Raw genomic sequence first — 288,358 nt, 5'->3', positions numbered from 1 at the left:
ACACCTGTTACCCCGGACTTCTCAAATCCACCTATCCCTTTGGTGATGCCAAGCGTAGCACCAAGTCCGGAAGTCCTAAACTCAGCTCTAGATTCTGCTGGAACAGAACTGAAATGGGAAAAACCATTTAAATCCTCTGAGCTGCTGTTTCCTCATCTTTGAAACAAAGAGAAGATCCTGCTTCTGGGGGTTGCTGTGAAGATGAAGAGAAGTGAAAACCAGGCACCAGCCTTGGAAACTCTGAGCAGTGGACGCAGGTGACCTGCAAGAACTCTACCCACAGTTCCAAGAGTTTATTTAGAACAGGCTTTGAGGACGCTCCCCAGCCCAGCCTCGTAAATGCCTTTGGCTCTCAGAGAACTGCAAGGAGCCCTGCTATGCCCACTTCCTGAGTCTCCCTCCCACGCTTTGTGTCCTGCACACACATACCCCCACCCCAGGGCAGAGCCTGCAGAACCCGCCCGGCTCCAGTTGCAGGGGGTATTGGTTGCTGCTGGGAAACCCAGAGGAGGCAGTGAAGAAGAAAGGGCAGCGGGCCAGGAAAACTAGGAAGTGGGTGCAATCGGACAAGGCTGGGGACTTTTTCTCTTTTGACTGGGAGATAAGGGTGTTTTTGTTAGCTTAAGGGGGGCAGGGGCTCATGGCAGTGATCTGGCCAGGCCTTGTTTGCAGATGGCTCCAGACTGAGATCTGGCAAACGCTGGCACTAAGCTAAACTGGAGTTTTTTTTAACATGGGAAACTCCTGGAAGTATCTGGTGAGTTCTCTCAGAGGGAACACTCAGATCATCCCCGCCTGCAGGGACACTGCTGCTTCCGTTGATTTCTGCTAAGAAAAATACAGCAGGAGGGAGTCCTGATGGTGTGAGGAGAGGTGGGGTAGGGAAGGTCAGACCCTCTCTGGTCTGCAATCAACGAGCTGCTTTAGGCTACGCATGGGGAGGAGCAAAGCTTTCCCATGGCCCCAAGGCCCAGAGGGTGAACTCGTGGACACAGGCTCTGCCTCTGGCTAGCTGTCTGGCTCAGCCAGCCCCGGGGAAGCCACCTGCCCCACATCCGCCCCTGTCTGCCACAGGCCCTTCTCCATGCCATTCGCTAACCTTGCAGTGCCTTTTGATGGCTCCATATCTGCTTCTACTTCACCTTCCTTCCCCGCTCCCTCTCCTAGCCTGCTGCATTTCTCATCTGTCACCCAGAGGCCCTGTGCAGCCTTCTCCCCACTGTCAGGTGGAGCTGACACTCCCTCCGGGGTTCGCACAAGGCTTGGTACAAACCCGCACTGTGTGTCTGCCCCACTAGGATGGAAGGCAGGGCCTGTGTCCCTCGTTCATCTTTCTAACTCAGGGCCTGGCCTGCAGCAGAGGTGTTCTCTGAATGCATGAATACATAGTGAGCGAATCAGCTCGGACTCAGGGCTACAAAATCCTCCTGTAGGTCTGCCTTCTTTAGGACCTCTTTCATGTTCAAGAAAGTAATGTAGAGAAGCAAGACTTCTGGGCCCAGGAAACCTTGGTTCTAATGCTTGCGCTGATACCTGCTACCTTCTTCTCTTCTGCTTCCTCCAAAGTGCCCTACTGCTGAAGAACAGCATTGGCCACTGCACAGGGCCTGCCAGGAGGAACTCTTCTAGGGGACGAGTGAGGAACTGTGGGGTTTCCCTGGGGCATACACTGTAGAGATGGAGGCAGAAAGGACACTTCTCCATGGACTTGGCATACAATTGGCAACCTGAACCATGTCTGGGGCTCTGTTGTGTAGGAGCCCTCCTCGTGTCTCCTCTCTTCTTCCATCAGGGCACTGCTTTGCCATCTATGACTCAAGTAAACAAGCCCCTTTCCCAAGCACCACCCATGTCTTATTTTTTCATTTGTGATGCCTCATATTTGGGCACATGTAAACCCACGTGTGCTGGCAGACGGACTGGGTGCAAATGAGATGGCTAACCGAAATGACCTTCTGTGGTCAGGGACTTCCTACCTATCCACTAACCCCAACTGCAGAGCTCATGGGAAGGACCATGCACTTGGTCTTGGTATGCCTCATGTGTGGTATAAGACTTACTCCTTCATATGGTGAATGAGAAACCACACTGCATTCCCAAGAGAATGCATAATTCCCCAAGAGAGTTGAGAAATTCCCAGAGTTCCACATCATAAAGCTGAATGTGCTCACGGAACCAGCAACTGCAGCACAACTCAGAGAAAGGGGCAAATCAGGCCTTTCCATGGGAATGGTGCTTTAGAAAATATTGTGATGTGAGGTGTCTCTCGTGATTCTCACTATAATCCAATGAGATGGACATCCAGGATCATCCCATTTCCCAGCTGAATAAACTGAGTTTCAGAGAGGGGCATGATTTGCAAAGAACTCCATAGATCTTTTCACTATTTTTTTTTTGACAGGCAGAGTTAGACAGTGAGAGAGAGAGAGAGACAGAGAGAAAGGTTTCCTTCCATTGGTTCACCTCCCAACGGCTGCTACGGCTGGCATGCTGTGCCAATCCGAAGCCAAGAGCCAGGTGCTTCCTCCTGATCTCCCACATGGGTGCAGGGCCCAAGGACTTGGGCCATCCTCCACTGCACTCCCGGGCCATAGCAGAGAGCTGGACTGGAAGGGAGCAACCGGGACAGAACCCGGTGCCCCAACCAGGATTAGAACCCAGGGTGCCGGCGCCACAGGCAGAGGATTAGCCTAGTGAGCTGCGGTGCTGGTCCATCTTTTCACTCTTAATCAGTGCTCTTCCCATCATGTACACCACAGTGTGCAGGAGAGTGGAGAAGCGAAATCAAGGTGATGTCCCAAGAAATGGAAAAAAAAACAAAAACATATTCAAGAAACTTGGAAGACTAAAGGACCAGAGCTGTAGCAGCCTGGAAGATGCTGTTTTTGCATTATGTAAGTAAAACAAACTAAAAAAGTGGACTGAAGAAGATTCTGCTGAGGCCTGAGGGTCACAACTATGGAAGCCCAACTGATACAGCCCATCAGATGGCTAATGCTCCTCTATGTCTTACATTGGGCAGTGGGCACACGGAAATACTGATAATGCAACTAAGCTGCAAATACCAGTGGAGTGTATCAGACAGGTAATCGTTGAGAACCAAGCCCAGTTCTTCTGAGGTTGCATCATTGTACAGGAAGGCCAATCAGTGAAGAGCAGAGGGGCACCCGCAGCAAAGCCACAGGCATGACATTTGTTACGTCCTGTGATCGTTTTCACCACTCTGCAGAACGGCTCCCCCTGCTTCTGTGTTTGGTGCTGCCTGGAGGCCAAGGAGAAGTTACTGTGACAGGCAGGGAAGAACACAGGAGGAGCTGAGGCCTGTACCATCCAAACCTCAGCCCCTTCTATGCCCATCCAACATGGCTGCAGGCTGGGCACACTCGCTCCCCATCCTACACCAGACGCCATGGTGCTTCCTAGACTCCAGCAGGTGCTCTGCATCCGCACATACACCAGATGCCAGGAAACTCCCAGCCCCGCCCCAAACTGCGTCTCCTTTAAATACTCCATAGGCCCTACCTCGGACACCACCCCATCTGCAAAACTCATTTTGTCCTGAGGTTGCCTATTCTCCTGTCTGAATGCATATTTTTCCTTCGTCTTTAAATAAAGCTACATCCCTGCTCCTTTTATCTATATCTCCTCCTTGAATTCTTTCAAACATGGAGACAAGAGCCTGAAACAAGTCTGGAAGAGGCGAGGCAGGGGTGGAGGGAGGTATTTCTCTCCTCTCTCTCTCTCTCTCTACCTGGTGACAATGAGCCTGCAAGTTTTTAGGGCAAATCATTCATTGCAACTGAAATACCCTCCCCTCTGCAAGACCCTGTCTCTTAACTCCCATTTAAGCCTGAAGGGAGTACAGGTATGGCCTCACTGTTGGGCAGGAAGAGAGAAGATGGTTGTCCGGACAAGAAAAGAATGAGGAAGAAAACTGCAAGAGGTGAAGAATGGGGAGGTTGGACTGAAAGAGACCCTGTCACTCCAAGCCCAGCCACGAGTCTTGTGACCACTTGGTGTGTCCATGGGAGAGAGGAAGAGGCTACCAAAGTGGAGCCAGCTGAACACGGCTAGCATTTGAGGCTACTGCACCTGGAAGGCCTTGGCCTACTTGGGATTGATTCCAGCTATGACTTGAATCCAAGAGGCTTCAGGTTTGTGGACGGCACACACAGGGTTTGCAAACTACAGCTCACAGGCCATGTTAGACCTGCTTTCCGTTTCTACATGGCCTGCAAGGTAACCATGGTTTTTATATTTTTAAGTGGCTGAAAAAAATAAGAAGTCAGTTCATGATGTGTGAAAACTACATGAAACCCAAATGTCAGTGACCATAAAGTTTCATAAAAATACAACCACACTCATTCTTTTATGTGCAGGCTATAGCACAGAGAGGTTGTGACAGAGACTGTGGGAACTTGAAGTCTAAAGTCTCCACTCTCTGGCCGTTTGCAGAAAAGGCTTGTCAACAGTGGCATAGGTCTGGGCCCAGACCATGATGTTTTACAGTAGTTTTCAAGTCATACGACTGATTCGTCTGATCACAGTATCTAGGTTATTATTATCATTATACAGGTCAAGAGCAGCTTTTGTAGGTGTTAGATCTTTGTCATCCTTAGAAGAACATGGTCGGGGATGACGCTGCGGTGTAGCTGGTTAATGCCCTGGCCTGAAGTGCCAGCATATGGGTATAGGCGCCGGTTCAAGACCCGGCTGCTCCTCTTCCAATCCAGCTCTCTATTGTGGCCTGGGAAAGCAGTAGAAGATGGCCCAAGTCCTTAGGCCCCTGCACCCATGTGAGAGACCCAGAAGAAGCTGCTGGCTCCTGGCTTCAGAACGACACAACTCTGGCCATTGTGGCCAATTGGGGAGTGAACCAATGGATGGAAGAACCAACGGATGGAAGACCTCTCTCTCTACCTCTCCTTCTTTTTCTTTCTTTGTGTAATTCTGACATTAAAATAAATAAGTCTTAAAAAAAAGAAAACATGGTCAGCTAACCACCACCAAAGATTCTGCAGGCCAGGCCACGCAGGCTCTGCTGCCCATTTTGGTGGCCGTATGTATCTTGTCTCTGGTGGCTAACTTCTGGGATTGCACTATCCTGTCTGGAATCAGAACACTCATGTCAACAGAGAAGCTTCTACTTCACCCCACAGTCACCACAGAACTTTGGTTTTCAGTTATTTTCTTGAGAGACAGAGGTAGCGCTTGCATGCACTGGTTCACTCCTCAGTGTGCATGGTGGTGAGGGCTGGGCCAGGGCCGAAGCCAGGAGCTGGGAACTCAATCCAGGTCTCACAGGAGTGGCAGGAACCCAGCTCCTCAGTCCTCACTGCTACCTCCCAGAGTCTGCATTAGCGGGAAGCTGAAGTCAGAAGCCAGAGCCAGGAACTGAACCCAGGTACTCTGACGTGGGGCGTGAGCATCTTGACCTGGATCTGGACTCTCCTTACCAACTTGGGGCTTTGTTAAGGGGAGTGTCCCAGGGAGAATTAATGAAGAGGTAGTTAAGAGGATTCTGCGTTAAAAACTCAGTTACTTTCTCCCAGAATTTTTGAGTCCTTTTTTTTTTTAAAAAAAAAAAATTATTTATTTGAAAGGCAGAGTTACAGAGAGAGAGAGAGAAGTCTTCCATCCACTGGATGGAAATGCTTCTCCAAATGTTGAAAATGGCCAGGGTTGGGCCAGTATGACCAGGAAGTGCTGGCAACTCCACTGCATTTAATGGAGGCTGTGATTGAATTGAGTCCGGATTTTAGTCAACCAACAGAGAAAACTGTTGGAGCCGCTCTGTTCAAATGAACATTTGAAATCTAGAGTCTCTTGGGACCAGCATTGTGGCTCAGAGGGTTAAGCAACTGCCTAGGATACCAGCGTCCTGTAAGGGCGTTGGTTCGAGTCTGGGCTGCTCTGCTTCTGATCCAGCTCCCTGCTAATGTCCCTGGGAAAGCAACGGAAGATGGCCCAGGTGCTTGGGCCCCTGCCACCCATGTAGGAAATCTGGATGGAGCTCTAGGCTCCTGGCTTTGGCTTGGCCAAGCCCTGGCCCAGTAAATGAAGTTCTCTCCTCTCTCTCTTGCTCTCTCTCCCTCCTTCTGTTTGTACTATGCTTTTAAAATATTTTTTTTTAATCTAGAGTCTCTGGTAAGTGCACCTGTATGAGTGCTACATCAATGTCAGATTGAGTTGCCAGGCGCAACCCTGTTGCTGTCGTAGGGGGAGTGACCCAGCAGCTGGAAGATCTCTATCTCTCCCTCTCTCTCTGCAACTCTGCCTTTCAAATAAATCTTTAAAAAAGTTTGGAAGAAAGATAATGTTTACTAAGTTGTATCAAGTTAACTATCTTTTCATAAAGAGAATTTACGATGGTACTTCCAGTCTGTTGTTTGCGCGTGTACTGATACAGTTAGAGGAAATTTGGGAGCTTCCCTCTTAAGCTATGGAGTTACTGGGTCAAAACTCTGCACATTGGCCGGCGCCGCGGCTCACTAGGCTAATCCTCCGCCTTGCAGCACCGGCACACCAGGTTCTAGTCCCAGTCGGGGCACCGATCCTGTCCCGGTTGCCCCTCTTCCAGGCCAGCTCTCTGCTGTGGCCAGGGAAAGCAGTGGAGGATGGCCCAAGTGCTTGGGCCCTGCACCCCATGGGAGACCAGGAGAGGCACCTGTCTCCTGCCATCGGATCAGCGCGGTGCGCCGGCTGCAGCACGCTGGCGGTGGCCATTGGAGGGTGAACCAACGGCAAAGGAAGACCTTTTTCTCTGTCTCTCTCTCTCACTATCCACTCTGCCTGTCAAAAAATTAAAAAAAAAATTAAAAAACAAAAAACAAAAAACCTCTGCACGTTGAGACTCCTTTTGAGGCTCACCAGAGTAAATTAGAAGGATTTTAGGTGGAAAACTAAGCAATCTGATTACAACGATGCACGCTGACGTCAGAGTAACCGCCTAAGAATGATTGATTGTCTGGGATGCCGCAGACAAGTGAGCTTGTCAGGCACTTCCGGCAATAATCACAGTTACACCCAGATAAGACCCGGCCAGAGGAAGTGCTTAACTCAGCAATGGGCCGCTCTGCAGCTGTGCCCAGTGTTCTGTGAAGTGCTGCCAGTGCTGGGAAATTCACGTGCAAGTGCTCTGTGTCCTCTCTCTGTACCTTAGAGGCACTCAGCTGAGAATACAGCTGATGGGCGACGGTGTGATCCCTCTCCCAGCCCTCGGGGACAAGGGCTATGGGAAAGTGGTAATGCATTCAGCCTTAGTTTTTCTTTTCTTTTTTTTTTTTATTGGTGTGAGTGTGTACTCTTTTGTCATTAGGTCTAACCCAGCACCAACCAAAATGAAATACATTGTGTGAAGCCACAGGAGTGGGAAGACATGGAGAAAACCATCAGAGCAGTGAGCCAGTGAGGAGGGGAAGAGCAGGGACACCCGAGAGGAGGACTGGGGGAAAGGGAGGTCGGAAGTCTTTGTTGGTTTCTGAAGATGAGAGTGGTTTGTGGTAATTTATGCTGAGTGGGAGGAAACTCTTGGTAGAAGTGGTTAAATAGTGAAGTATTGAGGCAGCAGACTTTGGTCTAATGGTTAAAACACAGATTAAGGGGCCACTATTGTGGTGTGACATGTTAAACCGCAGCCTGCAACCCTGGCATCCCATACAGATGCTCATTTGAGTCCTGACTGCTCCACTTCCCATTCAGCTCCCTGCTAATGCGCTGGGACAGCAGCGGAAGATGGTCCAGGAGCTTGGGTCCCTGAACCCATGTGGGAGACTCAGATGAAGCTTCTGGCTCCTGGCTTCTGCCTGGCCTAGCCCCAGCTATTGCAGCCATTTGGGGAGTACACCAGCGGGTGGAAGATCTCTCTATGTCTCCTCTCTCTGTTATTCTGCCTTTCAAATAAATAAATCTTAAAACACATGCACACATACGCATACACATACACAGGTTAAAACATCAGTGTCCCACACTGAAATATCAGGATTTGACTCCCAGTGGCTCCTGACTGGCTTCCTGCTAATGCCGATCCTGGTGTTGGCTCAAGTGATTGTGTTCCTGCCATGCGGATGGGAGACCTGGGTTGAGTTCCCTCCTGGTTGGGTGCTGCTGTAAATAAAATAAAGAGGAGAACATTCTCTCCGTAATCTCATCACTGACCATAACTTCAGTCCCCATTTAAGCTTCTATTCCCAGACCCCTCCTTTAAGGTCCATGCTTTGAACTACCTACAGGGCTCCAGCTTATCTGGAATATCTTCATTTCTCACAAGGAAAACCCATGAGTGTATTTAATGAGTAATTGGAAGTTAAGGTTAACCCACACTCCCTAATACAGGAGGGAAGTAAGTTATAAATGATGCAGTCCAGAGCCTGATGATGTGAGTGTTGGTGTCAGACAGAGAGGAGTGAGTGGTGTAATGATGAGTAAAGACTCAAGAGACTCAACGTATACCGCACACAAATGAAGCAGAACGCATGCCCCACCCTCTCCCCTTTTCTTACATGAACACAGGAGGTGCTTCTTGGGTTTCGTGAAAAGAAGTGTGGTCAATTCTCATGCCCTATTGGTCAATTGAATTTGGGAAACTGCTTGAAAGTAGCTGTTTCTGATCACTCAACCTGCTGGATTCTTCGAATCACAGTGTGTGTTCCAATCCAAGCCTAGAAAATGTGTTCAAAGCAAGGACCAGGAGAATGTGATGCAACGGTGAGTTTACTTGGCCCAGGGAACTAGGAAGAGTGGACAAATTAGAGGGAAGGTTGTCTGCTGAGTGACAGGGAGTGTGGAACAGAAGGGGGCTGAGGACGGTATGGAATGAGAGAAGCTGCTACCCAACTCTCTAAAGGACTGAAGTGGGGGTAGGCATTCGGTCCAGTGGTTAAGATGCCAGTTAGAACCCCTGATCCCACGTCGGAGTGCATGAGTTTCATTCTCAACTCTGACTTCTGATTCCAGCTTCCTGCTAACACAGAGTCTGGGAGGCAGCCATGATGGCTCAAGTGATTGGGTTTCTGCCACCCAAATTGAGTTCCCTGCTACTGGCTTTTGCTACCCCCTAGCTCTGGCCGTTGTCAACATTTGTGGAGTAAACCAATGGATTGGAAATTTCTTTCTCTCTCTTTCTCTGCCTCTTAATCCTTAATAAAGTATGTATACATATATGTGTGTATATATATGTATATATATATATATATACACACACACACACACATATATATGATGTGTTTCATTCTCACAACAGTGCCATGGGCCCATGTTACTAATATTCTAATTATAGAGGAAACAGAGACCCAGCGAGGTTAAGTGGCTTGCAAGGTCTTGTGGCTGTAACAGTGAAATCGAAATTCATACTCTGGGATTCTTTCTCCAGAAACTGTGTTCTTAACCACTATGTTGGGGTAGCCAGTCTACTATGGCTCCTTTCTCAACCAAGATGATATCTACCATAGAAAAAACATAAGCATATTCAGGCCATAGGAAATGGCTTATATTTTACTCTGGTAGACAATGATTTACAACTGTAAGTAACAAATGACAGTACAAATATTGACTGTTCCAGAATCACTGGCATTACAAGGGAGCTGTTTGAAATACATGTCCCTGAGAAAATTCAGACACACAACAATTTTTCAGTGATACTAACAACTAAATGAAATTGAGAATTTCTAGGTAAAATTAAACAGAAAATCAAGAAGTTGAAAACTTCAGCTGGGCCTCCATGCTACTGGTCCTTGTTTTATTTACTTTTCCAGTCACTTATTCAACAAAAATATATCAGGTCCCAGCTTTGTACCAAGTGCCATAGTAAGCACTGAGAAAGTACAGGTGTTCAAAAAGTAACCTTGACCTTCAATACGCTTAAGCAATTGGGGTCAAAAATGTATGCATCAGCAATTTGCACTTCAGTAAAGCCGTGCATGGGCAGGAAAAGGAGTCAGTGAAATCTTCCTCACCTGAAGTTTGAAGGAAAAATTAACTTCATAATGAAAAATGTTAGTAGCCATGACTAGCGAGCCCGACAGTGCATTTTGGAGTGATAAAATATTTGTGGACTTGAGTTTGCTTCATTAAAAATTGGTCTTAATAGGCCATATGGCATTATGAATGTTGTTGGTGAATGTTGTTGCTGGCTTATGTAATTAATGGCACAAAGCAATGTTTGCCACAGTCACGTTTTCAGGAACAGATTAATTACCCCTCAGGCAAACAGACTTCCTGGTCCCAGAGACTCCAACGTGTCTGTAGAGAGGGTGTCAGGAAGGGCTAGGTCTGACACTGTGTGGACCACAGATGACCCAATTCTGGCTGGAAACACCTGCTATACCAGTACTTTACCATGTCTGACGTCATAGGCTGAAAGTCAAGTTTGCTTACCCTCATTCTTCTGTTGTTAAACACACTCTGGTTATTGTTCTCTTAGGTAAGGCATGAAGATAAAGAGCCTCTATCCTGAGAACTTCGGGCTACAAATGGGTGGTTGCACACCAACTACCCAAAGGCCCTCAGGCAACAGGGGGTGGCTGATGAAGCCCAGGGCCAAGTAGGTCACCTCACCTGTTAAGACTGAAGTTGGTAGACTGACCTTTACGTGCTTTTCCACTGCCTTTGGCAAGAATAAGGAGAAATGAGTTCATTTACAGGCCAAGAAAGTCAACCTTGCCCCAAGCTCCATGTCTAATGAAAGCTTCCGCCCCAATGTGGGCCATGACAAAATGTCATTGACCTAGATTCTCCGCTGAATCAACACCATTAAGAGAAACTGACCCAGTTTCCACAGGCCTTCACTTTCTCTTTGTGAATTCAGATTGCCTGGGTTACTGCAGATGCTGAGATTAAGGTTCTGTTGAGTCAAAGACTTGGTGGGAAATGCCCTAATGCTCCATCAGGAACCACTGAATGAAATGTAGGGTTGAGCGTGGGCTATTTTTGGAGAGCATTGAATGTAGATTGGACTCTTTATTTCGAGGAAATTTGGCTAAACCTTGTGTCCTGGGGTGGGTGTTGTGATACAGCAGGTTAAGCTGCTGCATAGGACACTCATACCCCATATGAGAGTGCAGATCTGAGCCCCAGGTGCTCTGCTTCCAAGCCAACATCCTCCTAATGCATCCTGGGAAGCAGCAAGTGATGATTCAAGTGCTTGGGCCTCTGCTAGCCATGTGTGAGGCCCAGAGAGAGGTCTGGGCTCCTGGCTTTGGCCTGGCCCAGTCCCTGTCTATTACAGGCATTGGAGAGTGAGACAGAGGATGGGACATCTCTCTCTCTCTCTCTCTCTCTCTCTCTCTCTCACACACACACACACACACACACATTTACTTTCAAGTAAATGAAATTAAATTTAAAAATGTCATTTTTTATCTGCTAATAGATCTTAGTACATGGTGGTGAGCTTGTGAGACTACCATAGGGGTTAAGACAGATCAGTAGGAATTGGCCATCATAAGGTACAGTGGGTGGTTGGCAGGGAGTGGACTGAGGTACATGGGCATCCTGGGTAGAATAACAGTTTGGAACCCATCAAAGAGTTGTTGAATTTTCACTTCAGGAACAGCCGGTTGTTCACAGCAGTGAGGCAGGTGCACCACCACCCAGAGCCTCTCCTCTTTTGGCAATTCAGCTCTAAGTCCAAATGTGTCCATTCCATTCAGTAGAGCAAAACTCAAAGGCAGCCAAAATATTTGCCTGTTGTTACCAGAATGCTCTCATTGGGCTATTGCTGAGCATGGCTGAGTAAGGTTGAAAGCTGAGTCCTAGGAACAGTGGAGAGGGGCAGGAGGTTGTCACAGGTAACTCTGGCTGTGGATCTAAGCCAGCAAAACAGTGGTCCTGCTGTGCCAAGTGCTCATGAAATACCAAATTTTCACATGTGACAAAAATATAATTGTGAAACAGCCTCCATAGTTAGATCTTCTCATGTTAGTGACACTGATTTGACATCACTTTTCTGTTTTCCTGACCCTCTAATCTTCACTTGACCCCACACATGTTCACAGAGCACCTGCTGTGCTTCAGGTACAATTGTACCTGAAGAGGATCAACCAACTCTGCCTACTGGGACGTGATGTTCTGGTGGAGACACAAACAACCACAAATAAAGACACATACATGCTATGTGAGGTTACTGCAAGAAGTCTGTGGAAAATGCATACAATGAAAAGCTGTGCATGGCTTCAGAAGTTTTTTTGCCCCTAAAGCAACCTGTCTTTAAATTCCATTCTGCCATGAACATGTTGAAGTACCTTCATGTAGGGTGGTGCTAAGCCTACCTCCCCTGGGAAATAGAAAACAAGGGGCCAAAGAGAGAGGCATCTCAGGAACACTGGACCTCTTAAAGCTCAACACATAAAGTCCTTCCTTTCCTTGAAAATCCAGAATTGGGGAGATGAGATCCCTTCAACAGCAATAACCCAAGAGACAGGAAGCACAGACCAAAGCCCAGAGTGGGGTTCTGTAGTGTTCCTAGTCGCTTCATCCAACCTTCTGTATCCTGGTGAGCGTGGCTGGGCCCCAGAGATCATGCACATGGCGAGGGCAGCTCACACTCCGGACTTCCCATCTGTCTCTCAGCTTACACACCTGTTCTAAGCTGGGGCTTGGCCACTGTCACAGCCAAACTTGTGTTCCTTGAAAGGACGATGAGCTCTGTGTGCAGCCAGAGGGATTTCTGCTCTGCTGACCTGGCTGGTGACAGCAGGAGGATGCAGGGGAGGGAGACAGGAGGGGTGAGGAGGAACAAACAGGTCTAGATGACACATGGAAGGGACTGCTAATGGGATAGCATTATCTTTTGAGGACGATTAAAATATCCTGGAATTGGAGGTAAAAGTTGCACAACTTAGCCAATTTACTAAAATCCATTGAAAAGTGGCCAATCTCTCTTTTTAAGATTTATTTATTTATTTTTCCTTTGAAAGAGTAACAAAGATAGAGGGAGACACTCCCCCCACCCCAACACACACACACAGAGAAAGACAGAGAGACAGAGAGAAATCTTCCATCCACTGGTTCACCCCATAGTGGCTGCAACAGACAGAACCAGGCCAGGCTGGAGCCAGGAGCCTGGAACTTCATCCCGGTCTCCCACATGGGTGCAGGGTTCCAAGCACTTGGGCTTGGCTTCCCAGGCACATTAGCAGGGATCTGGACTGGAAAGTTGAGCAGCCAGGATGCCAATCAGCACTATTTGAGAATGCCATTGTTGCAAGCGGCTGCTTAACCTGCTTTACCACAACACCAGAATTGTCGCTTTATCAAGGGGGAATTTGATAGTGGGTAAATTTTGTCTCCATCAACAAAACACTCAAAATTCATCCTAGAGGGGTGGGGTGGAGTAGGGAAGTTGAACAACTGACTTGAGCTCTTACATTCTTCCTATCACACTGCAGCCACCTTCATATTATCATGTTCCTAATCTCTCATCAAAGGAAAACACCATAAAATCAAAACCACTTGACCAGTTCTGCCCCCAGGGTTTTTGTGGACTTCTGGCTCCACTTTTGCTTCAGGTTAGGTCATTTCATCCCAACGTAAGTAAACTTGAGAGCCGACAGGAAGTCAGGGGCAACAGCCTGTGCATGAGCAAGGATTATCCTAAGGACAGCACGCTTCTGAGTCATTGCAGTGTTGGGTAAGCAGGAGGAAGTCCAGTGCACTACAGGATTGCTGAGGGGCAGAGCTGAGCCATGTTCCCCTCACTGCTGTATTCTGGAGAGAGCTGAGAGTAACTGTTGTTAAAACCAGATACCCTTACGAAAGATCTCTGTGAGTGAGACCCCAGTGGAAAGAACAGGCCATCAAAGAAGGAGATACCTTTCTCTGAAGGGAGGAGAGAACTTCCACTTTGATTATGGCCCTGTTTAAATAAGGTCGGAGTTTGTGGACACAAACGGCTTCCACAGCCTTGGCAGCTCGTGACAAGAGCCTTGGGTGATCACCGATGTCATAAATAAGAGTGTCAATTGTTAAATCAACAATAGGAGTCACTGTGCACTTGCTCCCCATGTAGGACCTCTGTCCTTAGTGAGGTGTACTATGAGAATTAATGGTAAAACTAGTCTTCAAACAGTACTTTATACTTGGTGTGTCTGTGTGGGTGCAAACTGTTGACATCTTTACTTAGTATAGAGTTGATCTTCTGTCTATAAAGATAATTAAAAATGAATCTTAACGAAGAATGGGATGGCAGAGGGAGAAGGAGGTGGGACAGGAATGGAGGTGGGAGGGCGGGTATAGGGAGAAGAACCACTATAATCCAAAAGCTGTACCTATGAAATTTATATTTATTAAATAAAAACTTTCTTAAAAAGAAAAAAAATACCATGTGCTAAAGGGGACACGGCAGCATCAGTCTCCTAGGAGAGGGAAGACAAAGCCTGTGCTGGGCAGGATGAAAAGTTTTTCCTGCTGTTCCCCATAACCACAGGGACAGCTGGAATCCAAAGGGGGTATGGCACCTTGCAAAGACCACCTCTGGAATAACTGGGAAATGCAGCAAGGGCATCTCCAGATCACGGCACTTAGACCTGTGAATCCTAAGGGGTGTCCCATCCCACCTTGGAACCTCAATCTCTTTCTCTCTCTCTTTTTTTTTAAAGATTTTTATTTATTTATCTGAGAGGTACAGTTACAGACAGAGAGAGGCAGACACAGAGAGATATCTTCCATCCGCTGGTTCACTCCCCAAATGGCCACAAAGGCTGGAGCTAAGATGGTCTGAAACCAGGAGCAAGGGGCTGCTTCTGGGTCTCCCACATGGGTGCAGAGGCCCAAGCACTTGGGTCATCTTCCACGGCTTTCCCAGGCCATTAGCAGGGAGCTGAATTGGAAGAGGAGCAGCCAAGACTCGAACCAGCGCCAAAGGCAGAGGCTTCACCTACTATGCCACAGCACCGGCCCTGAACCTCAGTCTCTTTAAGGTGGGGGTGATAATAGCTCCCTCCTGGTTTGAGGATTAAGTGAGATGCTACATATGCACAAAGCTCAGATGTCAAAATCACAGCTAAAGAGATGGTGATGAGGAGGAATTATGACCTGACAAGAGAGGAACTGCAGCCAGAAAGAATGTCCCCATTAGGGTGGGGTGGAGCTGACACCTGTGGTTGGGCTGTCTGGTCACCTGGCTTCCAGCAGTGGTGGGACAGGAGTGGCTAGAGCCTAGGATGGTGTCCAGGGTATAAATCGCACCACAGATAAGACCGTGCCATTTCACTAACAGCTTCTTTGGAGCAGAGTAAATGCCTGCTTTTTTTGAGCTGGCTAACAGACAGCCAAAGCATCCTTAGATAAAATACAAAAGAGGGCCACACAGCAAAGTAGATGTGGAAGCTCCCAGAGCTGCTCTCCGGGGATCCTGCCTTCTCTATGGTGATTTGAAATTACAAGGCCTGTGGCTCACCACCCTGCTCACAAAGTGTCCTGGTTTCCCTTTCCTCTCAGGAGAACCCCAGGTTTCCTGCTGTGACGAATGGGACCCTGGAGAGGCAGGGCCAGGTCCACTGTAGCCGCCCTCCCACCGCTCCTTCCCTCCAGGGATCAGCCCTTGGCTTTCCCCTTATGTGTCACCTGTGCCACCCTACATGTCTGTGTGCAGTCCAGCCTCTGCCCAGCTTGTTCTATGTGTCCCCAACCCTTCACTCCCATTTGTCCTCCAAGGTCCATACCAACTGCTATTGCCGATGAGAAACTTGTCACTCTCCCAGCCCTGTTTAGCTCCTCGGCCTCTGCCGCCACGTGGCTCCTGTGCTGACTCCTTAGACCCAAGGACGAGGCTCCTGAACCCTCTGGGAGGGGAGAATTTTGCACTGCAACGACTGAAAGTCTTGCAGGAAATACAGCATTGAAGTCTTTGAGGTCACAGATCTAGAACACACCCTTATTTGATATTGAAGTAATAGGTATTGTTTCTAACCCACCAATTTTTTTTTTTTAGAGATTTATTTATTTATTTGAAAGTCAGAGTTACACAGAGAGAGGAGAGGCAGAGAGAGAGAGAGAGAGAGAGGTCTTCCCATCCGCTGGTTCACCCCCCAATTGGCCACAATGGCCAGAGCTGCGCTGATCTGAAGCCAGGAGCCAGGAGCCTCCTCCGGGTCTCCCATGCAGGTGCAGGGGCCCAAGGACTTGAGCCATCTTCTACTGCTTTCCCAGGCCATAGCAGAGAGCTGGATCAGAAGTGGAGCAGCCAGGTTTCGAACTGGCGCCCATATGGGAAGCTGGCGCTCCAGGCCAGGGCATTAACCCACTGTGCCACAGCACCGCCCCCCTCCCAATATTTTTGTACTTAGTAAATATATAATCATTCCCTAGCAATGTCGCTGAATCTGCCTCCACAGCAGTTTCCTTTCCTGCTCACTACAGGGGTGCCAGGAAGTATTTTGTCTTCCTCGCTTGATTTTATGGCTTGAACCTAGGGCCTTACGTCTGCTGCCCCTGCCTGGCTCCAGAAAGTCACCTGGACACTCTCTTCCTTCTCGAATGGGAAATTGCAGCCACAGTGTCAGCCTTCACCATATCCGGTTTCTTTCTCCTGGAGTTGTGAAGTCCTTTCCTCCTGCCCTGACACATGGCTACCACCCTTCTCCCAGCAACTCTGTTTCTCATTACACCCAAGGAAGTAACAGGTGATTCTCTGATGGCTGAGAAGGAGCAGGGAAACTAAACAATGTAATTTGGCCGAAGGAGGGGCAGGCGTTTGGCTTAGTGGTTAAGATGCTGCTTGAGAAGCCCTCATCCCACATGGGAGTGCCTGGGTTCAAGTGCCAGCTCTGTTTCCAATTCCAGCTTCCTATTCATGCACACTGTGGGAGACAGCAGGTGGTGATGAAAGTACTTGGGTCCCTGCCACCCACTTGGGAGACCTGGATTGAGTCTGGGGCTTCTGGCTTGAGCCTGGTCCAGCCTTGACTCTTGGAGACATTTGGAGAATGAACTAACAAACAGGAGATCTCTTTCTGTCTCTTTTTTCCCTCCTCTTTCTCTCTCAAATAAAACAAATAAGCAATTAAAAAAAACTTGGCAAAATGTATGAGTTAGATGCAATTACCTAAATTATCTCAACAGGGGACAAGATGAAAAATGCTGATTGGATAATGAGAGCACAAATATCTGTCTCCCCACCCATCACAGGTGTGTTCTTTGAAAACAGGGCTGTCATTTATCCAGCTCTGGATCTCCAGCGCACTGTCATTACCAATTCCCCAGTAGTTCAGGAGGTGAATGAAGTAATCACTTTGGCTGAAGTGGGTTGATCTCAGGCTTGAAGACAATAGCAGCAACCACGCCAGGGCAGTTTGAATTTAGTGGAGAGCCTGCTGTTTGGGGAGATAATGCAAGGGTGCAGGTGGCAAAGAGAAAGCACAGCTGCTTTTCAGCTTCCCCCTTCTATCAAGGTTAATGATCTGTAGAATGGAAAACAGGGAGGCCAGGAAATGGAAAGCCATGATAGGGGAAAGGAATGGGAGAAAAGCACCTGTTTGGAGCAGGCTCCTATCTGCTTCAGGCAAACTGCATGCAAATAAGACCCGAGGGCCTCTCAGTCATTTCTGAGGAATTATGGAAAACAGGGAAGTCCCACAAGATTGGAAAAACACCTCGCTCCTGGTCAAGAAAAGGAAAGAAGCTGGAGTCGAGAATTTCTACACAATTGTTCTATACATGTGTAGGGAAGTCAGAGTTGTGAGTGGAACTTCAGCAAGAGCAGGAGTTCGCGCTAAGTCATCCCGGGTGGGTTTCCTGTTATCCAGGGCAGGTGAGGTCAAGAGCGTGTGTGTAACAGACACAGGGTATCTGCTTTGTAAGAAGGCAGCCAACAGACCCTCATGATCATTTAGGGACAAAAAGGAGAAATATTAGCGGAATTACTTGAGAGAGTTGATTGGCAACCTTCTCAAAGATGGAGCCTAAAATAGTATTGATGGATGAACGGGTGGTGGACTGGAGGATTCCCAGAGGCACCCTTGAGTGATCAGGTTCAATGTCTATCTCAATGACTTGGGTGCGGACCATGGATCTAAGTGGACCTGAGGTGTATATAAGATGTGTGATGCTGACTTTGACGGCAGAATTAGGACACAGAATAATTCCAGCAGGGTGGTGTTGCGGGATACTTGGACAGAGGTACGTGACAGGGAAGGTTTAGCAGGGAGCGGGATTTGTTTATTGATGCTGGCACAAGGCCCAATGGATTCATATCCAAAAATTTGGGCCCTGAACAAAGCAGGAATTGCCTTATCTACAATCATGGCTCCTTTGCCTCCCTTCGATGCTAACATACATTCCAGTTGGGTACTTGAAGGCTATAGGGTTGCTATAAGGTATTTGTAAGACTGCACATGTGTACAGTTGTTGGTTAGGCCACTTTGCCCTCTCTTTGTTCTGGGAGGGCCCTTCACTTTGCCTTTCGAAAGTTCCTATCTCAATGGGACACCCTGATTTACAAGGTCAGGACTGAGGATCTAAATATAAAGTCTTGCATGTAGGCTTTAAGCATGAACTGTCCCAGGAAACAGGGGGAGACAAGAGGCACAAGGGCAGTTCACTTAGCAGTGATCTCGGGTTTCCATTGACAAGTACAAAGGGACTTCAAACAGTTTATGAAACATGCAATTGGGGTTGACGTTGTAGCGTAGTGGGTAAAGCCGCCGCCTGCAATGCTGGCATCCCATATGGGTGCCAATTTGAGTCCCAATAGCTCCACATTTGATCCAGCTCCCTGTTAATGTGCCTGGGAAAGCAACAAGAGATAGCCCTGGGCCCCTGTACTCAGGTGAGAGACCTGGTTAATGCTCCTGGCTCCTAGCATCAGCCTGGCTCTTTCTGTAACTCTTTCAAATAAATAAAATTAATTTTTAAAAAGAAAATGTAATTAAAGAATACATTTATTGGGCTACCATTGTGGTGCAGTGGATTAGAGCCACCACCACTTGTGCTGGCAGCATCCCATAGCAGCACTGGTTCAAGTCCTGGCTGCTCTTTGAATCCAGGTCCTTAGCTAAAGCAATTGGGAAATCAGCGAAGGATGGTCCAAGTGCTTGCACCTCCACCACCCATTTGGGAGACAGAGATGAAATTCCAGGCTCCTGGCTTCCACCTGGCTCAGCCCTGGCTGTGGTGACTATTTTGTGAGTGAACCAGTGAAAGGAAGATCTCTGTCTCTTTTTTTCTCCTTCTCTCTCTTCCTTTCAAATAAGCAATCTTTTTTTTTTTTAAAAAAAAGATAAATTTATTATGGTGTACAGTTTTGAAATACATGCATAGTTTTTTTCATAAGCATTTGATCAATTTTTAAATTTTTAAAAATATATTTATTTATTTGAGAGGTAGAGTTGCAGAAAGAGAGGAAAGACAGAAAGAAAAATCTTCCATCTGCTGGTTCAGTCCCCAAATGGCCACAATGGCCAGGGCTGGACCAATCCAAAGGCAGGAGCCAGGAGCTTCTTCCAGGTCTCTCATGGGTGCCTGGACCCAAGCACTTGGTGTAAGGCTGCCACAAAACACACCAAACACTGGAGAAAGGGAAAGGGTTTACTGGGGGAAATCCGACAGACCAGAGGGAAGGGGCAAAGAATGAGAAAGAGGGAGAAGGAGAGTGTAACAGAGAGATCAAGAGACAGAGAGAGACCAGAGACTGAGACAGAGAGATCAGGAGCTGGAGAGAAAGAGAGACACGTGTTCAGGAACAGATCCTTTTAAAACTTTGTTGGGGGGAGCATGCAAGGAATTAGGAGGAGTGAATCCCATTAGGATGGGGGTGGGGCTGACACTGATGGTTAGTCCATGTGGCTACCTGGCTTCCAGCGATGGTGGTGGGCCGCGGGGGGGCTAGAGCCTAGGATGGTGTCAGGATGTAGATCACGCCATAGATAAGACTGCGCCATTTTACTAACACTTGGGCCATCTTCTACTGCTTTCCTAGGCCATAGCAGAGAGCTGGATTGAAAGTAGAGCAGCCAGGAGTAGAATCCATGCCCACATGGGATGCCGGGTGCTGCAGACGTAGGCTTAGCCCACTAGGCCACAGCCCTGGCCCCGGCCCCAGTATTTTATCAACTTTTAAGATTATTCATATGCATTTATTTCTGAACCCAAAAACTAGCTTTTAATTCCATTTTCAAGTGCATTTTGTAGCACCTGTGTATGCCCCACCTCATCTGAGCTCAGACCCTCTTCCGGCTCAAGCCTCCACTGAGATACCCCCACTTTCCTCCAACATAGCCCTCAACATTTGTTGAGCTGGTTTGTAAGGATTGTGTCCTTAACTCCCTGGCAAAGGTCCTCCCAGGACGCAGGGATAGAATGACAGCGTTTGCCGGGAGGGAGGAGGGAGCCCCAGTAAACTGGCAGTGCCCAGTGGCTTCCTGAGGAGGTAGGGCCTGCAGGTGGGAAGGGAAATTGGCTCCCCCCAGGCAGCTCTACAAAGACATTTTCCTCAGTTGGAGTGGAGGTGGAATTTATTTGCTAATACGCAACTTGATCTTCTTTCTTTTGTTCCCTGATTAGGAAACCAGGGTTTCTTTGTTAAAAGCAGGGCCTCCCCAGCCTTTTACTTTATTCTCTTGTTTACATCCACGGAGAGAAAACACAGCCCATAGCTGACACTAATATTAACCTGTCCAAGGGCAAACAGGAAGGTTTTGCTCCAGAAGCGAACACACAAGGAGAGAAATGTGAGTAAATTATGCTGCCAGTGACTCAGAAATCCTGCCATCCGAAATGAATTATCCGTGCAGGCCAGACAACTGTTCCTGCAGGGGACATCATCCCAAACAGAGGGACGAAGCTGACATCCCGTGACAGCTCCCGTTGTCATTTATGGTCCAAAACAGACGTGCTTTGGAACATGTAATTTTATCTCTGAAATCAGTACAGGCTGGCCTGGGGCCAGAGCTTGGAGTAGCTGTTGCAGGTGGAGAGCTGGCTGCTGCAGCCTTCCCCACCCCCCACCCCCGCTGGCCTCCAAGCCACTGCCTTCTTCCCCAGTGCAGAGGGAGCCCCCTCCCTCTGGTTTAGTGAGGAGCTTTGCTAGTGAGATCCAGCCCTCCACACCTTCCTGCGATGTAGCTTGCTCTTTCTCAAAAAACAACCCAAACCTTATTTTTCCATTCTCTCTTACTCAGGCTGAGTCATAAAGGTCACTGGTCATGTTGAGCCTTTTCTCTCCCACGTGGGAAGAGGTTTTCACGCCTGGCTATGTGCTGATCCCTGCCACTGCCCTTCCTGCAGGCCCAGGAGTCTCCTGACAGTGTAGGGTAGTGGTTAGAGCCTTGGTCTGGGAGGCTGAGCTTTGAGGTTCTGCCGCTCCCCAGCTGTGTGAGCAGAGGAGTGGCCTGTACTTCTCCATCAACACTGGGCAAAGATTGGCTGGGGATCTTGGGTTTTCAATCATTCTGCAGAAGTGCTCTAGGGGATCTGCAAACTTTTTCTTTTTAAACTTGACATATCATGCTAAACTTTTGTGACTTTAATTATTTATTCTAAATATTTATTTTGAAAGGTAGAATTGCAGAGAGAAGGATAGAGAGAGAGAGAGAGTGAGAGGTCTTCTATCTGCTGGTTCACCCCCCACATGGCCTCAATGACTAGAGCTGGGCCAATCCAAAGCCAGGAGCCAGGAACTTCTTCCAGGTCTCCCATGTGGGTGCAGGGGCCCAAGGACTTGGGCCATCTTCTACTGCTTTCCCAGGCCATAGCAGAGAGCTGGATCAGAAGTGGAGCAGCCACATGGGATGGCAGCACCTTAGGCAGAGGCTTTAGCCCACTATGCCACAGCGTTGGCCCCTGCAAGCTCTTGCATCAAGTTTCATTTAAAAAACTGAAGTACCTATAGACTGCAATGACAAGTTATATTTAAATAGTTTTAAATTTTTGTGTTTTTTATTTTGTTTGAGAGAGGGAGGGAGAGAGAGATCTTCCACCCACTAGCTCAATGCCTGCAACAGCCAGGTCTGGGTCAGGATGAAGCCAGGACCCTGGAACTCTATCCAGGTCTCCCCTGTGGTCAGCAGGGAGCCAAATACTTGAGCCATTATCTGTCACCTCCTAGTATGTACATTAGCAGGAGGTTGGATTGGAAGTGGAGGAACTGGGACTGAATAGGCACTCTGATGTGCGATGTAGGTGTCCCAAGTGGTGTCTTAACTGCTGTGCCAACCAATCACCTCTAGACTATCATTTTGCTGTTAGGATGTATGAGCACATTCACTTGTGCTTGCACGTGTAATTGCTCGTAACCTTGGAATTCTTTTTTACATCTCTCTCTTGCACATATATTTATATATTTTGCATGTGTGTATTGATCTGGAAACCTGCTTGTCTGCACTGGTCTTGTCTTAAAGTCAGGGCCATTCATATGCATTAGCATAGCCACACTGGTTTGAAAACCATGCTAAACTCCGATTCACCTACCTGGCACACACTCTAACTGCAGACCAAGTCTCACTTGTGTAATAACTAGAAAATGCCAACCAAACATGTTGCAATTTGAAAACATCATGTTATAGATAATTTAAACAATCACTGAGCTTATTGGATGGTTTATTGCCAGGTTTTCTTTTCTTTTTTTTTTTTTTTTTAAGATGTGTTTTATTTATTTAAAAGGCAGAGTTAGAGAGGGAGGGAGGGAAGGAGGGATACTGGTTCACTCTCTAAATGGCCACAATGGCCCAGAGCTGGGCCAGGCCAAAGCCAGGAGCCTAGAACTCCTTCCAGATCTCACGTGGTGGCAGGAAACCTAGCACTCAGGCCATCTTCTGCTGCTTTCCCAAGTGCATTATCAGGGGCTGGGTCGGAAGTGGAGAAGCCAGGATTCGAACCAGCACCCATATGGGATGCTGGCATTGCAGATGGTGGCTTACTCCTCTGAGTCATGACATCACCCCTATAGCCAGGATCTCTCTCTCAAAAACATAATGTGTTATATATAAAACCTCTCAAGCGTTACTGACAGTTTTAGCATAGTATCTCTGAGGTTGACAGAACAGATAATAAAACCCTGGAACTATGAAGAGCTGCTTCTCTGTGGAACAAGGCTTTCTTGGTGCTCATCAACCAAATCACAAGCAGTGACGAAACAACAAGTTACTAAAGTTGAGAGACAGTCATCCAGTGTCGCAATTCCAGAGCAGCCTCTTGTTCATACTTTGTCAAGTTTTCATGAACCACGGTTATAAACTTACACTAAAATAAACTTACATTAGCAAACTGTGATATGTATCTGTTTTGGACATATCAAGACACAGGACAGCTGGCGCCGTGGCTCAATAGGCTAATCCTCCGCCTTGCGGCGCCGGCACACCGGGTTCTAGTCCCGGTCGGGGCGCCGGATTCTCTCCCGGTTGCCCCTCTTCCAGGCCAGCTCTCTGCTGTGGCCAGGGAATGCAGAGGAGGATGGCCCAAGTGCTTGGGCCCTGCACCCCATGGGAGACCAGGAGAAGCACCTGGCTCCTGCCATCAGATCAGCGCATTGCGCTGGCCGCAGCGCACTGGTGGCAGCCATTGGAGGGTGAACCAACGGCAAAGGAAGACCTTTCTCTCTGTCTCTCTCTCTCTCTCACTGTCCACTCTGCCTGTCAAAAAAAAAAAAAAAAAGACACAGGACAAATCTAACGTGAAGGAAGAGAGGAGTTTCCTGCTGAAAACACTTGCATCCTCCGACTTTTGTTGCTATTCCAGCCGAGGCCACCCTTGCACGAGAGGACACTATGTGATGTGACTCTGGGCCACCAGAGAACTCCTCGCTACCATTATGATTTACTTTAGCATGGGGCAAAGCCTGTCCATTCCGCAGTGAGGCTGCCTAGCTCTCACGCCTGTCCACAGGAGGAGGTGTCCAGAGAGCCCTAGGAAGATTGGCATTAGAACCTTCCCAGAGGGTAGCTTTTGGCCACTGTAGAAGGCTCTGGATTTGTAGATGGAGTAGAAATGGGAGACTTCAAGGAAATAGCCACTGGAGCTTTTTGATTTCGTAAGTGGTTTTGACAACAGAAATTTTTTTAAAGATTTATTTTATTCATTTGAAATACAGAGTTACAGAGAGAGGTAGAGACAGAGAGAGAGGTCTTCCATCTGCCGGTTCACTCCTCAAATGGCCACAATGGCCAGAGCTGCGCCAATCTGAAGCCAGGAGCCAGGAGCTTCTTCCATGCGGGTGCAGGGGCCCAAGGACTTGAGCCATCTTCTACTGCTATCCCAGGCCATAGCAGAGAACTGGATTGGAAGAGGAGCAGCTGGGACTAGAACGGATGCCGGCTCTTCAGGCCAGGGCTTTAACCCGCTGCACCACAGCACCAGCCCCAACAGATTTTTTTTTTTAAGATTTTACTTATTTACTTGAGAGGTAGAGTTACAGACAGAGATGGAGAGACAGAGAGAGAGGTCTTCCATCCGCTGGTTCACTCCCCAGATGACTGCAACAGCTGGAGCTGCACCAATTTGAAGCCAGGAACCAGGAGTTTCTTCCGGATCTCCCACGTGGGTGCAGGGACCCAAGCACTTGGGCCATCTTCTATTGCTTTTCCAGGCCATAGCAGAGAGCTGGATCGGAAGAGGAGCAGCCAGGACTAGAACCGGCTACCATATGGGATGCTGGCGCTGCAGGTGAAGGATTAACCTACTGAGTCACAGCACAGGCCCTCTTGGCAACAGAATTTTTAAAAAATGTTCTCTGGTGACTGGGACTGGGATGGGGGTTCTGTGTCCATTGGTTACTAATTATGAACTCAGGGTGCTGGGTGACATTCTCACAAGTGCAATGTTTTCAAAGTGCACAAAACCACTGCTGAGCCCTCCTATTTCCAAATTCAGAATGATGAAATTGAGAGATTGATATGCTGTGAGAGACCAGCCTGATAAAAGGCAAACTGAGATTGAAAGCCTCTGTGGTCCCCATTTGCCGTGGGGATAGAGCCTGCAGCCTCTTCTCCTTTTGCTACAAATGGAAGGGTGTTGTGCACACCTTGGTGCCTGAAGGCTGTGTGCACAGCCAAGTGGAAAATTACCCAGTGAAAGTGGTATGGTGTAAGTAGGCAGCTACTTAGGTTTAGGCCAGCTGGAACTCTTGGAACTCTGCAATGTAACCTTATCTCTTTAACTGTAGGTTTGATAATGTCCACCTTCCTGGGATGCACCTGTTTCTCATCCCAGTCTGGGACGTGGACTAGGACCTCACCCTATTTGTTTATCTGATTAAGGCACCACCCCCTATCTCATTAAAGGGCTGAGAATAGGGCTGGGGTGGGGGAGGAGCCACTCTTTTCATAATGGACCACACTTGTAGGTGTCGCTCTATTTTCCTCTCTTTCATGGGCAACCCTCTGGCCCACTCATCATGGGTATTCCTCTGTGTGTGGGGCTGCCCACACTCACATGTGACTATATGTTTCTGCTCTCATCATTAAATAAACGCTGTTCTCACTTGTGCAATATCTATAGGGCTGCCCCCACTCTGTGAATTCTTATCTCTGGAGGGACAAGGTCCTGGAATAAAAATTAAGACACACAGGCCCGTATCAAAACCGGAGGTGAACAGGGTATAAATGACAGGAGTGGACACTTGGGTCTTGACCTTGGGCCTTTGCAGTCATCCACTGCAATCTGAGCTGAGGACTGTTTGGTTTGAGCCGGAAGAAGTGTAGATTCCCGGCAAGCAGGAGCTGAGCGGGAAACAGAAGGGTTCTACATCTCTGAGCTTATCTGAGTGGATCTTTGTGTTTGATACTGATCGATAAATAGCCACAGCACTTCCTTGCACCCAGCTGATCCTAGTTAATGATTTAGCCAGGATGTGCTAATGTCTTGTGGTTGTGAAGACAGCACTTCTATTCCCCAGCCTAGAGTTCCTGGTGGACAGAGACTGTCCAGGTGGGTGCCCTACCTGCTGGCCCCGGCACAGCCGTCCTCTGCCACAGCGGCTTCCTGCAGAGATGGGCCCCAGAAAAATACACGAAAAGCCAAAACCTCCACCTGCAACGTGATTGTAATATAATCAGGACTCAGAGTCACCTGTGCCTAGGAGGGCAGTTTATTTTTTGATCAGCGTAGTAAATGGAAGTTTGAATGTTGTTTTGATTGTGGAATTGTGTCGCTCAGGAGCGCCTCCTGCTGGCAGAAGGAGAATTAGCCACCATCCCAACTGCGGCCCCTTTGGAAGCAAGCAGGCTGATTCTAGCAATGCCTGTGCAGGTGGCAGGGCCCCTCTGACACATGGCTTTGGCTTTGAGGACACTCTGCTTGGCTGTTTGGGGTTGAGTTCTATCTCTCAAAACTCATATGTTGAAGTCTTTATCCTCATTGCCTTACAGTGGGATTACATTCAGAGACAGGGTTTTTGCTTTTTTTTTTTTTTTTTTTTAATGTATTTATTTGAAAGGCAGAGTTACAGAGAGGAAGAGGGAGAAGCAGAGGCAGAGAGAAAAAGAAGTCTCCCATCCTCTGGTTCACTCCCAATATGGCTGCGACAGTTGGAGCTGGAGCAGTCGGAAGCCAGGAGCTTCTTCCGGGTCTCCCACATGGGTTCAGGGGCCCAATGACGGGTCATCTTCCACTGCCTTCCCAGGCCATTATCAAGGAGCTGGATTGGAAGTGGAGCAGCAGGGATTTGAACTGGTACCCATATAGGATGCCGGCGCTGTAGGTGGAAGCTTAGCCTACTACACCACAGCGTCTGCCCGGAGCCAGGGTCTTTAAAGAGGCGGTTATGTTAAGATGAGGTCATATGGGTGCGCTCTAACCCCATATGACTCATGTCCTCATCCGACTGGGACAGGACATGCACAGGAGAAAGACGTGTGCAGACACAGGGAGAAGAGGGTCAGCAAACAAGCCAAGGAGAGAGACTCTCGGACGGAACCAACCGTGCCAGCCCCTAAGCCTGGGCCTTCCAGCCTACAGACTGTGAGAAAACATGGGTGTGTGGTTGCGGTTGCCCACTCTGGTCTGTGCCCCAGCAGCCTGGATCACGGCCTGGGTGAAATGCAGCCCAGCCTCCAGTCCCTCTCCCTTTACACCTGAGCAACCTGAGTTGCAGCCTAAGGCCCTCCCCCCCCCCCCCCCCCACCGCCTCCTTCTCCCTCACAGCTGTTCCCCCCTCCCCTGCCAAAATCTCTGGCCAGATTAATCCTGCCTTGGCATCTGCTTCTCTCGCAGGACCCAAATATCACAAATACAAGGGGAAAAGCAATTTTATTTAGAGATACAATAATACAGTCCTGCAATTATTCAAAAAAGAAACTCTAATACTGACATATTTCTTGCAAAATAAGACCAAATGTATTTTAGGCTTAGGTCCCACTTGCTGAACTTCACCTTGTAGACAGGTGAAGCTGTGTTTTCTTCTCTGACCCTGAGGACCCCCCAGCTCTCTGGGGGCTGCCTATCCCTGCTTGGGGCAGGGAGATGACACCCCAGCAGGTAGAATGCCAGCATGGCAGAGCAGGACAGGACCTGAGAGGTGGTCCCTCCACTCCAGCTCTTTGCCTCATACTCACAGGGACTCAGCACCCAAATAATTCAGCATTTAAGTGAGTCCCCAGGCACCCCAGAACCCAGATACAGCTTAGTGGAATCCAGGGCTGAATTTCTTAGAAGTAGAAACTGTTATCCGGAATGATTGTGTTTGGCTAACCTGTGAGTTTCCAGTCACTTCTTCTGGTTATCTCTGCCTCCTACCAATGACTTACTGGCGTTCTGATCCCATGCACACAGGCATTGGAGAGATGCCTCTCTCCCCCACCAACGCCTGGGGCGGCTGCTGGGACACAAAGCTCCTGACAGCATGAGCTTGGGCATGCTGCTTGGGAGGTGTCACAGAGAATGATGCCTGAGCGCACCCACACGGCACAGCAAGGCCTGCTCGGGCTGGCGGCACCCAGGCAGGAGCGGCCTTCACCACCTGTCTCAGGTTCCCGCATGAGCTGGGCTGGAGCAGCATCCGTGTGGGGCTGGAACGGTTGGGCCGAGCTTAGCCTGAGTGCAAGCACACGCATATTCCTGTTTCTCTTGCTTCGTTTGGTGGGCGGTAGCTTGTGCTGCTACTGTGGTGGGAGAGCCTCACCTCGGGAGGCCTGCTGCCAGCGGTTTAGAGCAGAATCAATGGCTAGGAAAATGCCACAAATGCCCGGCTTCAAAGAAGCCTCAGGGCCCAGTATCCTATGAAACACTAGCAATTTTGTTGGGAGGTGAAGAGGCAGGGTGTATCTCCCACAGGAAGCTATAAAAATGTATAAGGGGCCGGTGCTGTGGCACAGCAGGTTAACGCCCTGGCCTGAAGTGCTGGCATCCCATATGGGCGCCGGTTCCAAGTGGCTGCTCCACTTCCAATCCAGCTCTCTACTATGGCCTGGGAAAGCAGTGGAGGATAGCCCAAGTATTTGGGCCCCTGCACCCACCTAGGAGACCCGGGGAAAGCTCCTGGCTCCTGGCTTTGGATCGGCACAGGTCTGGCCATTGCGGTCATCTTGGGGAGTGAACCATTGGATGGAAGACCTCTCTCTCTCTCTCTCTCTCTCTCTCTGCCTCTCCTCTCTCTGTGTAACTTTGACTTTCAAATAAATAAATCTTTTTTTAAAAAGTATGAGTTATGACATAGAACTTATAAATGCAGGCAGTTACACTTTGCTCACGCAATTTTTAAAAAAATTACATTAAAATATTATTAATCTTCACGTGGAGTTTTTGGTGCCCCCTTAAATCTCCCTCCTGAGCCAAGTGCCCCTCCTGACCCTTTGTGGTTCCAGCTGTGGGACATCTTGTGCTTTGTGCCCGGCATTTCATCCCCTCCCAGGTGGCAGGATGGGTTTGCCTTGAAAATGAGCCCTCCATCTTCACTCCATGGAGGATCCTCCCCGGCCCCAGCTCCAGGAGCAAACCCTGGTGGGCTGAACTGGTCGGTAGATGCCTTCCCAACAGGATGGTCAGCTCAAGGGTTGTTCGGTTAAGCTTATCCAAGAAGAGTGACCCAAGAAGATCTGGGGGTGCACGGCCAGGACGTGTGCGCCTCTCTCTGTTTGTGGTGGGAGGATCTATGGCCAAGCAATGCTGAGCCCTCGGGAAACGGACTGCAGACTAAAAGCTCCTGGGCATCTCTGCTGGTTGCCAGACAGGCAGCGTCCAGGGTTGAATGCAGGTTTCTGCAAGGCCTGGAGTTTACACAGCTTTGTTGTCTGTGAAAGTGAACACATAATTACAAATGTAGAATTAAGTACAAACATGAAATATTCAGTTAGAACAAGAAAAGAAATCATAAATTACAAATTGGAAAGAGCTGACCAATACCACAAAATATCACAAGATCTAGGAAAACAGCTCAATATTTTTATTAATTAGTTGATACGTGGCACACGCCTACAGTCTTTTCCCATGTTTTTGGCTCTATATTTTTGGGTCACCTCTTTATATGATGGCAGTTCAGCAGTATTTTCATAGAGAGGGTAAAAAAGGCAGTCTTTGCTTTAGTATAGATGACTGAAAAAAATTTTATGACTGAGAGTTTAGAAAATTAGCAGTGTCGTAACTCATTGTTGGTGATGCATGTAGCATGTTTAGGATTGCTGTTGAAAAGGCAAACTTAAGCTTCATTACCTTCATAAGAAATTTACCTCTAATCTCATTCCTTTCTTCTATGTAAAGTATGTGTTAGTTTATTCTTCGCCAACTCTCAAGATCTGTATAAGATTTTGACTATTCTGGCCCGGTTGCCCCTCTTCCAGGCCAGCTCTCTGCTATGGCCTGGGAGGGCAGTGGAGGATGGCCCAAGTCCTTGGGCCCTGCACCCGCATGGGAGACCAGGAGAAGCACCTGGCTCCTGGCTTCGGATCAGCATGATGCACCAGCCGCGATGGCCATTGGAGGGTGAACCAACGGCAAAGGAAGACCTTTCTCTCTGTCTCTCTCTCTCACTGTCCACTCTGCCTGTCAAAAAAAAAAAAAAAAAAAGATTGTGACTGAAATCCACCTTCTGGCCATTGTTAGAAGTGAGACACCCTCTCCATGATGTCAGCAATTCCTGGGGAGGGTCTTACATGCTTGTGATAGTGATTTCTGGGCAGCCAGCAGCTCTTCATCCTATTCTAGTGACAGAATGTTCAATATTTCCTCCTGTCTCTCATTGTTAACTCATACAGCAGAATGAGCCTCACATCACAATTGAGGGTTGGACCACAGTCTTGTACCCAACAATTCCTGGTGATGCATTGTGTTCCTCCTGGACATCACGGTTGGCTCTGGGATGGCCGCAAGTCTCAGCCTGTCCGAGATACTCAATTAGTCTTTTGTTGAAACTTTGGGGAAGAGATGTTTGCTCTCTCCTGAGCAGGTGTGACGTCTGATAAACTAATGAAAAGAGTCCAAGGGATTGCTGGACTGTGCGAGCTGGTTTGGAGAGAGGGAGAAAATTGGCTCTTTCCTACCTTTATAACCTTCGAGGGAATTCTCATCTTATCGTTAGATTGACAGATGTCAAGGTCAGCACCAAAGGGAAGAAGTGAAGAAATCAGGAGGATGCATAAAAAATAGAACTTTATTCTCGTAGAAAGGGAACGCATGCAGCTTCTTGACCTTTCAGAGATGATGGGCACAGCTGAGAGCAAGACAACCCTGTCTCTCTACAGACGAAAAGGTTTATAAAAATAGACAGCCCATTCAATTTCTTTTTTTTTTTTTTAATCTTTTGCCAGGCAGAGTTAGACAGTGAGAGAGAGACAAAGAGAGAGTTATAGACAGTGAGAGAGACAGAAAGAAAGGTCTTCCTTCCATTGGTTCACCCCCTAATGGCCACCACAGCCAGCACTGTGCCAATCCGAAGCCAGGAGCCAGGTGCTTCTCCTGGTCTCCCATGCGGGTGCAGGGCCCAAGGACTTGGGCCATCCTCCACTGCCCTCCCAGGCCACAGCAGAGAGCTGGACTGGAAGAGGAGCAACCAGGACTAGTACCTGGTGCCCCAACTGGGACTAGAACCCGGGGTGCCGGTGCCGCAGGTGGAGGATTAGCCAAATGAGCCATGGCGCCGGCCAGCCCATTCAATTTCAAGTCACATTTAATGCACAGAATATTTTAGTTCAGAGGATAATTCTCCAAAAGTCGAGTTTTGGAATACTAGGATTTCATTAGCATTAAGTAAGTTTATGCATTCAATGGAAGTCTGACTGGCAGCTCTTATTGATCCTGCTTCTCAAATCACTGTGACACTGGGAACCTCCCATCTATAGGTGGATACCCTGTAAGTTCAAGTCAGGGTTAACCACTCAGCCTATGAGCTCCCATGGTGCTGTGCGCCTTCACATCATGATGATGCTCTTCCATGTGAGTGTATGTTAACGTGAGTGTATGTCTCCCCCGCTAGATCCCAAACTACTTCAAAAGGTCCTTCTTCCCTGCCATTTCCCCAACAATTCCTGGCACATAATGAGCACTCAGCGTAAGCCACACCAGCGTAGCTTTGGCGTCTCGGTCCCTTCACTGGCTGAGTGGATGTCCTTGGAGAAGCTGTTTTATCTGTCTGAGTCCTGTTGGCACATGGTACAGAACATGTGCCCTGCCCCCTGAATGAGTGCAGCTAAGGAAAAGACTGATGATTTCCCAGCAAACTGCAAAGGACATACACCTGGCAACAGAATGTGACTTTTGGATTCTCGGCTCAAGAGTTTTAGGTGCCAAGATTTCTTCTGTCAACAGGAAGCCATTTCTGCTACCCATGCCCCACTCCAGCTTTGCATGTTTGACCGGAGAGCTGTAGCCCCTAGCAACTCCCAGCCATGGTAGAGAGCACGCTACACAGAGGAACCACACAGCTGGGCTCTATGCACAGCTGATTAAATATTTGAGCAACTCATTTTGTAATGTGACTTCACTAAGTGCCTACCTACTGCGCCAAAGTCGGTGGCAATTAGATGGCTCAGAAATAGCCTCAGAATGTAAAGGCACATCCTTCATGGCTTAAAATAGAAAAATCACTAGCGTTGTCCTGAGGGCTGGGGATGTTGGGTCATACTGCATGTATGATGACTCAGCCAGAGACATGTCCGTATCACCGGGACTCCTCGGAGCTTGCTCAAACGTTATCACGTGATGAGCACCTGTAAAGCGTGATTTAGGCTGTGTGTCAGGTGGTAAAAACCTAATGAGTGCAGCTTCAGTGGGGATTTACATTCATGGTAAGCTCCTGGAGAGCAATCGCTTCCTTTAGAGTTGTTCATGGCTGCCTGGCTTCCTCTGACGTCAATGAATTAGGCAGACTTCCTTTTAAACACACTTTAAAAAAATATCTAATAAGTTGGAATTTTCCATTCATGTAGGGCATTGGGCCCTGAATAGATTTTTTTTTTTTTGAGTGAAATGGAATGGAGTGGCATAGATTAGAATATATCAGTCTCCATCATTTGTAGTAAGGGTAAGGAATATCCTTAGCAACTTTTGTTTTAGTTTCGTACATAAACTGCATCGTGGTGTGAATGCATTACTTACTGTGGGTCATGGTAAGAAAAAAATAGAAAGTCACTGGGTTGAAGACACTCTGGATTTTTATATGTGATTGTTTTATTCATTAAAGAGAGACAGAGCGATTCCTTCTGCTGCTTTACCACAATGGCTGGAGTGTGGCTGGGCTGAAGCGGGTAACTCAGTCCAGGTCTCTCACGTGGATAGCAGGCAGTCAGTCTCCTGAAATGTTATCTGCTGCTTTATGGGGCCTGCCTGGTGGGAAACTTGAGTCAGGAACCCCCACTGGCATTTGAACCCAGGCACTCCAAGAAGGGATGCAGGTGTCCACACCAAATGCCTGCCTCAGATCTTCCGTCTCCAAGGTGGTTTGTCCCATGCTTTTCTTCCTCTATTGCCACAAATCTTTCAGAGGAAATAAAATACCTTCATGGCCTCTTTAGGGAATAGTACCATACCTACCATTTTTTTTCGGAAACTTGCTTCATCTCTGACAGTGTGGAAGATGCTTCATGTAACTTGTTTTCAAGGTAAGTATTAATACTTTTATTTTAGCATTGAGGAACTTGAGGAATCTAAAATTTAAAACTGTTAATTGGCTTGTCCACTGTCACACCAACCCACCAGCAAGTATCTCACTGTAGGCCCCGCCACTTTTCCCTTATGCATAGTATTTTATTGAAAAGTAATTAAGCATAGCATTTTAATGAATGACTAACTAAGGCCTTTTGATTTGGGTTTGGATGCCTTTGGGTTTGGTTGTTTGGGAATTTGTCCAGCACACACAAAGATCTGGATTTTTTGGGAGAATGCTGTGAAAGACAGAAGTGAAAGAATAGATGTGCAACTGCCCACACTTCCTAGAAACTGACTCAAAAAAAGGAAGCTAAAAAATAGGATGTGACCTGCACTAACTCTGCAACCAGGGAAAGGCATGCTTTAGGCTGCAGGTTTGGAGGAGTTTCTGTACGATACGAGCACTAAGGGCCAACTCACAGCTCTCTTTGCCGGGTAAATAGAGCTGTGTCATGGAAAAGCCTAGCAGGAGCCCCTTCCCTGGCCCTTACATCTCTTGCTGGTGGGGTTGATAGAGCCATCTCTAGCTCTAGTCTCCCCCCCAAACTCCCCCCAGGATGCCTTCCCCAGTGCTTATCAACACATGCAGGGTAGTTTGCCTCTCCTAGGCTTGCCCCTGTTACAACGCTGCCTTATCTTCTTCCCCTTCTCAGCTCTGTTCCAGAGAGATGGGAGCAGAAGGGGCAAGGTAGGGGCAGGAAAGGGAAGCTGACCCCTGCAGGTGGTGTTCCCCAAGCTTCCATGTCAGCTGGCAGCCCCCAGAAGATTGGTGGGTGGAAGGGAGAAGCCAGGGTATGGGCATCACTCAGTGTCCACGGCGAATTTGATACCAAACTCCATGACTCTCAAGTTGTTCATTTAAAAATGGTGTAGTGGGGGCTGGCACTGTGGCATAGTGGGTAAAGCTGCTGCCTGTGGTGCTCAGATATTATATGGGCCCTGGTTCGAGTCTCACCTGCTCCATTTCTGATCTAGCTCTCTGCTATGGCCTTGGAAGGCAATAGAAGTGCTTGGGCCACTGCACCCATGTAGGAGACCCAAAAGAAGCTCCTGGCTCCTGGCTTTGGATTAGCACTGCTGTAGCCATTGTAGCCATTTGGGGAGTGAACCAGCAGATGGAAGACCTCTCTCTCTCCTCTCTCTCTCTCTCTCTGCCTCTGCCTCTTTGTAACTCTGCCTTTCAAATAAGTAAATAAATCTTTAAAAAAAAGATGTAGTGTTTGCACAAATTTATATACCTCCTCTTTCATACTTTGTCATTTCCACATCATTTATAATCCCCAATTATGCAATGTAAACAGTTACACTGTACTGCTTAGGAAACAAGTTTATATATGTTCAGTACAGGTACTTTTTTTCTCTTAATGGTTTTGATTCATGGTTGTTTGAATGCTGGGACATAAAGCCCATGGACATTGAGGGCAGTGTGTATCTTTTCCCTCCCTCTGCCTCAGGGGGCATCTCCAGCGGTAGCTGGAATTCTCTGCCACTCCAGTTCCCATAGGACAGCCCAGCATGGCTCCAGCTTCCTGATGTTCCCTGGTCTAGAAGACTTGGTGATTGTCTGCTCTTGCTAATCTCCGGTTGCCTCATCACACCCTGTTGGCTTCTTGCTTTTCCAACACCTATGTAATTTGTACCCTGCGTCAAAATCCCTTGATTTGCCTACAACGCTGGCATCCCATATGGGTGCTGGTTCAAGATCCAGCTGTTCTACTTCTGATCCTGTTAGTGTACCTGGGAAGGCAGCAAAGGATGGCCTAAATGCTAGGGCCTCCGCATTCATGTGGAAGATCCAGAGGAAGCTTCTGACCCCTGGCTTCAGCCTGGCACAGCCCTGGCTGTTCTGGCCATTTGGGGAGTGAACTGGTCAATGAAAGATCTCTCTCTCTCTTTCTCTCTCTCTCTCTCTCTGTCTCTCTCTCTCTTTCTCTTCCTGTGTAAGTTTGACTTTCAAATAAATAAAAAAACTTTAAAGAAAAAACACTTGGGGGTCACGTGCATACTTCAGTTGGTGATGGAGAATTAATGATGGCCTGGAAAAGAGCAAGCACTGAGGAGGCCATGGAGTAGACACTGAGTGTCATCAGTGGAGTAAGCTGGAAAAACAACAGGCAACCCCGCCCTAAGATAAATGTACGATTTCAATACTAGATTTTAAAATCATTGTTCTGAAACGTTAGAAATAAATAATGGCAAGTTTTAAATTTTTTAAAGATTTATTTATTTATTTGAAAGGTGGAGTTACAGAGAGGAAGAGGCAGAGAGAGAGCGAAAAGCCTTCATCTGCTGGTTCACTGCTGTGTCACAGCGCTGGCATGGTAAGTTTTAAATATTAAAAGAACATTTGTCTATGAAATACAGTGAGATTCTTGAATTTAATATGTATCTATAATAAATAAAAAAAAACAACAAAAAATATACACCTATAGTTGAGGAGTAACTGGACCTAATACTGTTAAACAACCTGCAGAATCTGCTAAGAGGAGTCCCAAATATTTGTTCCATTTTCCAATGGGACGTCTACAAATGCAGCGTAGCACAGGTGTGTGCAGCCCAAAGCATGGGACATGACTCTCCACCATGGTGAACAGCCGAAAAAACCCACAAACTCCTCCTGATTTGCATAATAATTGTATTCTCTGAAAAATCAATGCGTGTGTCAAAAAAATGCAAAAACTATTTCAAGTTATATGTGAAACAGTTGGGTTCTTGGCTCTAATAATTATACAAAGTTTTTGTCAGTGTGTGAATGCCTGCTGGAACATTCAAAAGTTATGCCAGACTTGAGAAAATTCTTCGTTGTATAAAACTATTCTGCTCATTACAGGTTGTTTAGATCTCCTGGCTACCTACAAAATGCGCAGCGTCCCTACAATCATTGTGCTGACCAAAAATTCCCCCTCAAATTACCACTGTTCCCCCTGAGATATGACATCAGCCCATTGAGAACCACAGCTTCAAGCCACGAGATGATCTAATCTGCCTGTCGCCCAGCTGTTCCACCCCGAGCCCCTCTCCTTTCCACCCTAGGGACCGAGCTGCTGCCTGTTGCCCCGCGCTCTGCTGATGTAGCCTTCCTGGGACGTGACCCAGCTGCTGTGGTTTTGCACGTCATCAACAGTCCGCTCTCGAACCTCCCCCACCCCTTCCCTAGAAAAATAAGTGGCCTGGAGTCCACTGAGGATGTGAGCTAGGGGGAGTGCGGAGCAGAGACCTTCATTATGTACATCACCAAGGTGACGCAGCATCCTGACTGCTAACCCTTTTACTGCAACGAGTATAGCAACTGCTTAAGCAGCAAGATTTCTCGTGCCGTTCTGTCCCCTCCTAATAAAGCAGGGGCTGCTGCAGATCTCTTTAAGGTCAAGTTCTTGCCCATCAATTCCTCTCTTCAGGCCTTACCCAGGCTTCTCCTAGCCCATGTGGTCAGTGGTGGTGACAGTACCATTCTCTGGATTATGAAATGGTACCCCATGCTAGACATCTTTGTAGGAAAATGCTGCAGTACACTGATTGTATCATAATAAATCCATTTATCCAAATTGCTTACACTAGTAATATTCCTGGTGCCATTTCTCCTCCCACCAACCACACAGGTGACCCTGACCTTGTCCGTCTGTATGATGTTATTCAGCCCATTGCTCTCTCCTGGTCATTGCTGACTCCGGTCATTTTCACTGAGTTAAATTAACAATCATCCATTGCTCACCTACTACATGCAAGGCTCTGTGCTCAGCATGGAGAAGGAAATAGAAAAGGGATCAAGAGAAACATCATTTAAGTTTGAGAAAGGAAAGTGTTATCTATTGCCCTGGCTGCTGCTTTTGGATCACCAACTTGAGGTTAGATAATTTGCCCAACTTCGTTGTAGATGATTTTTTAAAAAAGATTTATTTATTCATTTGAAAGTCAGAATTACAGAGAGGCAGAGGCAGAGAGAGAGAGAGGTCTTCCATCCACTGGTTCACTCCCTAAATGGCCCCAATGGCCAGAGCTGGGCTGATCTGAAGCTAGGAGCCAGGAGCTCCTTCCAGGTCTCTCAAGCAAGTGCAGGGGCCCAAGTGCTTGGGCCATCTTCCACTGCTTTCCTAGGTCATAGCAGAGAGATGGATTGGAAGTGGAGCAGCTGAGACTCAACCAGTGCCCATATGGGATGCCGGGACTAAAGGAGGCGGCTTCACCTGCTATGCCACAGTGCCAGCCCGTACAGATGATTTTATAACAAGGATTCAATTGGTGTTCCACCAGTGTCAGAGTAGTGGTTTGAGACGAGACTAGAAAGAAAGATACAGACCGGCGCCGCGGCTCAATAGGCTAATCCTCCACCTTGCGGCGCCGGCACACCTGGTTCTAGTCCTGGTCGGGGCGCCGGATTCTGTCCCAGTTGCCCCTCTTTCGGGCCAGCTCTCTACTATGGCCCAGGAGTGCAGTGGAGGATGGCCCAAGTGCTTGGGCCCTGCACCCGCATGGGAGACCAGGAGAAGCACCTGGCTCCTGCCTTCGGATCAGCGCGGTGCGCAGGCCGCAGCAGCTGCAGCGGCCTTTGGAGGGAGAACCAGTGGCAAAAGGAAGACCTTTCTCTCTGTCTGTCTCTCTCTCACTGTCCACTCTGCCTGTAAAAAAAAAAAAAAAGATACAGACAACTTAGACATTTTAAAAATATGAACTTTTATTGCCTCCTTCTACATAACATAATAGCGTTGGAATCTCAGTCTTGCTGGGGTATTATAACCTCTGGCCCTTAAGAGACTCAGTTTCATCTTGAGACCTGTCGAAGGATGATGTATCGCTTCCCAGGGCATCTCCTGAGCATTTTCTTCAAGCGATTTCCCAGTAAGCTCCTTTTGTTTTTCAGCTAATAATGCACAGAGCATGTACCCTCTCAGGGAAAGACTACGGGCTCGTAATAAGAAAAAATTAATGACTTTAATTAGTTCTTTGGCATAAATGCAGTAATTGTATTTTCCTCTAGGAGCTCCTCAACACAGCTCTCATGATTAAAGCCTGCTAATAAAGTTGTTCCTGTCTTAGAAAGATTATTGCGAAGTATGCAAAAATCGTTAGGAAGATTGGTATGGGATCCTTCTAGTCAAGGTTCTTGGTTGAAAGCAATTAAAACAGATTCTAGTCATTTAAGCAGAACAGGAATTTTTTTAAAGATTTATTTATTTATTTGAAAGTCAGAGTTACACAGAAAGAGAAGGAGGAGAGGCAGAGAGAGAGAGGTCTTCCATTTGCTGGTTTACTCCCTAAATGGCTGCAACAGTTGGAGCTGCACCAATCCAAAGCCAGGAGCCAGGAGCCAGGAGCTTATTCCGGGTCTCCCATGCGGGTGCAGGGGCCCAAGGTCTTGGGCTATCTTCTAGTGTTTTCTCAGGCCATAGCAGAGAGCTGGATTGGAAGTGGAGCAGCCGGGACTCGAACAAGGGCCCATATGGGATACCAGCACTGCAGGTGATGGCTTTACCTGCTACGCCACAGCACTGGCCCCAGGAATTTATTTAAGATACTGGTTTCTCATAACTCTCTAGGAAGGCTGGAGGATCAGGCTTGAAAAATGGGGACATGAAGTCTGTTCATGTTGTCAGAACAAGAGCCAAGGGCACCACTCAACCAGCCCCACAAAGTGGCTGATGCAGCCACCGTCGGCATGAACTCTGCTGTTGCTACCACCACCCCTTGCTGCAGGGAGAGCCAGTGCTGCTGTCACGTGGCATCTGCTTCTTTGAGTCTTTATCTGAGAGCAGCTGATTGTCCAGCCAGACCATGGGCTCCTGTCCTAGTAATAAAGTGAGCCTGGCTTTTTCAGCCTCTGTGTTGAGAGCTAGGCTTTGAGTCCTACCCAACCCCGGACCTGAGGGAATTCTGAAACTTAGGAAGATAGTATAGATGGAGGTGGCTGAGGACAGACAAATATTCATGTATTTTATAAAATGACTAAGGGGAACAATTGGAATGTAAATATGTTTTATCTTAATTGATAGTTCATTTAAAAAAATCTTCATTTCCTCTCTCCCATACATCCCCCCAAAATAAAATAATAATAATGATAATAATTAAAAAACAGGACAAGGGTTTGGCTAAGAGGTTAAGATGCCAAATCCCACAGCAGGCTATCAGAGTTTGATACCCAGCTCTGCTCCTGCCTCCAGGTTCCTGCTAATTCAGACCCTGGGAGGCAGCAGTGATGGCTCTAGTAGTTAGGTTCCTTCCACCCATGAGGGAGACTGGATTGAGTTCCTGGAACCCATCCATCTTTCTCTCTCTGTTTCCCTGCCTCTAAAATAAATAAATCTATTTTTTTTTTTTGACAGGCAGAGTGGACAGTGAGAGAGAGAGGCAGAGAGAGAAAGGTCTTCCTTTTTTTCCATTGGTTCACCCCACAATGGCTGCCACGGCCTGCGCGCTGCGCTGATCCGGAGGCAGGAGCCAGGTGCTTCTCCTGGTCTCCCATGCAGGTGCAGGGCCCAAGGACCTGGGCCATCCTCCACTGCACTCCCGGGCCATAGTAGAGAGCTGGCCTGGAAGAGGGGCAACCAGGACAGAATCCGGTGCCCTGACCGGGACTAGAACCCAGTGTGCCGGCGCTGCAGGTGGAGGATTAGCCTATTGAGCCGCGGCGCCGGCCATAAATAAATATTTTTTAGAGAAAAAATTAAACTAGCATTATAGGTGTTTCCCCAAGGGTTTGTGTTTGGAAAGAAGTATCTTTTTCCTTTGCTTAAGAATCCAAGGCACTCGTGAGACACAGGGTTTCTTACTGACATTCTATTGCTATCAAACCTGATACTGTCACAACAGAGTCCAGTAACTCAGAGCACAAGGCTTTGGGGGAAAGAAAGGGAGAAAAGTTGGTTCAGGCTGCTAGCAGTTGGGGAGGTGGCACGTTAATGCCTTGACATTCGGCCTCCCCAGTAAAGGAAAGAACAGAACTTACACAGGGAAATGTAGATTTAGCCACATGACCGCCATCATGTTAAGGGTGTGCAGGGGCAAAACGTCTTTCCACCATCCCGGGGTCACTCAGTGGATGGACACTTTTTTTTTAAATCTAAAGCTTGGCTGTTTTGGCTAGTGGTTATGAATTTCTTCCTTATCTCATCAGGTTGCTCTGGTTCTTATAACCATCAGACCTTCAACAGATTCAGAAAGAAACAAAATTATCAGTCAAGGAGTGGGCAGGCTTAGCCCTCTGTTACACTCTGTCTTGCACCACTTTGGTCCCCTGGTTATGAATTTACAGCGACTCCCTATTGCCCACCAACAGTGAGTCCCAGCTCCTTCCATCTCGTTGTCATGAGCACCCAGGCCTAACAGCCCACCCTGCTTCCAGACAACTGGAAACCTATCAGTGTACCGGATTCTTGCCCATTAAATTGGTCTTCAGATGCTGCAGACCTGATTCCTTCGTGGAATATTCCATGTAACTCTCCTCTGCATAGCCCTAAGGGAAGACCAGCCACAAAAGTGACCCTAAACAAGTGTGGCCAACATGTGTGCCAGCCACTGGGCCCAGGAAAGTAGATGACATCTGTGTGTTTCAACTGAATAGATGATGGTATTTGGAAATCAGTAGTATCTGTGACCTTAGTCCTGAAACAGAATTGTACTTGAATAAATACCAATGTTAACTGATGTTCCTGCACTTTTGGCCATAGCATTATGGCCTTGTTGCACACTTTTTGATTTGGTTTTGTTCTTTCATGACAATGAAGGGAAAAAATACCATTAGTGTCAAAGCACGTTGGCTTACAGGCAATAAATCACCCAGTCACTTGCAGAATCGTCCAAGTCCTCCCTTCCTAAAGCTAAATGGCTGAGCAGTTGTAAGGTCAAGTTTTATAGCACTCATGAAAAAATTCATGTGGCCACAGAGCACTGCATCTCTCTGTGGAATTCAGATTTCCTACTTCTGCCAAAGGCTGTCCTTCCATTAGCTGCTCCTCAGGTTATTGGACTAGACAATGGGCCACCTGGGTTATCTGCGTGCTCAGGGAGATCGTATGTGTTTTACCAGTAAGTCCGGAGCTTCTGTGAAAGATCTTTGTTTTGTTTTGTTTTGTTTTTTTGACAGGCAGAGTAGACAGTGAGAGAGAGAGACAGAGAGAAAGGTCTTCCTTTTTTTCCGTTGGTTCACCCCACAATGGCCGATGAGGCCGGCGTGCTGTAGCCGGCGCATCTCGCTGATCCGAAGCCAGGAGCCAGGTGCTTCTCTTGGTCTCCCATGCGGGTGCAGGGCACAAGGACTTGGGCCATCCTCCACTGCCTTCCCGGGCCACAGCAGAGAGCTGGACTGGAAGAGGGGCAACCAGGACAGAATCCAGCACCCCATCCAGGACTAGAACCTGGTGTGCCGGTGCCACAGGTGGAGGATTAGCCTATTGAGCCACAGCGCTGGCCTGTGAAAGATCTTTCTTTTAAAGATTTACTTTATTTATTTGAAAGGCAGAGTTACAGAGAGAAAGAGAGAGATATCTTCCATCCACTGGTTCACTCCCCAAATGGCCGAAATGGCCAGAGCTGGGCTAATCTGAAGCCAGAAGCCAGGAGCTTCTTCCAGGTCTCCCGTGTGGATGCAGTGGCCTAAATACTTAGGGTATCCTCTGCTGCTTTCCCAGGTGCATTCACAGGGAACTGGATTGAAAGTGGAGCAGCCAGGACTCGAACCGGCACTCATGTGGGATGCTGGCACGGCAGGCAAAAGCTTAAACTCCTGTGCCACAACAATGGACCCTCTTTGTCAGTCTTTTAGGTAGTGGCTCGGAAGCTTTTGTCCCAATCAGCAAAGGTAAAGACCCATCACAGGGATGCAGTCTGATATCACGAAGATATGGAGATCTCCATTAAAATCACATCATCTGAGTCTATAGAACTTTTCTAAGGCTAAATGGAAATTTTTCTCCAACAGAAAATTCCTCTTACCTGTTACGTACCAGATATTTTCAGGCCCCTTTTATTATCAAATATGCCATGCTCAGAGAAACAAGAGCAAGAGCACAAAAAGGCACAGCTCAATGATTAATCACAAGACAAACTGACCTGTGTACCCACCACCCAGGTCAAAAAACAGAACATGTTTACACAAAAATCTATACGGGAACATTGACACCAGCTCTGTTCACAAGCACCCCCAAACTAGAAACACAAGTGTCTTTCCATGAACGACCGAAGAAGCCAGCTGGGGCATGTTTGTACTGCGGACTAGCATTTCACAATTCAACAAAACTATCCACACGCTGAACAATTTGGATAAATCTCAACAGCATCATGGGAAGCGAAAGACTCCTTAAATGTTTACATCCTGCATGATTCCATTTCTGTGATGTTCTTGAACAGACAAAACTACGGTGGTAGAGGACAGACCAGTGATGGCCAGGGTTTGAGGTGTGGGAGAGAGTATGGTTATAAAGGCAAGCGCGAGGGATTGGGAGGGAGGGTGATAGGGCCCTCAAATCCTGGTTGTGATGGTTAGAATTCACGGAACTGGGGCCAGTGTTGTGGCACAGCAGCTTAAGCTGCTGACACCGGCATCCCACAGGAACACAAGTTAAAGTCCCTCCTGCTCTGCCTCCCATCCAGCTCCCTGCTAATGTGCCTGGGAAAGCAGGAGAAGCTGACCCAAGTGCTTGGGTCCCTGCCACCCACAAAAGAGACCCAGATGGAGCTCCAGGCTTCTGACTTTGACCTGGCCCAACTTTGGCCATTGCAGCCGTTTAGGGAGTAAACCTGCAGATGGAACATCTCATCTCTCTCTGTCTCTCCCTCTCTCTCTCTGTCACCATGCCTTTCAAATAAATAAATTTCTAAAAATAATAAATGAAATTCATGGAACTACACAGTAAAAGGTGTAAAAAAGAATCACTGTTACCCTAAGTTTTGTTTTGTTTTTTTTTTTTTTTTAATAAAATCAAATGAAAAGAAACTAGATATGGCCAGCTTCCCAGAAGCCCTTCTGGTTTCTTGTCCCACTGGCTACTCCTGAAGAAGTTATTATTTAAAGATGGACATTTTAGGGGTCGGCACTGTGGTGTAAGTGGGCTAAGCCTCTGCCTGTGGTGCCAGAATTCCAAGTGGACGCCGGTTCAAGTCCTGGCTGCTCCTCTTCCAATTCAACTCTCGGCTATGGCTTGGGAAAGCAGTGGAGGATGGCCCAAGTGCTTGGACTCCTGCACCCACGTGGGAGACCCGGAAGAAGCTCCTGACTCCTGGCTTCGGATTGGCTCAGCTCCAGTCTTTGCCACCATTTCGGGAGTGAACCAGGGATGGAAGACCTCTCTCTCTGTAATGCTACCTCTCAAATAAATAAATAAAATCTTTTTTTTTTTAAAAAAAAGATGGACATTTTAAATAATTCATATCACCTGTTTTGGCTCATACATGTGCTTCAGTCTGATCTGATTACTGTTGGATGCCTGGCAATGTTTCAAGTCAAGGATCTACCTAGAAAGTTATACAAGTTCAAGATGTTGACACTTTGGGGCCATCGTGTGGTGCAGCAGGCAAAGCCACCATCTGACAGGCCAGCATTACTTATCAGAGTGCCAGCTGGAGTCCAGCTGCTCCACTTCCAATCCAGCTCCCTGCTAATGCACCCAGGAAAGCAGCAGAGATGGCCCAAGTACTTGAGCCCCTGCCACTTATATGAGACAGCCTAGAAATCCTGGCTCCTGGCTTTGGTTTGGCCCAGCCCTGGCCATTTAGGCTATTGGGTAATGAACCAGTGGGTGGAAGAGCTCTCTCCCTCTCTCCTTGTCTTTCTGTCTTTCAAATAAATACATAAATGTCCTTTTTTAAAAAGATTGATTTATTTATTTGAAAGTCAGAGTTACACAGAGAGAGGAAGAGGCAGAGAGAGAGAGTGAGAGAGACTCTTCCATCCTCTGGTTCACTCCCCAAATGGCTGTAACTGCTGTGGCTGGGCCAGGCTGAAGCCTGGAGCTTCTTCCAGACCTTCCACATGGTTGCAGGGGCCCAAGCACCTGGGCCATCTTTCGTTGCTTTCCCAGGCGCATTAGCAGGGAGCTGGATCGGAAGTGGAGGAGCCGGGACTCTAACTGGCATCACAAGCAGCGGCTTTACCACAATACTGGCCCCATAAATGAATCTTTAAAAGAAAAAGATGTTGGCACTTTGACACAGTGCTGAGTTGTGCACTACCTACTCTACTCCTGTTTGAGTTCTCAGCTCCCAATTTGGGCCCTGCCCATTGGGCACGTACAGGTGTTTGAGGAGTGCACAAGTAGATAGAAACCCTCTCTCTCTCTCTCTCTCTCTCTCTCTTTTTTTTTTTTTGCCTTTCACATAAAATAAAAAAAAATTTTTTTTAAGATTTTATTTATTTATTTGAAAGGTAGAGTTACAGACAGTGAGAGGGAGAGACAGAAAGAGAGGTCTTCCGTCTGTTGGTTCACTCCCCAAATGGCTGCAACAGCCGGCGCTGGGCTTATCTGAAGTCAGGAGCTTCTTCCAGATCTCCCATGCTGGTGCAGGGGCCCAAGCACTTGGACCATCTCTGCTGCTTTCCCGGGCCATAGCAGAGAGGTGGGTCAGAAGTATAGCAGCCAGGACTAGAACCGGCACCCATATGGGATGCCGGTGCCACAGGTGGAGGATTAACCTACTGAGCCACGGAGTTAGCCCCAAAATAAAAATTTTTTAAAAATTGTTTCATAATGGTGGAATTTTGTTTTCTTTTTTGTTGTTTTTCCCTTTAAGCTTCCAAGTTGGTTTACATAGTAATTTTTTTTATCACAAAGCATGTTGTTTGGTTATTAATAAAGCTATGTACCCATGTGTGGCAAAGTAAGCTTATTTCTATGTATGAAGAGTGAGTGTTGGAGGACCAACATCTGTTGTTTTTGTCTTACCAGCGTCCCTGCCCTCTCTCTTCTGGGACAGCATCCCCTCCAGTTAGGTGGCCTCCACCCCCACTGTTCTGTGAGGTTTTGTTGCACTGCCCACAGAAGTACTCCCATTCCCTTGGCACTGTGACTGAGCCCAGGAGGATCACGTGCCAAGCCAGGCCAATCAGAGGCTTCCATAGGGATTGAGCTGCTCTTCCTTCCTTTAAAACAAGCTAGAAATGTCATCAGCCACAGCTGCTGCCCGCTACTCCCTCCACTCCACGCAAGAAGCCCTGTGACGATGGGAGAGAGGGAGAGCGACAGGACTGCTGACTGCTGAAGCTAAGCATGTTTAACAATGCAAGTACCCAGCACAGGTGTTTAGTCTGCAGTTAAGATGCCATTGAAGACACCCACATCCGGCGGCCAGTGTTGTTATACAGTGGGTTAAGCTCCCACACAGCACCAGCATCCTGTATCATTATGCCAGTTCTAGTCCCATCTACTCTGCTTCTGATCAAGCTTCCTGCCAATGCTCCTAGGGAGACTGTGGAAGATGGGCCAAGTCTCGGGCCCCTGCTACCCTTGTGGGAGATACAGTTAGAGTTCCAGGTTCCTGATTTTGGTCTGGCCCAGCCCCAAGTGCTGCAGCTATTTGGGGAACAAACCAGTGCATGGAAGATTTCTCTGTCTTTCCTCTTCTCTGTGTAACACTGCCTTTCAAATGAATAAAGCATAAAAAAAAAAAAAAAGTGCCTGGATCCTAGCTTCAGCTTCTCGTTTTGGATTTCTGCAGGGTTAACCCCAAGAAGAAGGAGTGCTGGCTCAAGTAATTGGGTTCCTCCCACCTATGTGGGAACCCTGGGCTGAATTCCCCGCAACAGCTGTTGCAGGAATTTAAGGAATGAGTTAGCAGATAAGATCTCTTTCTCTCTCTCTCTCTCTCTCTCTCTCTGCTTCTCAGCCTGCCCTGCTTTACAATACCCTTACCCACTCCTGTGCTGGCGTGCAGGTGACAGTTAACCGTACTCCATACCCAACTGTAAACAGTAAAGGTGATGAGACTAAGAATGAATGCTCATTGAGCTTCTATGTTGTAGGAAGCTATCTCCAGTGTCATTTTGTTCTCACCCCAGAATGCTTAAAGACTCAACCACAAGGTTTACAGTTAAGGAAACTGAGACACAGAGAAATCAAGCAATGCATCCACAGTCTCAGGTAGCAAGCAGCACTGCTGTGTTTCAAGCTGAGGAAGTCTGGCACCAGAGTTTCAGCCAGGTGCTAAGCTTCCACTGAGAGAGATACAGATTCAGGAATCCATACCACCTCCGTGAAGCCCTCTTTGATTACACAGGCCATACAGACCTCCTTGTGTCTCAGCCTTATTTGTCCACACGGTCACTTCACCAAGCAGCCAACACAAGAAGCGGGACGCTCATTTGTAATACAGGGATAAAAAAGTGCACCTAACTTCCCATACTGTTGCTAGTATGCCACATAGTAACATACAACACATACACAGCAGGACCTTTCACGTCAGAAATTGCTTTGTGTTAGCTGTCATTATCCTGCTGCTCTCCAGCTGTTTCTGGTACCCACACTGCCTCGCCAGGTGAAGTTCAAGCTCTGTGAACCTGAGTCTCTGCTTCTCTTGCATCCTCTACAGAGGCTGCTGTAGTAGAAAGTACGCAACAGGTGCTCATGGGTTAAATGCTTGTGGGCGAAGCCTGCCGGGTGTCCCCTCTCATAGCCTTTACTGGAGATGAAGGGGCAGGTGTTTGGCCTAGTGGTTACCATGCCACTTGAGATGCCCGGGTGCCACATCAGAGCACCTGGGCTCGAGACCCAGCTCTGATACTGATTCCAGCTTCCTGCTAATGCACACCCTGGGAGGCAGCAGGTGTACTTGGGTCCCTGCCAACCATGTGGGAGATCTGGGTTGATTTCTTGTCTCCTAGCTTTGACTTGGACCAGTTCTGGCAATTGTGGGCACCTGGGGCGTGAACCAATGGATCTAACTCACATACTCCCTCTCTTTCTCTGTCTTGCTTTTCATGATTTTTATTTAATCAGGGATACATTAGGCAAAAATGTTCATCTGAAAATGCATTGTTCACACCTTAAGTTCATAGTATCAGTGTCAGTGGAAACCTACAATTAAACATTTATGAGCCATAAAGATCAGAAACGCAGACCTGAAAATTAGGCACCACGTCTGGGGAATTCCCCTCTCCTGGCTCAGCATTTGAAATCTTACACCTGGTGTTCTTCCTGGCAACCACTTGGACAGGAGGTGGCATGGGGAGGAGTGGCAAGGGAGGACCAGAGAGGAAATGGGCACTCTGAGAACACAGTCATCTCTTTGAAAATATCAGCAGCAGAATGGGGCGCGTCATGTCCAGCTGACATTTCCATTTTATGGACGAGATGCAAACAAGCGATTGGGTGAGGTCTTTGGCCTTTATTGAATCAGTGTTAATTGCCCCCAGGGCTTTACGTAGTGAAATCACAAAGATCACCAGGCTTAACCTGCTAGAGCCTTCTTCCACATGAACAGCTTGTCACGTGTGGGTCAGCTGTCCCTGCCAGAGGCTGTGCCGGAGCGCCTAGGGCCGATTCTAGATGTTTTAAAACAGGAAAGAGCAAAGCTCTGGAGGTGGACAGAACTGGATCCAGAACCTTTATCAGTGAGACATTCCAGATACTTCTCTGGAAAATGCACATAAATCATGCCTACTTTGCTGGATTCTGGTGAGACTCTGAGATCATGTAAGGAAAGCACCGAACTGTGCCTTGCAAATAGTGCTTTAAAGTAGCTTTCATGAAGGCTATGATGCCAAAGGGTGGTGGAAACAACAACGGGCCCGAATGATACCAGATTTTCATTCAACACTTGTCTCCTAACCAGGCAGCTAGGCTACTTGCAATTACAGATTTAGAGACCAACTTTTTTTTGTAAAAATATTTATTTGTTGAATAGATAGAGAGATAGGCCTTCCATCTGTTGATTCATTCCCCAAAAAGGTTGCAACACCCAAGGTTTGGCCAGGCCAAAGCCAAGAGCCTGGAACTCCACCCGGGTCTCCCACAAGGGTGGGTGGTGGGGGCCCAAACACACAGGCCATTTTCTGTTTATCTCCCAGGCCATTAGCAGGGAGCTGGATTGGAAATGGAGTAGCTGGGACTCGAAGCAGCACCAGTAGGAGATACTGGTGTTGCAGGTGGCAGCTGAACCTGCTACACCACAATGATGACGCCTCCTAGATACAAACTGAAGAAATGGAGTTTACCCCTCAAAACATACCTAACATTTGAATGAAGAGACCAGTGAGGAGGCCGGGGCTGACTCAGGCCTGAAGTGAGGACAGTAGCTGTGGAGGTGATGGAGCTGTGTCAAGATCCGGACATAGTTTCAAGGCTCCCCCACCTCCGCCAGCCTCCTTCTCACTCCCACAGCAGCTTCTGGGACCTGCTGGTCTCCCTTGGGCTTCCAGCTGCACTGTTGGCTAGTCCACGGGCCTGGGGGCCTGCCTGTCTCGCTGCTGCCGAGGACTTTAGTTTTGTGGGAGTCAGAGCGATGATAGTGTTCAGGGAGCTGGCACGGTGCGGGTGGGGATGGGATCTGCTGGACCCATTTTTTTTTCTCCCAGGCCAAACACTGGTTTCTGCCCTTCCACCCTTAGCATCTATGGTCAATGCAGGTGCAAGCGGGAGCCAGATTCACAAAGTCACATGAAGTCTGTCCCGAGCTCAAAATCCCGCGTGCCTCCTGCTTTTGCTCGGCGCATGCGCAGGCGTCGACTTCCTGACAAACCTCTGCGGGGTTCCTGCAATCTGGCCCCCAGGACCCCTGCTGCTGCACCTGGCTTCCTCCTCCATCCTGGCCTCCGTGCTGTTCCTCTGCCGCCCAGAGCCGTGTCCACACGCAGGGCCTTTGCTCTAGCTGCTCGCTCTGCCTGGCGTCTAGCAGGTGGTTCTCCCCCCACTCCCCTCCCCAGGTTTTTCGGAATATTTTTAAATTTATGTTTTGGAGAGACAGAGAGCTCCCAGTTACTGGTTCACTCCCTGAATGATCACAACAGCTGGGATTGAGCCAGGAGCTCGGTGCAGGTCTCCTGTGTAGGGGGTTGGAGCCGTCACTGCTGCCTCGCAAGGTCTGCATTAGCAGGACGCTGGAAACCGGAGCCAGACTCAGCGTGGCTTCAGGGAGAAACAGGCCTGAGGCAAGACTTCAAAAGGGGGTCGGGGTGGGTATTCAGCCTGGCAGTGAAGACAGTAGTTAGGAGGCCTGCACCCCGTGGCAGAGCACCTGGGTTTGATTTGCAGCTCTGGCTCCCGTCTCCAGCTTCCCTGCTGTTTCCTCCACATCCCATGGCCACTCTGGGTTCTTCTTGACTTTTCACTTTTCTGTTGTCACCTGCTAATGTGCTGTGTAATGTTGACTTAGTATGTTTATTATTTAGCATCTCGCCTTTCCTTTTTTAATATCAGGTCTGTAAGAGCTGTGATACTCATCTTGTTGTTCTTGTTCACTGACCTTTCCCAGGCAGAAAGAACATTACCTGGCACCCGAAAAAATTTCAGCGAGTGTTTGAATTGGTGAATGAATGAATGAAAGAGAGCACAGGTCCCTGAGTCTATCACTTTTTCATTAACTAGAACAGTTAGTTAATCTTTAAAATGAGCTGTAATGCTGGGTGTTGTATAAGATGGCACTTACAGCAAGAATTCAGCCAGTGTAAAAGCACATTCAGGGCCGGCGCCGCGGCTCACTAGGCTAATCCTCCGCCTGTGGCGCCGGCACACTGGGTTCTAGTCCCGGTCGGGGCGCTGGATTCTGTCCCGGTTGCCCCTCTTCCAGCCCAGCTCTCTGCTATGGCCCGGGAAGGCAGTGGAGGATGGCCCAAGTGCTTGGGCCCTGCGCCTGCATGGGAGACCAGAGGAAGCACCTGGCTCTTGGCTTCGGATCGGCGCAGCAGCGATCGTTGGCCATTTAGGGGCTGAACCAACGGAAAAACGAAGACCTTTCTCTCTCTCACTAACTCTACCTGTCAAAAAAAAAAAAAAAAAAAGCATATTCAGGAATCACAGCTGTGGTCTCAGCCTCCCTTTCCAGAGACACAGGAGCTGAGGCTTGGAGGAGTGAGGGCAGTCCAGGCGGGGAGATACCAGTCTCTCTCGATTCACTGTTAGCCTCGGTCAGTCTGTTTCTCACACATCATTCCTCCTACACACCTCCCACTAGTCCTGCCTCAAATCTTCACACCTGCTTTTAAAGAAGCAGAGTTGCACCATGGACCAAACCAAAGAGTTCCACTGCTGGGAAACAATAGCAGGAGCGGCACCCTGGAAGCTCCCCTCCCTATTTCAAGGTCTGATGAGCACGGTGACAAGCTTGTAAGGATGTGATAAGCTGAGTTTCCAGTTTCCAGCCCAAGCACCTCAGCTGTGACAAGGCTTGATGGTGCTGTGATTACTAGTGATTAGCTTTTACATATTTTTTCTTCTGGCAACTCCCCGTCCCTAGAAATTTCGCAAGCCTTTCTCACATAGGCAAAGGTGAGTGGGGCAGTAAACACCGCCATCTGGTATGTATTATTCTCTCCAGCAGGTGCTTTGTTTTTCGCCTCTTTGTGGTATCCTAATGGGGAACAGAGTTGAGCAATCATCGGGCCAGAGACCTGGAGACGTTTTATGGGCTTATTCCTACTTCCAGCCCTATGGGTGGGGTGGGGAACAAAGCAAGTAAACTTGCACAAAAATGCAGCTCTCTGAGTGAGGTGCTGATGTTTAGGAATGAATGGTTTGACACTGAGGGACTGCTAACAGGGAGGAGCACACGCCCTCCCTCCAGGAGCAGTGGGCAGGGCGCGCTCTGGTGCTGGGGCCTGGGCAGGTTGGCCCAAGCTGCCTCCGCATTATCTCCATCCCCCACAGGCTTTCCTGACCCAACCCCCGTCCCTCCATCTCCTGGCTCTGATGCTTTCTCTTCGTGTTGCTTACTCTAACTGAATTTGCCTTGACTATCTTTACCACTCACGTACCATCCGCCTCCAACACCCCCAGAATTGAGACCCCCTAACGAAACCAACCCCTTGCAGCGCCTTTCATGCAGATGCTACGTGCACTCAGGCCCTCGTCTTCCGTGGGTTCCGTCTCCCCCCCTTAGCTTCATGTTTCCTCGCCTTGCTTCTGTGATTGCAAATCAACCTCTTACTAAAACCAACTCCTCAAGTTGAGGGAATGGTGCATGCAGCAGGCCCGGTGGAGTCCCAGATCATAGGACGCATGACGTCATATCTCCTCTGTAGACAGAACCTTGATGCCCAGTCTTGCCTTGAGGGTGTTTCCAGAGTAAGCCCATCTTGCCCCCTTGCCATCAAAATCCCGGAAAGAACATGGCATTGGTGGCCAATCAAAGGACGGCCAGGAGCACAAAGGACCAACTGCAGACCTTGCACAGGTCCTGAAGCACAAAAAGAAACTTTACCCCTAACCCTGTAGGGAGACTTGAAATTAAATCACAGCTGCCTGGCCTCCTTGTTTTGCACTTTGCAAATAAATGCCTACTTTCTTTCACCACCCCAACGTCAGTGATTGGCTGCTGCGGTTCAGGTGAGTGAACGCAGGTTTTGGGGCTCTGTGATGATGAGAGCTGGGGTCTCATCTGTCTTCTTTCTTCCAATCTACTCCTGCCTGGAAGCAGGTGTATTGTGAGTTCAGTTCCCACTTTGATTTCACCAATAGTTTGCAAGCTTGTAGCTCACGTAGAGTTACTGATTTCTGGCTTACCTCTCCATCCTTCTTTTGCTGTCCAAGTCTTCGTATCCTGGGCGAGCAATGTACTTGTTAAGTCATCTTTGTTTGAGATACACAGAGTGGTTTCTGTTTAATGACGGGACCTTGTTAAAGGGGGTGACACCACCTCTCAATATCTGGAAACAAAACTGAACGAAACCAAAGCTGACTTGGTGCTTACTGTGGTAGAGCAGGCTGGTCAGTTGCGTCTTTTCTGAGAGGCATCTGCTGAAACTGTCTTAAGGCTTTTGAGAAGCATGGAGTTCAGGAAGTGGAGGTCCTTTTGTGGCACTAGTGTGCTGACACAACCTGCAGAAGCGAGGTTACACTCTGTGGCTGCTGTTGATTTGTTGACACTCATTGTTAGTAAAATGGCGCAGTCGCGCCATCATCCTATCTAGCCCCCGCTGCCATTGCTGGAAGCCAGGTGGCCACATGGCCCAACTGCCTGTGTCAAGCTCCACCCCCATCCTAATGGGATTCGCTGCTCCAACTTCCCTGCCCCCGGCAAAGTTTTAACAGGACTACAAATGCTTATTTGTTGGCATATTTATTGAGTTGAATCCGTCCTTGACTGGCTGGCTTTTGGCCAACTGTGGTATTGTTGACACTGATTGGCTGGCTTGCAAAAACAGAATTACTGGAGCAACTTGTTGATTAGTGGAACAGGTTTAAGACCAATTGTGGTACTTTTGTGTCATCATGGCTACAGAAGTCAGTCTTAAGTTTATAGGACTCTTTTGTGAACCCCAGGAAAAGTAGAACCTTCCAGATGAACCCTGAGTGGCTAGTTGGGTCTAAAATTCAAACTGGAGCCAAGCAGCTATTTGCTGACTAGAGACTACACACGGACTCGTTATGCTCTGAGTTGACACCAAAAGTGGCATCTTTCTGGTTTGCAGTCTGCATCCTGAAATAAAGTCTCCCTTTTCTCCTGAACTCTGTTCCAGCGGATTTTTGTTGATGATATGTATATTCCATTCCCTCTATTTTGGCCCTCATTTAGCCAAGGCTACGGGGAGACCATCAAGGGTCATACAGCTCTTTACTGCTGTTACTGATTTTCCTTAAAGATGAAGTTTTGTTTGTGGACACCTGTCTTCAGGTTGCACATTGACCGGTGTGATTTCATTCTATTTTCACCAGATAATGATTTGTTTCCTAATGTGTTTCATTAATGGCTGCTCAGAAACATTCAAGAATCTGGAAAACGAACATTGTACAATCATGAGACAAATAAGTGTAGTTAGTGGTATGTTATAAAAAGGAATTTTTAGCTACTTCAAAATGATGACTCAGGATTTTCTAGGCTTGCATCAGAAAGCAAGTCCCAAATGACTCCCTGAATCTGTCTCCGATAGTTTTGTGTGGATCCTTCTATCTTGGATACAGGTTGTTTTATCTCACCCACAGAGTTGACTGAAGTATCACTTGAAATGCTTGCAGTAGGCTATTACCCAGTTTAAGAAAAATTTTAAAAATGCTTTTACACAAATGTTTGTTTCCTGGTCACAAACACTTCTGGAGTTACAGAAACATAATCATGGGAACCTTTTCCATTGAATATAGAATTGCTGGATTAAGAATGTTACTACCAATGGGTGGTAATATAAGAAGTTGACAATAATACTTAGTAGGAAAATGTTGGGTGCTTTCTGTTAGTGATGGGGATTTACTGTATATGCTAACATAGATTTAAAGGCTTTTATACCTAGTTTTAATTAGTTTACTTGAGGCCTCTTACTGCTCTGAGGCAAAGAGGCTAAGCAGTGGTTACTGAATGAAAAAGTAGGCTTTCCCAGGTCTTTGTTGTGAGCCCTGTTTGGAGTTTTTATCAACAGCATGGCCTAACTTTTTCATGTTTGTATAAAAATGGTCAATGTAATTTGGAATTTCATGGTTCATTATTCTGATAAGTCTTTCTTATCTGTGGAGTCTTATGCCCCTAGGGATTCTGGGAAAATATTTTTTGTAACTATTTGTATAGTGTCAGGATTCTTATATCTGGATCAACTATAATTTGATTATGTATAGGAACTGTAGCATATTTTATCTGGAATTTCACTCTGTCAACTGTGCAGGTGTTATATCACAGAGGATAATGGTGGATTCTTCTGATAATGATTGCAAAAATATCAGTTGCAGTTGTGTCTTCAAATTTGTCTTTTATAATTTTTGTTATTTTTTACAATACATCACAACCAATCATTTCTAAGTTAAACTTTCTTTTTTTCGATGTTAATGTTGTCTCTGTTTTCAAACAATTTAATAATGTTTCTTTGAACATCTGATGTTCTATAGTAGTGAGATTGCAGCAGTAGTTGGAGTATATGAAGTAGTTGGAGATAATAGTAGCATCCACATGGTTGGCAGGAACTGAAATACTTGGATCATCATTTGCTGCCTCCCAGGCATATTAGCAGGTAGCTGGATTGGAAGTGGAGGTGGAACTTGATCCCAGGCACTCCCACATGGAATGCAGGCATCCAGAGTGGCAAGTTAACCTGCTGTGCCACAATGTCTGTTTTGCATTTTCTAGTTTTAAAATATTTCTATTCCTGAATAATTTCTATGTTTTCTTTCTAACCTTGATGATTTAAATGTTTTCCCACCTAATGGGCAAAAAAATTGAATTACTTGGTAGATATCTATAGTCTAGAACAATAAGCAGCTTACAAAATCTGAATTCTGTAGTAATATTTTATACATCTTCTGAAACTTAGTAAACTCCTTGATTATAGTCATTTATTTGATTCTGGAGAAGTAGTTTTCATTTAACCTTATAAATGTTTCTTTCTCAGCCTACAGATTTTACAATTTGATTGTTCTTTCCCTGAGAAAACCCTGAAGAGAATATAGCTCATAGAGGAGGTTAGGTAGAGAGAGGTATGCAAGGTTTGGTGTCAGAGGTTGCACAGTTGTTGAGACAGCCTGTCTTGTCGTTAGGTTTTTGTCTGAGGCTTGGGCACATCAAGAAGTAAATAATAGGGGTGGAATTTGTTTCAGCATTAAGACCCCACTTGGGATGACTACCACTCATGTCTGAGTGCCACAGTTTGCATCCTGGCTCCACTCCTGATTCCAGCTTCCTGCTAATGAGCACCCTGGAGGCAGCAGGTGATGGCTTAAATAATTGGGTTTCTGGCCCCATGTGGGTGATCCAGATTGACTTAGCAGCTTCAGGCTTCAGCCTGGCCCTGCCTTGGCTGTTCTGGACATTTGAGGAGTGAATCAGCAGATGGGAGCCTTCTCTTTGTCAGTTTGTCTATCTGCATATGTTATAAATTAAATAAATATCTTTTAAAAATAAATAGTGATTATTTGGTTTTTTGTTTTGTTTTGTTTTTTGGTCAAAAGTCCTTCTTAATGGCTGTTATTATTCTACATCAAAATGTTTTGCCTTTGCCTTTATATGGGAAGCAAATTTCTTTCAAGAAGAAGCTGAGACTTTGACACAGACAAACTCATCACAAGAAATGAGAGACCTCTGGTCAGTCAACAATGTGTTTGTCAGCATTGTGTGGTGTTCCCCAACTGAGTAGAGGCAAGGAGGGGCTGGGCGATCAACAACTCAGCCAATGACCTCAAAGAAGGACCAAAGGGATCTTTCAGAAACTGACAAGACAGGAAACAGCCCCTCAAGCTTCTAAAGTTGATCGGAGGCCAAGTTTGACCAGTCACTTTTTCACACATTGCTCCCTGGTGTGGAGGACTTCCACCCATTAGTTCTCAGGGGTCTATGCCTCCATCTGTTCTCCACGGACCACTTCTGTGTACATTCAACAGAAAAAGACAATATAGAACAAAACAAAACACATGACACAAGCTGTCTACATGTTGACAAACAGTAACAAAAGCAAAGTAAACAGAACAACAATAAAGATCATGATAAAAATGTTTATCCAATGGTATACCTTCAAAACAAAAAAATCTAATGACGTTATTCTGGGTCTAATTGTTTACCAACTGGTGCAGTTCTGAACTAAGAGGATTAATGAACACAAAGCTCTAAGCTTTGTGATCTTACATGAAGACCGTCTTGCCTACGGTTAGCAATGAGCACTCAATGAAACTAGTCAATAACTCAGATAGTGATTGGGTTACTGAGTTGCCTAGCAATGGGTTTGAAGGATAAATGGAGTTTGGGCACCCACAACAGTGAGGTGCTCTGACAGATTGGAACACTACCAAGCTAGTCTTCAAAATCATCTTGGCAGAAACTCTAGAAGTATTAGAGGATGAAGAGGTCCACTCAGTACCTGAATTTCACAACAAAATACAAGTCTGAGTTTATTGCCTACTCTGACATGGGCGGTGAGGCAGATTACTGTCCGTTGATAGCAAACAAAGCTCTGGAGGAGCTGGAGTTCAGGAACCAAAGGTGTTTGGAGACTTACATGTGTTGGCATTGTCTGTAGAAGCGTGGTGATTCTCTGCGGCTGTTGATTGGTTGGCTCTCAGAGGACTGTGTATTGAAGTGAACCCACTCTTGACTGGCTGACTTTTAGAACAGTATTTTTTTTTTTTTTTGACAGGCAGAGTAGATAGAGAGAGACAGAGAGAAAGGTCTTCCTTTTTGCCGTTGGTTCACCCTCCAATGGCTGCTGCAGCCGGCGCATCTCGCTGATCCGAAGCCAGGAGCCAGGTGCTTCTCCTGGTCTCCCATGGAGTGCAGGGCCCAAGCACTTGGGCCATCCTCCACTGCCTTCCCGGGCCATAGCAGAGAGCTGGGCTGGAAGAGGGGCAACTGGGACAGAATCCGGCGCCCCAACCGGGACTAGAACCCGGTGTGCCAGCGCCGCAAGGCGGAGGATTAGCCTGTTAAGCCATGGCGCCGGCAAGAACAGTATTGACATGGATTAGTTGGCTTGCAAAAGCAGGGACACTGAAGGGAGTTAAGAATAAAATCAGTTCTGATACCTTGTTACCATGGTTATATAACAATGAGTCTTTTTCTAAATTAGTGGGAACTTACTGGTATGTCTTAGTCAGGACTCCAGATCTTTTTAGAACTATTTATTAACTTTGTGACATTTCTTAAGTCACTTAACTTTAATAATCTTTACATACATCATTTGTAAGAGAGGACTAGTGGTGCCTAACCCTAGGATTATTCTAAAGATTGAATGTTATTATCATTGTGAAAACTCTGTAAATTATAAAACATCCTGAAACTACAATACACATTTGGAATCCTCTCAAGATCTGATAATATACTATAATGGTGTGTAAACTCTAAATTTCTATAAAACTATAAACTATAATAATATATAAAAATTACATTGTCTTATTTAGTACTTTTAAGTATTTATATTACAGTTATTTCTTGGTATCTGTGGAAGATTTGTTCCAGGTCCTTGCATGAATACCAAAGTCTGAGGATGATCACATCCCTTGTATAACACCACATAGTGTTTGTAGTTAACCTATGCAGACCCTTCCATAAACTTTAAATCATCTCTAGAGTACTTAAAATACCCTAAGACAATATAAATGCTTATAAACACATGTCACTGTTATACTGTATTGTTTAGAAAACAGTCTGTCCGGTGCAGACACAATTTTGGGGAATATTTTTGATCTGAGGTTGGTTGAATCAATGAAACCTATGGGTAGGAGAGCCAACTGTATTTCTTTTCTTTCTTTAAAATATTTATTTATTTAATAAAAAGTCATAGTTACACAGAGGAGAGGCAGAGAAAGAGAGAGAGAAAGGTCTTCCATCTGATGGTTCACTCCTTAATTGGCCGCAATGGCCAGAGCTGTGCAGATCCGAAACCAGGAGCTTCTTCTGGGTCTCCCACATGGGTGCAGGGGGCCCAAGGACTTGGGCTATCTTCTAGTGCTTTCCCAGGCCATAGCAGAGAGCTGGATTGGAAGAGGAGCAGCTGGGACTAGAACCGACGCCCATATGGTATGCCAGTGCTTCAGGCCAGGGCATTAACCTGCTGCACCACAGCGTTGGCCCCAAACCAACTGTATTTCTCATGTTCCCTGGTCCTTGAGCCCAGTCCTAATATTCTTTCCTCTAAGAAAATATCTTTGACTACTCAAGTCCTTACAGATCTTTTTCTAGATTTTTTTATATTTATCATCTTTATGCAAAAATTAGCTCTTATAATTACTCCATCATGATTTATTCACTCGTTTTCTTAAAGATTTATTTATTTGAGAGAGTTACAGAGAGAGGTAGAGATAGTGAGAGAGAGAGAGAGAGAGAGAACAGAGCCGATCTGAAGCCAGCAGCTTCTTCTGGGTCTCCGTATGGGTTAAGGGGCCCATGCACTTGCGCCATCTTCCACTGCATTCCCAGGCCATTATCAGGGAGCTGGATTGGAAGAGGAGCAGCCAGGACACGAACCAGCACCTGTGTGGGAGGCTGGTGAGGCTTAACCTACTATACCACAGCACCGATCCCTGTTTGTGAGTCACTTGGCAATCGAAAGTAAGGAATCTGGTATTCATGACACCAACAAACAGCAGGGCTGGAGAGCTCTGGAGCCCAGGAGAATCAGTAGTAGCACACCTATAGAGCCACCAGGAGCTCTGTCCTCCTATGCCCGGGTGTTATGTTGGAATTGTTTTCAGCATGGTACTGCAGCCAGCAGCTGTAAGGTCAGCAGTATTTCACCTGAGATAAACCGACTTGCTATGCTGCGTCTACTCTAACCTTCTCACTTTCCAGAAGGAGACATTGAAGTCCCATACAGAGTGCAAAGCCAAAATCAAGCTTCCTTCTCCAATACCTTCTCATTGGTTGTCCTCCAGTGCCACTGAGTGTACTGCATTGCTAACACATGCAAGCTGCCCGGGGCAGTTGCTGAGGTCATAGCTGGTGCTCATCAAATACCTGTAACCGTCTTTCTCAGAGCTGGGTTTACTCAGGTGTTTGGAAAGCAGAGCACTTGCTCTACGCTATTGACATTGTCATTTGATACTGTTGGCTCTTCCTGGGTGGCAGCTCAATTCATGACTGTGTATTACTTGGGATTTAGTTTCTTTTTCTTCTACAATGAGGTTCCACCAAGTATATCCCACCTCTTCTGTGTATGTACCACCATTCCATTTCAAATCTTGCCAAAGTCCACACATGGAATTGTAGTTGCACAAAACCAGCCTTGTTAAACACGGTATTGGAGAGGCCGATGTTGTGGTGCAGGGAGTTAAGCTGCTGCTTGCCACAGCAGCATGTCATATCAGAGTGCCGGTTCCAGTCTCAGCTGCTTCACTCCGAATCCAGCTCCTTGCTGATGCGTCTGGTGATTGGGTCCCTGCCTCGCATGTAGGAGACCAGGATGTGGTCTAGGCTTCTAGCTTCGACTTGGCTATTGTGACCATTTGGAGAGTGAACCCGTGGATAGGTGATCTTTTTCTTTTTTTTTTTTAATTAAACTTTTATTTAATGAATATAAATTTCCAAAGTACAGCTTATGGGTTACAATGGCTTCCCCCTCCCAAAACTTTCCTCCCACCCACAACCCTCCCCTTTCCCGCTCCCTCTCCCCTTCCAATCACATCAAGATTCATTTTCAATTCTCTTTATATACAGAAAATCAGTTTAGTATATATTAGGTAACGATTTCAACAGTTTGCCCCCATATAGCAACACAAAGTGAAAAAAAAATACTGTTGGAGTACTAGTTGTAGCATTAAATAAGAGTGTACAGCACATTAAAGACAGAGATCCTACATAATATTTTTTTAAAAAATTAATTAATTTTCTATGCCATTTCCAATTTAACACCAGGTTTTTTTTTTCATTTCCAATTATCTTTATATACAGAAGATCGATTCAGTATATAATTAGTAAAGATCTCATCAGTTTGTACCCACACAGAAACACAAAGTGTAAAAATACTGTTTCAGTACTAGTTATAGCATCACTGCACATTAGACAACACATTAAGGACAGTTCCCACATGGGATGTAAGTACACAGTGACTTCTGTTGCTGACTTAACAATTTGACACTCCTGTTCATGGCGTCAGTAATCTCCCTAGGCTCTAGTCATGAGTTGCCAGGGCTATGGAAGCCTTTAGAGTTCGCTGACTTTGATCTTATTCCGATAGGGTCACAGTCAAAGTGGAAGTTCTCTCCTCCCTTCAGAGAAAGGTACCTCCTTCTTTGATGGCCCCGTTCTTTCCACTGGGATCTCACTAACAGAGATCTTTCATTTAGGTCTTCTTCTTTTTTTCTTTTCCATGGTATCTTGGCTTTCCATGCCTACAATACTCTCATGGGCTCTTCAGCTAGATCCGAATGCCTTAAGGGCTGATTCTGAGGCCAGAGTGTTGTTTAGGACATCTGCCATTCTATGAGTCTGCTGTGTATCCCACTTCCCATGTTGGATCTTTCTCTCCCTTTTTTATTCTATCAGTTAGTATTAGCAGACACTTGTCTTGTTTGTGTGATCCCTTTGATTCATAGACCTATCCAAGCCATCGAATGTGAACTGAAATTGATCACTTGGACTAGTGAGATGGCATTGGTACATGCCACCTTGATGGGATTGTATTGGAATCCCCTGGCACATTTCTAACTCCATCATTTGGGGCAAGACTGATTGTGCATGTCCCAAATTGTGCATCTCCTCCCTCTCTTTTTCCACTCTGAAATTTAACAGGGATCACTTTTCAGTTAAAATTTAAACACCTAAGAATAATTGTGTGTTATTTACAGAGTTCAACCACTAGTACTAGAACAACAACAACAACAACAACAAATACTAAAAAGGATAAAGTATTACATTGTACATCTAGAGTCAGGACAAAAGCTGATCAGGTCATTGTTTCTTATAGTGTCCATTTCATTTCAACAGGTTTCCCCTTTGGTGCTCAGTTGTCGCCGATCAGGGAAAACAAATGATATTTGTCTCTTTGGGACTGGCTTAATTCACTCAGCATGATGTTTTCCAGATCCCTCCATCTTGTTGCAAATGACTGGGTTTCATTGTTCCTTACTGCTGTATAGTATTCTATGGAGTACATGTTCCATAATTTCTTTATCCAGTCTACTGTTGATGGGCATTTGGGTTGGTTCCAGGTCTTAGCTATTGTGAATTGAGCTGCAATAAACATTAATGTGCAGATGGCTTTTTTATTAGCCAAATTAATTTCCTTTGGGTAAATTCCAAGGAGTGGGATGGCTGGGTTGTATGGTAGGGTTATGTTCAGGTTTCTGAGGAATCTCCAGACTGACTTCCATAGTGGCTTAACCAGTTTGCATTCCCACCAACAGTGGGTTAGTGTCCCTTTTTCCCCACATCCTCTCCAGCATCTATTGTTGGTAGATTTCTGGATGTGAGCCATTCTCACCGGGGTGAGGTGAAACCTTATTGTGGTTTTGATTTGCATTTCTCCGATTGCTAGTGATCTTGAACATTTTTTCATGTGTCTGTTGGCCATTTGGATTTCCTCTTTCGAAAAATGTCTATTGAGGTCCTTGGCCCATCTCTTCAGTGGGTTGTTTGTTCTGTTGTTGTGGATTTTCTTGATTTCTTTGTAGATTCTGGTTATCAACCCTTTATCTGTAGTATAGTTTGCAAATATTTTTTCCCATTCTGTCGGTTGCCTCTTCACTTTGCTGACTGTTTCTTTTGAAGTACAGAAACTTCTCAATTTGATGCAATCCCAAATGTTAATTTTGTTTTTGACTGCCTGTGCTCCTGGGGTCTTTTCCAAGAAGTCTTTGCCTGTACCTATATCTTGCAGGGTTTCTCCAATGCTCTCTAATAATTTGATGGTTTCGGGTCGTAGATTTAAGTCTTTAATCCACGTTGAGTGAATTTTTGTGTAAGGTGAAAGGTATGGGTCTTGCTTCAAGCTTCTGCACATGGAAATCCAGTTTTCCCAGCACCATTTATTGAATAGACTGTCCTTATTCCAGGGATTAGTTTTGGATCTTTGATCAAATATAAGTTGGCTGTAGATGTTTGGATTGATTTCTGGTGTTTCTATTCTGTTCCATTGGTCTATCCATCTGTTTCTGTACCAGTACCATGCTGTTTTGATAACAACTGCCCTGTAGTCTGCCCTGAAATCTGGTATTGTGATGCCTCTGGCTTTGTTTTTGTTGTACAAGATTGCTTTGGCTATTCGAGGTCTTCTGTGTCTCCATATGAATTTCAGCATCATTTTTTTCCAGATCTGAGAAGAATGTCTTCGGTATCTTGATTGGTATTGCATTGAATGTATAAATTGCTTTTGGGAGAATAGACATTTTGATGATATTGATTCTTCCAGTCCATGAGCATGGAAGATTTCTCCATTTTTTGGTATCCTCTTCTATTTCTTTCTTTAAGGTTTTGTAGTTTTCATCGTAGAGATCTTTAACGTCCTTGGTTAAGTTTATTCCAAGGTATTTGATTGTTTTTGTAGCTATTGTGAATGGGATTGATCTTAGAAGTTCTTCCTCAGCCGTGGCATTGCTTGTGTATACAAAGGCTGTTGATTTTTGTGGATTGATTTTATATCCTGCTACTTTGCCAAACTCTTTGATGAGTTCCAGTAGTCTCTTAGTAGAGTTCTTTGGGTCCCCCTCCTCCGTTGGTTCCTGCGCTGGCGAGATTCTGTGGCTCGTCTCCCGCCACTCGGCTTGTCTCCCGCAGTTGGTTTTCCACGCGGTGGGCTCCCTGTAGGTCCTCTGTGTCACATCCACTGGATCCGGAAGCGTTTCCTCTGCAGTTTTTTTCTTGAGTCTTTTCCTGAGGCTACAGTAATTCCACTTTTATGAAACTTTATTTTCCCAAACTACGGTGCACGTCCTCACTATCCGCCATCTTGGCTCCGCCCCCCGATGATCTTTTTCTCTTGATCGATTCCTTCCTTCCTTGCTTCCTTCCTTCCTTCCTTCTCTCCTTCCTTTCTTTCTTTCTCTTTCACAGGTAGAGTTATAGACAGTGAGAGAGAGAGAGAGAGAGAGAGAGAGAGAGAGAGAGAAAGAGAGATCTTCCTTCCGTTGGTTCACTCCCCAAATGGCCACCACGGCCAGCACTGTGCTGATCCGAAGCCAAGAGCCAGGTGCTTCTTCCTGGTCTCCCATGTGGGTGCAGGGGCCCAAGCACTTGGGCCATCCTCCACTGCCTTTCCGGGCCACAGCAGAGAGCTGGACTGGAAGAGAAGCAACCGGGACTAGAACCTGGTGCCCAAATGGGATGCTGGTGCCACAGGCAGAGGATTAACCAAGTGAGCCACAGCGCCAGCCCTCTTTCTTTCTTTCAATCACTCTGCCTTTCAAATAAAGAAATGGATTACATTTTTTAAAGATTTATTGATTTATTTGAAAGACACAGTTAGATTGAGATTTTCTATCTGCTTGTTCAGTCCCCAAAAGAACCAGGAGCCAGGAGCTTCATTTGAGTCTCCCATGTGATTGGCAGGGGCCCTGGCACTTGGGCCTGTTTCCACTGATTTCTCAAGTGCATTAGCAGGGAGCTACATTGGAAGTGGAGCAGCCAGGAATCGAACAGGTGTCCATGTGGGATGCTGGCACTACAGGCAGTGGCTTAACTTGTACACCACCACGCCAGCCACCATAACAACTTTCTTTACTTACTGATTTGTTAAGTGCCTGGTTAAGTGCCTAGAGAGGAACAATTAGTTTGGTTTGAGTCCTTATGCACTTCTGATTGTGATGTCTTGCTAATGCACACTCTGGGATGCAGCACGTTTTGCCTCAACCACTTGGGTTTTATTCCTTTGCGGGAGACCTGGATTGAGTTCCTGGCTCCCTGCTTCAGCTTGGTCCAGTCTTGGCTATTGTGGATATTTGAGGAGTGAACCATCAGGTATGAGTTTCTCATTCTTTCTCTCTGAAATAAAATGGAAAGAAAGAAAGGGAGGGAGGGGGGGCCGGTGCTGTGGCGTAGCAGGTAAAGCCGTCGCCTGCAATGCCAACATCCCATATGGGTGGTGGTTCAAGTACCAGCTACTCCACTTCCAGTCCAGCTCTCTGCTGTGGCCTGGAAAAGCAGTAGAAGATGGTTCAAGTCCTTGGGCCTGTGCACCCACGTGGGAAGACCCAGAGGAAGCTCCTGGCTCCTGGCTTCGGATCAGCTCAGCTCTGGCTGTTGTGGCCAATCAATTGGGGAGTGAACCAGTGGATGGAAGACCTCTCTCTCTCTCTCTCCCCCCCCCTCCCTCCTTCTCTCTCTCTCTGCCTCTGCTTCTCTGTGTAACTCTGACTTTTAAATAAATAAATAAATCTTTAAAAAAAGAAAAAAGGGGAGGGAGGAGGGAAGGAAGGAAAGAGTAAAGAAGTGGATGTAAAATCCCTGACATGGTTCTTCTGGAAAACAAAACAAAATGATATGTACTGGATATAATTTGGGGGAGCATATAAACAGAGGTGTATTTGTGAGTCGAGTGGCAGCTAGTAGACAAAGAAAAAACTATAGATCAAAGTGGCAGGAGAACGGTTTTGTTTTGGCCATGCTGATTTTTCTTTCTTTTTTTTTTAACTTTTATTTAATGAATATAAATTTCCAGTGTACAGCTCATGGATTACAATGGCTTCTCCCTCCCATAACTTCCCTCCCACCCGCAACCCTCCCCTCTCCCGCTCCCTCTCCCCTTCCATTTCATGCTGATTTTTCAAGTGTTCTTTAATAATGGAATAACTTGTTAGTTCACTGGAGTGATTTCTATCATGCATATCGAAGCATAAAGGGTGCCAGTCTGGGAGTCAGGAAGTGCCACTCGCCAACAGCATACATCTGGAAAATCCTTTCACTCCGATCTGATCATTTCCTCTGTGAAATGAGGACTCTGAGCAAGTTTTCTCATTTGACTCGTAGTTTTAAATTCTGTCATCTTTTACGGACTTCTTTCTTGTTTATTTAAATAGAGTAAGAAAGTGTTTTATGGACTAGTGCTGTGGCGTAGTGGGTAAAGCCGCTGCCTGCAGCGCTGGCATCCCGTATGGGCGCTGGTTAGAGTCTGGGCTGTTCCACTTCCAATCCAGCTCCTTCTAATGGTCTGGGAAAGCAGCAGAGGATGGCCCAAGTGCTTGGGCCCCTGCACCTATGTGGGAGACCCAGAGGAAGCTCCTGGCTTCAGGTTGGCCCAGCTCTGTCATTGTGGCTATCTGGGGAGTGAGCCAGTGCATGGAAAATTCTCTGTCTCTTTCTGTGTGTGTGTCTCTCTAATCCTGCCTTTCAAATAAATAAATAAATCTTAAAAAAAAAAAAAGGTCAGCAAGGCTAGTCCTCAGTAGAAAGCAGCATGAACACCCAGAGGACCTCCCCTGAAGATTTCTCCCAGGGATACTGGGACCCAAGAAGCAATGGTTCTCGAAACCATTTTACTTAGCTCCAAAATCAAGTTCCATTTCCAAGGCTGCCCTTATGCCTGTTCTCCGCACCCCTCTATGCACCCCACGCTTTGGGTACCTAAGGCCTAGCAGGAGCTCTGGGATCACATAACCTGGTCTGAGTCAGTGCCTTCCCTTCCCCAGCGGCACCATCAAGCTCTTCTCTGAGCAGCAGGATCTACTCAACAAGCACTTCTTCCCATGACTGGCACAAAGGGAGCTAGTGTGTCATGTGCCTACTACGGTGCCTGGAACACAGTGAGTATTAAACAAATGTCAGAACTTTTCTCAATTCCTGATTCCTTCTTTTAAAGATCCCTGTCCAGGGGCTGGTCTGCAGTCACTGCTTGGGCCGACCACATTCCATACTGAAAATCCTGGTTCACGTCCTGGCTAGTCTGCTTTCCATCTAGCTTCCTGCTAGTGCACAGAGGTGCAGATAATAACTCAAGTAATTGGTTCCCTGCCACCCACATGTGAGACCTGGATTGAGTTCTGAGCTCCCAGCTCAGCAGGTATTAGGGGAGTAAACCTGTGCACAAAAGCTCTGTCTGTCTCTTTGCCTTCAGAATCCTTGTCTATAGTACAATTGTGTTATGATTTTGGCAACTTTTTATTGAATGTAGCTTGTGTAACTCTAATATGTAGGGTCACAGCTATAAGTTAAGCGACTACTGCCTGCGAGTCACTGGCTCTGCAGCAGAGGGCTGGCTCTGAGGTCAGCAGTTAGCTCAGATTTCTGCCCCACCAGCTGCAGGGGAATCAGAAAGGAAGGGAGCGGATTGTCGCCTGCTTGCCAACAGTGCTCTGTTAACCCATCTGGAAACAGAGCAAGAGGAGGCTCCAGGCCCCGTCTCTAGTCAGACTTTTCCCTAGGGATGCAATTATTATCTCCTTGACTTGACTTTCACATAATTTGGTCCGGCCGTGTGGAAGAACTCTTTTATTTGCATTGGTTTTTACCAACTAAATTAGTGGCCTTTTAGAAGGAATGGCAACCATTACTGAGCTCTAATGCTATTGAATCAGCACTGAGTATTTAAAAATGCAGAAGTTCCAGGACTTTTAATGAACCCAGGTATTACGTATAGCTCATATCCAGATAATGCTTGCATTTATTTGAAATTCTGTCCCAAATGTGGCCTTTGCCTAATTGCTGTTGCTGCTTTTTTAATTATTAAAGTAAAACTGTGGTCAAAATTCTTTTCTAAAAAGTCTTTCGTCCTTAATTTTAATGAATATGCCACCAAGACGCATGCTTGTTTCATTTAGGAGCCTTTGGACACGTGCACGCAGTGTGTAAATTACAGCCCAGACTCCCTTCCGAGTACAGACTTGTCAGAGTACACTCCTATAATCCTCATAGCATTCCTGTGCAGTGGGTTCCATCGGTAGCTGTGCTGGACAGATTTCTCTAATGTACAGAAGTGACGATAGCATGCTGGGGACGAAGCGTGACCCCTGAGCCTCATGCTCTTCTACTCTGGCCTTAGCAATGGCCAAGAACTTTCCAACCCACGCTGTGCTCACAGTTCTGAAGGGAACTGAAATACATGGTTGTCAGGACGCATAGGCAACAAAAACTGGAACCTTTAAATGAAGTTTTCTTCAAAAAGGAAGTGCAACTAGTGAGTAGGTAGAGAAACTCTCATATGTTGTTGGTGGGAAAGTAAAATGAAACACACACTTTAGTTAAAAGTTTGTCAGGTCTGGCACTGTGGCACAGTGGGTTAACGCCCTGGCCTGAAGCACCAGCATCCCATATGGGCGCCAGTTCGAGCTGCTCTACTTCCAATCCAGCTCTGTGCTATGGCCTGGGAAAGCAGTAGAAGATGGCCCAAGTTCTTGGGCCCCTGCACCCATGTGGGAGACCTGGAAGAAGCTCCTGGCTCCTGGCTTCAGATCGGCACAGCTCCGGCCATCGTGGCCAGTTGGGGAGTGAATGAGCGGATGCAAGATCTCTCTCTCTCTCTCTCTCTGCCTTTCCTCTCTCTGTGTAACTTTGACTTTCAAATAAATAAATAAATCTTTTTTTTTTTTAAAGAGTTTGTCAGGAGGCTGGCGCCATGGCACAGCAGGTTAAAACCCTGGCCTGAAGCACCAGCATCCCATATGGATGCCAGTTCAAGTCCTGGCTGCTCCTCTTCCAATCCAGCTCTCTGCTATGGCCTGGGAAAGCAGTAGAAGATGGCCGAAGTGCTTGGGCCCCTGCACCCGTGTGGGAGACCCAGAAGAGGCACCTGGCTCCTGGCTTTGGATCAGCACAGCTCCGGCTGTTGCAGCCAACTGGGGAGTGAACCAGTGGAAGGAAAACCTTTCTCTCTGTCTCTCCCTCTCACTGTCTGTAACTCCACTTCTCAAATACACAAATAAAAAAAAAAAATCAAAAAAAAAAAAAAAAGAAAAAGAAAAAAAAAACCTGACAGAGCAGTGATTTTTTTTTTTTACTGAATTAATGCCATTTAAACTCTCATATTCCCTATTACATAGATTTTTTTTTCAATGAGTATGTTCAGATATTTAAGCCACCAAGAAGGAGTGGCACTGTGGCATAGTAAGTTAAGTGTCTGTCTGTGATGCTGGCATTCCATGTGGGTGCCGGTTCAAGTCCTGGCTTCTCCATTTCTGATCCAAATCCCCGCTAATGGACCAGAAAAGCAGTGGAAGATGTCCCACGTGTTTGGGCCCCTGTACCCATGTAAAAGACCTGGAGGAAGCTCCTGACTTCGGATCAGCCCAGCTCTGGCCATTGTGCCATTTGTCTCTCCTTCTTTCTGTCTGTAACTCTGCCTCTCAAATAAATAAATAAATAAATAAACCTTAAACACACACACACACACACAAATAGGCAAGATGGTGTAATATAATTTGTGGAGAAGTGGGCATTGCCCATTGAGAAACTAATTCAAAGGAGTTGAAAACATTTTCTCTTCTTATAATCTAAAATATTTTTGGCACCTTCTGCTCTCCTTATCCAATTATTTTTCTGTGTGAATCTTCACTATAAGGTAACATTAGCAACTGTCTTTAAGAACACTGAATTCGGGGCTGGTGTTGCGGCACAGTAGGTTGAACACACTACCTGTAACACTGGCATCCCATGTTAGTGCTGGTTCCTCCAGGCTGCTCCCTTTCTGATCCAGCTCCCTGAAAGTGCACCTGGGAAAGCAGTGGAGGGTGGCCCCAGTGTTAGGGCCCCTGCCACCCATGTGGGAGATCCAGATGAAGTTTCTGGCACCTGGCTTTGAGCTGGTCCAACTCTGACTATTGTGGTCATTTGGAGCTTGAACCAGCAGATGATTCTCTCTCTCTCTCTCTCTCTCTCTCTCTCTCTCTCTCTCTCTCTCTCTCCCTCCCTCCCCTTCCCTCTCTCCCTTCTTCTCTCTCTGTAACTCTGCCTTTCAAATAAATAAAAGTAAGTCTACACAAACCAAAAAGAGAATGCTGAGTTCTAATATAGATTGGTTTTTAGTTGCAAAGGTCTAATACTACATAGTGCTACTGACATGCACATGAGGGCCACCAGGGGGCAGCAAGTATAAGCCACATTTAAATTTACCTCCATAAAGGTTGATGTCATCACATTCCTATTGCAAACAAGATTTCTCAAACGTAAACAATTTAAATAGCTCAGGGATGTAAAATGATTTATGCACAGATCTTTCTCTTTTAATGTAAGTAATGATGAAAAGGCTCATCAGGCTGAAGAGCAAAATAGACTTGGTTCTAGCTCTAGCTCTTTTACTAACATGTAATTTGGAGCAATCTAAAACTTGCCTCTGGTCCACTCTATGATGTATAGATTTAGATAAAATTATTCTTAATGTTCTTTTCAATTCTGAAATTCTATGTTTTGTTTTTAAATATTTATTTATTTGAAGGCAGAATTATAGAGAGGCAGAGAAAGAAAGAGAGAAGACTTCCATCTGCTGATTCACTCCCAGATGGCCTTAACGGCCGGAGCTGGGAGGATCCAAAGCCAGGAGACTAGATCTTCTTCCAGGTCTCCCATGTGGGTGCAGGGGCCCAAGGACTTGGGCCATCTTCTACTGCTTTCCCAGGCCATAGCAGAGAGCTGGATTGGAAGTGGAGCAGCCAGGACTCAAATGGGTACCCATGTAGGATGCCAGCATTGCAGGTGATGTCTTTACCTGCTACACCACAGTACTGGCCCCTATTTAACTTCTTAAAAAAAAAAAAAAACTGGGATGGGCATTGTTATGACAGCATCCCATAACAGAATGCTGTTTTGAGCCATAGCTGCTCTACTGTTGGTCCAGTTTCCTGGTAATATACCTGAGAATGCATGGAAGATGGCCCAGGTATCTAGGCCTCTGCCAACCACATGGGAGACCCAGATGGGGATCCAATCTCCTGCCTTTTGTCTGGTTGCCATTTGGAGAGTGAACCAGTGGATGGAAGATCTCTCTGTCTCCTTTTCTCTGTTGCTCTCTCTTTCAAATTAATTAATTAATAATTATTTTTTAAAAGTCTCATTAATAAAATAACATTCATATAACCTTGTGATAATAGTGGTGGCAACATTTTCTGGAATAACATCTTGCACTTTAAGCCATTAATGCAAATTGTTTTTATTTTTTTAAAAAAAACAGAAAAACTCAACAATATCAGACAGTCAAGTTGTTTTCACAGTTTTCCTTTTAAACCACTACATATGTGAACTCAATAGCAGTTACTCCATCAACATTCTAAAATCATGAAGGTTATACAATTTTTAAAAAATGGTTGGTTTGAAGGCCCAGGGAAATAGTGGGTTTGATTAGATGAAAGGACACATTAGACCAAACTACCACCGTGACTCCATTGTGCAAGTGCTGCCAGCTTCTGAATATGGTTGATTTTGATAGGCTCATTGAGTTTAGAATTATTCTTTGAGATCATTCAAGGGTCTTCCTTAGGAATACCCATCACAATAACCCAGATTCCATCCACGCCTTTGTTGCAAAACTCTCTTCTGGATAGAATTTTTCACAAGCACCCATGATAACACTGTCCACACCTAAAGGGAAAACAGAAACTGTTTCTGAGCCCAGACAGGCCATGGGATCACATTTATACCACCACCCACGCAGTGTACCGTCTTGTACTCCCTCAACCCTCATTTAGGACATGTGCCTTCCAGCATGCCTAAGGAAGGAACCCCTGGCCGTGGGTGCGAGGGCTGAAGGCAAGTCCTTCTCTGGCACAGCACACCAGGACGGCCGCGAGCCAGGGGTGGAAGGATGCTGTAGGCGAGCTCCAGACTGCTGGCCCTGACAGATGAGCTGCCTCCCAGCCCGAAGGCCCGCACCCCCGGGGCCACTCAGCTTCCTCCCCAGACAGTCCTAGACCCACAAGCTGAAGTCAGTGCCCAAGTTACGAGCAGGAGGTGATACCATCTTCATTCCAACCAGTTTGCTAGAGTAAGAGCAATGTGATGTCTCAGAGCAACAACTTCAGAAACTGCCCAGTCTGTTTTAATGAGATGAGCCCTTTGACATGAGTAAAAGATTGCCTAGATTCAGATCATGACTACTCGGGAGTCTATGCCTCAGTAGCCTCATCTGTAAAGTGGGCATAGCATAGCCTACATTTGCTGGCTGTTTGAAGAAGTAATACTTGGAAAGCTATTATGACTATTACTGAAACTTAGAACACTAGTTTAATTTCTCATGTTTCGTTTTCTCTAGTGGTTTTCCAGTGAGGTGTACCTAAGATTTCCACACCGAGATGTTTACTGATAACTCGAAGTGCTTACTGATAACTCGCTGTGCACACTGACAGATCATTTGCTCCTTTTCTTATCTGAGGTCTTCATGCTTCAGATAGGATAAACGCCCTCAGAGGGTCTCGATGGATATTGGGAAATGAACAAACCGAGGACATCAGCAAGTCGATCGCCCAGACACCCTCGGTCCTCACATCTCCTGGGGCTCATGACTTCTCAGCAGCGGCGTGTGGTGCACGTGAAACGCAACTGGCCCCGCACCCAGGGCTACACTGCAGAGCCCCATTCCATTGGCTGCAAATAGTTTTGAAGGTATCTGCGCACAGCACATCCTTTCCTGTGATGGTTACTCCAGGACGACCTCTGTAAGCACTCGACCTAAACAAAGGCCCGATTAGAAAAATCGCGCGTTTCTTTTGTACACTGTGGCTGTCAGCGTCCGCGTGTCCGCCAGTCCTCCGGCGGGCAGACAGCGTCCTCAGAGGAGCAGCAGCGAGCCCAGCGGCAGCTCGCCCTGGCCCAGCCGGCGGCCCCGCTCCAGGCCGCGGCCCTTGTTCTCGGCCTTGACGCGCACGGCCAGGCGGCGCACCTGCTCCTCCGTGAGGCCGTCGAAGCAGAAGTCCTGGTCCAGGGCGCCCTTGCGGCTGCGGCCCAGCACGGCGCGGCGCGCCTTGCGCGCGGAGCCCGGCGCCTGCAGGACCAGGCTGACGCGGCAGCAGACGGCGCGGGGCTCGGGGCCGCCCCCGGCCGGGCCCTCGGCGCGGAGCAACCGGACGCGGAGGCGCCCGCTGCCCGGACAGTACTCGGCGGCCAGGCGCAGCGCGCAGCCGGCGCGCCCCAGAGCCACGGTGCCCTCGGCCTCCAGGCGCTCGGGTCGCGGGCCCGGGGGCGGCGACGGGGACACGGGGGCCGGGGCCGGGGCCCCGGGGTGGGCGCCGCGCTCCTCGTCTTCGTCCCCGCTGGAAACGGAGCGGGCGCGGTCCAGGCCGGGGCTGCCCCGGGCCCGCAGCGCGCGGCTCAGCAGCCCGTGGGGGGCGCGCAGGAGGCAGCGGCCGCGGAGCCGCGGGGCGAGCGCTTCCTGGGGCGGCCGGTGGCCGCCGGGGGCTGCGGGGCTGGTGGCGAGCGCCGCGCTCAGCGCTCGCGGGCAGCGCGGGGCCACGAGCGCGCCGTCTCCTCCTCCCCCTCCTCGACCGCCGCCGCCGTAGGTGTGAGCCCGGGGGCGGAGCGCCGCGGCACCACGGCTGCCGAGGAAGAGCGACTCCTTGCGGCGGGTGTGCGGGCTCTCGAGCAGCGCGCAGAAGCCGTAGGCGGTGCGGGCGCGGGGCAGGTGCGGCAGCGAGAGCGCGGCCTGCGAGCGCGGGTCCCAGTCGGTGCGGCCGGCGCTCTCATCGGTCCCTGCCTCCTCGCTCCAAGAATTCCGGAGCGCGGCCAAGGCCAGGCTGGGTTCGAGTCTTGGCGGGATGCAGAACTCAGGGATGCGATCAGGGGTGAGCACGTTCATGCATGCGATGGGCGTGCGGGGCCTGGCCAGGCGAGCCCGGCCGGGGAAAAATCCATCTCCGCTCCTCAGGAGACGCTCGGGACTCCAGCGGAGTCGCTCCAGGCACCACATTGGGCGTCAGGTGCAGGATCGGGGTGGGGGAGTGGGGGCGGCCCTCCGCTGCAGCTGGTTAGCCTGCAAACCACAAGCGCACAGCTGCTGTCAGAGCTAGTCCCACCGGGCGCAGTCGTTTCTGTTCCCCCTCTTACTCCTCGGGGTGTTTCCCCCTGCCTCCCGGGTAAGTGGCAAACTGCACCTCACTTCCCTAGTTTCTCGGTGATTAAAAACCAACCGTCTTCCCCCCCTATGCAGTCTCGGCTGCATGTGCACTTTGGGGCTGCTTGTTTTAAATGTTCATTCGCCCCGCTGGCCCCGAAGTGCTGGCTTCTTTGATCGCTGTGTCCTCGGTGCGGAGAGGCGCTTTGCTTTGTGCGACCGTTTTCTCAGTTCTTAAGGGAGTTTTGTACTCGAGTCCACAGCGAAAATTAAAATAAGGATCATCCCTTGCAGGAAACTGAGGCTTATTCTCTCCTTTAAGACGTAAAGAGCCCCTTCCTCCCAGCTCCCGCCCCTGGGAGGATTAAGCAAACGGATGGGTCCCTGGTAAGGTACCTGGGGTTTGGAGCCAGGCGGGTGTCCACAGCGTTCTGCCCGGGGCACCGAGTGGGCGAGACGCGCAGTCTCTGAAATTCAAAGCGCGCGCGGCGGGGTTCAGCACCCGGACCCAAGGACAGCGGGTCCGAGCTTTTATATCCGCTGCGGGCAGCGCGGGCCAATGGGCCAGCCTCGGAGCGCTGCCGCCTGGTAACCTGACTCCAGGCCCGCCTCTTTCCCGCTGCCACGTGGCTGGATCAGCGGCGCGGGTCTGGAGCCCTGGTTCTTTATCTTGCAACAGGTGGAGGTGTGGGAAGCTCCGATCAGGTTTCTCTTTCCTTACGGGCAAAAGCGGGTTAAGTTTCGATGGTATCGCGGCATCACTGTGGAGACCACCGCACACAGTGATTGTGAACGCGTGGAAGCATTCTACTTCCTCCAAGAAAATGAAGACGGAAGTTGGGTTTGTTTCTTAGCCAATACCCTTCCTCAAATCCAGCAGTCCCCGTGGCGCGTCTCGGGAAGTTCTTGGTTTTGTGCCTTGCAGTCCTGGTGTTAAATGCCTTTTTTTTTTTTTTTTTTTTTGACAGGCAGAGTGGACAGTGAGAGAGAGAGAGAGAGAGAGAGAGAGAGAAAGGTCTTCCTTTTGCCGTTGGTTCACCCTCCAATGGCCGCCGCGGTTGGCGCATCGCGCTGATCCGAAGCCAGGAGCCAGGTGCTTCTCCTGGTCTCCCATGCGGGTGCAGGGCCCAAGCACTTGGGCCATCCTCCACTGCCTTCCCGGGCCACAGCAGAGAGCTGGCCTGGAAGAGGGGCAACCAGGATAGAATCCGGCGCCCCAACCGGGAATAGAACCCGGTGTGCCGGTGCCGCAAGGTGGAGGATTAGCCTGTTAAGCCACGGTGCTGGCCATTAAATGCTTTTTGTTGGTCACTGGCCACTATGGGTTTGGGCAGACCTTAAGGGGTGCTGGAAACTTTGTATCTTGCACTGGGTGGGGTTACAGTGGTGTGATGTATGGTATTTAAAAAAAAAGTCATCTAGTGTACACTTAAGATAGGGCACTTTATTGTAGGTGTGTTGTGCCTCCGATTAGAAAAATCTCAACCGCCGGCGCCGTGGCTTAACAGGCTAATCCTCCGCCTTGCGGCGCCGGCACACCGGGTTCTAGTCCCGGTCGGGGCACCGATCCTGTCCCGGTTGCCCCTCTTCCAGGCCAGCTCTCTGCTGTGGCCAGGGAGTGCAGTGGAGGATGGCCCAAGTGCTTGGGCCCTGCACCCCATGGGAGACCAGGAGAAGCACCTGGCTCCTGCCATCGGAACAGCGCGGTGCGCCGGCCGCAGCGCGCCTACCGCGGCAGCCATTGGAGGGTGAACCAACGGCAAAAAGGAAGACCTTTCTCTCTGTCTCTCTCTCTCACTGTCCACTCTGCCTGTCAAAAAATAAAAAAAAATAAAAAAAAAAAAAAAGAAAAAATCTCAACCTGCTTCTGAAACCAAGTGTGCTGATTTTTTGACTGGATGAATGTAGTTTCAATGACATCTGTGCTGTTCGACTCATCCTTGGGAGGCCCCCTGACCACATGTGGCCTTTCTAGGCTGTGTCCACGCAACAGATCCTTTTTCTTCCTTTCCAGAACTAACCTGTGTTCATTCTGTAAGAGTTGCTTCCCATTAGTTCAGGCTGAAGGAGATCTGTGGCATTTTGAGCGGAGTTTGGCAGTGTGTTATTTCCACTTTGGAGACTATCTTGCAAATTAATTACTTTTCCAAGTAATATTCAATGAATTCAGCTGCATTCATGCAAATACGTGTTCAGGATACACACACACACACACACACACTCATTTTTATCTAGTTTCCAGGACATAAAGGCACTGAGACAGTTGGTTTAGTGATGGTCTATAGAACTGTCACAAAACCCTGTACATTTTGATCATCCTTGTTTTATAAATGAGAGACACTTTGAGAGGTTCATTAACTTGTCCAGAATCACAAAATGATGGGAAATAATACCTACTAATGGGTATAAATTGGCATAGGGAGTAAATAAACTATTTTTTTGCTGTGTCTAGAGCGTGATAAGTGCTAAATACACAGAAGCAGTATTAATAATAAAGTGGAAGGGGCATTGTAGAATATAGTGGTTAAGGAAAAATAGATCTTAAATTGTATCTCATTTTGATTCCACAATGGTGGCCACTCTGACCTTGAGCAAGTTACTTAATCTTTCTATAAACCTCAATATCAAATGTAAAAATGATAATAGTATCCACCTGCAGGTACCATAGAGTTGTCAAGAGTATTATGCACATCAGAGTTTAGCTTAGAGACTGATAAGCACAATGTCAGATATGAAACTTATTTTTTATTACAGAAGAGAGCAAATGCTCATTAATTCATTTGAGCCAGTATTTTATGAATGCTTCTTGGGTTCCTGCCATCACGCTGGGCAAGTGAATCCAGGATGTACAAGACTGGATCAGCTATGTACATCCATCAGAAAAGGGAAGAAATGGTGAGATGAGATAGCAAAGACGCTATTGAATGTTATTTATATATATTCTCTGGGGGAAGTATTAGTGGGTCCCTGGGTTTTACTTGCCCTGTAGTAGCTACTTCTATCTCTTGGTATCTCTAGCCAGGGCTAAATCTGTGGGGGCATGATTACCTAATTATATATTCAAGGGTCATATGCCTGTGCTCTCAGTTTTTCTCAGGAGACAAGCTGCTGTTGGCTTTACAAGTGACATCTCAGAGACCCTGTAGTTCAAAAGAGGACAGATCAGAGCTCACAATCAGAAAATTTGGGTAAGAAGTTAAGCAAATTTATTTAACATGTTTGAGTCCAAGGTGTAAAGTGGGGTTAATAATACCTACCACGTAAAATTGTTCTAAGAGTCAAAAAGATATGTGTGAAAATGATTGTCAAAGTGTAAGTGCCAGTTAACAGCTGTTATTATTGTTATGTATGTTTGCTTGGTCAAAGATTAGCTGATGCACACACAGATTCATTCAACAACATTTCTCTGTCCAGCCAACCAAAGCAAATTTGTTTTGTTTTGCCAACAGTTCATCTTCAGTAACACCTTGGAAGCATTTCCTGTGGAAGACTTCTTGCAAACAGGAGAGATGTGTCCTTACGTGACTGGTTCCCTGTGACCACGTTAAGCCTTATGTTTTACTTAACACGGAAGTGTGAGCTGTCCAGTACTTGGGAGGATAGTTCAACAGGGTTAGGCCAAATACCTGGACATGCAAAAATCCTCAGAGGAAGACTGTGGCCATTTGAGCTCACAGTGTGAGCCACAGAACATCCGGTCATGGAGCTGGAAAACAATTCAGTGAAGTAGACATAAACAAGGGCCCATTTGGGAGAGACCAGAGGTATGCACAGAGTGAAAAGAAATGAAGCAGACTCACACACCTGTGTATAGAAGGCTGCATTTCAAGGAAAGGAAGAAGAGGTTATGACCAATAAAAGGCAAGTGTTCGGGCTTATACAGAGATTTCAACACCTCAAGTATGTTGTAAAGAATACAAATCTGGGAGTCCAGGCAGGGCTTTTAACTCAGACCAGTCAGTAACTGATGGGGCTTTATTCTCTCTGGCACCCAGTTCTGTCTGTCAAGTGAGGTTTGGGTTACCCAGATGATCTAAAGCGGCCTTCTGGCTCTGAATTGTGCAGTCTATTCCTGTGCTTGCTCCAGGTTGACCTGGCTCCATTTTTACACAGGCCATCGTGCTGTGGCTTATATTAGCTTCCCCCTACATTTCCTGCTATCTTTTTCTGCCCAAATCCTTTTTGTTTTTCTTCAGAAACTCCAGGGGTTGAGAAATGGAGTGCAAGGTAGTTTGAAGTTAGAATTTTCTTACTTTTAAAGAGTTGTTCATTAGTAAAAAAAGTCCTCTAATTTTGACTTTTGTTGTAGCTGTGTTTATTACTCAGTCCCTCATTGTAGTTTAATTTTTAACTGCCTTTGTTAGCCTTCTTGTTCTTAAGCTGGAATGTGGGGAAGAACTTTAAGAATGAGAATATTCATATTTTCTTCAGATAACCTGTGCATGCAAATTGTTTCTGGCATAGTACCAGAAAGTGTACCAGGGTGCTACTGGTGTTTCCTGACATTATAGCTTGTTTCAAATTGGGATTGGGAATTTCTGACTTCTTAATGAAATAAGAGTTGAGGCATTATTGTATACATCTAATACCAATCTCTCAATACATGCTAATAGTGGAAAATACTGAAATTCAAAAACTATATTATAGTAACAGCATTGTACTTTTTTTTCTTTAAAGATTTCTGTATTTATTTGAAAGGCAGAGTGACAGAGGGAGAAGCAGACATCTGCCATCTGCTGGATCACTCCCCAAATGGCTGCAAACAGTCAAGTCTGGACTAGACGGAAGCCAAGAACTCCGTCCTGGTCGGCTATGTGGGTGGAAGAGACCCCAGCACTGGGGCCATCATCTTCTGCCTCCTAAACTCATTAGCAGGGAGCTGGATTGGAAGTGGGGCAGTCAGGACTGGAAGCAGCACTGATACAGGATGCCAGCCAGCATCCTAAGCTGACTCCACTGCACCACAATGCTGTCCCCTGTACTAAAAATTTTTAGCTTACTTTTCTGAGGGATGTTTTATTCTGCCATTATTCAGAGTGATATTTCTGAGAAATAGTAGCTTAGCTGTGATTAAATGTACTTACTGAAAGAGAAAATATGACACTGCTCAGGGAAGCAATGAACAGCTGCTGTGTGCTTTAGGGTAAGTCATTTAGCATTCCCGAGCTTAAGTTTTCTATAGAGTGTGGACAATACTACCTGCATTACTTACCCCACAGGTCTTTTTGTGATCTATGTAATATGCCTGCGTTGGCATACTGGTAAGATTATAGCTCATGAGGTGGAACTGAAAGATAAAATTCAGGTTAAGTATTCCTAATACAAAATGCTCAGAAATCTGAAACCTTATGAGCGCCAACATGACAGTCAAAAGAACTTTAGATTAGGTTTTGCAACATTTCAGTTTTTTGTTAGAGAACTTTGGTGAAGTCTATGTAATTATTTCACTACCCCCCAAATGCCAAAATCTGAAACATTTCTGGTCCCAACCAATAAAGGATACTCAGCCTGTAAAATGAAATGAGGCATATAAAAAGCCCAGTTTGCTGCAATGGCCAGAGCTGTGCCGATCAGAAGCCAGGAGCCAGGAGCTTCTTCCGGGTCTCCCACGCAGGTGTAGGGGCCCAAGGACTTGGACCATCTTCTATTACTTTCCCAGGCCACAGCAGAGAGCTGGACTGGAAGAGGAGCAGCTGGGACCCAGTATGTTCTTGAGCAGGTGACTAAGTTGAGGTCAGGTGTGCTTTGGGAAACTAATTCTGATGTCAGCGTGAACAAGAGATTGGAGCAAGGCAAATCTGGAGACTGGGAGAACCATCAGGGTGACTGCATGGTATAGGGAAGATATGAGAATTTAGGAGCTAAGGGAAAAACAGAATAGATAGGTATGGCAGTCATTGCGTTGTGCGTCAAAGTGTCCCCTAACTGGGCGGTGCTGTGGTGTAGTGGTGGAGCCACTGCCTGCAGTGCTGGCATCCCATATGGGTAACGGTTGCAGACCCAGCTGCTCCACTTACAATCTGCTGTGGCCTGGGAAAGCAGTAGAAGATGGCCCTAGTGCTCGGGCCCCTGCATCCATATGGGAGACCCAGAATAAGCTCCTGGATCCTGATCAGTGCAGCTCTCGTTGCTGCCAAGTGGGGAGTAAACCAGCAGATGGAAGACATCTCTCTCTCTCTCTCTGGCTCTCTTTCTGTGCAACTCTTTCGGATAAATCAATCTTAAAAAAAAGTGCCTCCTAGGTATTTGGGTTAGTGGAAAAACAAACAGTTAAGGATCCCCCCCCCCCCCCCCCCCCCCCGCAGGAGTGAAAGAGGAGGTGGATATTTATAAACCTGTTAATACTCTGGTTCCTTCTTTTAGTTATTTTGTTTTTCCATCTCCAGCACTTTCAGGAAATGTTCTATTTGATCCTGTAGAAGCCGATTTAAACAACAATACAGCCTTTCTCTTTCAGACCTATCCTAGCAAAGCACTTAATAAATCCTGTGTCTATGCTCAGCATTTCTTAGTTTCTGTTTACTGTTGCTCCACAGTTTTTTTTTTTTGAAACAAATTTTAGAAAAAAAAAAAATTTCCATTTCTCTCACGAGATCTGGTTTGTCAGGGGGTGGTTGCATTTCACCAGGACCTTGCGGTACACGAGCCGCGCTCTGAATGGCTGGTCGGCCCAGGGACAGTTCCACGCCAGCATAGAAGAAAGTGACCTAAATAACGGCTAACCCGCATTCACAGGGGAGAAGGGGAAGAAAAAAAAAAAAAAAGGGAAGTGCTCCGGTCTGGAAAGGGCTGACTCTGCAGCCACCCCGAGCAGTGCCCACACGGTCTTCCGTCCAGAGGCGGCTCCGCTCCGCCTCCTCACCCCGTAGTCAGGGGTGCTTTCCAGACCCACAGGCAGCCGAGACCTCGCCCCAGGCGCCGGACAGGAAGCCGGGGTCTCCTTTCCTTTGCTTAGGAGACTCCCAGCGTGGGCAGCCGCGCACGCCGGCTCCGGGCCAAGCTCCCGGGGTCGCCCTCGCTCGGGCAGTGATCTCCTCCGGCCCTAGGTCAGCAGTAGGCGACGGAGGGCTCGCAGAGCGGCCCCGTAGATGTCCAGGCGCCTAGGGACGCCTGCGCGCCCTTTTCCTTCTCGAATGTTCTCTGTGTCGTATAGGCCGCCCGGGCACAGGTGCTACAGCGGGCGCTGAAACCAACTTCCTGGGGGCTCCAGCCGGAGGGGTCTGCTGCACCTCGGAGGCCGCGGCGTCCTGCCGGGGCCCACGCACTTCTGGCGCGCCGGCGGCGGCGACGGCGACGGCGGCGGCGGCGGCGGCGGCAACGCGCCTGCGCACACGCGGGGTCACGCGCGCGGCGCGGGGGCGGGCTGGCGCCGGAGGGGCTGTCATTCGCGGTCCGGGTCGCCGCCCTCCGCTGCGCCCAGTGGGTTCCGGCTCCTCCTCCTCCTCCCTCCGCCTCAGCCCCACCATGGTGCTGGAGTCGGTGGTCGCGGACCTGCTGAACCGCTTCCTGGGGGACTACGTGGAGAACCTGAACAAGTCGCAGCTGAAGCTGGGGATCTGGGGCGGTGAGTGGAGCGGGGCGCGGCCGGCGGCCGCTGAGGGGCCCCGGTGCCCCCCACCCGCCGGGGACGCCACCTCCGGAGCGTGTCAGGTGCGGGGCGCGGGGAGCCTCTGTCCGTTCCTGCCTCCCGCGGCTTCCCGGGATTCGCAGGTCGCGGGGAGATGCTGCGGGGTCACGCCCGCGCTGTCCAGATTCCCACCTCCCCTGTCCCCCCACGGCCGGGGTCTGCCTTGCTCTGCGCTGCCCACCTCGGGGGTCCTCCCGTTGCGTCCTTCCCGGCCCCTTTAGCGCCGCAGCCTTACCCAAAAAAACCCCAAAAACCATTTCTGCGTGCGTCTCGGTGGAGTGACCACAGCTTCGTGACCATGGCCCAGTAAAGTGGCACCCAGGAACAAGAAGAGGAAGGTTGCCCCTCGCTGTTGTCTTCTTGGTACCAGGCACTGCAGGGTTGGAGAGGGGAGAGACGGGAAGCGCCTTCAGAAAGGCGTGCCCCTAGGGATTCCTACTGTCAATGCTTTTAGCTTTTGAAGAAGTCATTTCTTAATACTTTTCTCTTAACGTGAAGAGGGCTTTCAGTTTTGTTTTGGAAGGATAGAGAGAAATTCAAGCCGTGACCAGCATCATCGTTAATTAGATGCCTGCTTGGTTGCATGCCCAGGAATTCGTGCCAACGTTTTTTATGCTGGAGATTAAGTGGGGGAAAGCTAGACAATCAGTAGTATGTTTGCTTATCCTGCAAAGAGCTAAATTAGTTGCTTGAATTAACGTGTTAAGGTTTGAGGATATTGGATACTTTCTCACTCTAAAAAAGTTTGGCGGATTTTGTCACCTTTGGAGAGAAACCAAAACAACTGTTTAAATGAATGAAACTGCCTTTAATTCGGTCAGCTAGTCGTTACATACCTGTGCTGTTCATTAGGGCAGCCACTAACCACTGTAGCTAGTGAGCACTTGCAGTGTGTGGATCCTTTGAATTGCGATATTCTACAAGCATAAAAAGCACAGCGCTTTTGAATATGTTTATTTCTTTTAATGAAATGAAGGAAGTGTAATATTAATAACTTTCGTTGCGATGAGAATATTTGTATTGGGTTAAGTTAAATGTATTATTAAAACCCATTTGCCCTCTTCCTACTGTTCTTTTGGCGTGGCTCTTAAACTTTGTAATTATAAAATTTGTAATTATATGCGTGGAGCATATGTTTATGTTGAGCCGTGCTGTTACAGAACCGTGAATGCTGCCAGGAACTGTGGAGAGGACCCAGGTCCTTGATCATATGATTGGTTCACGGTGGTTTGTCCAACAATGCGTAATTTTGTTTACTCTTTCCTCCCACCACTAAATACAATGCGGAAGGGAAGTGAAGACAGACCTTTCAGAATTAAGTATCCAGTGCCTTCTGGGGAGATCAAGGGTTTCTTTGGAATATTGGCAATGTCGCCATATATTCCTTGTGATTAGTAAACATTATTTGAAATATGTGAAAGCTGAGGGTTGGCAAATCTGCAATCTGAGAAATCGTTGGGTTTTGGACCTGGTAGGTTGCTGTGTTGGCAAATCATTTACCTTACTGCACCTTAGTTTCTTCATCTTAGTTTACACTTGGTTAGTTTATTTCCCAGGAGATACTTGGCAAAGTCAGAGATATTTTTTGCTTGTCACAGTGAGAGATGTGTGCTACTGGTACGTACTGGGTAGAGCTAGCGACACCACACTGTAAAGATCCTCGTATGCAGACAACAGCTCTTTGCAACAAAGAATTATTCAGCCTTAAATGTTAGTTGAGAAACCCTGCCCTAAGGAGAATACCAAGTTTTTCTTCTGCTTTAAGAGGAGGCCTTCTGAGTGTTGAACCAACTATCATAAGGAGTAAATAAAGGACTTAGGGTGTGTGTTGCTCTTATGAAATGTATAACTTGAGAGAGAGAAGTCTTAGGAAGTGACTGAAAGTTATCAAGTTGGTAAGAATGCATGATCTTTGGGTGATCTCAGGAAGTTGCTTACCATTCAGAATACTGTAACATGATTTGAAAAATGCACACATTCATACATGTATAGGCACTGGCAATGAAATCTACAATAGGCAAAAATTATTCAAATGTCAAGAATTAGAAATGTTGCCTTTATTTAATTGTATTTTTTAAATGTTTTATTTAGAGGTTGGGATTATGGCATAGAGGGTAAAGCTGCTGCCTGCAGTGCCAGCATCCCATATGGGTGCCGGTTTGAGTCCTGACTGCTCCACTTCTGATCTGGCTCTCTGCTGTGGCCTGGGAAAGCAGTAGAAGGTGGCACAAGTCCTTGGGCCCCTGCACCCACGTGGAAGAAGCTCCTGGCTCCTGGCTTCAGGTCAGCCCAACTCTGGCCATTGCAGCCATCTGGAGAGTGAACCAGTGGATGGAAGACCTCCCTCTCTCTTTCTGCCTCTGCCTGTTTGTAACTCTGTCTTTCAAATAAATAAATAAATCTAAAAAAATTAAACATTTTATTTATTTATTTGAAAGGCAGAGTGATGACTGTGTGGAGGGAGGGAGAAGGAGAAAGGAAGGAAGAGAGAGCAACAGAGAGAGAGAGATCTTCCCAATTGCTGGTTTGCTCCCCAAATCTCCGTAATGGCTTGGGCTGGGCCAGGCTGAAGCCACGAACCCTGAACTCCATCCTGGTCTCCTGTCTGGGTGGCAGGGATCTGAGTGCTTGGACATCACCTGCTGCCTCTCGGGGCATGCATTTGAAGGAAGCAGGATCAGAAGCAGAGCAGGGACTCCACCCTAGGCACTCTGATATGGGACATTTGCCTTCCAAGCAGGGTCTTAACTGCTGTTCCCAACACCCACCTCCCTGGATAGTGCCTTTAAGTTGGAGCTGAGAAAAACAAAACAGCTGCCATCTTTTTTCCTGTTTCTACCTTTTTTTCTTAAAGATTTATTTATTTATTTGAAAGGCAGAGTTACAGAGAGGCAGAGGCGGAGAGAGAGATCTTCCATCCGCAGGTTTACTCTCCAAATGGCTGCAATGGCCGGAGCTGCACTTATCTGAAGCCAGGAGCCAGGAGCTTCTTCTGGGTCTCCCAAGGACTTGGGCCATCTTCTGCTTCTTTCTCAGCCTGTAGCAGAGAGTGGGATTGGAAGTGGAGCAGCTGGCACTTGAACCGGTGCCCATATGGGATGCTGGCGTTGCAGGTGGCGGCTTTACTTGCTACACCACAGCGCCAGCCCCAAAATATTTTAATTCTTCAAGCCTCCATTTCCTAATATGCAGAAAGGGTGTGTAACATGGTATTTATGAGACAAATGATGTGAAAATTCTTTGTATTTGTTAATAATGCAGTAGTGATGACAAACAAACCTTGCAGAATGATGGAAAAAAGCCTATTTTGTTTTATTTTGTTTTCATAAGTATGCTTCTTCTACCTTCAGCCTTTGGGAGTTTTATATTATATATAGAGTGATAAATTTTTTTTTTTTTAATTTTTGACAGGCAGAGTGGACAGTGAGAGAGAGACAGAGAGAAAGGTCTTCCTTTTGCCGTTGGTTCTCCCTCCAATGGCCGCTGTGGTAGGCGCGCTATGGCCAGCGCACTGCGCTGATCCGATGGCAGGAGTCAGGTGCTTCTCCTGGTCTCCCATGGGGTGCAGGACCCAAGGACTTGGGCCATCCTCCACTGCACTCCCTGGCCACAGCAGAGAGCTGGCCTGGAAGAGGGGCAACCGGGACAGGATCGGTGCCCCGACCGGGACTAGAACCCGGTGTGCCAGTGCCGCAAGGCGGAGGATTAGCTTAGTGAGCCGCGGCGCCGGCTTATAGAGTGATAATTTTGTGTAGAGTTAACATTAAGTAGCTAAACATTTCTTATTTTACAAACAGATTTCTTAAAGGAAAAAAAAAAGCTTTTTGAATTTGAGTTTATGCTGAGACTACTTCTGTTACCTGCCAGCCAGTTTGTACATCAGGTTTTGAAAGGCTCAAAGTGCTTGGTACACATGTGCTGCCTACACAGGCATGCAGGATTATCTGGGTTTTTGTCTCCCACAGACTGGTAGCAGGAGATGAATTACATAGCCCTCAGCTATTTGCAGTGTGTCCAAGATGTAATTGTTTTTGAGAGTAACATATTTGAAGAAGGTATGTTGAAATGCTGCATCTTTTGTAATTTGGTTTAAGTAGTGTTGGAAGGTAGACCTTTGTCACTTTGATTTTTCAAAGTGATTTGCTGTGGAAGGGCAGGAAAAGCCTCCACTCAGAACTCTGTTGCTCTCACTTGGATTGGACAGGTGGAATAAACACAGAGGCCATGATGTGCTGGGGGCAGTGGTTGGCTGTGGAGACCAGGAATCGGAACCTCAGAGTGTGTAGCTCTGAACCAGACTGAGCCTGTGCTGTTTCCTGTATTGCTCTTCCTCTTCCTGACACTTCTCCATCAGCTGCCAGATGCAGACTGAATTTCCCTTTTTCAAAATGCCTGGGGCCAGTAATATTTTGGGTTTCAGATTTTTAAAAATTTTAGAATATTTGCATATATATAATGAAATGTTTTTGGGAATGAGACCTAAGTTTTAACACAGAATTCATTTATGTTTTTTAAAAACCTCATATACAAATGCTGAAGGTAATTTAATGCAGTACTTTTAATATGTCCATTTTTTAAAAAAATGTATTTATTCATTTATTTGAAAGGCAGAATATGAGAGAGGGAGGAAGAGACAGAGAACAAGATATTCTATCCACTGGTTCCCTCCCTAAATGCCTGCAACAGATGGTGCTGGGCCAGGCTGAAGCCAAGAGCCTGTAATTCCATCCCTGTGTCCTACGTGGGTGGCTGGGCCATAAGCTGCTGTTTCCAGGATGCGTTATGAGGAGCCTTCAATGCAAGCAGAGGAGCTGGGACTCAAACCAGGCACTGTAATATGGAGTGGGGGCATTGCAAGTGATTGAATCACTTCCTGTACCACTGTGCCCACCCAAGTATGCCTGTTGACCGTGACTCATGTGAGGTCGAGGGATTTGTTGTTTATGGCAACATGTTGGTGCTCAAAAGGTTTTGGGTTTTGGAGCATATCAGAATTTTGATTTTTATATTAGGGATATTCAGCCTATACTGTGGAGTAGGGCCTCCTAAGGAAGGGAAGGAGTGAGGATCTGATTCTCTGATAATGCTTAGTTATATGGCTTTGGTCAAGCCACAGACCCGTGACCATTAATTCCTTATCAGTAAGTTAAAAGATTAGACAAGGTCATCTCTTGTGGTTTTCAAGTTCTCTGGCTTGCACAAGGCCAATGCAGCTGAGCTCCTTTGTTAGGTAGATGTTGCTGCTTCATCTGCATTCTCATTGACACATAATAGCAAAGTTATACATACATATATATATATTTTAAAGATTTATTTATTTGAAAGTTGGAGTTGTATACAAAGAAGGAGAGGTAGAGAAGGAGAGAGAGGTCTTCCATTTGCTGATTCATTCCCCACTTGGCCACAGTGGCCGGAAGCTGCGCCGATCCAAAGCAAGGAACCAGGAGCTTCTTCCGGGTCTCCCACGTGGGTGCAGGGGCCCAAGGTCTTGGGCCATCTTCTACTGCTTTCCCAGGCCACAGCAGAGAGCTGGATCCGAAGTGGAGCAGTGGGACTCAAATTGGCACCCATATGTGACGCCAGTACTGCAGGTGGCGGCTTTCCTCGCTATGCCACAGCACCGGCCCAGCAAAGTAATATATTTTTTATCTTTCTTTTTTGTTCTTTGCTTAATATTGGTGAGTAAAGAGGCACAGTCATGAAATACAAGATAGTTGAAATTCCAGGCTCAAGCTGATAGATTGGGAATCCAGATCTTGTATGTTACATCGTCTTAATAGGAAACTGTACAGCAGCTTGGAATGCAGAAAAGAACAAGACTCTTTATCCTTTTTTTTTCTTTTTATTTATTTATTTATTTTATTATTTTTTTTACAGGCAGAGTGGACAGTGAGAGAGAGAGACAGAGAGAAAGATCTTCCTTTTGCCGTTGGTTCACCTTCCAATGGCTGCCGCGGCCGGCGCGCTGCGGCTGGTGCACCGCGCTGATCCGAAGCCAGGAGCCAGGAGAAAGGTCGTCATTTTCCATTGGTTCACCCCCCAAATGGCTGCTACGGCTGGCGCGCTGTGCCAATCCGAAGCCAGGAGCCAGGTGCTTCTCCTGGTCTCCCATGTGGGTGCAGGGCCCAAGCACTTGGGCCATCCTCCACTGCCTTCCCGGGCCACAGCAGAGAGCTGGCCTGGAAGAGGAGCAACCAGGACAGAATCTGGCGCCCCGACCGCGACTAGAGCCCAGTGTGCCGGCCCCGCTAGGAGGAGGATTAGCCTATTGAGCCGCGGCACCAGCAAAGACTCTTTATCCTTTTTTAAAAAAATATTTATTCGAGAGGTAGAGTTACAGAGAGAGAGAGGGTGAGACAGAGAAAGAGGTCTTACATCTGCTGGTTCACTCCCCAAATGGCTGCAACTGCCGGAGCTGAGCTGATATGAAGCCAGGAGCTAGGAGCTTGTTCCGGGTCTCCCACATGGGTGCAGAGGCCCAAGGGTTTGGGCCATCTTCTGCTGCTTTCCTAGGCCACAGCAGAGAGCTGGATTGGAAGAACAGCCAGGACACAAACCAGCACCTAGATGGGATGCTGGTGCGGTAAGTGGAGGTTTAGCGTATTGTGCCACAATGCCAGCCCCTTGGTTCTCTTTTTGCCTTTATATATAAAATAAGCCAGTGCCCAGGTATTTCTAAACGTAGAGGAAGCTGTTTTTCAGTCCTTTCCTCTCAGCCAATACTTGATATAGTGAAGGTCTGTTTTCATACTAGCTTGTTCTGTCACATACAAAATAACAAGCAGTTCTTTAGGCATCACTGTTATATAATAGATTAAGAATAAATTACTATTAATTAAAGCAGTGCTTAACTTAAGTTGAAAATAGCTTTCTACAGATTTAAATAGCATCATTAGTTTAAAATGCACTCCTTTTCTAGAGATTGAACTGGGAGTAGTTTCTTTGGTCACCGTTCTGCTGGGAAGCTGTGCCACATTGCTCACTGTTACGAGAGCCCTGAAGTGTATTGACAGGGTGAAAGTGTGATGGAGACACTGGGGCTTTCCTCCTTTGTCTGCTAAGACTTCCTCTTTCCTTTGGGAAATGGAAAGTTTGCTGGTGCCTTTCTCTCTCTCATCTTCTCTCCCAAGGCAAAATCACTATGAACTCCTATTAAGAGAAGACGAGATAGGTTACTTTGAGATGCTTAGATTTATCTGAAATGCATTGCTCCAATATTTTCTTCAGTGTTTACAAAAAATTATATCATTAAAATAAGCTGACTCATTTGCTTTAGCTTCTTAATTCTTTAGGAAATAAATGAATGTATCTGCACATTTTGATTTACTTTCAAATAAATGAGTGTTCATTTTATAGATAAGTGAAATCTTGAAAACTGAGTACATGGACTGTACTTTTTGGTTATTTTACAATATGCAAATGCAGCTTCAGGGATTAGAGATGGCATTTTTGCATGTGGATTGATTTTGTCTTGAATCATTAATCTCCATGTTTTATATTAAGAACACTGACCAAGGAGTCAGGAGACAAATTCTATTCTTAGTACTGCCAGGGAGTAATTGTATAACTTAGACTTCAGTTTCTTTATGTATAAAATGAGAAGGGATTGGTCTTAAAATATTTCTATGGTCTGACTATTTCAGAAACATAACTTACGAATTTCTGTCTTTTGTGTTGAGAGAAAAGATTTTTACAAAGTATAAAAATGACCATTTTGCGACTCTCTTACGTCAGTGTTTTCCCTTGTGGCACTATCCTTCCTTCTGGTGATGCTCTGGTATAACTCCTTGACTCTACTGTAACTTTCTACTTATGCCCTTGTGCTCATTTTAGTTGCCCTTTTTGTTTCTGGATTTTTCCTTACTTATTTTAAGATGCAAAGACCAAAAGCCTCTCAATGCTGACATCCCCCCTCCACCTCCGGGGAAGTAGATTTACCTTCTGAATTAAAATCCGATACCATTTTTGCTTTGCTGTTTGGGAGGGTGTGAATTTCTACACTCAGCACTGAACCTCAGAAGATTTGAGTCTTGGCTCTGCCACTCACTGGGGTGCCATAGGATTCCAGGCCTCAGGTTTTCTTGCTTAATATGTACATTCTGCTCTCTGCTCAGGAAGCTGTGAGGACTGAATAATGTAGATCTGTCAGTGTTTTATAAAACACAAAAGTTTATGTTCTTGTATTTTCCACCCCAGTACAATCAATTAAGTCAGTATTTGTTGAGTACCTAATATGAGCACAGTTGGTGAGTTGCTTATAATAATGTTAGGGATTTATGTAAAGTTAAAAGTGGTAAGTATAGTAAGGAAATATAGCCTAAACTTCTTGGAAAGTTCAGAGATTATTTCTGGTTAGAGGTATTTAACATCAGCACTTTATTTTTTACATTTACTTAGTAGACCTTTATGAGTGCGTGTTTTAGAAACCTTTCTTAGGCTCATTTCATATTATGATAGTATCATTTGATGTTTTTAAAAATTGTTTTTATTTATTTGCAAGGCAGTGAGAGAGAGTGACAGTGAGAGGGAGAGGGTGACTAATCATTCCTCTGCTGGTTCACTCCAAATGGGTGCAGCATCCAGGGCAGGCCTAAGCTGAAGCCAGGAGCCTGGAGTTCAGTCTAGGTCTTCTGTGTGGGCGGTAAGGACCCAAGTACTCAAACCATTACTACTGCCTCCCAGTGTGTGCATTAGTACGAAGCTGGAGTCAGGAGCCAGAGCTGGGACTTGAACCCAGGTACTCTGCTATTGGATGTGTACCTCCCAAATTGTGTCTTAACTGTTACACCAAACGCTCATCCCTCGTTTGATTTATTTTCATAAACAAGCTAAATTGGTTGTGTTTTTTTTTTTTTAATAGTTTGGCAGTGATTTTTTTTCCCTGTTTATTGTTTATGTAACTTCTGTGCTTGGTGGCATTTGCTAATTTAGTGAATTTGCTTTCATTTCCAGCTTCTAGTTCATTTATGAAGATTATTTAAAGTTTGGTTCAACATTTAACCTTTTAGGGTGTTTCTTAAAATACCCTTCAGTATTGACTTTGAAGCTAGATTTGTAGCTTCCTAGTGGTGTATACTCATCCAAAATATTGGTATTTTATTACTCAGAATCATATTGGGTCTTTTGTGATGCACAGACCATACCTTTTGCTACACTTGATCTTAGCTAAAAGGTGGATTATTACTTACTATGCTTGTCCAGCATAGAGTGTGATCCCCACACTGAAGTTCTTTACTTGTTTTTCACTTGGGTCTTTTTGACTTGGATCTTGTGATTGTGGAACTGACTTTATACCTGCCTTGCTGAAAGAGTTTCATCTGTATGCAATTGGTCTTCTTTCTCCTTCCCCCTAATTTTTTCAAAGATTCAACAGAAATATTTACCCTTTCTTCACTTTTCCAAAAACTCGTATGCCTTTTTTATGTTAGCTCTGGTGGTCTTGCTACTGTGGTCAAGTTACTTGTTCATATGTCGACTTACTGTGTTACCTTGATGCAGAAAGGGAAATCTGAATTTTTTCTTCATTATATCAATATAAAATGATTGATTTTTAGAGGGAGATCTACTTTTTTTTTTAAAAGATTTATTTATTTGAAAGAGTTAGAGCGAGAGAGATCTTCCATCTGCTTTTTCACTCCCTGAATGGCCACCACAGCCAAGGCTGGGTCAGACTGAAGCCAGGAGCTAGGAGTTTCATCCAGGTCTCCCACATGGGTGCAGGAGCCCAAGCACTTGGGCCATGTTCTACTGCTTTCCCAGGTGCATTATCAGGGAGCTGGATAGGAAGTGCCCTTATGGGATGCTGGTGCTGCTGATGGTGGCTTAACCTGTTGCACCACAGCACTGGCCCTGAAGGAGATCTACTTGAATTTAGTTTACAAAATTTTTTTTATTTATATGAAATTTCTGGCATCATAGCAAATACGATGAAACTGCTACATGCAGATCTGTCAGAATAGTGTGCAGTTCAGTGGAGAGCCTGATGCCGTACCTAGATGAGGCGTTCATCTGCTGGTTCAGAGAACGAATGCACTTTGCTGCCAGTGTTAATCTGGAATTTGCTGCTATTCCTCCCTGTGTGTGTGTGTGTGTGTGTGTGTTAGGACCAGTGACTCCTCCTTCAGTGCAAATAATTTATGGAGTTACAGTGTTACTGTTTGTTAGATAACATTCATGTTTTTCAGAGAGGAAATACGCATTTGTTTGTTAGACTCTGAGTAGTGGAAGTAGATTGTTTTGTTTGTTTCATGTGTCTGTGGGTAAAGTAGATATTAGCGGAAAACTATCTATCTATATATAAAAATATTGAGGTCATATTGACATTAAGATTTACCTTTGTTTTATTTTCTCCATTTCCTTTATTGTAATTTGTATAATAATTTTACATAGTGATGATTATTATAAAATCTAGGAAATACTATAAAACATTAATAAATCAGTAATCCTTAGTACTACCACCCTGTGCTAATTCCTGTAATTTCTTTGCTAGTCTTTCTGAAAATACTTTTCTTTTAAAAAATTGATTAATTAATTAATTATTTGTTTATTTGAAAGGCAGAGTTACAGAGAAGCAGAGGCAGAGAGAGAAAGAGAGAGAGAGAGGTCTTCCATCCATTGGTTCACTCCCTAAATGGCTACAACGGGCTGGAGCTGGGCTGATCCAAAGCCAGGGGCCCAGAGCCTCTTCTGGGTCTGCTATGTGGGTGTAGGGGCCCAAGCACTTGGGCCATCTTCCATTGCTGTCCCAGGCCAAGCAGACAGCTGGATTGGAAGGGGAGCAGCCAGGACTCAAATTGGCACCCATATGGGATGCCAGCACTACAGGTGGTGCCTTTTACCTGTTATGCCACAGCGCCAGCCGCTGAAAATACTTTTTAAAAAACATGCTACTCATAATGGTAGTTTTCAGTGTTTCCTATCTTAAATATCACCTGTTACTTCATCAAAGAACCACAGTGGGACTTCAGTAGAATCAGCCCATTTTTATAAGGATGTTTATATTGTTGCACATGTTTTATTAGTACCTTAGCAGAAGTTAGAACTTCATTTCTAATGCAGATGCCTTCTGAGTGTTGCTGAGTGGAACAGTCAGAACTCCTGAGCAGGTTTGGACGTTTCCACGTGGGTCTTGGAGCTTGTTCAGCTTGTTTGACTGGCTGCAGGTATGCCCTGGGACCTGTGCACATCGCTTCCATTGGCTCAACTTGAGTTCCCAGTTGCAACCACATAATTCCCTATGTGACAGAATTAAACTCAGCAGTATTTTTCTACTTATGCTTAAGGATTTTTTTCTCCCCAACTTGCCAAACCTGTCAGCCTTCCCTGACTATTCTGTTACCCCTGCGTCTGGGCAGTGATGGCATCTGGTCACTAACGCTTCCAAAATAACTCTTTCTTGTGATCTCCCCCTTTCACCCTGAAGTTACTGCCTCATTTTAGGTTTCAATTTCTGTTCAGGATTTTGTAGAAGTTATCTGACTGCCTAATATAATTTCTACCTAATATAATTCTGTAGTATTTTCTTTTCATTTGTGAGGTTTCTTACCTCCTTTCTCCTTTAAATGCAGTTTTCAAGAGTTTCAAATTTGAACAGTTTAGAAAGTATGAAAATTACCTATTCAAAGAAAATGAACTTTATTATGTAAAAATTAGCATTAGGGTTTCTTGTCTTAATTTGTTTCCTCTGTGTGTGTGTGTATATATATATGTGTGTGTGTGCACATATATATGTATTTTAAAGATTCATTTTACTTATTTGAGAGACAGAGTTACAGGGAGAAGTAGAAACAGAGAGAGAGAGAGGCCTTCCATCTGCTGGTTCACTCCCCGGATGGCCACAGTGGCCAGAGCTGAGCTGATCTGAAGTCAGGATCCAGGAGCTTCTTCCAGGTCTCCCATGTGGGTGTAGGGGCCCAAGGACTTGGGCCATCTTCTACTGCTTTCCCAGGCCACGGCAGAGAGCTGGATCGAAAGTGGAGCAGCCAGGGCTCGAACCAGCACCCTTATGGAATGCTGGCACTGCAGGCAGTGGCCTTACCCGCTACGCCACAGCACCAGCCCCTGCACATATATTTTTAACATTATCTCAATCTGGGCATTCTTTCACCTTTTTGGAAAACAACATTCTGTAAATGTTTTCCCAAGCCCTTCTACATTTTTTACAGCATTCATCTACAGTGTACATATATTATGACTCATTTAGATCTTTAGGTCCCTACTTCCCTCTCCTTTGTCCTCACCCTTCCTTACAACCCATATTGCAGTATCCTCACAGCTGTATGGCTATTTCCGGAATGTTGTCCTTTCTCCTGTACATGTTTCATCTTTCAGTTGTGCCCGGCTTGCACTTTCTAAATCTGGCTCTGCCTACCTTTCTGACCTTATCGCCCATTCTTTGCTCACACCCTGCAGATACAGCAGCCCTCATCTGTTTTCTAAAATGTGTCTTACTCATGTGTTTGCTCTGTTCTTACCCACCCAGTAAATATGTCTCCAGCCTTCCAGCCTAGCCCTTGACAGAATTAGGTGGTCCCTCCATGCATTTTGTGCACTCTTCTGATGGAATGCCAAAACAATGTTTCTGAAATTTTTGGAGCGGAGTCTGTTGGTAGGCTGTGAGCGCCTCAGTAGTAGGGATATTGTTCTGGTCATCATTTTCTTTACAGCACCCTACACATAGTAGTACTTTTTTAAAAATCATCTGATATTTTATTTTTTTCATGTTAATGTTTATTACTACAAAGAGGACCAATTCAATGTAGTTCAGAGATACAGTTCTTCCCCTTTTTTTCTGTTTTTGAGATTACGTGTTTTATTTACATTACAGTCAAGGGCTTAAAGCTCCACCACATGAAGAATACAAGTAAAAAGTAAAAAGACCCTAGTTCAGTGGGATTATAAGCAAGGGCTGTTAATAATCAAATAGATGCCCATTTCACTCATATGCAGTAAATGTTAAAGAAATCACAAACCATTAAAACTACAGTAGGATAACACTGTTAATCATTGGTTGGACAAAGTATATTTGCAACATTACTGATACACACAGGCATTTCTTCCTTTTTTTGTTTTGGTGTTTTTTTGTTTGTTTGTTTTTTAATTTTAGCTCCCAGGTATAATGGAAAACATGTGGTATTTGTCTTTCTGTGTCTGGCTTATTTCACTCATGGTGATGTCCTTCAGTTGTATCCATTTTATTGCAAATACTAAAGTTTTTTTTTTAATAGCTGAATAATATGCATACACACACCACATTTTCTTTATTCATTCATCTGATTATGGACACTTTGGTTGATTCTGTATTCTGCCTATTGAAAACAGTGCTGCTATAAACATGTTGGTGCAGGTATTTTTTTGATAACAGCATATTTGTGTCTTTTGAGTATATACTCAGTAGTGGAATTGCTGGATTATATGGCAAGTCCATTTCTAGGTTTTGAAGAAATCTCAGTGCTATTTTCCTCAGTGGCTGGACTAAATTACATTCCTCCCAAAAGTGTATAAATGATTCCCTTTCTTTTTTTATTTTTAATTTTTAAATTATTTTTTGACAGGCAGAGTTAGACAGTGAGAGAGACTTCCTTCCATTGGTTCACCCCCCAAAAGGCTGCTATGGCCAGCTCCTGGTCTCCCATGCGGGTTCAGGGCCCAACCACTTGGGTCACCCTCCACTGCCTTCCTGGGCCACAGCAGAGAGCTGGAGTGGAAGAGGAGCAATTGGGACAGAATCAGCGCCCCAACCAGGACTAGAACCTGGAGTACTGGCACCGAAGGCAGAGGATTAGCCTAGTGAGCCGTGGCGCCGGCCAATTCACTTTCTCACATCCTTGCCAGCATACGTTACTCTCTGTCTTTTGGCTATTAGCTGTTCTGGCAGGGATGAGGTGTTATCTCGTTGTGGTTTTGATATGCATTTCCCTGATGTGTAGAGATGTTGAGCATTTTTAATAGATGTTTGTTTGAATAAATTTGAGGTCTAGGGAAATGCAGATCTCTTAAAAAGGCAGAATAAAATTAAATACACTTTAAATTTACTGTTAAATACCATGAAGACAAAGTAACTTGATTGAAAAATGTTAATAGAGACTATAGGTACTATAGTATTAAAAAGAAAAAGTCACAAGTAATTATAGCCCATGTATGCCTGTGTTTAATTTGAAACTGTTTTTATTAACCTTTAGAAAATTCAAGTGAAATGAAAGCATGTTGCTTACGTTAATGTATTAGTACGGGTGTCAAAGTAGCATGTCACCAAATATAGGTATAGTGTTTTAATTTGTGGTATGTAATAGCTATGCCATGACTTTAGTTTGTACATCATCTGACTAGGTTTAAGGAAAGCTGTACTAATTAAAGACTTTAAAACCATAAGCAGTAATCATGGGGAAGGTGGGATGTTTGGAGCCATAAAAGACTAACCCCGTGTTCCTAAAGAAAATGTTCATTGATGCCATAATTAAGGGAGGAGTCTTGAGTTAGTCGTGATTGCTCTGTCTGTCCTCATGTTTGTCTGTGTCCTTCTGCTGAGATTTTGCCTTAATTGTTAAAAATTTGGGGTTTGTTGGTGTTAAAGTTCTTCAGTAAAAGGCTCCCAATTCTTCCTCGTTGTGTATCTAAATGTTAGCCAGTTTAAGTATGTGGAAATTTCTTTCACATCGGACTAACCTGAGTATACTATAAGTAATAGTTGCTGCCCAGGTACTTCAGCTGTCTTGGCCAGTAGCCTCCAAAGTTTCACGAGTGCTTGTTCCGCGTTGTATTTTTAGAATTAGCACAATATGTTTGTGTTTGGTTTCTACTTGTGACAAGCGATGCTAATAACTGGTGTATTGATGTTATATTTCCCCCTTTTTCTTTTGTAAAGGAAATGTGGCTTTAGATAACCTGCAGATAAAAGAAAATGCTCTGGTAAGTTAACTATGCTAATAACTCAGTTAATTTGGTCAGCTCCTAGAAACGCTTGGTTACTCAGCATCTGGTACCAGGTACCAGATAAAGAAATTGAGTCACTCCAAAATGGATTGCTTTTTTAACGACTTGTCCTTGAAAACTCTGAGATTAAAGATGTAGATTTTTGTTTTGCCTGTAATCATAAAAATAGTATACTTTGGGAAACGGTGGTAGTTTTTCTTGACCTAATTTGTCCAGCTTTGTAGCTGATGTTTTTCTCACAGAAATGCTTTTTTTTTTTTTTTTTGAGTAATCTTCACATCTTTTTCAAGTAAATAAGGGATTGATGTTTAACAGTTTACCTAAAGAATAACTATATTTTTAGGAAATGATATATTAGCAGTCTAACTTTATAATACTATGGTAATATCAAGAGCTAAAGTAGAATGTTGTCAACTCTCATTCCAGAAAGTGATTTGTGTCATTTATTCTTGAACTAAAAACAAAACAATACAATCCCTCCACCTCCCTGTTAGGTTTATATTTAGTGTGTTGGGCTAAGTTTGAGTTACGAAATCACTCAAGAGTGTTCATTCTTTAATATTTCATGTTTCTAATTTCTAGTTTGGTTATTTCTTTGAGCATTAGTTTAACCATTTTTGAAGTAAAGTTAATTATGAAACAATATGATATCTGTGTCTGTTGTTTGAATAGGATGAGAAGCAGAGCCTGTCATATAGTATGTGCTCAAAATATTTAAATTTTCTTTTCCTTTCTTTATATAGGTTGCTCCAACTTTTAAAGTTTTATCCACATATTTATTTTATTTTTTTTGACAGGCAGAGTGGACAGTGAGAGAGAGAGACAGAGAGAAAGGTCTTCCTTTTTGCCGTTGGTTCACCCTCCAATGGCCGCCGCGGTTGGTGCGCTGCGGCCGGCGCACTGCGCTGTTCCGATGGCAGGAGCCAGGTGCTTCTCCTGGTCTCCCATGGGGTGCAGGGCCCAAGCACTTGGGCCATCCTCCACTGCACTCCCTGGCCACAGCAGAGAGCTGGCCTGGAAGAGGGGCAACCGGGACAGGATCGATGCCCCGACCGGGACCAGAACCCGGTGTGCCGGCGCTGCAGGGCGGAGGATTAGCCTAGTGAGCTGCGGCGCCGGCCTCCACATATTTATTTTAAAAAAAAGGTTTATTTGTTTCATGAAGGGCAGAGTTAGAGGGAGAGACAGAGAGAGAGAGCATACATCTGCTGGTTCACTCCCCAAATGTCCACAATGGCTACGTTTGGTCTAGACAGAAGCCAGGAACCTGGAACTCCTTCCAGGTCTCCAAGTGCCATCATCTTCTTCTTATTTTTTTTTTTTAAAAGATTTATTTATTTATTTGAAAGAGTTACACACAGAGAGAAGGAGAGGCAGAGAGAGAGAGGGAGAGAGAAGTCTTCCATCCGATGGTTTACTCCCCAGTTGCCACAATGGCTGGAGCTGTGCTGATCCAAACCCAGGAGCCAGGAGCTTCTTCTGGGTCTCCCACATGGGTGCAGGAGCCCAAGGACTTGGGCCATCTTCTACTGCTTTCCCAGGCCATAGCAGAGAGCTGGATCAGAAGTGGAGCAGCTGGGTCTTGGACTGGCGCCCATTGGGATGCCGGTACTTCAGGACAGGGCTTTAACCTGCTGTGCAACAGCAGCAGCCCCTAAGTGCCATCTTCTGCTGCCTTCCCAGGTGCAGTAGCAGGGAGCTGAATTGGAAATAGAGCAGCTGGGACGCAAATGCACTCACATGGGATGTTGGCATTGCAGTCAGAGGCTTAACTTGCTGTGCCATGGCCAGCCCCATCCACGTATTTAGAAATGGTGATTTTATTGGTGGAGATTGGAATAAAGCCCAATTTTTCTTTATGTATGAAAATGTAAGAAGAAAAGTATATGGGCCAGCATGGTGGCGCAGTGGGTTAAAGCCCTGGCCTGAAGTGCCAGCATCCATATGGGCGCCAGTTCTAGTCCTGGCTGTTCCACTTCTGATCCAGCTCTCTGCTATAGCCTGGGAAAGCAGTAGAAGATGGACCAAGTCCTTGGGCCCCTGCACCCACGTGGGAGACCCGGAAGACGCTCCTGGCTTCAGATTGGTGCAGCTCTGGCCTTTGAGGCCATCTGGGGAGTGAACAGCAGATGGAAGACCACTCTCTCTGTCACTCTGTCTTTCAAATAAATCTTTAAAAAAAATAAAGAAGAAAAGTATAAATAGAAGCCGGCGCCGTGGCTTAACAGGCTAATCCTCCACCTTGCGGCACCGGCACACCGGGTTCTAGTCCCGGTCGGGGCACCGATCCTGTCCCGGTTGCCCCCCTTCCAGGCCAGCTCTCTGCTGTGGCCAGGGAGTGCAGTGGAGGATGGCCCAAGTGCTTGGGCCCTGCACCCCATGGGAGACCAGGAGAAGCCCCTGGCTCCTGCCATCGGAACAGCGCAGTGCGCCGGCTGCAGCCCGCCTACCGCGGCAGCCATTGGAGGGTGAACCAACGGCAAAAAGGAAGACCTTTCTCTCTGTCTCCCTCTACTGTCCACTCTGCCTGTCCAAAAAAAAAAAAAAAGTATAAATAGAATGTGGTGACAGGATATATAGCTAACATGCTTAGAACATATTTGAATTTATGATAGCCTTATATGAATTTTGGTTGTAATTAAATATCATGAAATATTTTATAATTTATATTCTCTACTATTTTATTTCTTTTAGTATTTTTGTTGTTGTTGTTGTTGTTGCTAAGTGAAATGGACACTATGAGAGACAATGACAGGATCAGCCCTTGTCTAGACTGTTGAGGAACAACTTACTATTTTATTCTTTTTAGTATTTTTGTTGTGGTGGTGGTTGTTGTTGTTGCTCTGTTTGTTCTACATAAGACCACTGGTTGAACTCTAAAAATAAAAAAAAAAAAAGTATATTCTCCATTAATTCAAACTGGCCTCCTTTCCCCACTTTAACTAAGATGGTGAGGTTTTACTTTTGATGTGGATTCTTCATACTTATTTGGTGTGAAAATCATTTTAGGAGGATTGAAATGCTGTGTGAGAATTGTGTAGTTTACAGTTTATATCCTGTACAATGTGAATTTCCTTGAATTTATCTTTCCCAGGAAAGGAGAGCTGTTTTCTTACTGCCAGTGTAGATTTTATTTTTTAGTCTAAAAAGACTCTTTACGTGTTTATTTTATTTGTTTGAAAGGGTAGTGGGAGAAGACACACACATACACATACACACAGAGACAGACACACACACAAGCAGGAAGATATAGTGTGTCTGTGGGCTCACTTTCCAGATACCTGCCCAGCTGTGGCAGACTGAAGCCTGTAATTCAGACCGGATCTCCCCCATGGGTGACAGGGACCTATGTATTTGGGCCATCATCTGCTGCCTCCCAGCTTCATCAGCTGGGAATCAGAAGCAGAAGCTGGAATCAGAAGCAGAGCTGGTGGTACTTGAACCGCGGCCCTTCAATATGGGGTGCAGGCTTCCCAAGTGGTGCCTTAAAAAGACTTTTTTTGGTCAAAAACTGTTAGTATTTTGTTCAATTCTGCTTCAGCTACAGTGCCCAAGTAATGAGATAATCTGACAAATTGATTCTTATACTAGCTACTTGAAGCACTGTGTTGCAGTAGCCAAGTTTCCATGGAATTCATATATGTTAAGGTATACTCAGCAGAAAGTCTGTACCTTCTGATTTAATTTTCAGTATTCTAAAGACTTACATGATCATTATGAATTTTGCTTGTTTAGTACTCTATGAATAAAAAGTTACCTGAACTTTTAGTGGTTTAGGATCTAGATAAGTGAACATTTATCATTTATTAATACTTACCTATAATGCATTTAAAGGAAGTGCTAATTTGATAAATAATATATATTGGGAATACCTTTTCTTATAAATTATTCATTTAGAAAATATTTGAGAGAAAATTATCAGTTTTCAACTAATTTGTGTGAAATTATTATTAGTTTTCAACTAATTTGTGTGAAAATATTCCTTTTCCTATTTTAGTATTTTAGATAAACAGTATACATCTGTTTAACTTAACTGAGTTTCCATTTTACTTGGCTTATTAAATAGCTTCTTTGTATGTACTTTTTATTTTTTCCTATTAATTTTCTTTTTTTGTGACTTTCTGCAATGTCAAAGTTTAAGTTAATAAAAGCTGTTTTATTTGCCAAAAGACATCATTAGTGAGTTAGTCCAACGTAGAAAATTTATTTTTTGTTTTTCATTAGAGATGAGTGTATTTGAATGATTATACAAAAGTGATCTTTTGGAGAGTTTAATCATTTAGTGTTCTTTTAAATTTTTTTTTCCTTCTGAAGAGTGAATTGGATGTTCCTTTTAAAGTCAAGGCTGGCCAGATTGGTGAGTATTGCACGCTTCATTTGAATTGTTCTTGGTCCTTTGAGCTTTTTGTTTTGCCTGTGCAGTTTAAGCTAAAGAAAGCTTTTTTAGGTTGGTGAAAAGTATGAAAGATTTTTGGCTTTTACATTGATTAGCTCTTGTGGACTTTTAAGTTTAATGTATATTATATGATACGTACATACTTCGGTTTTTTGACAGGAAAGTAGAAAATCTCCCTCTAAAATTGAATGACATTTAACCGCAGTTAGGTACTTGAAGCTTTGGTTCTATAAAATATATCTTTATTTTCAGAACTGATATGCAAATGTGGTATTTCTTTAATATGTGAAACTGTGTAATTTGCAAGCTCTAATAAATAAAGTTTAAAATGTAGCTTATTCCCCTCATGCTTTGTTTAACCATTTTTACTTGCCAAACTATGCAGCAGTATGCTAATGGAGGATATGTCTGGGTAAGTATGAAGTCCTTTTGTTCTTGCAGCCAAACTCTTGTACTAAAACCATGCACAACCAAGCATATGTGTTTGTTAAAGAAATTGTTTTATGGCAGATTTAATCCACAGAGTCCTTACAACTAGTCCATGCTAACTTTTACTTTTTTGTTGTTGCTTAAGTATAAATTATACCCCAGATAGCTTGTACTTCCTTTAAGAGTTTACACTTGTGTGACAGCTTTCCTCTCACCCCGTCACCCTGCTATCTCACCATGTCACTTGCCTTCTTCATCTACTGTTCTGTGTTTCACCACAGTTACATCTGCTGGGGTCCATGTAACATCACATACTCATCTACATGTCCTTTTAATGTAAAGAAACATTTTCATGTCTCTGTCCCTTGAAACAGGAGACATTCCCTCAGACTGAAAGCAGCTCTGGGGAGTGCGCTCTCTCTTGTTTGCTGAGTAGTTCTGAGTGTGTTGATGATGTTTAACACTGTTCTGGACGTGCTGTTTTGGCTTTACAGGGTTAATTGAAATCCTAGAGTGCAGAAGTTGCAGCCATTATTTCATTCTTTTGTCTTTGAAGTATTTACGTGCACATGCTATATGTGAGACTGTGTTGGTAGCCATGGGAGTGGCAGGGGTGAATATTTTATCTTTGTCTTTAGGGAAGTTATAGAGATCTACAATTAGGACATAAATTGACATTGTATTTCCAGGATATCGGATGAGTTGTAGTTAATTAAAGGAAATTTGCATTATTTGTTATATTCTTGCACCTAGGTTTATATTTGGAAGGAAGTTTTCTTATGGTTCAGAATTTATTCTTTTGATTTTTAAAGTATCATAGGAGTTTAAAGCTTCTAGGATTACTCATTGAGTTATGAGAGGCTCATTACGTATAAGGATGCAAAGTGTATTTTCTTTATGTTTATCCTTTTCCTGGTTTATGGAGGATTTATATTAGTTATTAGATTTCTGCTTACCTTAAAATACCATACCTACCTGTAGAGTCAGTGGATCTAAGTAAGTACAAGCATGATTTGATTTTCTAAAGAGCTGGACATCTTTGTAGATGTACATGGGTTATCCTTTATTTAAAATTTTAAACATTTTATGATCTACAAAAGGAGATAATAATATAATCACTAAATTCTAGGATGCTTTGATGGAGGAGGAGGGATGGAGCAGGGGATCATGAAATAGGATAGACGGAGACAAGAAAAGGTTTAGGAAACAGAATCCTTTTTTCTGTGTGCTTAAACAGACATTTCTTTTTCTTTTTTTTTTAAAGATTATTTATTTGAAAGAGTTACACAGAGAGAGGAGATGCAGGGAGAGAGAGAGAGAGAGAGAGAGAGAGAGAGAGAGGTCTTCCATCCGATGGTTCACTCCCCATTTGGCCGCAACAGCTGGAGCTTCGCCAATCCGAAGCCAGGAGCCAAGAGTTTCTTCTGGGTCTCCCACATGGGTGCAGGGTCCCAAGGACTTGGGCCATCCTCTACTGCTTTCCCAGGCCATAGCAGAGAGCTGGATTGGAAGTGGGGCAGCTGGGACTCGAACCGGTGTTAAAAGGACATTTCTCATTTTTTCCCTGTATTATACTCATCATGAAAGACATCAAATAAATTTTGTTAGCTGATACTGAGAAAATTATGAATAGCACTCATTATAAATATAGATGGTACGCCCTGTAAAATTTTCATTTATGGAAGTTGACCAAGAAGTATACCGATTTTACCTCTAGACCTCTAGATTCCCCTGAACTGGGAGCCATTTAAGAAACTCAGCATGTTTACAAGCCAATGAGAAATGAAATTTTTAGTGGTGAAATAATTTGATATTTTAACCTGGGGACTAGACTCTTAAGACCTGCTTACATGGCTATCAGGTGACCCAGAATATCCTTCTTTACATTGCATTGTCCTATTTCCTCTTCAGCTTGTTGTATTGTTTATCAGTTCTTTGGACTCTGTCTTTTCATTTAAAAATACCATTGTATTTGGGAGTTGTCAGATTTATTTGTGTATTAGCATGACTTAGTTGAATCACTTTTTTCTTTTAATAGTTTTGATTAACAGTACTGAGGGGAACTAAAGTTTTTGTAGCGTTACTATTTTAAATTATGATGAAGGTGATTTTATTTTGGAACGTGGGAAACTCCAGGGCTAGGAAAGTCTGGACAGAATGATTGTAAAACTCTTGAGGGCAACTGGGGCATTTGCTCCTTGGCAATTTAGAAATAGGGAATACCTGAGATTAGGAAAAAGATAAAGAAAGAAATATGGGAAGATATTAAAGCTGATTTTGTCCATTTCAAAATATAGCTGTCGTCTCTCTTCTGCCTGACAACCTTTTCCTTAGAAAGCCCCAGACAGCTTGGTAATATTAGTGCCATAGTTCATCTACATTATGAGTGAAAGTGTAAGTTTTCATTTCTGAATGAACTGACATTAATACATTGTTTCTAAGCAAATGTGTTCTGCTTTCCAAGTGGTTTACAAGCAGATATTTGGACTGTAACTGGTCTGAGTTGCGTGCAACTTGTAACACTGTTCATAAAACTTCATACATGTTGCCTTAGAGCTGTCCTGGTGTGGCTGGGCCAATTTGACATACTGTGGAAGTTGTTCCTTTGGGATCCCCCTCGGTGTCGCTGCTTCAGTTCCAGGAGTTGTGTACAGGCATTGTTTCACAGTTCATCACTGGAGATTTAGTTGTTGGTGTGGGCAGAAGAGCAAGTGCAACATTCAGATGTCATGCACTGAGTTCTGGTTCCAGCAGCCACACCGATGACTGGGTAGATAAGCAGTTAGTTTAACCTCACTGGGACTGAGTGTCCTTTTTATCAAAGTTGATACCTACCTCATTCATCATATAGTTTTGAAATATTAAATGAGATTATAGTTATCAAAAAGTTTGAAAACTATAAAGCACAATCTGAATACTTACAGTAATATTATGTGCAAAGTATTTTTATGAGCTTTAGTGATGGTATTTTTTTTTTTAAGTTTTATCTGACTGATGTATATACTATGTCCAGAAAGAGTTTTGTTATACTTTTTCTCTTAATGGGGAGCAAGAAATTTATGTCTTCTTGAGAAATCAAATAAAGGTTGAAATTATGTTTCTTTAGATAAATTAACTTTGAAGATTCCCTGGAAAAACCTTTACGGAGAAGCAGTTGTTGCAACCCTAGAAGGATTATACCTGCTTGTTGTCCCTGGAGCAAGTATGTAACCATTCAGTGACACCACAGTGAAATTAAAATGTTACTGGGTTAATTATTTTAACATATTTAAGAAGATTGAAGGTAATTTCAGTAAGCAAAATTATAACATGTAGGCTTCTTACCTACATTTGCAGATGTATGCACATATATATTGCCACATTGTTATAGAAAATATTTTTACATTGTTGGAACAAATACGTTCAATCTGTTTAAAATTTATTCTGTTTTCTAGGAGTAATTATTTTGCATCTAAGGCTTCCCGTTTAATTGAAAGGCAGATTTATTGTTGGAGAATTACATGAAATTTTTAAATATGTTAATATATAGATTTCAAGATTGGATTTTTCTTTTCTTTTCTTTTTTTTTTTTAAGCTTTACTTATTTATTTGAAACGCACAGTGATAGAAAGAAATGGATAGATAGAGTTCTCTCATATGTCAGTTCACTTCCCAAATGCCCACAACAGCGTGGGCTGGGCCAAGATGAAGCTAGGAACCTGAAACTCTGGTTGGGTCTCCCATGTGGATGCAGGGGCCCCAGCACGTGAGCCATCTTCATTGCTTTCTCAGGCACATTAGCCGGAAGCTGGATTGGAAGCCAGAAATTAAACTGGTGCTTCAGTATGGGATGCAAGTGGTTACTTAGCCCTGTGTGTTACAATGCTATTGCTGGCCCCAAGATTGGATTGTGTTGCTTCTGATTTGGGACAATGTTTTCTCAACAATGTGTGTAAACTACTTAATTTTTTGACTTAGAAATTATAGTATTTTGATTTTTAATGGATGTCTTAAACTAGTGGTTTAATATCTTTAGATTTTTTTTCATTATAAAGAAAATATAATGCTAAGAAAAGTATAGATGTTTAAGGGAATATTACTTACAATTTCTCAATCATAATACAAATGCAACTTTTTATGTTTTGCCTACCAAGTCTTTCCATGTACATACTTGATTTTAAGTAGTAGGTATCACATTAAATATACAACATTGACTTTGCTTTTTCACTTAATACATGTATTTTGGGTACGTTTCACAATTCTTATGGTAATTGTGGCAATTTTGAAAAGCTGTGTGACAGTCCATGGTGGCCTGCCTACAGTGTTTTGCTATTATAGTGAATATTACAACCTCCCCTGTTATAAATTGTTTTTATTCTTTTGCATTATTTCTGCAGAAGTGAGATTACTGTGAAGTGACATGTATATATATGTACACACATATACATGTACATATATATATACACACATACGCACATCTGTGTTTTATGATTGTTGATACATATTCCTGAGTTACTTTCTGAAAGTCTTCTTATCAGTCTACATTGATGCCAGATGTTATTGGATGTTAATTTTTTTGAAGTTACAATTTACCACTTAGAGATAATAGCAGGCAATACTCTGATTTTTCCTCTACCTTTCTTCAATTTCTTCCCTTACCTGTCTATGCTCTTCCCTCCCCTTTCCCTAGCCTTCTTTCCCTCCTTCCTTCCTTTATGATCTAAGTTTTATAAATCCATAGGAATCATTTGACTAAATTTTTTAAAAATTAATAATATAAAGAATCTAAAAATATTTTTAAGCTCATACAAACTTACCTATATTAAATGCATCTGCATCCAGTCATAATGAAGCTTAACTTTGCCTGTGCCTTTATTTACTAATTCTGAGTGCTTTTTTTTTTTTTGTGGGTTAACACTTTTCAGGTATTAAATATGATGCTGAAAAGGAGGAAAAATCCTTGCAGGATATTAAACAGAAAGAACTTTCCCGAATTGAAGAGGCCCTTCAGAAAGCAGCAGAGAAAGGTACAGTGTTTGTATTTTATAGAAATTTAGATAGACCTATATTGCAGATACACTTAATGTCTTTTATAGTATGTTTTCATAGGCCTCCATAAATTGTACTTCCAAGGAAAGAATCTTCTGTAAAAATGATATCTCAGAATACTGTTTGTAAATATTCTGGTAACTCCTATTTAGGAATAATTGCTTTTTTCTGATGTTTTATCTTACTGTCAGTAAGGTACTTCACATTCTTCTTAACCAGCCATTTTTACTATGTTACTTCCAGAGACTTTCCGGATTTTATGAGTTACTACAGACATGTGTGTTTTTGCCACAGTTTTACAGTCTCTGTGTGTGTGCATCTCTGAAGTTAAGCATGTGACTGTTGTGAGCTGATGTCTAGAAGAAGTACTACTGTACTCCTAGTCCTAGGTCTCTCTCCTTTTATTGTATAGAATTTTTTAAAAAGACTTGATTCTGCACATTTCAGTGGTTTAGCATTTTGATTTAATTTTTGTTTCTATATGAAAATAAATATGATTTAATTATCTTGAATTTTGATTTATGGAGCAAGCACAAGGATAAGATGAAAAAGAATAGCCTGTGCAGTGTTGAGTTGAAGAACATTTCTAAGCATTCTGTTTATTTCTCTTTTTAAATGTCAAATTGTACTCCAGTTGCTGATTGGGATGTAAGAGTTGTTAGCATTTTATATCTTTTTTGGTCTTTTATTGGCAGGTGTACATATTTCTATGATGAAGGAAGGTGACCTTTCTTACAGGATAAGGTGACTGTTGAGTTAGAAATGACATAAATTATGTTTAGACATAACAAGATTTCTTTTTTTAAACATAGGCTGCTGACATTTAATTAAATTAGTAGGAAATCTGTCATCTATCTTAAGAATTGTTTACTTGTTAAAGTACTTTACCACTGATTCTGATTCTTTTTGTCTCAAGTATTTTTCTTATGCAGAAGTATTGTTTCACATAAAGTTACCAAACTACTCCTGAACTAATGAAAATTAGAGGGTGCCATAAAGGGAGACATTTTTTAAAAACTTAAACTTTTTTTCCCTTTCTCTGCACACTTGAGCATATTTTTTCTTCCTGCTCAGGTTGATTATCTGTATTTGTAGGAAAATAATGTATTGCTTTTTTTCTGTCAAAGCAAGCTGAGAATGGTTTTGAGACAATTTTTATCTCTTGGTAGATGTCAGTTTGATAAATTGATAATCTTCCATATGCTTTTTTTTTAAAGAATTATTTATTTATTTGAGTTACACAGAGAAGGAGAGGCAGAGAGAGAGAGAGAGAGAGAGAGAGAGAGAGAGAGAGAGAATCGGTCTTCCATTTGCTGGTTTACTCTCCAATTGGCTGCAGTTGCAGTTGCCAGAGCTGTTCGAAGCCAGGAGCTTCTTCTGGGTCTCCCACATGGGTGCAGGAGCCCAAGGACCAGACCCCCAGCAATTTTTTCTTAACTATTTAAAAATACGTTTGATAGTCTTGAGTATATGTAAATATTCCTTTAGTCTCTGTGGATATTAGTCCTATCTTCATATAATGTTCATGTGAATGATAAAAAAGAACCCTGGCTTTTAGATGCTTCACATTCTATGATTATTAAGTTAGTTATTACTTTATAGTCATTTTATTATCAGACTTACTAATTTTCTCTTATTTCTTGATTTTAAAAGCACAGAAGCACCATTGTACATGTATAGAGACTTAAGTAAGGGTAAGAGGTAATTCAGCTAAAGCAGTTGGTAATAAAAATGAAAGAAAAATTCTTTTTTTAAAGGCTATACATCTTTAATTTTTAAATGAATTGCTTATTCTAATTCTGTTTCTTTTCACCCTAAATTCACCCCTCCTCATTTTGTTATGCGTATATAATTTTTGGCCGAGTATTGTACAACATTTATGTTATTGTGACAGTGTAATTATTGTTCCTTGCATAGGCAAAGGATTTACTAAGGTTGTGTTTCCTTTTTTATACAATTTTTTGCTTTTCTTGAGTTTGTAAGTGCTTCTTTTTATATTTCTTTAGTCTTCTGGGTAAGCTGCATGAAGTGTATTAAATGAGTGTGAATATTATTTTCTAGTTGTTCACATCTGTTGGTGCTCTCCCTGTCCCCTTTTTCTTGGAGCTCTACCTTTGAACAGATAGCTTTTGTGCCTGCTACACACATGTCGTCCTGAGGCTGGTCTTTGTAGCTTTTCTGTGTTTAATTCTTTTTTTCTTAGTTCCCTCCTTTGTTTCACTGAAGCACATGTAGCAGCTTTTAAGAAAAGAAGGACTGTATATAATTACGAAAATTCTCTCATGTATGAATATCTTTGTATTTTACTTCTACACTTGTTTGATTTGTGTGGAGACAGAGTGCTAGGTTAATAATTAGAGTTTTGAAGGCAATGTCTGTAGCTTCCAGGTGCATTTCAGAAGTTTGTTGCCAGTCTTAACATTGTTGGAAACACAAAGATTAGAAAATCTCTGGACCCTACTGTTCAAGACCTCATATTTTAATAGGCACAATAAAATATTTGCATAATAGTAAGCAGAGAAAGTGTTGCTTCCCATTGAGGAGGTATAGGTGGAGTATTACAGAAGTGCAGAATGAACACAAGTTCAACCAAAGAGATGGAGGCAGACACTGAAGGTGTATGTTTCAGGGAGGTCTCAGAGATGGGTATACAGGAAGAAAAGAGTGCATTCCAGGCACGGGGGACAGTGACCCTGTAAAACAGACAGTCTTTGGGAAACAGTTAACAACTAGGGAATTTGATAGAGAGTAGTTGGATATAAGGCTGGAAAGCTAAGTACAGGCCAATTTTAAGAGATTTGGATGCTCTAATGATGGTAATGATAATGGCAGTGATAGCAATTGACATCTTTTGAACTTTTACTGTTTGCCAGTCATTCCTCAAAGTGCTTTATGTGAGTTAACTCCTTTAATAGTCCCACTCCTATGATACTGTCACTGTTCCCATTTTACAATTGAGAACAGTGAGAGTTAAATAACTTGTTCTAGTTCACACAAGTAGAAAATACTGTAGCTGGAATTTGAATCCAGTCTGGCTTTGGATCCACACTCTGAACCCTATGCAATAGTGAGGAATCACCAAGTTTTCTTGTCTTGTCTTTGAAAATCTGGGAAGTAACATGATCCAAGCTGTGAATTTGGGTAAACTTGCATTGGTGTCTGTGCTAAGAGGGAAACAGAAGATGGTGCTATCTAACCTTCGTTAACAAGAATGGGTATAGAAGATTCAAACACTGTGTCTAAAAGGAACAGATTGCACTCAAGATGAGATCATTTTAACTGACTCTAAAATTAGTGTAAAATATCACAGTAATATTTTTAGTCTTAAAGTGGGCAAAATAGGCAAAAAGAAAACCAAACTGGAAAATTTTTACTGTGTTTAACAGTTAATCAAAGGTTTCATTGAAATGTTAGCCCACATTGATTTTGCCTTCCTTCTTAATTTGAAATTTTTGTTAATTATTAAAAATTTTTAATATTCTAAAAATGAAATTTTATTTGTTGAAAGAGAGAAAATGATGTCACTGTGAATATTTCCTTAGATATAAATAGTTTTGGTGTTGCTAAATTGTAGTTGTCCAGTTACTTGAGTTCTAATTCTTTGAATTAAGTTTAGGCATGTTTTACATGTGAAATTAAAGGTGTCTTTTAAATGCTTTGCGTTTTGGTTATTGCTGCCATGCGGATGCAGGCGCACATTCAGGGGAGTTCATATATGGCTTGGAAAACTTTGTTTACAAGGACATCAAGCCTGGTGGGTATGCATGGTTAATTCTGTTCACCTACAGAAAATTGTGTTCTTTTCCATGTTATGTTTTCAGTCTGGTCTGTTTGATGATGTGCCATCCTTGTAGAAAATATGGAAATGTAATTCACATTTCCCTCCTGACCATCATTTCCTTTGCCCTGCCTCTGCAGTCATTCATTCATTCGCTGATATTTGTGTGTCTTGCAGCAAGCACGGTGCTGGATGGTGGGTGTCTGTGGAGTAAACAAACATGATTCACTACCTTTGTGAAACCCAGCTTGATCCCTAGCTAACTTTCAGACTGCCTTTTTGATTTTAGCTCCATACTACAGTAAGAGTTTCTCAATTAAGCAATTCCTCTCTCGTAGCAGGGTTTTTTTTTTTTTTTTGTTTTGTTTTTTTGTTTTTTAAGATTTATTTATTTATTTGAAAGAAAGAGTTACACAGAGAGAGAGACCTTGACTGACCAAGAGATCTTCCATCTGCTGGTTCACTCCCCAGATGGCTGCAACAGCCAGGGCTGGGCCATGCCAAAGCCAGGAGCTTCATGTGAGTGGTAGGGCCACATATACTTGGGCCACCCCCTGCTGCTTTCCCAAGCCACTAGCAGGGAGCTGGATCGGAAATGGAGCAATCAGGACACGACTGGTGCCCATATGGGATGCCGGCATCTGGCGGTGGCTTTACCTGCCGCTCACAGCAGTGTGTTTCACCTGGCCTCTGCCGTGGTTTTTGAAAACTCAGAAAAACCAAGCGTTTTCTTGGAGACTTTCTTTAGAACTTCGATGGGAGGTGCTCTTCTGAGCTTCTTCTCATATCTTGCCTGATTTGTTTTCTCTGTGAAGTTGCTTTGGGGGCACCCCTGGTCTACTGTCCTGTACATTGCATTTTTTCAGCTTCATAGAACGCTAATTGTTTTCGGATTCTTCCTAGTAAGAAAATTCTTTCCTAGTGAAGAAATCTGCCAAATACATTAAAATAATTTAAAATATTTTCAGTAGTGATTTGATCTATTAAATTTCATGTTCTGTTTAACAGTTCAGTAACTTAATCACACAATTTATTTTGATAAAATGGCAAATGAGATTTTTATCTGGAAATTTAAACCATAGACATCATACTAGAATTCTGTAGTTAGAAACTTCTTTAGATGCAGGTTCATTATGACAAGCGGGACTAGAATTTGCATGGCTTTTTCACAGCATTAGGTGAAATTACCCTGAAAGCAGTTTCTCTTCTGACAGATCTGCTCATGTAGTAAATGTGTCTCACTTCCTTCATTTAATATGAAAGCATGGAGATGCTCATGGCTCATTATCCAATTTTGTAGGTTATAATTGAACAAGCTTTCTGAGGTCTACTAGTACACAGTATTCTGTGTACCAAGAGTTAGTAAGCATCAGTCATTGCTGTGTGCTGATGTTGGTGCCTCTGATCCTACTGTGAGTAACCTTCCTCTAAGGTACACATGAATTCTGGTGGCCCATTCAGGTATCTTAACAAACTCATTGAGTGGCAGCAGTCAGAGATAAATATATAGGAAAACCAAATTCATTCAATTCCCTCACCCCCACCTTTTTTAGGGTATCCTGTCCTGGGTAAATGTTGGTGGTTTTGAGATGACAAGAGTTAATTTTGTTGATGGTGTCTTCATGCCATTGTCTGTAGGACTCAATGTATGTTTCTTGATCATTTCCCCTTTGCAGTTTCTAGGTGTCTGTTGCCTAATTTGGTGTCAGTTTTTTTTTTTTTTTTAATACATTCTCGAATAGGAGTTCTCAAAGTTGAAGCTTACAGTAATAAGATAGTTTGTTTTTTCACTTTTCTCTCATTTGTACTGCTGGTGTAAACATCGGTGTGTAAAATTGCTGGCTGTCTTAGCATGCCTGATTCAAGGTAGCAGAGTCTAACTGCGGTAGTAGTCTGTATTTTCACTGCCATGTACTCACAGGAAAAACAAAATGCCACCAGCCGAGTACTGGTTTTACTGAAAGGTTTTCTTGATGAAGTAGGGAATTTTTAATTTTAGTTAACTTCAACTCTTGAACACTTAGCTCTTTAATATTCTGTGCAGCAGCAGAGGAATTATGCATAAAGCATTTCTGTATATTGAAGTGGAATGATTGTCTCAAGGAAAGGTGTTTGTGCGGTTTGAATTTTGAGCTAGTTGTTTTTCTAGATGGAAAACAATTTCTGCTTGAAAGAATGACAGACTGTCATTATTCTGATTTGGGCATGTGGAAGACACTTCAGAGAAGCAACCTCAAGCAACAGCAACTAGCAATATTTGTTGCCAATTATAGAATTTGAACTTATTAGGAAAAATTAGAATTTCAGAAAACTGTTGTCTGTCACCTTGAGCCTGACAGCTTGTCAATACTTAAAGACTTTCCTGTTGAGATTGATGGTGATAGTAACAAGTACAACTTTTAATACTAAAGAATGAAGTGACAACATTTGGAAGATTTGTGTAATTCAGTTGATCAGTATTTCTGTATTACCAGTGAATAACAAAAATTCATGCATGTATAAAAGTCCTATTTAAAAGATAGTGTAGGGCAATTTTAATTCGGCGTTGAAGATTCATCGGTAGGGTGTCATATTTCATATTGTAACTAATTTTAAAAAACTACCACTTGTTGAGTTTGAATGTAATATCCATGATTACATGAAAAGGCTGTGAAAATGATTCTCCCTTTTCTTATTACATATGTGTAGGGAGACAAGATTTCCATCCAACCTATCTTAATAGGTGAATCCCTGGATTGCAAATCCATGCCACTTTTCTCACGACAACTTTGTGTTAAGAAAATATACTTTTTTTTTAAAGATTTATTTATTTACTTGAAAGTCAGATTTACACAGAGAGAAGAGAGGCAGAGAGAGAGAGGTCTTCCATCCACTGATTCACTCCCCAGATGACCACAATGGCTGGAGCTGTGCCGATCCAAAGCCAGGAGCCAAGAGCTTCTTCAGGGTCTCCCACACGGGTGCAGGGGCCCAAGGACTTGGGCCATCTGCTGCTGCTTTCCCAGGTCATAGCAAAGAGCTGGATTGGAAGTAGAGCAGCTAGGACTTGAACCGGCATCCATATGGGATGCTGGCACTGCAGGCAACGGCTCTACCCATTATGCCACAGAGCCAGCCCCAAGAAAATATGCTTTTAATAACTACATGTAATACATATTTTTTACTTTTAAATGATTGAGTAAACATTTAAAACACTTCTTAGTTTTGATTTCCAATATAGTAAAGTATTAGTAGTTCTAATTCACATAAACGAAAAGCTCATGGAGCTCTTCTGGTTTTAAGTGTGTTGAAGGATTCTGAGGACAAAGTATTTGGAAACTGCTTTAGAGTGTGATTGAGCATCATACATTTATTATTCATCTACTTAAAGAGAAATTTTCTCAAAGAAAGAATTATGTAGTGCTCAGGTTGTATTGGAGATAGAAGAGTTTTAAACCTGCCTGGTGCATCTAGCATTGAGATTAAAGGCTGAAGAGGGGCTAGAACAGACGTGAAACCAGAAAGTCAGGATGTCAGCCATGAAGATTATACCCAGGCAGCAGAACCTGTCTCTGAAAGATGTTCTGGTGCAGTGGAGTAGTTTCCAGGGCTAGTCTGACTTTTTAACGTGGTTCTTTTCAAATGGTATTTCTTTTGGAACATTTTCTATGTATTAATTTATGCCTGAAACAGAGTTAGAGACTATCAGTGTGGTAAGAAATACTTAATATCAGCATTGTCCAGATTCTGTTATATATCTAGTAAACATTTTGTTCTTGAAACTTAAGGTTTTATTCTTGCAATCCAGGATTTGTTTCTCAATTTTTGTAGCAGACAATTCGCCTAAATATATCAAGGAAAAAGAAATTAAAATGTTCAAGCTAAATGTCACATATGTTCTCTTAAATATGTATAATATAAATTGTGTATATATTTTGTTACAGTGTTCATTATGTGGATTTTTTTGGATTCCTTTAAACTGATAAGTCTCTTATAAGGTCTCCTGGGTGATGGCAAGAGGATTTCTCAGATACTTCCAATACAGTGTAGTCATTGTTCTCTGGAATTCTGTGTGAGGTACTGGCCCTGGAGCTGCAGAGAGGCATTAAAGAAAGCCTCATAGTGAGTAGTGCTAAGTCTGAGATTTGGGTGCTGCTTTGGAGTTTGCCTGGTGGACAGCTTCAGGAAGGGCATTCCAAGTTTATGGAATGAAATGTGTTGAGAGGCATTAGGCAGTAGAAAGTATGGCTTGTTTTGGAAAGTACAAACCCTGTTTCTCTGGTTTCCAGTGCGGGAAGAGTGGCAGGAGATAGGACAGGGAGATAGGGGTCATATAAAAAGACTGTCTTTGTCATGCAAACATGTTGTGATCTTATCTGGGAGGCTGCAGAGAGCATTTTATTTAGTTATTATTTTTTTGGACAGGCAGAGTGAATAGTGAAAGAGAGAGACAGAGAGAGAGAGAGAGAGAAAAGTCTTCCTTTTTGCCATTGGTTCACCCTCCAGTGGCTGCTGCGGCCAGCTCATCGCGCTGATCCGAAGCCAGGAACCAGGTGCTTCTCCTGGTCTCCCATGCGGGTACAGGGTCCAAGCACTTGGGCCATCCTCCACTGCCTTCCCGGGCCACAGCAGAGAGCTGGCCTGGGAGAGGGGCAACCAGGATAGAATCCGGCGCCCCAACCGGGACTAGAACCCTGTGTGCCAGCGCCGCAAGGCGGAAGATTAGCCTGTTAAGCCACAGCGCCGGCCTAGTTATTTATTTTTTAAGGTTTTTTTGTTTGTTTATTTGAAAGGCAGAGCAATAGAGGGAAAGAGAGAATGCTCCACTCACTGGTTAACTCCCCAAATGGCCACCATGGCTGGCTAGACTGATCCAGAGCCAGGAGCCAGGAGCTTCTTCCAGGTCTCCCATGTGGATGCAGGGGTTCAAGGATTTGGGCCGTCTTCCACTGCTTTCCCAGGCCATTAGCAATGAACTGGATCAGAAGTGGAGCAGCAGAGCTTGAATGCGCATGCATATGGGATGCCAGTGTTGCTGGGTGTGGCTTAACCTGCTGTGCCACAATGCCAGCCTCTGAAGGGAGAGCCTTTTAATAATTTTGAACAAGAGATTGAGTTGATGACTAGCATTTTAGAAGATCTGTCTGGTAGTAGTACAGAGGGTGGAGGTGAGGCTGGAGTCCAGAGGCCAACAAATGAAACAGACTGCTCCAGAAGTTCAGACTGGATGTGATGCCTAGTAAGTAGTTCAGTGTGAAGAAAGTTGGGTTATACCAAAACGTAGTGAAGAAATACCAAATGAAAAAGGATGAAGTTTTAACGAGAGTGCTCAGCTAATTCAGTGTTTTTTGTTTTTTTTTTTTGCCATTTTTATATACTTCATATCCTTAAGTTAATATTTTTGGTTGTGAGGTGAGTCATCAAGAATTCATTTGTCCACAACCTGCCCATTCATTTCATTTGTGTTCTATGTCCCTCCCTCACATTTATGAAAACTTTCCTCTGAAAGTTTTATATTCTCTCATTATTACATTTCCCATATTTTGGCTCCATATTGAAATTAAAATGAAATTTTGTATTGTGAAGTCATTAATAATCTAAAGGGCGTTGCAAGTAGACATTTTACCCAATTTTTGTATAATTGCAACTGCCAAGCTATTTTCTAGATTAAAGAAGGTTCATTTTTACTGAAGAAGGTTATTCTAGACAGATGCAAGCTTGTGAGTTTGTGTTTGTATTGAAGTAACAGGTCAGTTTAGAATAAGATAAGGTTACTTGTATCAGAATTTGCTGTCAGGAAGAATTCTCTTGTTTTCTGTCCTCTAGTCTGCTAACTTGAATTTTATCCTTTTCTCACTAAAATGCTTCCACTGAGAAGGACGTAAACGTAAAAAGCACAAAAAACATTTTAAGAAACGTTTTAAAGGTCTTGATCGCTCAAAAGGTAGGTAAAGTAGTTTTTATGCCACGTGTTGTTTATACACATTGCCACTTGCTTTCTGTCTTGGAAGGTGAAAATGAATGTTAGATTACAATGTAACTCAAAAATAAGTTTAAAGTTGCAAATGTATACAAAATCTGAAGTAAATCTAAAATAAAGACCCTAAAATAGGTGGTCCTTTTCATCAAGTATGCCTTAGCTCTCCTTTGATCATTGATGGTAAGGTATGTGAGAATTTCAACTCCTGAAGTTGGTTTTTTTGTTTTTTATAGATAAGCCAAAAGAAGCAAAAAAAGATACATTTTTTGAAAAATTGGCAACTCAAATAATAAAAAATGTACAAGTAAAAATCACAGACATTCACATTAAATATGAAGATGATGTAAGTAACCTCGATTTATTTGGTTTACATTAACCCACTGCGTCACAGAGCCCCCTCATGACCATACCATTTTTTATGATTTTTGAACATCTTTAAAAATGTCTAAAAGAATAATAGTGTACATTGTGGTATAGTTTTAATCACTGTGAAGATCATAAGTTATATACCATTTAGAAACTGAGTAGAAGCATAATATTGGAAGATTTTGGATAAAGGAATTGAATAAATTAAATATTAAGAATCTTGGGGCTGGAGTGACGCAGAAGAGTAAGCCACCACCTGTGATGCTGCCATCCCATGAGTGCAGGTTGCAGTCCTGGCTGCTCCACTTCCCATCCAGCTCCCTGCTAATGTGCTTGGAAAGCAGTGGAGGATGGACCAAGTGCTTGGACCGCTTCACTCATGTGGGAGACCCGGATGGTGTTACAGGCTCATAGCTTCAGCCTAGCCCAGCCCCTACCATTGCAGCTATCTGGGGAGTGAACCAGCAGATGGAAGAGCTCTCTCTCTGTTACGTTCTCTGTTTAACACTTCCTTTCAAGTAAATAAAAAATCCTTAAAAAAGAATCCAGAGTTTTTCCTAATATTGTGTAAATTTTCTTTCCCCATTTTGTTTGAAAGACAGGGAGACGGAGATTTTCCATTCAGTGGTTCACTCACTGGGTTTCTGAAACATCCAGGCCTGGGCCAGGCTGAGGCCAGGAGCCTGGAATTTAATGCTGGTCTTCCATTTGGGTGGCAGCAGCTTAAGTACTTGAGCCATCATTGGCTGCCTCCCAAAGTGTGCACCAGCAAGAAGCTGGATTGGAAGCCAAGTAGCTGAGCCTCAAAACCAGGCACTGCATTATGGGTTATTGGCATCTCAGGTGGTAACTTACACTACTGTGCCAAATACCTACCACAGTAATTCTGAAGTAACAAGAAAATTGAAGACTTAAAGAGACAATTAACTTTTCTCTTTTTTTGTTTTAAAAGATTTTTAAAATTTATTTGAAAGTCAGTGTTAGAGAGGGAGAGACAGACAGATCTTTGATCTGCTGGTTCACTCCTTACAAGGCTGTAATGGCCTGGACTGGGCCGGGCCGAAGCCAGGAGCCAGGAGCTTCTTCCAAGTCTCCCACATGGGTTGCAGGAACTCAAGCACTTGGGCCATCTTCCGATGCTTTTCCCAGGCCATTAGCAGAGAGCTGAATCAAAAGTGGAGCAGCCGCAACATGAACTGGTGTCCATGTGGGAAAGTGGCAGCCGACGCCGTGGCTCACTAGGCTAATCCTCCGCTTGCGGTGCCGGCACCCTGGGTTCTAGTCCCGGTTGGGGTGCCGGATTCTGTCCCAGTTGCTCCTCTTCCAGTCCAGCTCTCTGCTGTGGCCCGGGAGTGCAGTGGAGGATGGCCCAAGTGCTTGGGTCCTACACCTGCATGGGAGACCAGGGGAAGCACCTGGCTCCTGACTTTGGATCGGCGCAGCATGCCGGCTGTAGCGGCGTTTGGAGGGTGAACCAACGGAAGGAAGACCTTCCTCTCTGTTGCTCGCTCTCTCACTGCCTAATTTTGCCTGTCAATAAATAAATAAATAAATAAATAAATAAATAAAAATATGGGATACTGGCGTTGCAGTTGGTGGCTTACCTACTATGTTGCAACGCTGGTCCAATGGTTCACGTTTCTAATCATGAAATCCTTAAATGTTTTAAAATGATTTATTGGCAGTACTGTTGTCTGTAACACCTGTTTTATTTATCTTGGAGAACATCTTTCATGATACACATAAGGAGACTATCTCATTTTAACTTTGTCTAGAGGAGTCTTTTTAATCCTAGTCGTGAGTCTGCTTTCTAGTAAGAAGAGTTTCCCAGGGAAAGTATGACATTAATGTTGTAGAAGTGTAAGATGTATACCAGATGTGAGCCCTCGTGGTTGCATTATTGCCTTCCTCCCCTTTCTTTTCCACACACTGAGCTGGGTTGTGTGACTGACTTGTGTATTCTGCTGCATGTTGTACAGGGTTGGGTGTGGGTGGATTCACTCCCACCGTCAATTTAATATAATGTCACCTTTTCTTTGGTAGGTTACTGATCCAAAGCGACCTCTTTCGTTTGGTGTCACACTTGGAGAACTTAGTCTATTGGTAATGTTGGCCTTGTTTAAATTCTCTATGGATCTTGTATTATTTTGAAGTCACAGGCTGAACTGCTTAAAATCAATAATGCTACAAATAGCTGTTATATTTTTAATGCATTATCTGGGTACAGCTTTTCTAGAAGTTCACTATTCATAATGATGCTATTAACATTTTCTAATAATTTTTGTCTTTCCATGTAACAAATATGAATGTGAAACAATGTGATAGAAATTAAAAGCTTTATCTAAAACATTTGGGAAAAGAAGGTAAATTTTTGTAGTTATGTACTCTTACCTGGTATAGGTAGATACACATAGCTACATGTCTGTGTGTCATGGGGGGTGTATGCCAATTCATTTTGATTAAGTGTTTTATAATTTGGTTTGTTTTCTTAAGTATCATTTTTTTTAAAAAAGGCTTTATTTATTTATTTGAGAGGTAGAGTTACTGACAGTGAGAGGGAGAGACAGAGAGAAAGGTCCTCTATCTGCTTGGTCTACTCCCCAAATGGTCACAATAGCTGGAGCTGAGCTGATCCTAAGCTGAGCTGATCCTAGCCAGGATCTCCCTCTGGGTCTCCCAAGTAAGTGCAGGAGCCCAAGCGCTCAGGCCACCCTCTATTCCCTTCCCAGGTCATAGCAGAGAGCCAGATCATAGGTCTTGAACCGGCGCCCATATGGGATGCTGGTGCCTCAGGTGGAGGATTAACCCACTGTGCCACAGTGCCGACCCCCTTAAATATCTTTTAAAGATAGGGAGTTGTATATATACAGGCAGGGAATTTTTTTTTCCTATGATGGGCAAATAAATTGTAGGTAACATGTTGTAGTGAAGAAAAAGAAAGAAATTGGGTTTTTCTGTAGCACAAAATATGTGATTCACTTATATACATTTAAAGTTAAGGGCAGTGAACAATAAATCATACCTGTTATGGGTTTGCCTTTATGAATAGTTGTGTGGGAAAGAAACTACATTCAGTGATACAATAGCACCTATCTTTTAGTATTGATTAAATGCCATAGTTTGTGTAAAGCACTTGGCACATTGTCTGGCTCATTTATTTTCTGCTTCAGCTACTATAGTGGCTAGAAGAGTAACAGAAACAGCTAACCTACTTGTTTTCTTCTTCGAATTATAATTGTACTAGATCTAAGGTAATCTTACTTCTGCTCTGGATCTCAACTATTCCTTTCCAGCCGCTAGCCTCCCAGCCTCCCCTCCTCTCTCTGTTCCTTCTTTCATAATTTCTCTCTCCTAAATCTCTCTCTACTCTGTGTAAGCATTTAAATACCTTGAGGTCTTGTTCTTTACAACAAAATAAAAAAGTCTCTTTTAACCACCCCTTCCCCCACCCTATCCCCCAGGTTCCATCTGACTGCTGCCTCCTCTTTGTCTTCTCTGTCCAGCTAGACCTTTGGAGAGAATGTTCTGCTTTTGTCCTTTCTTTACCGTCTGCCGACTCCTTACCCTCTGTACTTTGACTGTAATGCTCCTCTGGAACTCTGTCCACCCGTTCATCAGTCATGCCCTTGTTTAAGTGAGGTACTTTGGCACTGCTGTCTGCTCTTTCTGGAAACATGGTCGTGCTGTGCTTTCTGTCCTAGCCAGCTTCCTTCCTCCCTCACAGTTCATCAGTTTCTTTTTAAGAGGATGTGTGGCTTCTTCAGTAGTGTGTGGGCCAGCACTGTTTTTATTCATACTTATTCTTTCCACAGTCGAGACACATAGTAGCCTTGTTAGTTATTTTCTGAATGAATTCGGTCCTCTTGTTCTCTTATTTTTAATTTTTTCTTAGATTTTTGCCATTTACTTGGAAATATATAAAGAAACATACAGCTAACAGCTAGATGTCTTTTCTTACTAAGCTTTTGCTATAGTTTACAAATATTAGAGCACTATTTTGTGGCATATAGACCACATTTCACAATTACTGTCTTTTTTCTTCAGACTACAAATGAACATTGGACACCATGCATATTAAATGAAGAAGAAAAAATTATATACAAGGTATTATATTATTGTTAAAATATAAATTTCTTGTTAGCTTCCCAAGTACGAATACTTACTGTGTTTTCTGGAAGAAACTGTGATGCAGCAGAGCATGCCATTGTACTGAGTTGAAAGTCTGGGGTCTGGCTTAGACTCTGTGTCTTACTAACCAGGCAACCTTCTATAATTCCCTACTTTGAGGCTTAGATTTTTCACTGTAAAATGAAGACACTGGACAAGATTTGTATATGTTAAATGGTGTTATTGAGGTCTTGTTAGATGTTGCAGAAAAAGCTTCTCCAGTCGCATAAGATTAATAAGTAAAGTACTCAGTGTTATACATGATTAAACAGTGTGCTTCATTTTTTTTGAAGATTTATTTTATTTATTTGAAAGGCAGAGGCAGAGAGAGAGAGAGAGAGGTCTTCCATCTACTGGTTCACTCCTCAGATGGCTACAATGGCTGGAAATGAGCCAATCCAAAGCTAGGAGCAGGAGCTTCTTCCGGGTCTCCAGTGTGGGTGTAGGGGCCCAAGGAGTTGGGCCATCTTCCACTGCTTTCCCAGATACCCTAGCAGGGAGCTGGATTGGAAGTGGAGCACCCGGGACTTGAACCGGTGCCTATATGAGATGCTGGTGCTACAGGCTGGGGCTTTAACCCACTGCACCACAGTCCCGCCCCTCATATTGTTTTAAACTACAGGACTTCACAGTGCATTAAATATGCTAATAGATACTGTGACTCTGTAAAAGCTGTGTTATTTAGTATGTAGCTTTCCTGCCTTGTTAATTATAGAATCCTTTCCCGCTGTCCCTCCTCTTGTGACTGTCATTCACATCTGCTGGAGGGATCATGTCTTTCTTATTCAGCAAAGCATTTACAAGTTCTGTTAAATGCTGAATTCTCAATAAATATTTGATAATTGAATGACTAGACCTATTGGAAATTGTGTCCCTAGAATCAGCTTAGCAATTGTTAATTATAAAGTCTATGAATAACATGAATATTCCCCTCCCCCTCTTATGTGTATTATATTTTTCCTTTGAGAGTTCAAAATGGCAGTTTAGTGAACATAAGAGTACTTTTTAATGTTGATTCATAACATTTTCAGTGTGTTGCTTGATGGCCTTCACTTCTCTTTTTTAGCTTATAAAACTTGATAGCCTCAGTGCTTACTGGAACGTGAACTGCAGCATGTCCTACCGGGGATCAAGGGAGCGGATCTTGGTAATTCCCACTTAGACCTGGAAGAGCTAAACAGACTCCTGGGTTTGCTGAACAAAAGAGGTCCTGAGTGAGGACAAGATGCCAGTCATTTGTTTAACCTGAGTGTCACTAAATGATAATGTGCATTAGGAACATTTTTTGGAATCTAATCTGTATCTTCAAAAAACAGTTTTGTTTTTGAAGATCTTTGAGAAATTAATCACTAGACATTGATTTGAGAATCTATACTATTGAATTAAAATTGCATTTAGTTTGTTTACATTTGTTTTGATGGCATTCTAGTTACATTATGGTATTTGGTATGAGAATGATTAAGAGTATTGTTAATGATGATAGTTTATCAGATAAAGCATATATGTTGGCAGTTGTTTTAAGCATTCTGATGATTCCCTGAGTAGTTGAAGATTACAATCTGAATATGCTAAGCCAGTCTTAGTCATCTTTATTTACTTATAGGTAAAAGGAAGAATGGTTGAATTCTCTAAACTGGATTAATTTCAAGATTCTGTCTTGTATTTTTCAGAAAGATACTGTAACTGATCTTTTTCTTGAGATTCAATGATTTAATAGTCCTTGTCTCTGCTCTTGAGGAACAGTGTTTTTTTTCTTCACTTATTATTTGTTGAACTCTTTACTTATTGTAGAGTTAATTTATGAATATAAAGTAAACTGAAAATAGATCTTTGTAAAAATTAAAGTGGGAATAGGAGAGGGAGGAGGAAAAAGAATGCATGGGCAGGAGGGAAGTTAGAGTGGGAAGTATCACTATACTCCTAAATCTGTTTCTATGAAATTTGTATACCTTAAATAAAATTAAAGAGCCCAAAAAACAAAACAAGTCTTTTTAAGAATCAGAGGAATACAGTATTTATAATATTGTTTCTAGGTATTTTGAGTCTATATATTAATAAAATTTATCTGTATTGTATAGTGTATTCTTTATATAGGCTACTAGTAAAAAAGACAAAGATACTGACATAAGAACCAGTTTTTGTGTGTGTGTGTGGTGAATATGTGTGCATTTTCATTTTCCTTCTCATAAAATTTTAATTGTTCATATAGGATCAGCTGAAAAGTGAAATTCTTACAAGTAGAAATATACCCCCAAACCATCAGTATGGTAAGTAATTTTTGATCAACGTTTATTTCATGTTATAGGAAGAAACATGGAATGTAATACTTGCTTGTAGTGTACTTTTTATGATAAATTTGCTTTCACAAACAGAACATATTAATTTTATACCTTAGTTTTGTGATACAACATAACTCACCATTTAGGAGAGTAAGAGAAAAAAGGTTAGTGTAGCTGTAGCTCACTCCTTGCATTCTGCTTTGACCTCCACGTTTTCTTCATACGTGTTAGCCATTTTCTTTGATATAGGATTTAGGTTTTTGTTCTTTGATTTTTTAGATAACTGGGAAAATTATGGTGTCTAGATTACTCTTAGTGAGGTCACTGTTGTGGTGTTAAGACAAACCAGCAACTCTAGACGTTTTTATAGTGAGCCTTTCTGTTTCTTTTCGGCCTCACCTTTATTTTAAAAGTAGATCTCTGACAAAGCTGCCTGCTTATTTATTCATTAATCCCATTTGCTTTCTCCATTTCAGTTTTAGTCTAAAGAAGCTTTTTGTTTTTGTTTTATTTTGTGTACCCCATTGTTATTCTCAGCCCTGACTCCTGTGTTCTCCCATATTCCATATTAACTCTGATTCACTGTTCTTTTCCTCTTCTACAGCCATTGGATGACAGTTGCTTCTTTCTCTTATGTTCATAGAGCCTGTGTTTAATGTTGGCAGTGTTTCTTTTTTTTTTTTTCCAAAATTTATTTATTTACTTGAAAGGCAGAGATACAGAGAGACTGAGGCAGAGAGACAGAAAAGTCTTCCATCCACTGGTTCACTCCCCATTGACCAGAGCTGCACTGATCTGAAGCCAGGAGCCGGGAGCCAGGAGCCAGGAGCCAGGAACCAGGAACTTCTTCCGGGTCTCCCACATGGGTTCAGGGGCCCAAGGACTTGGGCCATCTGCTGCTGCTTTCCCAGGCCATAGCAGAGAGCTAGATTGCAAGTAGAGCAGCCAAGACTTAAACTGGTAGACATATGGGATGCCAGCATTGCAGGTGGCAGCTTTACTTACTACTACACAATGGGCAGTGTTTTCAAATGCTGCTAGTTTTGTTACAGCATTGATCTCATTGGTGAGAAAATTAGTTCAGAAAAACCTACAAGATCATTCTTAGGCATTTTTCTATTTATAAATACAGTTGAAATTTTTGTACAATCTTACACAAATTGTATTTACCATAAGGTTCCACAATTTCTATAATACTAATACTATTCAAATTAAACTTTATCACCTTGAGGCCGATGCTGTAGTGTGGTGGGCTAAGCCTTTGCCTGTGGTGCTGGCATCCTATTTAGGCACCAGTTCATGTCCTGGCTGCTCCTCTTCCCATCCAGCTCTCTGCTTATGGCCTGGGAAAGCAATGGAGGATGGCTCAGTTGCTTGGGCCCCTGCAACCAAGTAGGAGACCCAGAAGAGGCTCCTGGCTTCAGATTGGCCCTGCTCTGGCCATTGTGGCCATTTGTGGAGTGAACCAGCAGATGGAAGACTTTTGTTTCTGTCTCTGTCTCTTTCTCTCTGTATTTCTGCCTTTCAAATAAATAAAATAAATCTTAAAAAAAATAAATAAGTTGTTTGAAAGTCCAAGAAAGAGGGAGAAAGAAATCTCCCATCTGTTGATTTGTTCCCCAAATGCCTGTAATAGCCATGGCTGGGCCAGGCTGAAGCCAGGAGCCTGGAACCCTTTCTGGGTCTCTTGCATAGGTGACAGGAACCCATGTACTGGAGCCATCATCTGCTGCCTCACAGGGTGCACATTAGCAGGAAGCTGGATATGAAATAGAGTCAGGAGTTGCACCCAAGGACTCTGATACGGCATGTGAGCATCCCAAGTGGCTCCTGAATCTGTTAAACACCTGTGCCTGTAGTAGTATTTTTTTATTTAATATTTATTTATTTACTTCAAAGGCAGACAGAGAAAGAGAGAGATTGATCGATTGATTGATCTTCTATCTGCTAGTTCACTCCCCAGATGGCTACAGTGGCTTTCTGGGGCTAGACCAAGCCAAAGCCAGGAGCCAGTATTTTTAATGAGTAATAAAATGGCGAGGAAGGCAAGCCTAATTTTACACATTCTGTGAATAACCAGGAGTAGATTGTGTTTTGTACATTTGTTACCTAGAATAAGCTCTAGTTTCTTCTTCACTTTATTGAAGTTAACAGTTGGTATTATGTAGATAAATAGATGCTTAAATACTTTCCTTGTAGAGCTATTGTTAGACACAGTTTGATCATTTCTTTTTAGTTTTGGAGTAGCAGTGTTCTCATAATTGTTTACAGCAGTTTGTGTGAAAGAACATGTAAATGTCTTACGTCTTCCCATGTGATGTCAGTTTTCCAGCCATTATCAGCCTCTGCAAAACTCTACATGAATCCTTATGCAGAAAATGAACTCAAAACACCCAAACTGGATGGGAACATAGAAGTGCAAAATATTGCCATTGAGCTGACCAAGCCTCAGGTGAGATTCAGGTGGACATTTTAACCTGGAGTAACTTTGGGTGTTGACTTTCTCTTTTTTTTTTTTTTTTTTTTTAAGATTTATTTATTTATTTGAAAGAGTTACACAGGGAGAGAAGGAGAGGCAGAGAGAGAGAGAGAGAGAGAGAGAGAGAGATCTTCCATCTGATGGTTCACTTCCCAGTTGGCCGCAATGGCCGGAGCTGCGCTGAACCGAAGCTAGAAGCCAGGAGCTTCTTCCAGGTCTCCCACGTGGGTGCAGGTGCCCAAGGACTTGGGCCATCTTCTACTGCTTTCCCAGGCCATAGAAGAGAGCTGGATCTGAAGAGGAGCAGCTGGGACTAGAACCTGCGCCCTGTGGGATGCTGGCGCTTCAGGCTAGGGCATTAACCCGCTGAGACACAGCAATGGCCCCGGCTTTCTCTGTTCTTAATAATTATTCCTTCTGTAATGGTCTGGTGGTTCATTCACTTCATTATGTTGAGATTTTATTGGAAAAAAAAAAAACTTTGTTTATTTTTGCAAGAAAATAAACTTTAAGTTTCAGAAATAACTTATTTTTATCTGATTTTTTCCCCAAATGGTGGGAACATCTTATCAAACTGTAGTGAATGACATTATTTCTATTGAAATATGAATACTTCTATATGAAGTATGTTAAATGTTACAGAGAGGCAGAGGTAGAAAAAGATGTCTTCCATCTGCTGGTTCACTCCTCAGTTGGCCGCGAGGGCCGGAGTTGGTTGATCTGAAGCTAGGAGCCAGGAGCTTCCTCTAGGGCTCCCGTGTGGGTGCAGGGGTCCAAGGATTTGGGCCATCTTCTATGGCTATCCCAGGCCATAGCGGAGAGCTGGATCAGAAGTGGAGCAGCCTGGGGAATTTGAGAAGGAGAGTTCGAAGATTATAGGTGAAACAAAGGCAAGAAATTTAGATAATTGAGCTTTTGGCACACTGATGTACATTAAAAATAAAATACAAGTTGTTTTTGTAATTACAGATTTTCTAGAAGATACAGTAGCAAAGTCAAAAACAGGTGACATTAACTTTAATAACATTTTATTTAAGATAACATTCCTGCAGTAGTATCATTTTGACATGTAATCGTTATAAAAATTATGAACCATTTTGTATCCTTTTTCTTCCATTAAGTCTTTAATCTGGAGTATGTTGTATGTTCACAAAGCAGTTAAGTCCCGTCTAGAATGTTTCAGGTGCTGAATTGCTCACACGGTAAGTAGCACTTAGCTAAAATTGCGTTGAGAGAGGTTGTGGGAGGAAGCTAGGCTTCCTCCAGCTCCCTGCGGTCTCATGATCTCTCTCTGGATGTTTTTCCTTCCATTTTGAGCTGCTTATCAGATCCACACAGAGTTTCTGTGTTGGTGGTGAGATGGGTGCTTAAATGTCATTTCCTTGGTTTTGTTAGGGAGTAATTTTTGGAAATAATTGGAAAATCAGTTCATTGTTAGCAACGGCTAAAGTAGTGGTCTAGAGGAAAAATACTTTTAGAAACGGACTATTACCAGATACTGTGTCTCATTGTTTCTAAGATGTACATTTATATCACATTTTAACATACCTGAAAATAGGCTGTATAATATCGATGACATAACAATTTAATTGATGTCACTGGTTTCTTTTGTAGTGGAACCAAAAAATTATGATACAACTTATAATTGATAGTGTATTAAACTTGATCAATTATATAATTGAGAGTGTATTAAACTTGATCGATTACAGCATATTACAGAGTTTGCAGTCAACATTGTTCAGGGTATTTGGCATCTCAATAGTTGGAAAATGGAGTAAAATTTGACCTTTCTTCCTGTGTGTGATGTAAAGAACATAATTTTGTTTTTGTTTTTACAGTACTTAAGTATGATTGACCTTTTGGAGTCAGTGGATTATATGGTTAGAAATGCCCCTTACAGGAAATATAAACCTTATGTGCCACTTCATACCAATAGCCGACAATGGTGAGTTAGAATTTGTTTTTAATTTTGTGAGAAATGTGTAAATGTATACTTCAGGACACTCAGAGTCAAGAAACCTTTGAAGTTGTGTAGTCTGGCCCCTTCTTTCTTTAATAGACAAGAAGGGAATATCTTTTATTCATGGGAGATTAAAACAGTTCATGTAAAGTTAAGAAGCAGCTCTTCATAGATTTGCACAAAAACTTTTAATTCTGTTTTTTCATAGTCTTTTTGAAATATCCTTATAGGTTCATGTTACTTGATAAACACTCTTGTACTCTCCTTCCTGGATTCCCAAATTCTTAGAATTCAAGACTTTTAACATTTTAAAAGAAGTCTTATCAGTCAGCCTCCTACATGGACTCAGTAGTGAATCGCTTCATGCTGGAAGCATGTTCTGAGAAATGCATCCTTTGGGGATGGTGGATACTGCACTCACCCAGCGAGATGACGAGCTTATCATTAGATTACAGTCTTGTGAGAGCACTGTCATATGCAGTCCATCTTGTGTGGAAGTGCGTTATGCAGGACATGACTATTGTTTGTGTTGTGTCTTCCCTTGTGATTCTGCTTTGGCATTCTCTATTCTTGGAAGTTACTCCTTTTTTTTTTTTTTTTAAAGATTTTATTTATTTATTCGAAAGGTAGAGTTACAGACAGTGAGAGGGAGAGGAGAGAGAGAGGTCTTCCATCTGCTGGTTCACTCCCCAAATGGCTGCAATGGCTGGAGCCGTGACGATCTAAAGCCAGGAGCCAGGAGCTTCTTCCCGGTCTCCCACATGAGTGAAGGGGCCTGAGGACTTGGGTCATCTTCTACTGCTTTCCCAGGCCATAGCAGGGAGCTCGATTGGAAGAGGAGCAGCCAGGACTAGAACCGTTGCTCATATGGGATGCTGGCACCGCAGGTGGAGGATTAACCCACTGTGCCACAGTGCCGGCCCCAGAAGTTACTCCTTAAGCCGTAGAATTATACTGGAGAATTGAAATGTTATTATTGAGTTCTTAAGAATGAACGTTAAGAACAAAAAACTTGACAATGTGAGATCTTAAAAGTCAAAACTTGTTTATTATTTATAATCCTTGTCTCTATTCCTGTGGAACAGTGGTCTTTCTATTTTTTACTTGTTGGACATTATGGTTAGTGGTGCATTAAGCCTGTGACTATTAAGTAAATTGGAAGTATGTTATTACAGAAATTTAAAAAAGGAGGGAGATTCAGGAAGGTAGAACGGCAGGAAAGTATGGTTACAGAATTGTGTCTATGAAATATGTCAGATCTATTCTCTGTATATTAATGAAAATTTTAAAAATTAGCAAGAAGCTCTTTTCTTGCTGTTTCTTAAACTTCTGTATTCAAATAGGCGTTAATTTGGTTTTCAGGTGGAAGTATGCGATTGATTGTGTCCTTGAAGTTCACATAAGAAGGTACACACAGATGTGGTCATGGAGTAACATAAAGAAGCACAGGCAGCTGCTCAGGAGTTACAGAAGTGCCTACAAAGCCAAGCTGACCCAGACAAAAGTCTCAGAGGAAATGCAGAAGCAAATTCAGGTACATCTTGCATTTATTAACAACAGCCACTGTTTGTCTAATCATCTTTTCTAATTAATTGTTTTACACTTAATTTGAAAAAAATTTAATTCTAGAAAGAACAGAGCTCAGTTCTTTTTCAGAGCAAGTTTCCCAGGAAAATACGGAGTATGTTTTTTTTAGTTTAGTTTTTTTTTCTTTTACAAAACCATTTTCCTAATCAGATATCATAAGGTTCCAATGAAGTATTTGGGGAAATACGCCCATTTTTTATAGTAGTGTTTAGAAAATCAGTATTGGAGTTGTTTAAATATGTTTTTATTAGATCTACCTGATTTTGCTAGTGAAAATTCGTGGATTTTTAAAAAATTCAAAATAATATTTATAAAGAATTTTTGCATAGGAGTCTCAGTTACCCTTTTTAAATGGAGAAGGCATACACTGGATACATAATTTGCTGTTATCTAATCTAGGTTGTAGAACTATTTCTGCTACTCATTCAAAATGTCAATAATGAATTTCTGTTATTCCGAAATTATTCTGATATGTTGTCTTAGAAAAAAGCATAGTAGTTGGAATCAGATAGATATGGGTTCAGATGGATTCAGGTACTCTGTTCTGATCATGGACACAAGTTCTCAGCCTCTCATTTCTTCTGTTCTGTTGTATAAAATGAATACAATATTTGTCTTACAGAGTTATGAGGATTGCAGGAAATAATATATAAAGCATCTAGAAGACAAATCACTTTCCTAAATATTCTTATTGGCATGTACATATATGCTCTCTGTGCATTATAATAACTTCACAGAAAAATTCTTATACTGTATTTAATGGAGAATTTCTTGGAAAACTTATTTTCTCTTATAAAAATTTTAAAAACCTAGTGTATGTTCAAATTTATACTTGAGTTTTCATTAGATAATGTACTGGTGATGGACTGGACGAGCCTAGAAAACTTAAAAGAAATGCTTTTTTTGTCTATTGATCATTTTCCTGTTTATAAATGTGTCTTTGTTTTGTAGGACTTGGAGAAGTCCCTGGATGTTTTTAACATAATTTTAGCAAGACAACAAGCACAAGTTGAGGTAAGCATTGTTGTTAATTGTTTTTATGTTTTAAATATTTATTTTTTATTTATTTGATAGGCAGAGTTACAGAGAGAGGAGGAAAGACAGAGATCTTCCTTTTGTGGGTTCACTGTCCAAATGGCTGCAATAGCCAGGGCTGAGCCAGGCTGAAGCCAGGAGCCTGGAGTTTTGTCTGGGTCTCCCATGTGGTTCTAGGGGCCCCAAACACTTGGGCCATCCTCCACTACTTTCCCAGGCCATTACCAGAGAGTTGGATTGGAAGTGGAACAGCTGGGTCTCCAAAACGGCTGTCACAGGAGGAGGCTTAACTTCTTAAGTCACAGCACCAGCCCCAGTTTATGTTTTAAACATGTTAATATTGAAACGTATGATTGGGAAAGTTTCATGACAAGTTGTTGAAATTTACCCAAGTGATAATAAAAGTTGAGTTTTTAATCGCTTATTTTATCTCAGGAGAAAAAAGACTGCAATACTAGAAAAAACCACTAACATGCAAGGGAAAATTTTTTTTTTTAAGATTTTATTATTTATTTGAGAGACAGAGTTACTGACAGAGAGGGAGAGACAGAGAGAAAGGTCCTCCATCAGCTGGTTCAACTCCCCAAATGGCCGTAATGGCCAGAGCTGGGCCCATCTGAAGCCAGGAGTCAGGAACTTCCCCTGGGTCTCTCATGTGGGCGCAGGGGCCCAAACACTCGGGCCATCCTTCACTGCCTTCCAGGCCATAAGCAGAGAGCTAGATAGGAAGAGGAGCAGCTGGGGCCCGAACCAGCACTCATATGGGATGCCGGCGCGACAGGCAGAGGCTTATCCTGCTGCACCACAATGTTGGCCCTAGGAAAAATTTGAAAAAATTTGCAACCCAGAATTTGAAAACCACCAAAAAGAAAATAAACAAAAGTTCATCCATAATCCTAGTAATTTAGAAAGCTACTGTTAATGATTTGGAATATAGATTTCCAATTTTTGCTCCATGTTTATATACCTTCTTCTTTATGTTTTTTCTCTCCTATTTCTTTTACTTTTTTTCTTTCTTTCCTCTTCCTTCCCTTTGAGCTTCTTTCCCCCTTCCTCTCTTCCTTTTTCTTCTTCCCTCCATTCTTCTCACCTTCCTTTCTTCTTTCTTATTTTCTTTCTTTGCAGAGTTGGAATCAGCCTGTTCATAATAGTTGATAACTGCTTATATGTTGGTACCCTGTGTGCATTGCTCCATGATGTGATTATAAATTATAAGCTGTGTTTCTATGACATGGATTTTTTTGGTAATTAAAAGAAGAATGATGAATACAGTACAATTAAATATAGAAAAATTTAGAATGTTATAGAGCAACAAAAGAAGAAGACAGAAACACGCATACCTCACAGACTCCTTGGCTCATGTGCTGAAGGGAACTGCTGTGACTGCCTTTGAGTATAGTTAGGTTCATGCACGAAATGACGAGATGCACTTTTCTGTGGCTCTTTCCCCTCTGGCATCTTCTCCTATATTCTGTGGTGTTCTTGGACTCTGTTTTCTGGTTTGCTGGCTGGAAATAAAGAGTTTCTCTCAGGGTTTTAGCTACCTGCCCAATTGTACACAGTAATTACTTCAGAGTTTCTGTGGGTCAGGAGTCTAAGCTTGCTTTGGCTGATCAGATCGCAAGATGTTGCAAGATACTAACAGAGACTGTATCCTCTGAAGGGTGACAGGTGGAGGATCTGCTTTCGTTGGTAGAATTTAATTTCTTGTGGTTTTAGTAGAGAAGACGTTAGTTTTGTTGGCTGCTAGCTAGATACTGCTGCCATCTCACACGTTTTATGTTCAGTTCTTGGTCCAGTGGACTCCCCAGCATAGACCGTGCTTTCTTCTTCATTGGGAGAGACAGACTACCAGGATGGCGGCTGTGGTCTTACATAGTAACAAAGCCCTTGTACACAGAATCACGGAAATCTCCTCACCAGTTATAGGCCAGGCCTGTGTTCAAGACAAGGGTCTGCCAAGGTGCAGGGACCTAAGGGGCAGCGTCACGGTGGGATGACACTGAGAAAACAAAAGGCAAGGGACACTCACTCTTGCAGGTCCCTTCTCCAAGCTGGACTTCCCTCCCAAATCTGCCTGCTTTCCTTACTTTGCAGTCTGTGATGAAAGTTTTTATATAGTCTAGGATTTTGTGTTGTATTCAGTAGGAAGGTTGGGCTAGGAGGACTTATGCTGTTATGGAACTGAAACTTTTCCATGGGATTTAGTAATAAAGAAGTCAAAGAGCAATTATTGTTGAAGCATGTGGACAGAGGAAACTTGATGGGAATAAGCAAGAAGGAAACATTAGGAGTTGGAGAAATTATAAACAGAATGATTGCTGTATGTGGAGCTGGTAACTAGAGTGGTAGATGGTGGGGAATGTGGAGCCAAGAGAAAGTTTTAAAACTTGCTTTTCTTTCTTTAAAAAATTAGGTTATTGTAGTATTTCATTTTCAATGGCAGTAGAATAATTTATTTGACATCATTATAAATAAATAGCTGGAGCTGGCGCTGTGGCATAGTGGGTAAAGCTGCCACTTGCAGTGCCGGCATCCCCTATGAGCGCTGGTTAGAGACCCGGCTGCTTTACTTCTGAGCCAGCTCTCTGCTATGGCCTGCGAAAGCAGTAGAAGATGGTCCCAGTTCTTGGGTGCCTGTACCCTTGTGGAAGACCTGGAAGAAGCTCCTGGCTCCTGGCTTCGGATCAGCGCAGCTCCAGCCATTGCAGCCATCTAGGGAGTGTACCAGCAGATGGAAGACCCACCCCTCTCTCTCTGCCTCTCCTTCTCTCTATATATAACTCTAACTTTCAAATAAATAATAAAAATAAATCTTAAAAAATTAAATAACTAACTAACTAGATATTATTTGTTCTGTGCATGTGCCAAAATTTGCCTATTTTCCCCTGGTTACTGTATTTAATCATAAGTGATACTACAATAAATAGTCTTGTCCCTATATTTTTTTCTCTTCTTTTCTTTTCTTTTTTTTTAATTTATTTATTTGACAGAGTTAGAGAGAGAGACAGAGAGAAAGGTCTTCCTTTCATTGGTTCACCCCCCAAATGGCCACTACTGCCGGTGCACTATGCCAATCTGAAGCCAGGAGCCAGGTGCTTCCTCCTGGTCTCCCATGCGGGTGCAGGGGCCCAAGCACTTGGGCCATCCTCCACTGCCTTCCCAGGCCACAGCAGAGAGCTGGACTGGAAGAGAAGCAACCAGGACTAGAACCCGGCATGGATGCCAGTGCCACAGGCAGAGGATTAACCAAGTGAGCCATGGCGCTGGCCCCTCTCTTATTTTCTTAAGGACAGTTTCTTCAAGGTTGTTGGATCAGAGAGTATGAATATTTTAAAAAGTATTTGCTACTGCCGTGCATTGTTCTTATCAAATAGTCACTGGAATGAGTCATTGGAGGAAACAGATTGTTTTACTCCTCCCTAATTTTTGTCACTTCAGATTAGTTATGTATTCTTAGTACCAGTTACAGTAGTTTAAAAATTGAAGAAAGATTAATTATTAGATACAGTAGACAAAGAAGGAAGGATTAAAGAAAAAGCAATTAGATTCATCCAAGATGGATGTTTTTTCCTTGTAATGAAAAGTGCATAGCACCAGAGTTTTAAATACAGGCAAAGGATAGTCTTCAGTTAGTTTTGGGCTTTTAGCTGGACAGGGAAGTAAGTGCAGGCAACAGCAGGGTATTTGGGAAGAAGTGGAAGGGTTTTGCCTCTGTTTGATAGGAGATTTCGTACTGACCAAGGGCTCCTTTTCTGATGCTCGCAGAAAAGAAATGCTTTATTGTTGTGAAGTCACCAAGCAAGGAGAGAAGAGGCAGGCTTATTCTGTCTTCCAGTTCTGTCATCTAGGGCAGACCTCCTGGGCGGGGGCGGACAAGCTGGTATGTGGGAGAACTAGCAAGGCAAGTTCTGATCGGAGGGCTTTAGCAGCAGATATTCCCATCATATCTGAAGGGGTTCAGTGAGGCTTCCTCTTCAAGTGCATGCCCAGGTTCTATGACTTGCATTTTTTGGCTTTGTTGTTTTTATTGGCAAGAGCTAGTCACCTGTGTTAGGATCTTTGTCAACAATTAAACGTGCCTCAAGTACTTGGTCCCCTGGGTGTTTCCAGCTCATGTGATTGAGACTTAATCTGTAGAGCTCTCTAGATCTATTTAGAACCAGGCTAGGGGTTTGCCCTGAAATGTGTAACTTCCAGGATCTTAGGTCAAATTTCGATCTGGCAGCTTCTGTCCACCCTGAGTACCCTTCCTTCAGTTCTGTCCAAGTAGCCTAGTGCCATCTTACTCAGTGCACACTCACTTAAATCCAGAGCACACTGAGCTCAATCCAAGCTGTCTTCATTGGCTAAGAAAGCCTCACTCCATCTGTGAGCTGACAAGCAAGATCAGTTTGAGTTTACAAGATAATATGTATATTTTCATTTATTTGTGGTCTCATATGTAGTACTTTGAGATAATTATAAGTTCACAGGAAGCTGCAAAGATAGTTTATAGAGGTTCTGGGTACCCTTCACCCAGTTTCCCCCAGTGATTACATCTTATATAATTATAGTCTAATATCAAAACCAATAATTTGACATCGGTACTATGTATGTATGGTTCTATGATTGCTCTCATGTTTTAATTTTTTTTTTAAGTATTTGAGAGTTAGATTTGCTACCCAAATGCCTTCAGTAGCTAGGGATGAACAAGAATGAAGCAGGAACTAGATACTCAATCCAGGTCTCCTACATTGTGGCAGAAACTCAACCACTCGGACTATCGACTGCTGCCTCCCAGTGTGTGTATTAGCAGGGAGCTGGAATCAGTAGACAAATCTGTTTATGTTGAAACAGGACTCAGGTGTCCCAGTCAGTGTCTTAAGTGGTGGGCCAAACAGCTGCTCCTGCTGCCATTTATATATTTGTTTATATTTTGCTTGAAAGGCAGAAGGGGAGAGGTGTTCCCACTACTGGTTCACTCCTCCAGTGCCTGCAGGATCCAGGGCTGGGCCATTCCAAAATGCAGAAGCCTGGAATTCAATCTCCTTTCCTTCTGGGGTGGCAGGGACACAAGTACATAAGCTGTCATCTGCTGCTTTCTGCAGTATACATTATCAGGAAGCTGGACTTGGAAGGAGAGCTGGGATTCAAACCCAGGCACCCCAGTATGGGATGTAGATATCCCAAATGGTCTCTTAATTGCTTTGCCAGATGCCTGCCTCTCATATTTTTAAATAACAATTTGCATTTTTTAAAATGGTAAATTGTCAGTTTATAGGGAAGCTTTAAAAAAAATACTGTCTTCTATTTATTTTCTTCATAGCCTTTGTCATTGTTTTTACTTGTGTTTGTTAATTCATTTCTGCTTTTCTCTGTTAATTTTTTTTACGTTTTGAGTTACTTTGAAGTTCCTTGAAATTTATAGCATGGTGATCTACTTTTATCCAAGATTTCAATACTAATAGTATCTTTATCTTTTTTCCCTTACTTTTTTTTTTTTTTTTTTTACTTTTATTTAATGAATATAAATTTCCAGTGTACAGCTTATGGATTACAATGGCTTCCCCCCCCCCAATAACTTCCCTCCCACCCGCAACCCTCCCCCCTCCCGCTCCCTCTCCCCTTCCATTTGCATCAAGATTCATTTTCAATTCTCTTTATATACAGAAGATCAATTTAGTATAAAGATTTCAACAGTTTGCACCCACATAGAAACACAAAGTGAAACATACTGTTTGAGTACTAGTTATAGCATTAAATCACAATGTACAGCACATTAAGGACAGAGATCCCACATGAGGAGCAAGTGCACAGTGGCTCCTGTTGTTGACCCAACAAATTGACACTCTAGTTTATGGCGCCAGTAACCATCCTAGGCTGTCGTCATGAGTTGCCAAGGCTATGGAAGCCTTCCAAGTTCACCGACTCTGATCATATTTAGACAAGGTCATAAAAGACAGAGTGAGGATAGTAACCAATGATCCTAAGAGTGGCATTTACCAGGTTTGAACAATTCTACAGCATTAAGTGGGGAAGAGGACCATCAGTACACACATGTTGGGAGTAGAGCCATTGGTGGTAGAGTAGAGGTTATGATTACAAAGGAATGAGGCCCAAGTGCACTAGACAGGGCCTAGAACAAAGGACAGAGTCATTATTAGAGGAGCTAAGAAAGGTGCTGTCTAAGCTACAATTAAGTTTTCTGATTGAGAGGCAAATAGAACCTGATAGAAGGGGCTTGATAATAATCTGGTGGGCTTTAGGCCTTGTAAATTCAGAGGCCCAGACCTATCTATCTCTTCACATGGGGTATATCCTAAGGGAGGTGTGAACCTCCTAGGGGAAGGCACTCTGTTGACTTTCATTACTTGGCTGGCCTGGGAGGAGAGCTGGCCAGGTAAAGGCAGGTGGCATCTCTAACAAGAAATTTACAGTTCTGCCTGCAATGTTGCTGACCCTACTTGACCATCCCCTCAGTTGCAGTGGTCACTTTGGAAGTTGGGCTGAGTGAAGGGCTTTTCAGCTTAGAGCCAATAAGATCTGTGGCTCTGACCTGGGCATCCTTCGACTCCAGGGCAGGTCCATTTCCAGTGATCCAACTCTTGGCAGAGCTGCCAGGGCTCTTCACAAGCTGACTTCTGCTGAAGCCCAGGCTTACCACATTGAAAGCCACTGCAGTGGACTGGCCTGTTGGGTCTCCTTGAGGGCAGATCACTGTACAGATCAGCCATTAATAGGCCTGCCACCCATTGCTTCTGATGCCGAGCTTTCTTTTCCTCCTGGTTTGTGTTAAAGCAGACCAGAGGATGCAAGTCAAGGGAGTGCCCGTGTCCCATCTCTCATCTTCGGTGGCCTGAACTACAAGTCTATAGTCACAGGCATGTTCTGTAGTAGTTTTTCTAAGGTAGACAATGCCCATGAGGACAATTATATTCTCACTTTAAAACTTTCTTTCCCTTTGGTCTGAAAGGGAGGTTTTTTCTACTTACTGTATACTTGGCTGATGGTGAAGTGAATCAAGCTATGAGATTTTTATTTGAGTTCTTATTTTGGCTATGCTATTGCAGAAAAATGTTAGCCATCTCTTTTATAAGTTCTAAAGATTAAATTGTGCATCCTACAGATTCCTTCATAATAGAATTAGTTTCCTACCTTGAAGAGAATAGAGAAATGAAAGAACAAGTTGGGCTTAGAATAGAGAAATGAGGGAGCAAGTCCTAGATCGCTTGCTGACAATAGCAATATCACATGAATACTTAGCAAACCGTTTCAACCATTAGATAACAACTTAAGAAAACATTTACCAGAAGGTCCAATGCCTTCTATAAATTTTAAGAATCATGTATTTGAAAACACCTCTTAAATATCTAACATGGTGTAGTTTGTTTAGCCAGTAAACTTAAGCACAACCATCTAAAATGTTTTTAGTTTCTTTCTACCAACAAGTCTAAAACATATGATACACAGATTCAGGTCCCACAAATTAAAATGTATCTTTGATTGATTTTAGCAGCTTAAATTTATGGACAATCTTATCTATAAGCCATTTAAAATAAAACTCTTAATAAAATTTCCCCATGTGGACATACAATATGTACACACATATAATATAGCATAATAAGACCAATACATCAATTTTAATAATAGCTTTTAAAATCTTTAACTCTTTTTGTAGATTGCCAATTGATTTGAATTGCTTTTTCTTTTTAGTAACCTCAGTTAACCATACTTTCTCTCAGTTGGTACTGTTAATACATTATTGGCTTCATCTGTTTACAGAGCCATCCCAAAGTACTGAATACAATAAAAGTGGCTGGAAAAAGTCCATAGGAACCTATAGGAGGACAGCTAAACACAGAACCAACAACGCTTTAGTTTTATGAGCAGCAGATATTCAAATTTTTGAAAAAAGCAATATTTAAATAACCCATAGCTCTTAATAAAAATTCAGCTGTTTTTGAACAATTAGAATTTAACAGACATCAAGAGAACATAATAGATTACTTTAACACATTGCTTTAACAGAGCATCAGAGTTTAATTCTATGTCAAAGAGAAATTGAGCTTCCTGTGATCTTTTGCTGTGAGGTTTCCTTCCTTTACCTTCTTTCATATTGGTGACCATGTTTCTGTGTTTCTGTGTGTAACACATCTTTAAGCATCTTTTGCAGGGCAGGATGAGTGGCAACAAATTCTTTCAGTTTCTGTTTGCTGTGAAAAGTCTTAATTTCACCTTCATTCACAAATGAGAGCTTTGCAGGATATAGTATTCTGGGCTGGCAGTTTTTCTCTCTTAGTACCTGGGCTATGTCTCGCCATTCCCTTCTAGCTTGTAGGGTTTCTGATGAGAAGTCTGCTGTGAGTCTAATTGGAGATCCTCTAAGAGTGATCCGACGTTTCTCTCTTGCACCTTTTAGGATCTTTTCTTTATGTTTCACTGTGGTGAGTTTGATTACAACATGTCGTGGTGAGGATCTCTTTTGGTCATGTTTATTAGGGGTTCTATAAGCTCCCTGTACTAAGATGCCTCTGTCCTTCTCCAAACCTGGGAAATTTTCTGCTAGTATCTCACTGAAAATGCCTTCTAATCCTTTCTCCCTCTCCATGCCTTCAGGAACTCCTAGAACCCGAATGTTGGGTTTTTTAATAGTATCCTGTAAATTCCTGACAATATTTTTTAGATTTCTAATTTCTTCTTCTTTTCTTTGGTTTGCCTGTTTCCTTTCCTGTTCTCTGTCTTCTAAGTCTGATATTCTCTCTTCTGCTTCGCCCATTCTGTTTTTAAGGCTCTCTAATGTGTTTGTCATTTGATCTATTGAACTCTTCATTTCATTATGATTTCTAGTCACTATCAGAGTTTCTTGTTCCACTAGTTGTTTCATTTCATTTTGATTCCTCCTTAATATTTCACTTTCACGAGAGAGATTTTCTATCTTGTCCATGAAGGATTTCTGTAGTTCAAGAATTTGTTTTTGAGAACTTCTTAATGTTCTTATCAATTTTTTGAGATCCGCTTCTTGCATTTCTTTGATCTCATCATCTTCATAATCTTGAATTGGGGTGTCTTTTTCATTTGGGGGCGTCATAGTTTCTTCCTTGTTTTTGTTAGCTTGGTTTTTGCGTTTGTTGTTTGGCATGTTGGAGATATCTGGTTTCTTCACTGTGGTGTTTTTTCTTGTTACACTATGGCTCTATATTAAGTGGACTGTCTGCTTTCAGTGGAGCCTTAGAGGCTTGAGATGAGTGTGGACTGAGAGCTGTGTTTGGTTCCTCAGGGTTGAGGGTGTGTCAAGGATGACACTCCCAGGTTAGGTGTGGTAAATCTCTCTTTTTTTGATTCAAAAGGGAAGTAATTCCGCACAGCTGAACGTAATTGGAGGTAGTTAGCAGGCAAATGATATACCCACAGGAGCCAGAGATCGGAAGCTCTTTCCCAAGGACCACACAGGGAATCTCTGCTGCCCTCAGTGTGGGCTCCAATTCTCCTGCAGTCTCCCACTGGGTTGCCAAGTTAGATGCTAATCTCCTGTTATTTCACCCCTCCCCACAGAGTCAGGTTTTTCTGCTAGGCTCAGGGCTGGTGCAGACCTGAGGTCGCCCTGCTTATGACGTATGTCCAAAATGGTGCCTGCTCTGTCTTGCTCGCCTGTGAGAGGTGAGCGGAGAGAGAGAAACTTGTGTCTGTATCAGTCACTTTTTTTATTTTTTTTCTCTCTCTTCTAGTTAGCCTGGTGAACTTTTCCCCACGGAGTTTCAAGCCTCGTTCCCTCTAGCCTCCTCTTTCCGCTTGCCTGCTGGTATCTCGGGCTATGGAGGTTCGGCTCACCTCGCGTTCCAGCGCTGGTGCGTTGAGTCTGCCGCTGGTGTCCCGAACTTGGGCTCCCACGCTCTCCACGCAGGTCCACTGTGAATCACTAGTTCCGGAAGAGTTTCCTCTGCTGTTTCATCCCCTACTCTTCCTTGACACTGCAGTATCTCCACTTATATTAAACTTTCTCTCCCCCCGGACTAAGTGTGCTTCCTGCTTATTCCGCCATCTTGCCCTGTTTCCACTTTTTTTTTTTTTTTTTAAGTAGAGATTTGGGAGGGGGAAGGTTGAGTGTGGGGAGTTTGTGAACATGTTATCTTTGTACAAAATACTGTTTTCAGTACTTGGTAATTAATTTTTCCAAAATAAAAATGCTCTTCGTTAAAGTTTCAAAATACATCTTGTGTGTTGTTGTAGAGTAAAATCTTTGTGGAGAATAAAAGGATGGTAATTCAGTTTACTTAAAAAGATGTTTATAAAATATTCAAATACTTTATAGTTATTTTTGTGTTTAGATTTATAAAGAACTCTTCAAATATCCATCTGTTTAAGACAGAATATGTAAGAGTGCTTTAAGCTTGCAGTCTCTGCTTGCATTTTCCTTAAAAGAATTGGTTATAGATTCTTGGCCACTTAAAAAACTGAGATGACAGACATTTAATTGGGTGTCTTTTCCAGAACAACTCACTTTCATCTACTTGTGATCCTATTGAGTAGTTAAACTTCCTGCTTGAAAATGTGTGCAGCTGTTGAAGGAAACCTTCCTTGTCATCTCAGTGGTTCTGGAGAACACTTGCGAGTTTTTAAAAAATACTGATTCCTGAAACCCAGTCCCTCAGAATTTGATTTAATTGGAGTGTGGTGGGCTTTTGGCATCTGCATTTTTCAAAAAGCTTCTTGATGATTTTTTTGTGCAGCAACGATTGAATGCCGCGGAGCTTGGGTGTCCATGGTAGCTCATGTGTGAGGTTCGCTTTGTAAAGTTGAACAGGGCTTGAATGGGTGCACTCAAGCCTGGTTTGTGACAGAGGTTTAACATTTTCCACATGCTTTGCCTTTACATTCATGAATCAGTCTTTGGTATAGGATTCAACTCTTTTAACTTCTCCTTTAGATTATTTTAGTTTTTATTACACACAGTGGCTTATATTTGTATTCAGTTTACCATTGACTTAAAATGTTTTAAATTCTGAGTGGGAAAAGTATTAAGATTTACTTGATTGAGTGACTGAGGACATAGAATCTTATTTCTTTTTTTCTCTTTCTCTGTTTTCTGCTTTTTTGGTTATCCACCCATATTTTACTGAAAGTGGGCAAAGATAAGGAACAATTGAACATCAAGTCAGGATTTGTTGAGAAAAGAGAACAAAATGAAATTCAATGAGCTTTTTTACTGTATGTTTCCTTCCCTCACTATGCCCGTAGTTAAGCAAAAAAGAAATATGTTTGAATTCTGATGTCTAGTTGTTTTGAACTAGTACTTTTTGGGTGTGGAAGCATCTTCCTTTCAGGGGACTTTTCATGTTATAAACTTCTTGGTGTTCTGATGGCGGCTTTACTTAAAATTTTGAAAAATCCATTCCTTGGGAAAAAATTGAAACCTTAATGATATTGCTGGTAAAATGCAGCCTCATCAAAATGTTTTCAGTTAGTGTGGAAAGTAAATTATCACAGAAACATGTTGTGAGCCTGATTTCAGGAGGAACCCATTTCATGACTGTTTTGAAAAAAATAACCATTGTTTTCACTGGCTGCACCTGAAAATGAAGAGGCTATTGTTTCTCAAATTTTTCATTTTTTCAGGTGATTCGGTCGGGGCAGAAATTAAGGAAAAAGTCTGCTGACACAGGGGAGAAACGTGGAGGCTGGTTTAGTGGGTTTTGGGGTAAGAAGGAGTCTAAGCAAAAAGATGAAGAGTCATTGATTCCTGAAAGTAAGTTCCAAGTCAGATCATTTATTGTACAGTGTTAAAAAAACAGTGTAAATTATGCCACAGCCTGTCAGTTGAATGTTTTAAATAATACTTTTGAAATAAAGTTAGTTCAGTGTAGTGAATATGTAGACTGGAACGTTTCTGTATTTAACTAAAATAAAACAGATTTTCTTGAAAAGTTATATAAAATTTAAAATGTTTACATTTTTGATGTAAATGTTTAGACATCTCAACATTTAAGCATTCCTTATTGTTAGCTTTTACATGAATTTATTTACAAGTTTCATTTAAATTTTAAAATGTTTAGCAAATGGGACCAGTGTTGTGGCACAGTGGTTAAGCTGCTTCCTGCAATGCTGGCATCCCATATGAGAGTTGGTTTGAATCCCAGCTGCTCCATTTCCAATCCAGTTCCTTGCTAATGCTCTTGGGAAGGCAGTGATGAATGGCCCAAGTCCTTGGGCCGTGCTACCCAAGTGAGAGACCTAGATGAAGTGCCTGGCTTCTGGCTCCTGGCTTTGGTTTTTATTTTTTTATTTTTATTTTTTTTATTTTTGACAGGCAGAGTGGACAGTGAGAGAGAGAGAGAGACAGAGAGAAAGGTCTCCCTTTGCCGTTGGTTCACCCTTCAATGGCCGCTGCGGACAGCGCGCTGTGGCCGGCGCACCGCGCTGATCCGATGGCAGGAGCCAGGCGCTTATCCTGGCTCCTGGCTTTGAACTGGTCCAGCCCACTGTGTTTTAGCCATATGGGGAGTGAGTCAGCAGATAGATCTCTCTGTTTCCATCTCTTGCTGTTTGTAACTGTCATGCAAAATAAATAAATCAACCTTAAAAAATAGGGAGTTATGAAATCCTTATGAGAGAACTGAATTTGCTTAATAGTATCTGCATTTTATCGACAAGTAAGCAAAGATGCGATGCTTGTTTCAACAAGTCAAAGCAGTGTGTTAGAGGAAACTACTGGGCTGCGTTGGCTTAGGCATTTATGACTTGATTTTAAAATGCTTGTTTAGTTTGTTTTTTCCATTGTGATGTAAGAAATTAAGAAACTCATTTCTTGAAATATTGTCTATTCTCTGTAGCTATTGATGACCTAATGACTCAAGAGGAAAAAGATAAACTCTTCACTGCTATTGGATATAGTGAGAGCACCCACAACTTAACTTTACCCAAGCAGGTAATGATTGAGGTAGCTTTTATAGGTATTTTGTCTCAGTTTACTGTATTATCTTGAATATAGTTAAATAAGTTACTCTTTTTTTTTTTTTTTGAGCAGTTAACATAACTGAATTATCATTAGTTTCTGTTTCACTTTTTAATTGTTAAATGCTTCCAGGTAGGCTCTCCTGTTTAGAATACTGTCTTCAGTTTTAGATTTGGTTGCTTTAGTTAATATAAGATTAATTTTATGAAAAGTACTTCTTATAATGGTAAATTGAATCTTAAAAATATTTGTCATAAATTTTTCCTGACTTTGAAATATAACTTGAGTAGAACAAAAATGTACTGCTCATTTGATTGATCAAAAAGAAAAAAAATTATACAGTTACTATCAAGGTTAAAATTTAGAATGTTGCTATCACAGTAGAAGTCCCTGTGCTTCCCTGTTATTGCTTCTGGAAAGGTAAGTGTTCAAATGATCTTTCTAGTACTTCTTTCTTTGGTTTCCTTCTGTTTTTTTTTTTTTTTCCAGCATAATTATTTTGTTTTGTATTTTTGTAATCTTTGTATAAGTAGACTCCTAGGATCTGTGTTCTTTCGTGTCTGTCTGTGTTGATGTGAGACCTGTACGCTGGCTGTGTTTGCCTGATTTTCATGGCCGTATAGGATTCTGTCATCTGAAAGCTACCACAGCTTATTCCTACTTTGGTTGCTGAGCATTTGGGTTGTTTCTAGTTTGTGGTTATTGTGGATATGCTGCATTGAATTTCTTGTGTCTTTTTGTGTGCATATGTAAGATTTTTCTGTTCAGTGTGTACTTAAGAATAGGCTTGATGGATCAGAGTATATATTTAGTATCATATTCTATTGAAGAGTTTCCCAGTGTGGAAAAATTTCTATGAGTGGTATGTGGAGATTCTTGTTGCTATACTTACTCACTAACACTTGACATAATCAGTCTTTAAATTTCAGCCATCCTAAATGGTGGTATATAGTACAGTAGTTCGTTATGATTTTAATTTACATTTTCTGGATGACTAAAGGTGTTTTGTACTTTTAATGTATTTTTGGCTGTTAGGTGTCCTCTTTTGTGAAGTGGCCTTTGAGTTTCTTCTTCATTATTAGATTCTTTCTTGTTGTTCTTGGATCATAAGAACTCTTTTTATATTCTAGACATGAAATCTTACTTGTTAGACATGCTGCTGGAACCTTCCCCCATGATTTCTTTTCCACAGATAGAGAATTGGTCTGAAGTACTTCGTTTGCTTAAATGAAAGCTACCATCATGAATTTTTATGCCACCAATGATTTGTGATTGTTTCATTGTTATTACCTTTAAGAGAAATGGATTTTTAGAACATTTATAAGCGGCCTATTTTGGTAGGCTATTTCATATTGTATGTTCTGGTGTTCTTCACTTCAAGTTAGCATATGGATGCCAGAATCTGCCATGTTCTAGTTGCTCATTCATTTTGAAGTTCAACAGATTTCAATAAGGAGATTTTTTATAATTGTTTCAATGAATAACAGTTTTCATTCATTCTTTATGTTTAGTATGTTGCTCATATAATGACCCTCAAGTTGGTAAGCACCTCTGTTACAATCAGAGAAAACAGAAATGTTCCAGAAATACTAAAAATTCAGATAATTGGTTTGGGTACCCAAGTATCTCAGCGACCAGGAGCACAAGCCCTTAGGTAAGTTTTGAAAAACTGATTTCAGTTTTTATTTCTAGTTATGATTTCAAGTCAGAAAATCTGAAATGTTATTTGGCATGAAAAAACTGATTATTAAATTATCTTTTTTGATTTCTTTGTGTATGGGAAGGTAATCTCTTTATATTTTCTTGTATTTCGTTTTGGAGCTATATGGGAAGCTCATCATTTGTTCTACCCTCTCACCTTCCCTTTACAAATATTTAATGGCTACTACTTCATTTATAGGCTTAATATTTTAAGAAGCCATGCATAGGTATAGTAAGGTTTTATTTTCAAGTTTTTGTTATGGCTGATGAAAGAAGGTATATAAAAAGGTAATAATTCAATAGCAGTATAGTACATTAGTTGCAAATTAAAAGCCTCATGGTTGATTCTATGTAGGCTCAGTTGTGGAATAGAAATGTGAGCTAGGAGAAAGCTTAGGCTAGCTGAATGGAGAAGAGTAAGTAAGGTAGGGATGAAGCGGGAGGGTGTGGAGGGGCCTTGGAATTATGGAGGGAGACGAGTTTATCCATGTTATAGACAGTGGTGATCAGAACTTCTCTAGTGTTCTAGAGTTGGCTGCATTGGGTTTTTGATGTGGATGATGATAACTTAATAACAATAAACAGAAACAGCTTGTGTGGGTAATTGAATGCCAAGCTAAGGAGATTAAATTTCATCTCTGGGTAATGGGCATAGTCATTGCTCTCAATGAGTTTTTTACAGAGAATTGCTGTTTTGACCTAAGAATTGCAAAAGATCTTATTTATATGACTTATTTTTTCATTATTGGACTATAGGATGGAAGCAAAATTAGAACACTGGTATATAACAGGTCTGAGACAGCAAAACATTGTACCATCACTTGTGGCTTCTATTGGTGATACTTCATCATCCTTGCTTAAAATTGAATTTGAAACCAATCCGGAGAATAGTCCTGCTGACCAGATGCTCATTGTTCAGTCTCAGCCTGTGGAAGTCATCTATGACGCTGTAAGTGCCAAGAAAAAGTGACTCTTTATTAAAACCATCTTATACTTCTTACGTGGGGCTTTATTATCTCTTCTCTTTCATATTTCACATTGATTTACTTTTCAGGTGAGTTTTCTTGCAGGGGCTGATACTGTGGCTTAATGGGTAAAGCAAGTCCAGTAAGCTTGCTTGGGCTATTTTTTCTCTAAGTCCTCTTTGATTGTAGAGGGAGATGCAATGGGACAGAGAATCTTTGGAGTCCCTTAGTTAAAATCCACAGCTCTTTTGACACCTTAAAATTTGTGATATTGAAATGCTATCTGTAGCATGATTGTGTTTTAAAATTATATTACAGAAAACCATCAATGCAGTGGTTGAATTCTTTCAGTCAAATAAAGGGTTAGATCTTGAGCAAATAACATCAGCTACATTGATGAAGTTAGAAGAAATTAAAGAGAGAACAGCTACAGGTAAAGAATTTGTGTGTCTACATAAGCAAACATTTTGTATGTTCTAATGTAAAGATTTTGTATGTTCTAATGTAAACATTGCATTTTAAATAGTATAGATTGCAGTTTTTCTTTGTCTTAAACTCAGGCTTTACTAAACAGTGGGCATGGCTTTCTTAAAGACAAACATACTTGTTAGGCTGTGTGAGACAAGAATACTGTGAGGCTCAGATGGTTCTGCATGAAATTATATTCAAAAGCCTATGTCTCTGAATGGGCTTGAGGCAGAAAACATCCTTTCATTTCAGTTCTTAAAAAAATTGTTCACTGAACTGTGTGTGAATCTGGTTTTAAAGATACTTTTTTTTATAACATGGCTTGTAAACTCAAACTACTCGTTATGTTGTTTTGTTGTTTAATCAAGACATCTATAAACTGTTCTTGTATAAAATACTAGCTCTGTTGGATTTACTGTACTGTGCTATGATGTGATTGTTGAGCATTAACTGAAGTTTTCATCTTACACATTGAATTGAGAATCGGAAATGACATTTCTCTATGATGTTTTCTAAGTAAAGCTCTTTTCCTACTCTAATTACCTGATTATGTATTCAAATTGACCGTCTAATTTTTTATTATTTCTTTGCCTTTAGGACTTACACATATTATTGAAACTCGAAAAGTTCTTGATTTAAGAATAAATCTGAAGCCTTCTTATCTAATAGTTCCACAGACTGGTTTCCATCACGAAAAGTCAGATCTTCTCATTTTAGATTTTGGTACATTTCGGGTAGGCATATGCACATTTTTCTCTGCCCATCTTTGATCAGCTTGGTAGCTAGTTATGTGTTAGCGTTCTGTTTTGTTCTCAGAATTCAATTAAATCAAACCTACACTAATTTTTCTTACTTTTTTGTCAACCCTACCTTAGAGTGTTTTTTTTTTTATATATGTCATGGTTATTAAAACAAAGAAAAACTAGAATTTTTCTGCTAGAAGGTGATTTGATTTCGAAGTTTGGATTCCATCTGTCTTTTCCTAATTGGAGAGGAGCATTCCTAGTTTTCATGATTTAGTTATGCAGTGTTATTTGTTACATGTATATTTTGACAATAAGAAATTATACACATTTGAATGAATATTTGTTCAACTATTGTTGGTATCTAAGTGGAATAAAAAAAAACTCCTAAATTTAGGAGTTTTAGAATCTCAAGGAATGCAGACTTCCATGAAAAGGTAAAGATCTGGAAAAAAAAAAAAAAAAAAAAAAAAAAAGAGTTGTCCTGAATTAATTTTTGTTTCTGTGGGGAATGGACAAATGGAAGAGTTTGGAGCTAAATTCTAAGTGGCCTGACTATTCTTGTGATATAGTGGGAAGAAGGTGCCAACCCTGCTATTCCTTGTTGATGGATATAGGGTGGCTGCTAGGTAGCTGAGCTCTTAGTGGCAGTAACTGCTGAGATCCAGGAGGAAGAGTTGCTTTTTGAGATGTATAGCTGTTTAACTGGTCTCTTAGTTAACGAAAATGTGTTGAACATTTAGTACTCCATAGAGATATATACTGAAATACTGTATTACTCATGAAGTATTTGCAGATAAGTATCAATAAATTATGCAGGGGGCTGGCATTGTGGCACAGTGGGTTAAGCTATCCTCTGTGATGCCGGCATCCCATATAGGTGCTGGTTTGAGTCCCGGTGCTCCACTTACAATTAAAATCCCTAGTAATGTGCCTAGGAGAGCAGCCGAAGATGGCTCAAGTCACTTGAGAGACGCAGATGACGCTCTTGACTCCTGGCTTTGGCCTGGCCCTGCCCTGGCTGTTGTGACCATTTGGAGAGTGAACCAGTGGGTGGATGAGCTCTCTCTCTACTCTGTCTTTGTAACTCTGCCTTTCAAATAAATAAATCTTAAAAAGAAATAAATTAAGCAGAATACAGATTCATTAAGGGAAATATTCTCATTTTAGTTGGATTTTTAGAAAATATAACTAAAGGTTAATGTATGAATTTTATTTTTTTAAAAGATTTATTTATCTATTTGAAGAGTTACACAGAGAGAGGAAACACACACACACACACACACAGAGAGAGAGAGAGAGAGAGAGAGAGAGAGAGGTCTTCCATCCAATGGTTCACTCCCCAATTGGCTGCAACGGCTGGAGCTGCACCAATTCAAAGCCAGGAGCCAGGAGCTTCCTCCAGGTCTCCCACGCAGGTGCAGGGGCCCAAGGACTTGGGCCATCTTCTAATGCTTTCCCAGGCCACAGCAGAGAGCTGGATTGCAAGTGGAGCATCCAGGTCTTGAACCGGCGCCCATATGGGATGCCAGCACTTCAGGCCAGGGTGTTAACCCACTGTGCCAAAGTGCCAACCCTGATGTATGAATTTTATACTGTGAAAGAAATTAAAATTTTTTTCTTCACTTTAGCTCAACAGCAAAGATCAAGGTTTACAGAAGACTACTAATTCATCTCTGGAAGAAATAATGGATAAAGCATATGACAAATTTGATGTTGAAATAAAGAGTGTGCAACTACTCTTTGCACGAGCAGGTAAACCACGTCTCAACTTTTAGCATCTTGGAATTGCGTTGAATATCTTTGGTGATGGATGTGTTTGTGTGTATATGCAACCATTTCGCACACATATTCTATTGTTTACTTAAGAGTACCAAAGAAGAACCTATTAGTGCAAAATCACTGTCACAATTTCAAATAGAAATAAAAATTTGGATATTCGTTTTAACAGTACATAGCACCATTTAGATTAAGTCTAAAAAACTAAAAGTTTTTGAGGCCTGATAAGATGCTACAACATAGAAAATTCCACAAATTTTAGTTAAAATTCTTAGTTAAAATGCAAGTGCCCTGAAATTATTATGTAGAATAGCCTTCAGGCTATGTGTATAAAGTGTATTTAAAACATAATTAAATTTCATCTTGATATATGTCCCATTGCAAATATATCATTATGTTTATGGAAATATTCCAAATTTCAAGAGAATATGAAAATTGATAATAACTCTGGTCCTAAGTATTTAGGGTATGGAATACCCAACCAGTAGATACAGCCTTCAAACCTTGAAGGCAATTGATTTAGTTACCTTCTCAAAGCTTTGGTGTTTTTATTGCTTAAGTAAAGATTTTTAGTTCTTTATACTTCTTTAGGTTTTTGAAGCAGTAAGTATTAATTAAATGTTCTTGAGTTTATAACTTTGTGATAGGTTTCTGGTGGAAAGTGTAAAATTTATAGTCTAGTAGAAGTGATGAGATGTATTAAAATGTAATGTCATTGAACTAGAATTATTTGCTTTTGTCCTGAGTAGAAATCAAAACGTCAGTCAGAAGCATTTGTCACACCAAATACTTTATTTGCAGTGATAAGGAGACCATCAGGAATCCTTTCTAAAGCTATGACTCTCCAGTGTAGAGAAACTGGATGTGCAACGGGAAAATGGATGTGCAACAGAAGTGTTTGCCATCACGTGTAGGGGTGGACACACACCCAGGCGAAGTTTGGAAACATGCCTTTACGTAAATCACATGGTAGAAAGGTGTAAGCTCCCCCTGGGGTGGAGATCTTAGCGAAGGGGTGACCCTTGCACACTTTGAGACCCATCTGCACAGCTCTTGCCCTTCTGCTAGGATCTGGACCAGTTCAGGATACTTGGTGGCTGTATTTCTTTTTTGGCTCATAACTGAAAAACCTAAAAGATAGCTTTGAAAAGCAGTAGGTGCTTTGGAAGCTTTAGGGTTTTTAAGTACATGCAAATCATAATAAAGAATTTTGAGCTGCTCAGAGCATTACCAGTAACATTAAGAGTCTGTTAATTCCTGGAAGGGAAGTACCTACACAGACCACTAAAGCTACCTTTTTCTTTTGTATGTACTTAAGAATAATTTTTTGAATTATAAATGATTGAAGATTTTCATTTATTATCATCATTATTGATGATTATCTTTATAGATCTGTTAGCCATTGGAAAATTCTGTCTTTGGGACCTTTTTCTTTTTTTAGAGGAAAGTGATTGTCACACATTTTTAACACAAAATATTGCTTGTTGCAAGTCATTTTTAGTTTTTTAGTTTGGAATTGTGTGCTAAGCTTTTCTAATTATTTCAGTTAGGAATCTCTTAAATGCCCTTTATTCCTTCTATTTTTTTCCCCTTCTTCTCATTGTCACCACCCACTTTGATCACTTTTTCTGGAATCCAAACATTAACTTGTTGGGCTTTTCCTCCTGTTTGTTTTGAAATGCAAGATGATAGCGTATGAACATTCTTCACATATTCAGAATTTTTCTATCTCCTGTAAATCTGTATTTAAAAATATAGATTATTTAACTTGTAAAAATTGGTGTTCATTGAATGATTGTTTTCTAGTAACATAGTTTTTCCACAAAATATCTGATAATTTAAAAAGTTATTTAATATTAAAATTTTTTTTAAAGAGGAAAACTGGAAAAAATGTCGATTTCAACATCCATCATCTATGCATATATTGCAGCCCATGGATATTCACGTTGAGTTGGCAAAAGCAATGGTAGAAAAAGACATTAGAATGGCCAGGTAATGTATGAGTTATTTTTATTACTAGAAAATCAACACAGTGAAATGTATGTGCATCTGTTACTGGCTTTTAAGGAAGCAAAAATTTATGAAGGAGACAGAAAAAAGATAATGATTACTCTATCTTGCAGTAGAAATACATTTTCAGTAAAATGTGTATTTAAATTATATATCCCCTCTCTTCTATCACAAGTCCTGTTTGAAGTTTTTTTTTTTTTTAAAGATTTATTTGTTTGAAAGGTGGAGTTATAGTGCGAGAGGTCTTCCATCTGCTGGTTCACTCCCCAAATGGCCACGCAGTTGGGGCTGGGCCAAAGCCAGGAGCCAGGAGCTTCTTCCGGGTCTTTCGGATGGGTGCAGGGGCCCAAGTACTTGGGCTCACCTCTGCTACTTTCCCTGGTACATTAACAGGGAGCTGATTGGAAGCAGAGCAGCCAGACTTGGACCAGTAGTCATATGGGATGCTGGCATCACAGATGGTGACTTAACCTGTTGAACTGTACTGCTGGCTCCTGTTCAGCTTTCTGACACTGTATATTTGTTAGAATTTTATAGAGTTTTACATGAATGGCATCATAAGAATTTTAATTTTTGTTTAATTTCTTTCATAATTAATTTGAGATCATTGTACATAATTAATTTGAAATTCATTTATGTTGCATGTTTCAATAGTTCACTTATACCCTTTACCTGGTGGATGTTAAACCAATCGTATATTACCAGATGATGGCAATGATGTATTATTCTTTTAAAATATCTTTGCTTTATAAAAGTTTTTGTTAAAAAATTTTGTATATATAGTTGTAAGGGATATTGATCTGTGTTATGTTTTCTTTTTTTGTTGTTGCATAATGGAATTTATTGAATGAATGATTTCCCATTTGAGTTATTCCACCAACTTTTCTTTCTTAAAGCCATTTTTAAGTATGCCATTTGGAAGCATTACATCTTCCCAGTGACTTTTATTTAGAAATTGGAAATGTGACCCTTTGAGTTCATCCACTTTTCCCTTAGGAAAGGAACTAATACGTATTCATTTCATGTGTGTGTGCCAGGCACTCATGTTGATTAACACTGGAGGGTAGGAGTCTCTATGCAGATGAAGCTGAGGCTGTGCGAGTAATTTTCCTGAGTCCCCAACACAAACTCTGCCAATGCGTGGGCTTTTAATTTCATTGTCATGCTTCCTAGGCAGATGATTAACATGGTAGCAATCACATGGCATTCTAGTCCCCTTTGGGTATTAACAAATACTCAGAGTTACAGTTCTGTTAAGTAGTTCACTTTTCCAGTTTGGATGTTGTCAGTTTCAGAGCGCTTCCTTGGCCACATGTCGTTCCTCCAGGCCACACTGGTTGGCTGAGGGCCTGGGAAGGCCTGACTCCTTTAGTAATAAAGCCTGTGCTTCCATTTCTTCCCTGGGGCCACCATTAACCAGAAGTGTTGCCTGGCTAATTCTCTGCTTTTGAGAGATTAGAAAAGAATTTTCCCCTTCAAAGGCCAAACCTCTCAGGATTCCCACCCCTTTTCCTGCCTCCTTGGGGCTCCATACTGTCCTGTATGGGCAATATGTTGAGCCCTGTGATTTTTTCTTTTTCTTCTTAAATGTTTTATTAATCAAAAGAGAAATTTCATGTATTTCATAGCTACAATTCTAAGATGATATCCATACTCCCCCCCCCCATTTTCCTCATCCTTCTTCCTTCCTTCCTCCCTCCCTTCCTTCCTCCCTCCCTTCCTTCCTCTTCTCCTTCCTTCCTTCCTCTTTTCCTTCCTTCCTTTCTCATGCTTTCAGTCTACTCTATAATCACAGGTTAATTCACCACTAACCATAATATTCAATGAGTAAAAAGTAGAGTAACCACAGTTCCATAGGAGTATAAACAAGGGCTAAAAACAACAGACATATCATAAAATGTCTGTTTCACTCCTACACATTTTTTTTGTATTCTATATTAACTGTCACATAGCAGAGAAAATACATGAATTTATCTTTTTGGGGTTGGCTTATTTTACTAAGCATAATGATTTCCATTTGCATCCATTTTGTTGTAAAAGACAGGATTTTGTTCTGAATGTTCTGTGGATATCAATTAGGTCCATTTGGTCTGTACTGTAGGTTAGCTGTGTTGTTTCTTTGTTGATTTTTTTTTAAAGGGAGGTTAGAATTATATTATTTATTTTATTTCATTTTAATTTATTTATTTTAAGATTTATTTTATTCATTTGAAAGAGTTATAGAGAGAGGTAGAGACAGAGAGAGAGGTTTTCCATCCACTGGTTCACTCCCCAGATGGCCTCAATGGCCAGAGCTGCACTGATCTGAAGCCAGGAGCCAGGAGCTTCCTCCAGGTCTCCTACGTGGGTGCAGGGGCCCAGGGACTTGGGCCATCTTCTGCTGCTATCCCAGGCCATAGCAGAGAGCTGGATCAGAAGAGGAGCAGCCAGGACTCGAACTGCCGCCCATATGGGATGCCAATGCTTCAGGCCAGGGTGTTAACCCGCTGTGCCACAGTGCCCCTCTTTATGGATTTTTTTGTCTAATCGATCTGTCCATTGATGACAATAGGGTATTAAAGTCCCTAATTATGACTGTATTGGATGATATGTCTTTCTTTTAATCCATTAACACTTGTTTTGAATAGCCAGTCACTCTGACATTGGGTGCTTATATATTTACTATAGTCACATCTTCCTGTTGAATTGATCCCTTAATCATTACATAATGCCCTTTTTTGTCTCTTTTAACCACTTTTGTAAAGTCTGTTTTGTTTGATATGCTTTCTGTTTATGCTTTCTGTTAACATGGAATTTCTTTTCCCATCCTTTAACTTTAACTCTGTGTGTATCTTTGTTGGTGAGGTGTGTTTCTTGTAGGGAGCAAATAAATGGGTTTTGTTTTTTAATACATTCAGCCAGTCTGTATTTTTTAATTGTAGAGTTTAGTTCTTTTTCATTCTGGGTTATTATTGGTAAGTAATGACTTGATCCTGACATTTTTTTCATGAGTATTCCTATTGTTTTTCTTTGGATTTTCTTGGTACTTTTACTAGATTTTTCTGTTTTCACATTCTTTCCTAATGATGACTATTGTTCTGTGTTTCTGTGTATAGCATATTCTTAAGTATCATTTGTAAGGATGGACGAATGGTGAAAATAATTTCAGTTTCTGTTTGTTTTGGAAGGTCTTTGCTTCACCTACATTCATAACTGAGATCTTTGTTTGGTATAGTATTATGGGTTGACAGTATTTTTCTTTTAGGACTTGGACTGTGTCTCTTCATTCTCCTAGCCTGTAGGGTTTCTGATGAGAAATTGGCTATCACTCTACTTTGAGATCCTCTGAAGATCATCTGGTGTTTCTCTGGTATACATTGGAGAATCTTTTCTTTATGTTTTACTGTTGAAAGTTTGACTATAGTGTGTTGTGGTGAGGATCTTTCCTGGTCATGTCCATTAGGAATTCTGTGTGATTCCTGTAGTTGGATATCCCTGTCTTTCTCCGAATTAGGGATGTTTTCTATTGTTATTTCATTTAATAGACCCTTTAATCCATTCTCTCTCCACACCTTCAGGAACTCCCAAGACACATATGTTAGGATTGTTTAGTAGTATCCCATAAATCTTGAATGCTATTTTTAGTTTAAAATTTTTTTTTCTTTTTGTCTGAATGAGATATTTCCAAAGATATGTCTTTTAGCTCAGATATTCTTTCTTCTGCTTCACTGTGTCTGTTGTTAATTCTTTCCACTGTATTTTTTATTTGGCCTATTGAATTCTTCATTTCTTTCAGTTTGATTTCTCTTCAATACCTCTATCTCCCAACAATATTTTTCATCCATTTCGTGTATGGATTTCTTTATCGCATGTGTTTGCTTCTCTGTGTTTTTTAGTAAACTTTTATTTGTTTATTTTTTATTTTTATCTTTTTAAAGATTTGTTAATTTATTTGAAAGAGGATGAGAGTTAGAAAAAGAGAGGATCTCTATCTATTGGTTCACTCCTCAAGTGGCTCCTGCAGCCGGGGTTGGGCCAGGCCTAAGCCAGGAGTCAGGAACTTCTTCTGGATCTCCCACGTGGGTGCAGGGGCCCAACCTCTTGGGCCATCGTCTGCTGCTTTCCCAGGCACATTAGCAGGGAGCTGGATTGGAAGTAGATCAGCCAGGTCTTGAACTGGCGCCTATTTGTGATGCTGGTGTTGCAGGAGGTGGCTTAATCTGCTATGCTGCAATGCTGGCCCCTTGAGTAATCTTATGATCATTCTTTTGAATTCCTTTTCAGACATTTCATCAATGTCTTGTCTTTCCATTCTAACATTGAGGTGGTGTTGTGTTCCTTTTGGGGAGTCATATTGTCTTCCTTGTTTGTGTTCCTTACATTTCTATGTTTATTTCTAGGCATTTGTTTCTCCTCTGATGACTTTTTTCTTTGAAATCCGCCTCTGTGGCTTAGTGTGGTGTCTGCTCCTTCAGTGACTATTGAGAGATGTGTGCTTGCTGCAAGAAGATGGCATGTTCTCTAGCTCCCTGCTGCTGGAGTCGCTGGGGGTGCCCCGGCTCCCTGCTGTGTTCGTACTGTCCATGCTTCTGCATGGTTTCTCTCTTCTTTCCATAGAATTTCCTCTACAAATTTCTCTCCACATCTCCCCTGGTAATTCAGTCACTCCACTTCTCTTCTGTTATTTTCCCTTGGTCGAAATCAGCATGTCTTTTTCCTATTTAGGCATCTTGGATCTGGCCCTTATTTTTTCTTATTTTGGTATCGGAGTAATGTTGGCAACTTGGAAGATGTTATGTAGAATTGGTATTATTTTTTTCCATAAATGTGCATAGAATTCACTAGTAAAGAAGCCATCTGGGCCTGGAGTTACTCATTAGCTTATTAATTTATTCTTGAAAGCGTTATTAACCACAAATTCAGTTTCTGTAATTGATGGAGAGCTGTTCGGATGGTTTCTTCTTTTGAGTGGCGGTTTTCATGTTTCAAATGCTTTGAATATATTTATTTTGAATGGTTGTTTATTTCAGGAAATGTGTCCATCTTAGTTGTTGAGTATAGTGGCATAAAGTTGTTCATAGTGTTTCGTGACTACCTGTCTGAGACCTGAAAAACCTGTAACAAAGTTCTCTTACTCCTGATGCTTGTTTTTTGTGCTGTTTTTCTTTTTTACTTGAATTAGGCTGATAAGCAGTTTATTGATTTTGTTGACCTTCTAAAAGAGAACCAGCTTTTGGTTTCAGTTATTTTCTGTTTCTGGTTTTTATTTTTTATTTTGTGGTTTCCAGTCTCATTCATTCTTTTTCTTTACTTTGGATTTCATTTACTTTCCATTCCTAGTTTAAGGTGCTAGCTGAGGTCATTGATTTGAGACCTTTCTCTGTTTCTGATACAGGCACTTAGTGCTTTTAATTTCCCCAGATACTGTTTAACCGTGTCCTAGAGCCTGGTAGGCGTCTGTCAGCTTGAGCTGTTGATACCCGTTTGAAAGAGCTTTTTGAGCAGTAAATGGCTACCAACAAACCTGGGGCAGTTACCTTGGGTGGGGAAGCAGAATAAAGCAGCGTCTAAAAAGTAAATGACTGCTGAAAGTAGATTGGTGATTCAGCAGAAAATCAGATTTCACGGAGCTTGTGTTTTCTTTTTCTTTTTTTCTTTTCTTTCTTTCTTTTTTTTAAGACATTTATTTGAAAGACAGATTTATAGGGAGAGGTAGAAACAGAAAGAGAGAGGTCTTTCATCCACTAGTTCACTCCTCGAAAGGCTGCAATGGCTGGAGCTGAGCCAATTTGAAGCCAAGAGCCAGGAACTTCTTCTGGGTCTTCACATGTGTGCAGGGGCCCAGCATTTGGGCCATCCTCTGCTGCTTTCCCAGGCACATTAGCAGGGGGCTGTATGGGAAGTAGAGCAGCTGGGACACAAACTGATGCCCATAAGGGATGCAGGCACTGCAGGCCAGGGTTTTAACCTGCTGCGCCACAGTGCTGGCTCCAGAGCTTGTATTTTCATCAGAAGAAAATAAAATAAATAGATTTGTGTCAGGTTGCTGTTCAAGGCTTTATACACAGAAAAAGCATGGATAGAGAATGCTGAGGTGGATATGCTGATGTTTATAATGTAAATCTTTGATAACAGGAAATAGAGTATATATAGTATTTTTGGTTTTAAAATGTAGAGACTTGTGTTTGGAGTGTTTTAAAATAAAACATAGTTAACTTAAAAAGATTTGAGGGGCGGGCATTGTGGTCAAGTAGGTTAAGCCACCTAGATCTCATTTCAGAATATCTGGGATCCATTCCTACCTCCAATCCAACTTCCTGCTGATGCACACCCTGGGAAGCCGCAGATGATGGCTGTAGTGCTTGGGTTTCTGCCACCCAGGTAGAAGACCCAGATGGAGTTCCTGGTTCCTGGCTTTGGCCTTGTCAAGTCCTGGATTTCAGGCATTTGGGGAATGAAGAATGGATGGAAGCTCTCTCTCTCTCTCTTTTTAATATTTATTTATTTATTTGAAAGAGTTACAGAGAGAAGGAGAGGCAGAGAGAGAGAGAGAGAGGTCTTCCATCCGATGGTTCACTCCCCAGTTGGCTGCAGTGGGCAGAGCTGCGCCTATCTGAAGCCAGGAGCTTCCTACAGATCTTCCCACGTGGGTGCAGTGGCCGTCCTCTACTGCTTTCCCAGGCCATAGTAGAGAGCTGGATTGGAAGTGGAGCAGCTGAGACTTGAACTGGCACCCATTTGGCCTTATCCGCTATGCCACAGCGCTGGGGCCTCTCTCTATCTTTCTGTTGCTCTGCCTTTAGAATAAATAAGAATAAACTTTAAAGAAAAAGTAAAAAAAAAAAAAAAAAAAAGAAAATGAAAAAAAAATCTGGCTGATTGAGAATACATTTAAATTACCTTGACACTCTTGCAGTTCCTTGAGCATGGTTTAGGAATGAAGCATTATTTTGATTAAATTTAAACATGTCCAAAGTACTTCCCCTATACAGTGTCATTTTTTCCTCCAGTCCCTTACCCCTCTATAACAAGAGTATGGAGAAGCTGACCTTATTAAACACTTATCCAGTTGATTTTTTTTTTTTTTTTAGGTTTAAAGTATCAGGGGGACTTCCTTTGATGCACGTGAGAATTTCTGACCAGAAGATGAAAGATATGCTATGTTTGGTTAACAGTATACCTTTGCCACAGAAATCATCTGTCCAGCCTTCAGAGAGACAGGTAAATGGATACAGTGAAAATGCCTAATCTTTTCTTTTCACTACTGTTTTAGACTGGTGGTAAAAAGTCAGTTTTAAGGCAAGCTTAATGAACCAAAAATAGAGAAATGAAAGGAAAATGTCTTTCAGATTCATATAAAGTTTCTTTTAAATAAAACTAGAAATGAATTCTTTTTAAAAAGTAAGTAAAAGTTGTTATACAATTTTTTATATGTTAGACTTAAATGTTCTAGTTCACATTAATTGGAATGATGTTTATAGCATAAAAGAAATGTTGGATTTCCACTTACTTTGAAGTGAAATTTGAGAGAGCCAACTGGTGACATCATTTGACATCATTTCCTGGGACCCTATAATAAATGTGTACTTTAACATTGTAATAGACAACAACTAAATGACATGCAGTGATAAATAGACTTCCCTACTAGAGTTGTACATAGTTTTGTCCTTGAAAGAATAATAATCTTAATAATTTTGAAATCTCATCCACCTGTTAGTGGCTGAGTTAGTGAATTCCATAATGTGTTTTATTGTATTCTTTGTGTATGTGGCTTTCCATATCTCTGTGCTCTGTTACTTTTTGATTTTTCTTTCCTTGATGTGTACTGAATCCTGCTAAGTCAGTGTTTTGAAGAAGTATTTTTGTGTTCTTTGCTAGGTATCATCAATTCCTGTTATTTCAGGTGGGACCAAAAGCTTACTTGGTGCTTCACTGTTACTGGAGGGAGTGGAATCAGGTAAGGGGTATAAAATACTGTGACACCAAGCCTGTGTATTATCATGTGCAAGAAAGATGTAAAAAAATAAAGAATTTCTGAAAATGTAATAGTGATTTACTGGTTCTAGTTCTTGTTGTACTACCCAAGCAGCAGTGTGCCTTCAGTCACTTACCTTTCTTAACTCCGTTTCTTTACTGGATAAATGAGGGATTTTTGTTGTTGGCAGTGCTTACTTGAGATTTTGAATAAGCTACTCTTGTGCCTCAGCCTGCCGGTCTGCATGTGATCCTTTTCTGTAGCTCTGGCCTAACAGATCTCTTGATTTTGAGCTACTGTATAAACTCCCCGAGGACAAGACCATGCCATTTCTGGCACTTCTGGTGTCCTTAGTGGCTGACACAGCCTGAGGTATGGTAGCTGATGCTCAGAATAATCTTTTATTGAATACTGAATGGATGAAGGAAAGTGAAAAAGTCAGAATCATCAAAAAAAAAAAAAAAGAATAGTACAGTTTGATTTTTTAAAAAGATTTATTTATTTATTTGAAAGGCAGAGTTACAGAGAAGGAGAGGCAGAGAGAGAGAGAGAGAGATAGAGATTGAGATTGAGATTCTTCCATCCACTGGTTCACTCCCCAAATGGCCATAATGACCAGCGCTGTGCTGATCCAAAGCCAGGAGCCATGAGCCTCCTCTGGGTTTCTCACGTGGGCTTAGGGGCCCAAGCACTTGGGCCATTTCCACTGCCCTCCCAGACCACAGCAGAGAGCTGGATTGGAAGTAGAGCAGCTGGGTCTTGAACCGGCACCCATATGGGATGCTGGCACCACAGGTGACTGCTTTTACCAGGTACGCCACAGGGCTGATCCGAAGCCAGGAGCCAGGAGCTTCCTCTGGGTCTCCCATATAGGTGCAGAGGCCCAAGCACTTGGGCCATATTCCACTGCTTTCCCAGGCCATAGCAGAGAGCTGGATTGGAAGTGGAGCAGCTGGAACTTGAACTGGCGCCCATATGAGATGCTGGCACTGCAGTTGGCAGCTTTATCCACTACGCCGCAGCACCAGCCCTTGCAGTTTGATTTTAAATTTGATTATTACGTGCCATCTTGCATCACTTTATGGGATTTTATAAAGAAAACATTGAAACTGTCCTGATTTTCAATATGAGAATTATATATATTATAAGTGCATTTAGTCTTGGGAGATTTAGTTTTGAGTGCCTTATGTAGTTTTCCTTGGACATTGTCTGAGGTGGAATGAATATCTTTTTCCTTTAGATTCTGAGGATGAATATTTTGATGCTGAAGATGGAGAATTACAGACTGGTAAAAGTATGAAGGTAACAGAACTGAAAAAAGCTACAGAGGTCCCAAATGAAGAGCTCATTAATCTTCTACTCAAGTTTGAAATTAGAGAAGTATGTACTTTTTTGCTCATAAATACATTCTGTTGCTGTTGTCTTATAAACTAAGGCCGGCTAGACTCAAATGTTAAGTATATTGAAACTGTGGAATGGTGTCTTCTCTGCTCCCCAGAACATACAAACATGCATGCACATGTATACACACAGCATTTTTTAAATATTGAATGTTATTTCTTAAAAAACTCACACAAGAATGATCTGTGGTATATCTAATATATTTTAGAAGAGCTCAAGACTCTTAATTAGGATTTGATTTTCTACAGAATATTTCTATGATGTAATTACTTAAATTTTTAAATAACTTCTATTTCTAAGCTAAATAATATTGCTGATTGTCAGGTTTTAAGATTGGAAAAATGTGAATAACTTAAATTTCCAACACGCTCCCTATAGGTTTTGAAAGTCACAGGTATATAAGTGAAGTTGACATCTTGAGATTTGATTGTTAATAGGTCCTGGCTATACTCCTGCAGAATAATGGTCTTTCTACCTTATACTGTTGAATACTTTATTTAATTTAGGATTAAGCCTTTGATTACAGTAAATTGAAAATATATTATCAAAATATTTAAAAGGAAAAAAAGAGGAACGAGGAGGATGGGAGAGTGGGAATTATCATTATGTGCTTAATGTTGTATATGTAAAAGATATGAAATCTGTTGTCTATATAAATACAAAAGCCACATAAAAATAAACATGGAGAGACATTTATGATATATCATTATTTGGGAAAAAATAATACTAAGGACATTATAATTCCATTGAAAAGTATATGATTCTTTGGTAGATGGCAGTGTTTAGGTGATGTCATTACAGGTTTTTATTTTTATCTGTTAGTTTTTCCATGTATTCTGAAATTTCTATAATAAATATGTATTGCCTTGATAATAAAATGGAAAAGATAAAAAGTAGAGATGTCCTTTATTGATTGTTTAATATCCTAAAGTGAGAGCTTATCCTATAAATACAAAGCCAGAAGTTCCATATTTGAATTGTATGTAGAAATCTAAGTATTACTGTTTTTTTTTTTTAAAGAAAAGTATGTTTTCTACCTTAGCTGTCTTTGATTTCTCTCTCTCTTTCCTACTTCCATACAAAATACTGATAACTTGACTCTTAACTTCAGAATACATTCAGATGATTGTTTTTCTCCTCACTGCAGCCGTACTGCCCAAGTCATCATCATCTCTTGTCTCAACTCCTGTCTGCTTTCCTCTGGTGCTCAGTTCTTCATATAGTGGCTGAAGTGATCTTTTTAAAGTAAAAGTCAGATCATGTCACTCTTCTGTTCAGAACCTTCCACTGGCTTGATAGCTTGCTCAGACTGAATCGTCTCATGTACTACGAGGCTTTACAGGGGTCACCCCATGTGGCTGGATTCATCTTCAGTTCTCCCCTGCCTTGCTCACTGTATTCTAACCTTACTTCATTTATTTCTTAAGTATAACCAACGTTATTTTTGTTGCTGGAAAATATCAAATGAGCAAAGTTCTTGCCTCACAGAGATCATACGTTTGTTCTTTCTTACACAGACTGAAGCGTATTCTTTTTTTTTTTTTTTCTTTAATTTGCCTATTTGAGAGACACAGAGACAGAGACTCATATCTGCTGATTCACTCCTCAGATACTGGAGCATCTTTTTTTTTTTGGTGCTGGGGTTGGCTGAAGCCAGGAGTGCTATCCAGGTTCTCCATGTGAGTGGAAGAAACTCAGTTGCTTGAGCTGTTACTGCTGCCTCCCAGAGTCCACATTAATAGGAAGCTGGAATCAGGAGTCAGTGTAGGGTACTGAACCCAGGTACTCCAGTGTGGGATGCAGCAGTCTTAACCAGTAGGCTAAATGCCCACCTCGCAGAAGAGCACATTCTTTGTGCTCCCTTTTCCTTTGCCTGGAACATTCTTGTCCTACATAGCTTGATTTTCTTTTATTTTTTTACCTCCTTCAATATTTGCTCACATACTGTCTTGGAAGGTCCTGACCACCCAACGTAAGATAGCAACATTCACTTTTCCCAACTCTCCTTCTAACATAAAGTTCATGAGGACAAGGACCCTCTCTGCACTGGTCACTTTAGGATCCTAAGTTTCTGGCATAGCCTGGTTCATGGTAGATAATGCCCAGTAAATATTTTATTGAGTATTGAATGAATGAAGTGAAGTAGAAAACAATCAAAACCATTGAAGGAAAAAATAGAGCTTTGGAAGTATTTTTCCCAGATGATGTTATTTTTTGCCATTCTATGTTTTAAACATTTCTGCAGTGCAGTTTGTCAGTTTTTTCTTTATGTCCTAGTTACAGTATGTGTTGGAGATAAACCGACTTGAGACTACCTACCCACCAATGGTTGGACTCAGAAACGTGAGGGATGCAGAAAGTGAGGCATTTATTGTTACCCGGACTTGAGAGCAGTGACCAGCTCCTTTTATCCCTGGCATGCAGGGGTCCCTTCCCCAAGTTTCTCATTGGTTGGGAAACTTGAGAAGTATGATCTAAACCCAGCATGGTGCCTAAGGCTGGTGCTGGAGAAATAACAGTAGTGGGTGTTGCTGGGCAGGGCTAGGACAGAAGGGGAGTTACATCATGGTATCTTCAGGACTCCCGGGACTTAGACAGGAGAGCACTGTGTAACAGGCATGCAGTGGTTACAGATTACAGAATTGCTGAAGGTTACAAAGATAACAAATGGTGAGGGTTTGCAAAGCAAACTGGGCAGTTGACCTCCTTTGGGTTTATTTTTTTTTAATTTTTATTTATTTATTTATTTATTTTTGACAGGCAGAGTGGACAGTGAGAGAGACAGAGAGAGAGAGAAAGGTCTTCCTTTGCCGTTGGTTCACCCTCCAATGGCCGCCGCTGCTGGCACGCTGCAGCCGGTGCATCGCGCTGATCCGAAGGCAGGAGCCAGGTGCTTCTCCTGGTCTCCCATGCGGGTGCAGTGTCCAAGCACTTGGGCCACCCTCCACTGCACTCCCGGACCATAGCAGAGAGCTGGCCTGGAAGAGGGGCAACTGGGACAGAATCTGGCGTCCTGACCGGGACTAGAACCCAGTGTGCCGGTGCCACAGGCAGAGGATTAGCCTATTGAGCAGTGGCGCCGGTCCCTTTGGGTTTTTTGCAACCCTCTATTGTACATGCTACTGAGGCCTAGTATCCTTGCTATGCTAAGGTTAAGGTGTCTCTTATAAAATACACTATGGGGTCAGTATGTGTTTAGAAAATTCTCTGTCAGAAAAGACATCTACCCATGGTTTTTATGTATTACTATATGGTTTCATTACTTTCATCTTAAACATTATATTTTTGCAAAACTTTTTGTGTATGTCAGTTTTGTGCTTAATACCTTATTTTTCAGTTGATACCATTGGTTTATAGCATCTGTTAATAATACTAATTTTTTTTCAGTATTTGTGTTGTTCTGGCTACTGTTGCTCCTTATCAAGTTACCTAAAACTTAGTAGCTTAAAATGACTTCTGTTTTGCTCCCAATTTGTGGGTTATGAATTCTGGAAGGGCCAAGCTGGATAATTTTGTGTGAAGTCTTCCATTTGATTGTAGTGCTTTGTTGACTGGGACTGCAGTCATCTGACGTCTGACAGCGCCTGATAGTAGTGGTGGTGTACTCTTGAAGCTGGTATTTGATGCTGATAGTTGACTAGGAGCTGAGCTCGGACCCTTGTCTTAGACACCCACCTTCCCAGGAGGATAGTCTTAGCATAGTTGAGCTTTTTGCATGGCAGTTAACATTCTCTGAACATTGCCAGTAAGAGTTTCATGGTTGTGTCTGCGATCAGAATTCATTTTGTATCACTTCCTCTGTACTCTTCTTTTTTTTCCAACTTAATATTTTATTTTTTGAGATATTTTAAAATTTATACTCAAAGGTTTAATGCTCTACTACCAGGCAAGGCAGTGGAGGATGGCCCAGGTCCTTGGGTCCTGCATCCGCATGGGAGACCAGGAGGAAGCACCTGGCTCCTGGCTTTGCATTGGCGCAGCGCGCTGGCCCTGGCGGCCATTTTGGGGGTGAACCAACAGAAGGAAGACCTTTCTCTCTGTCTCTCTCTCTCTAACTCCACCTGTCCAAAAAAAAAAAAAAAAAAAATTAAAATGACTGTGTAGTTCAGCACAAAAATAAGCAAGGGCTATAAACAATAATCAAATGAAAAGATGTTCAACTTTATAGAAAATAACTTTTAAGATAGTCACAAAACCATTACAACTAGTGCTGTGTAATTCCTATTAATTTGTTTGACAGAGGTTTAAAACAGAGTTTGACAAACACTGTTTGCAGCAAAACTAACACGTAGGCATTTCTTTCTTTTTTTGATTTTTTAAAAAAATTTAAATTACATGTAAGGGGAAATATGGCAGTAATTGCCTATGTCTGGCTTGTTCAACTTGATATCTAACAATTCAACCATTTTGCCACAAATGATAGAATTACAATTTTTTAAATAACCAAGTAATATTCCAGGGTGTGTGTGTGAAACTGCCACATTTTCATCATCCGTGACTTCATTTGATGATGGACATTGGGGTTGATTATTGATTAAAGCATTCACAAGGCTGCCCAGACTCAAAGGGTTGGGATAAAGCCTCTTTCTCTTTTTAAAAATTGTTATTTATTTATCTAGTTACTTACTTGAAAGGCAGAGAAAGAGAGGGCAAGACAGAGAAATATTCCATCCCCTGGCTTTTTTCCCAGAGGTCTGCAACAGTCAGGCTCAAGCCAGGAGCTGGGACCTCCTGTTGGGTCTTCTATATGGGTGGCAGGGATGAAAATACTTTAGCCATCATCTGCTACTTTCCAGGAACATTGGCAGGAAGTTGCAGGCACTCTGACAAGAGGTGACTTCACCTGCTGCACCACGCCATCCACCCTAAGCCTTCATCTTTTAATAGGAATATTGAAGAATTTACCTCTTCTAAACATTGCTACATATGTGTTTTATTTTTTATTGGCTAAATATATTGGCCATCATTTCTAGAGTTAATGTAAATGGTGGTATGACAGTAAATATTCTTGTCTTTTTACTTTGATGGGAATGATTCTATCATTACAGGTCAGGATTTTTGTTTTGGATATAGGTTTAAGAAAATCATATTAAGAAAGAACTCATACATTTCTTTTTAGTAAATTAAAGAATTTACTTTAGTAAATTAAAGAATTTAGTAAATTAAAGAATTTAGAAAATTAAAGTAAATCAATAATGGATGATAAATTTCAACTGTCTTATCAATGTATTATATTCTCAATAACAGAATTTGAGGTGATAATTTCTAATCAGATTTGCCTGGTGATGTGTATGGACAAAGATTCTGTTTCTGTCAATTTCATTGTGATGCAGACTTCCTACCAACTTTTCATTGGCTGTGCTTATTTTTTTAGGTCATTTTGGAATTTACTAAACAACAGAAAGAAGAAGATACCATTCTAGTATTTAGTGTTACTCAGTTAGGAACAGAGGCTACAGTGAGAACCTTCGACTTAACTGCAGTATCTTATTTAAAGAAAATTAGCTTGGATTACCATGAAATTCAAGGTAATTGCTGTGAAAAATACAAAAGTAACTAATAGTTAAAGTGGCACTTCGGAGTATGTGAATCACTCTCATAGTCATGTTTGTAATAAGTGATAGCTGACACTGTTGAAGCACTTTTCAGATAACTTGCTTAATTTTTATTTTGTTAATTTTTAAATGGTTTTGCTTGATTCATGAAGCAGGGTTGATGTCTTATTTTTTGTCTTGTGGATGAAGCTTTTTTTTTTTTTTTTTTTTTTTTTTTGCCAGGCAGAGTTAGACAGTGAGAGAGTGAGAGAGGGAGACAGAGAGAGAGTTACAGACAGTGAGAGAAAGACAGAGCGAAAGGTCTTCCTTCCGTTCGTTCACTCCCCTAATGGCCGCTACGGCCTATGGCTGGTGCTACGCTGATCCGCAGCCAGGAGCCAGGTACTTCCTCCCGGTCTTCCTGCAGGTGCAGGACCCAAGCACTTGGGCCATCCTCCACTGCCCTCCGGGGCCACAGCAGAGAGCTGGACTGGAAGAGGAGCAACTGGGACTAGAACCTGGGGTGCTGGCGCCGCAGGCGGAGGATTAGCCAAGTGAGCCAGCCTGAAGCATTTTTTTTTTAAGGATTCACGCATTTATATGAATGGCAGAGTTAGAGAGAGTGACACAAATAGTCCATCTTCTGGTTCACTCTCTAAATGACTTGAGTCAGGCTGAAACCAGGAACTGGAAACTCCATCCAGGTCTCTCTTACCTGACAACAGGTGCCTAAACACTTGGACCATCTTTCTCTGCTATTCCCAGGCCATTGACAGGGAGCTGGATCAGAAGTGGAACAGCTGGGGCATGAAATGGGGCCCATATGAGATGCCAGTATTACACCCAGCAGCTTAATCCACTGCCATAATGCCAGCCCCTTATTTACTCTTTACAACAATACTGTGAAGTAGGCAGTGTTATTGTCTCCAGTTTACATATACATAAACAAAGACATGGATTTTTATGATGTACCCATGGTTGCACAACTAGTAAGCTATTTGAAAACCCTTGAAGTATAACCCTAGGTTTCTTTACACTCAACTAGTATGCTCTGTTGCTTCATGCATTCCGTATAAATTGCTTTGATGTAGGTAGTGCTATTTCTAGCCTATAAAAGAACAATGAAATGAAGACATTAAGTGGCTTACTCAGTATTGTGAATCTTGTGAATGGCCAAACCGAGATTCTCTCTCTGGACTTCTGACGTTAAAGGCCTTGTTCTTTCTATTAAATAGTGTTTGTATATAACAAGAAGCACCAGGTTATAAAAATAAAAATGGAAAATGGAAAATTAACTCTTAAAAGTTTTTGTAGTTTATTCGTATCAGTGTCTATCTTGTGTGCCTCAGATACTTGAGACTTGAAGAGATTGATGAATCTATACTGATTAAAATTCCTAATATTTTTAGTGCTTTTAGTCAAATATGAAAACCTATGTTTTGTAATTTTTCATAATTGAAATTAAAAATACCTTAGTTTAGAAGAAAAACAATATTTTATATGTTAGTAATTTTCTGTAGGTATGGTGTTAAAGTAGAGTTTATGTTTCTGTATTGAGGGAAAATATAAATAATAAACTTTCTAGACTATTTTTTCATTTAGGGAAGGTTATGCCCTTGCAGGTCAAGGGAAAATTTTGAGGTATTTCAGATGCCAGAGGTACAGACTTGCAAATGATAAGGATGAAATGATGAAGAAATCACTTCTTCCTCCTCGGCTCTTAGAGATTTCTTGGTACATCCACAAACCTTTATGGAGGGCATTTGGTGGTATCTGCTGTTTTTCAATTAAAAAGAAGCTTAACAGTTTTTCTCCCTTAAAAATGAACTTTTGTTTTTGTGTAAGATGCCACTCTGTCAATAAAGGAAATTTATGTAAATTCTTTAATGTAAATAAAATAAACTGTGGAATTTTGGAGCTCAACAGGATATTAGATATTTTCCTAATCTCGCTTCCTTGTTAAAAATTTAAGTTAATTAGCTTTTGGTAAGGGTGTAGATTAATTAGAATTCATACTTCCTGCGCCAGCCGCAGCGCGCCAGCCGCGGCGGCCATTGGAGGGTGAACCAATGGCAAAAGGAAGACCTTTCTCTCTGTCTCTCTCTCTCACTGTCCACTCCGCCTGTCAAAAAAAAAAAAAAAATTCATACTTCCTGATTGTTAGACCTTTAGTCTTTCAAAATCTCCTACAAATGCACAGATGGCTTTAAAAGTACTTATAAAAGTTTTGATTATTTTTGAATATAGATATGAAATCAAATGAATACAAATATGCACATTTTTAAAAGTTGGATGCTTTGGGCAGAGGTTTAGAATGGTTTATGCCTTCAGCAATGTTGGCCATAGTATTTAATAGCCATGAAAATATGTACAGATATTCTATCAGAGCTTAATTAGTAATTATTTAAAAATATAAAAGTACCTTGAAAGTTCCAAAAGTTTAAGAATAATTTATTTGAAATACACTTTTTTCCTGTTTTTCTTTAATCTAGGATCCAAAAAGAAGCCTCTTCACTTGATAAGCTCTTCTGATAAGCCTGGACTAGATCTTTTAAAAGTAGAATATATTAAGGTAAGGACGATAGTTATATTTATTATAATCTTTGAACTATACTCCTGGAAAATAGAAGATAGCAGTATATTACTACAGTTTCTAGATCTGTGGCATGGTTTTTAACTGTCAGGATATCTAGTATTTCTTTGTCCATTTGTACACCTTCTTTCTTTTTCACCTGAGTACAGTTCTGTTAAAAAGCCACTAAGCTCTTGTCCCCAGAAATTGAAACCTGGAATGAAGTAGGAGCTGCTTCTATCTTCTTAGGCATATTCACATGTCTGTCTGTCTGTCTGTCTCTCTCTGTCTATATGTTTATATATATACACACTTACATATATAGGTGATGTGTTTTGAATATCCTGCATCAAACTGGAAAGGCCAGATTGGATCAGATTCATAAGAGAACTGTTGGGAATGAGAATTGACTCAAAAATACATGAGAAATGCTGAGGGAGCTGATACTGTTTAGCTTCATTCAAGATCAGTTGTTTAATCATTGACCAAACATGCTTGTAGTGGTAGGTACTTGGGATACAGAGATGAAAAAATATTCCTTGTTCTCAAGGAAATTCAGTAGGGAGATAGACAAGAGAACAGAAATTCAATATAATGTGAGGGGCTGGCATTGTGGTGCAGTGGTGAAGCTGCAGCCAGCAGTGGTGGCATCTCATATGAGTGCCAGTTCCTGTCTCAGCTGCTCCACTTCTAGTCTGTCTCCCTGTTAATGCTTCTGGGAAAGCAGCCAAAGATGGCTCACGTATTTGGGCCTCTGCCATCGATGTGGAGAACTGGATAGAGTTCCTAGATCCTGGCTTCAGTGTGGCCTAGCCCCAACCATTGTGGCCATTTGGGGAGTGAACCAATAGGCAGAAAATCTCTCTCTGTTTGTGTCTGTCTAGCTCTCTCTCCACTCTGCCTTTCAAATAAATAAATTAATTAAAAAAAAAAGAGATGTGATTGATTTTTTTAAAATTTATTTTTATTTTTTATTTTTTGACAGAGTGGACAGTGAGAGAGAGAGAGACAGAGAGAAAGGTCTTCCTTTGCCGTTGGTTCACCCTCCAATGGCCGCCGCGGCCAGCGTGCTGTGGCTAGCACACCACGCTGATCCGAAGCCAGGAGCCAGGTGCTTCTCCTGGTCTCCCATGGAGTGCAGGGCCCAAGCACTTGGGCCATCCTCCACTGCACTCCCGGGCCACAGCAGAGAGCTGGCCTGGAAGAGGGGCAACCGGGACAGGATCGGTGCCCCGACCGGGACTAGAACCCGGTGTGCCGGCGCCGCAAGGCGGAGGATTAGCCTGTTGAGCCGCGGCGCCGGCCATGATTGATTTTTGACTGCAGAAAGGCACAAAACCATATGGGGTCAGAGTGGCATGGGAATTATTCAGGTCAGAGATTTCTCACAGAGGTGCATCTTTGTAGTTAGAATTTACTGTGTTCCCGAAGTGCAGAACTAGAACTATGTGTAGTTGAGAGAGAGAGTTTTTAAAATGTTGATTATCATTTTTTCGAAAAGCAGAGAGAGAGAGAGAGAGGTTTTTAAAATCCATTGTTTCACTCCCCAAATGGCCAGAGAGCCAGGGCTGGGGAAGGCCAAAGGCAGGACCCTAGAATTCCATCTGTGTCTCCCAGTTGGGTGGCAGGGGCCCAAGCACTTGAGCCAGCTGCTGTGTCCTGGGATGCATTAGCAGGAAGTGGGGTTAGAGGTGGAGTCACACTCTAACTAGAGATGGGCACATCCCAGACTTCGACTTAAGCTGCTGCATCACAGCGCCTGCCCCATGGGAAGTCAATTTTTGATCTCTTTAAAGAGATCTCTTTAGATCCAGATTCTCAAAAGATTGAGTTTATAAGAAAATGAGGTTTTTTTCACTGAAGATGGCAAAAAATAGATGTGCCAGACTACATAGACAACATTGCAGTGTTGGGTGATGGATTAACTGGATTATAGCTCCCAAGCTTCTGAGTTTACCCTTCTGATGCCTAAGTTCGTTTTTCATAAGTGAATATTCTCTCATATTTGAAGAGAATGCCTTGGGACTCTTGTAATAAGTAAGTTATTTAAATGTGACATTAAACCAGCGAACATAATTTAAATATGGGATGTATATAAAAATACATTATAATCAAATATAAATAAATTAAGCAGAGATCACAAATACATGATTGACATGATTCCGTCTTTAGAACTTTTGTTTCTTTTTCAGGCTGATAAGAATGGACCTAGTTTTCAAACTACTTTTGAAAAAACAGAACAAACATTTAAGGTAAGAAATTATATTAAATAAGGGAATGCTATAGGCAAAGGAACGTTGATTTACAAAGATCTAACAGAGTTCTAAATAAAGCAGATATCATCATTTAATGCAGGAGTTAAAAAAATTATGTAAAATAACCAGGAGCAATGCTGAGTACTTTGAGGCCATGCTGCTTTGGTAGTAGCACAGAGCAAGAAGAGTCAAAGGGTACTTGTGGGTTGCATTAAAAATAGAATGGGAGAGATGCGCTTTAGATGACACTTTTGAGGGGTGGGAGAATATTGTACTATTGTGAAGTTTCCTTGTTACAGATTTTTATGTACATTTAGTATTTTGAGAGAAATGAAAAAATTATTTTCTATAACAGATATTTTTTCTTTTAATTTTCTATTAGCAGCCCATTTTAAAGATTTTTAATTGTCACATAGTAACAGCACAGATTTATGGGGCACAGTGTAACATTTCAGTGTCTGCATGTGTTATGTAATGGCTGCATCAGACTGTCATATCCATTACCTCAGATGTTATCATTTCTTTGTGGTGGGAGCATTAAAATTTTTCTCTACTAGATATTGTGAAGTCATCAATTGTTTTTGAGCATAGTTACCTGCTTTGTTCTAAGACTGTTCTGGTCCAGCCACACTCCCATACCTGTTAGTCATCCTCCCTCCTACCCCTTCTCCCTGACACCCTTCTCAGGTTCTAGTAACTACTACTCAGTTCTTCTGTTGGTTGACTTTTTGCTTCCATATATAAGTGAGAACATGCAGTATTTTTCTTTCTAGACCCAACTTATGTAATTTAACATAATGTTTTCCAGTTCCATCCATATTTTCCAGTTCCAGTTCCATATTGCTGCAAATGATAGAATTGCATTCTTTCTTATGGCTGATTAGTATCCCATTGTGTATATATGCCATATTTTCTTTATCCATCTGTTCTGCTGTTGATGGATACCTAGGTTTTTTGCTTATCCTGACTACTGTGAATAGTACTGTGATAAACATTGGTATGCAGGTATGTCTTCAGTGTACCGATTTCCTTTCCTTTCCTTTGAATCCATACCCAGTAGTGAGATTTCTGGGTCATATGGCAGTTCTATTTCTAATTTTTTGAGGAACTTCCATAGTTCTTCCCAAAATGGCTGTACTGCTTTGCATTCCTACCAACAATGTATGAAAGTTTCGGTTTTTTCCCAAATTCTTGGCAGTATTTGTTTTTTGTTCTTTTTTTTTTTTTTTAAAGATTTATTTATTTATTTGAAAGGCAGAGTTAGAGAGAAACAGAGGCAGAGAGAGAGAGCGAGAGAAGTCTTCCATCCACTGGTTCACTCCCTAAATGGTTGCAATGGCCAGAGCTGGGTTGGTCCGAAACCAGGAGCGAGGAGCTTCTTTGGGGTCATGTGGATACAGGGGCCCAAGCACTTGAGCCATCTTCTACTGCTTTCCCAAGAGGGTTGGATTGAAAGTGGAGCAGCTGGGTCTCGAACTGGAGCCCATATGGGATGCCAGCACTGCAGGCAATGTGGCTTCACCTGCTATGCCGCAGCGCTGACCCCTTTGATTTTCTTTTGATAATAGTCATTCTTACTGGGGTCAGATGATACCTTGTTGGGTTTTGATTTGTGTTTCCCTGATGATTAGTGATGTTGAGTGTTTAGAAAAAACACATTCTTGAAAGCAATTTGTGTTGCTATCAGCTTTTTAGTCTTTTTTTTTTTTTTTTTTTTGTAAAAGAGTTAGTACTTTCTTCTTCTAAGTTTTACTGGCACATTTGTTTTTAGAAGATCATTTTGTAAATGATAACTCTCTCATAATTGTGCTTTTTATATTTTAAATTCATGAATACCAAATCATTTCTAGACATCATGGCTCTGGAACTTCATTTTTTTTTTTTAAAGATTTATTTTATTTATTTGAAAGGCAGAGCTACAGAGAGAGAGAGATCTTCTATCATTGATTCACTCCCCGTGTGTCCTCAGCAGCCAGGGCTGGGCCAGACTGAAGCCAGGACCCAGGAGCTTCTTCCAGGTCTCCCACGAGGGTGCAGGGGCCCAAGTACTTGAGTCATCCTCTGCTGCTTTGCCGCCTATAGCAGGAAGCTGTATTGGAAGTGGAGTAGCCAGGACTTGAATCGTTGCCCATATGGGATGCTGGCATTTCAGTTGGCAGATTTACCCACTATACCACAGTGCTGGCCCCTGGAACTTCGGTTCTGACTTATATGTTTTAGATAGTCATAGTAAACAGTTTATTAAAGATCAAGGAAGCCATATGTATGTAAAATAATGAAATGACTGAGAAGCAGAGTATACAAGAGAACCTAAAAAAGGTCTTGGAAAATGAAATTGGAAGAGAAGTTTATTCTGGTGCAGAAAATTTTTGAGGTCTTGTTGTATGATAGGTGTTCAAAGAGTTTGTGGAAGATGCATGTCATGAAAAAACTATGCAAAGACTTCAAACTTTGCACTGAAGGAAATTTATATTTTAATTCATTTTGCAAGAACTTTTGAAGTATGTTCATGTGCTCCGTAATCATTATGCTTGTAAATGGAGTAATCAGGGTCCTGTGATACTCTGCCGTGTTGCTGAAGTGTGTCTGTGTGATTCACTCTCTGCATATTCCCTATTGAAGGGTTGTGAAACTTTCTTCCTCCTCTTCCTTCCAAGTGGTGGAAAGCGGTGATGCCAACCAAACTGGGAACCTTTTGAGTTTATCATAAAGATTACAGGTTCTGATTCACCAAAGACTAATTTTCTTTCTAAAACATGCTTAGGTGACCTTTTCATCTTTAAATTTGCTGCTGCAAACACAAGCTCTTCTCTCTTCAATTAATTACCTGACAGCCATTATTCCGTCAGATGATCAAAACACAGATGTTGCCAAGGAGGTACAGATTCCGACTGGGAAACAAACAAGTTCAACTCTGCAGAAAGGTGTGAAAAGTGCTTTGATGTTGGTTTCCAAGGGTTTCAGCATTTTAGATCTTAGATTGTAAGATTCAGTCACTTAAATGGTACCCTCTCCCTTCCTCCCTTTTCTTCAAATTAAATTGCTTAAGGAAGCCTGATATGTAAGGCAGATTTGTAATTGATGCTGTTGTTTTTAAAAATGTTTATTTTTCTTTTTGTTTTGTTGGTGGTGGGGGATGATAGGTAAGTGACAGGGGAAGAAGACCTCTCATCTCAGTGGCTCCTGAAGGGTTCCACAGAGAGCTTGATCCTCCCTCTTACCTACTTACTTACTTATTTTTTAAGATTATTTATTTATTTGAAAGTCAGAGTTATACAGAGAGTGTAGGAGAGGCAGAGAGAGAGAGATCTTCCATCCACTGGTTCACTTCCCAGTTGGCCAGAGCTGTGCCAATCTGAAGCCAGGAGCCAGGAGCCTCCTCTGGGTCTCCTGTGCGGGTTCAGAGGCCCAAGAATTTGGGCCATCTTCCACTGTTTTCCCAGGCCGTAGCAGAGAGCTGGATTGGAAGTGGAACAGCCAAGACTTGAACTGGTGCCCGTATGGGATGCTGGCACTGCAGGCGGTGGCTTTACTGGCTATGCCACCATGCCAGCCCCTCTTCTTACTTTATACAACAAATCAAGACCCAGGGCATGAAGGTAGAGGCTTGGTATAGCACCTCTTTGGCCAAGAACCTAGATTTTGGGTCAGAAAGAAGTCATTTTAGATCCTGACCTTGCTCCTTAAGCTGTGTGACCTTGGGCTCTTTATTCACTTACCTAAGCTTCAGTGTCCTTATCTTACCTTCTTTATTTATAGTGTTTTTTTCTTGCTTTCAAGTTAGAACCTCACTATTAAAAATGTGAAAATGTATAGAGAGGAAAAAGTATTTGGTATCTTTCAGAGTTTGAGAATTTTATGATGATTTAATAGAATTAGGATTCACTTAATATAGGGAAGAAACCTTTAGTAGTGGAGTTTAGATTTTCTAGATTTCTCTGTGATAGAATACTTTGTTTTATTTTTAGTGATTGTACCCTCTAAAGACACTGACTTGATTGGCTTCAGGCTGTTTGCCAAGCTGAACGCTTTCTGTGTCATTGTTTGTGATGAAAAGAATAGCATTGCTGAAATCAAGATTCAAGGTAAAAAGTTCTGACACTACTAAAAATTGGTCAAAAGACAGGCTTTGCTTTTCTGCAGGGCTAAGGAATATATAAGCAGAGGGCTCTTGGCTCTGAAAGCTAGAAGGACGCCCTGGGACTGCATGCGCTCTTCTCTGAGATGCGGATGTAGGTGATAGTTTGATCATGCAGTTGAACCCACACAGACACTGCTATTGCGAGAATTGTCTGAGGGAGCAGGGTCCTCACGTCGGTGTAGGATGCTGCTGATGGGCTGGGATAAGTGGCAATCCAGAATGCGTGTGAAACTCTGTGAATACGCATTTATTCACCCATTTTTTCTATTTATTTTTTACCTTTACGTATTTATGCATAATTGTACATGTATGTATACACTATAGTTTTATCTTTCTTTACTTATACTTTATGAAAAGCAGCCTTGTAATAAAGAACAAAACCATTGAACGCAGTATATTCTTTTAGGCAAAAGCTACTAATAGTAAGAGGAAATTTACCTCTGTTTCCTCAGACCTGTCTTTGCCAGCTTACTGTGATCAGGTGGATAGATATATATAAGTTTTGAAATAATACCATTTTTTTCCCCAGGCCTCGATTCCTCCCTTTCTCTTCAGTCAAGGAAACAGTCACTGTTTGCCAGACTGGAAAATATTATTGTCACAGATGTTGATCCTAAGACAGTTCATAAAAAAGTAAGTGATGTGAACACTTCATAGTTTTTGATGAGTGAATATGAAATTCTGCTTTAAAATATATTTTATTAAAAATAAAAAATATATTTTAGTAGAAAAATATTTCTTTTAAGGTTATAAATATAAACTCTTTTCTAAGAAAATTGTGTTTTATCTTTAGCTTCTTGGATAAGATACATTCAGAGCTCTCTTTTTCAGGCTGTGTCCATAATGGGGAATGAAGTTTTTCGTTTTAACTTGGATTTGTATCCAGATGCTACTGAGGGAGAGTCCTATAGTGACATGTCCAAAGTGGATGGTGTGGTGTCCCTGAATGTTGGCTGTATTCAGATCGTCTATCTGCATAAATTTCTTATGTCACTCCTGGTAAAATCACTATTTGTGTATTGATTTTTGAACTTAGAAATATTTAAGTCTGATAATTATGACTGTAAATGTAAAAATGTTGAGAAGTTAGTGTGGGCATGGTTTTGATATGGTATTTATGCATGAATGTACAAGTCAGATGCCTTTAACAGTTGAAATCTGAATAATTTAATAATTTTTGTCTAGAACTGAAATTATTTTGTTCAGTTGTTTTGTTTTTCTTTTTCTTAGCCGTATAACATTAGACCTGATCAGGTGCTCATAACTATGGGTGGATTGTTAGTCATACCTTTTTTTTTTTAAGATTTTATTTATTTATTTGAGAAGCATTGACAGAGAGAGGGAGAGACAGAGAGATTGTCCATCTGCTGGTTCACTCCCCAAATGGCTGCAACAGCTGCTGGGCCTGTCCGAAGCCAGGAGCTAGGAGCTTCTTCCAGGTCTTCCATGCAGGTGCAGGGACCAAGCACTTGGGTTATCTTCTGCTGCTTTCCCAGGCCATATCAGAGAGCTGGATTAGAAGTAGTCGGGATATGAACCCGTGCCCATATGGGATGCCAGTGCAGTAAGTGGAAGCTTAGCCTACTATGCCACAATGCCGGCCCCAGTTATACCTTCTTAACAATAGAAAAATAGGGGTATGCCGTTGCTGTGGCGTAGCAGGTAAAGCCACTGCCTGCAGTGCCAGCATCCCATATGGGCACCGGTTTGAGTCCTGCATACTTCACTGCAGATCCAGCTCTCTGCTATGGCCTGGGAAAGCAGTAGAAGATGGCCCAAGTGCTTGAGCCTTTGCACCCACATGCGAGACTCGGAAGAAACTCCTGGCTCCTGGCTTCGGATCGGCACAGTTCCGACCATTGCAACCAATTGGGGGGTGAACCAGCAGATGGAAAACCTCTCTCTCTCTCTCTGCCTCTACTTCTCTCGCTGTGTAACTCTTTCAAGTAAATCAATAAATTTTTTTTTTTTAAAGAAAGAAAAAGAAAAATAGGGCTCAGCTGAAAATTACCTATTGGAAAAAAATTAGCATGTTTGAAAAGAGGTGTTGTTATGACTGATGTGCCTGTTTCCTGTTGAGTTTCTCCTTTGATGTTTTGTGTCACAGAACTTCCTGAACAATTTCCAGACCGCCAAAGAGGCTCTGAGTGCTGCCACAGCCCAGGCGGCGGAAAAGGCTGCCACAAGTGTGAAAGATCTTGCCCAGAGGAGTTTTCGTGTTCTGATCAATATTGACTTGAAAGCACCAGTTATAGTCATCCCACAGTCTTCCACGTCCACTGATGCAGTTGTGGTAGATCTTGGATTAATCCGGGTTCAAAATAAGTTCAGTTTAGTTTCTGGTGAAGACTCCTTGAATCCTCCAGTAATTGATCAAATGGATGTGCAGCTAACAAAACTTAAGCTTTCTAGGTATGCTTTTTCAGTAATCATGGGTTTAAGTATTAAGATTTCTCATGCATTTCTTTTGAAATTCATACCCAAAATACTTGTATAACATATAATTTTTAAAAATTGTTTAAAAATTGCTTTATTTTGAAAAATTTTATACCAACAGAAAAGTTGCAGAAATAGTACGATCAGTGCATCCTTTCATCTAGATTATTCACATTTGCTTTTAATTTGTGTATAACCATATTAATATTATGTAAAGATTTAATTCATTTCAGAAGCAGAGTTATAGACAGAGAGATGGAGAGATAGAGAGGAAGATCTTCCATCTGTGGTTCATTCCCCAAGTGGCCACAATGGCTGGAGCTGAGCCAGGCCAAAGGCAGGAGCCAGGAGCACTTGGGCCATTTTCTACTGCTTTCCCAGGCCATTAGTAGGCAGTGGGATTGAAAGAGGAGCAGCCAGGACTTGAACCGGTGCCCATATGGGATGCCAGCGCTGTAGGCGGAGACTTAGCCTACTATGCCATAGCACCAGCCCCCATATTTTTATTTAAACCATTTTTTTTGCTTATCCATTTGAGAATAGACTTCTTGATCTTTTGCCCTTAAATACTTCAGCTTGTTTCTTAAAAAAAGGATATCGGGCCGGCATCATGGCTCACTTGGTTATCCTCTGCCTACAGCGCCGGCATTCCATATGGGCGCCGGGTTCTAGTCCCAGTTGCTCCTCTTCCATTCCAGCTTTCTGCTGTGGCCCAGGAGGGCAGTGGAGGATGGCCCAAATGCTTGGACTCCTGCACCCACATTGGAGACCAGGAGGAAGCACCTGGCTCCTGGCTTCGGATCGGCGTAGTGCTGTCCGTAGTGGCCATTTGGGGAGTGAACCAACAGAAGGAAGACCTTTCTCTCTGTCTCTTGCTCTCACTGTCTAACTCTATCTGTCAAAAAAAAAAAAAAAAAAAAAAGGATATCAATTTTATAAATTAACCTCAATTTTGGAAATTTACTATTGGTTTAATAGTATTATTTAACATTCAGTCAATATTCAGATTTTATGAGGTGTAACAATACTGTAATTTCTCTCCCTTTCTAGGGTCACAAATGACATTTAACTGTACCTGGTACAACTGAGGGGAATTTCTTTACTAATACACTGTTAATCTTTAGCCTTAATCTCTCATAATGATGACAGTTTGAACATTGTAGTCATGTTGTTCCATAGAACACTTCTGAGTGATTCTTCCTAGTTTCTTTGAGCGTATACATTTTTGATTGAAATTCTTTATAGGTAATGTTATATCCTTAAGTGCTCACACTAGGTGATTCATGTACTGTGTATGTAATTTATTTAAAAGTCACTGTCTAGCCCATCTGATATTTCATTATCCAGAATAAAAAAGTAATAATCGTGACAGCAAATCCAGAAAATAATCTTGGAGAAGTGTTATGAAATGCCTTAGGAAATGCTAACTGTTCACCTCACCATTGTTTTCTTTTAAAGATGTATTGCTTGATCCATTGATTGACAGACACAGTGATATTAAGACAGGGAGAGAGAGAGAGAGAGAGAGAGAGAGAGATCTTCCATCCACTGATTTACTCCAGAACACTCAGGGCTGGGCCAGGCCGAAGCCAGGAACCAGGAACTCCATCTGAGTCTCCCACATGAGTAGCAGGGGACCAATTACTGGAGCTGTCACCATTGCTACACAGGGTATGCATTAGGAGAAAGCTGGATTGGAAGCAGAGCAGCTGAGACTCTATGTGGCATTCCCTTTTCAGAGTGCTGCTGTTGCAGGCAGTGGCTTAACCATCCTTGTCACAATGTCCATTGTTTACGTTAGTGTTTGTACTGACACATGTATGAGGGACCTTCACTAAGGTCATGGAAAAAGTGTATTATGAACAAAATCTATTCATTCACTTCAAACAGTTATTTTATTTATTTATTTATTTTTTGACAGGCAGAGTGGACAGTGAGAGAGACAGAGAGAGAAAGGTCTTCCTTTTGCCGTTGGTTCACCCTCCAATGGCCGCCGCGGTTGGTGCGCTGCGGCCGGCGCACCGCGCTGATCCGATGGCAGGAGCCAGGTGCTTCTCCTGGTCTCCCATGGGGTGCAGGGCCCAAGCACTTGGGCCATCCTCCACTGCTTTCCCTGGCCACAGCAGAGAGCTGGCCTGGAAGAGGGGCAACCGGGACAGAATCCGGTGCCCTGACCGGGACTAGAACCCAGTGTGCCGGCGCCGCAAGGCGGAGGATTAGCCTGTTGAGCCGCGGCGCCGGCTCAAACAGTTATTTTGCAACTAAGTGAACTTCTCTCTTTATAGTTTTTTTTTTCCTTTTTTAAATTTATTTGAGAGAGAGAGAGAGAGAGAGAGGTCTCATCCATTGGTTCACTCCCCAAATACCCACAATGGCCAGAACTGAGCCAGATCAAAGCCTGAAGCTGAGAATTCATTCTGTGTTTGCAGTAGGAGTGGAGCCCAGTTACTTCAGCCATTACCTGCTACCTCCTATGAAGCTGGAATTGAGAGCCAGACTTGGGTAAAATAAACCCAGACGCTAATATGGATCAGGGACATCTTAATCATTAGACCAAATGCATCTGACCCTACTCCCAAGCTTTTGATTTGTCTTTCCACAGACTTTTTGAAATACCCTCTTGTTATTCCTGAGAAGCTATGATCCTGAACAACTGTATCTGATTATTTCTCCAATATCTTCTACATTGATAATTTACTTTTAAAATTTATTTCGGGCCAGCTCTGTGGCCTAGAAGGTTAAGCTGTTTCCTGCAGTGGCCGCATTCCATATGAGCACCAGGTCTAGTCCTGGCTGCTCCACTTCCAATCCAGCTCCCTGCGAATGTACCTAGGAAAGCAGCAGAAGATGGCCCAAATGCTTGCGCCCCTGCACTCACATTGGAGACCCTGTTGAAGCTCCTGGCTCCTGGCTTGGGCCTGGCCCAGCCTTGGCTGTTGTGGCCATCTGGGGACTGAATCAGCATCCTCTCTCTTTCTCTCTCTATCTCTCTTTCTGTCTGTCTCTCTCTCTCTCTCTATCTCTCTCTCTCTCTATATATATATATATATATACCTACATCTACATCTACATATATATATCTGCCTTTCAAATATATTCATTTTTTAAAAAATTTGACTTTTCACATGTCTGTTCTTTAATGAAAAAATTTCTTAATGATTCATTATAGTATCACATAGTTGAATCAGTCCTTGCTAGTGGATTATAGATTAAGCTGTTTGTAAATTCAATTTTGAAAGCACTTAAGCTGCAATGTTTTAAGATATTTAGAATAGGAAATAACTACTGGATCTTATTTTTTAATATTCCATCTGCCCCCTTTATTTATGTAAGTTTGTTATTTTTGCATTTCTTTAGAACAGTGATCCAGCCAGGCATCTCACATCCTGATATTCAGCTCTTGCATCCAACTAACTTAGAGTTTTCTGTAAATCGGAATCTGGCTGCATCCTGGTACCACAAGGTGCCTGTTGTAGAAATTAAAGGACATCTTGATTCAATGAATGTAAGTATAAGAGTGAAAAGAACTTGAAATTTAAACAATAAAGACTTTTTTTTTTTTAAAACAGATCCAAATGAACAAGGTCTTAGTGAATGGTAGAAAAATTTCAGTGAAATGTCCAATGAAATTGTTACTATTTTCAGGAGAGTCTAATTAAGTTAAATGTTAACTTAAATTTGCTCTGTGTACACACTGGTAGAGATCTATAAGCAAATTATTTATCAGTATACTGTTACCTTGAACTATATATGAAAATTTTATACACATAATTTTATTTTTGGGGATATCTAAGTACTCCTGATATGATTATAACAGTAAGAGAAATGCTTTTTTTTCATGTTGAAGACATCCTTTTTATATCATTGGAATTCTTATTTTTGTTTTAAGATTTATTTTATTTATTTGAGATGCAGAGTTGGAGGGGGTGGGGGGTGGGGTCTTCCATCCCCTGGTTCTGTCCCCAAATGGTCACAAGCCAGGGCTGGGCTGGGTGGAAGCCAGGAGCCTGGACCTCCATCTGGGTCTCCTGTGTGGGTGGCTGTGGCCCAAGTACGTGGGCCATCCTCCCCTGCCTTTGCAAGCACGTTAACCAAGAGCTGAATTGGAAGTGGAACAGCTGGTACTCAAACCAGTACTCATACGGGATACTGGACTTGTAGGCATCTACTTAACCTGTTGTTCCATGATGCTGGCCCTGAGAAAATCTTAATGTTTAAGAAAAGGAATTCATATGATTTCTGAATTTCTCGCTTTTTAAAAATATGTTCAGATCTTTGATCATAATTAATTTTAGTGAATATTGTATAATTAGTGGTACTAATACTGATTTATAAACTACATTTTTCTACAGTTTTATCTTTGAAAATAAAAATATTCGCATGAATTAAATAGTGAAATACTTGAGTGAAATATTTTCTGTAGTATTTTTCTTTGTTTTATTACAGGGAATTTATTCTTTGTTAGAATTATTTCATTTTAAAATGAAATATATTTATCTTTTAATGTGATACTTCACAGGTTAGTCTCAATCAAGAAGATCTTAATCTTTTATTTAGAATATTAGTAGAAAATCTTGGTGAGGCGTCTGAAGACTTCAATAAAGTAAAGCCAAGAATACAAGACAGAGGTAAGAGGCTGACAGCAGGTGGCAAAATACACATGTGTCTATTTACAATTTAGTCAGAAAGAATAAAAATGAAGTAAATAAATACGTATCTATAAACTATTACTTGTATTACCAAGGAACCCAGCAAGGTTATTTTCAAAAAGTTTGTTTATTTTATTTGAGAAGCAGAGAGGTGGAGATGGGAGGGAGGGAGGGCACGAGGGAGGGAGAGAGAGAAAGAAATAGAGAATCAAACTCTCCCATCTACTCGTTCACTTCTCAAATGCCTGGGAGCTGGGAACCCAGTCCAGGTCTCCCCACGTGGGCTGCAGAATGTAGAATGGATCTTGAACTTGAGCCCAGGCACTCTGGTGTGTGATGTGGAGTCATAAGCAGTGTCTTAATCCCTGTGCCTTGATTGATTTTATTAAACAGTCTGTCAGTGACAGTTTCAGGCTTTTTCTAGATTTCTTGAGTTCAGAGAAAACCAGAAAGAAGATTCAGATCAGTGGTGGATTCCTGGAGTATTTACTGAATTTGTTTTATAGATAAAAACATTTTAAGTTGGAACTAGGTTATGGTATCATGTATCTTATTTTTATATAAGGCTTAGTAGTAGTAAAATATGTATAAGAATTGAAATGATTGATAAATTACTACTTCTGAAAGGCACTAAAATTATATTACAATAAAAATGCAAGGGAATTTAAATTAGTTATAATGGCTTAAAATCACTACCAGATTTATTTTTAAGCTGTTAAGGTGTCTATGTTGATACCGTGTATGCATTCATATACATATCATCTCTATTTAAAAAAAAAAAAATGGTAACACCTGTGTGTGAGTTAGTGTATTTTTCTGCTTTGCTGGTTTTTAAAAAATTAACACTGTATCTGTGTGCCTTCCTTTTATGTATATTATGTATATTTTATTCTTTTTAATGGCTACTTGGTTTTCAGTTCTGTTGAAGTCTCAATTTATTTAGCAAATCCCTGCCAATGAATCTCTTAAGATTTTTTTTTTAGCCTTTATCATGTTGATTGAATGTGCTTATTATGTATAAACTTTTACAAGTGCATGTTTACTGGAGAATACCAGTTAAAGGGCATGCAATTTTATCTCATTCAAATTTAATTAATAATTCAAATAATCTTATTCAAATGTAATTTATTAATTCAATAAGTAAGTGTAATAAAGTTAATATAAGATTTTGAGAGCTTTTGCTAATTGCCCTCCATGGAATTTTTTAAAATTTATTTTTAAGATTTATTTATTTATTTGAAAGGCAGAGTTACAGAGAGGCAGAGGCAGAGAGAGAGAGAGAGAGAGAGAGAGAAGGAGGGAAGGAGGGAAGGAGGGTGGGAGGGTGGGAGGGTCTCCCATCTGCTGGTTCACTCCCCAGATGACTGCAACAGCTGGAGCTGCACCGATCTGAAGCCAGCAGCCTGGAGCTTCTTCTGGGTCTCCCATGTGAGTGCAGGGGCCCAAAGACTGGGGCCATCATCTACTGCTTTCCCAGGCCATAGCAGAGAGCTGGATGAGAAGTAGAGCAGCTGGGACTTGAACTGGCGCTCATGTGGGATGCTGGCACTGCAGACGGTGGCTTTACCTGCTATGCCACAGCGCCAGCCCACCCTCCATGGAACTTTTACTGATTTTGTGTCTCCATCTGATTGTTTTTCTATACTTTTTTTTTTTTTTAAAGATTTATTTGTTTATTTGAAAGGCAGATTTACAGGCAGAGAGGCAGAGAGAGAGAGAGAGGTCTTTCATCCCAGTTCACTCCCCAAATGGCCACAGTGGCTGGAGTTGAGCTGATCTGAAGCCATGTGGATGCAGGGGCCTAAGGACTTGGGTCATCTTCCACTGCTTTCCCAGATGCATTAGCAGGGAACCGGATTGGAAGTGGGGCAGCTAGGTCTTGAACCGGCACCCATATGAGATTCCAGCACTGCAGGTGGTGGCTTTACTCGCTACGTCACAACGCTGGCCCCATATTTAAAAACTTTTTATTGCATGATAATCCACAGAATGATTTACACAAATTGTAAATGTACAATTCAGGAAATTTTCTTAAGGAAATCTCTGTGTTATCACCATGATCATGGTATAAAGGAAATTCAAGAAGTTCTTAAAAATGGTATTAAAAGACAAAAAATAAGAAAAATGTATTTCTTGGGGCCGGTGCTGTGGCTCACTTGGTTAATCCTCTGCCTGCGGTGCTGGCATCCCATATGGGCGCTTGGTTCTAGTCCCGGCTGCTCTTCTTCCAGTCCAGCTCTCTGCTGTGGCCTGGGAGGGCAGTGGAGGATGGCCCGAGTCCTTGGGCCCCTGCACCCAAGTGGGAGACCAGTAGGAAGTACCTGGCTCCTGGCTTCAGATTGGCGCAGCGCCTGCCATGACTGCCATTTGGGGAGTGAATCAAAGGAAGGAAGACCTTTCTCTCTGTCTCTCTCTCTCACTGTCTATAACTCTACCAGTCAAATAAATAAAAAAAAAAAAAAGAAAAAAGAAAAAGACTGTATTTCTTTTTAAAAAATTTATTTATTTTTTAGGAATACAAATTTTATTAAGTGCAACTTCAGGAATATAGTGATTCTTCCCACCATACCCGCCCTCCCATATGTTCTCCCTGATCGATGACAACTAACCGAGCACCAAAAAGGAAACCTGTTAAAGTGAAATGGACACTATGAAAAACAGTGACTTGATCAGCCCTTGCCCTAACTGTTGATGAACCACTTGATACATTATCCCTTTTTTTTTTTAAAGGTTTATTTATTATTTGAAAGGCAGAGTTACATAGAGAGAGGAGAGGCAGAGAGAGAGGTCTTCCATCCGATGGTTTGCTCCCCAGTTGGCTGTAACAGCTGGAGTTGCGCCGATCCGAAGCCAGGAGCCAGGAGCTTCTTCCGGGTCTCCCACATGGGTGCAGGGGCCCAAGGGCTTGGGCCATCTTCTACTGTTTCCCAGGCCATAACAGGGAGGTGGATTGGAAGTGGAGCAGCTGGGTCTTGAACCGGCGCCCATATGGGATGCTGGCGCTGCAGGCCAAGGCTCTAACCCACTGTGCCACAGTGCTGGTGTGGCACAGCCCTAACTTCTCTCTTTTCTTTTTCTTTCTTTTTTTTTTTATTTTTTTTTTTATTGCTTTACAGCCTTGGTACTTGATATCCTCCTGATGATGTAACCGTATCCAAATCCATTCTGTATGCAGAACCTGCTGTGTGTAATCTCTCTGAGATTTTCCACACTTTCCTACTCTTCTTTGTTGGAAGTCTTCTCTGTGGAAGGAGGGTCTTCCACCCTGCTTGAATGATGCCTCCTTTGTTAAACCTTTCTTTCTTTCATAACAATGGCTTGCCTTAACCCGTGCTTCCTAGGAGTTTTATACAGACCCTTCTAACATTTTTCCACTTCATATGAGTAGGTATATCCTGCTTATTTTGTTTGTTATCTTAAAGCTATTGGTCTCTTTTTAAAAAAGAGATATTTTTGTTTATTTGAAAGGCAGAGTGAGAATGAGAAAGAGATCTTCCATCCAGCCAGGGCAGGGCCGCGCTGAAATCAGGAACCAGGTCTCAAATGAATGGCAGAGGCCCAAGTACTTGGACCATCATTTGCTGCCTTCCCAAACCAGGCGCTGTGATAATGGGATGCTGGCGTTACAAGCTGTTGTTTAACCTGCTGGGCCAGGACACTTTCTCTAGTATTTGTCTCTAGTACTAACCTGAGTGTTCTCTTAGGGCAAGAACTGTTACTGATCTGTGAATTTTCAGTGGTTATGCCAGGTCCAGAACACACATCTATGTCCTCTAAGTACTTATGGAAGAAATACGTGAATGGAAGTGAATGAATTTCTTTTAAACATCTTTAGGTGAAATTAAAGAGCCCCATGTGATCTCTGTCCCCCATCGAGATGCACATGTGTCACAGGACACCTTAATAGTTGGAATGGAAGCAATGAGATCCGTGGACATCGTCAATATACTCCTGAATTTTGAAATTAAAGAGGTCTGTACTTTTCATCTGTTTTTGTAAAATAAAGTGAATAAATAACGAATACTTAGAACATCTTCTATTAAAATAAGCATAGGTCATTGATGTGGATAACAAGTCTTATATAGGCTGTTAACATATAGCAGTGATGTTTGAAAATTTGAGAGTTTGTTAAGGATGCTATATTAGAGAGATATCATATCACAGAGAAAAGGGTAGCATTTCCTTGTAACATGCTTTTTAATGACTGTAGGACAGGTGGAATCTGACTTGCTGCGAATTTCACATTGGAAAGAAAGGAATGGGAAACAGTGATAGGAACCCTTTTGCAAGTGTAGGCACTGTTGATAGAGTAAATAATAGCTTGTCTACGATTTTTTTAAAATATGTGTTTATTTGAAAGTCAGAGTTACACAGAGAGAGGAGAGGCAGAGAGAGAGTGAGAGGTCTTCCAACCACTGATTCACTCCCCAGTTGGCTGCAACAGCTGGAGCTGGACCAATCTGAAGCCAGGAGCTTCCTCCGGGTCTCCCACATGGATGCAGGGCCCCAAGCACTAGGACCATCTTCCACTGCTTTCCCAGACCGTGGCAGAGAGTGGGATCAGAAGTGGAGCAGCCGAGACTCAAACCTGTGCCCGTATGGGATGCTGGTACTGCAGGCGGCAGCTTTCCCTGCTATGCCACAGCGCTGGCCCCGTCTACATTTTTTTGAAATGTTACGTTACTGCTGTCTGCTTCCATCTAGAGTTGCTTGAGGAAAAATGGATTTTCCTCTGGTTTATTCACACATTGAGCATTCAACAAGTATTCATTTTATGAGCTTGGTGTAAGACTTAGACTCTGAACTCAAACAAGAAAACAAGCAATTAAACTTTTTTTAAAGTGTTCTAAAAATGTGTGTGAAGTACTGTTGGGGCTTGTGATGTTGATGGTAGGGAGGGAGCAGTTAGGCATACTCGGGGAGTCAGGAAAGATTTCCTGGAGGAAGGACGTTTGAGTTGGGTTTTTGAAGAAAATTAATGAATAAAGAGAAGGAGATCAGAAAAGGCCCTAGAACCAGGTAGGAAGAGGAATGAGCATAAGTGTGCAGAAAAGCAAAGTGGGCACAGACACCTGCAAGAACTTCTTTCCAGTGCCTTCATTATTCAGTTCTGTGTAGTGCTTTTATTCTTTGTTCTGAGCTAAAAATATTAAACTGTTGGGGCCAACGCCGTGGCTCACTTGGTTAATCCTCCGCCTGCCGCGCCGGCATCCCATATGGGCGCCGGGTTCTAGTCCCAGTTTCTCCTCTTCCAGTCCAGCTCTCTGCTGTGGCCCGGGAAGGCAGTGGAGGATGGCCCAAGTGCTTGGGCTCCTGCACCTGCATGGGAGACCTGGAGGAAGCACCTGGTTCCTGGCTTCAGATCGGCGCAGTGCCGTCTGTAGCAGCCATTTGGGGGGTGAACCAACGGAAGGAAGGCCTTTCTCTCTCTCTCTCTCTCACTGTCTATGACTCTGTCAAATAAATTAAAAAAAAATAAACTGTTAAACATATAGTTTGTACTTTTTAAGATTGAAATACATGCTTTGAAAGTAACTTTTTTCATGGTAAACTTCTTATGTTTTTCTGGTTAATATCATAGTTATTGAAGATATTTAAGCTTTGATAATTGAAACACTGATAAATCATTCTATTTGTAAATTTACTTAATTAACCTAAGTACATAGAAGACTCCTAAATCCTTTGTAATATCACTTTTAATGCTTATTACAATAATTCCCTTCCCTTAGGATAGTGGTTGAGGTGGAGGGGAAGCAAAATTTGCAACCCCTACGAGGTGGCTATCTGAGGAGAGGATGCTACCTGGTACCTGGTGGATTGAGGCCAGGACAGTGCTAAACATCCGCATTACACAGCACTACGCCTGCTAGGAAACCTTGACAACTCAGAATGTCAGTAGGGCTGGCGGCGTGGCTTAACAGGCTAATCCTCCGCCTTGCGGCGCTGGCACACCGGGTTCTAGTCCCGGTTGGGGCGCCGGATTCTATCCCGGTTGCCCCTCTTCCAGGCCAGCTCTCTGCTATGGCCCGGGAAGGCAGTGGAAGATGGCCCAAGTGCTTGGGCCCTGCACCCGCATGGGAGACCAGGAGAAGCACCTGGCTCCTGGCTTCGGATCTAGGATCAGCGAGATGCGCCAACCGCAGTGGCCATTGGAGGGTGAACCAACGGCAAAAAGGAAGACCTTTCTCTCTGTCTCTCTCTCTCTCACTATCCACTCTGCCTGTCAAAAAAAATTTAAAAAAAAGAAATGTCAGTAGGACCAGCGTTGAGAAACCTTGCCTTAGGAGTTGTTTAAAGCTTGGCTACTGTTCTCATGGACTTTCAGATAAAAGGCTACCCATTCTACTAGAACTTCTAGGAATAATATGATCTCCCTCCCACTTTTATTTTTTTGTGTGTGCTTTTAAAACCACTAGAATTAGTGGTGATGCCTCAAAAGTTTAAATGAGCAAATGTGCCTTTTGAGATATAAATAAGGCTAGGCAATTTTCAGGCACAAATGAAAGCAAATTTCTTTATAATGTATTAGTCTCTTGGTAACATCACTCTGGATGGTTGTTAAATTTTCTCGACTTTATCTTCATTGGGTATTAATGAAATAGTTTGTGGTAATTCTGGTACATTCTTCTAGGTTGTTGTTACTTTGGTGAAAAAAACAGAAAAGAAAGGAAGACCTTTACATGAACTAAATGTCCTACAGCTTGGAGTGGAAGCTCGAGTTAGAACTTACGACACGACTGCTAAAGCTTATCTAAAAAAAATTAGTATGCGATGCTTTGATTTCACTGGTAAGTGTTAATCAAGTATTATCTGTGTAGATTGTTTAGGAGGCTGATGGTCTTTACCTTTTTTTTTAATCAATATTAAACATATTGACTTGTGTCACCATTATTTAAATTCATCACATTGGTACAATGGATTTGATATTTAAAAAATTCTACCATTTTATGTCGTTGTCATAAACCAACAGTATGTATATATACACCCACACATATATATTTACACACACACACACACACATATATATATATATGCATTTTTTAAAAAGATTTTATTTATTTGAGAGGTAGAGTTACAGACAGTGAGGAGGAGAGATAAAGGTCTCCCATCCACTGGTTTACTCCCCAAACGGCCACAACTGCTGGAGCTGAGCCTATCTGAAGCCAGGAGCAAGGAGCTTCTTCTGGGTGCAGGGGCCCAGGCACTCGGGCCATCTTCTACTGCTTTCCCAGGCCATTGCAGAGATCTAGGTTGGGAGAGGAGCAGCCGGGACTAGAACCAGCGCCCATATGGGATGCTGGTGCCCTATAGTGCCATAGTGCTGGCCCCTCCAACAGTATATTTAAAAAAAATCTTTTTAGCTAAAAATCCAAAGCAATGAAGCCTATCTTCAGTGTTTATAACACTTCAGGGCTTGTAAAAGATGCCATTGTATTATAACTTTGCCACGAGTACTGGCATCATAGGAAATCAGAATCCAGGTGAAACTCCCAGTTACAGAACCCAGGACTCTTTTTGAAAAATTATTTTAGTTTAATAGGAAACCTAACTTTTACTTGTTATTATTTATTTTTAAATTATGTGAGTTTTTAAAATTTTTCTTAATTATGCTAATATATTCTTTGGAAAAACAAAAATCAAAAAGTATAGAAAAATTAAAAACATCTAGAAGGAAACATTTAAACTTTAATTAAAAATTATCTATAATCACCTCCAAATAAATACTAAGTTATTGTTTAATAGATGTCTTACCACCTTTTAAATTCACTTTCTAAATTGTACCAAGTTAACTTTTAAAGTTGCTGTGGGTGTTTAACATTTATAGGGACACTGTGGGATATATTTAAGTAAAGTAGACTTGAGTTAATTCCAACTATTATAATATAGCTTTTTTTATGATTTACTTAAGTGAGAACAATACTGTTAGTACCGAATGTTATAAAGGTGGTAACTGGTACCATCTCCGATATTTTCATGGAACTTCATTATTTTCTTTTTCAAAGCCAGATTTATGGAGGCATGATTTATGTACAGTATGATTCACCCTTTTTAATGTATAATTCTACGAGTTTTGACAACCATATGTATGTTTGACATGCTTAAGAGACTTAATGGATCAAACCTTGTCTTGTTTTGTACCAGGTTCAAATGGAGAACCTCTTCATATTATTAGTTCTTCTAATATAACTGATGAACCCCTCCTAAAGATGTTACTGACAAAGGTACCTAGTTTTGTTTTTAAGATTTTCTCATATTTTAATATGTAAAGTTGCATCTGTATTTATCTGTCTCGCTTTTATTTATTACTTCATTTTTTTCCTCTAAATTTTTTCTTTCTGAATTTGTTGATTGTAGGGATTGTAGTTAATTGAATTTGTTGATTGTGTTGTATGGAAGTATTTGAAAATCCTGAATACTTTATTAACCTTCTGATATACTCTAGGTTGTTTTAATAAATAAAGGCCCACTGTAGTCTAAATTGAAGTGTGTTATAGTCTATACATATAGTGTGTACATATAGTACATACTAGTATTTTTTCTGATCTTCTTGATTATTAGTATGCCTAATCTAGATATATTAGCATTTCCTCCAGAGTAGGATAAGGGATTTGAGTTTTTGTTTCTGTAGAATGTGAGGATTGTTTATGTTGTTAGTTTTTTGGCATGTTCTTTACCATTAAGAAAGTGGTGTATACTGCTTTAAATGCATCCTATAAAAAGGAAAGATGATGTGTTTTTGATTGTGTGATTTTTTAGTGTCTGTAACCCAGAGGTTTAATTCTCCGCTGTTTGTAGGCAGAAAGTGATGGACCAGAATTCAGAACTACTCATGAGAGTACTAAACAGAAGTTGAAGGTAAGTCTGGGTTGTCTGAGTGATTAAATATACCTTCATGGCCATTTGCAGTTGTGAGATTGTGAGTTCTAATATTAGAATAAGGATAGCAGTACCAACAGATCTAATTTTGTAGATAAAATAGTTGTAGAATTAAAATATAATTCATACAAAAAAGTGATTGATTCCTACAAGATTATTTATTTCCAAGATGTGAATTAATGATTACTTGTTGAGTATACAAATCATCCATTTTTAAGAGTGTTTTGTTAATTTTTGTCCACCGTGATCATTTGGCCCAATGTTGATATAAGCATTAACTATTTGAATTATGTATTTGCTTTACAATTAGAATAAGATTAAGGTGAAAAATAATGCATGACCTGGTTCAGACATTGCTCAAGGTCCATTTGAGCAAAAGTAGTCAGTCATGGAATCATCTGAAATGTAGTTTAAGGCCTGATAATAATTCTTGTACCTTTATTTAAAGCTTATCAAGTTTTGTTGAGGTTATGATTATAGTAATACCTGAGAGTGGGCAGAATGTTGGTTTATTTTCTATTAAAGGTTGACATTGTAATAGCTCTTTCTTGAAAATTGGAGCATTCTTGTGCTACCTGTGTATGTTGAAGCTTGAGGTAAAAATATTACCATATCTGAATTCTGCCTATTTTCATTATTTTAGGTTTCATTTACGTCCTTAGACTTAGTCCTTCATTTGGAAGCTTTACTTTCGTTTATGGATTTTTTATCATCTGCCATTCCATGTTCTGCACCTTCCTCTTCTGAGCTGAAACCACCTGTCGGAGAGTCCAGAAGTGTTGCTGTTAAAGCAGGTATTCATTTTTGAGTCATTATCCCCTACTTTGTATCTGAAATTTGGTCAGCATATAATAACTTACATTTGAAACTGAGATAAATATTTAGCACCCTGATGGTAGAGCTGATCTGATAAATTAGATTTGTTTCAAAATAAAGCAAATTTTGTCCTTCTGGGATTATAGGGCAGTTGAGTGAGGAATTTTTAAAAAAGTTTAATATATATTTACTATTTGATTTCACTGTCTAGATTTTACATAAAATAGAATTTGTGTATACCCTACATTGACTTTTCTTTGCAGTCTTCAGTTTACTGACAATGAGAAAAGAAATTAGAATATGGATACAATCATGTCTATTTCATTTAGTCAGGTAGTCCTACCAGGTACTCAACAATTTTAAGAATTTTTTTTAAGATTTATTGACTCAGTTGGGAAGTAGTTCTGAATGGCTCCCGTTGGTTTCTGTGCCGGGTAGATTTTGCGGCTCGTCTCCCGAAGTTGGTTTTCCACGCGGTGGGCTCTTTGTAGGTCCTCTGTGTCCTCTCTAGGCGCTGTCGCCTAGGGCAAGCCGGGCCACAGGATCACCGCCGCCGCCGCCGCCGCTGCTGGTGTGGTGTCTGCGCGCTCTCCCCGGGACTGGGACCGTGGAGAGAGGTGCTCGGGGCGCCGCCGCCGCCGCTGCTGCTGCTGTAGTACCTGCCTTTTTATTTATTTGAAAGTCAGAGTTACAGAGTGAGGTAGAGACAGGGAGAAATCTTCCATCTCCAGATGGTTCACTCTCCAGATGGCTGCAATGGCCGGAGCTGCACTGATCTGAAATCAGGAGCCAGGAGTTTCTTCTAAGTCTTCTATGTGGGTGCAGGGGCCCAAGGACTTGGGCCTTCTTCTGCTGCTTTCCCAGGCCATAGCAGAGAGCTGGATCAGAAGAGGAGCAGCTGGAACTAGAACTGGTGCCCATATGGGATACTGAAGCCCATATGGTGCTTCAGACCAGGGCTTTAACCTGCTGCACCACGGTGCCAGCCCCAACGATTTTAAGTATTTTAAGAGACACTGAAGAAGGGAGTTCACAGGAGAGACAGATGCAATTTGATTTCTAACCAAAGTTGTATGTTGATTTCACACACCATGTTCATTAGAGATACGACTTAGGATATAAAAAAAATTAGATTGGAAATAGCCTTTGTGAATAAACAACATGTGCCTGTTTTTAAAATCTATTTATTTGAAAGAGTACCAGAGAGTGATAGAAGGAGAGATCTCCATCCACTTGTTTACTCCCCTCCAAATGCCTCTGATAGCCAGGTCTAGACCAGGCCAAAGCCAGAAACCAGGAGATTCATCTGCATATCCCTCAGGGGTTGCAGGAACCTAAGTACTTGGGCCACCATCTGCTGCCTTCCCTGGCATATTAACAGGAAGCTGTATCAGATGTGTGGCGTAGCTGGAACTTGAACCAGGTACTCCAGTATGGGATATGGCAACCCAGGTGGAGGCTTAACCCACTGCACCATGATTCCTGACCCATATGGCTCTTTTTAAGTCAAGTACTATTTGGATATTTTTCATGTTATATATATATATATATATATATATATATATATATGTAATATCTAATGCTTTAATTTTCAGACCTTTATTAGATTATTTGAATCTAGTTGAATAAATTACAGAAAATCATTATTTTTCTTTGTAGTATGTGAGTTATTTTATTTTTTTACCTTTATTTATATAAAGGGAATGAATTTCATGTATATCATACATACAGTTTTAAGAGCATAATGATATTACAGATAATATTAGTGCAAAGAAAACAGTCTTCCAGTTTTGTTATATAGTGAGTCTTTATCATTTGATTATGCTACATTAAATATTAAGGGAAGGGCTGTCCTTGTGGCGTAGCAGGTAAAACTGCCCGCTGTGATGCTGGCATCCCTTATGGGTGCCATTTTCTGTCCTGGCTGTTCTACTTCTAGTCTGCCTGCAAAGCAGCAGGGGATGACCCACGTGCTCGGGCCCCTGTTAACCATGTGGGAGACCCAAAGGAAACTTGTGACTCCTGGCTTTGGCCTTCCTACACCTGACTGTTGTGGTAATCTGAGGAGTGAACTGGCAGATGGAAGACCTCTCTCTTTCTCTCCCTCTCTCTCTGTAACTCTGCCTTTGAAATAAACAAGTAAATCTTCCAAAAAATAAATATTAAGGGAAAACACCAGCCTGTCATTATATTGGTGATTAAAGAGTGATCTATCCCCCATTCTTTTGCTTTTTTTTTTTTTTTTTTTTAATGTGTTTATTTGAGAGGCAGAGTTACAGAGAGAGACAGAGAGAGAGGTCTTCCATCTGCTGGTTCACTCCCCAAATGGCCGCAGTGGCCGTAGCCAAGCTGTTCCAAAGCCAGGAGCCTGGAGCTTCCTCAGCGTCTCCCACGTGGGTGCAGGGGACCCAAGCACTTGGGCTATCTTTCACTGCTTTCCCAGCCTATAAGCAGAGAGCTGTATCGGGAGAGAAGCACCAGGACACAAACTGGCACCCCTATGGGATGCTGGTGCTGCAGGCGGAGGCTCAGCCTCGTACGTATGCCATAGCACCAGCCCCTGCTGTGTTTTAAGAAGGCTCTTTCCTTCAGGTGGGACAGAGTTGTAACAAAATACTCTCTAACTTTATTAATCTGGACCTGCACAAATGTAGATTCAAGGAATCCATTAAATTGAGATTCGTAAACACACAGAACACACGCATACCAGGAGATATTTCTTTTTGATTTTTTTGACTTTTGCCATTTGTATTCATTTCTCTATGAATTCGTTTTATGTAACCTACTGAAATTGATTCTGCAGATAATTACATGTATGTGCCGTGGTACATATGAATTTTATTCATTTCTGCTTTTCATTAATTATTCTTTGCTTTAATATATGATATAAAAAGGAATTCAAAATAAGATTCTAAACACAGGATTTCCTTTTTTCCCATGAGAAAAATTATAGTAAGGTTTCTGTCCTGCAAATTGTAGTTTTAAAGTGCTGCTAATATTTATCTTTGTTCTTAAAGGGGAACATGCTAGTTTCTGTCTGATTGACACCCTAAAATTGAGTCAAAATCTGTATTAATTATATGTTGCCTTAATGGGGAACTTTTTGGTTTCACATTGTACATTACATAGTCTTAATGATTTAAGTGATTATTTTGTGTGTCCTGTTATCTTTGCACTTTGCTGATTACAACGTTTTTGTGACTTTTCAGTATCCAGCACCGTTTCCCAGGAGGATGTGTTTGATTTGAAGGTCACAGCTGAATTGAATGCATTTAACATCTTTGTTTGTGATCAGAACTGTAACATTGCAGATATCAGAATACATGGTAAATAATTATTCCTTGGTGTAGGTATTTCTGTTCCTTTACAATAACATACCAGAAAATGTGCCTATAAATGGTAAATGTCTCATGAGTCATTTATTATATATTCATATATATAATATATAATATATAATATTATATATCATATTATATATTAGATCATATAATATACATAATATAATACAATATATTATATATTTTATATATAATATATAATATATAATAATATATTATATATACTATATTTATATCATGCTATATATTATACAATATTATATAATTATATATTATATGTTATATATTATATATTGCATATTACATTATATTATATAATACATCTAATATGTAATATATACTTATATATTATATTAATATATAACATATAATATATTATATATTATATATTATTATATTATATATTATATATTATATAAATATATTATAGCATATATTTTATATATAATATATTGCATATTATATTATATAATACATATAATATGTAATATATACCTATATATTATATTAATATATAACATATAATATATAATATCATATATTATAGCATATATTATATTGTATATAATATAATATATTACATATATATTACATATGTTATATATTATATGTATTATATATTATATATCATATAAAATATATCATATATTATATAATATATAATATACGATATATAATATAATGTATATAATATAATATACAGCATATATTATATAATCATATATCATAGTATATTATTTACATTATATTATATATTATATATAATATATTATTATATATTATATACTATATACTATATGTATATATACTATATATGTGTATATATGTATACTGTATACTATATATATAGTTTACTTATATCGAAGATGTATGCAGAGTTTTCAAAAATGAACTTTGAAATGTTAGAGGTAAATTTACTACAATCCATTGCTGACTTGAGACATTCTTTATGTGTTTAAAAAATTTCAGAGTAAACTTGAAGTTAATTTTTTATTGTACTGGTTGTAGTTTCAGAATATCGTGGTACATCTCACAGAGTGAAGAGTAATGTCATTATCCTTATTGCACCTGTGTTTTCTTATTGTATCAGTATAGCAGCAGGAAAAGAAGTTTCTACAGGACATTTTGTGAGCCTTTCTTATCATCAGCTTGATGTAAGAGTAAGGCAGCCTGATTGAGCTGGTGCTGAGTGTACCATAGGTTTGGGAGCCAGCCTGCCTCTAGGCTCAGGTCCTTGCTCTGATACTCACTGATGTTGAGCAAATTGATTAGCCTTTCTATGCTTTAATTCTCCTTTTTGTAAAATGCAGATAGTAAACATTTTTCATGGGACTGTTGTGAAGAATCAGTAAAATCTGCACATTTACATATGCTTAGAAAATGACTAGTACTATAGTAAACACTCTTTAAAAAGGTTAAAAAATTATCTCCATTCAATAAGTAGTACTGTATATCTGTTTAATAGCAGGAATGGTAATGGTTTGGGAACATTACTTAGATGCAGGCATTCTCTCTCCACTTCGAAATTCATGTGCCTTTAGAAATTTTGAGGATGACAAACTGGAGAGACGTCCTAGAAGACTGTATTGTGGTTAAGTTTATTAGATAAATAGGAGTACTAACTCATCAAATAGTTTTCATTTATTTTATTTTATTTTATTTTATTTTTTGACAGGCAGAGTTAGATAGAGAGAAAGAGAGACAGAGAGAAAGGTCTTCCTTCCGTTGCTTCACCCCCCAAATGGCCGCTATGGCCAGCGTGCTGTGCCGATCTGAAGTCAGGAGCCAGGTGCTTCCTCCTGGTCTCCCATGCGAGTGCAGGGCCCAGGGACGTGGGCTATCCTCCACTGCCTTTCCGGGCCACAGCAGAGAGCTGGACTGGAAGAGGAACAGCCGGGACAGAATCCAGCGCCCCAACTGGGACTAGAACCCGGGGTGCCGGCACCGCAGGTGGAGGATTAGCCTATTGAGCCGTGGCGCCGGCTTCATTTATTTTTAATTACTGGAGCAACAGTTTTCATAGTGTAACAAGATTATTAGATGGCTGTTTAACAAATATTATATCTTTCCAAATGACCAGATCTGTCTTGTCATTGCATAGGATATTTGACTTTTTTTTTTTTTTAAAGTTTTCATTAAAAAAAAAAAAAAAGAGATTTATTTTTTTATTTGAAAGAGTTACAGAAAGATGGAAAGAGACAGGTTTTCCCTTCTCTGGTTTACTCCCTAAATAGCCACAATGGCCAGGGTTGGGCCAGGCCAAAGCCAGGATCTAGGAGCCTCTTCCAGGTCTTCCACGTGGGTAAAAGGGCCCAAGCACTTGGACCATCTTCCATTGCTTTCCCAGGCATGTTAGCAGGGAGCTGGATTGGAAGTGGAGCAGCCAGGACACAAACCTGTATCCACATGGGATGCCAGCAACTCAACTCGCTACGCCAGAAGGCTGACCCTGATTATTTGACTTTTTGAAACATGATTTTTCCTTGAAATTTAGCAGTTTTTTAAATTTTAAAATCTCCATTTTTGTGTATGAGATGTCTGTAGCACTTAAAGATATTACGGACTTTAGGTATCTCACACCTGGAAGTTGATACTGTTAATATGTCTAATTGTGACATTCTGTATCTCGGTGGTATTTGTTGTGGTCTTAAGATACTCCTGAATTGATTCACTTTGAGTGAAAATTTGTAAATGTTACGTTTCCCGTAGGGATGGACACCTCTATTTCTGTGAAGCCAAAGCAGACTGATGTGTTTGCTAGACTTCGGAATATTGTAGTTACAAATGCTGATTTGCTGTCCATTCATAAAAAGGTGATTAAAATAGATTTTTATATTGAAATTTATTTTGTTCTTTGGATTTGAGATACTGTGATCCATTTAGTCTATTTGGTATAGACGTATTAGTTGTCATATGTTAGGCATTTTGTTAGGGTTTGGGTGAGCATGGTAACAGTCTGCTTTTACACTTTGCACAGGTGAAGCCTCCTTACTTGCAGTAAAAGTTATTTCTGAACAGTTACGTGGTTGATATTTCCACTCATAATTTCATAGAAACAGGAAAATGTTACTTTTAAGTACTAAAAAATTTTTAAAGATTTATTTATTTATTTGAAAAGCAGAGTTACAGAGAGGAGAGACAGAGAGGGGAAAGAGGGAGAGAGAGTTTCCATGCACTGGTTCACTCCCCAGATGGCCAAAACGTCTGGGGCTGCGCCAGGCCAAAGCCAGGAGCCACTATCTTCTTCCGGGTCTCATATATAAGTACAGAGGCCCAAGCACTTGGACCATCTGCTGCTGCTTTCCCAGACCATTAGCAGGGAGCTGGGTTGAAAGTGGAGCACTGGGACATGAGCCAACACTCACATGAGATGCTGCTGGTTGGCTGATGGCTTTACCCACTATGCTACAACCTCGGCCTGGCACAGCTCCTTTCTATGTCAGTCTGTAGTAAGGGAACTATGGTATAGTGATAAGGCTGTTCAGCCCTTTTGATGTCATAACTGGTTAACCTCATCTTTTTAGGCTGTTTCGATTTTGGAAGATGAAGTCTTTAGATTCCAAATGACTCTTTATCCAGATGCCACTGAGGGGCAGGGATATGCTGATGTGACTAAGGTGGACGGCAGACTGAGCCTCAAAGTGGGTTGTATTCAGATTGTTTATGTTCATAAATTCTTCATGTCTCTCTTGGTAAGTGTTTTAAAAAAATACTTCTTTTTCATTGAGTCTTAAATAGTTTGCCTATGTGATTGAACCATGATAATCAAAATCTTCACTAATAGGGCAGTGTGATAAACTCCCAAATGCTAAATAAAAAATTTTTAATTCCATGATGGATAATCAGTGAATTTTTAAAAATCATTGTTTTGAACATAGGAACCGTTCTCTATAATTTTCATAGTTACATGCTTTAAAAATTTTTTTGGATCAAATTTAGGACTTTTCACTGTTGTTTGATGAAATGTCTTTACAGATATTTAGCTGAAAGGAAGCTCATTAGGCAATAGAAAGACTAACAATGGAACTTAACAGATGTTGGTTATATTTGTGATCATCAAAGCCATGCAATTCTGTTATAATTCTGTGTGTCATGGGCAGAGAGTTTCATTCTGCCTCTGCCTCTTCCTGTGGCTGCTAATCACAGCTTTCAAGTCAGGAATTTCTGTCACAACCACCATGTTTGCTTTTGTAGAAGATAATTTATTTTGGGGAATGGGAGAGAGATTAAGTTGCTTTTGTATTTGTTAATTGATGAGCATAGAAAATTGCTTCTAAGAATGACCTTTTCTTGAGTGAGGAAAGTCTGTTTTTAATTGATACTGGTATGAAATGGTTCTTACCATTTAGAGAACTTTTGAGTCTTATTATTAATTGTAGTATCATAAGGAATTGGATATCTTTGTGAATGCTTGAGTACATTTTTAAAAAACTTTATAAAGTAGCTGGCAGAACCATAGGTTTTTTTTTTTTCTTTAAAGATTTTTTTTTTTTATTTGAAAGAGTTACAAAGAGAGAGAGAGAGATCAAGATCTTCCATCCACTGATTCACTCCCCAAATGGCTGCAATGGCCCCAGGGCCAGGGTAGGCCAAAGCCAGGAGCCAGGAGCTTTTTCCATGTCTCCTAAATGGGTTAGGGGCCTAAGCACTTGGGCCATCCTCCACTGCTTTCCTCTGTGCTTTAGCAGGGAGCTGGATCAGGAGTGGAGCAGCCGAGGTGAACCCTGGTGCCCATATGGGATGCCAGTATCACAAGGTGGCAGCTTAAACTGCTATGCCACAATGCCAGCCCCCAAACCTCAGTTTTTAAGAATTAACTTTATTCCTCTGACCCAGAGGTAAAGCACTGAATCCAATTTGGGAAAAGTGAAGTGCTTTCTTTTTCTTTTTCTTTTTTTTGAAAGATTTATTTTATTTATTTGAAAGAGTTAACAGAGAGAGGTAGAGACAGAGAGAAGTTTTCCATCTGCTGGTTCACTTTCCAGATGGCCACAATGGCCAGAGCTGTGCCGATCCGAAGCCAGGAGCCAGGAGTCTCCCACATGGGTGCAGGGGCCCAAGGACTTGGGCCATCTTCTGCTGCTTTCCCAGGCCATTGCAGAGAGCTGAATTGGAAGTGGAGCAGCCAGGACTAGAACTGGTGCCCATATGGGATGCCGGCACTTCAGGCCAGGGCTTTAACCCACTGTGCCACAGCACCAGCCCCGAAGTGCGTTCTTTTAACCCTTTCATTTATTTGCTTATTTCTTTTCTTTTCTTTTCTTTTTTTTTTTTTTAAGATTTATTTATTTATTTGAAATGCAAAGTGACAGAGAAAAAGATAGGGAGAGACAGATCTTCCGTCCGTTGGGTCACTCCCCAGAAGGACTCAGTGGCTGGGGCTGGGGCAGACTATCTGGGTCTGCTACCTGGCTGGGAGGGATCCAAATACTTGAGCCACATTGTGCTGCTTTCCGAGGCACATTACCCGGGAGCTGAGTCATGAGAGGGGCAACTGGCACTTGATTGGGTGCTCTGATAGGGGATGCTGATGTTGCAGGAGGCGACGTCAGTTATCTGTGCCACATGTTGGCCCCTAACCTTTTCATTTAAATTTGAGCTTTCCGTGACTAGTGTTCATTAAAAAAAGAGAGATGTAAAAAAGAATTAGTAGAAAAATGTGTCATAAAAATTAAATAGTTCTGAAGTAGAGAAAATCAAAGTTAACTCTTCTAGAGGTAGCTGTTGTTAGTAGCTCGGAATGTATATTTCTAGGCTTCACTCTGTGATATATACAACCATAAGCAACATCTCTTTCATATGACCTATTTTATTTAGTTTTTCTCTTTAAAGTAAATGCTTTTAATAAGTTTTTCCTTTTAAAAATACTTGCTTTTTGAGAAAATTCTCTAAACAACAGTGTCCTCCAACAGAATTTCCTCAACAATTTCCAAACTGCCAAAGAAGCTTTGAGTACAGCCACAGCCCAGGCTGCAGAAAGAGCTGCCTCCAGCATGAAGGACTTGGCTCAAAAGAGTTTCCGCCTCTTAATGGACATCAATCTGAAGGCACCAGTTATTATAATTCCTCAGTCTTCAGTGTCACCTAATGCTGTTATCGCAGATCTGGGTTTAATCAGAGTTGAAAACAACTTTAGCTTGATCGCTGTGGAACATTATTCTCTTCCTCCAGTCATTGATAAGATGAACATCCAGCTCACTCAGCTGAAGCTTTCCAGGTATAAATACAGCATCTAGTTATGTATTATAGGATTTTTGTAGATGTTTTGCCTGTGTTAACATACTTTACTGCTTTGTGATTCTCATTTCTTACTGTAATTTTGAAGCCTTGACTATTGGTTTTTAGTTAGTGGTTAATAGTAGTGTGTCTCATAGGGCCTGCATTTTGTCTTGCTAAATTTATAATGTGTGTTTTTCCCATTCTGTAAAAATTCCCTGGGAATTTTCATTGAGTTGTCTAAAGGATTATTGAATCCAGATGAGAAAGGGTTGTAGGAATACTTATTTGATCTTGTGTATGTTTATTGGTAGGCACGCTGAAAATAACAATATTATACGTTTAACTTTTAGATTTTGTGAGTTTTCTCCTTATTTTTGGAGAAGTACCAATAACATAATCAGAATTAAATATATGATAACTTTATCTTCCAATTTTAAGAGGATATAACTTTTATTTGCATGGCATTGCTATACTAAACTGTCTTTGTGTAAGTAAATAATGCAATAGTCATACTTTCTGAAAACTGTGTTTGAAGTCAGTATATTACAGATTTTACTTTAGATACCTCTGCATAATAAATTTGATTTAAACTGACTCAGGCCAATTTGTGACAAAGAAGTATGTTCTGCAAAATTCTGATAGGAGCCTGAGGTGCTTAGGAAAATGCTATATGGAAATTGTTACACAGTATGAAAATAGCCCCCATTTAAAGTGCAGATTAAAGAGTATATATATTTATATGTGTCATATATATGTATTTCTGTAAAGGCACTTCAGAAAGTTCATGGAATGTGGAGTTAAAAGATGAGTTTATTTTGATGCCGAGTCACCCTCTGAGAAGTTTTCAGAGGTTTGTGGAAATGTGTATTATGAAGATACAGATTTCAAATACTTTGCACTGAAATAAACTTATCTTTTAATTCCCTTTTTCATGACTTCTTGTTTTTCTTTCAGAACTATTTTGCAGGATGACTTGCTGCAACCTGACATTGAAATTTTAAAACCAGTCAACATGCTTTTGTCTGTACAACGAAATTTATCTGCAACATGGTATATGCAAATTCCAGGTATGGAGATAAAAGGAAAGCTAAAACCTATGCAGGTAAGTATGTAGTATTAAATATATGAAAATTGCTGTATAGGCTTTTGTCATTGATCATTGGGAACTTCTAGTGTATATCAGAAATAATGCTACATTAGAAAGGAATACTTGGTTACCTGAAATAAGATCATCCTTGTTTACCATGCTTTTCTGTACTTCATTTTATTTATATGTTTGGTAGAAACAGCAAGAAGACTGAGATGAACTTGTTGTGGTATAGTAAAAATAGTCTTCACTTTGGAAAATTCTATTAAGTCTTAACACAGTTAAATTGTATGAATCTAGAGTGATGTTCAGATACACATTGAAAGCACCTTAGTATTTTTACACAGAAACCCTCTTCTAAAAAAAATGCTTATTTATTTGAAAGAATTACACAGAGATAGAGAAAGAGATCTTCCATCCTCTGGTTCACTTACCAGATGGCCACAATGGCTGGGGCTAGGCCAGGTTGAAGCCAGGAGCCTGGAGCTTTTTCCTTGTCTCCCACGTGGATACAGGGGCCCAAGCACTTGGACCATCCTCTGCTGCTTTCCCAGGCATATTAGTAGGAACTGGGTTGGAAGTGCAGCAGCCGACACTCAAACTAGCACCCAGATGATATGCTGACGCTGTAGGCAGCGGGTTTTCCTGCCAGATCCCATCTTTTAATTAGAGAACAGGCATATTTTGAACAGGCATATGTGTTTATTTGGCAGCACTAGTGATATCGTGGTGAGTGGATTACATCCTAGCTTACAGGAGGAAGCCTTACTGGTGAAGGCAGTTCTGGAAGTGTAGACATCCTGTGTTCTGTGTTGGCTGCAGTGAAACTGTTGACGTCAAACAACAGGGGTTGGGGCTGGGGAGGGAGAGATGTAAGCAGATAGAGTGCTTGAAAAGCAAATAAAAACTCAGTAGTTGAGAAATTTTTTATATCTGTGATTATTTTAGGGTAAATTCTATAATAAAATAGAAAGGAGTTCTACTAAGGAGGAAATTGAAGCTTATTGTGGAAGTGGATATTTTATCTCTGTTTGCAAGACTGGATTTATTACATGAGAAACATACTGAATTGTATCTGTTGGGAGTGTTCATGGAGAAGTCTCTGTTCCAGAATCTGAGTGCCTTTTCTTAGTTTCTCCTTTACAGCCAAAAGATTGGGTCCTAAGATTAATATTTGATCCTTTTTCCAAAGATTGTGTGGTCATAGGTTTGCTGAAAGTAAAAGTAAAATCTAAATGTCTATCAGTAGGAGAATGTATATGAAATTATGATATATTCACACATGAGCATTGCAAAGCATATAAAATGAATGAACTAGAACTGTTTGAAACAAAATAAATATATTTTAAACATAAAAATGAAAAAAGTGAGCTGCAAAATGATGATATTGTTCTGTTACATTTTACAGCAAGCAGGGCAATGCTATATTGTTATAGGGGAGGCAGTAGTAAATGTAAGAAAGTCCTCACAGGAGTGATAATTCTCTCACTCGGGATAGTATCTTTCTCTGGGGACGAAAGGAGAAGGGACTGGAGTCTGAGAGGTACACACAGAGGCTTCAGCCATATCTGTCATGGGGGAAGATACCTGAAGGAAGCAGAGCTGCTTGTTAAGCTTTGACACAGTTGGGTGGAAAGGGCCTAGGGGAGGACTGCAGTGTGCTCTGTCCTTGGGCTTTGTGTTTGAAGTTTCCCAAACATGGAAAGAAACAGATCCAATGGTTTAGCCCCTATGTGTGATGCTTACTTTAACCAAAAAAGATACGTATTATCTCTACAATGCAGATACACTGCATAATGTTCCCACTGCCTAATTGGTCAGCCCTAAACGCCCTCTAAACACCCTCTCTTTGGTCATACTCTGTGTAGTGTTTCAGGGCTAGGGTGCAGCTGAGAAAGAGTATTACCTGGGTTACACCATTCAGTTGTTTAAGGTCAGTCAGTCTGATAGTTCTTTTTCCTTTGTTTGCTTAAATTCTAGAGGTTGGTGCTTTTTATTTTTAGTGTTTTTTCTTTGAATTTTTATTTCAGGACCCCCTTCTACACACACACAGGTGCACACACACACACACTGTGTGAGAGAGATGGGGGAAGGGTTCCTGTCCAGTGTCCCCTCAGTGCCAGTGTCTTGTGTCAAAGCCAGTAGTCAGGAGCCAGTCCAGATGTCTCATGTGAGTGGCAGGAGCACAGCCACTGGAGCCATCACTGCTGCCTTCCAGGGTCTGCATTAGCAGGAAACCGGTTTCAGGAGCTGGAGTCTGTCCTGGAACCCAGGTGCTCCAGTGTGAGACACAGGGGTCTGAATAGGTGTCTTAGCTGCTAGGCTAAATGCCTGTTCCTGGTAGTTGTGAAAGCACTGTAGAGCTACCTTTCAAGATTGTCAGACTCAGTGAAGATCAGTCTAATAAGATTTCAGAAAGTTCACAGTAAATCTGTATTATGAAAAAACTATGCATGTATTTCAAGTATTTTTGCACCAAACTGAACTTATCTTTTAATTGCATTATTTCATGAACTTTTTGAATTGCCCCATATGACAGAGTTGTTCTTTCACTCACAGCGAAGTGCCAGAGACAGTGTAGTTAGCGGTTCTTCAGGCAGCTGTGATAACGTGGTTGCTGTCCTGAGTAGAGATGGATCCATAGGAATTTCCAAGGTGTTACAGTTACGCCTATTGTCTTAAGTACTGTGGTTTGAGATAAACAAGAAATGCCTGATTACTATCCTAAGCTAAAAAATTTTCCTATTTTCATTCAGATTGGCAAGCAAGCAATTTCCCTGGTGACAGGGATCTAGTTTGGGTCACACAGGGTCCTGCGTCATTCAGAGGAGGTGCTCTGTGTGTGCCTGCATGTTTATATGAATTTGTGTGTAAACACTTGAAACAGGCTTTTGGATCACTGTATCCCATAGAGAAAATTTGTGTAAGGTAGAAGGGTAAGAAGCTCCAAAGAAAGCACTGATTTTATAGACGTTAATAGCCCAGGAGCAGCTTTGTTAATTTTAGCCGCTTCATATTGCTCTATAGCTACCTGTGAAGAAGATATTATTCCCATTTTTAAAGACTTAAACTTGAATTGAGGAGGCTGAGAAACTTAGTCAACCTCACAGCTTTAAAGTGGTGGAACTGCTAGAGGAGATGCCTCTTTTTTTTTTTTTTTTTTTTTTTTGCTTTTTGTCATACATCCAGTTCTGCAAAGACGAGAGATGAGCAGGATTCTTTGTTTTGTTCATAAAAATTATTTTTAGTTGAATTTGTTATTCTAAGAGATATTATTTTGGTAAGTTCAGTGAATGTTTTATGTATGTCTGACTGCATAAGAATTGGGAATAAGAACCATGTACACACCTGCTTGTTAACTTCCGGATTGTGACTGGAAACTGAAAAGCACTGTGTTGAGTGTGGGGAGGAGTAAATGGTCTAGAGGAAGAACTGGTTCTGGGTGAGGAGAGAGGTGGGGAGACAGGGAGAGGGGTGGCATGGTGTGGTAACAGATCAGGCAGGAGGGGCCTTCGCGTGCCGGAGGTAGGGGCTTGGATACAGTGGAGGCAGGAGTGTATTTACACTCAGGAGGCATGTCTCTTCTTAGAAAAGATGGAATTTTCTCCCGATCTTTGGGGTCTCAACACTGACTGTTTTCTGTTTTAAATAGATCAGCACATTGTTAATTTGGAGAAACAAACTGAGAATTAGGTCTGATATTTTGCATTTTTTATGACATTATGTCAGCAACAAATTTTTCCTGGTTTCTAGGTTGCTCTCAGTGAAGATGATTTAACAATTTTGATGAAAATTTTGCTGGAAAACCTTGGAGAAGCGTCTCCACAGCCAAGCCCTACCCAGTCTGCCCAGGAGGCAGTAAGAGTGAGGAAAGAAGTTCCAAGTGGACCTGACCACCTCAAAGGTATAAGCTGATGAAGATACTGCTTTGTGGAGAAAAGTGAATGTTAACATCATCTTTTTTTTTTTTTTTTTAAAGATTTTATTTATTTGAGAGGTAGAATTACAGACAGTGAGAGAGAGACAGAGAGAAAGGCCTTCCTTCCATTGGTTCTCCCCACAAATGGCTGCAATGGCCAGAACTGCGCTGATCTGAAACCAGGAGCCAGGTACTTCCTCCTGGTCTCCCACGTGGGTGCAGGGGCCCAAGCACTTGGGCCATCATCTACTGTCTTCCCAGGCCACAGCAGAGAGCTGGATTGGAAGAGGAGCAGCCTGGACTAGAACCGGTGCCCATATGGGATGCTGGTGCCGCAGGCGGAGGATTAACCTACTGCGCCATGGCGCCAGCCCCAATATCATCTTTTTAAAAACATTTTTTTTTTTTAAAGAGTTAGAAGCAGCAATGGTAAGCCAGAAGCTTCATCTAGGTCCTCCACATGAGTTCAGGGGCCCAAACACTTGGACCATCTTCTGCTGCTTTTCCCAGGCCATTAGCAGGGAGCTAGTTTTGAAGTGCAGCAGCTGGGACATGAACCAGCACCCATTTGGGATGCTGGTGTTGTAGGCAGCGACTTAACTGACTATGCCACAACACTGGCCCCAATGTATTATTCATATTTCGTGCTTTTTAGTTGTCCAGCATAGTGTGGTATGAAGTGAGGTGGTACTATGCTGTTTACTGTGGAAATCTGCCATGCGAAGGGCTGCCTGTTGAGAAGCTCCCAGGGGAAGATCTGCCCACTGCCGCCACAGGCCGACATTCACCTTGCATTGCCTGTGTGCCGCTTGTTTGCTCTTGTGAAAGCTTAGTTTGCTGAGTTCACCAAGCACTGAGGGTGGTATGTCTTGAGAGAAAATGCAAACTAGCCATGCGATGTAGTAAGATCCCAAAATGATAAGAAAGAAAAAGACCTTAGTATCACCTCTTATACATAGTCACCTGAACTGTGAGAAAGGAAGATATTCTTTGTAGTAACAATTGTACCTTATGTGGCTTTATTGGAAATTCATGTAGTCAGATACATGGGATTTTTCAGGTTACTAAAATTGAGCCTTTTAGGGGCCGGAGCTGTGGCTCAATTGGTTAATCCTTTGCCTATGGCGCTGGCATCCCATATGGGTGCCGGGTTCTAATCCTGGTTGCTCCTCTTCCAAGTCCAGCTCTCTGCTGTGGCCCGGGAGGGCAGTGGAGGATGGCCCAAGTGCTTGGGTCCTGCACCTGCGTGGGAGACAAACAGGAGGAGGCACCTGGCTCCTGGCTTTGGATCGGCGTAGCTCCAGCCATAGCAGCCATTTGGGGAGTGAACTAATGGAAGGAAGATCTTTCTCTCTGTCTCTCTCTCTCTCACTGTCTAACTCTATCTGTCAAATAATAAATTAAAAAAAAATTGAACCTTTTAAAGGCAGAAATTTCTTAAGTAACACCATTTCTTTTTTTTTTAACTTTTATTTAATAAATATAAATTTCCAAAGTACAGCTTTTGGATTACAGTGGCTTTTTCCCCCCCATAACTTCCCTCCCACCTGCAACCCTCCCATCTCCCACTCCCTTTCCCATTCCATTCACATCAAGATTCATTTTCATCATCTTTATATACAGAAGATCAATTTAGTATATATTAAGTAAAGATTTCAACAGTTTGCACCCACACAGAAACACAAAGTTTAAAATACCATTTGAGTACTAGTTATAGCATTAAATCACAATATACAGCACATTAAGGACAGAGATCCCACATGAAGAATAAGTGCACAGTGACTCCTGTTGTTGACTTAACAATTTGACATTTTTGTTTATGGCATCAGTAATCACCCTAGGCTCTTGTCATGAGTTGCCAAGGCTATGGAAGCCTTTCAAGTTCACCAGCTCTGATCTTATTTAGACAAGGTCATAGTCAAAGTGGAAGGTCTCTCCTCTCCTCCCTTCAGAGAAAGGTACCTCCTTTTTTTTTTTTTTTTGACAGGCAGAGTGGATAGTGAGAGAGAGAGACAGAGAAAGGTCTTCCTTTTTACCGTTGGTTCACTCTCCAATGGCCGCTGTGGCCAGCACATCTCGCTGATCTGAAGCCAGGAGCCAGGTGCTTCTCCTGGTCTCCCATGCGGGTGCAGGGCCCAAAGATTTGGGCCATCCTCCACTGCCTTCCCGGGCCATAGCAGAGAGCTGGCCTGGAAGAGGGGCAACTGGGATAGAATCCGGCGCCCCAACTGGGACTAGAACCCGGTGTGTCAGCGCTGCTGTTAAGCCACGGCGCCGGCCCAAGGTGCCTCCTTTTTTAATGGCCTATTCTTTCCACTGGGATCGCACTCGCAGAGATCTTTCATTTAGGTGTTCTTTTTTTTTTTTTTTTTTCCAGAGTGTCTTGGCTTCCCATGCCTAAAATACTCTCATAGGCTCTTCAGCCAGATCTGAATGCCTTAAGGGCTGATTCTGAGGCCAGAGTACTGTTTAGGACATCTGCCATTTTATGAGTCTGCTGTGTATCCCACTTCCCATGTTGGATCATTCCCTCCTTTTTAATTCTTTCAGTTAGTATTAGCAAACACTAGTCTTGTTTGTGTGATCCCTTTGGCTCTTAATCCTTTCATTATGATCAATTGTGAACTGAAACTGATCACTTTGACTAGTATGGCATTGGTACATGCCACCTTGATTTTTCTAACTCTATTGTTTGGGGCAAGTCTGATTGAGCATGTGCCAAACCGTACATCTCCTCCCTCTCTTATTCCCACTCTTATATTTAACAGGGATCACTTTGCAGTTAAATTTAAACACCTAAGAATAATTGTGTGTTAATTAAAGAGTTCAACCAATAGTATTAAGTAGAACAAAAAAAATTCTAAAAGGGATAAAATATTAAGTTGTTCATTGACAGGACAAGGGCTGATCAAGTCACTATTTCTCATAGTATCCATTTCACTTCAACAGTTTTCCTTTTTGGTGCTTGGTTAGTTGTCACCGATCAGGGAGAACATATGGTATTTGTCCCTTTGGGACTGGCTTGTTTTACTCAGTATGAAGTTTTCCAGATGTCTCCATTTTGTTGCAAATGACTGGATTTCATTGTTTTTGACTGCTGTATAGTATTCTATAGAGTACATGTCCCATAATTTCTTTATCCATTCTACTGTTGATGGGCATTTAGGTTGATTCTAGGTCTTAGCTATTGTGAATTGAACTGCAATAAACATTAAGGTGCAGATAGCGTTTTTATTTGCCAATTTCCTTTGGGTAAATTCCAAGGAGTGGGATGGCTGGGTTGTATGGTAGGGTTATATTCAGGTTTCTGAGGAATCTCCAAACTGACTTCCATGGTGGCTTAACCAGTTTGCATTCCCACCAACAGTGGGTTAGTTAAGTAACACCATTTCTAAAATACAAAGTTCCTCTTGTTTTCTTAAACAGATTATATGAAATGTGGCAGTCTTATTATTTAAAGTCACTCATGAATATCATATGACCTACTAAACCGTAAATGGGTCAGTATTTCCCTAAGAAGAGATAAATACCGAGTGCTTTAAAAATAAATGGTCCCAGGCAACCGTGCTTTTATAATGCCTTCAGGCCATCAGCTCTTTATTCTGACAGCAACACCATACAACTTCGCTGCTTCTGTTGTTACTCCTGTGTGTTTTGAAATCATACAAATGAATAGACCAGTGAGCAAAAGTAGTTTCTGACTGAAAGAGATAAAATGTGAACCTGAAGAAGCCAGCATCTTCTCCCCTGGTGCCATGTGTGCTACCTTGTAGACAAATGCTAGGTCAGTGGTCTGTTGTTACAGTAAGGGAGGAATTATGTAGACACAGATACACTGCAGGAGGCAAACTTGCTGAGATTAGGGATGTCATGTTCAGCTGGGATCAGATTTATGTATCTACTTCTCCATATGCGGTGGATTTGATACTTGGGAAAGCTGGTAAGTTGAGATGAAAGCTGCAAAGATGATGAATTTTGGTCTATAAATTATTTTCAGGAAACTTGCAGAAAAATATCTAATATTTTCTAACTTGGAAAAGCCTTATGTGGTTAAAGTTATGCAGTGTTGGCTTTTTCTAGTAACTTGAAAGAACATGCTTTCCTGTGGAATAACCAAAATATAGAATCAGTCTCCCAAAAGATTAGAAAGTAACAACTTTTCTGCCTGTTCTGTCTGCAGATGAGAGAAAGGACTAACTACTTCTTGAAGTGTCTTTTTTAAAAAAAATATTAATTTATGGGGCTGGCACTGTGGTGCAGTGGGTTAACACCCTGGCCTGAACTACCGGCATCCTATATGGGCATATGGGCGCTGGTTCTAGTTTCAGCTGCTCCTCTTCTGATCCAGCTCTCTGCTATAGCCTGGGAAAGCAGTGGAAGATGGCCCAAGTCCTTGGGCCCCTGCACCCATGTGGGAGACCCGGAAGAAGTTCCTGGCTCCTGCCTTCGGATTGGCGCAGCTCCAGTCATTGCGGCCAACTGGGGAGTGAATCATCGGATCGAAGCCCCCCCCGTAACTCTGACTTTCAAATAAATGAATAAATATTTATTTGAAAGGCAGAATTACAGAGAGGCGGAGAGAGAGAGGTCTTCTCATCCGCTTGTTCACTCCCCAGTTGACCACAATGCCTGGAACTGTGCCGATCCGAAGCCAGGGGCTTCTTCCGGGTCTCCCACGTGGTTGCAGGGGCCAAGGACTTGGGCCATCTTCTGCTGCTTTCCCAGGCCACAGCAGAGAGCTGGATCGGAAGAGGAGCAGCTGAGACTAGAACCAGCGCCCATATGTGATGCCGGCCCTGCAGACGGCAGCTGTATCTACTATACCACAGCGCTGGCTCCCTTGAAGTTTCTTTAACCTTAAAATTTCAATCCCACCTTACCATTTTTGAACTCTATTTGATTCTACTGTGGAGTTCTATTCTGTTCTTCTTAAAGAGGTATAATAGATTGATATAAAAGATTGGTATAAAAGATAGCTAAAGATAGTGAAAAGTATACTAATTTAGTAGGAGTTGTTTTATTAGTTGTCTAATCTAGGACAAAGTATTTGACTTTTCTGGACTTCTATAACCAGTTAAGTGAAAATGCCTTGCTAACTATAAGCTGCTCTATAAGAAATAGCTTTGCTTTTGAGACACTTTGTTGTTGTTGTTGTTAGTCTTTATGAGCCCCATATTTTTTTAAAAAATGTGAGTAGTCTATCTCGACCACTTTGCCTTGTATTTACTAAATAGATATGAAATAATTATTGCCACTTTTATTGTTTCAAAGTATGAGTTAAATAATCCTAGAAGGCCTGTATAACTTTATAATAAAAATTATCATAGGTTTTTGAAAATATGTAAATCAGTATACCAACTTAAAAGCTTTGTTTTCCTGTCTGTGTTGGAACCTGTAGAGCAAGAAGACCTGACAGACTCCCAGCTCTCTGTGGACCAGAACGTCACTCTCCAGTTTGACTTTCACTTTGAGTCTCTTTCTGTTACACTTTATAACAATGATATCAACCAGGTATGTAATAAACTTCTGAAGTTAAAAATAAATCCCGAGCTCTAGATACTCAGTTTTAAATACTGACTTTTTTTTGTGCTGTGACTGTTCATTAGAAAATTTTAAATTCTGTTTGGCCTACAGAGTGTGCATTTGTTCTGCCCTATGTAGTTTCCTTGTTAGTGTTCCTAATATTGTTAGGCTAGAGGAAAGATCTTAGAATTTTATTTCTTCACGAATGACATCAGAAATAAAATATTTTAATTCATTGCTAGTATAATTTGATATGTGATTAATTGCATGCAAAATTTTATCATACAGCTAGAAATATGTGTATATATAACTATTTGAGAAAAATAATTGTGGTTTTGGAGCTAAAACATAATTATTCTTAAATTCATGGTTGTTTTTGATATATAAATATTAATTGTGTTTCTACTGAGTAAATTTTATATATAGTAGATACGTACTAGGGATACAGATTAAAATACTGAAGAACCAAGATCTAGTGTCATGATTTGAACTAAATAATACATTAGTAGTATTGTAGGAAATTTTTAAATTTTGTAAATGGTGAATCCCAGTAAATATTTTTGATTATGTAAAGTAATTATATGTTAACACCCATAACGCACATGCCATATTATAATACCCATATTTCATTGACTTTGGATATTATATCTGTTGCTAATATAGTTTTATATGCTAATTCAGCTTTCATATTGTTTTTTAAAATTTTTACAGTATTCATACATTGCTACTGTTGAACTTTGTGTTAATGTCCATCATTTGGGTAATGAACTGCCTTCATGAAAAATTTATAGTGTTTGGTGTTCATGGAAACACCAGAAAACAATCTTGTAGAAAATGAACAGTTTAGTTATTTTTTTTTTAAGATTTGTTTATTTGAAAGTCTGAGTTACACAGAGGAGGAGAGGCAGAAAGAGAGAGAGAGGCCTTCCATCTGCTGGTTTACTCCCCAGTTGGCCACAAAGGCTGGAGCTGCGCTGAACCATAGCCAGGATCCAAGAGCTTTTTCCAGGTCTCCCACATGGGTGCAGGGGCCCAAGGACTTGGACCATCTTCCACTGCTTTCCCAGGCCATAGCAGAGAGCTGGATCATAAGTGGAGCAGAAGAACTCAAACCAGTTCCCATAGGGGATGCCAACATCGCGGCAGCTTTACCCGCTACACCACAGCACCTGCCCTGAAAGCATTCTTCATTTCACTTAATCTGCCAGTGTCTACTAGACCCCCAGATGTAGAATCTTATGGTCCTGTTTATTTCCTTCTCTGTTTGCTGTCCTAACTCATTTAGATACTGAGCGCTGTTCTTCACGTCAGCATTTATTCTTTTTTTAAATATTTCTTTATTTATTTTTATTTATTTGACAGGCAGAGTTAGACAGTGAGAGAGAGAGAGAGAGACAGAGGTCTTCCTTCCGTTGGTTCACCCCTCAAATGACTGCTATGGCCAGAGCTCCGCCAATTTGAAGCCAGGAGCCAGGTGCTTCTTCCTGGTCTCCCATGCGGGTGCAGGTGCCCAAGCACTTGGGCTAATCTCCACTGCCTTCCCAGGCCACAGCAGAGAGCTGGACTGGAAGAGGAGCAGCTGGGACTAGAACTGGCGCTCATATGGGATGCCGGTGCCACAGGTGGAGGATTAACCAAGTGAGCCACGGTGCCGGCCCCAGCATTTGTTCTTTGTGTCATTTCTCTAGTTTTGTTTGAGTCTTAGCTCACACTTAGAGTATTCTAGTGACTGTTGGTCACTCTTTTTCCTTAATCCATCCTAGATATTGACAAGCTCAGTTTCTTAAATGAGTATTATAGCCATTTTCCACTTCTCATTTTACTTAAAAATGTTCCATATGATTTTATGTGAATTTCCCCTTATAAAAAAAATCCAGTGACTCAAAATTGTGTACTTCAGTAACTTGTATTAGGAAATAGTGTGTTGTAGATAATTTCTACTAATGGTTATAGAACAGAAGCATGTGAATTACTCATTTTTAGAAGTTAAAGCATTCAAAATATGTCAGTAATATTGCATTCTCCACCTACATGCTCTGTACTGTCGTACACAAGAGAAGATGTGAAGTTTCAAGGATTTTGTCATCAGCATGACATGATCTCCAGTGAGCAAATGTGACATATGTTCTTTACTTTCCTGAAAGTTTTTTTTTTGTGTGTGTGTGTGTGTATTGGTTAGATTCTGTTTCTTTTAATTCTGGGCATATCTAAAGAATTTGGAATTTAATGTTAGAGTTGAGTAAAGATTGAAGTTCATTTTCCTGTAAATAGGAGTTTACATCTTTAGTTTAGGATTGGATAGACCCCCAGGTTTCTTTTCTCCCCAGTCCCTACCCTTCTTTAATTGGAATATTCAAGTCTAACCACCCTGTATCCTGTGCCCTCTGAGTGTCTTGCATGGTTTGCTCATGATTCTTTCCCCTCTACCTTCTTACTCTGATTCTGGTCAGCCTCCGAGGCTCAGTTAAGTTTTCTCCTTCTTCACCAACTTCTCCAGACAACAATAATCCATTTGCCTTTTCTGAGCTTTGATTGTTTTCTTAACCTAATTACCTAATATGCTTTGTGAAATGTGGGAAGGTATAAGGATGACTAAATAAATTACTCTAAGGCAAGGTATTTGATCATTTGTAGCATTCGTTGTGATGTTCCTTTCCATGCTTTTCTGTTTTGTTTTCTCATTTAGGTATAAGCTCTCTGAGGTCACGGACACACCTGGTCCTTCCCTGAAAGCCCCCTAGTTGTCTCATAGTGGGTTTTTTTTTTTTTTTCCATAGTGTTTTTACAGAGAGTGCATTAGATACTAAGAAGTTAGATTGATTAATTGGCACATGTTTCCTGATTGTTTTTATTTGCATTGAACTGTAAATATTAACCAAACCATTCTTGAATTTCACCAACACACATAAGGTTATTTGTATGTCCATGCCAGCTCATAAATGTGTGTATTGTTCTGTTCCATTTATGTGTTTTAGCATCCATACTCTTAAAATGTGTGAGATTTCGTTTGCCTCAAAAGTTCTGAATTAAGAAATATGTATAAAATAAATTACATGGTATTTAAAGATAACTGATTTCTTTTCTTGAAAAATACACTACAGGAATCCAAACTCTCGTTTCATAATGACAGTTTCCGTCTCGGTGAGCTTAGACTACATCTGATGGCCTCCACAGGGAAGATGTTTAAGGATGGCTCAGTGAATGTCAGCGTTAAACTTAAGACATGCACCCTTGATGACCTCAGAGAAGGCATTGAGAGAGCAACTTCGAGGTTTGTCAGATCTAGATTTGCTCTATGTTACTTAAGGTTGACACTGCGCCTGGTAATACCATCAGACATAGCTAGGCCTGGGATCATCAAAAGAGTCTCTATCTTTGGGTCATACCTCCTGATTGGAATTGCGTTAAGAAGTGTTATTATTTCATTCCACAGATGAAGTGGAAGTTTCTTAGTAAAATGGAATGCCATCTTAAAAATGGAACTAAGAGAATGTAAAAGTTTGAATAGTTAATTCCATGTGGGATGATGCATTGGATAATGTATTTTTCCAAATTGTCTCCAGTATATAATAGAATTCAGTTCTGTTAAAAAGTTTTAGATCTTGTCTTTGTCTTATTTATTTTGTCTATTTCTCTTGTTTTTTTAAAATTTTTTTATGTTTTTTGAGATAATATGTTTTTAATTCATATGACAGCCACAGACTTATTTCCACTAATGAAGAGTTCAACAAATAAAAAGTTGAAAGACTAGCCCAACAGGAATGTAGGCCTTGGCAATACATAAGAATTAAAGAAAAAGATGTTCAGTGTCACTCACATAAAGTAAATTTTAAAATAGTCAAAAAATCATAATTGTTATAGTAGTAAATAATTCCTGTCACTCTGTTTGTGAAGTATTTAAAACAATATTTTATAAAATACTGTATTTGCAGATTTATAAACTCAGGAATTTTTTTCTGTTTCTTCTAAAGCAATTCTGCAAAATTTCTTTCAAAATTTTCATAAAATAGAATGTGGTATAATTACATTATATCCTTTGTGAAATGTAGGAAGGTATAAGGATGAGTTAAAAAATTACTCTATCAACCCATTTCTGAAAAATTAGCTTATATCATCCTAATGAAAGGTGACAAATGCATCATGACAAAAACTTCAGTTGCCTAATTATGTTTTTATTCCTTTCCCAACTGATGAGACAAATAATTTTGTACTTGATTTAAAAACTTATTTTTGAAAAAAGCTTTATTAATAATTAAACTTGGACTCTACTGAATACATAGGAAATGCTTTTGAATCTTCTGTTTCTCAGAACAAGTAAATGAAGAAAGAGTGCTACCAACTAACCAGCTTTTCTAGTTTGCAAATTTCCTGTCTGGAGTAGCTATTCCCAGCTCTGTGAGCCAGGAGAATACTTGGCCACCATCTATTTGGTAGCCTTTTCTTCTAGCACGAGTGAGGACTTAGAGAAACTATCATTGCAGGCATTTGATAAATACTTGCTGATTTGAGTTGTGTTGAATACTGTCAGAACCCAATTGTACAGGATGATCTTTGGAGGTGAATTCCTTCAGGGAGGTTATATATTGTAAAAAAAAAAAAAAAAAAAAAAAATTGTAAAGACATTATCTTACATTTTGTGGAACCATATGGATGTGTTTTGTTAATTGGCCTTCCTAACAGTCATTGTTTTGGTTCTCTAGTACAACTTTGCATTGTAATTATAAAATATAGCATGCATCTTGCTTGGAGATTAGGAGACCGTGTCTTGGTTGCTACTAGATAATTAGGTTCCAGTTAACAGTGTCTTGTTTTCTATTCATATAAGAAACTGAAAGAAGAAAAATGATACTGAAATATATGAGAAACTTTTCACCATTTTAATTATTTTATCAGGAATAAAATAATGAATACTGTATATGTTTTCAGAATGATTGACAAAAAGAATGGCCAAGATAACAATAGTTCTATGATTGATATAAGTTACAAACAAGACAAAAATGGAAGCCAAATTGACGCTATTCTTGACAAGCTGTATGTATGTGCCAGTGTGGAGTTTCTGATGACTGTGGCAGATTTCTTTATCAAAGCTGTGCCTCAGAGTCCAGAAAATATGGCAAAAGAAGCACATGTTCCACGAAGACAGACTGCCATGGGGAAAGTCAAGATGGAGAAAGGTTAGCAGAATTTATCTGCTGCAGTTGTTCATTTTTGAATCCATTATAGCAAAATGTTGAGAAAAGTTTAGTAACTTGTAGATGACGTGTAGTTAACTGACATGATTTTGGTTAAGTAACACGATTTGCATTAAAATGTTTTTGTTCCCTGTGTTTGTTCAGAGGACTCTGTAAGATCCAATATGACGTTAAAGGCCATGATCACAGATCCTGAAGTGGTGTTTGTGGCCAACCTGACAAAGGCTGATGCCCCTGCTCTGACAGCCTCGTTCCAGTGTAACCTCTCTCTGTCCACGTCCAGACTTGAACAGATGATGGAAGCTTCTGTGCGAGATCTGAAAGTGCTCGCGTGCCCTTTTCTCAGAGAAAAGAGAGGGAAGAGCATTACCACAGTAAGAATTACCTTGTCTCCTAGTCTTGGATTGAACATGGCAGAAGTGGTTGATTCATAGAATTCTAGAGTAAGAGAACTGATAATATCAGACTTTAGAGAATATTCACTACAGACAAGGGGCTCTGTAGGTGAGGATGTTGAGCTCCAGATGTGTGAAATGACTGTCATGGCTGCTAGTGACAGAGTTGGAGGCTATCTCCAGAGTGGTTTTCTTTTCATTATACCATCTTCTGTTGAATAGTATTTACATTTTATTGTAAGTCAGTGTTTGCTGTCCAATATAATATGCCTAAGGGGTAAATGACTCTTTAAATTGAGAATGAGAAAAATTCAGTTAGATCTATGGGACTAAAAGAGATGGAGTTCTGGCCAGCGCCGCGGCTCACTAGGCTAATCCTCTGCCTACGGCGCCGTCACCCCGGGTTCTAGTCCCAGTCGGGGCGCCAGATTCTGTCCCGGTTGCCCCTCTTCCAGGCCAGCTCTCTGCTTGGGCCCTGCACCCCATGGGAGACCAGGAGAAGCACCTGGCTCCTGCCGGATCAGCGCGGTGTGCTGGCCGCAGCGGCCATTGGAGGGTGAACCAACGGCAAAAGGAAGACCTTTCTCCTTGTCTCTCTCACTGTCCACACTGCCTGTCAAAAGCCAAACAAAACAAAACAAAACAAAAACCAACCAAACAAACAAAGAGATGGAGTTCTGTGGTTATTTATTAAAAGTTAACTTCAGGGCAGATGTTTAGCCTACTTGTTATGATGCCTGCATCCTGCATCAGAGTATCTGAATTTGATTCCTGGCTCCACCTCCTGACTCCGGCTTGATGCTAAAGCTGCCCTGGGAGATAATAGTGGTGGCCCAAGTCATAACTGAGTTTCTGCCAGTGGGAGACCTGGGTTGCATTCCTGGCTTCCAGATTGAGCCCTGGCCATTGATTGGATTTGAGGAGTGACCCAGCAGATGGGTGTTCTCCCTGTCTTCAGCCAAAAAAATAGACGAGCAGAAATCTTTTAAATGTAAATGTCAAGTTTTTTTTCACATTATTATTAAAATATTATTTTAGTTAATTAAGTTAATTGCTAGATTCATTACTTTTAATGTTAAGTTGATAATTTTGTGATAAGAAAACATATATTACATGACTCATTTTCAATGTTATTTTAAATTTAAAAAGTTGTGGGCTGTTACTTGACTGGCTTTGTCTATATGTTGTCATGAATTATTTTTGGACAGGATTATCTTTTAACATATCACAGAAAGCTTATACTGCATTTAAAACTTATCCTTATTATTTTAAAAATGAAAATTATGTAATAATTCTGATTACTCTGGTCAGTTCAGAGGCATGGTTCTTTTATTTCTTTAATGATATGTGAGAGCATAGACTTTATATTTTTAATACATCTTCAAGTTTGAATATTTGAAATTTATTCTAATAAGGACATAACATGATATTGAAGATTGGTCTGTTAATTTTCCAGACTTTTCATTTACCTTTCTTACCTCATTCTTGAGCTAATTTTTACAGATACTTACAGGAGGCATCTTGTGAAATATGCTTCAGCAAAAGGAGACATTTTAAACTTCTGCTATTGAAGTACACCTTCCCTTAAGGATTTGGTGTAAAGAAATCCATCAGAAGTGCTTCAAGTGCTGTATAGTGTTCACAATTTGTTGTACTTCAGAGCTTGACCAAGAGCTTCTCAGCTAGTTTGCTTTGCGTTTCTGCTTTTGATAGTAGACTGTAGTTAAAGCTCTAAGTTAAATAAGCTGTGGCTCTTCTAAGTATGTATCAATTGTGTAATGAATTGATCACTAAAGAAATACGAATTTCACTTATTTGTTACTAGGTATTGCATCCCTGCTCTTTATTTATGGAAAAATGTACATGGGCTTCAGGAAAACAAAATATAAATATTATGGTCAAAGAATTTATAATTAAGGTTAGTGCTTGTCATATTTTTGGGTAAAAATTCTTGTTTTTGTAACAATATTATATATTTGCTGTTCCTTGAGATAATATCTTTTGCTGTCTTTTCATAATTTGAGTATCAGTGATAGTCGCATTCAGTCATGAGTAAATAGTTCTAACATTAAAATATATTTTAAATGCAAATATTTCTGTTTTCTCTGTAAGAGCGCTTTTAATATTTATGAATGAACAAGGTGGTGTTCTGTTATATTTGCACATACATGTGTGTTGGAGAGGTTGAGTTGGAGAGGAGAGCAGAGCTGGGGTGGGAGGAGAAAGAATTAGAGGAGGTTGCTGTTATTGTTACTTTTAGACATTTAAGTATATTTTGAATTTCATAACTGATATTTTGTTTGGCTCATAAAATATTTAAAATAACAAATGTATGCTAGAAATAAATTAGGATTTTTAAAAAAATCCCTTATATTTAAAGTATTGAAAAAATAGTTTCTGTTCTCTAGCAACATTTGTATTTTTTAAGTACAACCCTATTCCCAGGTAAAAATGGAAGATACAGAATGCTTTCTGAAATCTATTTCTGTCCAAAGGACACAGAAATGAGATTATTAATACCAGTAATGATAGTAGCTTTATTCATAGGTCTTTGACCAACAGTGGTGGAATTGAAATTCACATTAATTTCATTTTATGTACCATGTATGCAACACTGTAATTTTTGTTCAATATTTAAAAACACGATATAGTCTTAGATTATGTTTTATTAATGAATTTATACTTTTAGGATATAAAGTAGTAAATGGGGGAAAATTCCTTGAATTTTGCATATATTTAAATCCCTGACATACTAGATTAGGTGCTAAGAGGACCTTCCACTTTTTTGTACAAAACTTTTTTATTCAGCAAACATGTGTATGAGAAGGAAGTAAGGTTTCTCCAGACAGAACTGACAATATGAATTATGAAAATAATTCTTTAAGCACGTAGAGTAGTAGTTCCATATGTCCAGACAGATGGTGTGGTAGAGTTTTTAGGACTGGGGTCATCAAATATTAGTGAGTATAGTAAGTCAAGAAGAAACCTGATTTAGTTGACAGGAAATTAGGAAAGTGTTGCTAACTAGGTCTTCCTTTTGGTAATGTAATTTTGTCTCTTTAGCATACTGGGTAAGTGGAGGTGGAGAGAAGTGAAACATGAAGGAATGCATTTATCTTACGTGACTCAGTGTTTCTTGAACTGTGGGGATCTCTGGCTAGCTGATTAGACACTAGGTCACAAAGAGCTTTGTGGACCAAGCCATATGGAGAGTTTATATTTTATCCTGAAAGTTAGAGGAAGTTGTTGAAGATTTTAAGCCTAAGAATGAAATGGCTGGTAGCAGTTGGGAGGGTGATGAGTGGACACATAAAGTACCATCATTGTATAACGAAAGCATGATGAGGAAGGTGAACAAAGATACTGCTCCCAAATAAGGCACAACTCACAGATCTTCAGTATAGATAAAAGGGAGTTATCTGTGTATAACTCAACAAAGATCATGCACTTTGCTTACTTAATACAGCTGCTTGAAGAATGGAAAAGTTGATTACACTTCTCATTTTTGTCCATTCATATAACATTATTTTACTCTGAAGTGATCAGTGTAAGTTTCAATATGTAACACAAATTAGTTCCAGATAACTGAGTGAGTGGAAATCTGTGTGATACAGTTAGTTGACACAACACATGATTTTGTGTTCTCTCTTTTGTTCCTGAGTTACAGATTCAACACATTTACATTTTAAGTTTTTAACTTTTGTGTCCTGTATGTGTTAATTCTCAGCTAAGAAAGAATCTATTCTGAACATTTTTTGCTTTCCTTTTTTAAAGATTTCACCCATAATTCTTAATACTGTAATGACAATCATGGCTGCCATGTCTCCAAAACCGAAAGAAGTTGAATCCAAAGATACAACTAAGGAAATGGAAAACCTTTGGAGTATCAAGTCTATTAATGATTATAATTCTTGGTTTCTTGGTGTTGACACGGCAACAGAAATAACTGAAAATTTCAAAGACATTGAAAATCCACTTATAGAAGAGAATTGTACTCTTGCTGTGGAGACAGTTCAGGTTACCTTGGAATGTGGCCTTGGACATCGAACTGTACCCTTATTGCTGGCTGAGTCTAAGTTTTCAGGAAAAATTAAAAATTGGACTTCCCTGATGGCTGCTGCTGCTGACATGACACTACAGGTATGGTCATAGCTCTTAGTCCAGAGCCAGCTTCTTGAAAGTGCAGCTGCGGAATGAAGATACAGGCCTTTGTTGTTTACACCTAGCCACATCAAGTATATAAGTGGATGGAGAATATATTCTAACATTTAGTTTGTTGGTGCTTAGTATTTTTTCATACTTATTTTAAAGAGTTTTTGCTAAATAATTTTTTGTTGCAGCAAGTAATAGAGTAAATGAAAAGATGCTCTATAATTTTATGTCTTTAAGTGAATTTCAAAATGGCTATTGAGATATAATATCAGTTACTAAATGTTTTTCCAGCTGGTTACAGAAATATGTAAGTAAAGTTGAGAAAGTCATGTATTATACTTCTGTGCCTTTCTAGGTTCATTATTACAATGAGACCCATGCTGTCTGGGAACCACTGATTGAAAGAGTGGAGGGGAAGAAACAGTGGAATTTAAGTCTTGAAGTAAGGAAATGGTTAAATATCTTTGTATAGAGTGACATTATACTTATCTATTGATATTTTTTAGTTCAATCATTGCAAGATGTGTTCCAGGATCCTGGAAGGCCTTTCCTGAAATTCATGAGGTCAAATTCTACTTTTGTAATAATATTCAGTCATTTATATCATTTTAATTTGTATTCTCTTAGGAGCATTCAGTAGAGTTTTTCAGAGATTATATGAATATGAGATTGGAGCAGTTTGAGCCAGGACAGAAATGGTAACTCATCTCTCTTCTCTTAAGGAGGCACCACATTTCATTGTTTATGTACATATAAAGAGACAGAGATCTTCCATCCGCTGGCTCAGTTCCAAACGTCCACAGTAGCGTGGGCTGGCTAAACTGAAGGCAGGAGCCTGCAGCTCAGTCCTACTCCATGTCGGAGGCAAGGATTCAAGTACTGGAGCTATCATCTGCTGCCTCTCAGGGAGCACGTTAGCCGGAAGCTGGATTGGAAGTGGAAAAGCCGGGACTCAAACCCAAGCATATCGATAAGGGCATGTGACTGTCCCGATCAGAAATGCTGGCTTCTCACCTTTTATATTTTCAAGTAGTTATTTTTCATTTCAAATGTTGTTTATATTAACATGTAATTTTTATTAAATGGATATTAATTTTTTTCCAGTTTTAATTTCTGATAGAATCCATATAGGTACAGCTCACAGGAATGAAGCTGTTTGAGATAGTCAGTGGGTTGTAAGGGTGAAACCAGAAAGTTTTGAGAATTGTTACTCTAGTGCTTGAACTGTTTTGCATTATCTCTTTATGCCATGTCTTGAGAACATTTCAGAATTATAGATATCAAAGCACATAATTCCAGGGTAACAATAATGTGAATTACAAACTGTTAACAACCGTTACAGCACATAATCTTTAAATTCTAGTTGAAAAGATTGTAATCCTTTAACTGAGGAAGCTGGCCCTAAAAGAGACTCAGCGTATTTCTCGTGTTAGGCACTTAGCTGTGTCCTAATTTCTCTGAATAAACTTAAAGTAACCAAGAATGTTTCACAAGGCTTTTGAGATGCTTTTAAAACAAAAACTGATGGAATCTGGTAGGTAGCTGAAAGCAAATCTTATGACTTAGTTGTGCATGTTACTATCAGAAAGTAGGAGAGAAACCTTCTTCCAAATGGTACCTCCAGTAAGGGTGAATTTAGACTTCAGGTTCATCTTAGATTATTCATCAACACATAATCAACAGCTAGGCCCCACAGAGTAACTAGCCATGCTCTGGGAAATTCACTGGAGACAAATATTGTAGCTGACTTTGAACGCAATTGTGACCTGATTCTGAACATTGCTGTGTGCACGGACTGTGTGTTGAAAGAAAGCTGCTTTGCACTGAATCAGAGTGATGCTCTACGTATTTTTGAAAAGAAGACGTTTGTGGAGTCATAATGTAAAGTGACCAGCTAAGGAGAATTTAACACTGTTATTTTAGTTTTATTATTGGTTAATATGTGAAATTTATATTATTTATCTCCATAGGTAAAGAAGAACCCAGTCCAGGATAAAAGTTTGATGCCAGGAGATGATTTCATTCCTGAGCCACAAATGGCAGTTCGTGTTTCTTCAGGAGATACAATGAATATTACAATATCTAAAAGTTGTCTTAATGTTTTCAACAATTTAGCAAAAGTATGTTTGATTATTGCTTTGGATATTTCAAGTAGAATTTTAATCTGAAGCATATATGGATTTTTGGGGGCCAAAATTCAGATTTTAAAAAGTACCTTTTACAAAAATTTTATTATGATATGTTCTTTTTCAGGGTTTTTCAGAGGGCACTGCCTCTACTTTTGACTACTCTTTAAAAGACAGAGCTCCTTTTACAGTAAAAAATGCCATAGGTATTCCCATTAAGGTGCAGCCCAATCATAATCTCAGAGTAATTGGCTGTGTTGAGAAAAGTGATATTTACGATGTTGCTGCTGGTCAGAATTTGGAATTGGAGTATGCCGGTACGGAACCTTCACAGCCAGAAAGACTCTCCATGTTGAGCCGCCAGGAAAGCTCCTTCTTCACTTTGACTTTTGGTACGCCATGGTATTTATCTTGCTTTCAGATCATCTCAGGAACTGTTGTTATAGACTTATTTTTGATAAAATAATGAAAGATATTTTGCTGCATATATTTTGGGGGATACAGTTTCTAAAGGCTTGAAACAAATTGTTGATAAACTCTTATCTCTTTTTCTAAATTTGAGAAGTGAACTTGATTAACTTAAGAAGGACCTTAGAAAGCTAGATTATTTCTGTACCCTTCAATAATAAAGTAAGAAGTGTACATCAGATAGGATGGGAGTTCAGTGAAGATAGAAGGTAACTATATTTGGAAGTTCTAAAATATTGACATTAGTGATTACCATTACAAATAAAGAAACTTGGAGATTGTTGCAATATACTTGAGGTGAGTTGCATTTGACTTGTTTTAATATAGTCACCCCTTATATTTTAAATCAAAAATTTTATATCAATAACTGTTTTCCTTTAGTTCCTGTGTGTTAAAACAGTTTTTAGTCATCATTTCTGGTCATGAAAACAAATAGTCTTGTCATTGTTTTGAGGTGTTGATGATGATTCTGTCACAGAGCAATATTGATAAATTATTGTTTGGAATTCTTTTCACTTATGGTGTGCCTCAGTACCTCATGGATATACAGAAGTTACAAATATCCCAGTAGCCCGGCCTGGACGGCTATTGTACAATGTACGGAATCCCAGCGCCAATCGTTCTGACTCAGTCTTGGTACAGATTGATGCAACTGAAGGGAATAAAGTAATTACCCTTCGTTCTCCTCTGCAGGTAACACTTTGGAGTGAATTGTGTCCCTTTCAGTGTGTCTGGAAACATTAAATCATTTAGCTGGGTATTAGAGTCTAATAAAACTTCTTTAGTTGAGTACTGATTATTCAGAATTGAATAGTAAACTGAAGTGGCTTCTGTTTTCTCTAACTTGCTTTTGCAATATTTTTTATTTTAAATATCTGTAAACAGGTTTGTTCATTTAAAGCCCATTTTGCTGTCTCTTGGTTTAAAATTACTGAAGGTTTTTGTATATTCCATTGAAGATTCAGAAATAAGGAATAAAACTGTAATTATAGTTGGTCGTCAAGCAGAATAACGTCCTGTTTTCCTTGTGTGTCAGTTGGGATCATGTTTCAAATCTATCAGAAGTAATGTTGGAACGATTATTTCCCCTTAACAAAGTCATACAAATATTCTGTTTTCTACTTTTAAACTTTATCAAAGCATTTTTACAGATTTTAGTATGTGGTCAGCATATATAATTTCAGGTAATAAATGAAAAGATTTCAAATTTTGGCCATTGTTGTCTCTTATTTATATATCTCTTATTTTGTGTTATTTTGTTTTACATATATTTATGTATATATTTTGTTGTGGCATGTGTCACACTGTAAGTCCAGAAAACACTTGTACTGTTTTTCTCATAATTCTTTTTCTGTGGTTTTCTGCTTGGTCATGTGATAAACTGCAGAAAATTTGTAGTGGACAAAATGTGACTGAAATCTTAAAAGAGTAATACACATTTGAAAATATGTAATATTCTAAGCATATGAATATCCGTGTCACTTTTTATAGTCAACTTAAGCTTACAGTTTAACATAGATAGCACTGAATGTAAAAATTTTCCATTGTTAATAAAAAATAACTTCCAATATTCTTTGAAGCATTGTAGATCTAAAAGTAATTGTGTAACTGTCACATTTTTCTTTTGAACCAATAACATCTTTTTAACAACTTTTCTTTTTGTCTGACAGGTCAAAAATCATTTTTCTATCGCATTTATCATCTATAAGTTTGTTAAGAATGTGAAACTGTTGGAGCGCATTGGAATAGCCAGACCTGAAGAGGAGTTCCATGTTCCTTTAGATTCATATAGGTAGATACTTTTGAATACACTAAGCTCTAAAAAATTCACACCATTTTTTCCTATTATTATAAATTGAGATTTCTATTTTCACTTTATAAAGATCTATTACTCTTTTTTCTTTTTTTTTTATTTTTGACAGGCAGAGTGGACAGAGAGAGAGAGAGACAGAGAGAAAGGTCTTTCTTTGCCGTTGGTTCACCCTCCAATGGCTGCCGCAGCTGGCGCGCTGCAGCCGGTGCACCGCGCTGATCCGAAGGCAGGAGCCAGGTGCTTCTCCTGGTCTCCCATGCAGGTGCAGGGCCCAAGCACTTGGGCCATCCTCCACTGCACTCCCGGGCCACAGCAGAGAGCTGGCCTGGAAGAGGGGCAACCGGGATAGAATCCAGCGCCCCGACCGGGACTAGAACCCAGTGTGCCGGTGCCCCTAGGCGGAGGATTAGCCTGTTGAGCCATGGCGCCGGCCTAGATCTATTACTCTTAAAGAGTAATGGAAAATTTATATTAACATCGAACTTACCAAATGAAAAGTACTTACTGTATATTTGCTATTTTAGAGTTTTCTTTTTTAAACTCTTATTTATTAGATTGTCTTGTATTTGAAATGAAAAGTGTTTTAAAAGTTTTTTCTTGTTTTGGAATTTTTTTCTACAAAATTCCTTCATGAGTTAGTTATGTGACTTTGGGAAGTTTGTTTTTCAGATTTGTTTTTATTTGTTTTATTTATTTTAAAAGGCAAAGTTACAGAGAGGGAGAGGGGTTGAGAGGGAGAGGGAGAGAGAGAGAGAGAGAGAGAGAGAGAGAGAGATCTTCCATCCTCCGGTTCACTCAGCAAGTGGCTGTAATGGATGGGACTGTGCCAATCCAAAGCCAGGAGCCAGGAACTTTTTCAGGGTCTCCCACATGGCTGCATGGGCCACGCACTTGGGCCATCTTCCACTGCTTTCCCAGGGGCATTGGCAGGGCGTTGGATAGGAAGTGGAGCAGCCGAGTTTCTAACTGGCACCCATATGGCAGGTGGTGGCTTAGCTGTACCACAGCTCCGGCCTGGGCAAGTTTCTTAACCTTTTTTAGACATGGTTATCTCATCAGGAAAGCCAGGAATACTAGTACCCACTCTGCAGTGTTGTCAAGATGATTTAATGCACTTTTTTTTTTAAAGTTCTTGGTTAAAACAACCCCCTCTACCTGCTGTGGTTCTCTTTTTCTGAAGGTGTCAGTTGTTTATCAAACCTGCTGGGTTCTTAGAGCATCAGTACAAAGAATCCACCACTTACATTTCCTGGAAGGAAGAACTCCACAGGAGCAGGGAGGTCAGGTGCATGTTGCAGTGTCCATCAACAGAAGTCAACTTCTTGCCTCTCGTGGTGAATACGGTTGCTCTGCCGGATGAATTAAGCTATATCTGTCCACGTGGGGAAGACTGGGATCCAGCTTACATTATTCATCTTTATCCTCCTCTCACTCTGCGGAATCTTCTCCCATATTCTCTAAGATACTTACTTGAGGTACATCTCTTGCATATTGTTTGATTTTTATTCCTGCACAGAGTGAATTCTAGTTTTGTTTTAAGGTATTTTTAGTTCCCATCATTTTTTCTATATACCATACTTATAGTGTTTTATTAATCGTGATGACGAAAATATACATAGCATCTGCTGTGCCAGGCACTGTGCCATGTTTTTTTCTTATATTAACACTTCCAATCCTCACAGAAACCTCCAGGAAGGTAGGTTCTATTGCTAGATTCACTTTACATAGGCAGAACCTAAGTCACAGAGACATTAAATGGCCCGTGGTTCCAAGGTTGTTTGGCTCCTTGATATATATCACTTTTCTCTGCTGCATCTGACGTGAATTAAGACTCATAATCATCTCTTTATTGAGCAAAATTCCATTAGTTAATGTAAAATAACATTAAAAATATTTCATTTTAAAGTTCTTGCTATAAAATTATTATTAAGATTATTTGACCTAAAATTCTATTGAAAATAAATTACTGTCTTCAAAAACAATAAGGAACTCTTTTGAATAATTGGATATGATAATTATTTTTTAATTTTTACATACTATGATATTTTAAAATACAGAAGTATTTGGAAACCTAGATTCATTCTCTTCTTTATCTAACAATGAGCCATTCCTTAGTTGAGGAGATACAAATTGGTTAAATTAAATAAATAGTGCTTCTTACAGTAAAGAAGACTGGTTCATATGTTGCTGTTACCCACTTATAAAATAATTACACCTTACTTAGTTTGTCATCATAGTTTGGCTTCACTTTGGTTATTACATTCTTATGGGAGCCACTTGCGTGGTATGTGAGTAGAGGATGAGACTGAAGCCCAGCCAGTTTTGTGGCTTCTTTAATGACATAGCTCAAATGGGTAGCAGCCAGGATTCCTGAACCCAGTTTGCCTCTTGGTTTAAATCTGATTTTATTTTTACCCTGAAACTTGGAACTGTTGGCCTACTAGTAGCCCAAAGATAGTGTCTGCCTGTGACTTCGGTCTGGTGTCTTTTCTTTTTAGCTGATAGTCCTGGATGTTAGTAATATCTAAACATGGTCATTGAAGAATTAGTAGTTAACCTGTGTCTGGTTATTTAGTATTTGTGTATAATATGGATTTTTCTACTTAAGAGATCATAAAAATGTCACTAAGCAAACCTAGTTTTTGTTTTTAGGGAACAGCAGAAACTCATGAACTAGCGGAAGGCAGTACTGCTGATGTTCTACATTCAAGAATCAATGGAGAAATAATGGAATTAGTCCTAATGAAGTACCAGGGCAAAAACTGGAACGGACATTTCCGCATAAGTGATGCACTTCCAGAATTCTTCCTCGTGTGCTTTTCTTCTGATACCACGGAACCGATGACCATTGACCTGTCAATACATGTCAGGCGAATTGGCAGCCGGATGGTGCTGTCTGTCTTTAGTCCCTATTGGCTAATCAACAAGACTTCTCGGGTTCTCCAGTATCGTTCAGAAGATACTCATGTGAAGCATCCAGCTGATTTTAGGGATATTATTTTATTCTCTTTCAAAAAGAAAAACATTTTTAGTAAAAATAAGGTACGTTTTTATTCACTTAACAAGTTAGATAAATTCCTAATCTAGAAACCTGGAATCATTGTTTCCCTAATTGTAAATATGTATTTCTTAATCTCTGTGTTTAGTTGGAAGCTTGTGAAGAAAAGAAACTGCCCTGTATTCTTTCAGCCTCCCTATCACAATACCTTTCATTTGGTGTCTGCTGAATAATGTTGAAGATGTAAATTCTGTGTGTGTTAAAACTTCAAGAATGTGTGGTCCATGTATCATAAGCCTAACACAGAAATATCATTTTGAAGTATAATTCTTTATAAGAACAACCCAGGGTCTCATTAAATGCGCTGTACTCATTGTGCAGGTGAACAAGAAGATCATTGCTATGCTTTTGTCATACTGTCCCCTAGCGTTTTCTGGAGTTGTCTGTCCCATTGGCAGTGTGACTTTGATTATATTGTTTCTATGTCCCATGATACTAAAGACATTTCCAGTAGTCTTATACCCTTGAATCAGATATAGTTAATTTCTTCTCGATTTCTTATATAGTGATATGTGTTTTCTGGTATAGGTACAGTTAAAAATTTCAACCAGTGCCTGGTCCAATAGCTTCTCATTGGATACAGTAGGAAGTTATGGGTGTGTGAAGTGTCCTGCCAACAATATGGACTACCTGGTAAGTGTGCTGGTTTGTTTGCCTTTGACTGTGTTCATCTTTTGTATAGTTCAGTATGCCAATTGATTCCTAAAGAGTACAGAAGTATCATATTGGGGCTGTCTCTGTAAATTTCTGTGACTACTGGTATGAAAGTAAAACCTGAGTTTGTCAAAATTTAAGACTGTAAGTTGAATCCTTCCAAGTGAGAAACTTGGTAAATATTCACAATTTACTAGAGCCTTCATTCAATACTATCCTTTGCCAGACATTTCTTAAATCTTAAATGTGAATATTGAGAAAATTTGAATAAGAGATATTAATTGAACTATTTTATTATATTACTGCTTCAGAATTGTTACTTTATTAATAACATATAATAAAGCAGTAAAACTTGAAACTCCATGCTGATTATTTGACAGCTTATTCAGTATGTTAACAAGCATACTAGACAAATCTTATTACAAGTCGTCATTGATTAAAGAACTGTTAATTCTTGAATTGGTTTCTGATGGAGTCAACTAAGGAACCTAAATTTTCTTCTTCTTAAGAAGATCATCAGCATTGGAGTATAGCTAATAGTAATTACTTTAAGAGTTCTTATTTTAAAATGTTTTGTATTTGTATGGAATGAGAGTGTGTGTATATATTTCAAAGAGATTGAATAAAGTACTGGAAAATAAGTTTGTTTACTTTCCACAGGTTGGTGTTAGCATCAAAATGAGCAGTTTTAATCTTTCACGAATAGTTACTCTTACTCCCTTTTGTACCATTACAAACAAGTCATCATTAGAACTAGAAGTTGGTGAAATTGCATCTGATGGCTCAATGCCAACTAATAAATGGAATTATATTGCTTCTTCAGAGGTAAGATTTTCCTTTAATATAACTTCTTCCTAAGGTAAACAAATAAATTTTGACTTATAAGTAAGAATTTCCCATGCCTCTTTGTCATATTCCCTTGCTGTCATATTTTTGTATTAAAATACTATAGGCAACTTTGAAAGATTTTTCTTTTGTACAGTAAACATATGTTAAAAAGGGAAAAATTTTTGGTATTTACCCCTGTCCCAGTCCAGCTGATTGATGGTCATTCTTAAGCTCTTCCTGTATATGCAGAATGTGGATATAAACTATGAGAAATACATAGAGATTATGTGCTGTGTATTGTCCCAGGTGTCAAGATTATGCAACTATGTTCGAGAAGCTTTAATCTTGTGGAGGAAGCCCAGGACTCATTCATACAGAGCAGGAGTAGAGAACTTTCAGCTTGTGATATGGCCTGTGAGATACATGGTCTGGCCCTGCCGAGACAAATAAGGGTGGGACTCAAAATTCAGTGCATCTAGAGCAGGCTGATTTTTAAGTTGATAATTTTGTATGGCCCATGAATAATGTTACAAATATCCAAATGGCCCATGGCAGAATAAAAGGTTCTCCACCCCTGCTATAGATTAATACTTGGAACAAAAGATAGTATATACTAAATTTCAGGGAATATAGAATTTTTAAATAGGTGAGCTGGAAGTTGCCTTGAAAATTAAAATTCACCCCTCTTGCTAACATAGGTAGTTGTGATCATAGTGATCTAGATGAAAAGGAAAAGTTGTAAAGGAAAAGCAGGATTTGAACTAACTTTGCAGGCTCCTTAAGATTCAAAGAGGTGGGCCAGCACTATGGCTTAGCGGGTAAAGCCTCCACCTGCAGTGCCAGCATCCCATATGGGCACCCGTTTGAGTCCCGGCTGCTCCACTTCTGATCCAGCTCCCTAATGCACCTGGAAAAGCAGTGGAAGATGGCCCAGGTGCTTGGGCTCCTGCGCCCACATGGTAGACTGGCAAGAAGCTCCTGGCTCCTGACTTTGGATCGACCCAGTTCCGACCCTTGTGGCCATTGAGGGAATGAACCAGCAGTTGGAAGATCTCTCTTACGCTCCGTCTGTCTCTGTAACTCTGCCTTTCAAATAAATAAATAAACCTTTAAAAAAATTAGAAGAGGTGACAAGAATGAGGGAGACAGTGGGGAAAAGGACAGGTACAAAGGTAAGCCTGAATGCGTGACTTAAGATTTCAAGCAGACCAGCTGACTTTCAGGATAGCCGAAGTTCATTTTTCCATTCTGCAGTGTATCTTAAAAAAAGAAAGGTTTCTAAGCCTTTTTAAAAAAACAATACTTAGCAAAAGACTCAAAAGGAAGGATTCTAATCACAATGCAGACTGAGAGCTCTAAGAGGCATGGCTATTTAAAGGTGCCTAGGGTGATCTCCATGACAGATGCGTGCTTACTGCCTTTGATGTGGGCTTGATAACAATAGTGTTTTTATTCAGAAATGAAATTTACCCCAGTGTTTTATAAAATAAGGCCAATTTGTCTTAGGAACTGAAACTAGTTTCACAGATAATAAAACTGAAGCTCAAATCAGTATGATGGTACTTGAAAAGTGTTTGAAAAAAAACCACGTTTTGAAAAAACTGGTTTTTAGCACAGAAATAAATTTATCTTTCTTATTTATTTATTTATTTTGACAGGCAGAGTGGACAGTGAGAGAGAGACAGAGAGAAAGGTCTTCCTTTTGCCGTTGGTTCACCCTCCAATGGCCGCCGTGGTAGCATGCTGCGGCCGGCGCACCACGCTGTTCCGATGGCAGGAGCCAGGTGCTTTTCCTGGTCTCCCATGGGGTGCAGGGCCCAAGTACTTGGGCCATCCTCCACTGCACTCCCTGGCCACAGCAGAGAGCTGGCCTGGAAGAGGGGCAACCGGGACAGGATCGGTGCCCCGACCGGGACTAGAACCCGGTATGCCGGCGCCGCAAGGCGGAGGATTAGCCTAGTGAGCCGCGGCGCCGGCCTCTTTTATTTTTTAAAGATGTATTTATTTATTTGAAAGAGTTATACACACAGAGAGAAGGAAAGGCAGAGAGAGAGAAAGAGAGAGAAAGAGAGAGAGAGAGAGGTCTTCTATCCACTGGTTCACTCCCCAGTTGGTCGCAGTGACTGGAGCTGCGATGATCCAGAGCCAGGAGCTGCTTCTGGGTCTCCCATGTGGGCATCCATCCTCTACTGCTTTCCCAGGCCATAGCAGAGAGCTGGATCGGAAGTGGAGCAGCCAGGACTCAAACTGGCACCCATATGGGATTCCAGCACTGTAGGTGGTGGCTTTACCTGTTACACCACAACACTAGCCCCAAATTTTTATTTCAATTCCATTTTTCTACAGGCTTTTTGAAGTCCTATCAGATATAGTTTGATGAAGATCAAACGCAAAGAAAGTAGTTTCAGTACTTAATGACAAGGTCCTTGATATCCTTGCTTCCTTCTTCATTGGCCTTTCTGGTTTATCTAAGATAAGATACTTTGTGAAAAAATTCACTGTGCATTAATGAATTAATATGGAATCTGTATAAAAGCAAATCAGGATTATAGTTTCTGAATATGCAAGGTATTTGAGGTTTTTTTTTTTATTATTATTATTTGACATGGAAGAGTTATAGACAGTGAAAGAGAGAGACAAAGGTCTTCCTTCCGTTGGTTCACTCTCCAAATGGCTACTACGGCTTGCTGGCTCTGCGCCGATCCGAAGCCAGGAGCCAGTGCTTCTTCCTGGTCTCCCACGCGGGTGCAGGGGCCCAAGCACTTGGGCCATCCTCCACTGCCCTCCTGGGCCACAGTAGAGAGCTGGACTGGAAGAGGGGCAGCTGGGACTAGAACCTGGTGTCCATATGGGATGTTGGCATGGCAGGCGGAGGATTAACCGAGTGAGCCACGGTGCCAGCCCTGAGGGTTTTTAAAACAACATATTTCCTTTAGTTTCTCAGATAGTAACCATATCATAAATATCTAAAAATTAAAGTCTCTCTATTCTTCAGGTGAAATTTCTTTCATTGATTTCACAGTCACTATATTGTCACTAATCTTAATGCAACGTATGAAGGGAGTATTTTAAGACAGTGATGATTGAATTAAGATCAAATTTATAACCGAAAAATTAATTAGCCAGTGTGTTTTATATCTCAATATTTTTTTTTTTGGTGCCAATGTTAAATATGGGTTTATTTAAGATGTTGCCTTCAGTATTTGTTTTAAGACTGATGCTAAGTTTTGTTTTTCCAGTGCCTTCCATTTTGGCCTGAAAATTTGTCAGGTAAACTTTGTGTGAGAGTGGTGGGCTGTGAAGGATCTTCCAAACCATTCTTCTATAACCGACAGGACAATGGCACTTTATTGAGCTTGGAAGATCTGGTGAGTTTTCGTGTTTTAAAATAAGGTGTCTTTGATTTTTAAAATTTGCTCTAAAATACTTAAACTATGCTATAAAAATCTGTTATCACTTTAGTGCTGCTATAACAACATATAATGCCATTTTTGTATTTTTAGTAGCTTAGAGCCAATTTTTTCAGTAAGAATTGAAGAAGCCAAAGCTTTTGTGTTTTCTTAAATGATATTCCGTATGTAAAAATCAGTACACCAAACATCGTGTTTCTTTTCCTACAATAGAATGGAGGTATCTTGGTGGATGTAAATACTGCTGAGCATTCAACTGTCATAACTTTTTCTGATTACCATGAAGGATCTGCACCTGCCCTGATAATGAACCATACACAGTGGGACGTTCTCATTTATAAACAGAGGTATGAGCAAAGGGTTAATGGAGAATTGGACTTGCTGTTATTGATCAGTCCCTTCTGGGAAACACTTGAGTTTCTCATTGTAGATATTTATAGATTTTAGTCAAGTAGTATGGATTGTAAACTGTTTATTACTGGTACCCTGACAGATTTTGAGATGATATTCTAAAATCGAACACATTACTTTTCCATAGCAAAACTTGTGAATTTTCATACCAAGTGGAATAAATAGAAACTATTTAGATCTGCATCACAGATCAGGTGTTGCTGCCAGATTACTTTTAATGCAAAACTTAAAAATCTTTGGGCTTTTGCAGCTTTTTCAATTTCATAATTGCAGAGAAAATTCTCTGAGCCTGTTTGGCATTACCTTTGCTTTCGTGCTCTGCTAATTCTCAGTGAACTGTTCCCTGTGAATCCTTACCTGTCTTTTTTTTTTGCTGTTGTTAGGTGTAGTAAAAGGTTACATATAAGGAAAGGAGGAGGATAATGTTGAATGTATAGTACAGCTGGATACGAATTCTGTTCTTGCCTTTGTCATCATTTGGCTTGCATTATGCTATTATTAATGGTGTAACTGATAGTTTTAAGCTCTTAATTTTATACACATGAATATTTATATGTAGATTTGTGAATAAAAATGTCAAATGTATAAATTTCGTGGAGAGTTTCCTATTTTTAACTCTCTTGGCTTGAATCCAGTGAGATTTAAAAGCAGTCTAGGATTTAAATCTTGTTGGAATACTGGGAATCTTGTTACGATTCAGATTCTGATTGAATAGGTTTTGGACATTTCCCAAAGTTATGCCAGTGCTGCTGGTCCATTGACTAAAAGGAGCAGTAGTGGTGGGCACCTTTTTTTTTTTTTTTTTTTTCCTGAGACTAATAATATATCTCATGTATTGCATTTGATTAAAGAGTTTAAACTTGGGGGCCAGAGATGTGACGCAGTGGGTAAAGCCGTCACCTGTATCACCTGCATCCCATATGGGTGCTGGTTTATGTCCCGGCTGCTCCATTTCCAATCCAGCTCCCTGCTAATGGCCTGGGAAAAGCAGTGGAAGATGGCCCAAGTGTTTGGACCCCTGCCACCCACATGGGAGACCCAGATGAAGCTCCTGGCTTCTAGCTTCAGCCTGGCCAGCCCTGGCCATTGAGGCCTTCTGGAGAGTGATCTAGTGGATGGAAGTTCTCTCTCTCTCTGTCTCTCTGTAACTCTTAAATTTCAAATAAATAATCTTTTTTTTTTTTTTTAAAGCTTAAGCTTGAGCACTGAATAAAGTCTTCTGCTACTAAACATTTACTGTTTATAGCCTTTCTATAGGTTGACACTGTGCACCAATCTATTTAACTTAAAGATACTCTGTTGGTATGATTCTGCTTGGATCAGTTTAGATTGTACTGCAGTTTAAGAAAAGCCAATAGATCTTTCTCTCCAAGCTTCAAAACTATTGATTGTTTGGGCATTTTAGGATGCTGATTGTTAGGCAGAGTTAAGGCAACATTGTAGTGGTTTGTGCCAGTCCTTTCGTCAGTAAACTAGAGGGGTGGGTTTCCCAAGGCAAAGGTGGTCTAATCTTTGCCCTGTTCCCTGTGTTTTAGTGGGTCACAGGAAGAAGTGGTATTGCTACCTAGACAAGCACGACTTTTTGCCTGGGCGGATCCTACTGGTACTAGGAAACTTACGTGGAGATACGCTGCAAATGTCGGGGAACAGGATCTGTTAAAGGTATCGTTTCATGTGAATGAATGCTATTCGAGGCACCTGATTTTGAGGGAAGTAGACAAATGGGCTTTACCAAATCCTTTTTGTCCTTACTGAACTAAAAATGAATCAGAAATACTTCAGAATAAGTTGTTTTTTTACTTTAAATTATAGATTGTAAATACCAACATTGTATGGCTCGATGGAAATAATGTATTTATAATTTAATTTCTGAAGAACTGTAAGTCAAAGGAAAACTGTTAAGTAGATTATGATACTATGGTAAAGGAGTGAGAACCATAAACATTTAGGTAATGATTAACATTGCTTCCTAATATAAAACTTAAAATGTTGGAAGTTAACTGGAAAACAGTTGCCTGGGGATATTTTAACATATCTTAATCAACTTTTAACCTATCAAGTAAATGAAAAACAAGTAGAATCAGAGTGTATGGGAAAAAATAACTGAGTTTCAACCAATTTGCATAATACATTTTATAGTTTTCAGGTAAACAATTCATCTATTTAATAGGATTGCATATTAGAATAAAAAATATGAATAAGTTATTGTTACATACAATATACCTTAAAAGTAATAATAGATTTCAAGTAACAAAGAAAAACTTAACTGTTCATAAATCCCTGTTAGCATTCTGTTTGTTTTCTTTTTTTAAGAACCCATGAGATTAACTGTACATAGTAGGTACTTGACTGCCTAGTGAAATGAACAGTTGTTGAATTTGTGTTAAGCCCAGAACAAGTTGTAAAATAGTCTCTGAAAACATTGGCCCAATTGAGCCTTGTTTTTTTTTAAGTTTTTTTTTTTTTTTTATTTAAAAGAGTTACGGAGAGGCTGAGGTAGAGAGTGAGAGAGGTGTCTTCTATCCTCTGTTTCACTCTCCTGATGGCTGCAATGGCCAGAGCTTCACCAATCTGAATCCAGGAGCCAGGAGCTTCTTCCAGATCTCTCCCACAGGTGCAGCGGCCTAAGGACTTGGGCCATCTTCCACTGCTTTCCTAGGCCGTAGCAGAGAGCTGGATCAGAAGTGGAGCAGCCGAGACTCAAACCAGTGCCCATATGGGATGCTGGCACTGCAGGTGGCGGCTTTACCCGCTACACAACAGTGTCGGCCCCAAACCTTATGTTTTTAAGTTGCTATGTGAAACCTTCAGCCCAGCAGGCTGTTCTTAGTGGAGCTTAGTACAAACTGATCACCATAGTTAACTGTTTGGCACTGTGATTTATATAGATATTTGTTAAGACATAAAAATAAAGCTTTTCTGAGGTTAATTTTCTCCTTTTTAAAAATTCTATTTATGATTATTTAGTTGAGAGACTGACAAAGCACCTATTTTCTAGTTTACTCCCCAAATAACTTCAATAGCCTAAAGCCAGGAGCTTAATCCAGGTCTCCTGGGTGGGGATAGGACCCAACTACTTAAGCCATCATGTGCTACCTCCCAGAGTGCACATTAGCCAGGAGCCACCCATGAGTTTGTTTTGCTGTAACTTCTGAGTCATTCTGTTCTCCAGCTTTGGGGGAAGTAATCATCTGTGGCATTGGTGCCACCAAAGGATACTCATTCCTGCTCCTGTGTGCTGAGTAGGTGACTCAACCTAAGATATCAAAAAGACTAAGTACCATTAATCCTTGTCATTGTTTGAAAACAAAACAAAACAAAAGGGTTTGTGCTAACATAGATTATATGTCATTTTGATGGTAAGAATTTTCCAATTTACAGTTGTGCCTTTAAACTTTTCTTATGTTTCCAGTTAATTAGTTCTACTTCAGATGACAAAGCTTGCTTATTTGTGATTTGATGAAAAGTCTTTCTCCTCCCCAGGATGAATGTGGACAGTTTCCCTATGATGCAAACATCCAGATACACTGGGTATCATTCCTAGATGGGCGCCAGAGGGTTTTGCTTTTCACCGATGATGTTGCCTTGGTTTCCAAAGCACTGCAGGCAGAAGAAATGGAACAGGCCGATCACGAGATAACCTTGTCACTTCACAGCCTTGGGCTTTCTTTGGTGAACAATGAAATCAAGCAGGAAGTTTCATATATTGGGATAACCAGGTATGCAAGAGGGAGGATAAGTCAAATAAGTCATCAGAAATCATTAAAAGGTGTTGAATTCATAACACTCAACTTTATGAAAATAAACAAATCATTCTGCTGAGTTTGATATACTGTATATTCTTTGCTAAGACTTACAGGATAATTGAATTGAACTTTAGTTGTAAAGCCCCAAAGATAGAAAGATGATTAAGATCTTGTCTTTGCTTTCATAATTCTCATTACAATTGTTGGAGTTAGAAGTGGTTTGCTTCTTTCTTTGCTGTTTGCAGGGCGTTTGTTTTGTTTTTAAAGTGAATTACAAAAACCCTGAGGTATACTATAAAGAAATATGGATGTATACATGTTTTTGGTCATGGGAAACCAACAGAAATAAATATGTAGGAAAGATCATAGAGGAGGCCATACTTGATTTGAGTTCTAAATCATTAATACATGAATGTTTAGAATATAGCAGTATCTGAAAAAATATTTAGGTATTTATTTTGGTTTTTTAAATCACAGTAAGTTTGATGACTTAATTTTTTTTAAAAAGACTTATTTATTTATTTGAAAGGCAGGATTACAGAGAGGAAGAGGCAGAGACAGAGGGAGAGAAATTTTCCATCTGCTGGTTCACTACCTAAATGGCCATTGGTTGGGCCAGACTAAAGCTAGGAGCCAAGAGCTTTATCTGGGTGTCCCACATGAGTGCAGAGGCCCAAGCATTTGAGCCATCTTCTCTTGTTTTCCCAAGTGCATTATCAGGGAGCTGAATTGGAAGTGGAGCAGCTGGGACTCAAACTGGCGCCAATGTGGGATGCTGATGCTGCAGGTGGCAACTTAACCTGCTACACCACAGCACTGACCCCCAGTGACTTTTTTTTAAAGAGTGATGTGCAGAATGTTAACATGGTACCATATATAACCAGCTTAGGATCTATCAATAACCATGTGGTTAAGGAAGTAAAATATTAAGTTGAAAAAATTAAATAGGCAGATAATATTTATAATACACTTTGTACATTACCTTAAAAATGGTTCTTTAAGTGGTATCATATATCTGTTAATATCATATTAGTATACTTTTGTATATATAAGTAGTATATGAGGAGGTTCTAGAATTTCATGGACAATGGAATTAAAAGATAAGTTTATTTTGCTGTAAAATTTTTTTGAAATGCTTGAATAGTTTTTCATAATATACATTTTTCATAAATTTTGCCAAACTCCTGCATATGCATAGGAGCCAAAAACTTTTTTGCACCAAAAAAAACTTAATTTTTAATTCCATTTTTTGTGAATTTTTAAAGTCACCTCAGAATCTCTTGGTTATATATTTCAGTATTAGATAGAATTTTATTATTGTTATTATTTTTATATATATATTTTAATTTATTTGACAGGTAGAGTTATAGACAGTGAGAGAGAGACAGAGAGAAAGGTCTTCCTTCCGTTGGTTCACTCCCCAAATGACCGCTGTGCCCGGCACTGCGCCCATCCGAAGCCAGGAGCCAGGTGCCTCCTCCTGGTCTCCCACGAGGGTGCAGGGGCCCAAGCACTTGGGCCATCCTCCACTGCCTTCCCAGGGCACAGCAGAGCGCTGGACTGGAAGAGGAGCAACTGGGATTAGAACCAGCGTCCAAATGGGGTGCTGGCGCCTCAGGCAGAGGATTAACCAAGTGAGCCATGGTGCCGACCCCTAGATAGAATTTTAAAAACAAAATGTGAAAAACTTTTTTAGTTATATGTATGATCAATCATCTCTTTACTTTTGTTTTTTGATGTAATTTTTACTAATCTCTTTTTCCTTTTACATTGATTATAAGGAGAGGCAGAGAGAGGGTGAATGAGGGAGGTATTCCCATCCACTTGTTCACTCCTGAAATACATTGAGTGGTGAGGGGGCCAAAGCTAGAAGCCAGGAACACAATCCAGGTCTCCCACGTGAGTGGCAAGAACGCAGTTACTTGAGCTGTCACTGCTGCCTAACAGGATGCGTAGTAGCAGACAGCTGGAGTCAGAAGCTGGAACCAAGAATCGAACTCAGGCCCTCCAATATGGGACATGGGCGGCATGACCAGCATCTTAAGCACTAGGCTAAATGCACCCTTCATTTTACTTTAATATTATAATGGTGATGTATTTTGTGAGTCCTTATTTGTAAGGGTATTTTAAAATTCATCTAAACTAACAGTTACCTTTTTTTTTAAAAAAAAAAAAGATTTATTTATTTATTTGAAAGAAAGAGTTACACAGAGAGAGGGGAGAGAGAGAGAGGGAGAGAGAGGTCCTCCATCTGCTGGTTCCCTCCCCATTTGGCTGCAACGGCCCGAGCTGCACCAATCCAAAGCCAGGAGCCAGGAGCCAGGAGCCTCCTCTGGGTCTCCCACACAGATGCTGCGGCCCAAGGACTTACGCCATCCTCCACTACTTTCCCAGGCCATATCAGAGAGCCAGATTGGAAGTGGAGCAGCCAGAACTGGAACCGGCACCCATATGGGATGCTGGCACCTTAGGCGGCGACTTTACCCGTTATGCCGTAGCACTGCTCCTCCCCCCTTTTTTTTTCACATAGTGCATACATGTTACATAAAACTATGTGTTCCAAAGGAAAGTAAGTTATGTATTTTTTAAAATTAGATTTCCTTTTTTTTTTTTTTTAAAGATTTATTTATTTACTTGAAAGAGTTACACACAGAGAGAAGGAAAGGCAGAGAGAGAGAGACGGGTCTTTCATCTGTTGGTTCACTCCTTAGTTGGCTGCAGCGGCTGGAGCTGCGCTGATCTGAAGCCAGGAGCCAGGTGCTTCTTTTGGTTCTCCCATGTGGGTGCAGGGGCCCAAGGTCTTGAGCTATCTTCTACTGCTTTCACGGACCATAGCAGAGAGTTGAATCGGAAGTGGAGCAGCCGGGACTCTAACTGGCACCCATATGGGATGCTGGCACTACAGGTGGCGGCTTTACCCACTATGCTACAGCACCGGCCTCAAAATTAGATTTCTTTTGAGGAGCTTAATATTTAGAGGAAAAACTGACTGTAAAGTGTAGGGAGTTTGCATATACCCAAGATTCCTTTATTACTTATATCCTATAATAGTGTGGCACCTTTATTGCAATTGATGAGCTAATATTGCTACATTATTACTACCTAACGTCCATAGTTTACATTATAGATTTACACTTAGGAGTTTCATGTAATAATGTGTATCCACCATTACAGTGTTTTATAGGATTGTTTCACTGCTCTACAAATCCATCCTCTGCCTGTCTGTTTTTCCCTCAGCAGTGTCCTGCTCCCACCAACTCCTGCTGTAAACCACTGATCTTACTTTCTCCAAATTACAGCATTTTTCAGGATGTCATATGTCATATAATTGGAATCATGTAGTATGTAGCTGTTTAATAGCTAAACTCATGGTCATACAGATTTCCTTCCATTACCTTCATGGAGATTTATAATTTTGTGTTTTATATTTAAATCTGTGATATAATTTGAATTGCTTTTGTGAAACATGTAACCTTTGTATTTATATTTTATTTTTGCTGCATATAAATGTCAACTTTTGTCACTTCATTCATTGAAGAGACTATCCTTTCACCATTGAAGTCTCTTTACTTCTTTAAAAGCTCAGTTGCCTGAATTTGTTTGGGTCTGTTTCTAGGGTTTCTGTTAAGTTTTTCTGTTTGTTTACTCTTTCACCAGTGTCATACTATCTTGATTTTTGTAATCTGACAGTAAATTCTGGAGGTGGCTAGTATCAGTCTTCTGACTCTCTTCCCTCAATATTGTATTTACTCTTTTATCTTTCCATATAAACTTTAGAATCAGTGTTTCAGTAGTCATTTAATAATTTCCTGAGATTTAGATTGGGATTGAAGTGATTCTATAAATCAGTTTGAGAAGAACTGATATCTTGATAGTACTCAGTCTTCATTAGCTATGTACATGGACTGTATCTATTTATTTAGAACTTTATTTCACTAGACTTTTTATACTCTTCCTCATGTAGATCATGTACTTGTTAGATTTTGCTTATACCTAGTTCATTTCCTTAGTGCTAATGTAAGTATTATTGTTTTTAATTTCACATTCCTGTTGTTTATTGTTGGCATACAAAAAAGAAATTGACTTATTTATTAACCTGGTGTCTTGCAAACCTTGTTTGATAATTATTTGTTAGTTACAGCAATTTTTTGTTGTTATTGATTCTTTGAGATTTTTCATTTATGTCATCTGTGAACAAAGGCAGCTTTATTTCTTCTTTCCCAGTCTTGTCTGCCTTTATTTTATTTTCGTCTGTTACTGCATTACTTAGGGTTTCTAATACAGTGTTGAATGAGAGTGGTGAGAATGGATGTCTTGCTTCATTCTCAGTCTTACTGAGGAAGCGCCTAGTTTCTTATTGTGATTGTTGATGTTAGTGATAGATTCTTTCTTTAACAGATACTCTATATGAAATTCCCTCTATTTCTAGTTTCCTGAGTTTATCATATGTAGTTGTTGGATTTATATAACTAATAGTATTTATTTTATCTAGTACCTTGATTGAATAATATCCCCTAAACAAATTATATAGTGAAGACATTAGCAGTATCATTGGCTGATATCAGTAAGCTACAGAAATTGAAATATTACAGGTTAATATTTTATTATATTTCAAGCAGTATTCTCTTAATTCAAATGTAGGTGAAATTTGGCTTGTGAACCACATCTAGTGCCCTGCCTGTTTTTGCACACCTTTTTTTTTTTTTTTTTTTTTAAACGGGCAGAGTGGACAGTGAGAGAAAGAGAGAGAGAAAGGTCTTCCTTTTGCTGTTGGTTCACCCTCCAATGGCCGCCGCGACTGGCATGCTGCGGCCGGAGCACCGCGCTGATCCGAAGGCAGGAGCCAGGTGCTTATCCTGATCTCCCATGGGGTGCAAGGCCCAAGCACTTGGGCCACCCTCCACTACACTCCCGGGCCACAGCAGAGAGCTGGACTGGAAGAGGAGCAGCCGGGACAGAATCTGGCGCCCCGACTGGGACTAGAACCCGGTGTGCTGGCGCCGCAAGGCGGAGGATTAGCCTAGTGAGCCACGGCGCCGGCCCTTTGCACACCTTTTGATCTGGGAATAATTTTATATGTTTTAAATGACTGAAAAAAATCATAAGAATAATAATGTTTTCTAACACAAGGAAATAATGTGAAATTCAACTTTTGTTGCCTATTGATAGAATTTTATTGGAACATGGCCATTTTCATTCTGAGTGTATGACTGCTTGTGTGCTGCATCTCAGTGTAGTGAAAATCATAGTTAAGTGTTTTGGAAGTATATGTGTGGCGTTTCTGTATTTTATATTACCAGTGGATGCCCACCATGTCAACTCAAGAGGAGTGTAGTGGACTCCAGATGTCACTGTTTTGTAGCAGAGGGCATGTGGATTATCTCCTTACTAAACGGCAGAGAATCATTTTATTTTGTGATGACATTGTAGCTGTGCTATAGTAATAGAGTATATGTTGACATTTCCCAGTTTAGCACACACTGCGTGGTTCTCAAATCTTGGGAATGCCATGGTCAGAAAAATTAGAAAATTTATCACACAATATCTCATCAGCAAAATTTTTTTACAAGAAAAAAAAAATCAGACTGCAACCAAAGTAAGTTTCTGAGTAACTCATTTGTTAGCCATGTGTGGAAAGCCTTTTTACCAAAGCGTGTTAATTGAATCATGTCTGATTGCAGCAGCTAAAGAAATGCGTACAGAGAAAATAAACGTGTTTAAGGCCATTAGCCTTTCAGTGAGAACAGTTACATAAAGAATTCAGGACATTCAGAACATCATCATTAGTCAGTTAAAAAGGAGAGCAAATGATAGTGAGTGCTTTCCTCAGCTCTTGATGAGTCAACAGATGTTACTACCATTGCTGAGCATTTGTTGGACACTGAGAAGTTAATATTGAGTTTGAAATCACTGAACAGTTAGCTTGTATGCATAACAACTACCAGTGAGAATATTTTTAATAGGTTAAAGAAATACTAATTTGGTACAACCTGAAGCAGAATCATCTAAGATATGTTATCACTGATTATGAGAAAAATTTAAGCAGAAAAGGGTTTAGTTGAACAAATCTACAAGGCTTATGAAAATGTAGATCATTTAAAGTCTGTGTTCCTCACTGTATTTTTTGTCAACAGGTGATTTATGGAAAACAACTTAATCTATATATTGTTGTCACACCTGTAGTATCAGACTGAACTTAATTCAGTTTCATGAACTTAACCATCAACAGTTCTGTGCATTTTGGTCAGAAATAGGAACTCAGTGTCCTGGCTTGACTTACCACACAGTAACTGGAGGATTGATTATTGATAATTATTAGCGTTGTGGCTCAAGGAGTTACGCTGCCTCTGATGACTCTGGTATCCCATTAGAGTGCTATTTTAAATCCTGGCTGCTCAGCTTCCCATCAAGCTCCCTGCTAATGCTCCCCAGAGAGCAGTACAACATAGCCCACGTGCTTGGGCCCCTGTCACCCTACCTGGATGCAGTTGTGGGCTCCTGGCTGTGGCCTAGTCCAGCACCCAGTGGTCATTTGGGGAGTGAACCAGCAGATAGAAGGCCTCTGTCCCTCCATCTCTCTCTCTCTCACTCTTTCTCTCCCCTCCCCCAACTTTGCCTTTCAATTAAAATCTTTAAAAAAAATATGGTAACTTTTTATTATACTCTCTGAGTTCTCATCCAAGATTAAATTTTTTCTGAACAACAGGAGCCACACTCAGTCACTGTTACCAGATACTTAATGGTTTTGGAAACTAGCTGTTGCTGCAGAATTGATGATATTTCTTGATGTATTTTAAATTAAAATGAAAAGATGAAGCAGCACTTTCTGTGAAATGTGATACTGTGGTAAATTCATTTAGATGGCAACTAGTGATTGAAAAAAATAAGTTTTTGCCACAAAATTGGTGATGTTTCTTAATGAACTTGAACCTAAAATTAGAAAACAAAATAGCTCTTATATCTGAAACTTAATACCATATTCAATTCACTTTGATGACAACTGGTGTTTGAATCAGTTGTTTTATATTTTTCCTGTGCTATCCAAAGTTGAAACCAGTTGTGTGATCGCTGATGTCATATGTATTTGGAGAGGGTGTATTTTGTTACCTGCAACTTTTGTCCTGGCAGCCTGTGTTCTGACTTCAGTGCAAATACACAGGAAGTGCCCACATTTCAAAATCCGTGTGCAGTTGAGGAGCTTCCATCTGGCCTGCAGTTGGAAGTGATTGATCTGCGCTGTGTTTATGTACATGCAAAATATCAAGAGAATTTAATAGAATTTTATAAGTTTGTCCTTTGTGTTATATTGCTAAATTAAAGTCATATTCTCATAGATTGATTACCAGTATTTGGCAATACCTATCTCTGTGAAATATTATGTATTTTTTAAAATTATTTGAGAGACAGAGAGAGATAGAAGGAGAAGCAGTCTTTCCTAGTTCGTTCCCCAGATGACCCTTCAAGCCAAGGGGCCAAAGTCAGGACCAAGGAAATCAATCCAGGTTACCCACCTGGGTGACAGGACCTCAGTTACCTGAGTCATCACCACTTCCTGTCCGGGTCTGCAGAGCAGGAAGCTGGAGTCAGGAGCCAGACTCAGATGTTAAACTCTGGCACTCTGATACGGGATTTGGACATCTTAGTTACTAGCCCAAACGCCTGCACCTGAAATCGCATTTTGAAACATGTTCGTTATGGGGCCAGCACTGTGGCGTAGCATGTAAAGCTACCACCAGAGATATTGGCATCCCACAGGGGCACCAGTTCATCTCTTGGCTGCTCCACTTCTGATCCAGCTCCCTGCCAATGACCTTGGAAAGCAGCAAAAGTTGGCCCAAATCCTTGGACCCCTATACCCATGTGAGACCTGGAAGAAGCTCCTGGCTCCTGACTTCATCCTGACCTGGCCCTGGCTTTTGTGGCCATTTGGGAAGTGAAACAGTGGATGGAAGAATCTCTGTCTCTCTCTTTCTCTTTTTGTAGCTCTGCCTTTCAAATAAATAAATAAGTCTTGTAAAGTTTGCTACAGATCAGCATTGATAGGTGAACATTATTTTTTAAAGATGTATTTATTTGTTTATTTGAAAGAGTTACACAGAGAGAGGAGAGGCAGAGAGAGAGAGAAAGAGAAAGAGAGAGAGAGAAAGAGAAAGAGAGAGAGAGAGAGAGAGGGAGGTCTTCCATCTACTGGTTCACTCCCCAGTTGGCTGCAATGGCCAGAGCAGCGCTGATCCAAAGCCAGGAGCCAGGAGCTTCTTCTGGTCTCCCAACGTGGGTGTAGGGGCCCAAGGACTTAGATATCAAGAGATCTGGATCAGAAGTGGAGCAGGTGAGTCTCGAACCGGCACCCATGTGGGGCGTTAAACCCGCTGCGCCACAGGGCCGGCCCCGATAGGTGAACATTTGCAATAGATTTTTTTTTAAGAAATTTTATTTTATTTGAAAGGCAGAGTTACAGAAAGGCAGAGGCAGAGAGAGAGAGGTCTTTCATCTGCTGGTTCACTCCCCAGATGGACACAACAGCCGGAGCTGCGCTGATCGGGAGCCAGGAGCCTGGAGTTTCCTCCAGGTCTCCCACGCAGGTGCAGGGGCCCAAGGACTTGGGCCATCTTCCACTGCTCTCTCAGCCCATAGCAGGGAGCTGTATTGGAAGTAGAGCAGCTGGGACTGGAACTGGCACCCATATGGGATGCTGGCACTGCAGGTGGCGACTTTACCCGCTATGCCACAGCACCAGCCCTGTGATAGATTTTGATAATATAGAATACTTACTGAGTAAAATGCCACTAGCACAAAAGAAATGTATTTTTCTCAATTAATAGACTCATGTTTTTAAAGATTATACTCAGTTGTTACTGTATATTTTAAGTTTCATTAATTAAAAAAATGTAAGGAGGGTCCGGTGCAGTTGGTTAAAGCCCCGGCCTTCAGTGCCAGCATCCCATATGGGTGCTGGTTCGAGTCCCAGCTGTTCCACTTCCTGTCCAGCTCCCTGCTAATGCTCCTGGGAAAGCAGCAGAGGATTGCCGAGTCCCTGGGCCCCTAAACCCATGTGGGAGACCCAGAAGAAACTCCTGGCTTCTGGCCATGAATTGATCCAGCTCCGGCCATTGAGGCCTTTGGGGAGTGAACAGCAGATAGAAAACCTGTTTCTTTCTCTCTGTAACTCTTTCACATAAATAAATCTAAAAAAAAAAAAAAAAAAAAGTAAGAATTTTTTTTTCTCTCTTGATATCTAAGTTCCTACATACTTTCCTTGATTCTGTCCCAGCCCACAAAACCTGAATTACTTACATTCTGTGGCCTTTTGCAGGAAAAGTTTGCCAGTTCTTTAACTGATGTTAGAAGAGACAGAAAAGTGTTTCCTCCTTCCTCCTTTATGTGCTTTGGTCACACAGGTGTACTTGGATATTTTAAAAAATCTCATATCAATATAATTTTCTTAGGACATTTGTGATTGTAATAACTTAGACTTGCATACGAGTTCCATAACCATAAATGTGTTCCTAATTTAATTTTGTGAATTTTAGTTCTGGCGTGGTTTGGGAGATGAAACCAAAACAGAAGTGGAAGCCTTTCAGTCAGAAGCAGATAATCTCACTGGAGCAGTCCTATCAGAGGCATCAAGTGTCAAAAGACCGGGGCTGGATTAAGCTAGACAGCAATTTTGAGGTATCGCCGAATTCCTTGGCTTTGGGTTTTATAGGTGTGTTCTGCTGCAGGTGGTGGTGGTGGCTGTACACGGAAGCTTACTCTCCAAGTAAAAATGTGTAGAAATTTATTTTTATTCTGATATTTAGTTTTTAAATAACAGAACTCTTAGTAAGAGTTTGTTTTGAATGATACCAATATATATTGCTAATGACTAAAATATGTTTCATTAATAAAAAAAAAACTAAAAAAATCCTGCTCAATTAACCTTATTAAATGTTAATGATTGCTAGACATGAGCAGGCATCAGCAAGTTAGGGTGTGTTCACTTGAGCCTTGACAGAGCTAAAACTAGAAGTCACCACTGCTCTGAGACTCCGGGAACTTGGCTTTGATTTCCCACTTGCTTTTTTTTTTTTTTTTTTTTTAATTTTTGACAGGCAGAGTGGACAGTGAGAGAGAGACAGAGAGAAAGGTCTTCCTCCTTTTGCCGTTGGTTCACCCTCCAATGGCCGCCGCGGTAGCGCGCTGCGGCCGGCGCGGTGCGCCGATCCGATGGCAGGAGCCAGGTGTTTATCCTGGTCTCCCATGGGGTGCAGGGCCCAAGCACTTGGGCCATCCTCCACTGCACTCCCTGGCCACAGCAGAGAGCTGGCCTGGAAGAGGGGCAACCGGGACAGGATCGGTGCCCCGACCGGGACTAGAACCCGGTGTGCCGGCGCCGCTAGGCGGAGGATTAGCCTAGTGAGCCGGGGCGCCGGCCCCACTTGCTTTGGTTTACTCAAGCCCCTTGGTTATTCTTGGTGTTCAGTGTCCCATAATTGGCTGCCAGTTGTGTGTCCAGGATTAACTGTTCATTATAAAACAAGTTTGTTTAAGAATAGTCAGGCATTACACTGAGTTTTTTTTTTCCAATAAAGCATTTTCTTAAATTGTAGTTTTTATAATTCAAAAATTGACCAAAGTTGTTCTCCTGACTTTATTAGAAACATGATACTTACGCTTCAGAGATCTCAGCTTCGATCACCTTAAGGTGGATCTTTTGATGAGATGGATTTTTTTTTTAGGTTTTGATTCGTTAGTAAAGAGACATTTAATATAACAGAGTGGGTGCTCTGCTAATGCCAGCTCTTCACAAAAACATGTGCTTTTTTGTTTTTTTCAAGGTCAATTTCGATAAAGTGCCAATGGAAATGCGCCTCCCCATCCGGTGCCCTATTAAACGTGATTTTTTATCAGGAATTCAGGTTGAATTTAAGCAGTCTCCTCACCAAAGAAGTTTAAGGGCCAGGTTGTACTGGCTTCAGGTAACACTGTCATTCTCAAATAAACATTTTCATATTGTAGCTGTGTCTTCTCTGCTTCTCCCACGTGGGCTATGAAGTCAGTGTCTTCCTTACAATCCAGATTCAAAGATCTTGTGACTGTTGAGGCACTTGAATTTGGTCAGTTCGCCTATAAGGGTGTTTGTACTGACGTTTTTTGTAATATTCCTTTGATTTGTCATGGGATTCCCAAATGAGATCGTCCTTTGTCCTTCTAGGCAAAAAGCAGAGCTTTACGGGGGGTGGCGAGAGGGGCTGCTGTTGAAGGCATGCTTGCTCACTCCCTCCAGCCTCCCTGTCTTTCTTCCTTTCAATTCTTTAAGTGATTTTAGAATATTTTTCTTCTTTTTCCTTATCCTTTTACTTCATGTTCAGTTATATTTAAATTTTAGAGAATTGAAATCTCACATGATCTGTAGGTACAAATAGTTACATTAATGGTGTACATGCCACATAATGTTAATGAATATGAGTTTTTATACATTCTTTTGTAAAAAAAAGCTCATTTTGTTGAGTTTTATAAAAACTTTTACAGCTTTATAGTGAAACTCCTAATGACACTAAATATACATTCAGATATTTATTATGAAATTAGGTGATGACTTTTATAATCTCAACTGTGAAACTAAAAAAAAAATTAAATTATTTTAAATCCTGCTGAGTCGGTCTTCTTTTCTTTTAGGTTGATAATCAGTTGCCAGGTACAATGTTCCCTGTTGTTTTTCATCCTGTGGCTCCTCCAAAATCTATTGCTTTGGATTCAGGTAAAAACAAACAAAAACCAACAATGAAAATTAAGTTAGAATGGTCATGAAGGTGTACTTGATTGTAGAAGCAAAGTAGACACTAGTTTGCCTGAAACAAGGCTGATTTTCTTTTTTTTTTTTCCTTCTTCCTTTTAGAGCCCAAGCCTTTCATTGATGTGAGTATCATCACAAGATTTAACGAGTACAGTAAAGTCTTACAGTTCAAGTAAGTAAGGATTCCCAATATTTATCAAAAGGGATTTGAAGTAAAAGTCTGCTTAAAAAAGAAATTTTATTCTTTTTGAAAGTGACTTCTGGCCGGCGCCGTGGCTCAACAGGCTAATCCTCCGCCTAGCGGCCGCCGGCAAAATAAATTCTAGTCCCGGTCGGGGCGCCGGATTCTGTCCCGGTTGCCCCTCTTCCAGGCCAGCTCTCTGCTATGGCCCGAGAGTGCAGTGGAGGATGGCCCAAGTGATTGGGTCCCTGCACCCCATGGGAGACCAGGAAAAGCACCTGGCTCTTGCCTTCGGATCAGCGCGGTGTGCCGGCAGAGGCGGCCATTGGAGGGTGAACCAATGGCAAAGGAAGAAAGACCTTTCTCTATGTCTTTCTCTCTCTCTCACTGTCCACTCTGCCTGTCAAAAAGAAAAAAAAGAAAAAAAAAAGTGACTTCTAAATAAAAATTATTTTTTAAATGAACACACTAATTTTTTTGTCATGTAACTTTTTATGCTCATACTTATTTTATTAATAATGTCTACACATTTAAAGTGTAGAATTCCTTTAGCCACCTTCTTCCTTTGTAACTATAATTAGAATATAAAATAGTAAGTAACGCATAAAGTACATGTATTTGTGAGCTATGTTCTTTAAAGCAATTGCAGTACAATTTGAAAATTGAATGATTTATACATTTGTGTCTTCTTTGATGTGATAAGTGGGCTTTTCAGTGCAAAGTGTTCATACAGCCACACTGCCTCCAGAGAAGTTTTCACTCTAATGGCAGCATCGCTGTCAGTCAGTCTTCCTAACCAAGTGTTTAAGAGGTGAAGGAACATGACCTTATTGTGGCTTTTGGAGAAAAGCAGAGTTTTAGCATTTAAAATTCCATGATTGAATAGAAACTCTTTCCATCTTAAAAAATTCTTTTCCCTTAGGTATTTTATGGTTCTCATTCAGGAAATGGCCCTAAAAGTTGATCAAGGGTTTCTTGGAGCTATTATTGCACTGTTTACCCCAACAACTGACCCTGAAGCTGAAAGGAAACGGGTAATAATTTTTATTTATTAGGAAAATTAAAAAGTAAAAAAAAATTGGCCATTATTGGAACTAATTGTGGTAGAGAAAAAAATTAAAAGCAATTCTGATTTCATTTCTTTCAGACAAAGTTAATCCAACAAGATACTGATGCTCTAAACACAGAATTAATGGAGACTTCAATGACTGATATGTCAGTTCTTAGTTTCTTTGAACATTTCCATATTTCTCCTGTTAAGGTTTGTGGTAATTATTATTTTGAAAATTTAGTATAATTGGCTTAGAACTTTTAGAAAGTCTCTTTACAAGTGCAGGTTTTAATTTTGTGCATCACATACTTGGTGGGAATTTTGTTTGATTAATGGAAATAATTAAGACACTTTTCTGTGACATATGTACAGCGATAATTCCCACAGAGAAACCACCAGAGCATGTTCTCTAGTCTTGAATTAATAACCCTTTATTCAGTGAAGAAGCTGACAAAAGCATTTCTTAATTAAGCGTAGAAGTGCTTACCAATGTGTAATGTTTTGGTTGCACTTTGTAACTCGTATCACTGTCTAAACAGAATGCCATAATGGGTGCCCTAACCAGAATGGGAAAACGCTGAAGTAGGTATTAGACTGTTGATGTGGTATTTTTCTTCCATCCAACATTTGACTGTAACTAAGGGAGTGGAAAATTAGATACCTTTCACTTGCCTGCTTTTGTACTTTATGAACCCATTTCCTTTCCCCCTCTGTTGTTCCGTTTAGCTTTTGTAAGGGAAGGTGACTGCTTAGTAAATTCACAAATGCTGTCAACCATAATGCTCTAAACTTGTGTAATGGGCCAGACTTACAATTAAGTAACTCTTTAAAATATTGATGATCCATTACCTTCTCAAAAACTGTTTACAGGGCATTATTTTCAATTGCATTTGCCAATTCGTTCAATTAAATGAGTGGCTTTGTAAAATTGAGTTATTACTTTAAATTGACCTATTAGTTTGCTGATATCAGTCATGTCCCTAGTGGAAGTTAAAAATTGATAGTCTTTTGTGACAGATTATATTAAATTTCTTTCTCATTATTAAGAGAAAGTAAGTTATTTATATGATTGAACAATATCTCCAACCGATGTTTACTGAATGAAGTTACCATGGAGGTATAAAATGACTTTATAATCTAGGGAGTGAGTTTATATTTTATAATCTAGGGAAGTATTAATGATTGGTGATTTACCTATCCATGTTCTAAGGCACATTGGGAATTGTGCTGTGAGGTTGCACAGGGAAGATAATGAAGGACAGTTATTTTCTTCTTCCATGGTTTCTGCCCTGGGGAAAGACTGAATCTCTCTCCACCTGAGCATTGTTTCCTCAACCCCAATGCTCGCTGACTCTGCGTGTAGGCAGGAGTCCATGTCAGAGGAGAAAATGCACTGCAGATTTCCTGGCAAGTAAAACGCTGGGGTCATCTGCTCTATCTGCACGTACCCATCACCCCTGTCTTCTTAAACTGTGCTACCAAATGGTGGTACAGCGCAAGTAGGAACTGAAGAGCAACGTGTGAAATCCCACGTTTCTCCCCTGAGTTTGGGGGGTCTGTAGAAGCTGCACACCTTGTAACCTTTGAAAATTTATGTGGCAACTTGCTAATTGTTACCTTGGTGGTTGTGCTATTGTTATTTTTGATTGTTGTGGTGGTGTAATTATAATGTAATTGTTATTGTTAATTTTTGCAATGAATGGTGTACCTTAATTGGGTAAAAATAACTGATTTGCTTTATTTGGCAGAAAACTTGTGCCAGTTGATGTATTTTCTTAAAATGGTTATGCTTGTTTTGTAAAAGAGTATTAGTCTCTTAAGAACATGTAGTATTTATATACTTAGAATAAAGTTAGATCTCTGTTTTTGGAACATATTAACTTGTGTTTTATCAAAAATCACATGGGAATCAAATGTAAGTGGACTGTTTTGTATGATGTATAAAGAACAAATAATAACTTTCACTGGGATTCTGATGGAAAGATTTTTGTGCATCTGGAAATTTCTGTTTCCTATAAATGTAAATTTTTTGTTTTTAGTTTTTATTTATGAACATTATTTTTCCTTTAGTTGCATTTGAGTCTGTCTTTGGGTTCCGGAGGTGAAGAATCAGACAAAGAAAAACAGGAAATGATTGCAATTCATTCTGTCAACCTGCTGTTGAAAAGCATAGGTGCTACTTTGACTGATGTGGATGACCTTATATTCAAGTAAGATATCTGTTAAATACATTGGGAAGCATTTGCCCAAATGTTACGTTTCTGGTTATTAATTCTCTCCATTTGTGCACTGTTAGCTTAGAAAATTAATAACTTTACTACTTGTTCTGAAAGAGTTTGGTCCATGTCTGCTCTTTTAAGTATGCTTATTTATTCATAATGTTAGAGCCCTATATTTCCTTTGATTACTCATATCTGGATAATATGTGCATGTAGGATATAAATGGGTGCAATGGCTAGAGCTGAGTTGATCCAAAGCCAAGGGCCTGGAGCTTGTTCAGGGTCTCCCACATGGGAACAGGGGCCCACATTCTTGGGCCATCTTCTACTGCTTTCCTGATCACATTAGCAGGGAGCTGGATTGGAAGGTGGAGCAGCCAAGACTCGAACCGGCACCCACGTCGGATGCCAGCACTGCAGGTAGCAGCTTTACCAGATACACCACAGCGCCGGCCCCGATAAATTGACTTTCAAACAGAATTAGATTTAGAAATGTATAGTAATAGGATGATATTTCAGTATTATCATACAGCAAAGAATAGAAATAAGAATGCACTATGTGTAGTTTGAGAATATTTATGTATGCCAGGTAAATATAATTCAATTTTCATTTACTGAAATGAATATTCAACAATGGTATTGAAACAATTAGTCACCTAAGAGAAAAAAATCCATTTAGATCGTTTCTGCCCTACACGAGCACTACTGCATTTCAGAGGAAACAAATGACAAAATATAAAATTTAAACTGAAAAACACCCCACAAGTTAACCTTGTTACCAAATCTCTGAATAGAGGAAGTCTTTATAAGTTTAAAAACATTGGGGGGAAGTTCCATTGGAAAATGCAAGATAGATTTGATTATATAAAAAGTATACACTTGAAAACAAAATCAGCAAAAGTATTTAAAAACCAAAGAACTAGGGAGATAGAATGACAGCTAGGACAGAAAGAGGATTAAGTTTAAAATCTAAAGATTCTAGTGGATAATGACCAGAGGACAATAACAGATCATTCTTTAAGAAGGAGATAAAGTGGTCAATAGATATTTAAAATATTCAACTTTATTATTTATCAAAGAATACATGTAAATCAAAGCAAATTTTCAAAGATTTCAAAGTATGAGTGAGCCTAGTACTAGGATAGAGGGGTGGGTCTAACAAAAGGTATAAGGGAAGAAGCTATGTATCTATCAAAAGCCTTAAAAGTTTTGGTTATCTTTCACTTAATAATTCTCTTTTGGGGAATTCAGTTAAAAAGTAATCTTGGAATGCAATCAGAGTTTGATATTCAATATGCACTTGTAGAAATGTCTGACAGTGGAGGAATTGTTTGTTGTGACACGGCCAACATAGTGGAATGCTGTATATCCATTAAAAATAACCGTCTAGAATTTTGAATAAATATATAGATAAATACTTTGCTTACAATATTGAGTGTAACTGCGGCATATAAAATGTTTTAAATATTTTGTGTAGAAAAGCAAAGGAAGAATTCAGAATTGGGGGAATGGGAAGAAAAATCTTAGAATACCACTGTGAGCTGAAGTTGTGGTTGACTGTTTAAAACCTTTGTAGTTTTTATGTGTTCATGAAAAAATTAAATATAGGATTACTATTTTTGTTTTATTGCCATAAAATTAAGATATCAATGATAAATTGTATGTGACAGATACACAGTTAATTGTGAAGGAATTAGCTATGATTAGAATTATTCATCACTGAAACATTAAGTCCCTCTTTTCAAAAATACCATCTCAATATCTTGCAATCTTTGCTTTCTCTCCTTCTAGACTTGCTTATTATGAAATTCGATATCAGTTTTACAAGAGAGATCAGCTCATGTGGAGTGTTGTTAGACATTACAGTGAACAGGTAATTTCCTATCATAGTAGCTTATATTGCATAGATTCATGATGTGTCAAAGTAAAACACATTTACGTGGTTCTACAGTGTGTAGTAGTGTTTAACTAGTTTACCTTAATTCACAATTGCAGTACTTAGTGGTTTTCTTGAATAGTTGTCTCTTTAGTTCTACCTGCCTCTATCTACCTTTCTAAAATTTTCTCCGTGCCTTTTCCCTTTGTGATTATATTTGTCCCTTGGGAAGGAATAGTGGTTTTTGCATCATTACACTTGGGTTCTTCAGTGACTGTAGTTTCTAAGTGTAGTCTAGTGGAACTGCAAGAGGAATTCTAAGCTAGCTTCTTCCTTGCGCATCAGTTACCCTGTGGTTCAGGTATGTATTCACAGAGTCAGAGTAATTGTTACAGGCTGCTTGGGGACCGTTGCTGTATAGGGTGATATTTCTCTTTCCTCCTTCTGTTGGAAAATCTTTTCTCCTGTAGTGTGTATAGGCTGGGTTATTACATGTTCAAATAAGAATATGACATCCCTCACAACGCTCCCCCGCATTTTGGTCACTAACTATTCCCCATCCTTTTTAGTAGTGATGGTAAGGTAATAATAAAAATAAGTAGCAATTATTGAATTATACATTCATTTAATATGCATACTCACCTATGCAAGGTGAATGTAACTATCCATTTTATAGATGAGAAAACTGCACCACCAGATAGAAACTCAGTCACTTGTTCAAGGTCATAAACTGCTAAATGGCAGACTGTGCCTCAAAGCTATGTTTATCTAATTTGAAAGCCCAACAGGAAGTACTGACGTTTTCTTATAGTGAAAGATCAGGTAATGAGTGTGGTGGTGATTATTCTACACAGCCCTTCTTCAACACAAACTTGATTTAATCAGTAATCTCTCCTTTCTTCATGTTGCATGATGTTGTTTCTTACAACAGTTATAAAAGACTTAATTTGCACTTTTTTTCTTCTTTAGTTCTTGAAACAGATGTATGTCCTTGTTTTGGGCTTAGATGTGCTTGGAAATCCATTTGGATTAATTAGAGGTCTGTCTGAAGGAGTTGAAGCATTATTTTATGAACCCTTTCAGGTACTGATCTTTAATTATTTTAAATATAGGTGTATGAAAATGAATACTTTTATGGACAAATGATTTATACTTTAATTGAATCTGGGAACTAATATTGAACAAAATATGTTTGACATTTTTATTTAAAAGTACTTGAGATGACATTGAAAGATTGTTTTAGAAAGAATTCAGCACTTCTAGTGCTTATCTGGGCAATAAGACGTGCACATTTTCTAGAGCTTAATGCTGTTAGAAGGACGTTTAGAGTGGTAGGTAGATAAAAGACTGTCTCAAGGCTGTTCCACCATTGTGGTTAGGACTCATGGGGCATTCAAAGCTTGCTTTGTTTCTTGTTCAAGCTTGCATCACCTCCATTTAAAGAATCCAAGAGTCCAGTGTAGTGAGGGTTCTAGAAGGACAAGGCAGAAAGAAACACTTGAAGAACAAGAGAGCTAAAAATATGTGGATTCACCCTCCTGCCAGCTGCACACCTCTGTAGTCTGATGGAACTGAGAGGCCAGCAGCAGTCTGTGTTGAAGCCTGGTGATTTACACCTGTCCAACTTTAGTCTTTTTAAAGAATTTGCTAAGATTTTTTGGGTTGAAAATATCTGTAAACACAAAATTCTTCTATCAGTATTTGGTATAGAGGATGAAGATTGTTTCATCACAATTTTTATGGATCTTTCCAGATTGTGTATCTTCAGGAAAACTGAAAGGTTTTAATAAAAAATCTTAAACTTATTTAAATTTTAAATGTTCAACTTTTTTTGGCCAGGGTGCTGTCCAAGGCCCTGAAGAATTTGCTGAAGGGTTGGTGATTGGAGTGAGAAGCCTCTTTGGACACACAGTAGGTGTGTATCACCTGTTCATATTTTTTTTTATTATAAAATGTCTTGTTTATGAAAAACATTTATGTTAGTAAAACTGATAACTTTCTTAATAGTCCCTATTAAAAGACTAATTTCCTCATTTTTAAAGGAAAATAAATAGTGGCCTGGTAATTTTTTAGTATGTCTATCATGTTCAGTAGTTTTTTTTTTTTTTTTAGGTTTTATTTTGTTTATTTGAAAGAGTTACAGAGAAAGGCAGGGCTAGAGAGAGAGAGAGGGGTCCTCCATCTGCTGGTTCACTCCCCAAATGACTGCAACAGCTAGAGCTGAGCAGATCCGAAGCCAGGAGCCGGGAGCCTCCTCTGGGTCTCCCGTGCAGGTGCAGGGGCCCAAGGACTTGGGCCATCTTCCACTGCTTTCCTAGGCCACAGCAGAGAGCTGGATCGGAAGCAGAGCAGCTGGGACCTGAACCAGCACACATGGGATGCAGGCACTGCAGACTGGGGCTTTAACCTGCTGCGCCATAGCGCAGGCCTGTTTTTTTTGTTTTATTATTTAAATTTTTTTCAGTAGTTTTATTCTTTTTGATAGAAGGGTAAAATTGATTTCCTCATTTTTGTGTGTTGGACAAGCTGAATTTAAGCTTTTTACAGCTTAAATTTAAGAATTACAGAATTTAAGCTGTTTACAGCAGTTGCACCCTGTGTATTGTGATAATGTTCTCTAAAGGAACAGCGTGATTTACTTTTCTGGGCCTTGTGATAGGTGGTGCAGCAGGAGTTGTATCTCGAATCACTGGTTCTGTGGGCAAAGGTTTGGCAGCAATTACTATGGACAAGGAGTATCAGCAAAAAAGAAGAGAAGAGATGGGTCGACAGCCCAAAGACTTTGGAGACAGCCTGGCCAGAGGAGGGAAGGGCTTCCTGCGAGTAAGTCTTCCACAGTGTCTTCAAGAAACCCTCAGCTGTCTACCTGTGCTGTCAGCTGTGTGCTCTCGCTGGCTGTCTGGGACTTAGAATGCCGTTGTGAGTCTAGCCCTGTCAGGCAGCAGGAGTGTTAAGTGGTGGACTTCCCGGTTTCCCTTTTGCTGTCCTTCCCTGTTGTCACCACCAGCTCTAGTGCTTAGTTTCCAAATGTGCTTTTGCATGTGGGCTGGAGTGAACTTGGTGATGGTAGGTGAGCACCAGTGAGGACGGTGGGGATGGTGAGGAAGTAGAGGAATTATTGAGGGCATGGTCAGTCGACTACCTCTGTAGAAGGAATACATGCTTAACTGATGATAAACCAGAAAATGTCTGTCACTACTTTGTAGTACTTATAAAATTACATAGGGAGCATGTAAGTGTTGTTTAATTATATGATATATTCTCTTTTTAAATAAGGATGTGTAAGTTTTATTTATAATAAGTAACTAAGACATTCCAGGTAAGACTTTTAAAAATTACTACTATTCATTAATTTTTTGAAAAGCAGAGAGAGAGAGAGAGAAATCTTCTATTTGCTGATTCATCCCACAAATGCCTGTCATAGCTGAGGCTGTGCCAGGCTAAAGCCAGGATCCCAGAACTCCACCCAGGTCCCCGTGAGGTAGCAGGGACTCAAGTACTTGCACCATCATCTTGTTGCCTTCCCAGGCCACATTAGCAGGAAGATGGATTGGAAGCAGAATAGCTGGGACTTGAACTAGCCGTCTAATATGGGGTGCGAGCATCATGAAGGACTTTAACCTGCTGTGCGACAGCACCTGCTCCTAGAGTACTTTGTTCACCCCTCCCCTCTTTCCAGAAAATGGCTAATCTTTTCAGTTTTAAGTATATCATTTAGTTCTCTTTCTGTGTATTTTTGAAATAGTTTAGTTACTACCATTACTTGTCAGTTATTAATAATGTGTAAATATCCAAATATTTTGATTTTGAAAATTATTTTAGGAAGCTGTACCTGCTGTGTTTGTGCCAGGATTTTAAAAGTGTGTCATGTTCTCTAAAGTGCTTTTGTCAGGTAATTTGCTATCCTAAGGGGGTCCTTTTGTTTTCAGTTACATACACTTTCACTTATATAGTAGTTTCCTTAAAATTTATACTTAGGTCTTATGGAAACTGAGATTGAAAGATTAAATCAGCTACCCCTGGTAATGTAACTGATTAGTAACAGCGCCAGATTTAGACTCTTCACCTGCTTTACTGCTGTTTCTGTTATAAAATTAGATGTTTTCATTTAAAATTTACCATATTGGAACACTTGCAAACCATGTAAAAACCTGAAAGTGCTCACTAACCTGCAGTTGTTCACATGTAAGTTCTCAATTAAAAAAAATAAATTATTTCCAGTATGTCTATAGAGACCTCTAGTGGTTGGTTTAAAATCAGGCACCATCCTTTCAGTGGAGACTTCATGATTGATTTCTGTTTCAGGGAGTTGTTGGTGGAGTGACCGGAATAATAACAAAACCTGTGGAAGGTAGGTTGACAATATTTCCTCCCTGTACAGATTTGGTAAAATTGATGCATATTAAAGATAATAGATGTTCTTACTACTAGATACTTGATTGATAATATTTACTGACTGATTTTAATTTTAATTATTTAAAGAATAATTATATAAAGCTATATAAATTTATTATTTTATAAAATTACATAAAATAAATTATCCATTGGAAAGATCTTTTATTCCCTCATTTTTTTCTTCTCCTTTAAGGTAAGTTTATGTTAGTGTAACATTTTTAAGAAATATGTTTATATATTTTCATTTTGTTTGAAAGATGGGAAGGGGAAAGAGAGAGAGACAGAAAGCAGAGTGAGTGAGCTTCCATCCTCTGCTTCACTCCCCAAATGTCCAACAGCCATGGCTGCACCAGGCTGAATTCAGGAGCCTGGGACTCAGTCTGGGCTGTTCTTGTGAGCGACAGGGAGCCAGGTGGTACCTGAACCATCACATGCTGCCTCCCAGAGGGGCATTAGCAGGACGCTGGACTATAGGCCGGGTCACCGGGCCCTGCTCCAGGCACTCCTGTATGGGAAGTGGCCTCCCCTGCAGCAGCTTACCCGCCACCCCGGGTGCCCGCCTCCATGGACTCCTGGTTTTGATTGTTCAGTGTATTTTCCTCAGGAAGTAGAGAGATAAGCAGAATGCTATTTTCAGTAGGACCATAGATAAACTATTTCTTGAGGCCCTCAGTAGCAGTAGAATTTTGTTAGTTTTACCCCATTAACAAAGCATATTTCTTGCTAGCACAATGCAGTCCCTGTCAAAATTTCTGTTGGTTTCTTCGCAGAAATTGACAAGCTGAATTTAAAATTTGTGTGGAAATTGAAGGGACCCAGAAAAGTGAAAATAGTCTTAAAAAATAAGAAAGTTGGAGTTAAACTTCCCAATTTCAAAACTTACTGTAAATCTGCAGTAGCTAAAACTGTGTGGTGTAGGCGTAAGGACAGACATGCTGACCAATGTGATAAAATTGAGACTCTAGAAATAAACTGTACATTTATGGCTAATTGCTTTTTTTCTTCTTCTTTTTTAATTAATTTATTTACTTGAGAGGCAGAGTTATAGACAAAGAGAGATCTTCCATCCGCTGGTTCGCTCTGCAGGTGGCCTCAACGATCAGAGCTGGGCCAAGCTGAAGCCAGGAATCAGGAGGTTCTTCCAGGTCTCCCACATGGGTGCTGCGGCCCAAGCACTTGAGCCATCTTCTGCTGTTTTCCCAGGTCATTAGCAGGGAGCTGAATCGGAACTGACTGGAGCAGTCGGGACTCAAACCAGCACCCTTATGGGATGCTGGCACTGCAAGCAGATGCTCAACCCACTACACCGTAGCACCGGCCCCTAATTGATTTTCAGTAAGAATGCTCATATAACTCAATAACATGTAAAAGAAAAAAATTGCATCCTAGACACCATATATAAAAGTGAACTTGGGGCCAGCACTCTGGCATATCAGGTAAAGCTGCCACCTGCAGTGCTGGCATCCCATATTCTGCTTCACTTCCCATCCAGCTCTCTGCTATGGCCTGGGAAAGCAGCAGAAGGTGGCCCAAGTGCTTGGACCCCTGCACCCACATGGGAGACCCGGAAGAATCTCCAGGTTCCTGGCTTCAACTCGGCCCAGCTCTAGCCATTGCAGCCATTTAAGAAGTGAACCAGTAGATGGAAGATCTCTCTCTCTCTCTGCCTCTGCTTTCTTTAACTCTGCCTTTCAAATAAATAAATAAGTCTTAAAAAGAACCAGTGAACTAGTAATGATTAAAAGCCTAAATATAATAGCAAAATATAACATTCAGAAGAAAATAGTGGAGTAAATCTTGATGATGTTGGGTTAAGCAGAGGCTTCCTAGAAATAACACCAAAAGCAGAGACAATAAAAGCAGTAATTATTAAGTTGGGCCGCTTGAAAATTTAAAATTTTTGTGCATCAAAATCAGTAAAAGATAGCTTACAGAATGGGTGAAAATTTTTGCAAATACTATGCAGTATCTAATTTGATCTTTGTATCTAGAATATATAAAGAACTTTCACAATTCGATTAAAAAAGAATAGTCCAGTTTAAAATGGGTGAAGAATGTGAATAGACAGTTCTCCAGAGAAGAGATACAGATGACCAATAAGCATGTGAAAAGATACTTAATGTTGTTAGTTTTCAGGGATATGCAAATCAAAACTACAGTGAGATACCATTTCACACCCACTAGAATGGCTGTACTAAAGATGACGTGGAGAAATTAGAACCATGAACAGTGCTGATGGGAATGTAAAATAGCATAGCTGTTTTGGAGGAAAATATTCTGTGGCAATGCCTTTGAAGATTACTCATGGAGTTACCATGTGATCCAATTCTATTCCTGGTTTATACCCAAAATAATTGAAAACAGGTGTTCATGCAAACACTTGTTTGTGAGTGTTCCTAGCTGCATTATGTGTAATAGCAAAAAGGTAGAAACAACCCTAATCAACTGCCTAATGTGTGAATAAAGAAAATGTGGTGTATCAATACAATGGAATATTATTTACCCGAAGAAAGAGATCAAGGACTGATACATACAACAAAAGGAACCTTGAAAGCATGGTGAGGTGGAAAAGGCAGTGAGAGTTCACCACATATTCAGTAGTTCTGTTTGTATGAAATGTCCAGAATAGGTGTAACCATAGCAATACAAAATATCTCTGGGTAGTTGCCTGTGTAGGAGTGGGAAGGAGAGGTAACCTGGGGAGGAGTAGGCATATGTGGGAATGATTTGCTAATGGACATGAGGTTTCTTTTTGAGGTCGTAAAAAGTTTGTCAAGTTGATTATGGTGATGGTTGCATGATTCTGAATTAGCATTTAATTTGTACACTTTACAGCAGGGGTGGGGGACATCCGGCCCACGATAAAGCTTGTGAAATCATTTGGTCTGGCCCTGCCAAGACAACCGCGGGTGCCACTTGAGATTGAGTAAAACAGTAGCAGGCTAATTGTTCAGTTGATTATTTTGTGTGGCCCGTGAATGCTGTTACCAATATCCAAATGGCCCCTGTAGAAACGTTTGCCCACTCTTGTGTTACAGGGTGTTTTGAGGTATGTGAACCTTATTTCAGTAAACTTGTTATTTTATTTTTAAATACACTGGTTAAAAAAAAAAATCTGATGGTTGTCGTTAATAAAACAGTGTTTTCTGGTCGTGGTCACAGGTACCCACTAGCCTCCTAGCTTGGTAGTTCTCAAACTTGAACGTGCTTTGGGATTACCTGGTGTGTTAATTAAAACACAGGTTGCTCTCCCCACCTCCACAACGTCTGATTCAGTAGGTCTGGTGTGGAGCCCAAGGGTTTGCATTTCGGACCCACTTTGAGAACCACTGTTCTGTCACTCAGGTCTACATTTAATTGAATTAGAAAGCATGTTCTGGTAGCTTCCTGGGTAAAACAGTTCTGTATTTGTCTCAGGTTTTAGTTGAGGTCAAGCTTGCTTATTTAAAATGTCATTATGTGCTGTCTTTGACTTTCTGAAGGTGCCAAAAAGGAGGGAGCTGCTGGATTCTTTAAAGGAATTGGAAAAGGGCTTGTTGGTGCTGTGGCTCGTCCGACTGGTGGAATCATAGATATGGCCAGCAGTACCTTCCAAGGCATTCAGAGGTAATTGAGTAGACAGCATGTGCAAGGTGGATGTCCAGGTACTGAGTGCTGCTAGGGATACATACACAGGTTAGGTGGTTTGGTTTGGCTGCTCTTCTTTCCTTATTTTTTTAAAATAAAAATTATTTATTTACTTGAGAGGCAGAGTTACAGAGAGAGGGAGAGGTGGAGAGGTCTTCCATCCACTGGTTCACTCCCCAACTGGTTGTAACAGCTGAAGCTACAGCAGTCTCAAGATAGGAACCAGGAGCTTCTTTCAAGTCTCCCACATGGGTGCAGGGGCCCAAAGACTTGGGCCATCTTCCATTCCTTCCCAGGCCATTTAACAGAGAGCTTGATTGCAATTTGAACAGCCGGGACTTGAACCCGTGCCCATATGTGTTGCTGCCACCACAGGTGGAGGCTTAACCTACTGTGCCACAGCACCAGCCCCTTGACTGCTCTTAAGGATCTTAAAGTAATGAAAGCTATGACAGCTTCACAAGGTAAAGTGCCACCAGAAAAGAATAAGAAAAGGCATCGTTTACGGTTCAATTTCTCTTTTATTCCTCAAGTGTTTATTGGTACCTATCTTACGCTAGGCCCTGTGCTGGCACCAAGGAAACAAACAGCAGGTGACCTCATTCCAGATTTTACTGTTTTGACATTTCTTTTTAAGAGTGGGGAGATGGACTTGATTTTAATGCCTTTTACATCATGTTGGGGAACTTATTTAAAATGGCTATTTCTGTTTTTTTTTTTTATTTAAATCATGTTTATATGTTTAAACAGCACATTTATTTGTAGTACTTTGAAAGAGTCTCCTGTATTTTCTTACACGTGCTTGGCTGCTCTGTTCAGGGCAGCAGAATCCACTGAGGAAGTGTGTAGCCTCCGCCCCCCTCGCCTGATCCATGAAGATGGCATCATCCGTCCCTACGACAGGCAGGAGTCTGAGGGCTATGACTTGTTTGAGGTAAATTCTGTTCTTCGTGGTCCTTAGTGAAATTTATTTCAGATTTCTGGGGCCAAGATTTCATGAGTGGTTCTTAAAGTTCTTAATTCATGAATTTCTTTGAAGGATTACATATATGGTTTGTAGAGTAGATTTTGATCTTTGGTTTTTTATTTTAGCATAATGTGTTATGTGGAAATAACTGTTTTTTGTTTTTGTTTTTTGTTTGTTTGTTTGTTTTTTCCCCCCCGCACAGGAGCAAAGCTCTTTTTGTGCAGTAGAAATAGTGTTAAAAGAAGCCAGAGGCGATACCACCATTTCTGTAATAGCTCATTTAGTTAACTTTAGTTTTGGTTTCCTGCTTTGTAGCTAATTACTGGAATTTGCTGCTTTTTTTCTCCCAACCAAATTAATTTATTTACACTACTGTGCAAATCTAGATTTTTTTTTCAGGTAAACAGAACTGGCGGAGAGAAAAAAAGATTATATACAATTAAGATCTTGTTAAACTTAAGAAAAAAATTTAAGGTTTTTGGGCTTTTATTTCAGTTTAAACTTCAGTATATCTAAATAATACATACTTGTGCAAATTGCTATTCTTCCATGACTGGCCTATCCCCAGAGACATTAATATGTTTTACCTTCACTGTAAAATAAAATGACCCTTACTTGTTCTTAGCCTTTGGTTTTTATTGTAAATGATTACATTTTATCTTTCTGCATGCTTCTAATTTTATTTTCTTTCTTTTTCTGCCTACACAGCAAGAACTGGAAATACAGGAGTAAATGTTTCCTATACTACTACTTGATTTCATCCTTAAAAATCAAAACAAACTGTGGTACTAATTGTGTGTAAATTAACTTGAGAGTCAATTTTAATGAAATTTCCTTGACAGTTCTCACCTCCACCTCAACTTTTCACAGTAGTGGCTTGACTGCAAATAAAAATGGCAGTGTCCCTGGAACTACTGTGCAGGAATACATAATCAGTATAAAAGATTAAATGGTGAAGGAAATCAAATCCCTCTTCACCTAGTGCATGAAAGACGTTTTTGGGTTCAGAAGGAGATACTTTAACTCTCATCTGGAAAATTTTATCTTACAGTATTTGTATAAAATTGGAAAAAAAAGGAGACAATTACCATGGCCATTCTGGGGGATGTGTTCTTTATGTTTGTGAGCCTTGAGTGTGGAATTACACAGCTATTGTCATCCACGTTTTTTGTTTTAAAAAAACCATATCAGGCTGGGTGGCTTTTCACAGAAGAGAAGTGTATTTTGCTTACAATTTCGGAGGCTGAGAGTCCGAGATCAGGCGAACTCTGTGTTTGACTTCTGGTAAGGGCTCACTTGGACTGTGTCACAGCATGGTGGACACGTGGAAGGGAAACAGGCCAGGTGTGGAAGAGGCCTGGATTTATAACAATCCCTTCTCAGGACAGGTGACTCACTTGCAAGGCCGGTGTAATCCTGCCGAGGTGGGGCTCCCGAGACTCCGTCATCTCCCATCAGGGCCCATTTCTAGAAAGTTCCACTACTTCTCAACCTCGGCATCCTGCGAAGCAAGCTAGAGTTCTCCTATTTTGTTAGTTCTTGTGAAGATGCCAGACAGCTTTACAGCAGGTTCATGTCAGAACCTCTGGGGACATGCTCAAACCAAACCCAAACTATAACACTGGTTTTCTGTTTTGCAGGTAACTGGAGCATATATTTTAGTAACTGAGTGTTAGTTGCCCTGAGTTGAGCCTTTGACTTCAAATAAGGGCTGGCATACGAATTTTGAGAATACATTATCCTTCAATCTATTTTTTCCTGTTTTGACCTATTAGTATTGTTCATAAATAAATAGCAATCATTTTATCTTATGTACATTTTCAGCCGTTACCATTTATGCTTTTCAAAAACTGAATCTCCCTATTTGCTATACTCATATCATAATTATTAGTTTTAATTAACATTAAAGAAGGTGAACTTGTAATTATTCAGTTTACTTATGTGGTACTTGAATACTTACAGATTTCTTTACCTTTAAGAACAAACCCTTTTTTGCTTTTCATTCTTTAGAGAGTGTTTGTTATCTTATGACAATTAAAATGATGGTGAATTATCATTTTGAAATTAGGCCCCCATAGTTAATTCTTAAATTATATTTCAGTCTATTTTTCATCAACAATGGAAATACTTGACTCAGCACTGTTTTATAATGCAGCTTTCCTGCTTCCCTCAAATTGAAACCAAAGTGTAAACTTAGATTGAATGTGTGGTATATTTGAACTGTTAATGTACAAGTGTTTATTTTAAAATGATAATTATAAAAATAGTAAGTTGAATGTTTCCTAGTTAAAATAAGTACTTTAAAGAAAAAAAAATGACATCTAAGGACTGTACTGGATATGCAAAAGGAGTGTGACTTCCATCCTTAAGGGATCAAATGTAACAAAACATGTAAATATTAAACGTAGCTGACAAACTTTTCTTGTGCCTAGATAATTGAGGGTTGACAGAAATGTCACTGCATGTACAGTTTTCTATGAGAATCAGCACTGTCTTAAGTCATCACTAATAATTCCCCTTCCTAAGATTCTTAGGTAAAAGTAATAATTTTTAATTTTCCTAGATACATTGCAGTTTTAATGAGACAACTTTTGGGGGCTCCTGTCCCTTATTTTTTCCTATTGTTTACTTCTTAATTGTTTAGTTCATTATCTTACTAATCTTTTCTTTGTGCTTTCCCTTTTTACACTGTGTGTTAGTGAGCACTAAACTTCAAAATACTGTTTATTATTTCAACTAAATATAGGTTGAGTATCTTTATCCAAAATACTTGGGATTGGATGTGTTTCAGGTTTTTTTTTTTTTTTTTTTAAATTAGAATATTTCCCTATATGTAATGAAATATCCTGGGCATGGAACCCATTTCTAAAAACAAAGTTCATTTATATTTCATACACACTATATCTGCATAGTCTGAGGGCAGTTTTATACATTGTTTATAGTGTGTCTGTGTTTTTCTGCCGCTGTCACATAAGGCTGTGTGTGGAATTTTCCACCTGTGCTGTTATGTCCGCATCCAAAAACTTGCAGATTTTGGAGCATTTTGGAGCATTTTGGTGTTTAAACTTAGGGATTCCCAACCTGTAGTTTCCTTAATCTTTTTATTAGCTTTTGTTGAGGTATTAATATTTTAAACTCTTAAACTTTAATATATTATTATAATTACTGGATGAAATAGAATGATTATACATTAACAAGTGGACTGAAGCTTTTTTTTCCCGTGGGTGGCAAATATAGGCACAGAAAATTGAGACATTTAGGCTATTTCATCTCTTGCCCATCTTGCTATGATCAGTTTGTTGAGTAAAAAGTATTTATTATTTAGACTGTGCTGGGTATACAAAACAAGTACGATTTCTGTCCTCAATGGACCAAGAATAATAAAACATGCAAATATAAAAGAGTACTGGGGTGTAAAATGATGTCCTCCTAGCCCCTTTGGTAAGATGGCCACATTCTAAGTAATTTACTTGGTTATCTTTTGATCCTCATTTACTTTTTCTCCCAAGAATTGCTTTGTGTCCTTTATTACTCAGGTTGAGAATTACTAAATCATACACTGTTTTTATAGGTTATTCTCTTCTGGTAATCCTCTATTCTCCTAGGGTAATTACTGTTTATGTCGTGTGTGAGTGTGTATGTGTGTGTGTGTGTGTGTAAATAGAAAGAGAGACACTTGTATGTATATATAGCCAATTTTTAATTTAATATTCATTTTGGTGTATGTATTTAGGATCACTCAATACTTAAAATTATGTTTATTTCTTGTAAAAATTATGTTTTTATATATTCTGAGAAATGCTTTAAAATTCTTAACTTACCTTATCATCTCTGGAGGTAGTCTGATGTGGATTTCACTTTTCTTAATTCCTAAAATTTAAATAGTTTCTTGTATTTTATTAACAATAATAATGTTGTGATAAGACTCACTATATATTTTTTGTTATCTTGTATTATTTCCTTAGAATTTGTTTGAGAAAATTGAATTACTTATTAAAGGGCTTGGGCAACATATTATTAAGTTTGTCACATTGCATTTAGGAAAGGGGGAATAACTTTCTTTGTTTTTTAATTAATCTGATTTGCTGTCATCAGTGGTTGAATACCTTTATCTAAACCTCAGAGTACAGTGGATTTTTAGTAGCACTAAAAACAGGTTCCCTAAAGTGTGTTGTTATATAATAAATTATACTTTAAGCTCTTAATGGTTTGAAGCACAATAGCTTGTTAACTAATGAAAATGCATAAAAGATAGAAAATATTTCTTGTACTTGCAAGTCAGATCGAAGTATTTTACCATAATAAAATTTCAAACCACAGATAAGTATATAAATTAATATATTCCTTTCCCAGTTTCTGTCTGAAGAAATCGAGGCATAAATGTTGACAGGTTTAAACTGATTCACACAGGTGAAAGTTACACCCCTTCCTGAGGCTCATTTTGAAGATGATGTCCTGGTTCTAATTCGGGACTCATCTCCCTTGTTTGTTGCTTCTGTAATTGTTGAGGAATGACTGGGGAACAAGCATCTTTTTAAAATGTGCATTTAAGCATTAAAATAGTAACATCAAGTTTGCTCTCTGCTTGTGATCATATTTCTTATATTTAATTACATTATATTTAATAATGTTGGTATTGTATTCTTGTTTACAAAATATTATTATTTTATCTGTTAAGTATGTATATATCCTGTATATTCATGTATGTATTATCATCTGATCTTCAATCATGCATTACAGATCATGTCAATGATATTTCATTAGCATTAATTATTTAAAGAATATTTTGTGGGGTTTCAATGTGTGTTGACAAATTCAAGAACCAGTAGTTTTGAGATAGTTGAACAGGAAAGTAAAAGTATTATAATGTACTGCTGTTTATACTTGAATTATTTTGTGCTTGTATTTATCTTTAGGAATAAATTGTGCCAGCTATTTTGAAGTCTTAGTAATCTTCATGTTTGTGTTAACATTGTCACTATGCCTTCTTTTCAATCAGAAATATAATTTGATACATAAATATACTTTATAAGATCAAATATTCAAAAACACTAAATATCAATTATCTTAGAGTTTTATTTTGTATATAATGTCTATCTGTGAATGGGATCACAGATGAAAATCACAAAGCATCCTTTGAAAAAAGTTGTAGGACCATATTTTTTATTCTGTTAGGCAGTTCATAGAACCACCCCTAAGTCCTGCCATGGGCCCCTGTTTAGGAATCCCTGTTAATGTAATAGCTTGATATTAGCATATGTTTATATGATGCTTAATTTAAATGTATAATTATTTCTGGTAGATATTTTAAAATTTTTAAGTTACTTTAGAACAAAATATATTTTACCAGAAGATAATTTGGTAAACATTTCATACATATTTCTCTTTTAAGGCCGTAGCGGAAACTAAAATCATGCTACAAATCTTTTTCTAACATTATTTGCCAATATAGAGAATTATATTTTTGAGTAAATTTTTTCTTAACACTTCTATTATAATCAGCTAATACACTGTTTGAATGCATATCCTTCCCAAATCTTAAGTCTTCTTTCTTTTTCAGAATCAAGTCAAAAAGATGGAAGAAGAAACTTACCTATACCACTGTGCTGTTCCCGGAAGCAAGAAGACAGTCTTCATGGTTACAAACAGGTATTAACTTCAAGTGGCATTTTCGCCATTGCAGGCTACTTGTATTCAAAGTCAGAATGTTGAAGGCTAGAGCTGCAGGGGTGTCGGAGAACTATACTTCAGTGGGAAAACGGTCATTTTTGTAGAATTGTAAATCATACGCGTACAGGTGCATCCTTGGGGATTATCTTCTCCACAGCCATCATGTGAGAGATGCTGAAACCAGCACTCAGCGTGGTCCATCCAAGCTGTGTGACTGCTCAGGCAGAGTCTCGAAGAGGCTTCACACCTGCAGTAGCCATACTGTGTGTTGCTTGTGAGCTGCAAACCTTGTTTTGGAGGCTTGTGTGGCAATCACTTTTCCTAGGTGTGATTTAGCAGACCCCTTTCAAAGGCTGTATTTATTTTTGTGTGTTTGCCCCAGTTTTTCCTAAGCCACTTGGAAGTGGTAGAGAATTTTTCCCAATAAAATAACTTTAGACAAAACGACTGAGTTTTTTTTCCCCTGGGATTTATCTGGAAAAGAAATGTATCCCAAAATCATAGTTGTAGACTGGTGAGTTGCAGACTTGCAAGGTAATGTGCTTTTTAAGGACTAAGATGTGGTAGGCAGAATCTGCATCCTTGCTGCGGCACCTAAGTCTGTTTGGATAGGAAGGGGTAAGAAGAAAGCTGAATGGTGGCAGGATTCAGACTTCTAGACTTGGAAGTTTTTTCAAAGAGAAGGTCAACCAGTTGTATAAGAGATACCTAGTTGTGTGATTTGCCCGTTTGTTAAGAAGTAAAATTATTCACAAAACAATGTAAAAAGCAGTTTTCAAATTTGATAATCACTTTTTTGTAATACATATAATTTTTAAAATTTTTCCAATAAATTAAACCATGATGTGTATGATTCTTAGCTGACAGTGGTAATATGTTAATTCATTTTAAACTTCTATACTTTTTATGCAATTCAGTACTTGGCATTGGGAATCAATTCTTTTTTTCCTTCCTTTTTTTTTTTTTTTTGGTTTTGGTAATATGAGTTAGTCCTTTCTGACTTAAGTCATTCTATAGGAATTTTTTTTTTTCAAGTAAATTGGAAGATCATAGCAATTTTACATCTAGTCACTTCAGGAGCTTTTCAGGAGACAGTGAAATAACACACCTGACCAGTACGATGAAGCCTCCTTGCTAGGCTTAGTTGACTCTTTCTGAAGGATTCTCTCTGATTGAGCTGGTTATCTGTATGCTGATCTATTTGGCCTTTGATGATTATATTGAAATAACAGTTCTTCTAAATTCAGTATTCTTAGGAATACTTAAGTTAATTCTTAAAGATACTTAATTTTTTATTGCTTGAGTTATGCTTATTTACTATAGATAATATAAATCAGCAGTCAACACACTTCCTTCAAAGAATCAAATAATAAATACAGAGATGTTGAGAGCCCTGTTGTGGTTATCAGCTTTTCATCCCTGCCCTTGTCGGGGGAAAACAGCTTTGACCACCATATGAAGAGTGGGCATGGCTGTGTTCAGTAGCGTTTCATTTATATAGGCCTGGGGCTAGATTTCACTTGAAGGCTATAGATTGCCAACCTCAGTACACATCGTTAGAAAGATAAAAATAACTAAAGTCACCATGAATTCTGCTTGCATGGGACAGAGATAGTTTGTCTCAACGTAATTATTAACAGCTGTCCTTTTTATTCTTAAAAATGTTCTAGTTTTAAAAAAAGTCACGGTTTGAAGATATGATAACACCCTTTACCAACAATCTTATCATTCAGAGATGCCCAATATTGGCTTGCATATAAGGCTGTTACAATCTATATTAATATGATAATATATTAGTAAAGCTACGAAAATGTATTATGTTCATTCTTTTGAATTGGATTTTTTTATGTAATGTTATAGTGTGATTATCTTCCCAAACTATTAAATATTCTTTGATAACATCATTATTTAATCACTTCTTAGTTTATGAATATATTATAATTTATTTAAATTATTGCTATTTGATACTTAGTTTTTACCTTCCTAATATTTTATAACTAATGTTTTATGATATATTTATTTACGTAGTTATTTTATTTGAGAGGGAAAGAGACCAAGAGAGAGGTAGAGAACTCTAATAAGCTGGTTCACTTCTAAAAATGCCCAAAATAAGGGCCGACAGTGTGGTGTATCAGGTTAGGCCACCATCTGCAACACCGGCATCCCATGTAGGCTCCCGTTCGAGTCCCAGCTGCTCCACTTCCAATCCAGCTCCCTGCTGATGCACCTGGGAAAGCAGCAGAAGATGGCCCAAGTGCTTGGGCCCCTGCATCCACATGGGAGACCCAGAAGAAGCTCTTGACTCATGGCTGTGGGCTGGCCTTTCCCTGGCCATTGAGCCATTTGGGGAGTGAACTAGTGGATGGAAGATCCTATTTGTCTGTCTATCTATAATTCTGACTTTCAAATAAATAAATAAATCTTAAAAGAATAATAAAATGCCTACAACAGCCAAGGCTGGGCCAGGCTAAACCCAGGATCTGGGTACTCATTCTGTGTCTCCTATGTTTGTGGCAGGGATCCAACTATTTGAACCATCACCTGCTGTCTCCCTGGGTGCACAATAGCAGGAAGCTGGAGCTGGGACTTGAACTTTGACACTATGACATGGGATGTGGGTGTACCAGATGATCTCCTAACTGCCAGGCCAAATGTCATCCTCATAGTTTATTATATTTTTACAGCAAACAATAATGTTTTGTCTATTATTTCATTTTTAAAATTTTTTTTAAAGATTTATTTATTTATTTGAAAGGCAGAGTAACAGAGAAACAGAGGCAGGGAGATAGAGAGAAGTCATCCATCCACTGGTTCATTCCCCAAATGGTGGATCTGAAGCCAGGAGCCAAGAGCTTCTTCTGGGTTTGTCACATGGGTACAGGGGCCCAAGGATTTGGGCCATCTTCCACTGCTTTCCCAGGCCATAGCAGAGAGCTGAATCGGAAGTGGAGCAGCCAGTACTCAATCCAGCGCCAGAATGTGATGCCAGCACTGCAGGTGTTGGCTTTACCTGCTACACCACAGCACCGGCCCCTCTATTATTTCTTTACACAAAGTTCTTATAGGTGGAATTTCTAACCTAAAAGAAGTTTCGACACCCTTTGTACAAATTGCCAGGTTGTTTTTCAGAAAGGTTGTATCAATTATTTACATATCCATATGAAAGTGGCTTTTCTCCTTTGTTTACTGAGACTGGGAGTTATCACTTAGACTTTTAATTTTGGTAGCTCAGTGGTAGAAAATACCTTGTTTTAATTAGCAGTTCTTTGATTATGAACATTTTAACGTCATCCATTTATAGTTTCTGTTTTTTGAATTACTTGCTCATATTTCTTACTTTTTATTCATCTATTTTTTTCTTACTGAATTTAAAGAACATTTTATACTGAATGATACTATTCTTTTTTTACTTAATGTCATATTAATATTTTAATGATTTATTGAGTTTTTCAGTGCATAGGACTTTTAATTTTTACATATTGAAATTCATCCAAAATGTAATTCCAGTGTTGGTTTCTTTTTAAAAATATTTATTTGTATTTTTCATCTCCTTGAAAGATGGAGTGAAAGAGAGAGAGAGTGTGTGCATGTGCTTCCATCTGCTGGTTCACTGCCCAAATGCCTCCAACAGCCAGGGCTGTGCCAGGCTGAAGCCAGGAGCCAGGAAGTCCATTCAGATCTCTCACATGGCTGGTGGGGGCCCGTGCACTTGAGCCATCATTTCCGTTCCCAGTATGCATTAACAGAAGACTGGATCAGAAGCATAGTAGCTGGGACTGAAACTGGCACTCTGCTGTGGAGTGCGGTGTTGCATGTGGTGGCTAGCCCTGCTGCATCACAGCACCTGCCCCTGTGTTTTTGACCTACTGGATTTTAGAAGCAGACCACAAATTCTCATGATCTAAATGTATTAAGCTAAAACTATAGTACTTGCTAAATAATGTGTTTCAATAATCTTTATTAGGATATCAATCATTGAGCTAATTTTTTAACCATTATTATTTGATAGATGTAGGGACACAGCGATGAAAGTTGCATCTCTTTCCTTTCCTCATTTTAGGGAACCTACAAATCACCTGACAGCACAGTGTGATAGGTGCCAAGAAAAAGTGGTGTTCAAAACTCTAAGAACATAGGGAAAACTATTGGCTCAGTAAGATGGGGACCAAAGTTTCATGGGAAAGAGAGGTTTTTCTATGATGGGGGTTGCTTCAGCATGTGTCTGTCACACAGGTAAACAAGAGGCTGGCAGAGGTGTCGCGCAGAGTGGCAGGTTAAGTAGGTCAGTTTGGAATGGCTGGATGGTAGGGTGTTAGTGGGGACGTGTTGGGAACTAAAGCAAAGAATCATGGGTGGCTGATCATAAGATCTTAAGGGTTTAGGTTTTGCCGTGATTGCAGTGGAGAATCCTGAGACTGTAATTGTTGACTCTTACAGCTTCTCATATAGAGATGTAGGCACACAGTACACACAAGTGATCTCTTCTCTTTCCCAGTGACATCTTGTGAACAAGGAGTTAGATGCTGAGGTTTGTGGTATAGGAAGACCCCTAGCAGCAGTTCGAATACTGAATTGGAAGAGGGTCAGACTGGAGGCCAGAAGCTGCTTAACGGTTTTCTATCTTTGCACACGTTTCCACGGAATCTGCCACCAGCCTTACTTGTTGTTGTTTGCAGAACTCAGCTCCTTGCAGTCATAGGACTAAGATCCCGGTTTCCTTGATCTCTGAAAGCAGTGGGACTGATCTCAGCTCCTCGAAGGCCGCTTTCATTCCTTGCCATGTGGCTCCCTCCACCATCAAGCCATCAGGGGCTCCTTGAATCTTGGTCTCTGACATGGATTTAATGAGTCCATGTGATTAGGCCAGGACCTTAAAGTCACCTTTGCCTTAAAACAAAACTAATCATGAGAGTGAGGTCCATCATATTCTTAGTCCTGGGGATTACACAGAGGGCACCCTGGGGGACAGGGCCTTAGGGACCGTCTTGGAATTCCACCCAGCACAGAGACTATGGCAGTTAATTTGGTAGGAAGTGGTGAGTGCCTGAACCAAAAGGAGGAGAATGAAAATAGGGGCTGAACTTCAGAGAGGATGCTGTGACTGACTGGACATGGAAGAGACGGAAATTGAAGATAAGCTTCTGAATTTGGGCTTGAGTACCATTTGTACTAATTGAAGGAAAAAGATAGCGGCTTTCTCGTTTCTGTTTTTAAACCTCCTGATTTTGATTGTGATAGAGATAACTCAGTAGTTGGGGCCAGATGTTACTGGAGAAGCAAGGGTTCTTGGCTTCACGCAAGAAAGAATTCATGCGTGAGACAGAGAGCAGTGGAAAACAAAATAGCAAGGTTTAATAGGGCAGGGACATCCGTAAGAACGGATGGGCACCTCTCCAGACAGAACCTGAGAGAGAGTGCCCAGTCGCTCAGACTGGGGAGAGCGAGGTTACATGGTTGAGTGGAGAGGGTACACCTGGGCAGGCCAGGCGGGCGGCTCAGCAGAGAGGCAGAGGGCTGAGTGCCCAGTCTGGTTGAGGCTGGGGAGGGGGAGGTTTAAGGGGATGGGTCTTGCCTTCCCTCCCCCTCTCCTTCTCCTCCTCCCGAACAAAGGACTTTTTGGATGTAAATATGAAAAATTCCTTTCTGAGTTCTCCCCCTGAAGTTATCAGACAGGGGGAAGCCTGACTGGTGTCTCCTGGTTAGAGGAAGGATGGTTATCCAGTAGAAGGGGCAGGGCGTTTGAAGTGCAGATACCGGGCTGCACCTGGAGGGCTGTCAAGGTGACTTTGAGATGCGGATGCTGAACCTAGATGTCAACTCCTTAGGCCTTTGTCACAGACACATAAGCTCATTTCTGACTTCCTACCTAACAATCAGGCTCTGAGCAGGACTTTGAAGTGCAAGATGCTGGGCTTCTGGAGCTTCTGCAGTAGGTGCTGGTCTTCAGGCCTGTCTCATAAACACACATAGGCTCAATTTCTTACTTGCTACCTAGCAGAACCTGTGCCCATATGAGATGGCGGTGCTTAAGGCCCACTGTGCCACTGTGTAGGCCCCAAGATTTTATTTATTTATTTATTTATTTGAGAGGTAGAGTTACAGACAGAGAGAGGGAGAGACATGGAGACAGGTCTTCCATCTGCTGGTTCACTCCCCAAATGGCTGTAGTGGCCGGAGCTGGGAGGATCTGAAGCCAAGAGTCAGGAGCTTCTTCCAGGTCACCCACATGGGTTTAGGGGCCCAAGGACTTGGGCCCTCTTCCGTTGCTTTCCTAGGCCATAGTAGAGAGCTGGATTGGAAGTGGAGCAGCGGGACTTGAACCAGTGCCCATATGGGATGCTGGCACTTCAGGCAGAGGCTTAGCTTGCTCTCTCCTGTCACTTACTTGACCAGTAGGATCTGCCTTTTTCTGCAGTGCTCCAGAGACTTCTGCCAGCTTGGTCACAGCACTTGTCTAGTTGTGCTGTAGCGTTTGTTTACATGTTAATTTCCCCTTCCAGCCTGTCAGTACTTCTCAAGCAGAAATGTTATCTTCCTTCCCTTGACACCCCTATGTATTTGTTAAATCAACAATTCTACTTTTCTGGGTTTGCTGCCTGCAATAGAAACTTAAATAAGTGTGGTTCTATTAGTAATTAATCTAAATCATAACACAGGGAAATCAGTGTGGGTGCCCTTTAAGGATTCTGCCCCCCTCCCCATTGCTGTTGAGTAAAATGGGAAACTCAGTCTGTGATATAGTACATTAGCATTAAAGTGTTCAAATCTGATCTTTATTAGTAGTCCTAAAGTGAATCTTTGCTGACATTTCAGTTTTGTGACATTTCCTGCACATTCTTCTTGACTGGAAGGCATAAATGACTGACAGTAAAGAGCAATTAATACTTTTCCAAGTAAAACATTTTCAGGGGCTGTTGCCTTTATTGCTTCCCAGATGAGAGTATGGTCTATTCCTGTTGCAAAAATGATTTTCCTATCAGTTTTTTTTTTTTTTTGTCAGTTAAAAAAAGTTACACTTTTCTGAGTTCTGCAGGATTGCCAGAAGGGGGATTTTGCAAGTTGGCTTGGTTAGGTGGTAGGTGTCCTATTTGCGCTTTGACAGTTGCATCGACTTTTTCCCCACAGGAAGCGTGCATCATTGTCATGCCTGTTCTAGCTGTGCTGTCCAGCCCAGTGAAATGTGTGGGAGAATGATTAACTATCTTTATCACTACCTGGATGTTTTTGTCTTGTTTTGCAATACAGGCGAGTGTTGTGCTTAAAGGAAATTGAAATACTAGGCAATATGTCTGTAGACTGGCAGTGTCCGCTTGAAGACTTTGTGTCTCCTCCCAGTGTCAGCGACAATCTGCTCGAGCTTTCCGTGAAGGTAAGAGAAACGTGAGTCACGCCACGCGGTCATGTCGGGAACTGAGTGAGTGGAAACCAGAGCTTTTCAACTCCGGCTCACGGTTAATGACGCACAGTGTCTGGAGGATTATCATCATTATTGTGTGTTGAGGTGGAAAGAAAGGCACAGTCCCTGTGTTGGTGTAATTGTATTTTCTGACAGCCTTTGATGCTGTGGTTTGCTAAAATAACTGGGGTACTGATATTTTCTTTTTGACAGAATTAAGCACCAATAAACAGGAGATTCTTTTTACTTCATTGGATGCTCATTTTGCTATAATCTTGGCATTTCTGGGAACATTCTCTCTTTTAAGCTTTTAGGAGATTATGTTAAGTACTTTGGTAAAAATAAATATTATGTTTAAAATATCTGTGTTTTATAATATTTGGATTTATAGAATGCTGACATAGTTTGTGTAACAATGCCATCGTGTCTCTCCTTCCATCTTTTTCTAGGGAAGAATTTTAAGGACAGAGTAAGTTTTTAAAAAAAGGTGATGCCCCATCTTTTGCTTAGTTCCCACTCACTTGACTTTGAAACATACTGATTGCATTATGCATATTTTCATCCCTTTAAAAATCTCACAAGCGGTCATCCTAAATATGGTAATTTCTGTAGTGTATTGGTTTTCCCTGAACAGTAATAATGCTCTCTTACTATTGAAGTATCTGAGAGACACTTTCCAAAATGAAGATGCAGGTGGTGTGACCTTTTTGATATACTTTTTTTTAAATGGAAATTTACACATCAGAGGAACTCCCATGGCCGCCTGGCTAGTTTTTGTGCTTTCTTCATCACTACCTCACTGTGGCATGTCAGAATTTGAAGTGTGCTGTAGTGTATAAAACCCAGCTTTCAGTCTAGGAACGACCGTGTGTCACTAAGCATATAGTTTGCAGCTTCCTCAGTTACCACTTTTCTTTCAGATTAGGGGTGAGAATTGATTCACGGTATTTTACATTGTATAAGAATTTTATCTCTCAGCCAGGAACAGGAAGGATTTTTTGATTTGTCAGATGTGATGAGTTACCAAGTGGTGTTTCTGTAGGCTATTTATCATAGCCTGTGGAAAGTCATTATTTTATACTGATAGATGTACATTCATCCAGTTTCATAAATTTTAACTCACATACAGAATCACTGTCCTTCCACCAAGATGATTTATTTCAGGTTATACTTGAATATATGTATTCGTTTGTCTGCCAGTTATAAAATTGAGTTGACATTTAAGCATCCAATTAAAGATTCCAATTTTTTTCTTTTCCTCAATCATTTCTTTCCTGTCATTGTTCCTTTTGAAAAAGGAGCAAGGTCTGTTCTACAAAAAAGACAGCGCCAGCAGAGGCTGCCTCCGGAGGATTTACCTGAAGGACAAGGCCACAGCCAAGGTCAGCGATTTATTTCCCAGGGCACTGTTCCCTTCAGGTGTTCTTTAAACCCGTAACCGTGAACAGTATCCGTCCGTTCTTCCCAAAGCTCTTCCCTGTTGATGTTTCTTTGCGTGGGTATATATGTAAGCTTAAAGTACACACTGTGGACTTGGGAGGGCAGAAGGGTCTTACTTTGTGTTCCTTGTTGGGACTGATGAACCTGTACTTATCTTTACAATCCAGAATAAATATTTTATTTTACAGACAGCACTTAATGCCATCGAGGAAGCACGGTCAAGGAGACACCAACAGAAACTGGTGAAGCAGTCGTCACTGAACCTTCTCAGTCCCCAGCTACTCTCTTAATCACAGATCCCAGGGCATTGCGACTAGAAGGAAGACCAGGCGTCAGTGTTGTCTATAAATCGCTCTTCTTGTCTTGTTACAGATTTTCAAGCAGTCCTTTAGTTTTATTTTCATAGAATTGCTAATATTGGACTCTACACTTTTCCTCTTGAGTTTTGACTGTCATTTTATAACCACGTGTATGTTAGCAATCCAGTTCTACACTGCCAGCCGAATGGGCCAGACCCTTGAAGAAATACCACTTTAAACTCAGAGTGAAATTTTCATTAATATTAATATTGTGCAGCAAAGGACAATAGGCTTATTTTTAATTAAAGTCTATTATGAACAATAAGAAAAGAGCTTAGAATGACTAGTGTTCTTTAAAAGGTTTTAGCCATGGACAAATGTTGGACATTTTGACATTTTGTTTAAGGGTAATTTGTTCGCTAAGTGAACCGAGATAACATTTTTGGTAAACCAGGTAATTGACTGAAGCCACTAAAGGGAGAAATGACATTTTTCTTATTTTCTTTTCATGAAAACATTTTCTCCTAATGAAACAAGTTTTACTTTGGAGCTTGTTTTCCTTCTTTGCACCATAAAAAAAGAAATATGAAATACCAAACTTCAAACATCCATACTTGATTCTCTGTATATAACCTTCACAAAATCTGGAAGTTCAGTATCAGCTTATGTGGCAAAATTATAATTTGCTGATACATGAAAATGTTGCACTTTGACTTTTTTAAAGACTCAGATATGTAAAATTCAATATTTTTATAGTCCCAGAATTTGGTTTTTTAGAAGTGGAAAGACTTTTGACATCATAAATTAACATTTAATGCTAATGTATACCTAGAAACGTATTTAAAATACTTAGTAATAAGAGTGAAGAAAGTTTCTAGTTGCTCTATACTTTATTTTCTTTAAGTAGCTAGATCAGCCCTGTGGAATGTAAGTGTTAGATGCGTTCTTGGGGGAACAGGGCTGTGAGAATCAGATGCAGTGCTCTGGTCCTTTCTGCATTTCTGTTAGGCAGGTCACAGGTGGACTGCTTATTAAAACTTCATGAAGTATATTCCAAAGTGTTTCGCTTCCTTGGATGAGCTTTAGATGTATTCATGGTATTTAACATGGCATTTATTTCAAAAATCACTGAATTAGTGATGAGATGAAGATGTAGACACACTTGGTTTGCTCTATTTTTGTTGATGTATCATTGCTCATTTTTTTTAAAAGATCTGGCCATAACCCTTTTTAATTTTTCCTAATGCTATTTAGCAATTCATCTAAAAAGAGACTGCAGTAACTCATTGTCATTGTCATTTCCACATCACCCTTTTTTTATTTCTCTGAAGAAAAGTGTCAAATATAAAACTTCCTGCTGAATTTTTGTATTTTACATTTTATTAAAAGGAGCATTGTAAATAATTTCATAATAAATGTTCTAGTATTTTGTGTCTTTAAAAGCGACTTAATCAGGAATTTGAAATAATAAGATTATATTTTTCATATGAATCACAGCTATTCATTGTCCTAAATATTTAAAAAATTATATTACACTGATAGTGAAAAATGTATTCAGAAAATATTGAACTAAGAAAAATTATAGAAATATATAAACTTACCATCTCAGTTGACCTAGAAGTACACTTTTACCTGTTGGTAATATTTTTATTTAATTTTATCTCTGGAGACAGAGGCAACTCATTAATAAAGAGTAATAATGGCTGTTGAGTTCTTTAAAAATGCCTTGAGAATCAAGTACCTGGGTATGAACTACTATAAGGAATAAAACCTATTAAATATTCAGATAACATTTGCTTTTACTTTGTGTCCTTCCCCATTCTCTAATAGTGAGAAGTTAGCTTGTTTGTTGTGCAGGGATTTAAAGATGTTAGGGAAAGCTTTTTTTCTTGGGGGTTCTGAGCCCCTTCACCCTCTTGGAGATCTGTGGTGCAGACCCCCATCCAGGCAGAATACAGAGCATTCACTGGCAGGGGCCCAAGTTTTGCGTATTGCAGTCCATCACTGTGTTTACATTGAGGCCATGCCTTCCCTGGCTCCTGCCTGCCACTGACTGAGTGTGGCAAGGGTACTAAGGCTGGCCCTTCCTGGGAGACACAGATTCTGACAGCTGGCTGTGGCTTGAAAACTGTGTGCAGCCTTGTAGAATCTCTTACACCGCATGGCAGTCTGGGATGTCTCCTTCTCTCTCTCTCTTTCCTTCCTTCCCTCCCTCCCTCCCTCCCTGCCTTCCTCCCTCCCTCCGCCATCTCCTCTCCCCATCCCCACCCCGAGTCTTCCAAAGGTTCCTGTGGAGTTAGAGGTTGCTCACAGAGCAGTCTGTCCTTAAGGGACAAGCCCTTTTGGTGGAGATCCACTGCCAGCATGGCCCCTGCTGCTGACGCAGATGGGTTCCGTGTCCTGCGTGTTGTTGCGTCCGCGGAGAAACTGAGACTCATGGGAGTGGAGGAGGCTTGTTCCCCTCGGTAGTGAAGCCTCTGGTGGGAGCATTTAGGCTGTTGTTGAACTCATGCTTGGCAGTAGATTGAGCTACAGTTCCACATGATTCAAGTACTCAACACTATGGATCTCTGAGCAGAGTCTTTAGAAAGACTTAAGTTGTTTGGTTTTTGTGTACTATAGGCCAGTGGTTGCTTATCCAAAATTCAACAAGCTCTGAAAACCACAGTTTGCACAAGTTTGAGACAAAGATATTTGGCAGCAAAATACGCACTGACATGAGGCAGTTCATAGTATGTATTCTGACTAGTGGAACAAATTTGGATGTAGCAGAACCAGTAGATTTTTTTTTTTTTTCTGATAGGCAGAGTTAGAGACAGAGAGAGAGAGAGACAGAGAGAAAGGTCTTCCTTCTGTTGGTTCACCCCCCAAATGGCCGCTACAGCGAGCGTGCTGCACTGATCTGAAAGCCAGGAGCCAGGTGCTTCCTCCTGTTCTCCCATGCGGGTGCAGGGCCCAAGCACTTGGGCCATCCTCCACTGCCCTCCTGGGCCACAGCAGAGAGCTGGACTGGAAGAGGAGCAACCGGGACAGAATCCAGCGCTCAGTGCCCCAACTGGGACTAGAACCCGGGGTGCTGGCACCGCAGGTGCAGGATTAGCCAAGTGAGCCATGGCGCCGTCCAGAACCAGTAGATTTGATTATGGGGTGCTGCCCCAAATTTCATTGGAAATACATAAGTTATATGCTTTATGGACAGTATCTTTCTAAAATTTTGAGTTCTTTGGAATGTTTTCATCATAAAGAAAAATGTTTGAGTAAATAGGTATATTTACTTTGATCATATTATGCAATAAATATGAGAATTGAAACATCTCTGGTGCCCCATAAATATGTACTTATGTCTATTAAAATTCTTTAAAAAGTTAAATAAAGTGCAATGAGTAAAATTTAGAGTTCTATATTCTGGTACACACAGCTGGCCCTCAGTGTTCCACTTAAAAGATTGTAGCTCTGTTTGCCCTGACAGGTTTCTATTACATTTCCAACTCAAATTCTAGAAACATCACAGACTATAGGAGGAACTATGAGAAACAACAGAATTTTCTTCCCTCTTCAGATCCTGCTAATGTTTCATTTTACGATTGTGCTGCAGTTGTTTGATAAAGTGCTCAAAATAATCAGTGTCAGCTTACAGAGGACTGAAATGTTGCCATATGCCTGTGCATCATAAGGATTTATGATTCTAGAAAAAATGCAATCAGAAGAGCGTAATGATTCCTATACCTCTTTTATATTAAGTAGATATTGTTTGCTTGCTGGATAAAAATATTTTGGAAATTGACCTGTAGAGGGAAAATAATTAGCACAGTGATGGAGCCAACACAGTCCTCCAGGTTGATAGTATCCACTAAGATTATAACCAGCACTTCACAAAGAGGGTTAGTTCTTCAGCATTCATTCTTTTAAACCTGAAGGTAAAGCAGCTTCCCCAGAGAGTGACTCTAATGCTTAACATTGCCCAGCTGTGGTTTAAATCCCATGATAATTCTCATCAAAAATAGATTTCGTATCTATTTATTTGGGTTTTGTTGTTTGTTTTTGTAGAAATCATTCACCTTATTATAACAGCTTTTCTCCTGGGTAATCCACTTTCTCTGTTGCCACCATTTACGTCTTTTATGATTTTATTTTTTCATTTTATACTTCTATTAAATTATTTTTATTAATTATCTGTTTTACTAGTGTTTGACAAACCATCTATGAGGCAGTTCGTCTGTTTGTATAAAAAAAACTTGATTGGAGCACAGGCTGACCAATTCATTCACACTGGTTGTGGCTGGTTTCACTACCATGGAAGAGTCACAGCATAGCTGTGACAAAGACAGTATGGCTGGTGAAACTTAAAAAGGTGACTCTCCAGTCCCTATATTATTTCCTGCAATTGATCTTACAGATAGGACAAAAGCATAGACCACATGGCTTACCTGAGATCCAGTGGCAAGAAAGGAACTGAGTTAGCATCCAACATCTATCAACATATCTTTCTCCTCTTTCTTCCCGAAGACAGCGATCTACGGGAAATGAATGTGGCCAACGTTGGCCTCTTGGGTTTCTCTTTTAGAACCTTATGCCCTTCTCCCCAAGTGATCCATCCATTTTCTCCCCATGTACGTTTAGGCCTATTGGTGACTTAAGGATTTCGCATAAAAACACAGAATCTGTACTGACCATTAGCTGCACATTTTTTTTCTAAAGAATTCTCACATAGAGTCTAATATTATTGTGATGGTTTACTAGCATATGTAGCTATAAAACAAGGAAATAAAAACTTTGGATATAGAATGGAAAACTTACTCTGATTCCCAATGCACAACCAGAACTAAAAAGCAAGTGCATGGAATCCACCGTTGGAGAGCTCTGCTCTGAGAAGAAGAAACAGGCCACAAGTAAGTTCCTTGTCACACCTGGCTGGGGGCTTGCCACAGAAGAAAGTAGTTGGGAGCGCAGGTGGTGGTGGTAGAGAGCAGTGGTGTAACAAACGCACAGTGTTCAGAGATTGCAGTTTGAATAGAGACTCTGAAGTTTTAGCCTCACCATGGATGCTGCTGCAAATTAGTTAAGCAAGCAGTTATTGATGGTTTAAATTAGCTCGACTTGAGTAGGGCACATTCACCTTTCCTGTGGAGCACTGAGAGAGAGACTTAACCTACTTTGACACTTGTGATCAAATCTTACCTACTTCATTCTGTTCAGAGTGATTCATGCTTTCAAAAATAGTTAAAAAAAAAATAGGTCATGAATTAGAGGATTACAATTAAGAGTTCTTTTTCAATAATGATTTCATGGTCTCTAGTCATTTGTGTAGTCTGCTCACTACATTACAGAAGTAGTAGTTTTTTTTTTTTTTTTAAGCCAAGATAAGGGAGTTATACTCCTAAGATATGGGAATAGTTAGTTGTAAACTCCATGGGACATTTGGATATATCTGGAATTATTGACACTAGGAAACTGTTGCTTGCTCATGTAAAAAATTCTTACATTTAAAGTTTGGGAACCTGGGCCTCACAACTTTTGTGCTGACTCCAATGAATAGAGTAAAAAGCTTGCATGCCTATGATTACAATCCAGATGGTGAATGGGTACCACTGCAGTCACTGCTTTTGGACAGGCCATAAAGACTGATTACTCGTGACTTAAACTGGTGAGTGAGAATATATTTCCCATTATACCTAAAATTAATGCTCAACTAATGTTGAATTATTTAAAAAAACTTTGGAAGTACTAATGATATTTATTTCAGATGGATTGATATTTAATTTTTAGAGAGGAATACTCGGGTCTGTTTATTATACTTAAAATCATAAACTTTAGGTTCTTATATTCAGGATAGATCTGTTTTCCTGTGGCTGCTGTCCATTGAGCACATTTGTAAGTCCTGGGGACCATCAGGATAAGAGTTGTTTTTGCTTCTGGAAGTCCACAGCTGGAGCACTGCCAGACAGAATTGAAGGCTGGGCTTCAGATGTGTCCTGTTCATTTAGCAAGCATGAACGTCTTCTCAAGTTCTCATCTTTTTCTATCTAAACCATCCCTAATTTGATGTAACTTCCAAGTCATCCTATATTTTATTTTGTAAATATTTATTTGAGAATGACGCAGAGAGATCTTCCATCTGCTGGCTCATTCCCCAAAGGACTGTAAAAGCCAGGTCTGGGCCAGGCCAAAGCTAGGAGCCAGGAACTCCGTACAGGTCCCCCCACGTGCATGGCAGGGGCGCAAGCACACCGGCCACTTCCGTTTGCTCTTTTCTCAAGTGCATTAGCAGGAAGTTAGATGTGAAATGGAGTAGCCTGAACTTGACCTGGCACTCCAAGACAGGGTGCTGGCATCACAAGTGGTGGCTTACCCTGCTGCACCACAACACTGACCCAAAGACTTTCCATAATCCTGATAGCTCTCCCCTAAACAAAAAGTTCGTTGCTGTCCCTCTTAGAATATAGAGGTTCCCATGAGTGTTTCAGGAATCCGCCAAGGCAAAATGGTCCATGAACAGCTCCAGACTTTCTATTCCTTTATAAAAGTCGTAAGTCTTCCAACCTATTAAAGCAATTACTTAACAGAAAATAAAGTGTCTCCATTATTGTAGTTTACTAATCTTGTAAATTTACATAAGAATATTGTTGAATCATTCTTTTATCCCTTTTACTAAAAAAGACCTGAAATTTGTGTGGTGGTGTATGTTGAAAAATGAAAACACCATGAGAAAAATCCCTTTCCCTCTCTTAGCCTCATTTTATTTGAAAATCAGACCCCTGAATGAGATCTCTATGGATTTTACAGATATTTCTAAAATTGATCACATTGAGAGTTCTTTTGAAAGTGTGAGATGTGTTGCCTGAGCGTTTTGTTCGCTCTCACAGTATTTCCTTGGACATTAAGTAAATGTTCTGCTGTGGGCATTTGGCATGGCAGTTAAGCTGCTGCTTGGGATGCATGTACCCTGTGTCAGTGCCTGGGCTTGACTCCTGGCTCCACATCTCATCTGGCTTCGTGCCAACGTGCAGGTGATGGCTCATGTTGTTGGTTCCCTGCCACTCACATAGGCAGCCGGTCCTAGGAGAGCCACGAGCAGGAAGGGCCGGGTCAGAAGCCAGGCCTCTGCTGCGCACGTGGGGTATCGCTCTGCATCCTTGCATTGCACCCTCAGTGGTGCCCTTCAGCCCTCTGAGGGGCCATGCCCTGTGGCCCGGTCACAGCACACAGCCTGCCCAAGTAGGCCTCCTTAACGCTTCTCCCTCCCAGCAGGCGTCCTGCAGGCCAGCCTGGCATCTGGACTGTGGTGGAGTCCTTGCTTTGCATCAAGGAATCCAAGTGTTAACCCTGAGTAGCAGGCTTGGGGTGGGGGGCGTGGGGTCCTGAGGCAGGCTTGGGACTGGCAAAGAAAGAGCACCTCCTCCCTCAGCGGGCCACCCTCAGGCTGCTGCCCTCCTGGCCTCTGACTCCCCGCTGGGGGAGGAGCCACAGCATTATCCTGACAGCCAGGAACCCATTGCCCATGACCCTCCACCCTCATCACCCTGACCCTTGGCTCTGAACCCTGTACTGACCACATCACAGTTTTGGGGGGTGGGTGGGTAAGGGGAGGAATGGGAGGTGACCAAACCAGCTTTATCAGTATTTTGTATATTTTCCTCAACAAGTAACCAATCAATGACTTGTCACTGTAGCCAGCCAATAGATTGATCCCCTCCCCACAAAAAAATCGGGTTAACTTACTGAATCAGAAAAAGGGTAGATCACTTGAATAACATTTTGGAGAGCTTTACAGCTTACAAGAGACCACAGACCACACAGTAGTGCTAATGGGGGGAGGGGTGGCTCACAGCAGCCAAATGAGAAGGAAGGAAGGAAGGATAGTGGTGCAGGGATGTTCACTGCAACACTTCAAATACAAGCTAAAATGTGAAAGCACTGGCTCAGTCGGAGATTCTTAAATTCGCAAAAGAGGAGGCCACACTTTGGCACAGCAGGTTAAGCTGCTGCCTACAATGCCGGCATCTCTTACTGGTGCCAGTTCCAGTCCATGCTGCTCCACTTCCCACCCAGCTCCCTGCTACTTGCCTGGGAAAGCAGTGTTGGATGCCCCAAGTGCTTGGGTCCCTGCACCCGTGTGAGAAACCTGGATGAAGCTCCTGGTTCCTGGCTTCAATCTGACCCAGGATACTGAAGTTCGTAAATACTGTATAGAAAGAGTAATATAGCCCGGGAAGGCAGTGGAGGATGGCCCAAGTGCTTAGGCGCTTGCACCCACATGGGAGACCAGGAGGAAGCACCTGGCTCCTGGCTTTGGATCGGCGCAGCGCCGGCCGTAGTGGCCATTTGGAGAAGACCTTTCTGTCTCTCTCACACTGTCTGTAACTCTACCTGTCAAATAATAAAAAAAGTAATATATAGATGTAGATATGTGTATATGCATGTATATATATATATACATATATATATATATACATATGAGAGGGTTTAAAAAATGAAGTTGCAGAAGGCTACATTTCATGTAATTTTTAAGTTTACGGAAGCGTATTTACCTTTTTTTCTTTAAAATTTATTTTATTTATTTGAAAGAGTTAACAGAGAAAGGAAAGAGAAAGGTCTTCCATCTACCTGTTCACTCTCCAGATGGCTTCAATGGCCATTGCTGGGTGAGGCTGAAGCCAGGAGCCAGGAGCTTCCTCCCCATCTCCCACGCGGGTGCAGGGGCCCAAGGACCTGGGCCATCTTCCACTGCCTTCCCAGGCCCTAAGCAGGGAGCCGGATCAGATCGGGAGAGTCTGGCTGGGAAAGCTCCCGGGGAGGGTGCAGAGGGATGGTGAAGGGACACAAGGTCTCTGCCAAAGCAAGGGCGAGCCAAGGGGGAGGGAAAGGGTGAAACTCCCGAGGGAGGTCCAACCGCACCCACCCAATATCTGGGAAGGAAGGAGAAAGGGGTGCCCTACAGGGCGAGGGCAGCATAGGAGACGGGGACCCAGCTGTGCTTGGCTCAGCCAGCCGGCTGACGCTGGGTGCCACAGGACCCAGCACGGGTGGGGATGCTCGGCCGGCAGTGAGCCACAGACCCACAGAGAGAGAGAGCAAGAGAAGGAGACCCGCGAAGGCATCCCCAGCCTCCCTCAGTCAGCTGCTAGCCCCTGGTGATGTGGCGGGAGCTGCAGGCACAGGGTGCAAGCAGAGCCTGGAGACTCTAACTCCGAGCCCCCAGGCCCACTGCTCCTCCCGCGCTCTGCTCCGAGCCTGGCGCCAAGACGCAAGCACGGGCGTTTTGCTCCCCTGCTGGAGGAAACAGATCTGTCCAGGAGACAGCTGACACTTGGAGACTTGGACTTGAGAGACTTTCAGCGCTGGACGGGCCCCCGACACAGCGGCTGGCTCTGCTCCTGACATCTGATGGCCGCTGCAGTCTCTGAGTGTGACAGTGAACTTGGGAGAGGAGGCCTCTGGGCGTTGAGGGACCTGCCCCGGGGGAACACGGAGAAGTCAGACAGGGTACCACCACGAAGCAGGGTGAGGACACACAGGGGCAGACTGTGGGGACAGAACTTTCAAGGCAATGCAACTGTCTTCCTCTCAGGCACGAATAGTTTCAGCCTCGGAAACTAGGCTATGACAGCAAAGTCTGGCCGGGCTCCGGGGGACCCGTCTTAATGAATTCGAGCCGATTCATACCTCGGATTCTAAATGATTGTCAATTGCTCCTTCTCAGGTAATTGAGAATGCTCGAAAGGAAATGGAAGTGACACTTTATGCTATTAATTAGCTCTCCCTAACTTTTATGCGGTTCATTGATAGAGCAAAAAAGACCTGGCTTGAATGGCTTCGGCGATCCAAGCGAATGAGGTTTTCCGGGTAAGAAAACGTTCCCAGGCAGAGGATCTCACCCGGCTTCAGAAAGGGTTTGACCCTCTGGGGACACTCGTTGAGCAGTTCCACGGGACAGCCCCGGCCGCACCCATCCTGTGCAGCAGCTAATGAAACGATTCCATTGGAAATCTGTCTCTTTCAAGGCAGAACCTGCACAAACCAGAAGCAAACGTGACTCAGAGCTGATCTGCTTAATGAATTAAGGAAGCAAGGCTCTGGGCAGCGAGCTGGCTGCTTCTGGAACGTTTGTTTTTGATTCAGCTTCTTGGTCAAAACAAAGATAAACAAGGGATAAAGTGTCCTTCCAGGGGGAGATCCGCGCCTGCTTGTGTTTGTTCTGGGGGGAGGCTTGCCAAGCCCTTCTCCTCGTGAGAAGTGTGTGGAGACTGCACAAGGACACTCTCCATGGCTTTCTTCCGGGATGGCTAAGCCCAGGACTCGGCCAACCCGACACTGCCCACAGCGCCATGTTGGCACACGCGGCTCCGAGCCCAGACAGATGGCCCACTAGCCGCAGCTGATGCTACCTTTTGCTTTTCCCTGTCGTGAACTCAGAATTTGTGTGGCTTCGGCATCCTGTGTAAACACGAGGGGACTTCACAAAGTTCATGGGAAAAGAGAAATAAAAGTTTATTTTGGTGCAAAAAATGTTGAAAAGTTGAAAAAGCCAGTTTATGGAGGCAATGTGTATTATGAAGAAACCATGCAAGGATTGCAGAACTGAAGAACTTGGTTTCAGCCGGGGGAGAGCCAAGGTGAGGAAGAGTCACGGGCAGGTCTCACTGAACCTTGTCGTTTCCACTGTTTTTGAAATCTGGAGGGTGGCCTTCTTGCGCTGTACTTCTCCTGAAACAAAAGCTTATCTATTAATACTTGCATAGTTATTATTAATCTAAGCACACTTGAATTGTACACGTTAGAATTAAATTATGAAGCATAGTCTTCTTAATGCAAAAGAAAAAAAAAAAAAAACTGGCCAGGCAGGCTGATGGATTCAATTGCCTTTTATAAATGCTGAATTGGCTTCTTGAATTAAAATAATCATGTGTGTCTTTTGAAAAGGTGTTTATGCTGACAGTTTATAAATGCTAACTAAATTCTTCCCAGAGCAAGCAGCCCAGGCCCTTAGCCTGGAGGCATTTGATTTTAGGGAAGGTGAAGTTTAAGATGAATTCATCGTCGGCGGTTAGATTTTTACACCACTTGTAGCATTTTGGTAATTGCTTAAAGTCAAACCATGCAAGAGCCAGGGTCGTCCCTTGCCTGGGATAGCCTCTGAGTTTCAAATCTGTCATCCACGCACCGTGCTTTTTGGTAGGTCTGGATTTGGTGAAGCTGTCTGTCTGGGGTTTCTCACCACTGCTTGGGGACACAGTTCGATTTTGGTCTTTAAGGTTCCAGAGTATTCGCGGCATTGGGATTGGAGACAGTGTTCAGAACCATATCTCTCTTCCGAAGCCCTCTTTGTCTTAAAGCTTTGGCTGCGTGTTTGTATAGCATCCTTCCTCCTTTTAAGTATTTAATTTGACCTTTCCGATTCCAAGTTCTGTTTGTTTTAGGTGTTTTCCTTTTTTA

The 288,358-nt window shown here is 41.2% G+C and overlaps 2 protein-coding genes and 1 long non-coding RNA gene across 4 annotated transcripts; 2 read left to right on the top strand and 1 right to left on the bottom strand.

Moving 5' to 3' along the window:
* Positions 1-69,538: 69,538 nt before the first annotated feature.
* On the bottom strand, positions 69,539-72,928 carry C2CD4A (C2 calcium dependent domain containing 4A). The gene is made up of 2 exons (XM_062204790.1): positions 72,833-72,928; positions 69,539-72,355 (listed from the first exon to the last, which is right to left on the bottom strand). The coding sequence occupies exon 2, from the start codon at positions 72,290-72,292 to the stop codon at positions 71,159-71,161; it is 1,134 nt and encodes a 377-aa protein (XP_062060774.1). The 5' UTR covers positions 72,293-72,355; positions 72,833-72,928; the 3' UTR covers positions 69,539-71,158.
* A 203-nt stretch (positions 72,929-73,131) lies between these two features.
* LOC133769583 (uncharacterized) lies at positions 73,132-76,349 on the top strand. Its single transcript, XR_009867214.1, has 3 exons — positions 73,132-73,277; positions 75,524-75,624; positions 75,886-76,349. It is a non-coding gene; the product is annotated as an uncharacterized LOC133769583 (long non-coding RNA).
* A 3,488-nt stretch (positions 76,350-79,837) lies between these two features.
* On the top strand, positions 79,838-277,816 carry VPS13C (vacuolar protein sorting 13 homolog C). Of its 2 annotated transcripts, XM_062206048.1 has the most exons (83): positions 79,838-80,000; positions 94,927-94,970; positions 99,309-99,351; positions 102,926-103,021; positions 104,724-104,825; positions 114,818-114,927; positions 116,994-117,053; positions 118,995-119,054; positions 120,184-120,264; positions 121,327-121,384; positions 123,721-123,848; positions 125,714-125,820; positions 127,198-127,369; positions 128,374-128,436; positions 140,053-140,182; positions 141,267-141,361; positions 142,900-143,042; positions 143,846-144,038; positions 144,373-144,487; positions 145,120-145,256; positions 146,897-147,020; positions 148,919-149,036; positions 156,125-156,254; positions 156,912-156,990; positions 158,249-158,388; positions 163,784-163,937; positions 166,436-166,515; positions 168,708-168,767; positions 171,535-171,694; positions 172,739-172,855; positions 173,441-173,544; positions 173,743-173,910; positions 175,019-175,323; positions 178,705-178,852; positions 179,867-179,975; positions 183,832-183,968; positions 186,628-186,784; positions 188,139-188,218; positions 188,793-188,852; positions 189,517-189,667; positions 192,899-193,015; positions 195,737-195,840; positions 196,552-196,719; positions 198,940-199,244; positions 200,201-200,348; positions 204,087-204,237; positions 209,651-209,763; positions 212,877-213,046; positions 214,702-214,949; positions 215,112-215,341; positions 217,188-217,280; positions 219,137-219,502; positions 219,870-219,956; positions 221,485-221,634; positions 221,768-222,032; positions 222,641-222,801; positions 223,779-223,900; positions 225,102-225,396; positions 226,574-226,963; positions 227,508-227,612; positions 228,294-228,458; positions 231,701-231,829; positions 232,085-232,218; positions 233,818-233,944; positions 235,766-236,001; positions 245,559-245,700; positions 246,846-246,986; positions 247,687-247,768; positions 247,907-247,976; positions 248,908-249,019; positions 249,133-249,246; positions 251,107-251,246; positions 253,047-253,128; positions 254,101-254,214; positions 254,971-255,046; positions 255,791-255,954; positions 257,437-257,482; positions 261,009-261,132; positions 261,973-262,087; positions 267,681-267,769; positions 275,036-275,159; positions 276,485-276,568; positions 276,815-277,816. In XM_062206048.1, exons 1-83 carry the CDS (start codon positions 79,901-79,903, stop codon positions 276,914-276,916), a joined length of 11,118 nt encoding a protein of 3,705 aa, XP_062062032.1. In that variant the 5' UTR covers positions 79,838-79,900; the 3' UTR covers positions 276,917-277,816. The 2 variants fall into 2 exon arrangements, 1 of the variants encoding a protein (XP_062062032.1); XR_009867321.1 differs by lacking the exons at positions 251,107-251,246; positions 253,047-253,128; positions 254,101-254,214; ... (7 more) ...; positions 276,485-276,568; positions 276,815-277,816 and having other exon boundaries at positions 248,930-249,019; positions 249,133-249,221.
* The last annotated feature ends 10,542 nt before the right edge of the window (positions 277,817-288,358 follow it).

Source organism: Lepus europaeus, chromosome 11 (assembly GCF_033115175.1).
Source record: "Lepus europaeus isolate LE1 chromosome 11, mLepTim1.pri, whole genome shotgun sequence".
In the NCBI taxonomy this organism is placed as follows: Eukaryota; Metazoa; Chordata; class Mammalia; order Lagomorpha; family Leporidae; genus Lepus; species Lepus europaeus.
This window is presented reverse-complemented; position numbering and strand designations above follow the sequence as displayed.

Coding starts and splice junctions, on each gene's coding strand:
- C2CD4A (XM_062204790.1), bottom strand. CDS start 72,292: ATGTGGTGCCTGGAGCGACTCCGCTGGAGTCCCGAGCGTCTCCTGAGG.
- VPS13C (XM_062206048.1), top strand. CDS start 79,901: ATGGTGCTGGAGTCGGTGGTCGCGGACCTGCTGAACCGCTTCCTGGGG. Junction 103,022..104,723: donor GCTTGTTGTCCCTGGAGCAA/GTATGTAACCAT, acceptor AACACTTTTCAG/GTATTAAATATGATGCTGAA. Junction 222,033..222,640: donor CTTCTTCACTTTGACTTTTG/GTACGCCATGGT, acceptor GGTGTGCCTCAG/TACCTCATGGATATACAGAA.